Source organism: Prionailurus bengalensis, chromosome E3 (genome assembly GCF_016509475.1).
Source record: "Prionailurus bengalensis isolate Pbe53 chromosome E3, Fcat_Pben_1.1_paternal_pri, whole genome shotgun sequence".
NCBI lineage: Eukaryota > Metazoa > Chordata > Mammalia > Carnivora > Felidae > Prionailurus > Prionailurus bengalensis.
Genome location: NC_057357.1, coordinates 24,423,301 through 24,645,100, shown reverse-complemented (window position 1 = coordinate 24,645,100; position 221,800 = coordinate 24,423,301). Strand labels below are relative to the sequence as shown.

General features: G+C 43.6%; 5 protein-coding genes, 1 long non-coding RNA gene and 1 other non-coding gene across 13 annotated transcripts; 4 read left to right on the top strand and 3 right to left on the bottom strand.

Annotated features, from left to right (window-relative positions):
- Window positions 1-1,675: 1,675 nt before the first annotated feature.
- On the top strand, window positions 1,676-32,869 carry LOC122471573 (cytochrome b-c1 complex subunit 2, mitochondrial). The gene is made up of 14 exons (XM_043560322.1): window positions 1,676-1,813; window positions 4,958-5,041; window positions 5,139-5,288; window positions 5,667-5,731; window positions 7,232-7,288; window positions 7,516-7,640; window positions 9,459-9,556; window positions 12,120-12,177; window positions 14,965-15,060; window positions 15,388-15,587; window positions 24,343-24,423; window positions 26,876-26,952; window positions 31,155-31,308; window positions 32,605-32,869. Exons 1-14 carry the CDS (start codon window positions 1,781-1,783, stop codon window positions 32,686-32,688), a joined length of 1,362 nt encoding a protein of 453 aa, XP_043416257.1. The 5' UTR covers window positions 1,676-1,780; the 3' UTR covers window positions 32,689-32,869.
- Window positions 29,130-31,181, bottom strand: LOC122471577. Its single transcript, XR_006294210.1, has 2 exons — window positions 31,071-31,181; window positions 29,130-29,436 (listed from the first exon to the last, which is right to left on the bottom strand). It is a non-coding gene; the product is annotated as an uncharacterized LOC122471577 (long non-coding RNA).
- PDZD9 (PDZ domain containing 9) lies at window positions 31,683-52,852 on the bottom strand. 3 transcript variants are annotated; one of them, XR_006294209.1, is made up of 5 exons: window positions 46,296-46,584; window positions 44,236-44,415; window positions 39,570-39,759; window positions 33,864-34,575; window positions 31,683-31,901 (listed from the first exon to the last, which is right to left on the bottom strand). XR_006294209.1 is itself a non-coding variant. In XM_043560324.1 (5 exons), exons 3-5 carry the CDS (start codon window positions 40,845-40,847, stop codon window positions 34,182-34,184), a joined length of 678 nt encoding a protein of 225 aa, XP_043416259.1. In that variant the 5' UTR covers window positions 40,848-40,959; window positions 44,236-44,415; window positions 52,751-52,852; the 3' UTR covers window positions 33,772-34,181. The 3 variants fall into 3 exon arrangements, 2 of the variants coding, with proteins under 2 accessions (XP_043416259.1, XP_043416258.1); XM_043560324.1 differs by lacking the exons at window positions 31,683-31,901; window positions 46,296-46,584 and adding exons at window positions 40,754-40,959; window positions 52,751-52,852 and having other exon boundaries at window positions 33,772-34,575; XM_043560323.1 differs by lacking the exon at window positions 31,683-31,901 and having other exon boundaries at window positions 33,772-34,575.
- Window positions 52,706-114,574, top strand: MOSMO (modulator of smoothened). The gene is made up of 3 exons (XM_043560325.1): window positions 52,706-52,842; window positions 108,303-108,515; window positions 113,719-114,574. Exons 1-3 carry the CDS (start codon window positions 52,737-52,739, stop codon window positions 113,901-113,903), a joined length of 504 nt encoding a protein of 167 aa, XP_043416260.1. The 5' UTR covers window positions 52,706-52,736; the 3' UTR covers window positions 113,904-114,574.
- A 51-nt stretch (window positions 114,575-114,625) lies between these two features.
- Window positions 114,626-185,830, top strand: VWA3A (von Willebrand factor A domain containing 3A). Of its 5 annotated transcripts, none has more exons than XM_043560318.1 (35): window positions 114,626-124,201; window positions 124,737-124,844; window positions 129,731-129,818; window positions 130,138-130,261; window positions 134,926-135,050; window positions 135,146-135,223; window positions 138,073-138,127; window positions 143,966-144,064; window positions 145,473-145,579; window positions 148,658-148,783; window positions 149,105-149,213; window positions 149,446-149,511; window positions 153,136-153,261; window positions 155,992-156,127; window positions 156,236-156,339; window positions 157,892-157,972; window positions 158,389-158,483; window positions 159,922-160,041; window positions 165,521-165,595; window positions 165,741-165,885; window positions 166,621-166,816; window positions 169,830-169,900; window positions 170,968-171,120; window positions 172,672-172,762; window positions 173,685-173,795; window positions 174,320-174,417; window positions 175,269-175,406; window positions 176,890-176,998; window positions 179,814-179,958; window positions 180,981-181,125; window positions 181,569-181,720; window positions 182,735-182,858; window positions 184,422-184,519; window positions 184,711-184,776; window positions 185,094-185,830. In XM_043560318.1, exons 3-34 carry the CDS (start codon window positions 129,757-129,759, stop codon window positions 184,760-184,762), a joined length of 3,516 nt encoding a protein of 1,171 aa, XP_043416253.1. In that variant the 5' UTR covers window positions 114,626-124,201; window positions 124,737-124,844; window positions 129,731-129,756; the 3' UTR covers window positions 184,763-184,776; window positions 185,094-185,830. The 5 variants fall into 5 exon arrangements, with proteins under 5 accessions (XP_043416253.1, XP_043416255.1, XP_043416252.1 ...); XM_043560320.1 differs by having other exon boundaries at window positions 124,737-124,850; window positions 185,133-185,830; XM_043560317.1 differs by having other exon boundaries at window positions 124,737-124,850.
- A 6,219-nt stretch (window positions 185,831-192,049) lies between these two features.
- Window positions 192,050-210,048, top strand: SDR42E2 (short chain dehydrogenase/reductase family 42E, member 2). Its single transcript, XM_043560316.1, has 11 exons — window positions 192,050-192,945; window positions 193,427-193,522; window positions 195,063-195,120; window positions 195,822-195,940; window positions 196,573-196,648; window positions 200,450-200,532; window positions 202,117-202,254; window positions 202,797-202,862; window positions 204,878-204,941; window positions 206,291-206,364; window positions 208,863-210,048. The coding sequence occupies exons 1-11, from the start codon at window positions 192,160-192,162 to the stop codon at window positions 209,100-209,102; spliced, it is 1,800 nt and encodes a 599-aa protein (XP_043416251.1). The 5' UTR covers window positions 192,050-192,159; the 3' UTR covers window positions 209,103-210,048.
- Window positions 210,049-214,849: 4,801 nt separating this feature from the next.
- TRNAL-UAG lies at window positions 214,850-214,931 on the bottom strand. The gene has a single exon. It is a non-coding gene; the product is annotated as a tRNA-Leu (tRNA).
- Window positions 214,932-221,800: the final 6,869 nt, after the last annotated feature.

Here is a 221,800-nt window from a genome sequence, read left to right as displayed (position 1 = left end):
GTGTGGTATGGACTGAGTTAGGGGTGCCCCCTGAAAGCACAGAAATTGGGTTTGCATCAGATACTTTTTTTTCCATGTCCCCAAGTAAATTTTATTGCCACTGCACATAGAAGAAATTAGAATGTTTGACATAAATATTCCAAAAATAATTTTCCACTTTTTGAAAAATTTCAAATGTAAAGAAAAGCTGAGGGAATAGTACAATAGATGCCCATTTACCCTTGACTTAGATTAATTTTTTGAAAGTTGAAAATTTTTATTTATAAAGAAAATGATTGTATGCTAATTTGAACAGCTACATTGTACAAAAAATGACTTGAAAATTCCCTTTTGATATCCTTAAAGAGCTGGATGCCAGCATATATGCTTTTCGCTCTCTTCGGACCTCTTAATGTTAAACTGGAGTTGAGCAGAAATATAACCTAGGTTCTCTCAAATCATTCTTGGGCTCCAGACAAGGAACTGGACCTCTGAACAAATAAACGGGTTACTAATAACTGTAACCAGGGAAAGACAAAGCTATGAGTGATGAAAGTTCCTTCCACATGGCATCCCTCCACTCCTGCATCAGATTCTTAATGACCAGGTGTCACCTGAAATCCTGTTAGACAGTTGTAGGCGTGAAGCCAGTTAGCTACAGACCAAAGAGTTAGACATAAGTTCGTCTATGCCTTGTAAATGTCTAAAGCACCACCAGCCCTTCTGAAATTTCAATGTGCAATTCTTGTAAAATGCAGATTCTGATTCAGTATGTAGATTCTGCATTTCTAACTCTAAATGGTGTTAATGTTGTTTTCCCCCAACCGTGCTACGATAGCACAGTACGAGACTGTAAGTTCCTGAAGGACAGGGGACCACGTCTCAATCTTTAGCACAGCCATGGAAGGTGACTTCATGAGTCATGAGTTAATACTCATTGAAGAGGGGTGAACTTTCTTCCCCTGGATAGTCACAGGACTCCCTAGTATGCAGGTTTCAGCTCAGAAGTACCCCCAACACACAGCCCTGCTATTCAAAACATTTTAATTTTTCGCATACGAAAAGTGTAGTTAAATTTTTGTTTTCTACGTAGCCTCGGCCTAGAATATAAATTTCATGAAAGCAGAGACCTTAATTGTGAGGACTGCCTCGGTTTCAGGACTCAGCCCATTTGTATCCCCCGCCTGTTCTGGGAGTTAGAGCAGCAAGTTCATTGGACAAGACCTCTATTCTCAGAAAGCTAATGATCTAATGAGGACTTTGCCAAGCAAGAGACAGTCACGTCCGGACTCGAAGCCCGTCTCTGCAAAAAAGCAAATAGATAACGAAAGTCTCTCCGAAAGCCGGCCGAAAGAGAGCAGAAAAGTGCGGGAGCGCAAGAGCAAGGGTAAATCCAGAGACCGCGGGTGGGATCCCGGGAAAGGGGGCTCTCTCATTGGACAATCCGGATCGGGAGAATCCAAAGTGCGGGGGGGGGGGGGTTGTGATGGGATGTCGTAGACGTAGAGCAGGATTACAGAGTGGATATCCGGGCCAGGACTAGAACCCAAAAAGTGGTAACATAAGTAATCTTCTGATTATTTACTTACAAAATTATGCGTCTGCCTATCCTGCGTCTTAGAGTAATTGGACTGGCCCAACCTCCTCCGGGGAGCAGTAGAGTGCTGTCCGCATAGAGAGTCCTCTTACGTAGAAAGCGTGGGAAAAGAGTGTCGCGGGGGAAGCTGGGAAACTCCGTCGTCGGCCACCATCTTGCTTTCCTTTAACCGGCTGCGACCGTGGATTAGAGCACTCTTGAGCCATGAAGCTGCTAAGCAGAGCCGGGTCTTTTTCGGTGAGCACAGCCAGTGGGCTTGGGGAAAGGTTGGGGAGCAGTTTGTCAGCATGTCAGGTGATACGGGCCGGTGGTGCTTGGTTTGGAGTTTCGGGGCCTTGGGCTTCCGTCTGCCCTTCAGCCGAATTCTGCGGGCCAAGTGGGCTGCAAGCTGAGTGGGTCGCGCATTGGAGGCCCAGCTCGTGCTACTAGCAGAAGAGACCTAACGCCGGAAAACCTGAAAAGGAGAGGGAAAGAGCTTGAGAGTGGAGGTGAAGTGACTCGGTGGAGAGACCTCTGAAGGTCACTGCTGCACTTGGCGTGCGGGAGGAGACAGCGAGTCCTGGGGGGCAAGGAGGCCGGCGAGTACCTAGCCCTCCACCCTTACCCTGTCAGCCCCGGCCCCTGCTTCTTAGTGTATCACGGAGCATCAGTTTCCCCAACGGTTAAGTTGAGCTTATGAGTAAACTGTTAAGGAAAAAATAAGCAAATTTGCCGTACAGTGCTTATCACTGTGCCTGAAACTTATTACGGTGCCCCAGCAGTATAACGTGTTTTTCTTGATGTTAGAGAATTCTAGGAGGGGCTCGGGGTCAGCCCTCGGGAGCCACTTAAGACTTCTCATTCAACCCAGACAAAACAGTCGTCACTTGGGGAAGACTCCTCAAATGTCAGCGTGCTATCACTGTGGAGTGGAGGTTATCATCAGGGGAAGTGAGGAACACTTTTAAAAATCTCAGGGGCGCCTGGGTGGCTCAGTCGGTTAAGCCTCTGACTTCAGCTCAGGTCACGATCTCGCGGTCCGTGAGTTCGAGCCCCGCGTCGGGCTCTGAGCTGATGGCTCAGAGCCTGGAGCCTGCTTCCAATTCTGTGTCTCCCTCTCTCTCTGCCCCTCCCCCGTTCATGCTCTGTCTCTCTCTGTCTCAAAAATAAATAAACGTTAAAAAAAATTTAAAAAAAAAAATCTCAGGTGGGCGGGGCCCCTGGGTGGCTCAGTCGGTTAAGCACCCAGTTTGGCTCAGGTCATGATCTCTCGTCCGTGAGTTGGAGCCCCGCGTAGGGCTCTGTGCTGACGGCTCAGAGCCTGGAGCCTGCTTCAGATTCTGTGTGTCTCCATCTCTCGGCCCCTCCCCTGCTCATGCTCTGTGTCTCTCTGTCTCTCAATAATAAATAAACATTAAAAAAAAAAAAAAAAACTCAGGCGGGCAAGGTTTGCTGCCAGGGGAATACTTGGTAGTATCTGCATACATTTTTGGTTATAATACCCTTTGGGGGAACGTACCTGGCATCTAGAGGCCAGAAGTGCTGCTAAATTCCTACAGTGCGCGAAAACATTCCCCCACAACAAAAAATTAGCCCAAGATGCCGGTAGAATCTGGTTACTAGATAACTTAGTAACCTGCTAGAGAGTGGTGAAGAAAAACAGAATGGAGTTTCCCTGTGCCTAATGTTTAAATAGGTATACTGTGGATATATAAAGGGCTGCCATTTAGACTACAATATCACCTAAATTACCCTTCCTGGCACACCTAGACAAACCAGTAATTAACAACTCTGAGAGCAGCCTAGTTAAACTAGCAAAACACCCCAAAATCTCCTCCATTCCATCCATCCCCTCTCAAAGGTAACAGAACTGGAGAGGACTAATGTAAACAAATTGTAGTAAACTTGAAAACAATTAATGTTCCCAATTATATCACTTACTTTACAGAAGAATAAGTTTATACATATTTGGGTATTAACATAATCTAGTAATTGCATGACAATTACGAGGATAATTCTTTGCAACTGATTTGAATGGGACCAATTAAGGACGGTACATAATCAACAAAGCTGTTTCTTGAGGGAAAAGCACCTAAATCTCCCTTAACAGTGGAACTATAGATTATTCATACTTGAACAGCTATGAAAATCGAAAACCAAAATCACAAGTAGAATTAAACGTACCACACCCAGCAAACGAAATTGATAGTAAAACAAAGCTCATTGTAATTTATAATTAAAAAGTACTAATAACAAGTGAAAACTAGGAACCAACTTAGTACAGCCCTGATGTTGAATATATAACAGCCCTTCAGGACATCATAGAGGAGGGGCATTGCAGCCTCTGATGGGAGTCCTCAGGAAACTCCAGCAGTATGTGCATTTGGTTTTGGGATGACATCTCTGCTGATAACCTCAGGAACCTAAGGATGAATATTATAGCAGTGTATATCATTTGACAAAAAAAAACAAACAAACAAACAATAAAGTTATGCATTTTGGATCCATTATCCAGTATTTAAGAGGACCCTTTTACCTTTCCAGTGGCTGCATATAATAAACTGACAATCTGCTGTAGCTGAAGCTATTGTTAATTGCAGGATGATCAAAATTTATATTAGGCAAAGAAATAAAACCCTTGGTTGTGTGGTCCTACTGTAGCACGCAAGACAGTAAAGATACTGTGGAAAATATCGGGGGCTTGGAGGAATTTTCCTTGGTATACTCTTTTTTAAAGGTTACTAAAATGATCATGGAGATGAAGTCACTTCCCTTGGGAAGTAGGCTAAAATGAGATTCTCTGAGCAGATAAGGAAAACAGTAATGCTGACATCAATAAAATGGATGTGGTAGTCCCACACCTTTTCAAAAAATTCCAAAGCATTAGAGCCAGGAAGAACCACCTGAAGCTTTAATAGGATGGTTATAAGAAAAAAGATGGCTAAAAGGGAAAAGAAAATACAGTAGTTCTTTACATTTTAAAAAATGAGCATTGGGGTGCCTGGGTAGCTCATTCAGTTAAGCATCCAACTTCGGCTCCAGTCATGATCTCACAGCTAGTGGGTTTGAGCCCCGCATCAGGCTCTGTGCTGACAGTGCAGAGCCTGGAGCCTGCTTTGGATTCTGTGTCTCCCTCTATCTCTGCCCCTCCCCTGCTTATGCTCTGTCGCTCTCAAAAATAAATAAATGTGAAAAAATTTATTAAAAAAAAATGAGCACGTAGAATTAGGTATTCCTTCAGGCTCTACACAAATAGAGATTTAAGAGACAGTAATACTAAGTTAATCAGCCAAATCTTCCCATGAAGTTATTTTATCACTGGACACCTGTTCCTTGGGCACACCAGAATATAAGACATTGTTCTTGAAAGAAATCTGGGTAACCTGTCTTTTTTGTGTTTAGAGGTTTTATTCCCTGAAAGTTGCTCCCAAAGTGAAGACCACAGCTGCCCCTGCAGGAGTGCCTCCACTTCCTCAGGACCTTGAGGTTAGTCCCATTGAGTTGCTCATTGAAACCCATACATGCCTTACTGTCTTTGGTAATATGAAAACATTGATCACATCTTACTTTATTTTAAATACAGTTTACCAAGTTACCAAATGGCTTAGTGATTGCTTCTCTGGAAAACTATGCCCCTGCATCAAGAATTGGTTTGTTCATTAAAGCAGGCAGTAGATATGAGGACTCCAACAACTTAGGAACCTCTCATTTGCTTCGTCTTGCATCCAGTTTGGTAAGCGTCTTTACTGCCTCACTTTGTTCAGAAATGCTATAGTATCATGGTCTTAAAGAAAAGAAGTATAGTGGTAGCACTTGGGTGGCTCAGTTGATTAAGCATCCAACCCTTGATCTCAGCTCAGGTCTTCATCTCAGTTGTGAGTTCAAGCCCCACGTTGGGCTCTGTGCTAGGTGTGAAGCCTACTTAAAAAAATACATAAGTAAAACAAAAAAGAAAAGAAACACTATAGTGTACTTTTGGCAGACTTTAAAAGGATCTGCTATTTAGGTAAAGTTCTTTTTGAGTCTAATGACAATCAGACATTAGATTGTGATACAGTGTGATGTTTGGCAGTAAAAAATTACTAAATACGGTTGTTGTTTCTTTTTCCAGACTACAAAAGGAGCTTCATCTTTCAAGATAACCCGTGGAATTGAAGCAGTTGGTGGTAAATTAAGGTATGTTAAAAATAAGTAATAAGAGGGGCGCCTGGTGGCTTGGTCAGTTAAGCGTCCGACTTCGGCTCAGGTCATGACTCACGGTCCATGAGTTTGAGCCCCGCGTCAGGCTTTGTGCTGACAGCTCAGAGCCTGGAGCCTGTTTCAGATTCTGTGTCTCCCTCTCTCTCTGCCCCTCCCCTGTTCATGCTCTGTCTCTCTCTGTCTCAAAAATAAATAAACGTTAAAAAAAAAAATTTTTTTTTTAAATAAGTAGTAAGAAATGATGAGAACACCAGAAAATACTCAACTGTAAGAGAACTTTTCTATCTTATCAAGGTGATTAAGGATTTGTGAAGACACAAGAAGAAGGCTAATCAATTTGACAACATTAAAATGTAAAACATCTTTATGACTTAAAGTAAAAATTCAAGTAACTGGCAGTAAATATTTGCAACATAAACACGGAAATGATTATTTGGAAAAATAAAGAACTACAAATTAGGAGAGGACAAGCAAAATAGGAAATGGACGGACAAAGGATAGGAATAGTCTATTCCCAGAGTAGGAAGCCAGAAACACTGATCTTTACTTATAATCGACAGTGTCATGCCGTTACCTGTCAGATTTATAAAAGGTGTTGGCAGTGTTAAGAGAGAGAATCTCTTCTACAGTTAGTGGAATAAACTGATACAAGTACTTAGGAAAGAATCAACAAATATCTAGTAATACTGAAAATGAGATACCTTACAGTCTAAGTTTTTAATCCACATGCACAAAGACTGGAAACAATCTAAATGCCATCTTCAGGGAAATGGATAAAGTATATGGTGATATGGGACTAGTATACAGCAGTTAAGGAATGAACTAGATTATTCTAGTTAAATGTTTTGTGGAGAAACAACAGATATTTAAGGTATCGTTTTAAAAACAATACATAGTGCTTACCATTGTGTTTGTCTCTAGAGTGGGAAAGAGGGAGTGAAAGAGTTAGCCAGAGAAGGGTACAAAGAGATCTTCAACTTTAATTGCCATTTTTTTTTTTAGTTAGGGTAAAATATACATAAAATTTACTGCTTTAAGTGTACAGGTCTTTGGCATGAAGTGGCTTTAGGAAACCATCACTACTATACATCTCCAGGATGTTTTTTTTGTTCCCCAACTGAAACTCTCTAGCTATTAAACACTAACTCTCCTTCTGTCTTTGGCCACCCCTTACAGTGACCATTCTATGTTGTATGGTTTAGAGTTCTCTAGGTTCCTCCTGAAAGCAGAATCATGATATTCTTTCTGATTTCTAATTTCACGTAGTTTAATGTCTTCAAGGTGCATCCATGTGTAACATGTCAAGATTTCCTCCCTTTAAAGACTTTTTAAACTATTTCAAGCTTTAGTTGACGAATATGTGTGCTTTTACACTTCAGAATAAGTTTTCCAGAGGAATTTGTTGATTTAACAAAGATATAAGGAAGCCTTATTTTTCTGATTTAGATAATTCATTGTAATTTATTTCTGATTCAGTGTGACTTCAACCAGGGAAAACATGGCCTACACTGTGGAATGTCTGCGAGATGATGTGTAAGTATCTGCATGTGCTGAGGCCATCTGCTTTTAAAGAAATCCTAAGCTGCTCAGTTCTTGTCCTTTTTAATGTGGCGTTATGACCTCTGATTTTGGTCACAAACTATAGAACGCTATGCTTACCACAAGGCCTAAAACTTAATATAGAGAGCATTACATTTATGTAGAATGGACTTTGGTTTTAAATTTTTGACCTGAAACTCTTACCTTGATGTCTTCTATAGTGATATTCTAATGGAGTTCCTGCTCAATGTCACCACAGCTCCAGAATTTCGTCGTTGGGAAGTAGCTGACCTTCAGTCTCAGCTAAGGATTGACAAAGCTGTGGCTTTTCAGAATCCACAGGCTCGTAAGTATATTTTCAGATCACATTCAGTTGCTTCTAAGATACTGGGTTTTTGAGGAAAAAAATTGCTGTTGAAATTTTCTTCTGCTTGAGTTTATAAATAACTTTTCCAAAATTTGTCTAGTTTCTTAACTGTGTTCTTTTGTTTCTAAACATTTATGTTGATTATTTTTCATCTTTGATGGTATGTAAATTAATTATAGAATCCCTGTTTTAGTATTTAGAATCCAGTGTTTTTTCAGTAGTTTGCTTACACCAAACCGAGCAACAGTTCATAATTGGTGCTGCTATTATTGCTTAGGCAACTCACCTTTACTAGATGTTTCCAAAGGAAGCAACTTTTTTTTTTTTTTTAACTTTTTTGGTGTTCGTATTTTGTGTTTATATGATAACTGTCGACAAGTGTGACTAGCAAAACAAATACGTAAACAAGCAGCACCGACTCTTGGAAGTCACACAGGTTCGGCAGGAGCAGAAGCATGCAGGTGGACCACTCGGGTCTAAGCAGGTGACCAGCTGCAGGGGCTCAGCATGGGATGCGCTTCACTCAGAACGCAGGCCTGTCAGTGTCTGGAACGTATGAGAGCTTGGTTTATGTTAGCTAATACTATGTTAGTGATACTGTTTTACAAAGGAGTATGGTCTTCATTACTCTGGGCCTCCACCAAAGAAATAGATGGCCTGTAAGTCATCTTTTCTACAATTTTCTATTTCTTCCCTGCTGTTAGCAGTGAGGTTCCAGCCTTCATCCTTTCTATCTGAACAGTTATTGCTGTCTCCTGGCTGGTGTCTGCCCCCAGGTCTACATCTTCGTCCATCTCCCACATTGCCATCAAGCGATCCTTCATGAAAACCGTTTAAAGGCTTCTCAGTCTCTGTTGCATAAAGTTCAAACTCTTCAACTTAGCATGTGTGATAACTTTCACCATCTGACCCCTGCCTACCTCCATCGCTTTTTGTTCTATCTTCTTCCCCTCCCAACTGCATTTCCCCTTTGAATCTGTTATCCTACTGGATGCTTTTGTCTGTTTTCTCTGCCTGAAATGCCACTCCCTAATCATTCTCCTGGGAAACACCTACTCCTTATGTAAGACTCATCCTGGATTTTACTTCTGGTGCTCCTTCCTGATTCCCACTGCCCTTCCCTTGTGCCCCTGCTGCTTTTTTCACATCCTGCTGACATCAGCTTCATCATGCTTTCACAGTTTTTCCTCTCAACATTTTGAGGGCAGGCATTGTGTCTTACTCATGTCTCTATTTCCAGCACCTAACACAGTGCCTGGCATAGAGAAATTGCCCAAATAATGAGCAAATGAAAGGGACATACCTCAAAGACCCTGACTGAATCAGGAAAGTAAGAACAGTGCCAGTCACCAGTGAGGAGTGCAGTTTGACCTCCGAGAGCTAGTAAGATGATTTAACACTGGCACTTTCATACCTCTTTTTAACCTGACAACTCCTCATTACTTAGCCTCGGAGTAAAATTCAGGTAAATGACTTATCCAAGATCACATGGCATGTTGGTAGCAGAGCTATAACTCAATTCAGACTTGCTGAAACCCAGACCATTATAGTTTCCAGACGATACCAGGTAGATGAGAGAAGTGATCAGGTGGACCCCGTGATGTAGAAGCTGCTTTCACGTTATTTCTTGCTTTTCTCAGCACATTCAACTGGCAGAATTTTAAAATTCAAGCCTTAATCTTAACACTTCAATGCCATAAGGTGACCAAAATTGTAGTCTCATTGCTTTCCAGGTTCTGAAAATGTTGACTTTATTTGAATTGTATTTCCACAAGTGCTTCTTTACTTATTTTACAGGTGTCATTGAAAATTTGCATGCTGCAGCTTACCGAAATGCCTTGGCTAATTCCCTGTATTGCCCTGATTATAGGATTGGAAAAGTGACACCAGATGAGGTACTGATAAAACACATTACCTTTTACAGTGTGCTGCTTTTCACTGCCATTTCAGGTTTGTTAATTTTTCTTTTCATCTTCAAATTTAAAAAATTCACCTCCTGGCTTTTTTTTTTTTCCATCAGCTTGGCTTTTTAACTAAAATTCTATCTGAACAATTTTTACAGCTTTTAACTTAAAGTTTTGAATCACAAAAGGAATATATGAATTTCAGAAAAATCCATAACAAGTAAAAAAGAAAACATTTCACATACCTAAAGTCACTGAATGTTACTGCCTAGATATATTTTCCTCTAGACCTTTCTCTGTTTATATGTGTCTTTTTAAAGCAGTATTTAAATGTTAAATTTAGTAATCTTGTGACCAAAAGTCTTCTTTAACTCCTCTGAATAGGCAGATAGGAATGAACCCGTATCACTTCCCATCCCTCGTTAGCCTGCTTACTAGCTCATTCGCCTCCTCCAGCACACTGGCCTCACTTTGCTGGCAGTACAGACTTGCCACATGTCACAGCCTTATGTATAACCTAAAACTTCACTTCTAAAATGTGAAACTGAAACCTTGAGTATCAAACCTGCAAGTGTAGATATGCATATATAATCTTAATTTCCTATTCTATCCCCCCCCCAATTTTTTTTATCAAAAGATATTAAGAGAAAAATTTGCAAAAGAAAGAGAAGAATTGGGAACTATTACTCGCAAAGTATATATAACTTGGAAATTAAGGTTTTATTCTTTCATTTCTGGTTAGCCACTAGAGCAAACTGAATTGTATATTCTATCCCTTTACTCTTTTATCTCCTGGTTAGAAAACCATCCACTTATCAATCAACAGTTTAATGCCTCCCATTCATATGGCACTTTAAAAAAAAATTATAACTGATATGATCCAACTTAAATGCTAAGCATTTTTCATAAGACTGGCCGTCAGTGAGTTTTGAAATTTTTCAGAAATCAATTTCACCCATGTGAAAATATATTATTAAGATAACTAAAAGAATATATAGAGCAAAACATCTACAAGAATGTCAACTGTAAGATTGCTTATAATTGTGAAAAATGAGACACAAGTTAAATACCCAACTTTCTGGGACTGAATAACTCACTTAGTTATCTGTAGAATGGACTTCCAAAAATATTGATACGGAAAAATTCCATAGCATATTATCAAGTGAAGAAAAGACAATTTACAAATAGGATATACCGTAGGGTCCCAATTTTAGAAAATAAAGTGTGTGTGGTGTGTGTGTGTGTGTGTGTGTGTGTGTGTGTGTGTGTGTGTGTCTGTCTCCTGGGCAAGATGTTAACCATGGTTATCTCAAAATTATTAGCATTTTTAATTGTGTCCTTAAAGGAAATCCTAAAGAAATTGGTGGTAGACTACCTTGAGCAATGGCAGCATTCAGTAGAAAAAATATATATATATGACTTTCCAGGGTGATTCCAGAGATTTAAGCACCATTGGCTTTAGGGCATAAATTGTGGTAACTTGATTCAGTCTCATTACCTTAGCCTAGTGATTTTTAACATTATGACCCATTCCCAGGGAACTTTTTTTAGCCAATTTCTTATACCCAGAATTTTTAATATCCTAGATACACTCTGTGTTTATATATGTATACATATATATATTTGTATTCTATATATGAAAGGAGTAAAATGTTTTTCTTGCCCCCAGGAGCCAATTTTCAGTCCCTTGGGAGCAATAGTGGGCCTGTTGAGAGTATGTTTTAGCCCTACTTTTGTATGTTAGGTCTAAATAATATAAACCAATGATTCGCAAATCTCACTGATCTCAGATCACCTGGGGATTCATTGGATGGGCAGATGGTTGGTTGGTTTTAAATCAAGATTCTGATTCCACATTGAATCTAGTATATCAGTTTGTAGAGTGGGCCTAGGAATGGGGTGGGGGTCAGAGACAGTGACAGTGTTTGTTTTTGTTTTTTAAGCTCCAGCTAATTTTGTTATCCAGGTTGGAAACCCTGATATAGACTGTAATCTCCTGACAAGGAACCCTTCAAAGATGAGTGTGAAGGATATAGGAGGGATATGGTGATATAACTGTTAGCCCTACGGTAGAATGTTAGTGGTACCTTATTACTGTCTATAAAGAAACAAAAGAAATCTGATGCACATCTGCTAAAATCATCTTATAATAAAAATCATAAACTTAGTCTCATTTTTTTTCAAGTTCAAGCCAGTGTGTGCTCTGATTTTTTCAGGCCTTTTTTAATTCCTTTTTTTCAGTACAGATTTATTGAGATATAATTCATGTAATGTATAGTTCACCTACTTAAAGTGCACAGTTCAGTAGTTTTCATTATGTTCATAGTTCTGTAACCATCATCGTGTTAAGTTCTAGTTCTGAATTTCAGCAATAGCTTTAAAAATTAAATCCATATTAAAAAAAATTAAATCTGTATAATTCAGCACTAGGTAGTCTAGTTCACTACAGCAGCCTTTAAGCCTGAGTTTTTATTTTCTCTTGCGCTGCAGTTTTAATTGTTAGTGTTTTGTATTTCTACCTATATAACCTCATAAATGTTTTTAACTTCCTCAGTTACATAACTATGTGCAGAACCATTTTACAAGTGCGAGAATGGCTTTGATCGGACTTGGTAAGTTGGGAATTGCTTGCAGGTCAGTTTGTTTCCTTAAGAACAGTAACTAATTGGGGCGCCTGGGTGGCTCAGTCGGTTGAGCGTCTGACTTCAGCTCAGGTCATGATCTCGTGGTTCGTGAGTTCCAGCCCCGCATTGGGCTTTGTGCTCATAGCTCGGACCCTGGAGCCTGCTTCAGATTCTGTGTCTCTCTTTCTATTTCTCCCCCACTCGCACTCTGTCTCTCTTTCTCAAAAATAAATAAATATTAAAACAAAAATTTTTTTTAAAAGAACAGTAACTAATTATGTGAGCACATGATTGAATGAAATTTGATAACTCAGTCCTCTGTTTATGTTTACAGTCCTCAGGCACTATGTGATGGGATTTTAATTCTCAGGTTGTTTTGTTTTAGAAAGCAGAATTCAACATTTATGTAAAAAAAATTACAGTATTTGAAAAATCTTTGACAAAGGACAAATGTCTCTGAGCAAAGAGCTTTAAAAGTATTTTTGTTTTTGTTTTTAAAGATGTATAATATAATTGAAAATAGGCAAAGGGCACGAACAAACAAGTCATGGGGAAAATGTTTGTATATATGTGTGTATGGCCAATTATTGTAAAAAAAATAGCCTCACTAGTAGTTAAAAGCTTCTAACCCATGACATTGGCAAAAATTAAAAGATTGACACCACCCAGTATTAACCAAGGTATGGAGAAATAGGCACTCTTAAAAATTGTTGGTGGAAGCATAAACTGGTCCATTTTTGGAGGTCTCTTTAAATATATTAAAATTCTAAATGTTGACAGCTTTAGACCCAACAATTTTATTTTTAAGCATTTATCATACAAAAACAGTTGGTTAAGTTTACAAAACAGTTGCACAAGGATATTATTTGCAATATTGGGTTTTTTGTTCATTTGTTTTATAAATAACACTTTAATAGAGGTATCATTCACATACCATAAAATCCACCTTTTTAAAGCGTATGATTCCATGGGGTTTATTATATTCAGAGAGTACTATGACTATTAACATTGCATAATTTCAGAACATTGTCATTATCCCCAAGAGAGGCTATATTTATTAGCAGTCACTCCCCTGTTCTACTTCCTCGCCTTTGACAACTGCTAATCTACTTCCTGTCTCTGTAGAATTGACTTGTCTGGACATTTCATATAAATAAAATCTCATAATATGTAGCCTTTTGTAGCTGGCTTTTTTTCAGTTAACATAGTGTTCTCAAAGTCCATCCTTATTGCAATGTACCAATGTTCCATTCCCTCTTCTAGCTAAAAAATATTCTATTATCACTTTTTGTTCATCCATTCATCACTTGGACATTTGAGTTGTTTTCACCTTTTGGCTATTGTAAATATAAATATTCATGTATAAGTTTTTGTTATATGCCTGTTTTTAATTCTTTGGGGTATATTATTAGAAGTAAAATTGCCAAGACATATGGTAAGTGTTTAACCGTCTGAGGAACTGCCAGACTGTTTTCTGTGGCAGTTGAACCATTTTAGTGTTTCCACCAACAAGTGCACAAGGGTTCCAATAACTACACTTTCTCACCAACACTTATTATTATCTGTCTTTTTGATTATGACCGTCCTTGTGCGTGTGAAGTGGTGTCTCATTGTGGTTTTGTTTTGCATCTCCCTAATGACCAAGCACATTGAACATCTGATTTTGTGCTTTTGGGCCATTTGTATATCTTCTTTGGGGAAATACATATTCAGGTCCTCTGCCCATTTTTTAGTTGGGCTGTTTGGTTTTTTTTATCGTTGAGTTGTAAGAGTCTTTGTATATTCTGGATACTAAATCCTTATCAGATATGTGATTTGCAAACATTCTTCCCCATTCTGTGGGTTCTTTTCACTCTCTTGAAAGTGTTCTTTGATGCACAATGCAATATTGTTTTTATTTTTTTTTTTTTAATTTTTTTTTTCAACGTTTATTTATTTTTTGGGGGACAGAGAGAGACAGAGCATGAACGGGGGAGGGGCAGAGAGAGAAGGAGACACAGAATCGGAAACAGGCTCCAGGCTCTGAGCCATCAGCCCAGAGCCCGACGCGGGGCTCGAACTCACGGACCGCGAGATCGTGACCTGGCTGAAGTCGGACGCTTAACCGACTGCGCCACCCAGGCGCCCCAGCAATATTGTTTTTAAAAAGTTTTTTTTTTAATGTTTATTCATTTTTGAGAGAGGGAGAAAGTGAACAGGGGAGGAGCAGAGAGAGAGGGAGACAGAATCAGAAGCAGGCTCCAGGCTCTGAGCTGTCAGCACAGAGCCCAACATGGGGCTCAAACTCACAAGCCAGGAGATCATGACCTGAGCTGAAGTTGGACGCCCAACCGACTGAGCCACACAGGCGCCCCTGCAATATTGTTTTAATAGCCAACTATTGGAAACAGTCCATCAAAAAGGGATTGATTAAATAAATGGTGGTACATCCATTAAATGGAATTCTTTATAACCATTAAATGTTTGCTGTAAACCACTCACTTAGATCTAAATTACAAAAGACAAGTTAGAAATAATATAAATAGAGTAACACCATTTAAAAAAAAAAGGAAAGTGATAATATTCATATATGTGTAGTAAAAAGTTCTAGATGAGTATATAGTAAAGTATAAGTGGCATCTCAGGGAGGGTAGCATTTTGGGAGCGTACTCTTGTTTTCTTTACTGTTTTTTTCTGTAAAAACTTGAATTGTACAATCATGTATTTAAAAGAGGTATTTTACAATTGTGTTTTAGAAATGATGGTTCTATCTTGGTTTTGTTTCTGTTGAAATAGGTGTGAGTCATCCTGTTCTAAAGCAAGTTGCTGAACAGTTTCTCAACATGAGGGGTGGGCTTGGTTTACCTAGTACAAAGGCCAGATATCGTGGAGGTAAGTAAGCATTTTGTTCTGTTAGGACTAATTTATCAGAAGGATGTTCCACATCAGAATAGCATATTGGTGTGGGATAGGCCTGATTACTTACCACCAAACAGTCTCCGTGTGGAAGGAAGGGAATAGATTGGTTGGGAGTTGTGTATTAAACGTGTTGTGTATGTGTGCGTGAGCGCTGTGGGGAGAGCAGAATGACATGCTAAGAGCACCAGGCCACAGGAAAGTTTAATTTCAGTGAGTTAATACTGTGTTGTAGAGAATACAGAATAAAACCTGTGGGAAACAAGCCCCTTTCTTCGTCACTCTCTCCTTACATGGCACCAGGTGAAATCCGAGAGCAGAACGGAGACAGCCTCGTCCATGCTGCCCTTGTAGCAGAAAGTGCTACAATAGGAAGTGCAGAAGCAAATGCATTTAGTGTTCTCCAGTATGTCCTTGGTGCTGGACCACACGTCAAGAGGGGCAGCAATGCTACCAGCTCTCTGTACCAGGCCGTTGCCAAGGGAGTTCACCAGCCATTTGATGTGAGTCTGAATAGTCAGTATCTCTCCTTTTGTTTTTAAAGGGTCAGTGTGTATGATGTAGTCCTGTTAATCTGCTCTTCAAATAAAATCTTTGTAAAGTTGAAGAGATAGCCAGGCTTGAGTTTAGTTCCTTAGAGGATCTAACTAAAAACTTACTGTCTTTTCAATTATATTCTAGTGTAAAAAGAAGTAAATGCTTAAAAAGTGAGAGATTCACACTTCAGTTCCCTTTATTTTTTTTAATGTTTATTTTTTGAGAGAGAGAGAGAGAGCGCGAGCGCCCAGGGGAGGGGCAGAGACAGAGGGAGACACAGAATCCGAAGCAGGCTGCAGGCTCTGAGCAGTCAGCACAGAGCCCGATGGGGGACTCAAACTCACAGACCATGAGTTCATGACCCGAGCTGAATGAAGTCTGATGCTTAACCAACTGAGCCACCCCGGTGCCCCAGTTCTTTGAAGTTCTAGATATTAAACATTTTCCTAGATTCTAATTAGTCTTTTTTCTAGATTTTCTTCTGTCCCCTTGTGTTCTTATGGCTACTTTGTGAATTTCACTGCACTTTCCAACCAAAGGTACAACATATACACTAAGAAACAGTTTATGGACCCACCGCTCCAGATTGAGATTAAAATAGAAAAATTATGACATTTAATTTTAACGAAAAGCCATGTTCCTCTCAAACACACCTTTTATAACAGTGAGTAAAGTGCTAAAGCTTTCAAAATAATGATACTTCAAATCAAGAGAATGTAAAATGTCAGCCAACAAACTGTTATGTAATGAGCACCCCTTGTTTGCCCAGTGCAATACCCCACATGACCTTCAACAAAAGCAGTAAATGTATTGAATTTTAGGACTAAATATTGGTCGTGATTTTACAACAGTATATGGCACAAGTAGATAATCTTTGGCCATATGACACTTAAGAGTGGAATTAAAATCAGTGGTGTCAACACGAAATGAACCAACCTTTTAGAGTCCGAAAGTAAGAAAGAGTTTTATTGGAGCTCCAAGTTACGACAGCTGCCCAGGAAACATGCTCTTCACAGGGAAGAAAGTGCTCCAGAGAATGAACAGTTTTTACAGGGTTATATACTTTTTACGTCCTGTGAAAGCTCTAAAGATTATAGATTCTCATTCAGGCAGGAATCACAATTTTACTGTAAAGAAACGCAGGAATCTGAGCACTGATTGTTATCTCCTGGACAACATGGTTTTCCTTTAGGCTACTCATTCACAAAGCAGATATAAAGTGCGTGTGTGGTGGGCCATAAACCACGCTTTTGATTTGAACAAAGTTTATGATATGCAGTCCTGTTGACTCAGAAAGAAATCTAAAATGATTTCCCTGTATATCAGGCCTTCAGAGCGTTTTTCCCTCTTAAGTGATAGTTTTTAAACCTTTTTTTTTTTTAATCCCATATAGTTCCCCAACTGCAATGCCCAACACAAAAATTTTCACTTTAAAAAAAATTTTTGAATGCCCACTTGACATTGAAAGCCTTGGAATCTTCTGTACAAAACCTTTGGTGTTCCCTGGAGCACAGTTTGAAAACCATTATCTTAAATTAGTTCTAAATTAAATTATAGCTGCTACTTTTTAAATTTCTTCTACATGTCATCTCTCCTCATTCATGGTCTATTCTGGGTTTTTTTCTTCATACTTACTCTTCACCATTGAATGTTAATGATGCTTTTGGGTGGCTGGAGTTTAATTCTAATCCAGTGACATAATTTAACAGAAATTCCTACTTCAGCATTTGGCCAGAAATTTGGGGTATGAATAAGAGTCTCAAAATTGTAATTAAACTTCAGGTAATTAAAGAGCATTTCTTCTTGTGGTGCCTGGGTGACTTAGTACTTTGGTGTCCGACTCTTGATTTTGGCTCAGGTCATGATCTCACAGTTTGTGGGTTTGAACCCAGTGTTTGAGCCTGTGCCATTTGTGTGAAGCCTGCTTGGGATTTTCTCTGCCCACCTCTCTGTCTGCCTTTCCCCCACTTGCACCCATGCTCTCTCTCTCTCAAAAATAAACTTTAAATTAAAAAAAAAAATTATCTCTTCTTTATATTGGCCAAGTCAGTGGTTCTCAAATTTTAACATACATAAGAGTCATCTGGAATTATTTTTAAAATGTGGCTTTCCAGATTGCATCTACAGGGATCTGGGTGAGTGAATCTGTTGTAGAAACCTGAAAGTCTTTTTTTTTTTTTTTAATATGAAATTTATTGTCAAATTGGCTTCCATATAACACCCAGTGCTCATCCCAACAGATGCCCTCCTCAATGCCCATCACCCACTTTCCCCTCCCTCCTACCCCCCATCAACCCTCAGTTTATTCTCAGTTTTTAATAGTCTCTTATGGTTTGGCTCCCTCCATAACTTTTTTTTTCCCCTTCCCCTCCCCCATGGTCTTCTGTTAAGTTTCTCAGGATCCACATAAGAGTGAAACCATATGGTATCTGTCTTTCTCTGTATGACTTATTTCACTTAGCATAACACTGTCCAATTCCATCCACATTGCTACAAAAGGCCATATTTCATTCTTTCTCATTGCCAGGTAGTATTCCATTGTATTTATAAGCCACAACTTCTTTATCCATTCATCAGTTGATGGACATTTAGGCTCTTTCCATAATTTGGCTATTGTTGAAAGTGCTGCTATAAACATTGGGGTACAAGTGCCCCTATGCATCAGCACTCCTGTATCCCTTGGGTAAATTCCTAGCAGTGCTATTGCTGGCTCATAGGGTAGATCTATTTTTAGGAACCTCCACACTATTTTCCAGAGCGGCTGCACTAGTTTGCATTCCCACCAACAGTGCAAGAGGGTTCCTGTTTCTCCACATCCTCACCAGCAACTATAGTCCCCTGATTTGTTCATTTTAGCCACTCTGACTGCATGAGGTGATATCTCAGTGTGGTTTTGATTTGTATTTCCCTGATGAGGAGCGACATTGAGCATCTTTTCATGTGCCTGTTGGCCATCTGGATGTCTTCTTTAGAGAAGTGTCTATTCATGTTTTCTGCCCATTTCTTCACTGGATTATTTGTTTTTCGGGTGTAGAGTTTGGTGAGTTCTTTACAGATTTTACTAGCCCTTTGTCCAGTATGTCATTTGCAAATATCTTTTCCCATTGTGTTGGTTGCCTTTTAGTTTTGTTGATTGTTTCCTTTGCTGTGCAGAAGCTTTTTATCTTCATGAGGTCCCAAGAGTTCATTTTTCCTTTTAATTCCCTTGCCTTTGGGGATGTGTCAAGTAAGAAATTGCTGCAGCTGAGATCAGAAAGGTTTTTTCCTGCTTTCTCCTCTAGGGTTTTGATGGTTTCCTGTCTCATATTCAGGTCCTTCATCCATTTTGAGTTTATTTTTGTGAATGGTGTAAGAAAGTGGTCTAGTTTCACTCTTCTGCATGTTGCTGTCCAGTTCTCCCAGCACCATTTGTTAAAGAGACTGTCTTTTTTCCATTGGATATTCTTTCCTGCTTTGTCAAAGATGAGTTGGCCATACTTTTGTGGGTCCAATTCTGGAGTCTCTATTCCACTGGTCTGTGTGTCTGTTTTTGTGCCAATACCGTGCTGATTTGATGATTACAGCTTTATAGTGGAGGCTAAAGTCTGGGATTGTGATGCCTCCAGCTTTGGTCTTCTTCAATATTACTTTGGCTATTCGGGGTCTTTTGTGGTTCCATACAATTTTAGGATTGCTTGTTCTAGCTTCGAGAAGAATGCTGGTGCATTTTTTATTGGGATTGCATTGAATGTGTAGATTGCTTTGGGTAGTATTGACATTTTAACAATATTTATTCTTCCAAGCCATGAGCACGGAATGTTTTTCCATTTCTTTGTATCTTCTTCAGTTTCCTTCATAAGCTTTCTATATTTTTCAGCATACAGATCTTTTACATCTTTGGTTAGATTTATTCCTAGGTATTTTATGCTGCTTGGTGCAATTGTGAATGGGATCAGTTTCTTTATTTGTCTTTCTGTTGCTTCATTATTAGTGTACAAGAATGCAACTGATTTCTTTACATTAATTTTGTACCCTGCGACTTTGCTGAATTCATGTGTCAGTTCTAGCAGACTTTTGGTGGAGTCTATCGGGTTTTCCATGTGTAATATCATGTCATCTGCAAAAAGTGAAAGAAAGCTTGACTTCTTCATCTTTGCCAATTTTGATGCCTTTGATTTCCTTTTGTCATCTGATTGCTGATGCTAGAACTTCCAACACTATGTTAAACACCATGGTGAGAGTGGACATCCCTGTCGTGTTCCTCATCTCAGGGGGAAAGCTCTCAGTTTTTCCCCATTGAGGAAGATATTAGCTGTGGGCTTTTCATAAATGGCTTTTATGATCTTTAAGTATGTTCCTTCTATCCCAACTTTCTCAAGGGGTTTTATTAAGAACGGATGCTGAATTTTGTCATATGCTTTTTCTGCATCGATTGACAGGATCATATGGTTCTTTTCTTTTATTAATGTGATGTATCACATTGATTTGCGAATGTTGAACCAGCCCTGCATCCCAGGAATGAATCCCAGTTGATCATGGTGAATAATTCTTTTTATGTGCTGTTGAATTCGATTTGCTAGTAGCTTATTGAGAATCTTTGCATCCATATTCATTAGGGATATTGGTCTATAGTTCTCTTTTTTTGCTGGGTCTCTGTCTGGTTTGGGAATCAAAGTACTGCTGGCTTCATAGAATGAGTCTGGAAGTTTTCCTTCCCTTTCTATTTTTTGGAACAGCTTGAGAAGGATAGGTATTATCTCTGCTTTAAATGTCTGGTAGAATTCCACAGGGAAGCCATCTGGTCCAGGACTCTTATTTGTTGGGAGATTTTTGATAACTGATTCAATTTCTTCGCTGGTTGTGGATCTGTTCAAGTTTTCTATTTCTTCCTGTTTGAGTTTTGGAAGTGTGTGGGTGCTTAGGAATTTGTCCATTTCTTCCAGGTTGTCCAATTTGTTGGCATATAATTTTTCATAGTATTCCCTGATAATTGCTTGTATTTCTGAGGGATTGGTTGTAATAATTCCTTTTTCATTCATGATTTTATCTATTTGGGTCATCTCCCTTTTCTTTTTGAGAAGCCTGGTTAGAGGTTTATCAATTGTGTTTATTTTTTCAAAAAACCAACTCTTGGTTTCATTGATCTGCTCTACAGTTTGTTTTAGATTCTGTATTATCTATTTCTGCTCTGATCTTTATTATTTCTTTTCTTGTGCTGGGTTTGGGGTATCTTTGCTGTTCTGCTTCTATTTCCTTTAGGTGTGCTGTTAGATTTTGTATTTGGGATTTTTCTTGTTTCTTGAGATAGGCCTGGATTGCAATGTATTTTCCTCTCAGGACTGCCTTCGCTGCATCCCAAAGCGTTTGGATTGTTGTATTTTCATTTTCATTTGTTTGCATATATTTTTTAATGTCTTCTCTAATTGCCTGGTTGACCCATTGATTCTTTAGTAGGGTGTTCTTTAATCTCCATGCTTTTGGAAGTTTTCCAGACTTTTTCCTGTGGTTGACTTCAAGTTTCATAGCATTGTGGTCTGAAAGTGTGCATGGTATGATGTCAAGTCTTTTATACTTAAGGGCTGTTTTATGACCCAGTATGTGATCTGTCTTGGAGAGTGTTCCATGTGCACTCAAGAAGAAAGTATATTCTGTTGCTTTGGGATGCAGAGTTCTAAATATATCTGTCAAGTTCATCTGATCCAATGTATCATTTAGGGTCCTTGTTTCTTTATTGATCCTGTGTCTAGATGATCTATCCATTGTTGTAAGTGGGGTATTAAAGTCCCCTGCAATTACCACATTCTTATCAATAAGGTTGCTTATGTTTGTGATTAATTGTTTTATATATTTGGGGGCTCCCGTATTCGGTGCATATACATTTCTAGCTCTTCCTGATGGAAAGACCCAGTAATTATTATATAATGCCATTCTTCATCTCTTGTTACAGCCTTAAATTTAAAATCTAGTTTGTTTGATATAAGTATGTCTAGTCCAGCTTTCTTTTGACTTCCAGTAGCATGACAGATAGTTCTCCATCCCCTCACTTTCAATCTGAAGGTGTCCTCAAGTCTAAAATGTGTCTCTTGTAGACAGCAAATAGATGGGTCTTGTTTTTTTATCCATTCTGATACCCTGTGTCTTTTGGTTGGCACATTTAGTCCATTTACATTCAGTGTTATTATTGAAAGATATGGGTTTAGAGTCATTGTGATGTCTGTAGGTTTCATGCTTGTAGTGAGGTCTCTGGTACTTTGTGGTCCTTGCAACATTTCACTCACAGAATCCCCCTTAGGATCTCTTGTAGGGCTGGTTTAGTGGTGATGAATTCCTTCAGTTTTTGTTTGTTTGGGAAAACCTTTATCTCTCCTTCTATTCTGAATGACAGACTTGCTGGATAAAGGATTCTTGGCTGCATATTTTTTTTCTATTCATCACATTGAAGATTTCCTGCCATTCCTTTCTGACCTGCCGAGTTTCAGTAGATAGGTCTGATACTACCCTTACGTGTCTGCCTTTTTAAGTTAGGGCTTTTGTATCCCTAGCTGCTTTCAGAATTCTCTATTTATCCTTGTATTTTGCCAGTTTCACTATGATATGTCATGCGGAAGATTGATTCAAGTTACGTCTGAAGGGAGTTCTCTGTGCCTCTTGGATTTCAATGTCTGTTTCCTTCCCCAGATCAGGGAAGTTCTCAGCTATGATTTGTTCAAGTACACCTTCAGCCCCTTTCTCTTTTCTTCTTCTGGAATTCCTATGATACAGATAATTGTTCTGTTTAATTGCATCACTTAGTTCTCTAATTCTCCCCTCACAGTCCTGGATTTTTTTATCTCTTTTTCTCAGCTTCCTCTTTTTCCATAATTTTATCTTCTAATTCACCTATTCTCTCCTTTGCCTACTCAGTCCGTGCTATGGCCGCCTCTGTTTTATTTTGCACCTCATATATAGCATTTTTTAGTTCCTCATAACTCTTTTTTAGTCCCTTGGTCTCTGTAGCAATAGGTTCTCTGCTGTCCTGTATGCTTTTTTTTCAAGCACAGCGATTAATTTTATGACCATTATTCTAAATTCTTGTTCCGTTATATTGCTTAAATCGTTTTTGATCAATTCGTTAGCTGTCACTACTTCCTGGAGTTTCTTTTGAGGAGAATTCTTCTGTTTTGTCATTTTGGGTAGTCCCTGTGGTGGCTTCAAACTGCAGGGCACTTCCCCTGTGCTGTCTGAAGTAACTTGTGTTGGTGGCGGGGCCATAGTCAGACCAGATGTCTGCCCCCATTCCACCACTGGGGCCACAGTCAGATCAGCGTGTACCTTATCTTCCCCTCTTCTAGGGGCAGGCCTCTCTGTGGAGTGGTGTGGTCCCTGTCTGGGCTGCTTGCACACTGCCAGGCTTCTGGTGCTGCTTTGATGGGATCTGGCCAAGGATGTATTAGGGTGGATCCGCAAGGTGTACAGGGGCGGGAGGGGCTGGCTTAGCTCTGCCGTCTGTGGTCCCCTGCGGGAGGGGCCCTGCAGCACCAGGAGGGAGGCAGGCCCATCAGAGGGATGGATACACAGAAGCACAGCGTTGGGCATTTGCACGGTGCAAGCAAGTTTGGTGATGGGAACTGGTTCCCTTTGGAATTTGGGCTGGGGGATGGAACAGGGAAATGGTGCTTGCCAGAGCCTTTGTTCCCCCACCAAGCTCTGTCCTTCCGGGGCTCAACAACTCTCCCTCCCAGTGTCTTCTCGCCATTCCCGTTCTCTGAGAGCAGAGCTGTTGACTTTTAACGTTCCAAATGTTAAGTCTCGCTGGCTGTCAGAACTCACGGAATCCGGCCCCTCTGCTTTTGCAAGCCAGACTTCAGGGGCTCTCCCTTGCCCAATGGGCTGCCCCTCCACCGCCCCAGCTCCCTCCCACTAGTCCGTGTAGCACACACCGCCTCTCCACCCTTCCTACCCTCTTCTGTGAGCCACTTGTCTACACTTAGCTCCGGAGAGTCCCTTCTGCTAGTCTTCTGGCGGTTTTCTGGGTTATTTAGGCAGATGTGGGTGGAATCTAAGCGATCAGCAGGACGAGGTGAGCCCAGTGTCCTCCTATGCTGCCGTCTTCCTCTATCCTCAAAGTCTGTATTTTTAATAACAGCTCAGGTGATCCTTATGTAATTTGTCAGCATAAACACTGGGAAACACTATACTAAGCACTCTTGTTCACCTTAAGGAGCTTACCCCTCTGCTCAGAGTGCAGATAGCAATACCCCTGTTATCTAGAGGCTCAACTTTTGGCTACCTTGGACAGCTAAATAACATCCACCAAGCAAACATTTTCCCCCAGTCCTTTGACTTTAGTCTGTAGGAGAAGTGTAAATGAATTGATGAAAAAGAAGTCACAATAGCAGAAGGAAGAAAGCAAGTTTGTCTAATGCCAGAGCCCACAGTCTGTACCCCTCAGCCATACCGCATCTGTAATAATAATGTTCACACATGAATGTTTAACCTTTAATCATCAAAAGAAGGTTAGAAAGTACCCAGCAAAAAGTAAAGGAATAATCCATTTTAGATTTAAGTGAAAAAAGTTAAAACCATTATAGTTTTGAAAGAAGTAACCTGTATACAAAACACTTCAGTCATTAACAGAACTGGTTACATGAAATATTAATATATTTTGCTTATACTGTGAAGGTCCAAGTTTTTGTCTATTTGGGAAATTTTGCCCTGATTATCTGGTAAAAGGACATACAGTAAAATTTCACTATATTTCAGGTTTCCGCTTTTAATGCCAGTTACTCGGATTCTGGACTCTTTGGGATTTATACCATTTCACAGGCTGCTGCAGCTGGAGATGTAAGTTGCAGACTCACTAACTCTCAAGTTTTTTTCTCCTCCATTAACATGTTTTTAGTAAAAATAGTGAGTGAATGCCATGACTTATCAGAGCTCCATATAGTGTAGTACCATTGAAGTGTGTCTGCAGTGGAAGGAAGTTAAAAATGTATACTCTTGCTAGCAGGAAAGAGGGAAGAAGTGCCTCTTTCTTGGCTCTGTTTGGACAAATGACATTGAGTTGTCTCTTGGACATCTGTATTGAGAACTCAGGTGAGGTCAAGGCCAAGATGCACATTTGGGAGTCCTCAGTATAGAGATTGTATTGAAGTGAGGGTTGTGTGTAAAAGACTGTAGGAAAAGAAAGCTGAAGCTCAAGTTCAGGGAAGTGCCACCAAGTAACTAAGGAAAATGGCCAAGAAAACAGGAAGAAAAAGAAGAGAACCTGGTATTTTTGGAGGCCAGAAAAGAGAGAATGATTAATATAATTTTGATCCACTGTGGGTTAACATCCATTTAGTTACCACAGGGAACTCTAGTAGTTATAGCAAACTAGGACATCATTTGGCAATATTATCAGTTTTTACCAGAGTGTTGGAAGTGAGCTAAAATTTATAGTGTTAAAGAATAAATGAGAATAAATGAGAGGCATAGGCAAGTGGAGCTCAGACTTGCAGGGAAGTAGGTTGTAGTTTTGGAAGAGTTTACACACTGAAAGTAAAGAAAGATTGGAGCATATATAGCAGATAGGAAATTATAAATGGATCGGATCTGAAAAAGCAGGAGCAGATGGGATGTAGAGTACAAGTGGACATTTTAGCCTTGGACACAAAGACTGATGTTGGGAGAAGAGGATATCAAGAAGATGCAGAAGTTCATTCCTGATGAGGTAGGAGGTGACATCATGTCTTACAAGAACGGAGAGGGCTCCTGGGCACTCAGTCACTTAAGCATCCAACTTTGGCTCAGCTCATGATCTCATGGCTCATGAGTTCGAGCCCCACGTCTCTCAGCACACAGCCCACTTTGTTCTAAAAAAAAAAAAAAAAAAAATTTTTTTTTAATGTTTGTTTATTTTTGAGAGAGCGCGAGAGCGCACACACAGGCAGGAGAGGGGCAGAGAGAGAGGGAGACACAGAATCTGAAGCAGGCTCCAGGCTCTGAGCTGTCAGGACAGAGCCACATGCAGGGCTGAAACCCATGAACCATGAGATCATGACCTGAGCTGAAGTTGGCCGCTTAACTGACTGAGCCACCCAGACACCCCACACAGAGCCCACTTTGGATCCTCTGGCCCCTTTTCTGCTCGCTCGCTCTCAAAAATAAACATACATTAAAAAAAAATTAAAAAGAATAAGGGAGGAGAGTTTAAAGAAAAGAATGAGATTTGGGACAAATGAGTGGCTAGATGCATGGAATGGGCCTCAGTGGTCATGTAGATGGCTCCTTGAGATAGGAGACCACAAATTCATACTGTAGTCACGCATTTCCCTTATTACACATATGTTGCATATTACAGTCACTTCATAATCTTTCTTCAGTAGTATTCCTAATGGAGAAATGGAGGAGGCAGGTAGTAGGGGTGATCCAAGATTGGGAGCCTGCAAAGGAGGCAGGTTAGAAGTCTGGGCAGATGGCAAGAGAGTGGGGCACACTGGCAAGAGTAACTGTGACAGAGAAGTGAAGCAAAAGGACCTCATAGATTGAAAGTGGACAAATCAGGGAACTAAAGATCTTGATAAAGTGAAAGAAAGGGATAGTGTGATTAAAGGCTTAGGCCATGGGACTTGTAACTGGGGATTTCACAGAGCAAATTTAGGTCATGTCCAAATGCTGGGTGTGGCTGTAGAAATGGATAGCTAAAACACAGGGGAAATGAAGGTCCTAGTGTAGGTGATTAGGGATAGGTCAGTAACCCAGAATGGTGCCACGGTCAGGATGGAGAAAATCATGGGCCAGGTTTATGAACTTACCCAACAAATATTTGCCGAACATGCACTCACATCACTGGAACTTGATTCCTTCTTGACTCCAGCATCCCAGGCATGGACAGGCTTTACAGATCAGCTGTACATGGATTACTACTTTCTTCTTAGTGAATAGTAAGGAATAGCAGTATTAATTGCATGACACTTTAATAAGAGTCTAGGGAAATTTGAAAGGTGTTTATTCTCTACAGGCAATTATAAATCTCTGTGTTTGCTTTTCCTGAACCACACTGGCATCCTCTGCACTCTGCCACTTTTTTAAGAAGCTTGGCTACTTGGCTATACTATAAATTGTACAAACAGCTGCTTTATGGAACACTAGAAGAATGAGGATCACATGGTGACAAAAATTCCAAATAGACACTGTGCTAGTTCCCTGGAACTAACGTTTCATCTTGTGTTTCTGCCTCAGTAGAGGAACATTTGACTGCTCAAGACACTTTGGCACTGATCAAAAATGACCAGCTTTTTCTTGTCTGTCCTAGGTTATCAAGGCTGCCTATAACCAAGTAAAAATGATTGCTCAAGGAAACCTTTCCAATACAGATGTCCTAGCTGCCAAGTAAGTTTCAATATTAAATGCGTGTTTTGTGTTTCAGTTATTTGAAAGTTGTATTTTTTTGAGTTATAACAATATTGTGACATGCACAAAAGAAATGAAAGGTAAAGTATTTAAAAGGAAAGGGAAACAACCCACATCTACCACCCAAAGATGTAATTATTAACGTTTTGCTTATTTTCTTGCCCATTTTTATACATTTTTAAACATAATTGTTGTTATTGTATATATACTTATATAATAGCATGTTTACTGTAGAAATTTTAAAATAAGAAACAAAAACATTGAAAACAATCTCTCAATTCTTTACCAGTGATTCCTCCTTTTTTTTTTTAATTTTTTTTTAATGTTTATTTATTATTGAGAGACAGAGAGAGACAGAGCATGAGCATGGCAGAGGCAGAGAGAGGAGGAGACACAGAATCCGAAGGAGGCTCCAGGCTCTGAGCTGTCAGCACGGAGCCCGACGCAGGGCTCTAGCTCACAAACTGCGAGATCGACTGAGCCGAAGTCGGACGCTTAACCCACTGAGCCACCCAGGCCCCCCCCTCCTTTTCTTAACATTATAATGTTTCCATTCAGATTACTAAAACTGTGTTACAAACAGTATTAACTGGGGCATCAAAATATACTTGTTGGACATTTCCTACAGTTGGAAATTATAAACTATAAAGGATATCTTTGGGTTTGAAACATTTTTTTTTTAATTTTTTTTTTTCAACGTTTTTTATTTTTGGGACAGAGAGAGAGACAGAGCATGAACGGGGGAGGGGCAGAGAGAGAGGGAGACACAAAATCAGAAGCAGGCTCCAGGCTCCGAGCCATCAGCCCAGAGCCTGACACGGGGCTTGAACTCACGGACCGCGAGATCGTGACCTGGCTGAGGTCAGACACTCAACCGACTGTGCCACCCAGGCGCCCCGAAACATTTTTATTTCATATTACTTTCTTGGTATGGATTCCCAACTGGGTCGAGAGCTAAAAATACTATAACCAAAGTCTGTGTTAAAGTACATGTGTGTTCAAGTATTTTTATTTGTATATTTCAAAGTCACAATGTAAAGAGGTCATACCCGTTTATAATCACACTCTCAGTATATGAGAGTGCCTATTCTACCATAACCATTAGCAATTTCTTTTTTTTTTTTTTTTTACCTCTTTACTGATTTGATAGACCAGAAAATACAATAGTGCCCCCTTATCCGTGGTTTAGCTTTCCAGTTACCTGCAGTCAGCCACCATCTAGAACCAGATAATCCCCCTCCTGACTTATTGTCAGAAAATCACAAGTAGTTGAACATTATGTCACAACACCTATGGCACTCACCTCACTTCATCCCATCACACAGGCATTTTGTCATCTCATATCATCACAAGAAGAAAGGAGAGTACAGGACAATAAAATATTTTTAAATGAGAGGGACAGACCATATTCACATAACTTTTATTATAGCATATTGTTATAATTGTTCTCTTTTATTAGTAGTTACTGTTAATCCCTCAGTGTGCCTGATTTATAAATTAAGGGGCACCTGAGTGGCTCATTTGGTTAAGTGTATGACTCTTGGTTTTGGCTCAGGTCATGATCTCACAGTTCATGAGTTCGAGCCTCACATCAGGCTCCACACTAATAGCACAGAGTCTACTTGGGATTGTCTTCTCTCTCTGCCCCTCCTCTACTCGCATTCTCTCAACATAAACAAACTATAAAAAAAACACCTTCTAAAAAAATAAAAAATATACGTGTGTAAGTATAAGAAAAGCATAGGATATGTAGGGTTTGGTACTGTGGTTTTAGGCATCCACTGGGGGTCTTGGAAAGTAATGCCCCACGGATAAAGGAGGATCTGATTAAAAGATGGAAATACCTGTCTCCTATTTGGTGATTTTTAAATTCTCATTGAAAGTGCCAGCAACACCCCTCAATATCTTCAGGGAGAGTCTCGAACAATCAGCTTGTGTTTTCATACAGCAGTTTAAAACATTTATTTGATTCCACCCATTTAGGACAGTTCAAAATGGGACTCGTAAAACTCAAACTGTCTTCATGGTCATTTAATATGACCCACCAAGGAAGTATGACAGGGCAAATTACAACCCAGGAGGGAACAACTTCTCGGTCATTTCTGTTCCCATTAGTAGTAGTATTTCTGTTACACTGACAACACTAAAAAATTGCATCTCTTGAATAAGTACAGTTTATTAAATATTACAAACATGGAACCAGGGATTGATTGATAGGATGCAATTCTACATGATTGTACTAGAAACAAAACATGATGAGAATAAACTGAAACACTGGATTTACTGAAGAAAAATTGATTTCAAATCTAATTTATTTCAGAAAATGTATTTCCTTAAGTGCCCCACAGTTTTTATAAGGTACAGCAACATGTAGAAAATGGAATTTCAGTTTTTAATGTCAATGTGTTTGTTTTCTGCCATTTTGATACAGTTGATATTTTTCTTGTAAGGTTCTTAGTCTTTCTGTAGTGAAAGAGAGAAAGTGTTTATTGTAGCTAATTTTTTTTAAAGTTTTTATTTAAACTCCAGTTAACATGCAGTATAATGTTAGCTTTGGGAGTATAATTTAGTGATTCAACAGGTGCCCTCCTTAATCCCCATCAACTGTTTCACCCATCCCCCTGCCCACTTCCCCTTCAGTAACCATCAGTTTGTTCATTTTTTTTTTTATTTTTTTTAATGTTTGTTTATTTTTGAGAGACAGAGTGTGAGTGGGGGAGAGAGAGAGGGAGACACAGACTCTGAAGCAGGCTCCAGGCTCTGAGCTGTCAGCACAGAGCCCGACGTGGAGCTCGAACCCGTGAACCATGAGATCATGACCTGAGCTGAATGTTGGACACTTACTTAACCAACTGAGCCATCCAGGCACCCCTGTTAAAATCTTTAATTAAGCTGACATTGTGGTAAAACTGCTGAATTAAATTGTAATTATGTTTAAATGGTAGTCATGTACAGAGTGCCAAAGGAGGATAGTTTGAGAGTTAAATTAAGTGTCTTAATTGAACCACCAGTTTCTTTGAGAGAATTATGAATTGGATTTTGTTTTATTTTGTATTGACACTTTGTGCCCATATTTAAGCTGCAAGGACTGTAGGACCTATAATGACCTTTCCCACCTGCCTTCTCAATTATGCCCTACCCTCACTGAGACAAATCTCAGTGTAGAAATGGTCCTGGGGGGCGGGGGAAGATAGAGAATCAGCACACAGTATTCTGCTAAGTGAACAGTGTCTTAAGACCCCACATAGATATTCTCCCTTAATAGAAGTGCCTAAAATCATCACCAGAAAAGTATTAGGAGGCAAGAGTTACTTCACTAATCAAAACTTCACATTAAAATTAGTCTTGGGGCACCCGGGTGGCTCAGTCAGCTAAGTGTCTGACTTCAGCAAGTCATGATCTCGTGGTTGGTGAGTTTGAACCCTGCATTGAGCTCTGCACTGACCATGCAGAGTCTGCTTGGGATTCTGTCTCCCTCTCTCTCTGCTCCTCCCCTACTTGCACTCCTTTCTCTCTCAAAATAAACTTTTAAAAAATAAATAAAGTAGTCTTAATAAAGTAGTCTTAATGAGGGGTGCCTGGCTGGCTCACTCGGTGGAGCCTGCGACTCCAGATCTCAGGGTCATGAGTTTCAGCCCTACATTGGGCATGGAGTCTACTTTAAGAAATAAAATAGTCTTGGGGCGCCTGGGTGGCGCAGTCGGTTAAGCGTCCGACTTCAGCCAGGTCACGATCTCGCGGTCTGTGAGTTCGGGCCCCGCGTCAGGCTCTGGGCTGATGGCTCGGAGCCTGGAGCCTGTTTCCGATTCTGTATCTCCCTCTCTCTCTGCCCCTCCCCTGTTCATGCTCTGTCTCTCTCTGTCCCAAAAATAAATAAACGTTGAAAAAAAATTAAAAAAAAAAAAAAAAGAAATAGTCTTAATGAGATACAAGCTCTAGTCTCAAATCAAAAGGCAGTCTGTTGGGTTTTCAGTATAATCTTACATTGACAGCTTTCTAAATAGTAATGTAAATAATAACATAATTGATGAACTAAAGAAATAGAACGCAGCTGTTTAGCACTGTAAGATTTCAAAGCTGTTAATTTGTGTACTTACCAAAACATGTTTGAGTTTGAGTTTAAAATTGTCTCGCTCTTATAAGACTGGCTTCTGCTTAGTTACATATTTTTTACTGGACAGGAACAAGCTGAAAGCTGGCTACCTAATGTCAGTGGAGTCTTCTGAGGAGTTCCTGGATGAAGTCGGGTCCCAGGCTCTGGTTGCTGGTTCATACACACCACCAGCCACAGTCCTTCAGCAGATTGACTCCGTAGCAGACACAGATGTTGTAAATGTAAGCAAATGAAAACTTATGATTTAACATCAAACAATTTGACCTCGACCCAATTTCAGAAGTCACTGTCCTACTGTTTGGTGCCTGTCCACCTGGTGTGGAGGTAGGAGGGCTCATTACCATCATGTCTGTAAATGGCTCATCAACTTGGGGTGTATGTATCTTCCTCATTCAACTAAATTACCAATAGGTTAAACCATTTTAAATTCTTAGAGGTCAAGAAGAGTTGAATTACTGGTAATTTCATGTGATTCAACCTAATAGTTGAGTTCGGTGTTTGTTCTCCTTCCAAGAAATAAACTGTCGTGCCAATCCCGCACGATCCAGGATCTCAGGATTTTTGTTCATCTTCTCAGGAGACATTCTGCTATTGCTTTTTTTTTTTTTTTTCACATATATTATTGTGAGACTGAATTGTTTTAAGGGCCAGGACAGTATCTTATACCTTTTTGTACTCTCTACTATGCCTAACAAATATATGAACTACAGAACAAATCCACAATCAGTGGGTTTTCCCAATTTTTTCCACATGAAAAATGTCGACTCCTCTTGCATTGTAGAGGTCTCCACCATCTTCTCCCCAACAGCTCCACCTTAATGTAGGGACAGTGAGGATAGAAAAAAAAGAAACGGTATTTTAAGGTCGTAACTTGGACTTGATTTCACTTCGCCCCGAAGTTCATCATTCCATACCCTTCCAAATGGCTCTCCTTTACTATACTGTTGTTGTGGGAGTCCCAGCCCAGCTGCCTCTTCATGATCTCCCTATGCCTGAGACAGCATGGGGGACTGCTACTCACGGTAGTACATCTGACCTCATCGGCCAGCCTTTTTGCTTCAAATAGTGGCATAAAGGAAACAGATAAAAGTTTGACTTTTATGTTGACAGTTGGTGTATTTTTATCGACTCAGACTATTTGCCATAGCAATACAGAAACAGTAAAGTACTGCCCTGCCTGAGGCCGACTCTGCCCTATTTTGCAATGTCAGTGAGGTTTTCCCTATCCCCCTTTTTACCAGCTACCCTCATGTCTGGAGCACCACACTTGCTCAGTCACGTGTAATGAGGGAACATTCAAAGGGACAGCGGAGCTTTGCTTCCTACATTGTCACAAATTAAAATAACGTACCAGCCCTCTCCTGTAGTTAATCTCACAAGAGGCTAGTACAGAATTGCTGGCTCAGGATGTCCTGTCCATAAACTCTTAAAATAACAAAATAGATAAGTTTATCTACTGCATAATACATTTTCTTATTTCTGTTAATTTTTTCTGTCGTTTGTTTGTTTACTTCAAGGCTGCAAAGAAGTTTGTTTCTGGCCGGAAGTCAATGGCAGCAAGTGGAAATCTGGGGCACACACCTTTCGTTGATGAGTTGTAAATTCTGAAACAGAAAAGAGCTGAACATTTTCTCAGCCCAGAGCAGCAAACACGTGAAAGTCAAAAATCTCTAATAAAACATACATCTTTTTTTTCCCCAATAAGGTGAAATGTCTTAAAGCATAAATACATAAATTGTTCCCAGCTGACTTAAAGTCAATAAAACATTCTGTTGAAATGTTTTTCTCATGTCTTGGCCATCAGTTAATCAAGTATTTATTATATGCTGAGGTCTTTGTTTTAGATGCTGCAAAGGAGAACAGGAATCTAAAAGTACAGAAGCTCAGAAACTTGTAAGATTATTATCGATGGCTTTAAAAATTTTTTTTTTAGTGTTTATGTATTTTTGAGACAATGCAAGAGACGAAGTGCAAGCAGCGGAGGGGCAGACAGAGGGAGACACAGAATCTGAAGCGGGCTCCAGGCTCTGAGCTGTCAGCCCAGAGCCCGATGCGGGGTTTGAACTCATGAACCATGAGATCATGACCTGAGCTGAAGTCAGACGCCTAACTGGCTGAGCCACTCAGGCACTCCTTTTATCGATGGCTTTTAAAGATAAAACCAGTTTAGGGGCGCCTGGGTGGCGCAGTCGGTTAAGCGGCCGACTTCAGCCAGGTCACGATCTCGCAGTCCGTGAGTTCGAGCCCCGCGTCAGGCTCTGGGCTGATGGCTCAGAGCCTGGAGCCTGTTTCCGATTCTGTGTCTCCCTCTCTCTCTGCCCCTCCCCCGTTCATGCTCTGTCTCTCTCTGTCCCAAAAATAAATAAAAACGTTGAAAATAAATAAATAAATAAATAAAGATAAAACCAGTTTAAAAATCTGTCCTTTTGGGTCAAAACAATTAAATGGTCTGAGTTTTACCCCCTTTCTTTACTGCCTTTCTTGCAGTATAGTTATTTCTGAAAAATCTAAATTCCCTGTTAGTCATATCTTATATTCCCAACTGCATCATTTTATGTCTGATTTATCTTCACTGTGTGACAGAGTTTTGTTTCTCATCTTTTCCCTCTTCCTCATCTGTTCCCATTCTGTTTCTTAGGGCTGAAGGGGGGGAGGGGGGGTGGAACTTTATGTGCACAACTAGCCAGAAAATATATCTCTTACTTATTTTAAGTAGGGCATTTGAAGTTTGCAAAACAAGAGAAGCTAACTGTCTAAATAAAAATGTGGCACTTACTTTAAAAATTGAAATTCTCTCTATGTTCATACATTCTGGTCCTGGGTTCCTCTGCCGCATTTTGTAAAAGATGAGATGTTCTTCTCAGAAGGGAGTGTGTTAATGATGTTGCTATTTTGAGAATAAGGTGGTGAGACCTGTCTGACCCCAGGGAAGTCTTTGGATTATCACATTGAAGAATGTCTCTGATGGCATCAGAATGCACTTGTGAAAGAATGGGTAAGTCTGCACATATTCCTCCTGTAAGTATAGCAAACCTGTGCATAGCAATGCACAAAAATTAGATGCTCATGTGATCACCAGTTTGCAGACTCCTGCCTAAGCAACTTTTGATACAGGTTGACCCCTGCCCTTTTCAACTTGGGCAAAGTCTTCTAGCCAAAATGCATCTGAGGTAGAGGAGGCTGTGGATGAGGAAGAGCTTTGGTTGTCTCGCTTCACCATTGTCCAGTATGGAGAAGGGGGCCTCACTTCTCTCTTGGGATCTTTGTGAATCACCACATCAGCATTAATCCCTTTTCCTACACTAATAGTACGGTTCTTCTTTTTGTAGCCATGCCATTCTCTGGAGATAGACATTGGTCTCCTTGCAGAGTGATGCCCACTGGACCTTGAATATTTATAATACTTAAGTTTTTTATCTGAAACTACATCTTCACTGTCATCACTGCTTGCCAAAGGGTCTTTTGCCTGCTCAGTTTTCTTTGTTGTGCTGAAATGGAAAAAAAAAAAAAAATAGTGAAAGACATGTATTCTTCATGTCTGCATATTCACTGTCCCCTAACAAGATGTCTTGTAACCTGCTTTGGTTCATCAAAGAAAGGATATAATTTAGCTTTAGCGCTTTCTGTGTTATTGAAGATTTTCTCTCCAAAACTGTCTTTAAATTTGTTTCCACTCCTAAATGTAAATCAGATTCTGCCTTAAGTTATTTCACATCACTTTCAAAAGTTTGAAAATAACTTAAGTCAGACTACTGACCAGAATATTAGCAGGTTTTAAGGTGTGGGTTAATTTCATTCCAGAATGACAGGTCAACCTGGCCATCTCCTCCACAGAACTCTTCTCATGGGTCACATGGAGTCAGTAATAACAGTGTCTTACCGATTTCCAAGGTATTCAGGAACTAGTGGACCTCTAAGTACACTAGTCATCGGGAAATTTTTGAGCCGCCTTTTTTTCTCCTGAGAACCATCATTTGCCTCTCTTTTGGGTTTACAAATGTGTATTTATACAACACCCTCTACATCCAGATGTGTCTCATTCACTATTCCACTTCTCTGTTGCTGTCCAAAAGCTTTTAAAGATTTTTTTTGTTACCTGCCCCAACTATTGGCTTTCTTGAGAGGTTGTATGGAGGTTTTTAGCAGAGGAAAGCAGCTACTCATATACCCTTGACTGAAGAACCAGTCATCTTCAACTGAGCTTGCAGCTTCAGAAGGGATGCATGTGGAGGGGTGAGGGAGGAAGGGGACACCTGGTGATCAATGGAGTGACAGATGTTGCAGCCAGATCACCCTCACATCCCCGACTATTAGCTTTCTTGGTTGTTGAAACTTGGCCAATGCTTGCCTGCTGCCATCTGCAGTTCTCTTGAACTTTTCTAATGTCTGCATACCTGAGCCTGCCATTACTTTCCTGAACAAATGCTGTTACCTGCTCCCCCTCATCCTGGCGCTGTTGCCCAGCATATCCGTTCTTAGATTTTAACATTCATTTAACAAAGATCTTTGTGATTATAGACCTTTGGTACATCTGTCCTGCTAATAGGAAATATGAAGTTGTTTTCTTCGCCACCCCCCAATCTTTTAGACTTGGCTTGCATGATCACTAATAATATTCTTGCAGGTGTGACCGTTGTACTTGCTCCCAAAACTGCGAACAGCTTTTCCGAAAGTTTCTCTCTTACAATAAACAGTTAGTAACTGAGCCACTAGTCTTATTGTGTGATTTTCCTTCATCCTTGATTTAGTGCTGTGCAAGGAGGTTCAGAAGACCTCAGGACTAGAACAGGTTGCCTTCAGACATGCCTAGGACTTCCTGAACAGCATGTGAATGAAAACAAAATCCAGGTTACTTTTTTTTTTTTCTTCAGACTGCAAAGAATATCTTTTGTAACTCTGTATTAGGTAACTATAAAGGACAGGTAGTAGGGTCAGATTCTTATTAAACTGAAGTAGGATTATAAAGCCACAAACGAGCAGAAGTCAGAGTTAATTACAAACAGTTTTCTATCACTGGACCTGCCCAGAGCATTATGTGGAATATTCTCCAATGGGCACACAGTACCATTTACTCCTGAAAAAGATCATACCAGCTTTGTGTAAGATGCCTTTTCTTTCCCTTTGTGCTCCTTCTCTGTCCTTTCCACATAAATTACTAAAGTGCCTTAGATATAAGCACTTTGTTTCAAATTAAGAAAGGGATTTAGAAAGTGGTTGGTATTGTTCTTAAGTCCTGTGGGCTTTAGTCTCATACTTGAGTTGTGCTATTTCTGTGTTTCCTCCTTACTTTTGAATGGTCGGTCTGTCATTCTTAGATTTTAAAATTCTGTATCTCAAACTCTGAACAATTAAAATGTGAACAACATAGTCGTTCTATAAATAAGTAATTAAGAACTCAGCCTTGAGAGCTGCACTCCCCAGTACAGGGCCCACCAGCTAGGTATGGCAGCTAAATTTGAATTGATTAAACTTGAATAAAACCTAAAATTCTTCAGTTGCAAATCCTCACATTTGAGGCTCTTAATAGCCACATGTAGACCGTGGCTACCACATCAGAACAGATCAAGAACATTTACACCATTGCAGTAAGTTCTTGGATATTGTTGCTCTAGAGACAGATCTAGTCACACTTAGTCCTGTGACCACTGGCAAGTTTACACACACCTCTCTTGGCCTCAGTTTTCTTATGTAACCATGATAATAAAAAGAATTAACCTGAGGATTAAATGGCAAAATACTTGTAAAGCAGTGTCCACCACATAGTAAGCAATGAATAAGTGTTCACTGTTATCATTAGTGATTTTTAACTGTCATGATTGGTTTGGTTATTGGGGGAAAAACTTGTCCCTAATTTGTGTCTGATCTAAGGGGACAGCTGGTACCAGCTCTGGTCCACTGTCACCATGTGAGGACACAAGCCCATCTTCTAATTTTTTAGGAGAAACCAGAGATGCAGATAATTTCCATGGAATCTTAGATATGTAAATTTGGCAACTAATGCAAATATTTTTTATTTAAAAATTTTGAAATATACAGAAAAATGAAAAAAAGAAACCTAGTTAAATGAAAAAACTTACAAACACTTTGCTAGCCCTTGGAAAAGCCCCTCCGTATCCTTCCTTCTCTCTACAGTCACTGCTATTCCGGCTTTTTAAAATGCTGTGGGAGACTAGCAAAGCACATCTGTTGGCGATATCAGTCCCTTGAACCAAAAGTTGGAATATCTGAAGTAATGTCTATCCAGTGTGGACCATTTTTTAGTCCTTAGTAAAGTTCCTAGCCTGCTTTCCCTGAGCCCATCCCAATAACCAAAGATACACAGCTGTAACAACTAGTGCTCAGAAATCTGTCAAATTAATAAGGACCACTCTTGCATCAGAGCACTGAACTTGTCACTGAAGGAGAAGGATCTCATGTTCTACGTGTCTTCATGTTCTACAGAACTTCCTCACATAGCTGATCCTCAGAGGAGTCTCTGGTACTCCTGTGTTACAGATAAACAAGCTCTCAGAGATTAAGCGATTTGCCTGAGCTTCAAAGCTGGATTTTTAAAAAAAAATTTTTTTTAACGTTTATTTATTTTCGAGACAGAGAGAGACAAAGGATGAACAGGGGAGGGTCAGAGAGAGGGAAACACAGAATCTGAAACAGGCTCCAGGCTCTGAGCTGTCAGCACAGAGCCTGATACGGGGCTTGAACTCACGGACCCACGAGATCATGACCTGGGCCGAAGTCGGCCGCTTAACCGACTGAGCCACCCTGGCGCCCCCAAAGCTGGATTTTAATTTTCATTCACTCTGAATAAATGAGCCCTCAGCCATGTGAAAGTCCTGTGGTAGATTTAGCCTAACAACGCAGACTTAGTCCTTGCCTTCAGTTTACGTTCTCCCAGGGCAACATAGTAAACAATAGATTGTACAGATTACTTCATTGAAATTAGGATAAATGCTGTGAAGGAGATACACAGGTTTCTCTGAAAGCATATGACAGATGGACCAGACAGTGTTTTAACACTTCCTAACTTGAAGGCCCCTTGGAAAAATTTTGCACCATGAGCCTTCAACGGTGAGTAATGACAGAGTCCTAGGCATGTTGTACACAGAGAAGGGCAAGTGTAAAGTCTGAGGCAAAGAAACATAAGACAAAGAAGCTGAGAGGCAAAGTGGACTAGAGAGGGAAGAGGACAGCAGTATGTGGTGAGGCTGCGGGATACAGACCCCAGCCACATGCAGTAGCATAGACCAGTGTAAGGGTTTGGGCATTTATCCTGAGAACAGGGTCTAAAAAGATTTTCAGCAGGGAACACGCCACATTCAGATTTGCACTGTAAAAGGATTGTTCTGTGTAGCAAATGAATAGGGGAAGAGAGTAGACAGTGGCTCTGACTGGGGTGATGATAGTGGCCAGAGAGAGAGATGGACAAATGTGAGAGAGAGTCGGAAGATAAAATGACAAGTTTTGTGATTATATGGGGTGGAAACAAGGGAGATGGAGAAATCTAGCATGGCCTCTAAATCTCTGACTTGTTCAACTAGGCAAATGCTCCCCCAGTAAGATAGGACCACCCCAAGGAGATAAGCAGTTAGCTGGCTCTTGATCTTTAGGCATAACGAGTGTGAGGGGTTTGTGATACATCCAAATGAAGCCACCAAGTGGGAGAGAGAAAGGGTTTAAATATACAAGTTTGAAGATCGTACAATTTGAAAATCAGTCCTGTAGGGAGAGGGACGGAAACCACAGGCATCAGTGAGGGTGCCCAGGAAATTGAGAGAAGGAAGCCAAAGATTGAGCGCTGGGGAACTCCAAGGCTGAAGCCTGGGGAAGACGTTTCAACAGAAGAGGGGGTGGGAGTTGTACAGTGTCAAATGTTGCTCAGGAGAAGAGTCTACTGGAATCAACCTGAGGGCTGTGAGTGGCCCTGCAAAGAGGCCTCTTGGACAAGTGAAGACAGCAAAGCCTGGACTGAGATTGGGGGAGAGCGCCTGGGAAATCATCTCCTGGGGAAATGGCCACATCTGATACAGCTCGTCACGCACGTTTGGAGCCAAAGGGATAGGACTGTGGCTGGGGGCAGGGAGAGGGCAGCAGAGTCAAGGTAGGGTTTGTAAAGAGGCAGAGGCCCCAAAAGCCTTACATGTTATTGAGAAGGATCCACAGAAAAGCTGAATGTGCAGGAGACAAATGAGGGCGTGGGATCCACAGCACGTTTGAGGCTGACTCTGGACAAAGGGACACATTGCAGGTAGATTTGGAGGCCGAGCTCCCATTAGATGGTTCTCTCTCTCTCTCTTTTTTTTTTTTAGCTCCAGATTCAAGGCTCTTGCCTCTATCAATCTGCCTCACATTAGGTCCTGCAGATTGTACTTCTCCAGAAGGATTTAAAAACCCACTAAATTACTGTAGCGGTTTCACCAAGACCACATGCTTCACAGGCTCTGGGGAACAGTAGCACAACAAAGTTTTCCTAAAATGAACGACTTACCGTGTTACCGGGAATTTGGTCTCAGGGATTAAATCATATATTTCTTGCCATTCTTGGGGTATGTCAATAAAATCTCGGTAAATCTTGATTTGTAGCACTGTTCCTATGGTGATGTGTTGCAAAAGTTTTAAAAATTCTCGAAGAGTATATCCTAACACATTGGCATGGCCAACACTAATCAGAACATCACCTGAAGAAGGAAAGAAATTATCAGTAAAATTAAGATAATTGGTCATTGGGCTCATACCACTTCTGGCTGCACTGTGAGGTATTCCATTTTACGAGTTCAACCAGACTCCAGCCTTTATTTAATAAAAGTGACCAACTAGGTGACATGAGTGTCCTTCGCATAATGAATGCATGCAAGATGTTTCTTAATAGCGGTGTAGAAGATATTATATCATGTTTTTATGGTATTTCTTTAGTCCTTGGTGTGAAAGAGGCTAAAAATCGTTTATAATCTGAACCATCCTTTAGGATTCTAAAAATGTTTGTTTCGAGTAAAATGAATAGTCATTATTATTAAAAAAAACCACTTACACTAAGTGAGTAAATGACCTACTTGCTATTGTACCTGCCTGGCAATTTCCAGTGCCCTCCACTTTATTAACATAAAGCCCTTCTGGGGCGCCTGGGTGGCTCAGTCGGTTAAGTGTCCAACTTCGGCTCAGGTCATGATCTTGCAGTTCGTGAGTTCAAGCCCCGCGTCAGGCTCTGTGCTGATGGCTCAGAGCCTGGAGCCTGTTTCAGATTCTGTGTCTCCCTCTCCCTCTGACCCTCCCCCGTTCATGCTCTCCCTCTGTCTCAAAAATAAATAAACGTTAAAAAAAAATTTAACATAAAGCCCTTCATTTTAATTTTCTGCCTTGTGCGGTATTAGTTGAGCAAGTAATTCTGCATGAAACAATGGACATTTAGCATGCTTTAAGCTTAAGATGCGTATATAGAGAGTATGTTGGATAAAGGGATTTGAAAGCTAAACTTCCTACTTTAGGGCATTGCTGGACAGGAAGGGAAGTGTGATGGTCAACCATAGAGCTTCTGACTTCCTGGCAAGTGGGAAGAAAACCACATCTTGACAGCAAGTCCCTGGACCCCCTAAGTGCATATCTTTGCCCACCTCCCTGCCGCCAGCACCTAGGGCATGGACATGTAAACTAGATCCAGCCACGGGGCACTCCCACCTGGGTCACTGAACCTGGGCAGGAGATGCAGCTGGGTGATGGAAGCACCCGGTTTCCAGGGGTAGTTATATATGGCCCCGCGTTCTGTCATCATTTTCCAAGCCTGGTTCTCCAGCCTTTCTGGCAGTTCTGTCAGACTCAAGGTTCTAAGTTCAGTGCCTTCACAGGCACTGTTTTCGATTGCTTGCAGTGAAGAATCCTGACTACTGCAAGGATATTCAGCAAGAGAGGAAGGAATACAAAGAAATTACTTCTTAAGGGCTCACATTAGGTAAAATCTTAGTCTTCAGATCTTACTAGAAGTAACAGCCTGCCAAATGGTAATGGAGACTTTATCACTAACACTGGATAAAGGGACTCCAATCAAGTCCCAAAGGATGTGTTCATTTCTCTGTGCGTGAGAAGCTAGGGACCCCTCAGTTACCTTCATTCCCAGACAGCAGAAGCCTAACCTCCAAGGAGGAGAGAGGATGCAGTACCTTCTGTGATACTACACCCCACTGTGCTGTAGTTGGGAATTAATGCTGATCTCAAAGGAAGGCTCCAAGGACAAACTTTCATGGTGCTAGATCCTATCAGAAACTTCAGTTTAAAAAGAACTTAAGTTTAAAAGTACTGAAGAAAATGAATACTTGGAAGGGTGAAGAAAAACCTGCTTTGGTCTTACAAAGTAGCTGATGATAAAACCAGCCTAGGATCTGCAGCTAACTTCAGAATGAAACAAGCTTCTCCCAGCCACCTGCAGAGTGTGCCATCTGAAACAGCTGTTCATCCTACAGAGGTTAATTACAATGGCAAAACAAAACCAAACACCTCACTGGATGAGTTTACGTGCCTGATGTTAAAAGGAACGTTTATAGCTGAAAGCTCTGGCTTGGCATTCTGCTTAATTACGTTGTTGAAGGATGTTTTTTATCAAGAGGGCAGAAAATAAACAGCTTAATTCCCTGACCATCCTGACTGTAAACCAAAGGTGTCATTGTATGAGTGTGATTACTCTGGCAATAGATATTAACATTGCCCTTCATAAAGAAACATCAATCTGGTATTTATGAATACCAACCCCATTACACTTTTTTTTTTCTGTTTTAATGGGCTGTAGGAACCACATTATTATAAACCTTGTCTCGATTACCTATATTAAATCAACTTTGCAGCAGCCAAGCCACTACTGAAAAATAGATTATTTATTTTTATCCATCTCTCCCGACAAGGCTCTGAGTTCCACAAGCTCCAGGTGGCTAGAGACCACATCTGTTTGGCTTACCATTATGCCCTCATGCCTAGCAGGACACCTGCACACAGTAGGCATTCAGGAAACGCTTATTGAATGAATGTGAGCAGTATATGACTTGTATTTACCTTCAAAGCTACACTATTTCTTAAGACTCTAGATATCAGTCTATTTAAAGCCATATTGGCCAAAAGGAATTTTAATTCAGCCAGAATAAACAAACACTAAACTAAACTAGCAAATTCAATAGGAAATGAAACCCAATTTGAAACACCAGAAGAGAAAAATGTAAAACACGTGGATGAGAAATAATGGGACTGGGAGGTAACAGGGTCGAAAAAATAGCAGGTCTGTGGGACTATCACCTCTGAAAATCTCATTCATTGTTAAAAGGACTGAATTCTGGTCTTTGAAACCAAGAGCCTGAAGAGAACTGACTGACCCATCATGAAGAGATTTGGGACTCTGGACTCTCCGGTACTGAAATCCCACTTCCAGTCAAAAGTGTGGGCTCTCTAGACATGGGTTCAAGTCCCAGCTCTGCCCCCCGACTTAGCTCCGTGTATTGACCAAGTTACTACATCTCCAACCCTCTACATTGTGTTATCGACCTTCCAGGAGTTTGTAAAGACTAAATTAGATAATAGATGTGGAAACACCTTGCACAATGCCAGTGACAAACATTTATTATTCATTTACTAATGCACAGACATAACATGTGCCAGCATTAAAGGTAAATCCTGGATTTAAAAGATTAATTCAAGACTGCCTCTGACCTCCAGGAGCCCACTAACCATAGCCACACCATGAGGTTCTGTTTCCTGTGCATAAAAGCACACTCCTGTCCCACTCCAGCGAGTGTGTGCTCTGGTTATGAATCAGCTTCTGTTGCCTGACCCCAGAGAAACTGAGGAAAAGCTCATGGGAACCTGTGCTGGACTTCTTTTGGTCTGGAACTGTCTCCCTGGTGCTTTTTTTCCCCAGCACCAAGCACTGACATTTGGAGAGAATGTTTTGGATTATAAGGTGGGGGCAAACTTTCATAATGGCATCATTTATCTATTTTCTTCTTTAATCCCCTGCTTCTAACACAAGCTGCAGTTAGAATCACCTGAGGAGCTTTTAAATCATGAACTGCCCTGTCCCCAGCCCCCTATCAATTGAATCAGAACCTCTGGGGAGATGGGGCCTAGGCATCTCAGTTTTAAAAGCTCCCAAGGCGATTCTAGGAAGTAGCATTATAAATCAGTAATTTAATCCACTGGGGCTCCTGTACCACAATCATTTTTTATTTAAAGAAAAAAAGAAAGAAAAGCCACAAGTCAGGAAACTCTCTAAGAACAGCCTAAGAGAAATGATTGCCAGTATTTCCATAGAACTGTCGTTTTCAAAGCACTTTCATAAAATTTATCTCTCCAAATCCTAGCAACGTCTGAGGAAGGTAGCTCTTATCCCAATTTAGAGATGAGGTGACTGAGGCCTAGAAGGTTAAATGACTGCCCAAGGTCACAGAACTAGAAAGTGACAGAGCCTGGGCCTGACTGAATTCAGGCCCAGCTAAAACCGGATGATTCTTGTTTCTCACCACCTTACCATCCCATTGTGCCTCCCTGACTCCTGAGCACAGCCCTAGAACTGGAGCAGACACTGGAAAACACATCTTGAACTGGATGGAAAATTCATTCTCCCAAAGACAAGAGAGGCAGGGCAGTGTTGATCAAAGGCCTTGGGCTCTGAAGTCTAACAGAGAGGGTTCAAATCCCTGATCCCTGGTGTGACAATGGGCAATTTACTAAATATCTGACTCCTTATCTATACGGTGGTTTAATGCAGAATCTACCTCAGGGATTGTCAGGAGGATGAAATGAGATCATGCTTCTAAACATTAACAATGATTAATACTGCCTACCTAGAAGAAGAAAAGTTTGTCCACAGAGAGGCATAAACTCTGGAATGACACCATCCCACTTGCCAGAGCGGGGTGAACCTAGACAAGGAACTCAATCTCTGTGCCTCAGTTTCCTCCCCTGTGAAAGGGGGATGACAATAGTTCCTACCTAGAGACTTACTGTAAGAATTCAGTGAAAAAATAAAACAGCAAGCGTTATTAAAGTGCTAGCAACTGGCTGGCCCACAAAAAGCTCTCAAACAATGTCATCATCATTATTATGGTTACACTAAAACCTATTAACCAGGGTCTCCCCAAAGGCAGATGGGAGGGGGGGGGGGGGCGGGGAACCATAGTCACCTGGCTGGAGTTTTCCATCCGTGGCTGCAGCCCCCGTCCTGATGAGGTGGGTGATCTGGAGGTAGGGCCCATTCTGGATGATGATCAGGCCTAAGCCCAGGTTGCCCACAGTGAGTTTGGTCTGCTGAGTTTTGCTCAAGTTGTGTATGGATGACTTGACATTGAAGCCAACGTTTTTGCCTAATATAAAGAGGGGGAGATTTTTTAGTCCTTCACCTGGACAGCAGCATGACAGTATCACTGGGGTTCTAAAGCCAGATCCCTGGGGCAGTTCCTCAACCTATTTATTTCTCAGTTTCCTCATCAGTAAAGTGAGGACAGTACGTGTCTAGCTTGGAGACTTGTTATGAGAATAAATGAGACAGAGGGCTTTGCTCAGTGCCTGGCACCTGCTGAGTGCTTAATTAATGTCAGTTATTATGTATTCACTTGACAAATGTTTCTTGATGCAGGCAGTGTGCTAAGAAATAGCAGTTTCTTGCCCTTATGGATCCTGCAGCTTAGTGGAAGAGACAGATACTAATCAGTCACATAAATAGATGTTGAATAACAAACTGTAACACATACTATGAAGGAAAAATACAGAGAGCTCTGAGGAAGACTGCCAGGAGGCCAAGGTATCCTGCGGGGAAGGCAGTTCAGGCTTCATACAGGAGGCAAAATTTGAATCGAGGTCAAAAAGACCAACAGGAAATCTTGAGACAAAGGAGGGTGGGAGGGAGCAAACTGGATTGAGGCTGTAAGGAAAGAACAGAGATGCACTGGAGCACTTATGAGGAGCAAAGTCACAGCCGACTGGCGCAGCTTCACAGGCTTACCTCACTGGAAAAGCTTAGGAGCAGTTTAAGCGGGACCCTGTAACATTTGTATTTTCTTACACAAAGCAAACAAATGAACCCGGCTGGCTGCTGTGCGGGGCACAGACTGCGGGATCCAGAGTGGATGTGGGAAATCAAAGTGTTACTGGAGTCACCCAAGCATGCCATGGCGATGTCAGTGGAAATGGTAGCGAAAGATCATTTGGGAGGAAAATCCGGGAAAATGGGTGGTGGTGGAAGGGTGCCGAAGTATGTTTTCTCCAGAACTGATTCTCACAAGAAAAGTTTCAAAGACTATGGAGTGATTTAAAACAAGTTACTTTCCTAAGAGGAAGCTTCTCAGAAGACTCATTTTCAGTACACAGGAAGTTTCTGGGGACATTTGTTTTCAGCAGCTCTTCCTGAAGGACAAGTGACAGGCCTTTGCGAAATCCATGTGACTGTGGTGTTTTGGGGGGGGCCCAAGAGGCCTGCTGAGGGAGGGGTGCCCCCTGTCCCCCCCACCCCCAGGTTCATGACCCTTCCCTGTAAGCAAGTGTCCTTGCTGTCTCCAACCTCACCTTCCCCCAAGCCGCAGAGACTCTATAGAAAGTAAAGTAACCCAGTATAAAGAAGGTACCACATTCGGAGATTTTTCAAGATTCTGGGAGCCATTTGGAGCAGGTCAGACCCTCCTTCAGCCTCTAGCTCCTGAGCATACAGAGAAGTGGCATCTCAGACAAGGTCTGAGTTCCAACCTCAGCTTGCTACTTCATTGTGCTTAGGATAAAATAATCTATAGGAGACCCAGTCTCAAAAGACAGCAGGGTTAAGGGAAAGAAGGCAGACTCAAAAGACTCCATACCACACGATTCCACTTTTATGACACTCTCCGTGGAAAGGGCAAAACGATAGAAACAGATCAGGAGTGGCAGCCACTGAAGTGCAGGCTGGTGGCAAAGAGGAGCAAAGTAATTTGGGGACGGGGGAGGGAGCGTGTGTGGGAGGGAAACTTCCACATCTTGATAGTGGTGGTGGTTATATGTGGGTATTCATTCATTGGTCAAAACTCAGAGCTATACACTAAACATGGGAGGGGGGGGAGAGGGAGGCTCTTACTGTATGTAAATTATAGTTTGGTAAACAAATGATGGCGAGGGGCTAACTCCCAGTCCAAGAGGGTGACGTTCCCATTTTACAGGGGAGGCAAAGTAATGAAGGCTTTGTCTCCAGGGCGTCTCCCTCTCCCCACTCCCCAGTTACCTTTTTTGCTTTTATGGGCGGCCTTCTCCATGGCCCCAGGAGGGCAGACCGCTCAGGAGGCGCCTCCTGGAGCCGAAGCTGGAGTGGGTCCAACTCCCAACTGTTTCGAACCCGCGAGGAGGGGGTGCACAGCAGGCTGGCCGTGGGCGACCGGGGGACCCCGGGCGGCAAGGAGATTTCCGGCGCTGCCCCTCGGGATGGCCGCCAGGGGGCAGACGTGGAGCATCCGTGGGGGTCACAAGGCCTCAGCGGACTTGGAAAAAGGAGTGAGTGAAAGTTTTGGCGGAGAACAAACTCGTTCAGCAGCACAGTGTCTGGCTCACAGTGGGTTCATCATCCATTCTTGGAAAACAACCGAAGTGGGGAGGATGGAGGAAGCACAGAGGCGGGTGTGGCAAAGCTGTGAAATTGTGGGGCCCAGGCAGACCCTAACTAGAAGCCCATATAAGATCACACAATCCCCTGCTGCACTCCCAGTAATGATATTTTTAAATATTGCTGCATCAATAGTCCCAACTGTTTTGGAACTGCACTGTTTTCATCAATGTTTTGCATGAGAAGAGGGGCCAAGGGTGGCTCGGGGAAAAAAAAAAAATGAGTCACGATTAGGAGAGAAATTAATTCTTCCTTCTTTTTTCCAAAATAATTCTTTCCTCCCACACACACATTCGCTCATAGGACAAATATTTACTGGAAGCCCGCTCTGTGGTTTGTGCTGATGCTGGGGACACAACAGTCGGCAAGACAAACAAGGGCCCTATCCTTTTGGAACTTAGATTTAACGAGCAGATCAAGTGGATAATTTAAGAAAACTGTAAATTATCAAAAATATATTCTAGAAGAAACAGAAAGCAATGTGATGAGGTAGGTCCTGTCCTCATTCCCACTCCGATAAAACGGAGAAGTTATGCACCTTACATTCATGCCTTCAATAGTTATCAAGCACTTATTAGACGTCAGACACTGTGCAAAGATTTCCGTGGTAAACCCAGTTTACCGGGCTGTTTCTGTGGCTCTACCCAGACAGTAAACCAGGGCAGATTTTCATTCAATAAATCCCACCTTGCAGAGGCTGGGACAAAGGGAAAGAACAGTCATCCATTTTCTTACTCTCAACCTCAAGGAGTCTCCAGCAGGTGGCTTCTTGTGATCAATCACCAGTTTCCTCCTCCAAACAGTCTGGCAAGGTGTCTATGCAGACACCAAATTAACTCTGTCATAAAATGCATCCTTTTCCTCTGTTTTCCTATTAGTAGGGGGACAGTGAGAGTTTGTGGAACTAAAGCATGTCAGCATCGGAGGTTCAGGGAGGGGAGCCTATCAGCGCCTGGCACATAGGGTGTCCATCTGCCTTCCCTCCATCCCAGGCTGAAAACTCTCTTCAGGGCAGATGCCAAGATCACACCAATGGGTGGAACTGCAGGATACAAACGGTTGTGGATGCCATCCTGTGCTGCCCAGATCCCCCTTCGGGACTGAAGGATTTATTCCTGCTCCTCCACCCCACCCCTGCTTCCAGCTGAGCTCCCTGCCCAAGATTACACCTTCCCAGGGCAGCTAACATCCAGTGACTGGTCACTGTGGGGTAAAAATCTGGCTCCCTCAGTCCAGCTCGAGCAACCCTGGAGGGCAATCCCAGCTCCAGAGCTCCTGTGGGGTCTACTGAGGTCCTTCTGTGGCTGCACTGCCACCTGACTTCTCCCTTTGCCTAATGCTGCTTCCCCTTCCTCCCCTCATGGGCGTGGCTTCCAAGAGCACTCCCCAATAAACTCCTTGCAGCTCAAGAGTGTTTCCTGGAAAGCCCACCCAACCTGCAGCAGCTAGCACCAGGGATGGTCTGCAAGAGTAGATGCCAAGATGGAATTTCGGAGCTGGGTGACCCCGCTGTCCAGGTGATAATGAGGACCCCATACCCAGTAGAGGAGGTGTATACATCACCTTGGGCACAGGGAAGCACTAAGATTGTTCCATTTTTCACCAGAGAAAATTGAAACAGTTTGTCACCCACATGATCCACCTGAGTATCTCTTAGTGCTCCCTTGCCCTATTTTGACAGTGAACAGACAAAAAAAGCAGCCACAGCCCGAGAAATACATGGCAACAAGTGGCTCAGACTCCTCAGGGATGGAGGTCCGAACCACCCCACCACATAAGCCACCTAGACCACCAGAGGTGCTAGCAAAAGGTGAGAGGAATCTAGGATGGGCAGGAGAGGAGGGAGGTGATGAGCATGTCGCTTATGCCTGGAGATGAGCTGCAGCAACACGGGGAGCTGGGGTTTGTCCTGCTAACCTTCCTTTCATAAGATTCCCACAGGAAAAGATGCTCACCGGGGTCCTGCTCTCAAAACTGAAAAGAAGCAGGTGGATCGGCGTGCAATGGGTGCACTGTGACAAATGTTGCCCTGTGCTACCCAGTCCTCCTGAAGACTGAAGGACTTAGTCCCCAGCTCCTGGGAAGGTTGTAGGTTCATGGATCTCAGCTGTCGGCCCTCTCAAGGAATTGTCTTTGGCTGAAGAGCAGCCATACCCAAGGTCATTCCTGAGGTAGCTCAACTCCAATGACTGGTCCATGTGGGGATATAAAGGCTTGGCCCCTTTTCCCCAACTCTGAGTGGCCACCCCAACTTCAGAGTTGCTCACGGGGTCTGCCAAAGCCTCCAATACCCGAATCACAGCCAAACTGCTCCCTCTGCCTTCCCTCCCCCCAAAGGAGTTGCTCCTTAGTGCACTCCCTAATAAAGACCGCACGCTAATCCATAATCTCTGGTTGGAGTCAGCTCCAGTGGAACCCAATCCATGAGACAAAAGGAGATTTGAGCCCAAGGCACAAAGTGTTAACCTCTGGATTTAGCTCTTTGGTTTTATCTAATCCCAGAACCCCCAGGTGCATGTATATGGTGCAGCCACCAAACTCTTGGCCTTCATGGTGAACTTGACCCCCTGGGGAAGCAGTGTGTTCTTTATCCTGTCAGGCCAAAGATACTCCTTAAAGAGAAGAGTGATTATATAGTCCCCTCCACAGCTTTCACCAAGGTCCCATCTGGATTCAGCCTCTGTTGGCCCAAGGCCTACCATCCATCATGATAAAGCACACTGTGTTCACAGCCCCTTAACAGCCGCAGAATGGCTATTTATGACTTAAGGCTGCCAGCATAGATCCCTTCTGGGGGCCTTCTGGGTCCCCAAGGATTTTCTGCCTTAAGGATCCCTGTGGCTCATCTCTCTGAATGAAATAGCCCCAGCTGCTTTGCTTAAGGGAGAGTGAGGAGATGGGGAGCTTCTCCCACTGAAGCAGAATGTCTGACTTTCCCAAGTTCAAGTCAGTAGAAGGGAGGGGACTAGAATATAGTTCTGTATCCTTTTTGCTCCACCACACCACCTCTCATGAACCCTAGGGTTTGCCTCTACTAAAATCTAGACTGGGGGTGGGGGTGGGGGCTCAGTCAGTTAAGCATCTGACTTTGGCTCAGGTCATGATCTCATGGTTTGTGAATTTGAGCCCTGCAATGGGCTCTCTGCTGTCAGCACAGAGCCCACTTCGGATCCTCAGCCTCCCTCACTCTCTGCCCCTACCACACTCATGTATGCATGTGCTCGCTCTCTCTCTCTCCTAAAAACAAATAAAAACATTTAATAAAAAATAAAATAAAATGTAGACTGGGATATAGAGGAGAAGGGAACTGATCTGTCCTGTAGATCTCGGACAGATCCAGGACTCTGCAATACCAGGTATGTTGGAAGTAGAGAATGAGATATGGGACTAAAATCAGGATTAATGGAAAATATGTAATCAGAGTATTTAGTCCCTGCCCACCCCTCCCACCCCCATGCTGGGTGGTAAAGAAGCAATGGGAAGGTGACTTTCTGAAGTGACTTGTGGCCATTAATCTGGTGAAATTTTTCTCAATTTTTTTTTTAACTCCAAATTGTTTTTTTTTTTTTTCACTTAAATTTAAATATAGTTGACATATTAGTTTTGGGTGCACAATATAGCGATTCGATATTCATAGATGTCATGAAATGATCACCACAATAAGTCTAGTTCCCATTATACAGCTTGTTTTTTATCCTTTTATCTTAGATCCAGAACCTTTTGTAGAGGGGCAGAGGTAGGGGGGACTGGGAAGTGCTGCCCAGGTAGAAGGGAATTTACACTCGTATTTTTTAAACACAATGATCAAGTGATCACCATACCACTCACAGGCAAACTGTTCCAACAGTTCACCTCAGGATTCTCATCAATGCCTAGTAGTGAACATCAGCGGACATTATTTGAGAATTCAGAACTATAAAGCTGGGAGTTTCTTCTATGCCTGGGCAATAGAAACTCTGAATGAGAAGCCAAGAATATGACTCCATCAAACTTCTCCAGTACTTTAAAAAAAAAAAAAAAAAAGTGAAACCCTGCTGCAGTAATGTGATATGCATATCTGAGTCCCTGGAATATATCAATCAGCTTGTGCCTATTTCTGTGGCACAGGAAAACTAAACGGTGTCATAATAATTAAAAAAAAAATCCTTCCCCCCAGGAGACCAATGTTTGGACAGGAAAGTCTATAGACTAGCAATTAAATCCCTCCTTACCCAATCTATGTGGTGACACTGATAACTCTGCAAGTTTCTGCAAGGCTGTTGGATTTGGTGGAATTTGAAACTTGCTGAGTTTTGGGAACATGTAGGCATTCCCAAAATAGAGACAGATGTCAACCTTCTAGGTCTTTCTTGAGATGACCTATGTGGCATTTAAGGAGAAGATGACTGTCCCATCTCTTATTTGCTGCGTGGGGGACTATCCAGGAAAGAAAGAGCTGGATCCAAAGTTAAGGTTAATGGTGACTTGGTCCAAGAGTCAGTCACAAAAGAAAAAGCAACCTCCACTAGATAGTAAAATTATAGATGGAGAAATCATCTGTATTGCCAACAAACTATGCCAATGTCTTGTTTGTTTCTGTTTATCCATCCAAACTAAGCTTCTCCTCAGGCCTCAACTCAGTAAATACTATCACCAAACACCTGGTTACTCAGGCCAAAACCTTAAGAGTCATTCCTGAGGCCTTTCTTTGTTTCAACTCCTCCCCCATGGTCAGTCGTTTTCCTTGCCTATAAAACACCCAAAGCCAGCCATTTTTTCCATCTTCACTATTCGCATCCTAGCTAAAGCTACATTTCTTTCTCTCCTGGAGTACTTTGCCTGTTAACTGGTATCCCTTTCATTCCTGTCCCCCCACCCCCTTCCCCAACTACGCTATCTTTACAGATTAAATAAGACCTTGTCAGTCTCCTGCTGAAAACCTCCTGTGCCTTTCGCTTGCACTTAGAACAAAATCCAGACCCTTTACCATGGCTCCCCAAACCCTACATCTGGTCTCCGCCTACCTCTCTGTCTTTTCATACTACCGTCCAGCCAAACAGGCTATTCCACAGTTCCTTGAACAAGCCAACCTCTTCCTTGTCCCTTCCCCTAATCCTCTTTGCACTTGCTTCTCCCTCCGTCTGGAGTAGTCCTGCCCAAATCTTCACACGTTAGGCGTTTACGGTAGTGGTGGTCTCAGTGAACCTTCCCTGACCATCCTAAGCATCACCACAGCCCTCCTCCTCCCCCGCCATCAGACCGACCCCCATTTAGTTCATAAAGCAACACCTGAAATGACCCATTTTTAAAGATAAATTTTTAACATGTTTGCCTCTTCCCCACCAGGATGTAAGCTTCCGGAGATTGGGAACCTTGTCTCGCAAGTCCAGCCCAGTAACCCCACTAGGTGTCGACAGTTATTTCCTAAATGGGGCAGTCCCGGAGCTCAACGACGCGGAAGGGGCAATGCTAACACAAGGTGACAAGAGCTGTACGGGGCCCCGGGTCACTTGGCAGAGTCTCCCACCCATCAATCCAGTGTCCGTTTTGAAAGGCTAAAGACTGAGGGGCATTTTGTCACCAGTCATTAACAACGATAACATTATTATTGGCAAGAAAGCTCAAAGGCGGCGTGGCCTGCCGGTAGGCGCGGGGCAATGGGGCTGGGCCGGTGCCAGGTCCGGCTCCAGGGCAGCGAGACGTGAGGCCCAATAGAGGCCGGGGCAGCCGAGCCCGGGACGGTAGGGAGGGTCGGGGTCCGCGGGCCGGGGCTGCGAGGCGGGCGGCACAGCCGGGCAGGGACGCGACAGCCCGGGACCCGGTCTGGCCTCGACAGCGCCGAGGCTTCGCTTCCGGGTGAGGGGCGGGCGAGCCGAGCAGTTCCGGGGCGGGCGGCGGTTCCGGCTGTGCGGGCCGCGCCGCGGCTGCTGGTCCCGGGCGCGCGGAGGGCGCGAGTGGCGCGCGGGGGCCGAGGGGGCGCGAGGCGGCGGCGCGGGGACTCCGGGCCCCGGCGGCGGCCCATGGGGCGGGAGGCGTGAGGCCGCGGCCTGCCCGGGGCTCGGGGGGTGGGGGGAGCGGGGCGGGGAGATGGATAAACTGACCATCATCTCAGGATGTCTCTTTCTGGCCGCCGATATCTTCGCCATCGCCAGCATCGCCAACCCGGACTGGATCAACACCGGGGAGTCCGCGGGTGAGCGGCGGGCGCGCGGGGCCGGGCGGGGGATTGGCTGAGGGCTGAGGGAGGGGAGGGGAGACCCGGCCGGGGGGAGAAGACCGGGCCGGCGGCTGCGAGGAGGGGGGCGGCCTGAGGAGGGAGGGGGCGGAGAGGCGTCCGGGGCGGCGGGGCCGGGCGCCCCGGGGGCCGGAGGGGAGAGGGAATGGAGAGGAGGACGCGCGGGCGCGAGCGGGACCCCGGGGCTGAGGGGAGCGGCGCCCCGGGCTGAGCGAAAAGTGGCCGAAGGGCGAGGAGACCTGGGCTGGGCTGGCGGGTCCCGGACGGAGAAGGGGGGGGTGGCGGGGAGACGGTCGCCGGACCTGAGGGACCAAGGAGGAACGAGCTTCGTCCTGGATTGGGGGCGGGGGTAGGGGAGTCCAGGTGGGAGACGGGAAGAAACCGCTCTGGAGGAAACTGAGGCGCCTGGGCAGGAATTAGAAACGAGGCGGGGAGCCGGGGCTGGGAGCGAGGTAGCCCGTGGGGCAGTGCGAGGACCACCAGAGAGCTGCGACGGGAGTCAGGTCCGGCCCCGGGCCCCCGAGGGAGGGAGCTGCGGCCGGGTGCCCGGTGGCCCGACCGGGCAGGGTTAATGTGCTGGAGGAGCTGGTGTGCTGCGTGCGGGTCCCCCTCCCCGCGCCCTCGCCCATCCCCTGCCGGCTCGGCTGTGTTTAAGACGCATGTGGCTTCCGATTTTCCCTTTGAAGTCTGTGTGGTTATAATTTTGCTTTATTTTAGGCCCGGGAGCTATAATAATACTAATAATAAACTTCATTTTATGGAGCATCTTTCATTCCAGCGCATCACAAAAACGCTTTAGAGATCTTAATAGTAGTTACAAAATTAAATAACACATTAGAGTTGCAGGCAGCCCAGCAGCAGCAGCGGTGCCCGCCGGAACACCACCGAGCTGGAGGCAGCAGCGACAAGGTGGTGCCCTCCGGAGAGAAGTAGGCATCTTTCTGAAGGGGATCCCGGGTGCAGGATTTTTCTCAGCTTGGGCCGTCATCGCACATACGTACCTGTACACACTCACACTCACCCAGACCTGTGAGACCAGCCCTGTAATTAACGTAACAGCTGTCAGGAGAGCTGACTGGAATGAAGGAATGAGCCTGTTTTCTAACTGCTCCTTCAGTGCAGGTGAAGGGAATATAGGGGGGTTGGGACTGGCAGACTCCCTCCGTGAATAATTTGTTATAAAAATGTATCACTGTGCTGTCAAACTTACTTCTTAAGTATTACTTACGGGTCTGTATTTATCCTGCAGTATATTTAGCTCTTAAAAAAAAAAGAAAGCTGTAGCTGGGACATTTGTTGCTCCCTCCTCCCTGCCTCCTCTCCTCCATCTAGATCTAGTAACACAAAATCATGCTGTCAGATTTACGGGTTGTTAAAATAACACACTAAAAAATTCTCCTTTTCTTGCCTCTACAGTTCTAGCAGAGCTCGTAATGGTAAAACATGCATGATGATTATGATGTGACTGAGCTGTTAGCTAATGCTACTGTGGTAAATTCGCAATATATAAATGTATCAAAGCAGCACGTTCTGCTCCTTATGTACAAGATGTTATACATCGATTATATCTCAGTTTTTTTAAACTTGTGAGGTGTGTAAGAAAGGATAGGATGGTTTGGAATTTGATGAAACTACATATGCTGTTTCTGAAAATGTTAGTGTCAGTTTGTACAGTTATATGTGTGACATCCACTTCATGACCTGTTTTTTTTATCCTGATTATATGTGCAGCGACTCCGTTTATGAGGCGTTGGGGCTTTTTATACTTAGGGGCAAAGAGGTTTCACTGTTCTAGCAGAGAAGATGGCTTTCTGCAACGTGCTTTTAGGTGAATCGCAATGTAAAAAATAGACTAAATGTCCGTGGGAAAGAGACACAGTTGGCCATTGAACAACATGGGTTTGAGCTGCTCTGGTCCACTTATACGTGGACTTTTTTTTTTTTTTTTTTTTTTAAATAAATACAGTACTGTAAATATTTTGCCTTATGATTATCTTAACATTTTCTTTTCCCTAGCCTCCTTCATTCTAAGAATACAGTATATAATGCATATAACCTACAAAACATGTGTTGATCAGCTATTTATGCTGTTGGCAAGGCTTCCAGTCGACAGGCTATTAGTAGTTAAGTTTTGGGGGAGTAAAAAATTATGCATGGATTTTCAACTGTGCAGGATGGGAATAACTCCTTCATAACAGTAGACAAAGTCTTCAGCTGTGAGTTGCTGCAGAGATGGGAGGGACAGAAGTCCGCTGATCGAAGGAAGTAGAAAATGTTTGAAATAGGTAAATAATTGCAGAGCAAGCATGCCAACCAGTGGCATAGTAGGATTGTCTAGCATTGTGGAAGCCTCACTGAAGTCAGTGGTGAAGAACATACAGTGCGATCAGCCAGCTGCCTTGTTGACCTCTGGTAGTGCTCGGCTGCTTTGATACCAGTCAGTGGTGAAAACCAATAGAACGTTTCCTTCGTGATTGGAGTTTGCCAGTGAAATGCAACAAAATCACAAAGGAACAAAGGTGTTTAACTATTAGCCAAAATGTCCCTGTAATGCTGGTTCATGGATTCTCAGCTGGATAAAAAGTAAAAGTTAATAAAGGAAACAGTTGATGGTATATGGTCAGTGGCATCGGGAACCCAACAGAATTGAAGGACTGGCTGGGAGTGATTGATATGGCAAAGTGGAAGGGCAGGAAATTGTGGGCACGAGGTCCGGAGTGTCAGTGGGGATGTGTGGCTAAAACAGGTGGGAGAGGTGATCTTTCTCCTAACAGTTTCCCTTGCCATCTCACCCTTCAATTAAAAACTTTGTAGCTTGGAACAGGAGATAGTAGGAACGGTAGGAAATTTTTTCAAAATCGTATCTAACCCCTGTTTATCACCTTAAATATATCAGACAGTAAGCCCCCCAGAACTTAAATGTGATGTTCCTTTGTTGACTCTTGAGCTCTTGCGTTGTGGTAAGATACACTTGAAGTTTGATAGAGAGTTTGTACACTCAATGTACACTTTGATTTGAGCAGACAGATCTACTCGAAATTTTTTTTTTTAATCTGGACAGAATTCCACCTTCCAAATCAATGAAACATTTACAGGAAGTTCGAATAAGATCGCAGAGGTGACAGGACCAGCTTTATTCTAAGATCTGTACAGAAGTGACAGCCTAGCAGCAAAAGGTTATTGTGTTGATTCCCTTAGTGCATTAAATACAGCATATTTTGACTGTGATGTTTTTACCGCAGTTTTTTAAGTGAACAAAATATATTTTGAAAGTTGAATCCTAGAGCCGAAAGGTTCTGCAGATATAATTTGAAAACCACTGCCATGAACTAGTACAGAAAGTTTCAGGATTCAAATCCAAACTTCATCATTTACTAGCTGTTTGATTTGGGGCAAGTTACTTAGCCTCTCTTTACAGTTCTTCCTCTGTAAAATAGGGATATTAGTAGTACCTGCCTCATTGGATTATTATGATGATTGATTTAATCCATGTAAAACATTTAGAAAGTGCCTAACACACAATAAGTGCTCATTAAAGGTTAGATATTGTTGTATTGCTGTTCTCATTTATAATAACATGTTGATTTTTTGAAATTAAAGCTCGGAACTTGTTACTGTGAGAACTGACACATTTTCTTTATTGGGTGTTCTTGGGTATAAGGCAGTATCAAGAACAAAATGGCCAGGGGCACCTGGGTGGTTCAGTCGGTTAAGTGTCCGACTTCGGCTCATGTCATGATCTCACAGTTGGTGGGTTCAAGCCCCGCATTGCGCTCTGTGCTGACAGCTCAGCGCCTGGAGCCTGCTTTGGATTCTGTGTCTCCCTCTCTCTCTGCCTGTCTGTCTGCCTCTCTCTCTCTCTCTCTCAAAAATAAACATTAAAAAAAATTTTTTTATAATAAATGTTAAAAAAAATATGGCCAGGCTTATCACAAGTGAAATTTGTCTTCTCTCTTGGCATTTCTGGATTACTCCTGTACTGTTCTTCATTTAGTCTTTCATCACCATATTCTAGTTTCTCTACTCCTCAGTTTCTGCTTGAAGTACCACAGAAGGAAATGAAATAATCCAAAAACAATAAATAACTGAATAGGATAATTTCCTAAAATCTTGACTAATAAACTGTACTCTCATAAGTTTATGGGCCATGCTTCATACTGGCAGAATTGTTAGTTTGTTTTTATTGTATTGGTGCAAATACAGAGAAAGTACATTCCTTCTTTTCTCGTCTGTATGTGGTAACATGTCCTGAGCTTGTTCTGATATCCTGTAGATTCTGCACAAACTTTTGAAGACCTAATGAAATAGGTATGAAGGAAGTACATGGGGGCGGGAGGGGGGGGCACTTCAGTAAGGACCCTTAGTGTTTTCTGTTAATAAAAAATACTGAATGGCAGTTGAATATCATGGCAAAATTGCATAATTCTGCTGTGCCACAATCAAATTTCTTCTGGTTACTGGAACTCATAGCAGTATCTTTCATTTTGTATAGTGCTTTATAGGTTTTGAAGCAACTTAACATCCATGACTTGGTTTGATTTCTTAGGCTTTTTATATTTAGCCAATGTAGAATAGCCATTTCTACATCTTTTCCCACATGTCAATGCTTTGCACATGAGATTTGAGTTTCAGTGTTGCATATTCCCTTCAAGAAAACCCTTCATTGAAGTATTACCTATATCTTACTTATGCATACCTTTTTTCACTTAACAAGATTAAAATTCTTTTTTTTTTTTTAATGTTATTCTTGAGAGTTAGAAAACATGAGAAGGAGAGGGGCAGAGAGAGAGAGGGAGACACAAAATCTGAAGCAGGCTCCAGGCTCTGAGCTGTCAGCACAGAGCCCAACACAGGGCTCGAACTCACAAAATGCAAGATCATGACCTGAGCCGAAGTTGGATGTTCAACCGACTGAGCCACCCAGGTGCCCCAACAAGATTAAAATTCTTAAGCGGCTGAAGTTCTTGCCAGATTACAGAAGAGGGAGATTTGGGTTTTAGTCTTAAAGTGATGTCCTTTGCTTTGTACAAGTTCCTTAACTTCACTGTCACTGTTTTCTCATCTCTAAAGAGACAAATTTTTTGGGAGGGGTGGGGGGAGTTTTATTATTGAGTTAATTCTAACAAGGTCAACAATTAAGCAAAGCTGCTTCTGATGAATAAAATGATCTCGGTGCTCCTGGGTGGCTCAGCTGGTTAAGCATCTGATTCTTGATTTCGGCTCAGGTCATGATCTCACAGTTCACGGGTTGAAGCCCCACATAGGTCTCTGCACTGCCAGTGCTGAGCCTGCTTGGGATTCTCTCTCTCCTGTCTCTCTGCCCCTCCCCCTCTCATGTGTACGCGCTCGTGCGCTCTCTCTCGCTCTCACTCTCGCTCTCGCTCTCAAATAAACTAAAAAAGATGATCTAGAAAAAAATGATCTAGAGATTCCTTTTTTGAGGCATCATCCTTTACAGCAAAGATTGTAGTGACCGTTTAGGGTTATGCCATCCTAAATCATCCTGGATGAATTTTCTTAGTGTTCTTAACGAAGATTTCCAAATGTTTTCCAAAAGTCTCTTCCAGTACATAGAGGAATTCCTCCTTTATGTCTAAGCAAAATTTCCTTTTATACAGTTGGTTATCACATTCACTTTGTAGTCTGTCAGAGTGTATTTATTCCTAAGATTTTCATTCTTTTTAAAATTGTTTAGAGTGTGTAAGGAGTCACAATAACCGACACACTCTTTCCTGCTTGTTATTCTGAACTGAGGGAAAGAAAGAATAATTAGGATCCATGATATTATTTTATTGCTGCTAAAGAGAATATTGGAGAACATGGCTTTTATCTGTGGGCAAGCAACTTCCTCTTCTTACTGGATCTCACGATTGAACAAACTTAACCATCCAGTCCCAAACAGGACTGAGGCACCTGCCCTATAAGACTTCCAGCATGAAAGAACAGAGGAAATGAGGGCTCCTTATGGGCGACTTGCTCCCAAGGACAAAAAGTTGGACCACATGTACCCAATTTTTTCATAACTGCCAGTCGAAGTCATTCCTCTGACCTGGGAAGGAATAAGTGAGGGGACACAGATAAGCTAAGAACATTATTCTAATATCCTCCCCCCCCCCCCACACCCCTATCCCTCATGGGGGGAGAAAACCACTTGACACCTAGGAGACGGCTGACATTTTGTGAGGAAGAGATTTCTTTTCGCTCAAGTATAAAAACTGGCAGGTGCTTGGGGAAGTGAAAGACTTTGAAAGAGTATCATTTCCCATTCTGCTACCCACTACCCTCTCCACAGGAAATCCTGGAAACCTCAGATAAGGGACTGTGGTGCTTGACATCTCTCATGTTAGAGTTCAAGATCACAAGTAGATCCTGGCCTACAGATTGGGGTCATTGGTTTAAAACATTAAAATTATAAGCTGCCCAAGCAGATATTTATTAAACACCATTTATTAAATAATAAAAAATTATTAAACAATAAGCCCTCTCCCCTGAATGGTAACAATTTAAGTGATTACAGAGGTACTTTCGCATGAAGGAGCTTTGTAACATCAGTTTGAACAAAGCAGTCTGTCTAGAACTTCATTTTGGCAATCACTTTGGACCTGACATAGTGAAGGACAGAATTTGGTTCTACCTAAGAGGGCAAAAATCTTGAAATTATGTTCTCCTTTAATTTAAAAAGCATTAACAATTTCTTCAATGGTCTTTTGAGTCTTTTGCCAGTACACTGCTTTAAAAAAATTTTTTTTTTATTTAATTTTTTTTTTTTGAAAATTTTAGAACATTTTCAGTACCCCAGAGAGAAACTCCCATCCCTTAGCCATCACCCCCCAACATCCTGTTCTTAGGCGAGGGGACCAATCTACTTTCTGTCTCTAAGGATTTGCCTGTTCTGGACATTTCATGTAAGTGGAATCATACAACATGTGGTCTTTTATGACTGGCTTATTTCACTTAGTGTAATGTTTTCAATGTTCATCCATATTATAGTAAATATTAGTACTTTAGTAATTAGTCTTTTTATTGCCAGATATATTTATCCATTATCTATTCATCAGTTAAATATTTGGGCCAGTAAATTTCTTTTACTTCAAACAATAATACTTCAAAATGGTAAAGTGGTACAAACATTTTTTTGGCTTTTTATTTTATTTTTAAAGTTTGTTTATTTTGAGAAAGAGAGAGTGCATGCATGTGAACAAGGGAAGAGCAGAGAGAGACCGAGATTGGGAGGAAGAGAATCACAAGCAGGCTCTCCACTGTCAGCGCAGAGCCTGACACAGGGCTCGATTTCACAAACTGTGAGATCATGACCTGAGCTGAAATCAAGAGTGGAACACTTAAGCACCTGAGCCACCCAGGCATCCCTATTTGGTTTTTTAAAAAGTGACATTATTGGGGCACCTGGGTGGCTCAGTCGGCTGAGCATCTGACTTGGTCTCAGGTCATGATCTCGCAGTTCATGAGTTTAAGCCCTGCATCAGGCTCATTGCTGTCAGCACAGAGCCTGCTTCAGATCTTCTGTCCTGTCCCTGCCCCTCCCCTGCTTGTGCTCACTCTGTCTCAAAAATAAATGAACATTTTCAAGAAGCGACATTAAGGGCATCTTAGTGGCTCAGTCAGTTAAGCATCCAACTTCAGCTCAGGTCATGATCTCACAGTTCATGTGTTCAAGCCCCATATGGGGCTCTGTGCTAACAGCTCAGAGCCTGGACCCCTCTTCGGATTCTGTGTCTGTCTGTCTGTCTGTCTCTCTCTCTACCCCTCCCCCACTTGTGTTCCATCTCTCAAAAATAATAACCATTAAAATTCTTTAAGTGACATTATCAGTATAAATAATACTTAGCAAATAATAACTTTGAATAAAAATTCTGAGACCAGTCTTTTTTATAGTGTTCACAGGATGTACTTGAAGCTTGAAATCACTTATGTTGCTGTAAATTTTACAGTGTAGGCCAGTTTTCCAATAGAAGATTAAATTTCCTGAACAAAGCATTTATTTCGTTTACAACCTTGGTTCCAGAAGTCCTCTCTTTTTACCATTACCAACAGGGATATAGGCCCTTTGGGATGAAGGATATAGGCCAGTAGGCCTAAAAGTTGTGGAGAAGGGAAGTTTGGGACCAAGAACATGGACAGAAGCCATAAGTACATGGAGATCACTAAAAGGAAGGAAATTGTGATAAAGAAATTACAGAGTGATGATGCTGTTGCCTTTATTAGACTGACCAGACTTCTTAAATTCTGTCATTTGGCTGCTAGAGCCAAGGCTTTCAGAGCTGGCACAGTGTAGTTAGTATAGCAATCCTCCACTGTTCAGCAGAGTCTGACCTGGAACAGGGGTTGTTTAACCCCTTTCTTGACAAATACTAGGTTTATACTGGAGTTGCAACACAATAAACTTAAAATGGTCCTGTGGGATTTAGAGTCAGCCATATCTACATTTGATTCTTGGATTCCCTTTTTATGAGTTTTATGATCTGGGGCATGTAATTTGATTTCTCAGCTATAAAATAGGGACTGTATATTTATTTCAAATGAAGGTTGTGAGGAAATATAATATGGCATATAAGGAATCAGCACATGGTCTAGTACATAGCAAAATGCTCAAGTATTAATCATAATTATTATATAAAAAGTCATAACATTTGAATTTTTTTTTTAATTTTTTTTTCAACATTTATTTATTTTTTGGGACAGAGAGAGACAGAGCATGAACGGGGGAGGGGCAGAGAGAGAGGAAGACACAGAATCCGAAACAGGCTCCAGGCTCTGAGCCATCAGCCCAGAGCCTGACGCGGGGCTCAAACTCACGGACCGCGAGATCGTGACCTGGCTGAAGTCGGACGCTTAACCGACTGCGCCACCCAGGCACCCCAACATTTGAATTTTTTAACATTTCCCTTTTTATTACCTATCTTATTTACTTAGAGCTTGCCTTGTTCTAAACAGAAACTTAAGGCAACATGGTGTGTCTGAATTTGAATATAACTGAAACCCAGCCGAACCCAATCTAGGAAGAGAGACTGTGAAGTCCGTGGTAGTGGTAATGTAAGCCACACATATAAGTACAAAAAGCAAGGCCTGCATTGGGTTCATAAGTTTCTGGAACAGACTGAAGAAGAAAACAGATTTCTAAATGAAAGGCAGCCTAGCATAGTAGAAAGGGCGCACAGATTTTGGGGTCAAACCAAAACTGACATAGTCAAATCCCAGTCCTGCTATCTACTAGCTATGTAATTTTAGACAAGTTGTAGTTGAGAGTTTTTTATTAATAAAAATTACATCATTCAGATTTGAGTAATGCTTTTTTTCATCCCTTCTAATTGCTATGCACGTTCAGACTCCAACTTTATGTTCTCCTGTAGGTTAAAGGGTAACAACTGCAGTGTACTGTGAAAATCATTTAGTTCAGAGTTGTTTTCTTAACTTTTTTTTTAAAGTTTTATTTTATTTTTGAGAGAGAGAGAGAGACAGAGTGAGCGGCGGTTGGGCAGAGAGAGAGAGACACAGAATCTGAAGCAGGCTCCAGGCTCCAGACTGCCAGCACAGAGCCTGATGTGGGGCTCGAACCCACGAACCGTGAGATCATGACCTGAGCCAAAGTCGGACGCCACCCAGGTGCCCTCGGAAGTTATTTTTAAAGGAATATATCTAAGACCTAGTGGTCTGTAAACTTTACAGTTGAGTATAGAGTCAGTTAGCTTCACCTGAAAGGCTGGAAATATGTTTGAAATATATGAGATAGTTGTTTCCTTATAGAAACCTGGCAAGTAGTATAACTGAGGATTTAGTTTTTGTTTATAGAATAAAATTTCTTCTAGTTGTTATTAGTTTCTGTAATGCAACTGTGAGGTTTTGTGTTTTTTCCATACTGCATTTTTTTTTTTTTTTTTTTTTAATTTGAGAGCATGCACAAGCTGGGGAGAGGGGCCGAGGGAGCAAGAGAATCTTATGCAGGCTCCACACTCAGTGCAGAACCTGACGCGGGGCTCCATCCTACGACCCTGGGGTTATGACGCAAGCCGAAATCAGAGAGTGGGTCGCTCAACTGACTGAGTCACCCAGGCGCCCCCATACTTCATTTTAATGTGTATGTAAGCAGTGGACCATATTACATAATCTTATAGGGGAAATTTAGTCACATAATGAAATATTGCTGTTTATGAAATTGTTATTGTTGAATTGTAAATAAGAGCTTAATCATGCAACTTGAATGGATAATGATTTACATAGTGAGTTTATTTTATACACCTACATAACCCAGGAGATTAGGTTGTACAGTGACAGCGGTGACAATATATAGGTATAAATTTCATAGTTACAGCCTTACCTGTCTATGATGATTTATGCAAACATGACGTTCATATCTTTTTGGTTGTCAGAATGTTTTATTTTCAAGCTCTGGAGCTACACAATTTTTCCTGAGTTTTCTTTAGTTCTTTGGCCAACTAGCAGCTGGCTGCTAAAAAGTTGATTACATGCAACACCTGATCCAGTTGATAACAACTGATTGGATATCGTGGCTGCATTGTTTCATTCTTTGTTGGCTACACACTGATGAAAAAGTAATATTTAGCAAAGCTATTGCATTTCAACAAGAGAGGTTAAATAAGAGCCATGAAGGAACCTAAGGATCTTTGAATATCAGGTGCCTAAAAATAAGTATCTGGATCAAAGTCACTCTTCAAAAACACACCTAGGCGAACATTACTATGTATTCTCTCATTAGCTGTAAATTACAGGGAGGAGAATCCTTACCAGATATGGCATGAGCAAGCAAAATGTGATGTTCCTTTGAGATTTATTGCTTTAGAGTTGACAAAATAGAGAAGCATATGGATTTGGGTGTTACGATCAATGATACATGTATTTATGAGTGTATACCAAAATCGTGTAATTTACTTGTATGACGTTACAGTGTATGATTCCAGTTTTAAAGCAAAGAGACATTTGTTTGAACTGTATTTTTTTTCTTAATTGGGAGGAAAATGCTGCACTTTTTTTGTGTGTCTCTTTATACTAGCTTTGCTATAAATAAAAGGTCACATTTGGCATTTTGACACTTGGCTGTTGTATATATTGAGCAAAAAGGCAGCTGTTGACTTTTAATATAGATCTGTTCAACTAGGGACTGTATACTATCATTAGAGATTAAACAGGGGTAAAGATAAATGCAGTTGGTTGGGTCAAGTAAGAAAATGGCAGAGCAAAATTTCACTAGGTCTCCCCTTTGTGGTGTACTCACATTAAGTTATTCCCCCAGGAACATCATTGGGTCTACTTTCAGCTGTAATAAAATAGGTTTTTTTCAAAAACAGACCGTCTTCAGATTAGTTTTGCTGACCAGCCCACTAACTTAAAAGGCAAAGATTTCTAAGGCTATTTCATTTATGACTATTTCATTTTAAAAGTACCATTCATTTTAATAAAATAAATCTTTAATTTACTCTAGTCCTTAGATCTTCCCATAAATATTTCTTATACCACTGGACTTTATTCCAGACAGTCTCGCAACAAATGCTTATTGAAGTATGTATGGTCTGTAAGGAACTGTACTAAATATTCTGAGAGATTGCATTTAAGTAAATGAAAAAATATTTTATTCTCAAGAAACCTGTGCTCTCTTTGGAGAAATAAATTTATATACATAAGAAATAAGTGTCAAATATATGATGTAGCTACTTTCTGTCCAGGTGGTCGAGGAGGAGATGGCATTTGAGCTTAATAGATGATACACTTAATGAATATTTAAATAATTACAAAAACTTGGGCAGTGCTTGTCCTTGAGGGTGAAATAGCGTGAGTAAAGGCAGGCAAATTTTTGTTCTAGTCCATTTCTATACATTGCTGCTAAATTCATCTTCCTAAAGGATAAATGTAAGAAGAATCACAAATAGTTACATAGCATTTACTTTATGACAGATACTTTTCTAGGCACTTTATATGTATTTACTAATTGAGTCCTCACAACATCCTTATATAGATGCTGTTATTAGCCCCACAGAGATACAGAAAAGTCATGTAACTTGCCCAGGGTCACAAAACTGATAGGTGGAAGAGCTGAGATTTGAACCCAGGAAGTCTAGCTGCAGAACCCTGGCTATTAACCACTTCATGTACTCGTACCAGAAAACTTTCAGTGACTTTTCATCTTCCACAGCACAAAGCCATTCAAGTATCTTCACAATATGACTGTAGTTTATGTTTCCAACCTTAGATCATACTTTTTTTTTTTCCTGCACGGATCTACATTCTGGCTCCTCTGTATTACTTTCTATTTCCTAAATATAATCTGTATTCTCATCTCTAAATCTTTGCTTGTGTTATCTATTCTCAGCCTGAAAGTTCCCTACTAACAGAGTATGATTTATTGATCTCTGTACCTTAAGTAGCAATCAGTCCAAGCTTGCATGTGGCAAGAAAGAGGAGGTGTTACAGTTGACACTAAGATTTTGAACCTAGAGTAGGGACTAGAATTGGGAATTTTGGAGAATGCACTGATTTATGGGTAAAGGTGATGAGTTTGGTTTAGACATGTTATGTTTGAAGTGAGAGTAGAATATCCAAGCACAAAGGGACTAGAACACAAGAGAAAGTAATATTTGGCATTCCTAATCTTACCTCATTTTTACAAGTATGATACTTACATTGTTACATAGATCACATTATTGTATAGTAGCTGAATATCCTCAGAATGCAGGCTTGTTTTTTTCTTTTTTTTTTTTCTTTTTCTTTTTACCATTTATCAGTTGGTTTTCATTTTGGAAGTAAGGCCCAGCTACCATATAGTCATTCCCAACTTTGACAAAAAATATTATATGATGAAAGTTAATTTTTAGGTTGACTGGGTGGTTCCCTGGATCTATACAGGAGTTAGATTCCTAGGTTAGCCCATAAGACCATATTGTACCTAAAATATTTACTTCTGCAACCATAACAAAATTGTATAAAGCAGTACAGTTGCATTGTGAATAGCATTTTTAAAGAGATAAAAAGGGCTAAGAAAAGGAAGTTTATTTCTCTGATCCTTTAATTTGCCAGTTTGACTTTAAAGCTCATGACATTCCTATAGTCAGTGGTATTGTCATAGCGTTGTGTGATGACAGATGGTAGCTGCATTTGTGGTGCGCACAGCATACTATATAGGCTTGCTGAATCAGTGTTGTGCACCTGAAACTACTGTAACATTTTGTGCCAACTGTACTTCAGTTAAAAACAAAAAAAAGCTTATGACATTTCCTTCTATGTGATGTGGGTGTTTCACAGAGATTCTTTTTACATGTGTCAACAATATTTTATGTCATTTTTTGACTACCAGAGGAAGACGAGAGAATTTGCAGGAAATGTATGTTTAAGGGATTCCCTCAGGTGCAATAACCTGAGATAGAGTTAAATCAGTGGAGATAAGGAAGGTGTGTATGAGTACATGAAAGTACATGTGATATGTGGGGTGTGTTATGGTGGTGAGTGGACATGGGGGAGATGAGTTTGTAACGGGTAAGTGATCTCTGCCATGGGGAAACAAGGTGCTACAGAAGAGATTGGATCCTGTGTTCCTCATTCAAGCCCGTGGAAGGGGCTGTTAGTCTGGCCTCCTGTGATTACCGGTTGTTTAGGGGGACCTATAATAGATAAAGGAGAAAAACAATATTTTATATGCCATTTAGGGTATCAGATGGTACAAAATAAGTCTTTTTTTTTTTTTAAACTTTATTTATTTTGAGAGAGAGAGTGCAAGCACGGGAGGGGCAGAGAGAGAGAGGGAGAGAAAGAATCCCAAGCAGGCCCCACACTGTCAGTGTAGAGCTCGACTCAGGGCTCAAACTCACGAACTGTGAGATCATGACCTGAGCCGAAATCAAGAGTTAGATGCTTAACCTACTGAGCCACCCAAGTGCCCCAAAATAAGTATTTAAAAAAAATTTTTTTAATGTTTATTATTTTTGAGAGAGAGAAAGAGACAGCAAGCAGGAGAGGGGCATGGGGGGGGGCGGGGGGAGACACAGAATCGTAAACAGCCTCCAGGCTCCGAGCATCAGCACAGAGCCCAACACAGGGCTTGAACTTGGGAACAGCAAGATCATGACCTGAGCTCAAGTCGGCCACTTAACCGTCTGAGCGCCCGTCTGAGCCCCAGGCACACCTCCAAAATAAGTGCTTTTAACTTGAGTACCTCTGTTGAAACTTGGCTTCTAATTTAGGATTTGCTGTAGATGTTTTACTTGTGCTTGAAAAGTTATCTAATGTGGGGTGCCGGGGTGGCTCAGTGGGCTGAGCATCCACCTCTTGATTTTGGCTCAGGTCATGATCCCACGGTCATGGGATCAAGCCCCATGTCAGGCTCCACACTTAGTGTGGAGCCTGCTTAAGATTCTCTGTCTCTGTCTCTCTCTCTGTCTCTTTCTGTGCTCCTCTCCACTGCTCGTGCTCTGTCTCTCTCTAAAATAAAAAATGTATTGGGGTGCCTGGGTGGCTCGGTCGTTGTGTCTGACTTCGGCTCAGGTCATGAACTCACAGTTCACGAGTTCAAGCCCCAGGTCGGGATCTGTGCTGACAGCTCAGAGCCTGGAGCCTGCTTTGAATTCTGTCTCCCTCTCTCTTTGCCCCTCCCCACTCATACTTGCGCTCTTTCTCTCTCTCTCTCAAAAACATTTTAAACATTTAAAAAAAGTTTTTAAATACTCTGTGTGTGTGTGTATTTTTGTTTGTTTTGGTTTTTTTTAAAGAAAAGAAAAATTACCTAAATGCTTATTCTTTGGGGCACCTGGGTGACTCAGTCGATTAAGTGTCCCAACTTCAGCTCAGGTCATGACTCGCCCTTCATGGGTTCAAGCCCCACATCGGGCTCTGTGCTGACAGCTCAGAGCCTAAAGCCTACTTCAGATTCTGTGTCCGACTCTCTCTCTGCTCCTCCCCAACTCCTGCTCTGTGACTCTCTTTCAACATTAAATAAACATTTAAACAAATAAATAAATAAATAAAATGCTTATTCTTTATTTTCACCAATTGAAAACCAGTTTGTGTTCCCCCTTCATCCTCATGAATCCTATCTCTTGATTTAAAATAAATCTGGGTATGTATGATACATTCTTAGAAGATTATTTTACTGGGGCACCTGTAAGTGGTTCAGTCAGTTAAGTGTCCGACTTTGACTCAGGTCATGATCTCATAGTTTGTAGGTTCGGGCCCCACGTCGGGCTCTGTGCTGACAGCTCAGAGCCTGGAGCCTGCTTTGGATTCTGTGTCTCCCTCTCTCTCTCTGCCCCTCCTCCCCTTGCACTCTGTCTCTCAAAAATGAATAAACATTTTTTTAAAAGTTATTTTGTTAAGAAAATCATAGTGAAAATAGAGTGGGGATTGAGGAGCGCCTGGGTGACTCAGTCAGTTGAGCATCTGACTCTTGATTTGGGCTCTTTTGGCTGGTCATGATCTCAGTTCATGGGATCAAGCCCTGCTTGGGATTCTCTCCTCCTCTCTCTGCCCCTCTCCTGCTCACGTGGGCACTTTCACTTGTGCTCTCTCTTGCTCTCTCAAAATAAATAAACATTAAAATTGCTTTTTAAATGTTTATTTTTGAGAAAGAGAGAGACAGAGTGCTAGCAGGGGAGGGGCAGAGAGAGGGGGAGACATAGAATCTGAATGAAGCAGGCTCCAGGCTCTCAGCTGTCAGCACAGAGCCCGACGCGGGGCTCAAAACTCACCGACGATGAGATCATAACCTGAGCTGAAGTCAGTCGCCTGACTGAGCCACTCAGGTGGCCCAAAATAAATAAACATTAAAAAAAAAAAAAAAAAAGGGAATAGGGATTGAAGTCAGAACTCAGTTCAAGGTCTGGCTCTGCCATTTACCAGCTATGTGGCTTTGGACACACTGGCCTCTTTTTTTTTTTTTTTTTTTTTTCTTTCTGTTATTACTTGGCCTCTTTAAGCTTTAGTTGCCTCATCAATAAATGGGCATAATACCTCTTACTTTGCAAGGTGGCTGTAAGAATTAAAGTTAATATAGCTGAAACATCTACCACAGCAGAGGCATTTATAGTAGCTATTGTTATTGTTAAGCAACTAAATGGATTAATTTTTTATTACATTGGATACATAGAATATAATGCAATTCATTATTTACCTATCATATAGTCACCAAAAGTAGTCTCATTTTTATAAAAATTTAGGATATATGACTGTGTTAGACCTGGTTCCCGATTTGTTTTTAACATACACACTGTACTGTGCCCCTGATACTTATTTGGATTGCTACCTTCTTCCACTAAGAGAAAAGAGTACCAGGCAACCTATCCAAATGTGTATATGAAAGTGCTGTTCTACATATCAAAGGTAACATGTTTTTGGAGATTTCCCAGTAATGATGACAGATTATACTAAGCCATTAACATTCCGCCAACCTTTTACTCTAGCTAACATTTGCTGGGCGGGTTATGGATTGTAGTCTGGGTCCTAGAGTAGATTTCTCCCCACTGGCTAAGTATATAAAGCATGACCCTGACCTCATTAGTTGAAGTCAGCAACCAAGTTTAGATAAAAAGTTCTAAAAGTAAAGCATGATTGATGTCACGGGTAGCCTATAAGGTCATTTGTTAAAGTTCTATTCATTTGCTTATTATGAAATATAATATATATATATAACATAAACTATATTTTATTATCCTGAAGATAAAATAATTACTTTCAGAGTTTAATTTAAAATTTAAAAAATCATTCATGAATCACTTAAAAACCATAGCAATAAATCATATTTTAAACAGATGTATACAGTCATATATCAGCATTTTAGATAACCTGTAGGACTCCCGCTCTAAGATTTAGTGGGTTAGGATCAGAAGACAAACTCTTGTATGTTGAAGTGTCCCTGATCTAGGAATAGCTCCTGACTTTAGAGGACTGTTGCCTGTATCTACCTACGTACCACCCAATAGGTAACTATCATCCAGTAACCATTTAGAATCCCACAATAGCTAGTAAGATGTCTGCTCTAAATAGACCACCCTCAGGGCTCCTGGGTGGCTCGGGTCATGATCTCTCTGTTCCTGGAATCTAGCCCCTCAACGGGCTCTGCACTGATAGTACAGAGCCTACTTGGGATTCTCTCTCTCCCTCTCTCTCTGTCCCTTCTCCACTCACTCTCTTACCTCTCTCTCAAAATAAATAAATGAACTTAAAAAAAAAAATAAATGGGGGCACCTGGGTGGCTCAGTCAGTTAAGCATCCAACTTCAGCTCAGGTCATGATCTTGCAGTTCATGAGTTTGAGCCCTGTATGGGGCTTTGTGCTGACAGTTCAGAGCCTGGAGCCTGCTTCAGAGTCTGTGTCTCCATCTCTCTTTGCCCCTTATCCCCCTGGCACTCTCTCTCTCTCTCCCAAAAACAAACATTAAAAATTTTTAAATAAACCACCCTCTATTTAAGATGTGATTATCCTTTATTGTGAATATCTTTATGGTTATTAGGGAGGTTGGATACATTATGGGGTTTCCTATTGTGCTTTTTTTTTTTTTTTTTTTTTTTTTTTTTGCTTTTTGCCTCTATAAGGTTTTGACCAGTGCTTTTGTTCTCTGTATTAGCCTAGAGTCAACTAAAGTGTTGTATCCCTTATATATTCCCTCCTGTTGCCCTCTGCCCTCCCTCTTCAGGAGCTTGCTGTGGCAAATCCCCAACTTGACCATTCAAGCAGTCCATACCCAGATGAAAAAGTCTGGGGTGCAGATGTCATCAGCTCTTCCAGATGGTCAGGGAACTGGTGCAGTTCCCACTGACTTTTCTTAATATCCCACTTACATACCACACAGCCCAATTACTGTGCTCAGCTCCTGTTTCTCTGAGCATATGGTTTTCTTGAATTTTTTAGGAGCACTTTTTAGAGGGCTATCTTTTGACTATATTGTTATAGGCTATAGAGGCATTTACTCCTTTTCTGTGAACTTGTTTTTTTATACATCCCAGAAATTCTTTTTTTTAATGTTTATTTTTGAGAGAGAGAGTGTGTGCACCAGTGGGGAGGGGCAGACAGAGAGCAGGACAGAGGATCTGAAGTGTGCTGTGCCTGACAGCAGAGAGTCCTGCACGGGGCTCAAACCTCAAACCCACAAACGGTGAGATCACAGCTGGAGCCGAAGTCAGACGCTTAACTGAGCCACCCAGTTGCCCCAATTCCAGAAATTCTTTAGTAATTCTGCTTTGTTGTTGATATATTTGTCATTTTTCCCATGCTGTTAGATAATTTTTAAAATATATATAGTACCTTTTCAGTGGGATTTGGAGGAGAAAAGAGAGTAAATTGACTCATTTTACCTCTCAACAGTGTTTAATAAGTGTTCATTGAATGAGAGAAACCACTGGATGGCTAGTGCAGTTGAATTGGTCTAAATGTTTATAAATATTTATAAGAGCTTTAGTCCATATTGGCTTATTGTCTTTTAAATTTTTATTAGTAATGGGAAAATTATGATACAGTAATTTTTCTAAGGTCACATATTTTATGTAAGCCGCAAAAGGTTAAAATTCTGTAGTCCCTGCATGGTAGAAACATAGGTGTGATCAGTTAGAATGCAGGAGGCATCATAGTTAAGTGGCTAACAGCACAGACTCTGGAGTCCGGGTTCACGTTCTATTTATGCCACTTCCTAGCAGCATGATCTTGGTAACATGCTTCAGAAGTCTGTTTGAAGATTCAGAGGTCTGTTGAAGATTAAAGTAATCATGTACATAAAACACTTAAAGTGCTTGGCACATAGTAATGTAAGCATCAACTAAAATTAGTGGGACTTTTTTTTTAATTTATTTATATATTTTGAGAGAAAGAATGCGAGCTGGGAAGGGGCAGAGAGAGAGAAACAGAGGGAATCCCAAGTAGGCTCCATGCTGTCAGCACAGAACCTGATGCAGGGCTCGATCCCACAAACTGATATCATGACCTGAGCCAAAATCAAAAGTTGGATGCTTAATCCACTGAGCCACCCAGGCGCCCTAACAGAAGTAACTTTTGAAGAGTCTTCACTGTAATCGTTGCAGTAGCCATAGGCAGCTATCTTAAACTTGATTATAAATGCTATGTTGTTTTAGCTTGTAGATGTAAATGTTACCATACTGCAGTATACAGTCTAGCCCATGGACAAATGGCCAAAATTTCTACCTCAGATAATGAATAGTACCGCTACTGTAATGAAGTGGGAAGAGTACTCTGTTTGAACCATGCTTATGTTTTACGTATTCAAAAAATTAAGAATGATGGAAAGAAAACAAATCCTAATATCAAATACAGATTGAAACCAATGAGCCCTGCTATATCAAATTAATAATGTAACTCACCCACGAAGAAAGAAATAACCTTTGAACTTAGAATTCTGACTGTGCTCCCTTAATGGGATATAGCCTAAGGACAAAAAGAACAAAGAAATACTGAATTTAGTATTCCCATGTTACTGATGAAGAAGCATATTCAAAGAGGGAAATGATTTGCCTGGCATCGTCTAATTAGGTGGTAGAGCTGGATTCAAAAGCCTGTGCTCTATTCATTATAACACACTGCTTTTTTTATGTTTATAATTTGCTGTTCAGATGAGTTCCTGTGCTCCCATCCTGCTTTCATCAGTACCTACCTTCCTTTCTTTTATTGGCTTCATCTGTAATTATTAGTCAGAACCACATTTTGAAGAGTTCCCTAGCCTCTTGAATCTCCTTTCTTTCAAGAATTTTGTTCCATGAGAGGTGCCCAGGTGGCTCAGTTGAGTGTCCCACATCTTGGTCTCAGCTCAAGTCATGATCTCACAGTTCCTGAGTTTGAGCCCCACTGTCAGTGCAGAGCCTGCTTGGGATTCTCTCTCCCTCTATCTCTCTCTCCCTCCCTCCCTCTCTCTCTCTCTCTCCCTCTCTCCCTCCTTCCCTCCCCCTCCCCCATTCACGCTATCTCTCAAAATAAACAAATAAACTTTAAAAAAACCATTCTATGCAATCATGCCTACCTTTCTGAAATCTGCCTTCCTAAATTAAAGGGTATGTGATATTCCCACCCTTTGTTTATGAATTCTAAGATGACGTAATGGATTTCCCTTTTGATTCTCATTCCTCTTCACCAGTAACTAGTTTCTTGAATTATAGTAGTGTCAAAGTCATGATTCTTTACAAATACTGTCTGTATTGATAACCAAGCCTGGAAGTTGTACATGAGAGAGCTGTACTCCTAAAAACATTAATCTGTTTGTAATTTAAGATATCACATGGTGATTTGGTGGTGAAACATGTAATAGGAGAGTGGTAAAGAATGCCATTGTTGGACCTGCATTGTTTACATGAGAGATTGTAGAACAAGTATTATGGTTTTGTAATGATCCATTCATTAAGAAAGGCAAATACAAATAGCAATGAAACAAGGACATCATAACTGGCTGTTAAATGAACTCTCTGTCCTTTGAAAAGGGCATGATTAAGGGGGAAAATATGTAGATGTCTTGAGTACACAAGCTGCTATTTGAGATTTTGCTGAGTAGAAATGATGGGAGGAATCAAACTGTACAAAGATTTAGTTGAATCTCCCTTAAAGTACTTTGTATAGTAAATCTCCAAACTTATTTTTTAAATTGCAGCATTTGGAGAACCTCTTCTTGAATTAGCAAAATCAAAATGGAATTATCTTTTTAAATACTTATTTTTGTGAAAGAGTGAGCATAAGCAGCAAGGGGCACAGAGAGGGGGACAGAGGATCCGAAGCAGGCCCACACTGTTGGCAGAGAGCCTGATGTGGGGCTCGAACTCACAAACTATGAGATCGTGACCTGAGCTGAAGTCAGGTGCTTAACCAACTGAGCCACCCAGGTGACCCTGGAATTCTCTTTTTTAAATCGCTCCTGAACTCTCTTTAGTGTGTGACTTTAAAAATGTAATTTTATATAATACACCAGTGAAATTGTCCAGAAGATCAAGGACCAGAATTTTAATATAACTTTTTTTAAAAGTATGGTTGACAGATTAATTTGAAAACATGCTTTTTAAGCAGAATTAAGAATGTAAAATAGTGTTACAGTCTTTTATTAGATTAACCGAGTTTCTTAACACCTGGAGCAAATTATTTTAGTATTTTCTGTCCAAAATAGCTATTTGTGAGGAAATGTGCCACTTTGTGTCAACTATTTTGAGATCTCTCCATTGATGTTTCTAAGGTTTTATTTCTCTGGACAAACACTTAAGAAAAATCAAACTGTTCTACAGAAATATTCCTAAGTAGTAAACTTTGAGGACAGCTGTCGAATCAGACCTGGTTCGTGTTCCAACTGCAGCTTTTTCTAGCTGGCTCCTAGTCATTAAACCTGTTACTCAGTTTCCTCATTGGATTGTCTTGACAATTAAATGAGCATATGTAAAGCGCTTAAGACCGTGATGGATACTAAGTGAGCACAACTATTATTTATCTTATCACCTCCAGAATTATGAGTGATGGGGAAAGAAAATTTGTTATAAGCGCCTTTCATTTTAATGTCAAGGTTTTGAAGTAGAATTTAAGATAAAACTAGATTTTTCTGGACCCAAACACTTGAGATTCTGTTTGGGAAGTGAGAAAGACAGCTGCCAAATACCTACTCTGCAGTAGCGAGAAGGTTGCATTTCTAATTTGTTTCCTGCCCCTAGCCCTTAAGTTCCTCTGCCTCAGTATGAAAACTTCTGTATTTGGAGATTCTTGCCAGACTCAAACAACAGTGAACTATCTCCAGGAGTTTTATTACAGCTAGTTGACTATAGCCCTTTGGAAGAGCATCTGGATGCAGTTTCAATCTTTAAGGTCTATGATTTTTTAGGTCATTAAGTACCTATAGTTCTAAATTATTGGTTTCATTTCTTTTCCTACGTTGTGCCTGTCCATTTTAAGAGCTGTATGTCTTTCATCCAGAAAGTATAAAGTATGTAGTTGACATCAATAAAAAAAAAATCATCATCATCAGTTAAACTACTGCAGTTTTCCTTACTTTCAAGTTCACAGAATATAATTATTCTACCAAACATATCCATGCATGTACATATATACCCATACATACAAGTGAAATTTTCCTTTATGTGACTACTCAGTTGTATAAAGTAATAGGAGTTACGATATTTGTTTGATTATAATCATTTCAGCAATATCATGGATAGGCTGCTGGACCCTGGAATTAAAAGAGAGGATTGTAACATCAGAAGCACATTAATTAGTGCTCTCTGAATATTTTAAGGATGTTTTAAACTTATTTCTAAAATAGCCGTTTCTTGGGGCACCTGGGTGGCTCAGTCCATTAAGTGTCCAACTTCAGCTCAAGTCATGATCTCACAATTTGTGGGTTCGAGCCCCATGTCGGGCTCTGTGCTGACAGCTCAGAGCCTGGAGCCTGCTTGGGATTGTGTCTCCCTCTCTTGTTGCCCCTCCCCTGCTCATACTAAAATAGCCATTTCTTTTCTTAATTTACCTTTTACTATATTTAACCTCTTTCTTTTAGGAATTATGTATAATCTACTGAGTCATATTTCCTTTAGTTTTCTCTTTCTAAAAATGTATTTTCCTAAAGGTGATGTAAATTACATATTTCATGTTCTACATTTACACTCCACTTAGCATTCCCTCACTGCTCTATATGTGAATGAGTGCATATGATCAGAGCATTGTTTCCTTTACCATTTCTGCAGTGTTCATGTTTTTAAGTCCTAAAAGGCAGATTGTTTAATGTATATTCCTAGCATTTTAAATTCGAAAGTACATTTCAAGTTCAAAAGTACTCTTTCTCTAAGCTGTTAGATAGTATGATTCATAACATGAAACAGGGTTGCCTCTTGTTCTTTCTTAATTGAGTTGACATTTATAGTCTTCTGGACTTATCTTTCTAGGGAGAAAATCTAACATACTCTAATGTCATATACATTATCATAGATCTTATTATGGTTTGAGAAAATTCTCTTTTATTCATTCTCCTTTCCTTTTTAAAGCTCCTTTCATTGTGTCACTAAAATGTGGTTTGGCAATCAGTTGACTTGGAACTTCAGACGGTTACATTTTCTGAACAGAAAATGCTGTTGCGTTCTTAACGGCTTTTCAGCAGCTATTTGGATCTCTTGCAGAAATTTTTTTTTTTAAGTTTGTTTATTTATTTTGAGAGAGAGCTTACATGCAGGGTAGGGACAGATAGAGAGAAAATCCCAAGCAGGCTCTGCACTGGGTGCAGAGCCGGATGCGGGGCTCAAACTCATGAATTGTGAGATCATGACCTTGAGGCAAGACCAAGAGTCAAGAAGCTTCACTGACTCAGCCACCCAGGCACCCCTCTTGTAGAAATTGCTTAAAAAAGGAAAAATTTCTAAATTACCGGATTGTTGAACAACTTCAGACAAAAATTAATGATAGTCTAAAAACACTTTTCTTGGATTCCTCTCCCTATAAAGCTATGTTTCTTCACCCTACCCCCAGAGTCTGAAAAGTTTTTAGCAAAATTGTTTATGAAATTCACTTGTAAGTCAGAAGTAATCTAAACAAGGGGCATTACCATGTTATTTCCTACTCTTGATAGAATTTATACTATGTATTCTACCTTCATCTTGATTCAGAACTGATAAGAATACACTGAGCCTTAGTACTCTCTTGGGTCTTATTTTCCAGACTTGCCTGTAGAAATGTTTTCACTGGGATTCAGAACCTGTAATGCATTGCTGCAGGAAAGGTTTCAAATACAAAGTATTTGAAAAATCAAAACTATATTTTATGGTTAAGCACAAAGCTTAACCAGATAAGGCAGGTCACTATTTTTCTATTTGAAACCTGTTTAGAGTGCCTGAACATTAAGTGCTTCATGCTTATTTCTAGGCAAATTATGCACCAATGCTTTTCTCTTTACAATTAATATTTCCAGTAGCTTAGGGCTTTTTTTCTTAAGTATTCTTTTGAGCTACAGATGATCACAGAAGTGATTCTGACTTAAAGTTAGTTTAGCCCACCCTTTGAAAAGCATTTATCTTGGGGCACCTGGGTGGCTCGCTCAGTTAAGTGTCAGACTCTTGGTTTCAGCTCAGGTTATGATCTCACAGTTGTGAGTTCAAACCCCACATTGAGCTCTACGCTGATAGCACGGAGCCTGCCTGGAATTCTCTCTCCCTCTCTCTCTGCCTGTCTTCTGCTCTCTAGCTCAAAATAAATAAACTTAAAAAAAGAAAAGCATTTATCTTTTACCTACTCTGAGGCAAGATGCCATAAACAAAACCTCGTTTTAGTCAGAGCTACAGATAATTAAACAGTTCATTGGAATTCAGTAAGAAGAACCCTAAAATAGTAATAAGCACATGTTGCTGTGTGAGCACAGGTGGAATGCCTTTAATTCAGGCTTGGAAGGTTAGAAAGGACCACAGGGAGGAATGACATCTAAGCTGGGATCTAAAGAACAAATAGGGGTGTGCCTGTGTGGCTCAGTCGGCTAAGTCCGACTTCAGCTCAGGTCATGATCTCACAGTTTGTGAGTTTGAGCCTTGCCTCAGGCTCTGTGCGGACAGTTCAGAGCCTGGAGCCTGCTTTGGATTCTCTGTCTCTGTCTCTCTCTCTTTCTGTGTCCCTCCCCAACTTGTGTTCTTTCTCTCTCAAAAGTAAGTAAATAAACATAAAAAAAATTTTTTTTAATTAATAAAAATAAAGAACAAATAGGAATTGGCCAAAGAAGGGAAGGTTGTAAAAATGGTTCAGGTAGAAGGAAAAGCAAGTTTAAAGCCTCAGATATTAAAAGAGAGAGAGAGAGAGAGAGAGAGAGAGAGAAAAGAAAAAAGAAAGTTATGGGTTCGGAACCTGAAACCTGATAGTGCCTGATCACAGTAGTTTGAAGGTAAGAGTGGCATTAGATGCCTCTGGATGGGGAAACAAACAGACTAGATCATGAAGAGCTTATTTTTCCATCTCCTCCCCCCAAAAAAACAGCCCGCCCCCGTTTTTTAACAGATTTATTGGTATATAATTCACATGCTATACAGTTTATCCCTAAAGTGTACAATTCACTTGCTTATAGTGTATTCCTAATGTTGTTCAACAGCCATCACCATGGTCAATTTTAGAACATTTTCATCACTTCAGAAAGTAACCCTGTACCCCTTAGCTATCACCCCCGAACTGCCCAGCACTAAGGAACTAATAATCTACTTTCTCTGTATACTTATCTATTCTACAGGTTTCATATAAATGGAATCATATAATATGTAGTCTTTTGTGACTGGCCTCTTTCACTTAGCTTAATGTTTTCAAGGTTCATGCTATAGCAACATATCAATACTTCATTTATTTTTACTGATAAATAATCCATTGTGTAGATAAACTTTATTTTGTTCATCAATTAATGGACATTTGGGTTGTTTCTACCTTTTGTAACTCATGAATAATACTGTGAACATTCATGTACACATTTTTGTGTGGACATATGTTTTCATTTCTCTTGCATTTCTAGGAGTGAAACTGCTGGATCATATCTTCAACTTTTTGTGGAATTGCCAGGCTGTCTTCTAACGTGGTTGCACCATTTTACATTCCCACCAGCAGTGTATGAGGATTCCAGTTTATCTGCATCCCCACCAACACTCATTATATCTGTTTTTCATAATAGCCATCCTAATGGATATGAAGTCATTTCTCATTGTGGCTTTGGTTTACATTTCCCTGATGACTAATAATGTTGAGTATCTTTCCTATGTTTTTGGCCATTTTGATATCTTCTTTGGAGAAATGTCTGGCTGATCCTCTGCCCATTTTTAAATTGAATTATTTGTCTTTCTATTATTAAGTTGTAAGAGAAATCATTTTCAGACATGATTTGCAAATATTTTCTCCCATACAGTCTTTTCACTTTCTTTATGGTATCATTTGATGTACAAAATTTTAAAAATCTGATGTCCAATTTATTATTTCCTTTTTTGTTTGTGCTTTTGGTATTGTATCTAGGAAATGATTCCCTAATCCAATGAAATGAAGATTTTTTCAGAAATTTTCTTCTAGGAGTTTTAGCTCTTCATTTAAATCTCTTGCCTATTTTGAGGTAATTTTTGTATATGGTATGAAATAAAGGTCCAAATTCATTATTTTACATGTGAATATCCAGTTGTCCCACCACTACTTGTTGAAAAGACACGTCTTTCCCCATTAAATAGTCTTGACACCCTGGCTGAAAATCAATTGACCATAAATGTGAGGGTTTATTTTTGGATTCTCAATTCTGTTCCCTTGATCTATCTATATGTCTGTGGGAGGGAAAGCATTCTATACTTTTGTGATTAGGTCTCAGTCCTTTAGTGAACCTGTGCCCCTGTGCTGTGACCTTCACAAGTGTTTCTCAGCACCCCTCCTCCCCGCTGTTGGTTGAGACATGAAGGCTAAGAAAGGCTGGAATTGGCTATTTCTCTTTCTCCAGCTCTATTAGGCTCTGGTAAAACCCCAGTCAGGCTCTGGTGAAATAGTTTCTTTTGAGACCAAGCCTCATTGAGAACAGGATGCTCTTGGCTTATTTCAAAATAACTGTTTTCCCATTTTTCCTGCCAGAAGCATGAGGAAATTTTTCTCCTATCTTCACTGTGAGTGCCTGCTAGGGTTTCTATACGTAAAATTCACAGAAGTGTGGGAGGTCCCCTAAGACTGCTCCTCCCCTCCTTGGAATTTTTAACTCTCAAACTTGACCACGCTGAGCCTTGAAGAACTCATCTGTTTACAGTTTAGGTTTTCCCACCCTGGTACTTGTTCCTCCCATGGAGGTTTCTTGGTTTCTGCCCCAATAAGTTGTGATTCTCTCTATTTGCCCATTTGTCTCTCCAACTTTGGAGAGAGTGGTTTGCCCTGTGTCCTCAGCTCTTTGATGGATCTAGGAAGAGTTGTTGATATTCAGTTCAGCATTTTTCTTGTTTTGTGGGCAAGAATAACAACTTCTTAGCTCCTTACATTGCTGGATCAGAAACTAGAAGTTCCCACTTATTTTGTTAGATTTATGCTTGGATATTTTATTCTTTTTGCTATGATTGTAAATGTATTACCATCTTAGTTTTCAGACTGTTCATCACTAGTGTGTAGAAATATGCTTAATTATATATATTGATATCCTGCAACCTTTTAAAGGTCATTTATTCTAGTAGTGTTTTAGTGGGTTTATTTTTCCTGCCTAATTGCCTTGGTAGAACTTTTGGAACAGTGTTGAATACAAATGACAAAAGCAGACATCCTTTTCTTATTCCTGATCTTAGCAGGGGCGAAGCATTGTCCATTTTTCTCCATTAAGTATGGTGGCTGTGAAGTTTTTGCATATATTATTTACCCAGTTGAGGAAGGTCACTTCCATTCCTAGTCACAATGGTAACATTTTTGCCAAACTGTAGTATAATGTCACAACTAGAGTATTAACACTGACTGCAGATCTTAGATTTCCCTGTTTTTACTTGTACTCACTTGTATTTATGTGTTAATAACTTCTATGCATTTTTATCACCTGTGTAGTTTTGTTTGTTCACTGCCACAGTCAGGTTCACACACCCAAATTGTGCATGTCAATAGTTCATTTCTTTTTATTGCTGAGTAATATTCTGTGCTATAAATATACCAGAATATTTTTAACCATTCACCTGCTGAAGTACATCTGGGCTGATTGCAGTTTTTGGCTGTTTCAGATAAGCTGCTGTGAACATCCATGTGCAGGTTTCTGTATGAACCTAAATTTTCATTTCTCTGGGATAAATACCCAAGGTGTAATTGCTGGGTCATATAGTAGTTGCTTGTTAAGTGTTTTAAGAAACAGCCAAAATGGGGCCACCTGGGTAGCTCCATCCATTAAGCGTCCGACTCCTGATTTTGGCTCAGGTCACGATCTCATGGTTCGTGGGTTCGAGCCCCGTGTTGGGCTCCTCACTGATAGTGTGGAGCCTGCTTGGGATTCTCTCTCCCACTCTCTCTGTGCCTCCCCAACTCTTCCGTGCTGTCTCTCTCAAAATAAATAAATAAACTTAAAAAAATGCCAAAATATTTTTTAACCTTTTAAGATATAGTAAGAATTTGAACTTGATTGTCAAACCAGAGAATACATTTAATGAGCAGGTAAGTGTATGAATATGAAACTCATAAATCAGACATGGACTGAAGCTGCAGAGTAGTTAGCAGTGTATGATTGATTGTAGAAGCTGCGGGTGGGGGTGATGTTTCCTAACAGGAGCACAAGGAGTGGAGAATAGAACCTTGGACATAACCCTGAAGATCACCAACATTTTCAGGAGACTAAGGAAGAGCCTGACTTGAGGAAAGCCAAATGAAAAACTTGACATTGTAGAAGCTGTGGGGAGAAGAAGAAAGATGTAATCCGTGGTGTTACCAAAGAACAAGTAATATGAAATTGAAAAATACTTTGGTTTTAAAGAGTTTGTTAATAACCCTGGTGAGAGAAGTTTTAGTGAAGTGATATGATAGGAGCCTTATTCACAGTGGCTTGAGAAGTGACTAGTAGTTGAAATAAGATAGCAATGGAGGTGGAAGATTGCCTGTGAAAGGGAGAGGGAGGTTAATTAACTAGAGAAGAATGTGGGATCCAGGGTGGGTCATTTTTAGATAAAAAACAAAGATTTCTAGGTCATAATGAGGGCCTAGTTGGGCCTTTAGGGCATTTTTTTTTTTTTTTTTTAACAATTTCAGTCTTATGGTTCTATATTTTTTTCCAGCAGAGTTCACCAGCCTGGGTGGAGATGTGGGAAGAGGGGAACCATTGTGTTGATCTAGGGTTCAAATTTGTCCAGATGACATAGAAGGAGCCATCAAATGAACTAAGCTGAGTGGTCTAATATATAGACTTTGAAGTCGAACAGGTCTGTTTTCATCCTATCTTGAGCCCTTAGTAACTTGGGCAGATCACTTGAACCATCTCTAAGCTTCAGCTCTCTGATAATAATCATACGTAATCACATCAGTGACCTAATCATAATCATACCTGGTTCTTTCAGTGAAGAGGATTAAATGAGACAGATAAGTCCCTTAAAATATAGTTTGGTGCATAATAAATGTTAATAAATAGCAGCTTTTATTATTACTTGTGGCCCAGTCCTGTCACAGGTTAGCTGAATGACCTTCAAGCAAGTTTCTTTCCTTTTTATATGTAAAAAAAAATTATAATACTTATTGGGAGTATCAGTTGGTTATCTTTTGGAGGTAAAAAATACTAAGCATTCTGCCTGGCACATCCTTTTTACCACTTATGTTAGTTGAAGCAGAATCTGTAGGAGATTTTTAGAAAATTAAATTGGAAAGTTAGGTGGAAATTTTGACCTTTGCCTTATAATTAGTAGATAGCTTTAAAAGTTCATGAGAACAGAGGGATAACATAAAAGTGGTGTTTTGGGAATATTAATTTATCAGTAGTACAATAGGATTTATGGTCTCAGCTAGTTACCACCTCTTTAGGGAGGCCTACCCTAACCACCGTGAGAATCTAGGATAGTGCTTCCCCAACACCTTACCCTGTATCTTTTTCCTCATGACGTTTGTACTATCTTCAATTACCTTATTAATTTACTTTTTTTCCCCTTTCTCCTACTACTAAAATATATGTTCTATGTGAAAAAGGATGTTTCTTACTGCTGTATTTCAGTGCCCAGAACAGTGGCTTAGCACACAAAAAGCATTCGTTCAGTAAATTCATGTAGAGCAAATGAATAAAATATAAGGAGGGACTGGAAGGAGAGCAACTACTGAAGAAATTATAACAATAATTTCGATATTAGAATATGAAAATCTGGACAGGGGTGATAACAAATGAAGGAAGGAACAAATAAAAAAATATATGTGATTTGTCTTACACAGTAGAAGGGACAAAAGGAGGCAAGCAACTAGATTCCAAGATTTCCAAACTGGGTGATTGAAGCAGTATCATTGAAAGTTTTTCATCTCCTTTTATAAAAACCTTTTATACCCGTTACTCAGAATAGTACCTAGCATATAGTGATGAGCAGTAAATCAAATATTTACTCATTTATTTATTCCTTCAAAAATGAATGAGAGAAAATAGAGGAAATCAGAAGGTTACATCTTAGAGGCACCTGGGTGGCTCAGTAAGTTAAGTGTCCCACTCTTGATTTCGACTCAGTTCATAATCTCACGGTTTGTGGGTTCAGGCCCCGCGGTGGGTTCTGTGCTGACAGCTCGGAGCCTGGAGCCTGCTTCGAATTCTGTGTCTCCCTCCCTCTCTCTCTGCCCCTCACCCGCTCACACTCTGTCTCCCTTTCTCTCAAAAATAAATAAACATTAAAAAAAATTTTTTTAGTTTTCTTTTTTTTTAGGTGTGGCTATGTCAATTATATCTCAATAAAATTGAAAAAATATTTTAAAATAAACAGGAAAAGATGGTACAGGGAAGTTTTGGATGATGCACTGAGCTTCGAGGAAGGCAAATGAGGTAGCTTCATTTGCATGACCTTGATTTTTTCCTGTAAGTGGGATGAAAGGTTATCTACTCACGGCAGGCATTGAAGAATTTGAGGAGTGTGGTAAGGTCGGAAACAGCCGTCGTAGGGGATGCAGCGGAGTGGACAAAGCAGGAACATGAGCAGTACTGAGCACTGTCTGGCTGCTGTCAAGCTAGGTGGCATGACTGGTGGATCCAGTCAGCAGTTACCTGACATTTTTCAAATTGAGAAATCGTCCTGAAAATATGTTTCTTCTCTTGGGTATTTCTCATGCTGCCATTATCTGCAAATTTATGCCTTTTTTGATGCTTTTAGCCTCACTTCATGAAATAATGAACTTCCTATGTTTACTATACAAGGTATAAAGTATCTAAAATTTACCTGACTTAAACTTAAAAGTTGCTAGAACAATAACTAATTTATTAAGCACATCTGTGTGCCAGGCATTGTTGTAACCTTCTTGCAAGAATAAATTCATTTAATAACTTCCCCAGATCCTGTGAGGTAGGAAGAAAGTGAGTCACAGAGATCAGTAACTTGCATGAGGTTGCAGAGGTATGAGTAGCACAGCCCCAGGCCGACTTGTTCTGTATCTTACTATATTCCTAACCACTGGTCTGTGCCACTTTTCACAGCCCTTGTGTTAAGGATAGCTTTTCAAACAGCTTGGCAAGTTGTTTTGCATTATCTTGATGAGCTTATGTTTAATAGTAATACTTAGTTATAACTAAGCGAAGGGAAAGAACCCGCTCTTCTCTGTAGTCTCTTATGTACAATCGAGATTCTGACATGTTTCATAGTTAATACAGAGTGTTAAGTTTGAGTATTTTAGAAAAATGAATATGTTTTCTGTTGTCACCTTACCAGAGTGAAAAAGGCATAAGAAGGGCAGTCCTTACAAATAAAATGTGTTGAGTTCTCTAATGTTGGCTGTGGGCCTTGGTGCATAGTAAAAATATTTGGAAACTGATAAAAATGATTAGTCACTGGATCCTGAAAATGTGTCTGCTTTTTACATTTCTTAAAAAGATTTCCTGGGGCGCCTGGGTGGCGCAGTCGGTTAAGTGTCCGACTTCAGCCAGGTCACGATCTCGCGGTCCGTGAGTTCGAGCCCCGAGTCAGGCTCTGGGCTGATGGCTCAGAGCCTGGAGCCTGTTTCCGATTCTGTGTCTCCCTCTCTCTCTGCCCCTCCCCCGTTCATGCTCTGTCTCTCTCTGTCCCAAAAATAAATAAACGTTGAAAAAAAAAAATTAAAAAAAAAAAAAGATTTCCTAAGTTAAAAGGGTGGCAGTAAATATAAAGACTTTAATTAGCGCTTAAAACTTTTTTTTGCAATAGGTATATTTCAAGTACTCAATACTAGTGGCTGTCATATTAGTGCAGGTCCAAGCTGCCCAAAGGATCATTTATTCATGGAGTAAAATTTTAAGTGTTCTTGGGTGAACCTGGGTGTCAGTAGTAACTCATTCTGATTTATTTAATTCCTTTGGGGGCCCTTGTGAAGAAAAGTTGAGTTAAGTTGAAACAGCTGCATCATCACCATGAAAGGCAGCTGAGGGATGTGGGATTAGAATACACGAGGGAGCTAAAAGGACACTTTAACCCCTATTGATGACTTTATTGCTCTATTTTTAAAGAACTCTGGCTGACATAAATCTTAAGACATATTTTCTTGTGGTAGTTATGTTCTATAAAAGTCAGAGTGAATGCTGGGTAAGTAAATACTGGGTCATTGCCCCCCGAGGAAATACAGGGTTAGGTTCCTAGGAGTCTCTGGTCACATTTTGTCAACCAGTCACTACATTACCTTCTTTTATGTGTGTTTCTATTTAAAGACACCTTATTTACTATATATTGTTGATTCAATGTTAATGAATTCTTGCTCTTAGGAACACTAGACAGCATGTCAGTACCATATACCTGGGTCATTTTAAACAGCTAAGTCACCAAGAAAAAGCACAAGAATACAAAAATGTGGCATTAAGAGGGCACAGAAAGGATCCTTTTTTACTGTATGAGAGCTGAAATAAGGCAGAAAATTACCTAGTTTGACTTCAGATAGAACTATGTGTTGGGTGTCAAAATTTTTGCCATTCTGCACATGCATATTATGTCCATGAATGACCACAAAAGTGCCACAGATATTTATTTAGGGTTTACAAATAAATTTTAGTGAGTGGGCATCTTTGAAGTATGGAATCTGCAAATAATGTGAGGACTGAGTGTCTGTGAGTGCATTCTAAACTTTAAAACAAAAAGTAAAGATCTGGGACTTTCTTGCCCGTCTTTACCATTTCCACCCCCACTTCTTCTTTCCAGAAGTAACCAGTTTCCTATGCATTTACATATATGTGCACCTACAGAATTAATATGTATTTTTTAATAAATGGATCTCATGTTACATAGTGTTCTATAGTTTGATTTTGTTTTCTTCAGGATGTCTTGGAGATCTTTCCCCATCAGTAAACACAGAAATTATCTCATTCTTCTTTAACATTCTATGATGTATATGTACCATAATTTATTTAAACATTCCTCCATTCATAAATATATATATTTTTTACTATTATAAATAATGTGCAATGAACGTCTTTGCACCTGTTTCTTTGTCCATACATGCAGGGTTTTCTCTGGATTATATATGTGAAAATGAAATTGCTGAGCAGACGGGTATATACACTTTAAATTTTGTTAGAAAGGCAGTTGTGTCCGCTGGATCCTCTGGGAAGTTGACATGGAGACGGAGTTAGAACTGCAAACAGTGCTCGAGGATTAGTGCTTGTCAAGAACAAGGGGCGGAAGCTAAAGGACAGGGAAGTGGTCAGGTCCCAACACAGATCTGAGTCTCTGCCAACTCACTGGGGCCCTCAAGTAAGATTGCCTCTTAGAGGAGTAGTATCCTGATGGGAAGAATTAGCTAGGCCCTAGAACTCCCTCATGCACAGTTATTAACTAGGCATTCCTGGGAAGAAAGTGGCCTGATCTTGAAAACTGAGGTGACTAAAAGCACTAACAGCTGGAGGCTAAGTGCACCCTTTGGAGCTAAACTGCAGGGTGTCTGCAAGGGAGATCTTAGCAGTTTACCAACATGGCCTCCACTGCAGTATGGTATAGTATAGCCTAGTGGATAGTAGCAGTGGCTAGAGCCAAACTCCCTAGCTTCAGCATCTTTGTGTAAGGTGTTACTCGACATCAGCTTCTTCATTTACAATATGGAGAAATAATAGTAGCTACGTCACAGTTATTGTAAAGAGATAAAACGAACTAGCGTATCTTAAGCACTTAGAATAGTACTTGGGACCTGTTTGTACTCTATAAGCATTAACGGGTGTTGCTACTGCTATTATTATTATTATTATTATTCCAAATTGCTTTCCCTAGAGGCTATACCAGTTTTTTTCCCACCATCCCAACATTGTATGACATGGTATTCATTTCTCCATACCTTTTCCAGTACTGGATGGTATAAGTCTTTCTAATTGTTGCCAATTTGATGAGCAAAAAATGGTATTTTGTCTTCATTTGCATTTCTTTATTATAAGATTGAACATCTTTTCGAATTATTGGTCACTTATATTTCATCTTCTGTTTGTATACATGAAGTTTTTAATTTTTTCTTATTGATTTCTAGTACCTATTCAAATATTCCAGATATTAAACTGTTAAATAGTTGTAAATATTTTCTCCCAATCTCACATTATTTTTCAAGTTTATTTTCCAATATTGTTTATTGTTTCTTTTGTCATAAAGGAATAAGTTTAGAATTTTGTATATCAATTTATGGGTTTAGAGTTTGGGGTTCTTACTTTGAAAGGACTTTCCTACTCCAAATGTAGTTTTTGTTTTTGTTTTCTATATTTTGCTTTGTGAAGCATCTTGAATTTATTTTTACCCATACTCCAAAATAATTAGCTTTATTTTCTTCCCAGCTATAGCCAGTTGCTCCAGTACTATTCATTGACTAGCACATTTTTTTGTCCTGATGCTTTGAAATAGCACTTTGACCATCTAAATTCTTATATGTATTAGATGGGAAGATACAGACATTTTTAAAGGTTTTAGTATATGTTGCCAGATTACCCTGAGAAAATACATTTAGAATTTTGTCTTATTGGAGAATGCTTTACTGCACTCCCTCAACCTATTTTTTTGTTTAGTTTTTTGTATTTTTAGTTTTTGCCAAGTTAGTAGTCAAAAATAAAAATATTTTGATCTGCATTTCTTTGATTACTAGAAAGAGTGAACATTAAAATATTTAGGGGCGCCTGGGTGGCTCAGTCGGTTGAGCGTCCGACTTCAGCTCAGGTCACAATCTAGCAGTCCGTGAGTTCGAGCCCCGCGTCAGGCTCTGGGCTGATGGCTCAGAGCCTGGAGCCTGCTTCCGATTCTGTGTCTCCCTGTCTCTCTGCCCCTCCCCCATTCATGCTCTGTCTCTCTCTGTCCCAAAAATAAATAAACTTTTAAAAAAATATATTTTTTTTAATATTTATACTTTCAGTGTTCTGTATGCAATCTTCTATGAATTGTTTACTCATCTTCTTTGTCCATTTTTCAATTTTGGTGTTTGGTTTCATGTTGATTTGTAAGGCCTCATTATATAGAATATTAGTCTTTCATATGTATTGTACAAAGGCTGTTGTTTACCTTTTTTTTTTTTTCAACGTTAATTTTTTATTTTTGGGACAGAGAGAGACAGAGCATGAACGGGGGAGGGGCAGAGAGAGAGGGAGACACAGAATCGGAAACAGGCTCCAGGCTCTGAGCCATCAGCCCAGAGCCTGACGCAGGGCTCAAACTCACAGACCGCGAGATCGTGACCTGGCTGAAGTCGGACGCTTAACCGACTGCGCCACCCAGGCGCCCCATGTTGTTTACCTTTAAAATACAATCATGGTCATTTTATTAGTAGAGTCTGACTTTGCATATATAGATAGAAAGGTCTTCTCTATTTCTAAGACCAGACAGTCAACATGCATATTTTTTTTTCTTTTTTTTTTTACTTCAGTGATTTTAATTTTTATATTCATCTGCCATCTTATTTTGGTGCATTAATTCATTTCTTCTTTTTTTTTTAATTTTTTTAAATGTTTTATTTATTTGTGAGACAGACAGAGCATGAGCAGGGGAGGGGAAGAGAGAGAGGCAGACACAGAATCCAAAGCAGGCTCCAAGCTCTGAGCTGTCAGCACAGAGCCTGACATGGGGCTTGAACTCACAAACCGTGAGATCATGACCTGAGCCACCCAGGCTCCCCATTTCTTCTTTTCTAAATGGTAAATTGACTGTCCAAAACAGTTTACTAAATAATCCATTCTTTCCATTGATTTTTTTTTCTTTAAGTTTTATTTAATTGTTTTGAGAGAGAGAAGGAGGGAGAGAAAAGACACACGCAAGGAAGGGGCAGAGAGGGAGAGAGTCCCTCCGACTGAGCCAGCCAGGTGTCCCCTTTCCATTGATTTCTAGTGCCATCTTATATATAGTTGGTCTGTTGAGGTGTGTTTGATTCTGTTTCATTGATTGATATTTCTATTTTGTGGCTAGAGAGTTCACCTTGGAAAGCACTCTGGAAGTATTTTTTTCAAACACTCACTTTCATTTTGGAAGTAAAAAGGAAAACCCCTCTTAAGCTAGTGTAAGTGATATTAATTGCATTGGGTTTTGCTTTGGTGCCTTCTGTCAACATTCTGCCTTGTGGTCTGTAAACAACATACTTCATTTGTTCTCTAGGACATAAGATAATGGTTGCTCTTAAGCTGTTACAAAGCTAGGAATAGGACTGTTCAAAAGAAGTATCAGCACCAGATACTTGGTTATTTAAAATATTAAGCCCAAAAGAAAATAGTTGCAGTGTTTAAGAAACATCATTCTTGCCAAATGTAATTGGATGTTCCCCTATAAGTCTGATCATCTCTATGATTAGAAGCAAGTATTGAAAACAAACCTACCTCTAGGGGCACCTGAGTTAGCTCAGCCAGTTAAGCACCTGACTCTTGATTTCTGCTCAGGTCATGATCTCACAGTCCTGAGATTGATCACCACGTCAGGCTCCATGCTGAGAGATTCTCTCTCCCTTCTCCCTCTGCCCCTGTCTCCCTCCAGCTCTCTTTCTTTCTGTCTAAAGAGAGAGAGAGATGTCTATCTCTAGAGCAGGAGATTTCAAAATATCTAGGATCTCGTAGCTCAAATCATAGACAAATGACTAATTTCTTTAATATTTAAAGAACTCTTACACATCAGTTGGGAAAAATCAACAACTCAGTTTTAAAAAGCAAAAGATATGACCAGCTAATTTCAGTAACATTTCTACAAATGCCCCTTAAAGTTGTTCCACCTCTCACAGAGAACAGAAATTAAAACTATCGTGAGATACCATTATTCATCTCTCATATTGGCAGAGATCAAAAAGTTTGGTAAATATTGTATTGATGAGGATGTGATGAAATAGGAATTAATTGTTGGTTGAGGGTAAGTTAATATAAAACTTCCATAGAGGAAAATTTGGCAATATCTATCGTTTTATATGCACATACTGCTTAACCCAGAAATTTTATTTCTAGGAATTTATTCTACAGATATAGTTTCATGTGTGAAATGAATTTTGTGGCAAATATGTAAGGCTGTTCATTGCATTATGTTTTTTTCTGTTTGAAACTGAAAATAAACTGGGGTCGCCTGGCTGGCTCAGTCAGTGGAGCATGTGACTTTTGATCTTGGGCCCCTGTTGGGTATAAAGATTACTTAAAAATAAGGTCTTTTAAAAAAAGAAAAAAGAAATAGAAAAATATTGGAGAAAAAAAGATTGGAAATAATCTAATAAGGAGAAATACTAGAAAGTCCCATCAATAAAAAACTATATAAATGCAACATGGTATATCTGTATGCTAGCATACTATGAAGCCATTTTAAGAGTGAGGCAGCTCTATGTATTCTAATGTATAAACTTCTCCATAACACATTATGAAGTGAAACAGCAAGATACAGGCACTGTCAGATGTTGGTAAGGATATAGAGTAACTGGAACACACATCCTGCTGGTAGGTAGATTTGGCCCAACCTCTTTTGAAAACAATTTGGTGTCTCGTCTAGTAAATATAAAGATAACTGTGTTTTATACCCTAGTAGTTTTTTCTTGTTAATATATTCTAATTTTTTCCTTTTTTTTTTTTTTTTAATTTTTTAAATGTTTATTTATTTTTGAGAGACAGAGACAGAGCACGAACAGGAGAGGAGCAGAGAGAGAGGGAGACACAGAATCCGAAGCAGGCTCCAGGCTCTGAGCTGTCAGCACAGAGCCCGACTTGGGGCTCCAGCTCACAAACCATCAGATCATGACCTGAGCCGAAGCCGGACACTCAACTGACTGAGCCACCCAGGCACCCCTCTTGTTAATATATTCTAGAGTAACTCTTGCTTTTTGCCCAAGAGACATAGTACCATTTATAATCATGAATACAGGGACTTCTGGGTAGCTCGGTCGGTTGGGCATCCAACTTCAGCCTAGGTTATGACCTCACGATTTGTGAGTTCAAGCCCTACATTGGGCTCACTGCTGTTGGCACAGAGCCAGCTTCGGATCCTCTGTTCCCCTCTCTCTGCCCCTCCCCCATTCACACTCTCTCATATAATCATGAACACAGAGCAAAGCAATGGCCCACTAGAAACTGGAGTAGAATAAAGTTTAGAATACTATGCAGCCATGCAAAGGAATGAATTACAGCCACACAACAATCTGAATGAATCTTAGTTGTGTTGAGTAAGAAAAGCAAGTCATGTAAGTGTACATATAAGAAGATTCTGTTTATATGAAGCTCAGAGACACAAAACTAAATATGTTTAGGGAAAAAATTGCAAAACTACAAGCAAGGAAATTAATAAGCACAAAATCAAGGAAAGTGATTATCTCAGGGGAGAGGAAAGAAATTAGGGAGCACAACATAGGGGATTGAAAAAGTGATAATTGGTTTTTTTGTTTGTTTCCTTAAAACTGGCATGTGTATATGGGTGCATGAGTGTTTGTGGATTTTTTTAGCCTTGTGTGTATTTCATAAATGTTCTTTATGTTTACTAATTATTTAATAATAATTTTTAGAAAGCAAGTTGTAGAACGGTATGTATGTTACCATGACCACATGGGCATTTTTTTTTTATTTTAATTTTTTTTTTCAACGTTTATTTATTTGTGGGACAGAGAGAGACAGAGCATGAACGGGGGAGGGGCCGAGAGAGAGGGAGACACAGAATCGGAAACAGGCTCCAGGCTCTGAGCCATCAGCCCAGAGCCTGACTCGGGGCTTGAACTCCCGGACCGTGAGATCGTGACCTGGCTGAAGTCGGACGCTTAACCGACTGGGCCACCCAGGCGCCCCCCACATGGGCATTTTTAAGATAAAGAATGTGTGCGCGCATGCACACACACACATATTTAATTATGCGTTATTCTTATAAAGGTACACAAGAAAGTGTTAACCATGTTTGTTGCTTCAAGGGAAAGGAACTGGGTGGTTAGAGGCCAGTCACTAAAGAGAAATTTACTTACTGCTCTACATTATACCTTTTGTACATTTGTAGCAAATGTATGTAGTACATATTCAAAGTTTAGTTTAAATATAGGAAAAGGAAAAGAAAGTCATTTATCATTGGTGAGATGACTGGAGAAAGTCCAGTATCATTTCTGCCAATTGTTCCTTAAAGGTTAAATTCCATGGAATATTATATATTCATCACAGATAAATGATATTCTACTCTTAACCCAGATCTAAAGCCTCACTCTCCTTCGTTCTCTTTGTATTGGTCAGTGGTGAATCTCGGAAGATTTCCTCAAGTTTTCTTAATCTCTTACTGAAACAGTGTCCTTTGTTAATTTTCTTTGTATCTCAACTCTTAGTAAGCAATATTTGCATTTATGTTAGAGCAATGCTGTGCAATTTGAATACATATATATCTCACCAAAACATTTATTTAGGCATGTGATAAGAAGCAAAAGTCAATCTTTGTTCCTCTACCTTGAGTATTTAGAAGAATCTACCAGTTGAACACTTTTCTTTTTTCTAAAGACTATTCACAAATATTTTTCCACATTTTTAGGGGAATAATTTGGGTCTTAGTACATAATTAAAATTCTTTTTTTTTTTAATTTTTTAAGTTTATTTTATTTTGAGAGAGACAGAGACAGCATGAGTGGGAGGCATAAAGAGAGAAAGAGGCAGAGAATCCCAAGCAGGCTCCATACCATCAGCACAGAGACTGATGTGGGGCTCAAACCCACAAACTGTGAAATCATGACCAGAGCCAAAACCAAGAGTCAGGCATTTAACCAACTGAGCCACCCAAGCACCCCCATAACTAAAATTCTTTAAATATGTCAAAGGCATTTGTCTTTGGTAAATGCTAAATCCATTCTTTCTTAAAGATGTTTTTTCTTTTTTTTAATTTTTTCTACATATTTATTCATTTTTGAGAGAGAGAGAGATAGAGCATGAGCAGGGGAGGGGCACATTGAGAGGGAGACACAGAATTTGAAGCAGGCTGCAGGCTCCCAGCTCTGAGCTGTCAGCACAGAGCCCAATTGGAGGGCTCAGACCCACGAACGGTGAGATCATGACCTGAGCCAAAGTCAGAAGCCCAACCCGTTGAGCCACCCAGGCTCCCCTGTTTTCTCTCTTAGGTTCATTATCTCTAGTATAAGTAATTAAAGGTCTGTAAATGTAACGTGTATGTAGCTGAGTCTTATATTCACTTCCTACTACAAGATTCCAGGCTTCTGAAAACTCTTACCTTCTCCCAATTATTTCTCCAAGAGAACAAGTCTGGTTGGCCTCTGTGCAAAATCTTACTTTAGTGAAGTACCATTGGGTATATCCAGGCATTGATGGTATTTATACTGGGTAGCATGGCATCTATCCGTCACCTTAGCACCACTGCTTTTGCTGGATACTGCTGCATCCACCAGGCACCACTGTTTCCTGTCTGTTAAATGTTGATAGACTGGTATCCTCCAAATGACAGGGTATTGAAATTAGGTACAGTGTGTTCTCCTGAAATGGGAGATATACTTCCATTTTATGTTACATCTTGACCAGAGCCATCGCAGATAGTATTGCCACTTCCTCCAGTATCCTACAGACTTTTAATGGAACTGGCTCCCTTTTATCCCTCCCAACCCCCACGACAACCTTTGCATCCTTCTTGGGCTCAGATATAAATCCACTGGAGACAAGTACAGTTGACACCATACAGTATTCAGAATCACTCCTTGTCCAAAGATTAGTTGGCTGTATATGCATGGATTTATTTCTGGACTCTCTATTCTGCTCCATTATTATTCCCTGTGTCTGTTTTTATGTGAGTACTATACTGTTGATAACTATAGCTTTGCAGCATCGTTTGAAATCAGGAAGTGTGATGTGCTCCAGCTTTGTCCTTTCTCAAGATTGCTTTGGCCATTTAGAGTCTTCTGTGGTTTCATATGAATTTTAGGATTTTTTTTCCTATTTCTATAAAAATGTCGGGGCGCCTGGGTGGCGCAGTCGGTTAAGCGTCCGACTTCAGCCAGGTCACGATCTCGCGGTCCGTGAGTTCGAGCCCCGAGTCAGGCTCTGGGCTGATGGCTCAGAGCCTGGAGCCTGTTTCCGATTCTGTGTCTCCCTCTCTCTCTGCCCCTCCCCCGTTCATGCTCTGTCTCTCTCTGTCCGAAAAAAATAAATAAACGTTGAAAAAAAAAATTTTTTTTTTTAAAATGTCATTAGAATTTTGGTAGGGATTACATTGAATCTGTAGATCAATCTAGGTAGTAGGGACATTTTAACAATATTTTCTCCCTAATAATCAGGGAAATCAAAACCACAGTGAGATATCACCTCAACGTATTAGGATAGCTATTATCAAAGACAAGATAACAAATGTTGGTGATGATGTGGAGAAAAGGGAACCCTTGTACATACTTGGTGGGAGTGTAAATTGCCATAGCCACTGTGGAAGACAGTATGGAGGTTCTTCAGAAAAGTAAAAGAGCTACCATATATGATCAAGCAATTTCACTTCTGAGTATGTATCTGAAGGAAACAAAATCATTTGAAGAAATGATTTGATATTTGAAGAAATACCTGCATTCCCATGTTTATTGTAACATTATTTACATAGCCAGAATATGAAAACAGTCTAAGAGTCCATCAGCAGATAAATGGACACAGAAATGTGGTATGTGTATAATGGAACATTATTCACCCATTAAAAAAGAAGGAAGGGTACCTGGGTGGCTTAGCCGGTTAAGCACCTGACTCTTGATTTCGTCTCAGGCCATGATCTCACAGTTCATGGGATTGAGCCCAACTGCGGGCTCTGCACTGACTGCATGGAACCTGGTTGGGATATTCTCGCTCTCCCTCAAAAATAAATAAACGTTAAAAAAAAAAAAAAGGAAATTCTGGCATCTGTGACAAAATGGATAAAGCTGGAGGGCATTATACTAAGTGAAGTAAGTCAGACAGAGAAAGACAAATACTTTATGGTATCACTTGTATAAGAAATCTTAAAAAAAAAAAAAAAAAGTTGCCCTTCTAGAAACAGAGTAGAATGGTGGTTGCCAGGGAGTAGGGGGAATGAGAAGCTGATTAGAAGTTACAGATTTTCAGTTATCAGATGAGTAAGTTCCTAGGATCAAATGTACAGCATGGTGACTCTGTAATACTGTATTGTGTACTTGAAATTTGCTGAGAGAGTAGATCTTCAGCATTCTCACCAGAAAAAACTTGTGAGACATTGGCTTATATGTGATAATTGAATGTGTGAACCTACTTGAGATTGCCTAGAAAGAATGTGGAGACGTAAAAGGTGACTTGGGAATAAACTCGAAGAACTCCTTGATAATGTTTTGTGTATTTTTTTGTTGTTGGCAAGATTTGGTTTTATAAGAATTGTACTTTGTAATAATCTTGGTTGTATCAACTGAGGCTTACTGATGTGATATATTAACCCTTTCCAGATCTGTTTGTCATCCCTTTATTATTCTTTGTATATTACCAGCTATTTACTTAGTGAATAGATTTTGCAATGAGTTGATCTTCGAAAAGTAATGCAATTGATATTTTCTAAGCATCCGGGTTAGGCAGTGAGTTTTGTTTAAATAAGGAATGAAGAGCTACTCTTACAGTGTATATTTATCCTTGAAAGTGGTTGAGGTAGTAATGTCCTTTTTAGCTATCTATCCAGACATGATAAGGAAAATTGAGTACGCCTAAGCAGTGAGTTTATTTATCTCATCTACTAAATGAGAGTTTATTATTCTGATGTCTTACCTGATATAGTCTGATTGCCTAAATCTCAGTTTTGGATTGGAACTGTAGGGTATGCTCTCTCTTCTGCTAAGTAGTCATAGAAGGCAGGATAAGAGATTTGTAAGTTGGACTCTGTAAAATTTAAAACATATGTCCTTCGAAAACCACTGTTAAGAAACTTTAAAGGCAAAAACAGAGAAAGAAATGAGAAAGAGAAAGAAAAGAAAAACTTTAAAGGCAAGGGGCACCTGACTGGATCAGTCAGTAGAGCTTGTAACTCTTGATCTCAGGGGGGTGAGTTTGAGCCCCAAGTTGGACATAGAGTTTACTTAAAAAAAACTTCAGGGGCACCTGGGTGATTCAGTTGGTTAAGCATCCAACTCTTGATCTCAGGTCAGCTTAGGTCTTGATCTCTGGGTTGTGAAATAGTGAATTCCTCCTTCCTTTAGCCTTTTGTTTTATTCAGGCCCTGAACGGATTGGATAATGCACACCATCACACATATCTACACAAAGACTTGTATGCAAATGTTTGTAGCAGCTTTGTTCATAATAGCAAACAGTATATGATTCTATTTATATGCAATTCTACAAGAGGCAAAACTGTAGTAATAGAAAGCAGAACTATCTTGGGAGTTTAGGGGAGGGGATCGGCTGCAAAGGATTATGAGGGAGGTTGTGTGTGTGTGTGTGTGCGCGCGCGCGCGCACGTGCACAGAGGCGTAAAGGTTTATTTTTTTTTTTAATATATGAAATTTATTGTCAAATTGGTTTCCATACAACACCCAGTGCTCATCCCAAAATATGAGGGAGTTTTTTGTGGTGATCTTCTACGTCATAACTGAGATGGCTGTGCACAGTTGCTGAAACTCACTGAATTATACACATAAAAGTGGCGGATTTTATTGTATCTGAAGTTTACCTCAATAAACTTCAATTTAAACAATTGTGAGGAGTTATCAGGAACCCCTTAAGAAATAATTCATTTGTAAATTCAGGCATAGATCTAAAAAAGTGAAGTTTCTTGCTCAAAATTCCATGAATAGTGTGTCTGTGGTTAGAGTACGTATCTTCAGATTCCTAATCTCTCTAGGCTGCACAATTCTCTTGGCATTAGATCACATCCTGCTATCTATTGTTATAAAGGTAAAACTCAGGTTTTTCCTTCCTGTGTAGGCAAAAACCCAGTTTTTCCCTACCATGTTTTTCTTTCCTGTGAGTCTCCTTTACTACTCACACAGCACACTTCACCTCGGACACTTCTGGTCACCAAATGTGTGGAGGTTCCCCCACACACAAAACACGCAACTAGTTCTCTGTGACACCAGCTGGGTGTCCTACAATTGTACTCAGTTCTGACACTATCCAAAGACAGTGTTGGACCCCACAGGTTAAGGGCTCACTCCCGCAAGACTGCCCCTCCCAACCTGCCTCCCAGACACGCACTTCAAATGCCAGTTGCCAACTCGGCTATCACCTGTGCTTCTCACCTGTGCTTGGCTATAAATTGGAGGTTCCAATGACCCCCTCCTTGGGTTCAGTTAGTTTGCTAGAGCGGCTCACAGAACTTAGGGAAACACTTTCACTTACCAGTTTATGGTAAAAAGATATGATAAAGGATATAGATGAACATAAGATGGAAGAGATGCATAGAGCAAGGAATGTGGGAAGGGCTGCGGAGCTTCCATGATCTCTCTGGGAATGCTCGTCTCCCGGTACCGATCCGGAAGCTCTCCATACCCTGTACCTCTGAGATTTTATGGAGGCTTCATTTTGTAGACATGATTGATCACTAACTCCATTTTCATCTCTTTTCTCAGGAGAATGGGGGGCGGGACTGAAATTTACAAGCTTCTAGTCACTGCTTTGTGTTTCCCTTGACCAGGCCTCTTCCAGGAGTGCACCCCGCTCCCCCCCTCCCCAGTTGCCTCATTAGAAAAAAGACACTCCCATCACCCAGGAAATTACAAAGGTTTCAGGAGACCTGTGCCAGGAACAAAGGCCAATATAAAAACGGGAGATGGTCCTAGTGTTCTTATCACTTTGGAAATTACAAGGATTTTTAAGGGCTCAGAGGTAGAGACCAATATATATATGTTCAATGACCTCATAATTGTGCTTTTTCATTTTCTTTAAGTGTTCGTCTTAACTCTCTGTATATATTATAACCTCTGGAAATACAAGGTTCATATCTGTGTTTCTCTTCATACTTCCCACATTGTATTGCACAGAGCATGTGCTCACTATTTGCTGAATTAATGAAAGCTTGGCCTAGTGCACCATGCCTCCCAGACTTGGACAGAAAAGTCAGGAATATCTCATGGCGTAGTTCCAGGCCTCACAAATTCAGCTGAGACTTTCTCTAATGTATGGTTTCCGTAGACCACCATGTCTTTGCTTAGGAGTTCACAGCTACCACAAATGTAAGCTAATTAATGGGGGATGGATGTTTTATTTATGTATTTCTGTGAAAGCTTAGGTAGTGAAACTGAGGGAGATACTACTTTACATTTTCAATCTGAAGCCAAATATAACTACAGTGAGAACACAAACTCCTCTTAAAGATTAAATAGAAGAGCAGCCGTCAGAATTGGAACTTTTGTCTTTTTCTAAAGCTCTCCACTCTTAAATCCATCCTCTTTTATAATTGAGGGACCATGCTAACAGCACAGAATAAACACAGAAAAATCATCTCTGTGTTAAACTCACTTTCTTTGCATTTTCAGGACTCTAAACTTTTTCAGCTGTGATTTGTTTTTAATAATTATGTAGATCAATAGATCTACATAAATTGAACACTTATTTATGATGTCTTCATCTTACACCCAAGAAAGCAAGGAACTGAAAGGTACTGTGAGAGAACAATAAATTTAGAAGGAATGTGGAATCCCACAGATTGTTTCATTTCTTAAAGTATATACTTATAGTGAAATAGCAATATATCAATAATATTTAACATTTACCAACTTCTTACTCTGTATCAGGCATTTGTTCTGAGTGCTTTACACATATTCCCCCTTGTAAGCGATACAGCACTATGAAGTCATTTTGTTGTTTTCCTCATTAATAGTTGAGGAAACGGAGGCACACAGAGATTAAATAACTTGGCTAAAATCTCACGACCAGTAAGGGATGGGCCTGGAATCTCAATCCAGAACCTGAATTCCAATCACTGTGATGTGACGTCTCCTAGTTAGGTCAGTGGACAATATGATTAAATAGTTTAGAACTTGATTTAATATCAGAATTATTTTACTTATGTAAATTGAGGGAGTATAATTTATTAAATAAATGATGTTGAATTATTTAATATTGAGATATCAACTAGTTGGAAAAAAGTTATTTTGACAGACCTGGAAGTCATACAATGGAACCTTTGCTATACCCTCAACAAAGTTATTTATTTATTGTGACGCACCCTACAAATTCCTTTCTAAGAAGATGGTGGTGCACATTTTCTGTATTATGCAAATAAATAAGACAAATATCAGTGATATCAGTGTTTATTGTAATATTTGAGAGTAGAATTTAACCAAAAAGTTTGGGTCACCTGGGTGGCTCAATTGATTGAGCATCCGACTTCGGCTCAGTCATAATCTCACAGTTCATGGGTTCAAGCCCCATGTCCAGCTGTCACATGGAGCCTGTATCAGATTCTCTGTTTCCCTCTCTGTCTACCCCTCCCCCGCTTGCACACGCTCACACGCTCGCTCTCTCTCTCTCTCTCTCTCTCTCACACACACACACACACACACACACAAATTAAACATTAAAAAAACTTTTTTAAATAACCAAAACTTTCCTTGGCGCTAGGATAAGGGCCTAAAGCAGGGAATCTTTTTGTTGAGACAAAGAAATTGGGATATATCTTTAAGGATGAGCTGGGACTGGCATATTCCTTGAACATTTATGAGAAATGTGGGTGTGGGAGTTACTCCTATGAACCGACAAAAATATCGTCTCCCACTTTGTATTGACCTCCTGTGAAGGTTCCTCTTAGACTCACTGTCATTGTGCTTACAAAGTTGTAATTAAGTCTGCTCTGTTATAAATCTAAAGGTTTCTGATGGTATTTTTAGGAATACTATTCATTCTTTTCTTAGTGAATAGTTTTCAGGAAGTCAGCATCACATGGTAGGAATAGTTGAGGAGTGGTTAATTAAAAACCTGAGTTTCAAAAAAAAAAACCTGAGTTTCAGGGGCACCTGGGTGTCTCAGTCAGTTGAGCGTCCGACTTCGGCTCAGGTCATGATCTTGCAGTTTGTGAGTTCGAGCCCCACGTCGGGCTCTGGGCTGACAGCTTGGAGCCTGGAGCCTGGTTCTGATTCTGTCTCCCTCTCTCTCTGCCCCTCTCCCGCTCATGCTCTCTCTCTCTGTCAAAAATAAATAAACATTTAAAAACAAAAACCTGAGTTTCAGTTTTGGCACTGCTAGTCACTTTGTGTCCCTTGGACTTATCACTTCATTCCTCTGGGCCTCCGTATCCATCAAACTCTAACTTCGGGAGATTAGGATTCATGATCTCTGAGAGCCCTTCTAGTTCTAAATTCCCTAATTTTATGGCTCTTTTTGGCCAGGAATCTTGCATGATTGAGAGCCATTCTTGTCTGCTGTATTGCTTGTTTACTTCTTGATCATTGTCCACAGACTAACCTTTCTGTGATTGAAGGCTGTAGCGTTTTTAACATTCAGCCCTTTGATTAAAATACTTTTGTAAATATGGGGTGCCCGGGTGGAGTTATATATCCAACTTTGGCTTAGGTCATGATCTCATGGTTCGTAGGTTGGAACCCTGCCTCGGGCTTTCTGCTACCAGCGCAGAGCCCTCTTGGATCCTCTCTCCCTCTCTCTAAATAAATAAATAAATAAATAAATAAATAAATAAATAAAACATTAAAAAAAAACTTTTGCAAATAATTCTGCAGCAGTTTTCTGCCCACAAAAACTATTTGGCCTACCAAGTTTGTTTGATTGTATTCCCTTTACCAGTATAATCTCCCTTAAAGCAGTTCATTTCTACATGTAAAACATGGAGACTGTTCATTAAGCTGAAATGAATGTTAAACTTGTTTTGGGTTTGTTCTACCACATCAGTCAGGAAGGAAACAATATGATCTGTTGCATTCCTCCATGGTAGTTTGTCATGATAGGCTAGTTGAAATGGAAGAGAAAATGTAAATGCGGTTATTTAAATCCCATTTTAGTTCTCTACCTGATTTACTTTCATTTCTTTGGCATTCTCTAATTTCTTTTAGATCCAGAGCATGTGCTTAAAATCATAAGTGATTGAAAGGTTTCACAGTGTGCAGTATATGTGCAGTTAGTACATTTTATTTGCATTTAATATGTAACACTCTATACATTTTAGAATTTTAAAATATAAAATGAATGCATATTTTTTAAAGGACAGAATTGTATCAATGTACACTCAGATAAGACAGTGAAAAGTATGACGGTTCTCAACCCTACTCCACCCTCTAATCCTACTCAGAGTAGGCCACTCTTAGCCATGTGACAGATACCGGTCCACGTATTTTTTATACATTGTATACAATGTATATAGACATTAATTGTCTATAGACAATTAAATTGTCTATAGACAATTTAAACATTGTGGTGGGCTTTTCTTTAATGACTTCATATCATGTTAAGAGCTTCAGTGATTGAGATTGTAATAGGACAGATTCTGGCACCATATTGTACTTGTCAGTAAGGCAGATTTTAAAATAGAGTTTAACTGCTAGTTTATGTTTAATGTATTTATAGGATTAGACTCAAGGCCGAGTTTATGGAGCAAGAGCTGATAGAATAAGTTACAATGAGAGAATGGCATAGGGTATGATATAGTTGATCTAAAAAAATTTTTTAATGTTTGTTTTTGGGAGACAGACAGAGTACAAGCAGAGAGAGAGGGAGACAGAATCTGAAGCAGGCTCCAATCTCTGGGCTGTCAGCACAGAGCCCAATGCAGGGCTCGAACCCACGAAGCATGGGATCATGACCTGGGCCGAAGTTGGATGCTTAACCGAATGAGCCACTCCAGTGCCCCGATTTAGTCGATTTCAAAATGAGATATGACCTCTGAACCACAGTCCTACTTACAAACAGCTGGTAACGTATATATTTAAGTAGAGATAGAACAGCCAGTGGAGTTTAAGAGAAAAGAAAGTCAAACTAAAAAGGAAGATTAATGACTTTTTTATTTATTTGCTACCCAACACAACATATTGTAATTTCATTCTGTTAGCAACACTTTCTCAATCCCAATGTTCCCAGCTTGCTACTCCTATAAAATCTGCCCCCAGAGTTTTTATTCAGCAGGTCTGAACTTGCCTTGTGCTTAATCTTCAACCTGAATGATATACTAAAGCAGTTGGGCAGGAGAGTGTTGTCCTGAGTACTTTTTATGACTAGCAGCCATAGCAACCATCAGATGTCAGCCCTTTTATTTTGGAATATGAGTTTCATGAGTGTACTCTTGTGTTAAATTATTGTGTCTACTGCCCTGTGTGTGTATGTTTTAACTAAAACAAAAATATCTAATTTACTTCCCTGAAAAACAATCGCTATTCAGTGCTTACAGTTCCAGTTGTTTTACAAGTATTATTTCATCATCTTATTTATTTCTGACAGAAATCTAAATGTTAAGTCATATTAATTTGCTGCTGAAACAAGCTTAGGAAAGTTAAGGGATTTACCCAAGTTTGTCAAAGCAGAGATTCAGATTGTGACCTGTGGCTTTAACTTCTGTGATAGTGGAGTAGGGACTTCAGAAAATCTGCTCCTCGATAAATGCAGTGAAAACACTGGCAAAAATTCTCAGGTCAACTTTTTCAGAACTCTAGAATTTAACTATAGGCTTACAACAATCCAAGGAGCATTGATTTAAGAGAATCCCCTGAATCTTGGTAAGAAGAGCAAGCTTTGTGGCAGTTTAAATTGTGCTAATCACACCCCCCTCTCCCTGCTATGCAGTACCCTGGAAAGTCAATAGCCATGCAAATTTGGTAGCCTGTAAACCAGCTGCTCAGCAACCACTTGAAATGGCCAGAGGGTCTGGTGCTCCTTAAAGCCCCATCCTCAGAAATTGATACTATGTAATGCCAGCTCTAGGAGAATCTCCTCAGGGCTTGCCTTTATTTGACCAGATTCAGCCGCTCACTGCCCTACCCTCAGGGCACTTCTTGAAAACAATCAACAGCAGTTGTTTAAAGTTGCAGGTAGCTGAGGTTATATTATCTTGGACACTAACTAAAGGCTAATGAACAACATGAAGGAAAAACCAGGGAACAGGATGTCCAGAGAAGTCTTTGAGAAACTCCTAGGAATCTGGACTATATACATATTTAGAGCTTCTCACATACACAGGAGAGACCTATGAAGACCTTAATTAATCTCTTGCCTCTAGCTAATCTTGAGGCTCCATGCTAGCATGAAAGGAATACTAAGGCAGAGTTGTAAATTGCCTCTTGGAGCTTTGAAAATGTTCCACAACAGACACAGTAGAGGCTGAAAGATACATTGATTTGAGGCATTTAAAGAAATCTAATTCCAACCATTAGTTGACTACTAAGCTAATGGAAAAGACTTCAGAGGCCACACACAACAATGAACCCAAACTTTACAGAACTATTCTAGGAAAGTTGGTAAACAAATAGTACCAACAGCAAACCCTAGGGGAGGGAGGATTTGATTTCTATAGTTGTCATATTGTAATAATTTTCAGTTTTCAACTAAAAATTACAAGACACACAAACAGGGAGGTATGGCCTATACACAAGAAAAATAAAAGCAAAGAATGGACCCTGTCCCTGAGGAAGCTCACTAGACAAAAAGTTTAAATCAGCTGTTTTAAGTATATTCCAAAAAATAAAGGAACCCATGTATAAAGACTTAAAGTAAGAAAACAATGCCTCGGGGCGCCTGGGTGGCTCTGTCAGTTGAGCGTCTGACTTTGGCTCAGGTCATGATCTCATAGTTCATGAGTTCGAGCCCCACATCGTGCTCTGTGCTGACAGCTCAGGGCCTGGAGCCTGCTTCATACATATTATGTGTCTCCCTCTCTCTGCTCCTCCCCTGCTCACACTCTGTCTCTCTCTCAAAAATAAATAAAGATTTTTAAAAAACTAAAAAAAAAAAAAAAAGTCTCATAGAGAATATCTAACAAAAAAATGGAAATTATAAAAAGAAAATAGAAATTCTGGAGTTGAAAAGTACAATAACTGAAATGAAAAACTGGCAAATTTGCATCAGTAAATTTGAAGATGAGTCAATTGAAATGATTTAATCCGAGAAGCAAAAGGAAAAAATAATAAAAAATGAACTGAGCAATTGAGAGACTAATGGGACATTATCAGGTCTTCCAGCATACACGTAATGGGAGTCCCAGAAGGAGAAGGAAGGAGGAGGCGGAAAGAATATGTGAAGAAATAATGGCTGACATCTCTCTAAATTTGATGAAAAATTTAAATCTGCACGTTGAAGAATCTCAGCGAATTCCAAGTAGGATAGACTCTAAGTAATCCAAACCCTGACACATCATAGTCAAAACCCAAAGACATCATGAAAACAGCAGGGGAAAAGTGAATCTTCATATACAAGGGATCCTCAATACTATTAACACCTGACTTCTCTCCGAAACCATGTCATCTCACTGCTCTCTGTGGCCAGGTTGGCAAGCATTTACTGGACATGATTAGCTCTGACAGACTCTGTTGGTTTTGTGTGCCTCTCTGCTTTTCAAGGCCTGTGTGTCCGGTTTTCTGTGACACAGCTTTTCCTTGTAGGGATGACATGCCTTATAATGACCCTCTTTGTGACAACAGACATGCTCAGACTGGCTGTGCTAAATCATTTCAACAGTGTCTGGATCTATAGATATCGGAGAGTCAAAAGCCTCTTGAGTTAAGATACCCCACGCAGCAGGGTAAAACTCATTACGACTTCCTTTTGCATGTAGTGATACACAGGTGAGCTACTGAACTGCATGTGAGATGCTGTAGTTCCTATGTGGTTTCCTTTTTCCTATTGTGTGCAAGTCTTTTATTTGGCTGGGTTGGTTACCTAGGAAACAGCTGCAGGGTAAAGATGGATTGGCTGTTTGGGAAATAGAATCACAGGCCCCTTAAAGAAGCAAAGGACCTATTGGATAAAACAAAAATTAGTGAATAGCTGAGCTTGTGGTTAATTATTAATTAGTGTGCCTTAGGAAGTCACATTGAGCAAGACAAGGTCTACAGAAGAACCTATTTAATCCTGCATGATTTTAACTTTAGCTTGTTTTTAATTCTTTCAAGCTCACCAAATGCTTATTAAGTCCTGCTTTGTGCCCACTGCTACAGGCCATTCCGGGGGGTTTCCAATGAAGTAGAAGGTTCAGTTCTCTCCTGAAAGGCCCATTTTCTGTTTGAGGTAAAAAAGAAGCTACCTTAAAATCAAGTGCATGATTGTGTGACACAGACTAAATGTGCCCAGAGAATTTGGAGCATGTAAAAGGTCTTGGCTAGTCAACATGAGAGATGGATTTGAATCTACAAACAGGAGATAATTCTTTGAGGTAAAAGATGAAATTAAAGACCTGGTGTGAGTTTGGGCACAACAGTACCTGAATTTACAAGATGTAATAGCAGCAGCACAGTTAACCTTTGCAGATCCCTCTCCCCAGACAGCTTATGGAAAATATGTGACTATGATAGAAGTTATGTTGACCTAGAGTCTTACTCAAGAGAAAGAATTATAGCAGCAGTGTCGACTCTTTGTACTAGCCCTCCTATAATTTATTTAAGGAAAGTCTATTTTCACTAAAAGTGTGACAGAGTATTGGTTTTTAGAATCTCTGACCATACAGCAATGCTGGGCACATAGACATTCAATAAAATTTTTGTGAATTGATGTACTTACATACAGCATATCTCAGCTAGCTTTAGCATTCTTTTCTTCCAGAATGTAGCTGCTGAGTATTTGGTCTTGATGTGTGGTAGTAAGGACCTTTGTAAATATAGGAGTATAACTCTGCTTTTAAAACTGAACATGTGTCAGATTATTTCCACTTGGTTTGTAGCAGGGACAGCTCTCATTTTCATTGTCTTACTTGTTCTGTTTGTAGTCATTTGATGTGGTATGCCAGTCAGTAGAAGAAGCAAGAGCAGTCCCCCTCAGAAAGCTTAACAATCTACAGGCACAGGAAGTTACATTGAATTTGAGCCCTAACGCTCTTTGCCATATCTATAAACGGGAGGTAAGAGGTAGCATAAGAATACTCAGAAATATTTTGAAGGAAAGACAGTTTAGTTACTGGACCTACAATTTTAAATATTTGTCAGCAACAAGTAATTATCAAATGTAAATCTAAGTTCATTAGTTATATAGTGTTACCAATAAAACTTTCTTTGTATTTTAAATGAAGTTGTGAAGAAAGTTACTGCTGTAATCAGAATCCACAGTATTGGATTTTGTCAGAGGATTTTTCATTGCCTGTTGTCTATTCTTAGAGCAATTACAGTTTTATAAATGGGGTAGTGACTATAAAGGGTAATTTGTTAGAAGTCTTTTGCTGAATGATCAAGAGTAGCTTCCTGTTCATTCTTGAGCATTCTGTGAATCCCTTCTTTATTTCCAAAATTATAATAAAATGCTTTATCATAAGACAAGCTCTATCCCCCAAGTTTTCTTTTCAATGAAACTTTTTACGGTTTCAATTTAAAAACAATTACGCAACTTCCTGGTACCTACTCACCCTATGCTGTCCCTTTTTCTGGTTCAAGCAATTTCAAGGTTAGCAATTAAGTGTCAAAAACTTTTAACTGATTTGCTTCTCTTAGACCTACTAAGTCACTGAGCTCCAAGCAGCACCTAGAAAGGATAGTGTGTGGAATTATTATAAAGGTTTGCTCACTTTCTATTCCCCTCCCAACCCCCATATGTCTCCATTCTGCCGGAGACAATCCCAAATTATAATGCTGTTTACCTATGTGGAGATCACAAGATGGGCCTAATTATTGGATGATTTGACAGAAAAGGGTACAGCTTCTTTGAGTGCTCTTCTTCCACTCTACCAAAAGAGTTATAGTCAGAATTAGCATTGAAGGTACGGGGGACTACAACTCAGTTTTCAGAAAACTGATTTTTTGCTTCATTTTCTTTGAACACTTTGGTTTATTTCTAAAAATATATCAATGGCAAAACACAGGTTGCAGGGGCGCCCGGTGGCTCAGTCAGTTGAGCGTCTGACTCTTGATTTCATCTCCAGTTGGCTCAGGTTGTGACCCGGGGTCGTGGGATTGAGCCCCGAGTCAGACTCCACACTGAGCATGCAGCCTGCTTAATAGCCTGCCTCTCTCTCTCTCCCTCTGTCCTTCTCTCTCCCTCCCTCCCTCTGTCCTTCTCTCTCTCTCCCTCTCTCCCTCTCTCTCTCTCTCTCTCCCTCTCCTCCCCTCCCTCCCTCCCCGCCTCCCTCCCCCCCCATCTCCCCCTTGCCCCCCCTCCAGCAGCCCCATCCACCTACACGTGCATCTATATCCTCATGTCCAGCTCTGGTCTACCTTTCCCACTAAGGCAGCTTCCCATAATGTCTCTAGGAATTTTACTGACTGTCCTCAAAAAAGGCACTTGTTTGTGGCAAGTGCTGTGATTTTGAGGTTAATGTGTTTTTGGTGGTGGTGGTGTTAATGTTTTTGCTCAAATTGAGAAAGTAATTAAGACCAAAAAAAGATGCAGAAATCTATTATGTTTTCAGTAGTTACAGGAATTTCTTTTCTTGTGTTTTAGACAACAGTTTTCCCATTTGTAGATGCTCTTAAAGGGAGAAACAAGCAGTTTTCACTCAAAAGTAACATTTTAATTGTTCTTCTTAATGAGGAAGAGAATACAATAAATACTTTTCCCTTCCATATCTAGGTTTCTATAAATCAGTTCACCCTAAATTTGATAGAGGGGTTCCTTGGGTTTGACATAAGAACATGTTTATGTAAAAATAGCACCTGATGTTTTACAAAAATCGCTTTCATGTTATTTAAATGAGAGAGGGGGCCTTTGAAAAGTTTCCACTAATGCCTTTGCTCCTCTGCTGAAGCATGCTGGTAATGGTTTAGCAATCTGAACAATTGTACGTTGTACAAATTGTTGAACTTACCAAATGGGGGAGGACCTACCAGTTTTCCCAACTTTTTCTTGAACTTAATGGAAAGGTATTTATATTATAATATTCTTAGGCTTTTTAACTTTAATAAAATATGTTCTAATATTTAATCCATTATTTAATTTTATCTCTATATTATGATTAGATATTTCAAGTTTGCCTTCATTTTCCTGAAAAGTTTTTCTCCTCATCCAAAATCAGATAATGTACATTGGGTCTTGGATCTGAGAATAGAAAAGTTCCACTTCTTTCTGCTAGTATGTAAGTTCCACAAGAGCAGGAACCTCATCTGTCTTGTTTGTTATTTCTCTAGAGCCCAGAACATTGCCTGACACAAGTACTCCGAAAAGTATTTGTTCAATGAGTGACTGAAAGAACTGCCTCTTGTGGTTTTGTGATTTTTTTTTTTTTAAGTTCATTTTGTATGTTAAGTATGACTATGTTGTGAATTGCAGAATGCTGAATAATAAGACTCGGTGAAATAAATGCCTGAGCGATCCACACAGAAATAAGATGACTCAGGGGGTGTTGGTGGGGAATATTCCCTGGAATGACAAACCCACTCAAGTGTTCCCACCTTTTTGCATCTCCCCAGGAGCACTCACTGTGGGCCTTGTGCGACAGTGTCAGACAATCCATGGACGAGACCGGACGTGCATCCCACCTCGGCTTCCCCCAGAGTGGGTCACCACACTGTTTTTTATCATCATGGGAATCATTTCATTGACTGTCACATGTGGTTTGCTGGTGGCTTCCCACTGGCGAAGAGAAGCTACAAAATATGCTCGATGGATAGCCTTCACTGGAAGTAAGTAACCTGTGCTCACCAAATTTGTCTAGAAGGCGCGCACTTTGGTAGTTTAATGAAGATAATCCAGAATCAGTAATAAGGACTCCGTAATCATCAAAGAGCACCCCCACTCTGGCCATCACATAGACTCTGCGCAGCCCCGTCAGTTCTTCAGGATTCTCACCACAAGACCAAGACGTCTGAAACCTTAATTGCTTTGTATAAAATGCTATCTTAATGAATTTTATTTTTGCTCACATTGTAACATAAGTGTTCCAGGTCTGTGGCTCAGAGCTACCCCTAACCCAAGTCTTTTACTCTTCTTAAAGGTATTGGCATCCTCTACCAAATAAAGATAAATCTAGAAGAGAATATACAGAAGTATAAATTAGATTAAGGTGGTGATTTACTTTTCAGTATCATTAATTTGAGTTTCTGCTATGAGTTGTTGTGGGACCATTGAAAAATCAGCACATATGGTTGTTTGATAATTACTCATCGACATTTCTTACTCCATTAAGCTATGTCCCATGGTATGATATATATTATACATTCTCTTGTACTTTGCAAGATTGGTTTAATTTCCCAACACATCACTGGCTTTTCCCAAATTAAAAGCAGCAAAAATGCACAAAGGAAAGATATCTCTGTAATTTTGCCTTCTTGTTTCTTTCTCTGTAAAGTAATTTTGCTCCCCTTCCCCCAGAGGGAGAGGACATTTGTCAATGTCTGGAAACATTTTTGATTGTCACAGTGAAGGGGATCCTACTGATATCTTGATAAGAGGCCAGGGATAGGGTAAAACATCCTACAAATGTGAGGGACACTCCCCACAACAAAGACTTATCTGGCCCAAAATGGCAATGGAAATGTATTTATATTGTAATATTCTTAGGCTTTTTAACTTTAATAAAAGTTAAAGTTATATAAAGAACAGGATAACTAACGGTACTTATGCCAAATACCATGGGGTTTGACATCTAATTCAATGCCTTATAATTATCTCAGGTTTGCATAAGCTTTAAAAAATGAATATTATAATACAGCTTACTTTCACTTGATATTTTCATTTAGAACTTGTATGGTAGGAGTAAAACACAACCCCATGTCTCCCCATTAGTGTTAGATTAGAACTCATTTTATCCTTAAAGACCCTAAGATAGGAACATTAGTTCATGAGTCTCCATTTCTCCCCATCTCTCTGTGAAACGCTTTAATGTGTATGTTTCTGGCTCTGTTTTATTTTTGTCTACATATCTCCCTTAGTTTTAAAACTTAGATCAAGTTGCCTTTGACTAAAAAAGTCTTCATTTTTGTTAAGAAATGTGAAACAAGTTGAAGACCTGTTTGAGGTCAAACAGACCTTCTGAGACCATTCTTTTCTGTATAGTAGGGTCCACAGGCAGTTGTAGAGACAGTGCTGCTAAATTAAAGGGTATTGATGAAGAATTTAAAGAGAATTGTTACTCACAGATACAATTACTTATCAGGTAGAATTCATTCTTTAAGAAGTAAAATAAAATCAAAGAAGGAGTATTTAGTTTATGGATTTTTAACTTTTAAAAAGAATATGTGCATATGGTACATAATTCAAAGCCTAAGAAAGGGTCACTAGGTGAAAAGTAAGTCTTACTTGTGGCTCCATCACCTAGCTACTCAATACCTCTTTGCTGGAAGCAACCATTGTTACCAGTTTCTGGGATTACCTACCAGAGGTGCCCTGTGGATAGAAACGTATATGTGTGAATGTTCTATAAATAATATTCTGTTTATACTGTTCTGTACCTTGGGTTTTCAGCTCAAAAATATCTCCTAGTTAATGTCATCTAAGCCAGCACAGAGCTGCATTACTCTTGTGTGCTTCCTTCAACAGGTTGTTTTTGTTAACAGAGCTAGTCTGCTGGGGTGGCAGTCTTCAGAGAGATTGAGCTCCCCCTGGTGTTTCCACTCAGCCTTTGAAAATGTACTTTATCTCTATTTTATATATTTCTATTCCACTTAAATTACAGTTTTGGTCAGAATGTCAGGGTAACATTTTCTGATAGGTTTACACAGTGGGGAACTATCAGAGGAGAGTCGCATGTGATGCAGCTTGCCTCTGAGAGCAAGGGTAACAAAGGTGTGTTTTTTTCTTCAAGTCTGACCCCTTATCCTTTCCTCTGCCACTGTAATTTACATTCTCATCTCCCAATACACCCAATATCTAGCTCTCACCACCAAGAAATCTGTGCCATGGAAGATTTGAAGCTATTGTCTTTACAGGCTTATTTAGAACCCAAAATTTAGTTGTCAAAAGTTGATAGGTATTATCAGCATTAATAATTTTTTTTTAATTTTTTTTAACGTTTTTATTTATTTTTGAGACAGAGAGAGACAGAGCATGAATGGGGAGGGGCAGAGAGAGAGGGAGACACAGAATCGGAAGCAGGCTCCAGGCTCTGAGCCATCAGCCCAGAGCCCGATGTGGGGCTCGAACTCATGGACCATGAGATCATGACCTGAGCTGAAGTCGGGCGCTCAACCGACTGAGCCACCCAGGCGCCCCATTAATAATTTTTTTTAAGTTTATTTATTTTGGGGGAGAGATTGAGAGAGAGAGGCAAAGATGGAGGGAGAATCTCAAGCAGGCCCCATGCTGTCAACTCAAAGCCTGACGCAGGGCCTGAACTCATGAAACTGAGATCGTGACCTGAGCCAAAATCAAGAGCCAAACACTTAACCAACTGAGCCACCCAGGCACCCCTACATTAATAATATTTTAAGATCTAAAGTAACTTCACAGGTCCCAATAGCTTAAAAGAAAACTCATCCTGGAGCACCTGGGTGTCTCAGTCAGTTGAGCATCCGACTTTGGCTCAGGTCATGATCTCACAGTTCGTGGGTTCAAGCCCCACATCGGGCTCTGTGCTGACAGCTCACAGCCTGGAGCCTGCTTCGAATTCTGTGTCTGCCTCTCTCTCTGCCCCTCCCCTGCTCATGTTCTGTCTCTCTCTCAAATATAAATAAATGTTAAAAGTTAAAAGAAAAATAAAAGAAAAGAAAACTCATCCACTTACATTAAATCTTCCCAGAAGTATAGAGAACCTAATTCTTTGGATTAAAAACCAAGATTAGATCAAATAGGAGTTTATTGCTTCCTTAACATCTCATTAAGCTTTTTGTAACTAACTTGGAAAATATTTAACTATTGTAAAATATTAAACTCTACTTTAAATATAGTCATATTAAACTCTACTTTAAATATAGTCATTAAATGATTACTCCATTGTAAAAGATAGATTTTATTTTATAGTAGAAAATAGAAAAGGATAAGAATGAAGTTGGCACATTAACAGAATGAACAATTGTAATATCTGTGTATCTCTAAAGCACTTCTAAATTATTTGTTTCTTGAGATTAGATTAGTCAACATTAAGAAACAAGTTGTTTTTAAAACAATAACTTTATCCCATTGTTATCTATTAGTTTGTGTATACACATGTAGATTGTGATTTCATTTTACTTACCAAACCATATTAAGGCAGAAGAACCATTAGAAATTGGTGACAGATGACACTGATAACTGGGCATTGACAGTACTAATAGTCTTTCCTGCTGACTATACAACAGAAAGGCCAGAAAACCTAATACTTGACTCTTTCACTTGTCCTGTAGTAGGCATCTGAAAGAATACAAATTCACTTATGTAACATTATTTGGTGTGGTTCGTTGGCCAAAAAGAAATAGTCTCTATGTCTGTCTATATAATATAAAATAATCCACCTAAGTGGTGCAAAGCAAACAGAATGCTGAGGTGTTCCTTAAACTAGTGTATTAATTAAGAAAATGTTACTTCTTAATACCTTGGATATTGCCCTAGAGGTATTTCTTCCAGGAAAAGATTCCTAATTGGTTTTTTAAGGACTCACCTATTAAATTTGTTGATTGCTTAACACAGAAATAATTTAGGACAAGTGTTGGCTGGTATGTTTATCCAGGACTGTGTATTCCTGATACAGAAAAAAGTTATGTTTAACTTGGAAAAAGTTTCTCATTTGGTTAATGATGGAGAGCTTCAAACCCTTCACATGCAGTGAGTATAGTAACCTATGTTCACATTACACTGAAAAAAATGTTTCTGCCTCCAAAGAAATTTGAATGACTGTGAATATTTGACTAATGTGCTTTCAAAAAGCATAAAATATTTCCTTGAAAAAGCTAGCCTATCAATAGGTAATTTGTGTTCGCTAAGAAGAGTGTTTCTTTGGTAGCCCAGGGGAGCAAGCTGTTTGCTAAAATAGAGGGCTGTGGAACTCTACCCAGATACTGGGTTTTCTGATACCTTTCTAGAAACATTTTAGCAACTAATACACAGTATTTCATTGTGTTTGTATACAAAACTCAAAAGAGTGTCCTCCTGTCCCACTTTAACCCGTGTGTACTCAGAAACCTGAGAGAGACTTTATTTTTTTCTAGTATTGTCCATAATGAGAGATAATGAGAGAGTTTGCTAATCATCTCAGAAGGCTGAGATTCTTTCCACTAGATGATTTTAAATCATTAAGATAAATGGTACTATATTTGTGTGTAGCTTTTCTCCATTTCTAATACCAAGAGGAGCTGAGAATTAACAGGATAATAACTATGATGATCATCATATGCAACATTTATTCATCACATACTGTCAACCTGGCACCATGCCAGGGACTTGACATTGTTTTGTTTATCCTTCTGGTATTTACCCCATTTTTAAAAGGAAACCAGAAGTCTAAGATTGCTAAGCTATAAATAGTGGAGCCAGAACATAGCCCCTATCTGATTCTAGTCAGAGCCCTTAATCACTACATTAAATGGTCAAGTATAGTTTATGCAAACACCTGAAACTAATGTAACACTGTATGTTAAATATACTGAAATTAAGATTTTTTTAAATTAAAGTTAAAAAAAGAATAGTCTACGTAAGCACTTAGTAGGTTTGGAAGCCTTTCTTAATGCTGATATTCAAAATCATCCTAACACTTAACATAAAAGGCTTTTACTGTATTTAATTGTTAGGCTTTGTGGATATTATGTGATATATAGCATATGTAAATCTTTTGACAAGTGCGCCGTGTTTTAACAGGTTTGACCACGTTATCAACCCATAACCCTTCTTCTTTTAAACTTCCTTTGTGCCAAATTTTCATTGTTTTCTTCATCACCAAACCATGTTACTAATGTTGTGTTTTGGTTTGTTTTACAGTGATCCTTTTCTGTATGGCTGCCCTAATATTTCCAATAGGATTTTACATCAATGAAGTCGGAGGTCAACCTTATAAATTACCCAACAACACAGTAGTTGGGTCATCATACGTACTTTTTGTCTTATCAATTTTCTTTACTATAGTAGGACTTCTATTTGCTGGCAAAGTTTGTTTACCAGGCTGATGAATGTCTAATTTGCTCAACTCTTTTATTATTTTTAATTTTATTTTATTTTTTTATTTTTGGAGGGGAGAAGACAAAGGCAAGGCATCTGAGCAGTCCTCTCATAGGAAGATGCTTAGATGAAACTGATGCCGAAAAGGAAAAAAAAAATGCTTTGATTTGTTCTCACTATGCACTTTGGATTTAAAAACAAAACAAACAAACAAACAAACAAATAAGGAGAGCCTTTTCCATAACCAAATACAGACAATATTGACTAAATCTCCTGAGCATATTCAGGCAGTCAGGTCTGCACTGTGATAGCAACCTAGTGAAGGAGAATGCTTTATAATGAAAAGCATGTGGCCCTTTGTGACTCTGTTGTTCCGTTTTTAATGTCTAACGATTAATTGAGGAAAAAAAACAAACTCTAAGTATTTATGAATCATGGTGGACCAGAGGCTTACAAGAGAAGTTCACGTGGGGCTGGCCTCACCTCCTAAGAAATTAGTATTCACAGCTTCCTTGTAATGGTATGAGCCTTTGGTGCCAGAATGATTTGCTGTTGCATTACTACACCAAGAAGCCAATAGATCAAAACTTGTTTGCTAAAATGTATGTAAAATTCCTGAAATTCCCTATTCTCTGTGTACAAAACAAAACAAAAAAAAAATCAAACACTAAGAAACATGTTGGGGGTGGGTGGGTGGGGGAAATATTCCTTATATTTATATAAATATATATATAATATATATATTTTGCTGATGCAGTATACAATGTGTATATATGTGTGTGTGTGTGTATGTGTGTGTAAATTTATATACACACACATGCAAACCGTTCCTGGAAGAGAACTCTGAATGCTTTGCTAGCAAAACACTGTGGTGTGCAAACCTAGAACTCAATAGAAAAAAAAGCCATTTATCTGAAGGCTGCGTAGTGGAGAGAGTCTTCAGTTTACCTCATTCTTTGTAGCAGCCCTTGATTTTAACAGGTTTTTGTAATAGGTACAAATAATCCCATACCTTTCTAGGTCCAATTTTAAGTTAAGCTAAAATTCTTTGTAGGGTTAATTTATTTGTATATGATTGTAGAAGGTAAGATCATGTAAAATGTTATAATTTGGGGAATCTTGACACTATTTAAATTATTGGCAACTGTTGTCTGTTGTACAAAGGCTCTCTTTTTCTACTGGCTTAGTCTGTTACACAAATAATGCATTTTCTGTGTTCAAGCACACAACTTTACATAAATACAAAGTTCACTGCTAATGTCAGTTCATAATATTTTGGCTATCTACAACACTAACTTCACTCTGCTATAAAAGTGAAATTTGTGTTCATCTGTATGCATTATTAACACATCTCCTTTACCAAAAACCGGAGCAATACAATGTTTTCTTTATATGCTATATGCCTTTGTTTGCTAGAAGCTAACATTTTTGTATTTACTTTAAAGGGCTGTACTAAACCCACAGCTTTACGTTTTCTCCTAGAAGCATTGCCACTAACCCTTGAATCCATAATAGTTTTAAAATACAGTATTTCTCTTCTCCACGTTTCCATGCTTTCATATCAGTGCTTAGTTGTTATTCCAGGTGAACACTATGACGATCTCCTGTTTGAGATGTGGGGCAGGAGGTTCTTTCTTGGCAATGGAGCTGAGTTTTTCTTCTTTTTAGTGAAATGGCAACCCAGATGTCCCTATCCAGTAGAGTTAGAGTCCCGTGTAGTCCATGCTTCACACAAACAAATGAATGCACTGTTTTTTCAAAAGAGCTCAATTATAAATTATAAGATGATTACTTCCGAGATGTGGCTGCCTCTTCAGATATTCAAAGAAGAAAATGGAGGAGCCTGACGTGTTTCACACTGGCTTGTTTGACATTCATATATCTTACTGTTAACTCAGCAGTATTTTATTGTGAAAGAAAACCCCAGTGTCCCAGCTCACTCAGGAGTCAGAAGAGGTGAACCACCACTCTGGTGCATTTCTTGAGTATTCTGGGGGAATGTCACACCTTTCCTTCCCAGGGTTAAAGAAACGTCTTGGGAAATGACTGAAGGAGACCGTTCTTCCCCAAGTATTATCATGTCTAGTTAATTCTGAGAAAACCACTGGATGTGTTCTATGGACATTTGGGATTGCACTTCCCATTGTGATTTGATTGGTCCTCAGTCAAATGGATCACTTTGAAGGGAAGTTTTGGTTGTCACCATTAATACCACTGAGATAAAGTGTTAGCAAAGTATGGTTCAAATTAATTTATGATATGATCAAGAGCTTTTCTCTTCCAAAAGATGAATTTTATTGTAAATAGTTTCTCAAAACATTTTTAACTGGATCACAAGCATGGGGAGAGAAAGTTTCTCAGCTGCTAAGAATTTCCCCACTGTTTACTTCTTTCACTTACAGTGGTATTGCATATAAGATTACATAATGTAAGGTTTTATTTGTATCTATTACCCAAACCATTAAATGTCTTTAATTTCCTCATTGTCTTGGAGGTCCAGTGCACAAAGGGCTGATAGGGGAACCCTCCCTCTAACCAGTCAGCACTCTAACCCAGGATTGAGATTGTCCCATCAAGTAGTATGTGAAGTCAAATCTTTGTACTCTTCCAGACCAAACAATGAAATGGATTCATTCATTTAAAATTCTATAAATTCTGTAAGTGAAAAGATAGACAACTGTCAGCAGTTGCTTTTTAAAAAGATCACTATAATAAGTACTACATAGTACGATATTAATTTATAGCAGGAAATCATATCTTGTAAACTGTATATAAAACACTGTTTTATGGTGCAATCATTTGTCAAACTTTTGTCTGTTACATTGTTTTTAGAGTGTGCGCATTCTTCTCAGACCTAAGAACATCACTGTAAAATCTGCTGAAAACTGTTTATAGGTTTTATTTGCACAAGACTTAATTAGTTTGAAATTTTTGGAAGCTCCTATTGAACATGCCTAAACATCTGTAAACATGAAAAATCTTGGATTCATTAAAAGCAAACATTTCAGTATGATTTTTCCCAAAGGTAATCCATGTTCTATGTTGTTAATGTGTGTACGTAACTTTTCTGACTCTTATACTTCTTATCCTATTTTCTCTTCCATTTGTTTTGTTTTTGAAGAATGGCTCCTCTTTTTTTTTTTTTTTTTTTTTAATGTTCTAAATGACCAAAACACTTCATTGGTTTTTACCCTTCTGCCTAAAGCTTTGATATCCCTGCTTGATGTTCTGTGAATTCACTGTTTAATCTCTTAAGTAAAATAATAAACAGTCCTGGTGACATACAATCTATTGATTTAGAGGAAAGGCCCTGAAAAAGTATTGGAAACTAACTTTAGATATACTCTTAGCTATCATTTCGCATCGTGGGCTTCATGGGAAGAACATGTTGCATTTATTTTGTCTTTATTAAAAGACTACTAGCCACAAGTTACTCTGATTGTAGTAACTGTTTTATCAACCTGCTTTGATCTTCTTTTAAAAATTAAATTTACATTCACAATTCAAAATAGTAAGCTGTCTTTCAGAACTAATTTTTGAAGGATAAAAATATGTGAAGGAAAAACATGGCCTCTGTAGGTTGCATTCCCTACACAGGACTTAACTAGTTGTATCACCTCAAGAGATTTTAGAGTTTGTGATCAAGGTCTGTATATTACCCCAAATTTTATTAAGAATTGTTTTCTAATTGGTTATAACATTTTTCAATTAATAATTTCAAAACAAATTGTTAATACAAACTGTATAAAATGAACATAATTTTCTTCACTTGTATTTTTGTTATTGAGCAAGTTTATCAAAATAAATTGTCTACTAAAGAAACTAAAAAGGCTTCTATTGCTTTGAAATAAGCTTTGATTTTAAGATTTTACTTCAGAAGTTGAATTCTTACAGAGGTTTTACCTATTCACACAGTGACAGTGCCGTGCCTCTTTGTTTTGTTTTAGCATCGGGCAGGGGGAAGGTCTCCGTCTCTTTTTACACTCCTGCTCCCAGCTCCTTCCTTGGCAAGAGATGCCATTATTCTAGAGTGTAGATGAGGCCATATTTACCAATAAGAAGAGTCACTCAGCAGTAAAAAAAAAAAAACAAAAAACACATATACACATGTATGTGGCTTTCTCTTCTGCATCATATTTTTATGGACTGGGAGAGATCTACTGAGCCAAGGCCCTCAAAGCCAGCCGTCTTGTGTTTCTTCCTCACACATAGACCTAAGCCATTCATCTTTGCTTCTGTTTCTACTTCACTGCAGGCCAAAGGATCTTAACTTCTAAGATTTTTAGATTGGGGTTGAAGGAGAGTACAGAGTCTCTAGACTCAACCATGTGCGCCATCACAGCTTTACTGCACCTTTCTCGAGGGGTCTTGGGATTAGCCCAGCTGAGTAATAGCTAATAATCAAATAAAGCACTGCATTTACTCTTTGCTGCTGTTTCTCCTTTATATGGCCTTTACAGGAGACTCATGGGGAGTATGAAGATAAAGACAAGATAGGATTTGGACATCCTTGAGTTCTGGATCATGAAGGCATCTTATCTTCTTAGGGTGGCCAGTCATCCCCATTTGCCTGAGACTGAGGGGTTCCCTGGGACATGAGACTTTCAGGCCTATAACTGGGAAAGTTCCATGCAAAAGGGATGAGCTGATCACCCTATCTTTATACCATCCAAATCTATCCTGATGTATAACACATGAGAGGTATTTGAAGAGTTCCGTAAATATTAATCGATAGATCAATTGGAAATTGTAATAGTAGACTTCCACTGAACTTATAAGACAGCAGGAGAAAACACTTTTCCTTCTTTTTGGTAATAATTTAGGAAAAAACAGACTGGCTTTAAAAACAGTAACATGAAGGCACCTGACTGGCTAAGTCGGTAAAGCATACAATTCTTGATCTCAAGGTTGTGAGTTCAAGCCCCATGTTGGGCATAGAGCCTCCTTAAAAAACACAGCAACAAAAACCATAATAACATGAGTCCAAAAACACATTTTGACTTAGTCTTGCACTAACTTTGTTCTAACCACCGTATGAGAAGATTTTAGGAAAAATACCAAGACTAAAGGACTGGGTTCCTCTTATGCAAAGTCAACTCTTCTGGGTCACAGTTACCCAGCAACAAAGTAAAAGTAGGTATTTATAAATGGAATCAAAGATAGAAAGCATAATGCTGTATTACTTTTTTTTTAGAGTTTTGGTTCTTTTCCCAGGAGGAGAAAACAATGGGATGGCATTTTCAAGCACATTCAAGTTTTCTACAATTCAGTCCCAGTTCCACTCACAGACTTATGACCACCCAAGAGTAAATTTCAAGAAGAGATTTCTCATGAGACTCATAAGATTGTAGAGCTGGATGAAATCTAAGAGAGCATATCCAGTGTTAACTTGTTCGAGATGAAAATGAAGGTCAAGGCCTCAGAAAAGTATACCGACTTTCCCAAAGTCACACAACCAGCAGAGCCCTCAACCCAGGAGAAAATGCCTTTGATAAATAGTCATTGGGCAGTTGACCTAGGACAGCTGTTCTGGTCTACAGCCGTCTGAACCAGTCTTCTTTCAACTTCGATCTACTTCGATCCACCCGAATAACTTCTGCCAAAATAAGCTTAACACGAAAGCATATCGTTTCTTTTGAGTTCCTGTCATTCCTAATCTGCAGAATGCAGTCCCATCTTCGTTAACATAGCTTCATGATCTGGCTTTCGGTTTTGTTTTTTCCCCACCACTGTATCTTTTTTTTTTTTTTTTTTTTGTAGTTTTATGGTTTTATTAACACAAATACAATGTGCACATAAGCTGCTTGTCCATTCATTTTCTTCGCTGGCGCAGCCTGGCATTAGGATTGGTGACTCTAATGGACAGTTGGGCTGTTCTTTCCACAGTGGCTTTGTGGTTCTAGGAGGAGACAGTCTTACCACTGTATCTTTTCATCCTACGCGGACAAGCCAGCTATTCTCCATTCTTTCACTACACCTGCTCTTTGTCTTAGTTGTGGCTGCACTACCTCCTTCTCACAGTTTTCCCTAATACCTCTCATATTTGCAACATATTTAAGTTTTTTGTGCTTTCTCTCTTTGTTTATACCTCTGTAAAAGAACTTATTTGGGGCAAGTAGAGTGCCTGGATTCAAATCCTGCTTCCAAAATTCTAGCTGTGTGACCCTTGATAAATCACTTAGCCTCTGTGAGCCTTGGTTTTTTTCACCTATAGAATGGGGCTAATGTCGTAGGGTTACCATCGGTTCAAATGAGAAAACAAGGAGAGCACCGGGCACATAGTAAGCGTTCAAATGTTAATTGCTGCTGTTCTTATTTATAAATACTTGATCACTGGATTACAAACTCTTGAATGCAAGGAATGTGGCTTTCTCATTTTCCTTAGAGACCTAGCACAGTGATTTACATGTGAACTGAATTATCATAATTAAATTTGGGGCTAGGTTACAAAGAAAAATTATGAAACTGTATTTGAAAGACCTAATCTCCTGTCTGCCAGGATCATTTCAGTGAAATCCTTCATAAAAGCAGAGGCTTTCCTAGATCAGCCTTTCATAAGTAAGTGTGGTTATTTTATTGGTAAGTATTTGACCGTGTAATACGCCAGTTTCTTTAGGATGTAAGACCTAAGACCATTACTACTCAAGACCCTTTGGACTCAAGACCCTTTACTACTGAATTCACAGTGCTCTCATGTGGACACTAATGCAAAAAGGACCAGGATGATGCAAGCACCCTGTTGATACTGAGATAACTCTCTGGAGGCTTCTTTCAAGCTTTTGGGTCTCAGCTATCTAGAAGCCACAGATTTGGTATGTTTCACAAAGACTTGGTTCTGCCAAGATGGTTTTAATTATTTCTGCTAAAAGGAATAGACTCAAGGATTTGATCTCACTTTAAATGTAGTTGTCCCCAACTGGCCATTTTATGGCCTTTTGGTAAATACTGCCATTGTATTTGGTCATCATTAAATCAATCTCTATTATCTGTCAAGGCAAGTCACTAAAATAAATGCAGTCTGGCACTATTTTCATGTTGTTTAAATATTTAATTTACTTGCCTTAGACAATTCAAGTATTAAATAAAAAATTTTAAGTTTATTTATTTTGAGAGAAAGAGAGACTGGGGGAGGGGCAGAGAGAAGGGAAGAGAGAGAGAATCCCAAACAGGCTCCACACTGTCAGCGTGGACCCCAACATGGGGCTCAAACTCAAGAACCCTAAGATCATGACCTGAGTCAAAACCAAGAGTCAGATGCTTAACCAACTGGGTCATGCAGGCACCCTTCCTAAATAATTTTTTTTTTTTTAAACCTCATTCTTTTACATCGCTTCAATCTCTGTGGCAAAATGCAAATGCAGTTGAAGAACCAATCAGAGAAAACCGTTTCTATTATGATAAATTGATGATAAATTGTTCTTGAGGAGAAAACAATCCATCCACTTATCTAAGAAAGCTTTTGACTACCTCATATTTTACTAATGTCATTAGTAGCAAAGTGAACTCGTATTGTGGTGTCACTCCCACTCATGCCACTCTAGCATTTCACCTCATTTTTACATCATCAGAAACATTTTCTTGTCTGAAGTGCTGTTGTGGAGACGAAAGTTACCATAACCCTAAACTGGGGCAAAGGATTTTTTTTTTTTTTTTGGTACAGTAATACATTTGTAGAATTAAAAAAAAAAAAAACTGTAAGAGATTAAAAGTCCCTCCTCAACCCACCTTCCAGAGATTATCACTGTTAACAGTTTATTAGGTATTCCTGCAGATATTTTGCTATAGTTACAATATATGTGTGTGTTACAATATCATGTGTGTCTATACGCATGTTGTATACATGTGTGTCATGGATATGTCCTGTTCAGTTGTTTTAACAAAAACAAGATCATATTATACATACCTGTCACTACTTTTTTTAACTTATGGTGGACATCTTTGTTCAGTAAATATAAATCTTATGCATTTTTAGTGGCTGTATTGTGTGTGTGTGTGTGTGTGTGTGTGTGTGTGTTGATTTACTTCCTCCCTTTTTGATGTTCATTGTTGTTTCCAAGTTTTTTGCTATTACAAATAATGCTGCTATGAACTCAGGTCTTAGGTAACAGAAACTTCCCAAATATCATGATAACTAACATTCTAACTGAAGCATATCAACTACTGTATTAAGGCAGTTCATAAATTTTTAAATATTGTGTTTAAGAGATAATGGCATTCAATTAAGAGTTTGGAGAAAGAAACTAACATTAAATTCATGCTATTTTTTTTAAGTTTATTTATTTAGTTTTGAGAAAGCACAAGTGGGGTAGGGGCAGAGAGAAAGGAAAAGAGACTCCCAAGCAGGCTGCACACTGTTGGTATGGAGCCTGATGTGGGACTTGAACCCACAACCTGTACGATCATGGCCTGAGCCAAATTCATATGCTTAACCAACTAAGCCACCCAGGTGCTCCCATGCTATGTGTTTTTCCATATGTCCTCTTAATCATCCTCCTAAGGTAAAGTAGAAGTGGTATTTTATAGACCAGAAAACCATGGATCAATTTACCCAAGGTGAACAATTTATCCAAGGTTCAGTAACTAGTTACTATTGAATCTGGGTTTCAAACCTAGGTTCTCTGACTTCAAATCGAGGACTACCTCTGCTGTCCTGGCTAGTGTAAGGGAAATAAAAATAGCTTGTCCCAGTTGCATGATTTCTTGGCTCAGACATGAACAGCTGAATCTATGGTTTGCTTCTTCTGGATGAGGAATGCAAACAACCATAAAAGGTAGTCCTGCTTAGAAACAACCTATAAATGTTATATGTTTTGTTGAGGGGAAAAGTATGTAAGTTATTATAAAGTTGTGTTTAATCTTCCATCATTCCCCTCTCATTGTCAGACTTTCTGCAATCTTGCTACGTGGTAACTTCACTGATTGGTGAACTAGATGACGTCACCCCTTGATTTTACTGTTTCCCTTTTGGGAATTGTGTACCCAGGAAAATTTTCCCACACAGGCTATATCTTGTCCCCTCTGTAGCACTTAAAAGAACACCAATTAACTAGATCCCTGCTACCTTGTTGATAGGAAATCTACTGGCTATTGGTTTACCCTCGGGTCATTCACGGGTTCATGACCCAAATATTAAGAAGTCCCCTCTAACGTGTTGGGATGAGCACTAGGTGTTGTATGTAAGTGATGAACCATGGGAATGTACCCCCAAAATCAAGAGCACACAGTACACACTGTATGCTAACCAATTTGACAATAAATTATATTTTAAAAATTTTTTTTAATTTAAATTTTTAAGAAAAGAAGCCCCCTCTAGTCATTTGTCATCTTTCTACACTTATTACTAGTGAGACATCAACTATTCCAGCCTGAATGGTGCAGTAGTTCGTGTCCATCCCACACTCGGGCCATGGCGAAGTTTGGTGAGCTGGGAAGACTTTCTCCCTGGACTGAGGACGCATTTCCTCTTAGACCTTGGCATCTCAAAGTGTTGCTAGCAAACAGTAGGTCTCTAACTCCCTCTGATTTTCAGATACCTGATTTCTTGACCTCTGTCTCTGTCAGTAACAATGACCTTTCAGTATTGGGTTTTGCTTCTTGTAAAATGTTGAAAAATCTATGTATCCTGGAGCAATGGGAATGGTGAGGGTATTAAACTACATGTCTTGGGCCTTCATGTCTTCCCAAATGGTGTCTCAAAGCTAGCCAGCCCCTTCTACCCAGGATTTCCAGTAGGGTGGGCACAAGGACCCTCACCTCTTGTTCACAGACTAGCTATTGGTTGGTTGCTTTCGGCCTTTTCTGACCTCCTTACCTCTCTCTGATCTCCCTCCTCTCCTGCTTTGTTGGGTGTCACCGAAATGCCCTTCCAATGCCACACTACTCTCAACCCATGACTACTCTGCCCACAGTAATGGGTAGGTAAACAATGTCGATTTTGGAGGGATTTGTTGTTTCCCATCTGGCCTAAAGGAGCCACTAGTAGTGTCAACATTGGAAGAGGTACTCTGCTGTATGATGGTTACCACAAGTAGCACATGCTCTAAATTATAAAATCAAAGGTTCATAAAGTGAAGATAGTGATTTGAGAAATTACTTAGATGAACTAAGTAGAGATCTCCTAGCCTTTTACAAGCTGGTAGACATTGGGTACATCACTTCTCTCTTGACTTCCATAAAAGGAGTTGAGTTGAAGAGGTCCCCAACTATGGGTCAAGGGCTGGTTACATCACAATCACCTGGGACCATTATTAAAGATTCCTGTTCCCACACTCTACCACAGTTCTGTACCAGTCTCCCAAATGCGAATGTATGTATGTTTTCTTAGCAAACAACCCATGGGCACCTGGGTTTGGGAACCACTGCAGTGGATGGTATCTTATGACACTGAGAGGTCACTGAGCCCGCAGCTGTATTAGCCAGGTTTGGATGAGGACACACCTGGTGGGGGTGAAGGAATGCCAGGCCTCTCTCAGGGTGTGTGCTGGGGAGACCCCAGAGAATCTGAGGAGTAGAGACAGTTACCACCTTTCACGCCTGACCTAGCGCCTTGCAGGCTCTCTATCTGTCTTCAGTTCCTACCACAGGATGTAACCTGGCTCTGTACTGGTCTAAACTAGAAATAGAAAAGAAGTCCAAACCCTGCTTCCAGGCTTTTGTAAAGGTGGAGAAAAGCAGAGTGCCTGGGGAGAGGTTGTTATCAACGACAAAGTGGTAATGTCCTCCCTGGGGTGAGGGCAGGTTTTTTGGTTTTTGGTTGTTGGGTTTTTTTTCCCCCCTGTCCCTGCCTCAGGCTAAAGTGGTGCAGTCTGTTACCTTGGAGACCAGCTAACACTTCCTGGCAGGGCGAGCTTCACTGTGGAGTCGCTTGGAGGAGCTTAGAGGAAGTGGGAGCCAGGAAAAGCAGAGACCTCTCCTCTCCCAGAGATGGAGAAATAAATGAAGAAATGCAGGTGAGGGTGAGTGTCACAGGGTTGGCAGGGTGGCAAGAGAGGGTGAGGCACATTCAGACGCTAAGCTCAGAACCGAGTGAGAAAGCTTTAGGGAGCCTGGGCCCTTAGGCCTCCGCTCCCTGCAAACCAGGCACTGTTCCAGGTGCTGGAGGTGCAACAGTGGACAAGGAAGGAGTCAGGCTGCTTGGGAGAAGGACGGTGACAACTTGGTGTGAGGCAGCCCCAGGCGGGTGGCAATGGGAGGAAATGATTTCCTTCCTGGGGCCTGGAAGGCAGCAAATGGGGTTCAGGAAAGACTTGCTGGGTTTTCTTGTCAAACAAAAAGGGCAAAGGGCGTTTCTAGAAGTAGATCCAACTGGAGCTAAGAAGGGTATGCAACAGCAAGGTGTATGTAAGTAGGGGTTGCCAGGGGCCATAGAAGGGTAAGAGATGATGTGGAGAGGTAAGAACAGGTCCTGAGGGAAAGTAAACCTTGCAAAGAAGGTTCAGCTTGATTACCCACAGGCGCCGTGGCAGTTTCTAAACAGGTGAACAACTGCACGTCGGAAAAATCATTGTCAGTAGAATGTAAAATGCATTGGATGGGGGCAAGACTTCAGTTATTTGGCCATTCAAAATACAAACCCTGGGGATGGTTTCTTCTGGATGTTTAGGAGAATCCAGCTATTAGCAAACCGGGAAGTTAGGGGGAGCTTTTCTTTTATCCGCTCACCAGAGCTATCTCCTTTTGCCCACAACGCCATCTTTTTTTTTTTTTTAACGTTTATTTATTTTTGGGACAGAGAGAGACAGAGCGTGAATGGGGGAGGGGCAGAGAGAGAGGGAGACACAGAATCGGAAGCAGGCTCCAGGCTCTGAGCCATCAGCCCAGAGCCTGACGCGGGGCTCGAACTCACAGACCGCGAGATGGTGATCCGAGCCGAAGTCGGACGCTTAACCGACTGAGCCACCCAGGCGCCCCACAACGCCATCTTCTAAGGGCCAGCTTCCATATTCTCTTCCCCACCTGAGCTCGGTCCCCCAGGGTAATGTGACCCACCTTTGTCTGAACTCTGGACCTGCCCTGAGTACATTTAGTCAAATGTTTTTTTTGAGCAGCTACTATGTTCTAAGCACTGATTAGGTGAAAGTCTAATAGAAATGAACGTAACTAAGTCCCTGCCCTCGTGGATCTTTTAGTGGGTTGATGGGCGGGGGCAAACAGTAATAAGCAAATTTGGAGCTTGTCAGATTATAAAACAAAACGGGCTCTGGAGAAAACAAGGCAGGGTGGAGGGGGTGCTCTTTGAGATGGGCTAATCAAAAGAGCCGTCTCTAATTGGGTTTCATTTGAGCAAAGACCTGAGGGTAAGGGCTGTGTCCAGTTCTCTCTGCCTCCCCAGTACCAGCTCTTTCTGGCATCCCCGCAAACACCCTAAAAACATTCGTGGAATGAATGATCACTTTATGCTGAAGTGCTTGAAGAAGGAGCATGTTATTCTGATGCTGTTCTACATTTCTATAGTACTCTGTATTTACAAAGCTCTCTGATATTCTCAATTTCCTTTGACCCCTTGACAATTGAGTTGAAGCAGACCAAGCAGTTAACAGTAACCCCATTCCATTCAGCAGATTGAAGAAACCCAAGTTCTGGTGCTTTCTGAAACACCACACCCTCCTCCATCAGTGACCACATCGATCACCCTAGAATCCCATCCTCAAGTAGGCCTCTGAGTTCATGATTGTTAATCATTCACTGAAAAGAAGGAACCGGAGCACTGTGGGGCATCCAGTGTTCGCAAGGCATTTCTATTTCAACAGTCCCTGCCACTGGTCTCTCAGCCAGGCGTACTGAAGGAAAGCCAGTTGTTTTTTAAACATTTTTTAGCATTAACACTGCCACATTATCTTGGTGCTTCCCAGATGACAAAGCATCCTCTCAATAAAAGATTAAAAACCCCAGAGAGAAAAGCAAGTTGCCGAACCATCATTAAGCTATTTTATTTAATGATTTCATAAGAACACACGCTTTTATTTTTCAAGCTGCAACTCCATTTGGAGTTTCTCACTTGCTGTGTCTTGGCCAATGTTTTTTTGGTTGCAAGTAACAGACCCCTAAATGAGCTAGCTTCAGCAGAAATATCGGGAATTATAAGGAACGGGGTTTTTCATGGAAGCCAAGAGCAGAAGGTGAAGGCAGCTGTCACAGGTGCCTGGGATTACCATTTAGAAGTTCCAGAACCAAGGCAGTTTCTTGACCTCCTCCTCTCCCTTCACCTCCCCTCCCCCAAATATTTATTGCTAGCCAGTCCCTACTCTCATGTAACTTACAGTCTAATGGGAGAGAGACACCACAATTTAAAAAAAATCACACCAATGGATGTATCGTTCTAAATTAAAAATAAAGTATTCCAAAAGAAAGCACAGATCTATGAAAGTTTAGATAACACAAAGAAACTGGAAATAAAGTGGGAAGGTGAAGACTTCCCAGAGGAATTGACACTTATGCTGCAATACCAAGAATGAGTGGGGGAAGTGAGGAGGAGGTAGAATGCTCCAGAGCAAAGACAGCACATGAAAAGGCCCTGGGGTTAAAGGAAATGTATACCATTCTAGGAACTGAAGGGAGGAGTTGTGGGGCACAGAAGGGGGGCAGGGAGCAGGAATAAAGTGGGAAAGCTGGAGAGGTACAGCTGGGCAGCAGCCAGATCATGCCAGACTTCAAATGCCATCTTGAGGACCTTCATCCTAGAAATGAAGGGAAGCCTTAGGGAGAAGAGGGCGTATGACATTCGATTTGTGTTTTTAAAAGCTCACTCTGACTGCTGTGAGAACAGACAGGATGGGGGTCTGGAGGGGGCGTCTGAGGGGATGTAGGGAGGCCAGTGAGGGTCTACTGCAGTTGTTTGTGGCAGAGATGACAGTGACCTGGATACCGAATGTCACTGGAGACAGATAAGTGGAGAGATTTGAGAGAAGGAAAGTTAACAAGATTAGGTGATGGATTGGATATGGGGAATGAGGTGTCAGGAGTAATTCCTAGGTTTCTGACCCATGTGAATAGATGGAGAGTGGCTGTGTTCTCTCAGCTGGAGAACAATGAAAAGACAATTGGTCTGTAGGGAATAAATGAATTCAGTCTTGGACACGTGAATTTGAGGTACTTCAGGAGGAAATATCCAGTGTCGATGAATACACGGGTCTGCAGTCAGAGTGGGAGGTCTGAATTTTTGACATACATTTTGGGAGTCATTGATGTATGTAGGTGGTAGTTGAAGCCACGGGCAAGGAAGGGTAAGACCACCTAGGAAAAGCAGATAGAGAAGGGAAGAGTGTACAATTTAGCCTCAAGGAACACCGACCTAAACCACTTTAACTGCTCAGGTAGAGAAGAGCGAGCCTGGAAGGGAGACCAGGAAGGAGCCGGCAGAGAAGGAAGAAGGCAGGAGAAAATAGCCCTGGGGAAACCAAGGTGGGGATGACCACTCACTACTCTTGATCTGAAGACAGGCTTTTCCTGCTTCTAAATGTACATGGTGGCCCCATAGCTCGTAATTCCGAATTCCCAGGGAGGATCTGATGGATCCATCTTGTTCCTGTCCACTGCTGACTTGCTGATCAGCTGTGAGGAGAAGGCTGCAGGGTCACCTCTTTGAGTGTAGATGGAGTTCGCAAAGAAAAGAACTCAGTCTCATCTCAGTATTTGCCCCTCATCTCTCTCTTCTTAAAGTCCTTATGGTCACTCATTGCCCTCTCCACCCAGTTCAGCCCTCACCGTGCTCTTTACATGGCCACTGAGGACCTTAGCTATCCAAAAATAGATCCCTTGCCTGATTAGTCTCCATCATATCATCCTGTTCACATCCTTCCTAGCACTTGCCACAATTCCTGTATACTCTAATTTAAAAAAAAAAATCATAATGTTTATTTTTGAGAGACAGAGACAGAGCGTGAGCAGGGAAGGGGCAGAGAGAGAGGGAGACATAGAATCTGAAACAGGTTCCAGGTTCCGAGATGTCAGCACAGAGCCTGACGTGGGGCTTGAATTCACGAATTGCGAGATCATGACCTAAGCCAAGTCGGAAGCTTAACTGACTGAGCCACCCAGGTGCCCCGTCTATATTTAATTTTTTAACATCTGTCTCCCCCTCTAGAATGTAAGCTCTCTGAGGCAAAGACAGATATCTAGCTCAGTGGTTCTCAACTGGGGACAACTGTGCTCCTCCATGAGACGTTAGGCCATGCCTAGAGACTTTTTTTTTTTTAAGTTTATTTACTTTTTGAGAGACAGCATGAGCAGGGTAGGAACAGAGGTGGGGGTGGGGGGTGGGAAAAGAGGATCCAAAGCAGGCTCCGCACTGAGAGCGGACAGCCCAGATGCAGGGCTCAAACTCATGAACTGTGAAATCATGACCTGAGCCAAAGTTGGATGCTCAACCACTGAGCCACTCAGGCACCCCTTGGGACATTTTTTTTTAAGTTTTATTTATTGAAGTAATCTCTACGCCCAACATGGGGCTCGAACTCATGACCTTGAGATCAAGAGTCACATGCTCCTCCCACGGAGTCAGCCAGGCACTCCATAGAGACATTTTGGTTGTCACAATTCGGGAGGCAAGAATGCTATTGGCATCTAGTGGGTCGAGGCTTAGCAGCATCCCACAGCCTCACAAGCAAGAATGACCCTGTCCAAAATGTCAACAGTGCTAAAGTTGAAAAGCCGCTGTTACCTTGTTCACCATATCCTCAGCACCTAGCACACAAAGCCTGATACCTAGGAGGTGTTCAATAAGCACTTATTAAATGGATCAATGACAGGAGAATTGAGTTGACTATAGACACCCCAAGGCTGTTATCTCTATGCTCCATTTATCTTTCTCTTTTCTGGTATTCTGTTTTCTCTCTAGGAAAATAAGTGTTGGGTGTTTTTATAATGGCTACAGATACTAGTCATGTCTTCCATGGTCAAGATGATAAGTTTCTGGAGAACCACTGGTAAGGATCTTTGATTTTTTCAAATGAAAACAATAGTAACAACATTTTGTTCAAGACAGTCGATGGGGGAATACTTGTCTTGAAGCGAGACTGGATAAATGGTCATGGCATCATCTTATGCCCAAGGGCTTCAGTTTTCTCACTACCAGAACCATAGAATAAAATGTCTTATGAACCTGGAGCCCACCTCTTATCAGGACTCTGCAGGAACCCTTCCCATTTACCATAGGGAAATAAAAATGTCTCTGGAGAACCTGACAATGTGGAGTCAATGTCTAGTGCTGGGACCTTGATCAATCGCTCACTGTGTGTTTTGTAGTGTAAGGAGAAACAATGACAGAGATTCAAAGAAGCACTTGGACCAGAAGGATATCCATGGACTCGGCCAAAATCCAGACAATGGACTACTGGTTACACATGTTAACCAGACACAGGATTTACTGGTAAAAACCATAGTGCTTTAAGTGAGTCACAGTGCTTACAAGTCATAGTCAGGGAATGCAGAATGTGTTATTTCTTTCTTCACATATGATCTTGGAGTTAAAAAGATTAGTTAAGCATTCATCTCTAATCCTCTGCCTTTATTTATTTGTTTGTTTATTTATTTATTTATGAGAGTGCAAGTGGGGGGAGGGAGGGGTAAAGGAAAGGGGGAGAGAGAGAGGGAGAGAGAGAGAGAGAGAAAGAGAGAGAGAGAGAGAGAGAGAGAGAGAGAGAGATTCTCAAGCAGGCTCCACACCCAGCATGGAGCCCAATGCAGGGCTCGATCCTGCAACCCTGAGATCATGATCTGAACCAAAAGCAAGAGACAGATGTTTAACCATATAACCCATCCTCTGCCTTTAGAAATGACAGGCATATCTATGCTTTTATGCAAATTCTATAGCTTTTTTGGCCATATCATTAAATATTCAGGAGTATATGAAGATTGTCTATATTATCAAAGCCTGAAGACTAAGGAATGTAATTCTAAAATTCCCCTTTCTAAGATTTGTCTTTCTGTGAGGATCCCCTAAAACCTAGATCCAAAAATCCATTTCAGAAGTACTATCAGAGCAAGAGCATTATGGCAGGAGAATTAACTTCTAGAATAACCAGAACTGTTGTTTTAGACTGACTTTTAGGTTTTAGTTCATGTCAATGAACTATTTTCCCACAATGGTGGCTAGAGTGTCTAGAACTCAGAATTCACTCTACTACAGAAACTATTGTGATCAGGAGTTGTTAGGTACAAGTCTGGCCTATAATCATCGACCTCATCTACACAAGAGTTTAAAGATGATACCTTTGAAACGATAATCAGTCCAAAAACAATACAGTTTTAAGGCTGGCAATTAAACAATCAGGAAAATGGTCCTATTTTACTTTTCTCAAGTATTGTCACTAATAGGAAAGCAATTTTAATGAAAAGAATATGAGGAAATGTCAGTAGAGTCTTGAGATTCTGGGGGATTCTTTCAATGACTTCAGATGTTGATAATATGGGTCTTTGCTTCATCTAATTTCATGTCAAATACATGACTTACCAGGTGTACAAGGGCCACTCATACAATTATCAGCCACAGCTGGGACCTCCTATACCTCACAAATGAATAGCAGTGGGAAAGATGGAAAGGATCACCCCAACGTAAAGAGCTTACGACTCTCTATGTAAAGCACATACCTTATTATATGATCAGTATGCCCTACCATCAAAATCTATAATGTCTATGTGTTAATGGTGGACCTTCAAATATTAATGATACAAAATCCATGCCCCAAAACATGATATTTTATTTCAAATTCAAGTGAAATGGAAGAAAGGTGAATTCTCAATCCACCATGCACGGAGTCCTCAGCCAGGGAGTCAAGTTGAGTCCTGAAAGATGGAGAGAGTGACATCTAGTGTTCATACTATGTAAAGCAGGGTTTCCCTAAATGTGAGATGGGGGGGGGGGGGGGGGGGGACCATGATTTTAGTTGATGCTGTTCAAAGGCAGGACATTAATTAGCATAAAATCACACGAGAAATTTACCTTTTGATCAGTTCTCCCTCAATCCTTTATCAGAATAGTCACAGTTTGGAGCTAACTTGAGCTTGGGTTTGAATCTCAGCTGTGCCACATACCAGCTTGTGTGACTTTGGGAAAACTATTTAAATTCTCTGTGCCTCAGTTTTCTTTCTTTTTAATTTTTTAAAAAAATGTTTAATGTTTACTTATTTTTGAGAGAGACAGAGCATGAGCAGGGGAGGGGCAGAGAGAGAGGGAGACACAGAATCTGAAGCAGGCTCCAGGCCCTGAGCTGTCAGCAACGAGCTATACGTGGGGCTTGAACCCAGGAACCATGAGATCATGACCTGAGTTGAAGTTGGACACTCAACCGACTGAGCCATCCAGGTGCCCCATGTGCCTCAGTTTTCTTGTCAGTAAAATGGGGTAATGACAGTAACACCTTTGTAGAATTAAATGAGTTAATGTGTGAACAGTGCTTGACACATAATAAGTGCTATTCAAGTGTTTGCTCTTAGTGTTGTTCACACTTTTTTAACACTTGCTAATTTTTCTTTCTTTCTTTCTTTCTTTCTTTCTTTCTTTCTTTCTTTCTTTCTCTCTCTCTTTCTTTCTTTCTTTCTTTCTTTCTTTCTTTCTTTCTTTCTTTCTTTCTTTCTTTCTTTCTTTCTCTTTCTTTTGCTAATTTCCTTTAGAAACAGGGCAGTGAGCAGGCTTCAGGCACAGAACTGAGGGCATACAATGCTATCTAGCTGGAATATAATAACATTTCATTTTCATTGAGGGGGGAAATAAGGATCATTGTTCAGATCTGGTTTGGGTTTTTTTTTTAAGGTTGTTGTTTTTAAGTTTTATTTATTTATTTTGAAAGAGAGCATGGGAGGAGCACAAGTGGGTGAGGGGCAGGGAGAAGGAGAGAGAATCCCAAGCAGGCTCCACACTGAGCCTGATGCATGACTGTGAAATCATGACTTGAGCCGAAATCAGGAGTCAGACTTTTAACAGACTGAGCCACCCAGGTGCCCCATTGTCTAGATCTGTTAATGCAGCAACATGCACAGCTGGGTGCTGCCGTAGCTTCACATTCCTGTGTCCCAGGTGAGAAAAGAGCCGCACCCACTGGGCCAGCATCACAAAGCAAGTGGATGGAGAACCCCACATACTGCACTCTCTCCTCTCCTGCTCTTCTTTAGACTTTCCTCTTCCTGTGTCTTCCACCCTGCCTAGTGGAGCTCAATCAGCTATCCACAGAATTTTCAACCTCCTGTCCTCCACCTCACCCAGTACAATGAAAGCCCTGACAAATACGACCCAATAACTTAAGGTCCAAGCAAGTGCCCGGGAGATGGGCGCAGCCATTTTTGAATGTAGATGGGGGTCTTGGTGGGATAAACAGTGTGTAGACCTACTCCCCAGTCATCAGATGCTACATGGCAGTTTCTGTCATAGTGGGACTGAGCCGGCCTCCCTTATGATGCTGTTCCACACCCTGAGTGAGTCATGACCAATTCTAGCAACATTTACATCCTAGGTGTATCACACAAACAACAGTGATTGCACTGGAAGCCGGGCCTGAACCAGGCCTTGCACACCTACCCAGCCCCTACTCGTGTCATGTTACACCGACCACAGTGGCCACCTTTCTGCTCTTCAAACACTCTGACTCCTTCCCCGCTCCATGCCTCTGCCCAGAATGTGTGTTCCCTAGCCATGCACAGGGCAGGTTCCTTCTTGATCTCCAGGTGATGGCTCACAGAGGCCTCCTCTGATCCCCACCCCAGCTGAAGTGACCTCCCCATCTCTACCCTACTCACTGTATATCACATTCCCCTGCTCCATTTTCTCACTAGAACTATTCCTTTTTGAAATTATATACATAGATTTCATTTCTTCTCTTCTGTCCCCCTGCCCATTCTAGAATGTAAGCTCCAAGAAGGCAAGAACATTTCTGTCTTGTTCACACTGTAGCCCTACCACCACTGACCACGCCTAGTGCATAGAAGGGCTCAGGAACACCCACCGGGAAGAGGAAGAAATGCCAACCTCCAGGAGAGGCTGATCAAGGCCAAATGGGCTCAGAGCCTCTGGTCAGTTTTCTCTGCCTTCTGGTTCCTGGAAAGCATCACCAGTGTTGAATGCTTGCCATGAATAACTTTGGTTCCACCACCAAGGCCACCACCCAAATCCTGAGCTTAGGACTATGTAACTATGTCACTAGGTATAAGCAAGGGGTAGAGTCCTTTTCATGGCCAGACTCCTACAATAGTGGGGAAATTCTATATTTAAAACTTACCTGCTGCTCCTGTCTTCTCTGGACTAGACAGGATAAATCCATTCCCTCCCATCAGCCAACAAATGTTTGTTGAGGACCCTTCAGACTGATAGAAGGCAAAATTCATATACCTGGGAAGATACAGAAAATCCAAATGTAGAAATAAGCAAAACCACCCATATGAGAACAGAGGCAATTTATTTAGAGCTTGCTCTAGCAAGGGAGTCAGCCACCTTCACTTGTGTTTGGCAGAGACTCAAACGCAGGGAGCCGGAAAGCTTTATGGTGAAAAAGGGGAAAGCTTCATGTGTGCCCTGAAGGAAGGTGTTCGCTTAAGGAATTTGGAGGCGGGCATCTCATAGGATTGGTTTTGAGGGCATATTCGGCCTTCTCTGGTGGGTGCTGAGCTGGATGTGAGATAAAAAATAGGAAATCTGGCAGTCATTGACCAAGTCCTGACCCTTCTGGACCAGTGGCTACAATTGTGGTTTGGCTTCATGGACTGGTGGCTACAGAGGTCGTGGGTCGGAGTTGTATTGTCATATATGGTCTAGCCACCGTCTGTCTGTATATTCAGTCTCTCTTGAGGCAGCATGTGGTGAGTGACCCTTGAATTGTCCCCACATAGTGGGGATGAGGTGACGGATGAGAATGGGGATTCCCAGAGCAACTGGCTTAGGACACAGGCCTCCTTATTCCTCAGTTCCCTTGGCAAGGTGGGTTCTCAAACAGACTGCGTTCAGAGTTGGCAACCCTTGGGCATCCTTGTGGAGGGAACCTAGGGCATCCTCAGCCTTGCCCTCTCTCTCCCAGTTTTCTGTTTGACTCTGGCTCTGTCTCACAGAGGCTACAGGGAGACGAGACCCAACCTTCAGCTTGGGAGGACCCGGAAGACTGGCTTTCCACACACAGTTTACAGTTTGAGAGGCTCACCTTGGCTGACCTGATTAGCCAGGGCACCACAGTACTGTAAGTCTAGCTCCACTCCCTTCACCCCCAAGCCTGTAATGACACACCCCGCCCCCGGGCCCAAGAGACCCCTTCATGAGACTTTGCTTCTTCAGGGAGGAGGGCAGCGATGTCATGAGGAAAGTGCACTTCTCCACCCAGATGATCCACCAATTTGAATCAAAGCTTTCTGGGTAAGTATGTTTTTCAGTATCTTCTCAAAAACCCCAGAGCTCAAGAATTTCCTCATTTCAGCAACCTGAAAGTAACTTTGTTCAGACAACAATCTCTGGGTTCTTGACCGGGCCTCTCCCACTTCCGGCCCTGATTGCCTCTTTCCTCAAATGAAGAGATTGGACCATACCAATTTTTCTCAGCCTTTTAAAACCCATGAGCCCTTTGGACACATGGATGGTTCAGTTGGTTGGGCGCCCAACTCTTGATATCAGCACAGGTTATGATCTCACAGTTCATGAAATGGAGCCCCACATCAGGCTCTGTGCTGAGTGTGGAGCTTGCCTGGAATTCTCTCTCCCTCTTCCTGCCCCTCCCCTGCTTACACTCTCTCCCTCAAAATAAATAGATGAAAAAAAAAGGGGGGGGGGTGGAAATCAGTGGAAAGAATGGATTATTTAGTAAACTGTTTTGGAGAGTCAACTTATCATTTAGAAAAGAAGAAGTGAATTGATGCACCAAAATAAGATGGCAAATGAACATAAAAATTAAAATCACTGAAGTCAAAAAAAAAAAAAAAGGAAAATATTCAAGTTGACTGTGTGGTCTTAGAAATAGAAGACTTTTCTGTCTATATATGCAAAGTCAGACTCTATTAATAAAAAGACCAGGATTGTATTTTAAAGGTATACAATAGCCTTTGTAAAATACACAAGAAAGGGTAATATTCTATATAATGAGGCCTAACTAATCAATATGAAACGAAACACCAAAATTGAAAAATGGACAAAGAAGATGAATAAACAATTCATAGAAGATGGCATACAAAACACTGAAAGTATATTCTTTTATTTTTATAATAAAAAAAATTTTTTTTAATGCTTGTTTATTTTTGAGAGAGAGAGAGAGAGAGAGCACACAAGTGGGGGAGGGCCAGAGAGAGAGAGGGAGACACAGAATCTGAAGCAGGCTCCAGGCTCCCAGCTGTTGACACAGAGCCAGACAAGGGGCTCGAACTCACGAGCTATGAGATCATGACCTGAGCCAAAGTCAGACGCTTAACCGACTGAGCCACCCAGGTGCCCCTAAAAGTGTATATATTTTAGTGTTAATCTTTCTAGTAATCAAAGAAATGCAGTATGCATGCTTTTTCTCTCCCTCTCTCAAAATAAATAAATAAACATTTAAAAATAAAATAGGGGCGCCTGGGTGGCGCAGTCGGTTAAGCGTCCGACTTCAGCTCAGGTCACGATCTCGCGGTCCGTGAGTTCGAGCCCCGCGTCAGGCTCTGGGCTGATGGCTCGGAGCCTGGAGCCTGCTTCCGATTCTGTGTCTCCCTCTCTCTCTGCCCCTCCCCCATTCATGCTCTGTCTCTCTCTGTCTCAAAAATAAGTAAACGTTAAAAAAAAAAAAATTTTTTTTAATAAATAAATAAATAAAATAAAAATAAAATAAAATCCATGGGCCCTTGAGGCGAGCACATAAAACCTTACACCTTCATTTGATGTGAAATAGTTAAGAGTGACCACTTTTTCAATGACAGACTGAGTTTATACTTTTGCAAATTGCATGTCAAAACCAGCTTTTCATAGTACATGTATACATTCCATCCCTGCTATAGAAATCTATGATCCATGATTACTGTTTGCATAAGGTTTCCTAAAAGGCTATAATAATAACAAATACCCATCATTTATTAACGTGTCAGGAATTCTGCTGAGGGCTACATGTATTATCTTATTTAAACCTCACAACAACTGGAAATATAGTGTCACTCTCAAGTCAATTATCCAAAATTCAGTTGCTAACTGACCAATTTTCCAGATTTATCAAAACATTTTAACTTTTATAACAATGTATATTGGATATGAAGGTTTAAACAGGTTTTTAAAGAATTCTGCAATATTTTGGCTGATTTTCTTTATGTTTATTTATTTATTTGCGAGAGAGGGAGTATGAGCAGGGGAGGGGTGGAGAGAGGGAGCCAGAGAATCCGAAGCAGGCTCTGAGCATCCACACAGAGCCCAATGCGGGGCCCAAAACACACAAACCGTGAGAATCTTGAGATCATGACCTGAGCTGAAGTCGGAGGCTTCACCGACTGAGCCACACAGGCACCCCTTGGCTGATTGGTTTTAATTGTGAATCGAGCATGTTAAGGAATGTTCAAGCCTCTTCGGTTAATTCAAATAGATTTTCAGGGAATCAATTGGATTTTCAGCAAGTTGACTTCTGGCAAGTTGACTTGGGTAGAGTCCTGGTATTATCTTCTTGTTGGAGATGATGAAGCTTAGGTTCAGAGAGGTTACCACACCTGTTGAAGGTCACACAGCTAGTAAACGGCAGAGCTGAATCTCAAGGACCAGCCTGTCCCATTATGAAGTTCATGCTCCAAGCTCTATTTGTACCTTAAAACTCTCCCCGCCACCCACTGCCCCATGATTTCACATCAAAGGTCTTGCTTGCCCTTCAGTAGGCTCCCAAATCCCACCTGTTCTCAATGAGGGCAACAGTTACATTCAAGTGATGAGTCCTTAACTGGAGCACCTGTTACATGCTGTCTCCATCCAGCCATTGGAATGGTTTGCAATAAGGCACGTTCAAGAAGTTCCCCCAGCTACCTTTTGGAAACTAAGTCTTTTTCTGTTAATCAGTCCACTGAGAACATGCTGCTGAAATGCCCCCGTTGGGCATTTATGATCCTCTCCAGGTGACTGGGAAGTCCCACCTGAGGAGACACAGATTTGAGAAGAGCAAGCAAGACATTACCCCAAAATCCCATCCACACCTTCTTCCCATGCATGTTAAGTGGCTGTTGCTCACTGATGAAGGTGACCTTGGATGATGAGTCTTTCTGGTGTTTTGGCAGAGCTATTGAACTCTATCGACAGAGAATCCAGTGGCTCACAGAAAGCAGCAGGAAGGTAAGAGACAAGGATCTCATTCTCCTCCCCCTTTGTCCTCGGTCCATCTGTATTTGTCACAGTCCTTTCAGCTGCAAATGATAGACCTCCAACTTAAACTGGCTTAAACTAAAAAAAGGAATTTCTCGACCTACATAAATGAAAAACCCAAACACAGCTGTATCCATGGGCTCAGATGATGTCATCTCTTTGTCACTGAGCTCTGCTTTCCTCTGGGTTTTATTCTTAGGAAGGCTCTCCCCAGCTTGGAAAAGTGGTCACCAGCAGCTCTAGGCTTACATGACACCAGCTGAAGTGACCCTCTGAAAGGGTCCTCACCTTCCTTTCCCACTGTGCCCTCCCAAGTCCTGGAATTGACTCTCTTTGGGCCAATTTAGACCATAGCCAGTTTAGATCACCATAGCCAAGGAGTGAGATATACTAACAGGTAGATCTGGAACTAGGGGGTAGGGGACGTGCAGGGAGACTGGGTACATACCCCCAAATCTCATAGACTGAGAAAGGGGGATAGATGGTTGCACGTGGAAACCCAGGGTGCTGTTACCAGAACAGAAAATGGATCCTGGGCAGGTGAAAACAACAGATGTTCCCCTAAGCCATTTAATCTCAGACCCACAGTGAAAGTCATGACTAAGGCTGATCATCTGGACATAACTTCTCTGAGAAGTTTGAATAAATGCTTTCCTCAGATCCAAAGGGTTGAAAAGTGATCCTGGGCAAATTAACCTTTGTTTTGCTTTCTTATTTGTGTCCGCCTATTTTCCTCCAGCTGATACATTACTGGCTCACCATTTGCTTCACCTTAGGTAATCCTCAGTTCTTGCTTTAACCCTGGGACAGGCAGATGCTGAAATTCATGCTCCCTGCTCCCAACCCCCACCCCTACACAAGACCAGTAGGTGACAACATTGTGCTGAGGCTGCCTGTCACAGCTGATTCCCCGGTGTCATCTGTGTCTCAGATCCAGAACCTTCTTCACTCCCTTAGACTGGTCAGTGGATGTACGACTCCAGCTGTGGCATGCCCCCTCTGGTTGCACATGATAACACAGGCAGGAAAAACCCAGAGGGATGAAATCTTCACACACTCCAAAAACATCCGTTCAGGGAATGTTCTGCGTACTTACCCACCTCTATTACACCTGTCCTGGCACTTTTGACAAAGGAGGCAGGGATTGCTGGGCCTTTCTTTGCTCAACCCTTTTCTTTCTTTATTTATTTTTATGTTTATTCATTAAAAAAAATTTTTTTTTACATTTTATTTTGGAGAGAGCGAACGTAGGGGAGGGGCAGAAAGAGAGGGAGACAGAGGATCTGAAGCAGGCTCTATGTTGACACCCTGGAGCCAGATGTGGGGCTCGAACTCACAAACCACGAGATCATGACCTGAGCCAAAGTCGGACACTTAACCAACTGAGCCACCCAGGTGCCCCTGTTCATTTTTGAGATAAAAAGAGACAGCAGGGGAGGGGCAGAGAGAGAGAGAGAGAGACAGAGGATCCAAAGTGGCATCTGTGCTGACAGCAGCGAGCATTGTGCTCAAACTCACGAACCGTGAGATCACGACCTGAGCCCAAGTTGGACGCTCAACTGACCAAGCCACCCAGGTGGCCCTGCTGTACCCTTTTCTGTTGGAGCTACAGAGGAACCATGAAACAAGCCCGGATTGGATCCCAGGGAAGCGATCACCCATAAACCAACTCGTGGGCCCTCTGGGTGCTGAGGCAGCCTGGGGTGCCGGACAGGCCATCACTGGGCCCACTTCCCAACTACTGTCAGCAAGGCCATAGGCAAGTGGCCTCACTCCTCTGGGTGTCTGTTTCCATATTTATGGAGGATATTATGGCTTATAAACTAGTGGCATGCTGGCAAATCTGGCCCACAGCCATGCTTTTCTTGGCCCACACAGTTTAAATATTTCCCGAGTTAGTTGCCAAGATTGAAAATCCTGATGTTTCATGTTTATGTCTGTTTTTTAGCCCTCGCTTGAAAAATGGGAATATCTAGCATCACCAGGCTCCAGTCCCCTCTTATGTACTTTTCCAGTTATTTCTATCGGAAAAACGTCTAGAATTCCAATGGCTAAGTGTAAGGGGATGAATGTTTTCAATAACAAATGCTCTAAGGGCAGTTCCTCAAATTTTAAAAGGAATAAAACTGGCCCTTGATTTGAGCTCCTTTCGGCCCCTGAGGATCGGTAATGTCCTGGAAGGCCTCAGACCTCATTTGGGTCCTGAATTCAGCAAATATTGGTTGGAAGACTACTACATATCAGGCACTGGTCCAGGATTAAGGATTAGAAACATGACCAATATGAAGGTCCCACCTTCGTGGAGATTATAGTCCAGTGCGAGAGGACAATGAGTAATTTAGCAAATCATATGCAAGGTCAAGTTAGTGATAGTGCTTAAAGAAAAGTAAGCAGGGTAAGAGAATCGAGAGTAGGATAGAAGGAAGGCTGTTTTTCTTTTAAATGTTTATTTATTTATTTTTTGAGAGGAGGGGAGGAGGAGAGGGACAGAGAGAGGGAGACAGAAAAATCCAAAGCAGCCTCCTCCTTGCCAGCATACAGCCCAACACGGGGCTTGAACTCATAAGCTGTGAGATCATGACCTGAGCTGAACTCAGACATTTAACCGACTGAGCAACCCAGGGGCCCCAAAGGGGGACTATTGAAATAGAAGGGTCAAAGAGGAGGCCTTTGAACAGGCAACTGACCTAAAGGAAACAAGGGCATTCCCATGTAGACGTCTAGGCGAGAATGTTCCAGGCAGAGGAAACAGCAAATGCCCAGGCTCTAAGACAAGAACAAGCTTAGCATATTCTAGAAGCAGCAAGCAGGTCAGGGCAGCAAGCACAGAGTGAACAACATGGAGGAGAAGGGGAGGAGAGGAGGCTCAAATCAGGAATGTCCTTGCAGAGTTCAGATTTTATTCTACAGGTGAGGGTTTTAAGCAGGGGAGTGACATGATCTGACTTAAGTTTCAAAAAAGCCATTGTGCCTGCTTCATAAACTGACCATAGAGAACAAAGGTCAGGTCAGAGTGGTGGTGTCTTAGGCTCAAGCGCTCAGGTGGATGGAACGAGAAATGGTTGGACTCAGGGCGTGGCCTGAAGGTAGAGCCGGCAGGGCTGGTGGATCGCATGGGCTTGGGGCCAGCGGGGTGCGTGTCGAAGGCCGTTCACGAGAGGACCATGTGTGAGGAGGAAAATCAAGAGGTCTTGGTTTCACCACATGGAGTCTGAGAGGCTTGCTGGACACCCAGGCAGAGACGCGAGCAGGCAGTCGGATGCAGAAGTTTGGAACTACAAGAGCTCTGCCTGCAGATGGGCACTGGATTATCATCAGTGTACCAATGGTATTCGAATCCCTGAGACACGGGAGATCACTTAGCGGCTGAGTGCAGAACTGTGGTTCTTAATGGGAGGGGGGGTGATTTTGTCCCTCCACCCTCACCCCAGGAGACATTTGGCGTTGTCTGGAGAAATGTTTCATTGTCAAGACTGGGAGGGCAGCTTGCCAGGGAAGCTGCTAAACCCCCTACAATGGTCTGGTCAGCTCCCCACAACAGAGGACTGTCCAGCTCAAAATGTTAACAGTTCAGGAGGTGCCTCGGTAGCTCATCTGGTTAAAGCATCCAACTCTTGATTTCTGCTCAGGTCATGATCTCACAGTTGGTGGGTTCAAGCCCCACATTGGGCTCTGTGCTGACAGCCCGGGGCCTGCTTGGGATTCTCTGACTCCCTCCCTCTCTCTCTCTCTCTCTCTCTCTCTCTGCCCCTTCCCCCTTGATCTTTGTCTCTCTCTCTTTCAAAATAAATAAACATTTTTTAAAAAATGTCACTAGTTTGGGGTTTGACAAACCCTGGTGTAGGTAAGGAGGCTAAAGGATGATGGACCCCTAACCCTATGCTTCTCAAACTTATGGCAGCCAAATCCCTTTTGGTGGTGGTGGGGGCGGTGGGGGGATGTGGATTTTGTTAAAATGCAGACTCTAATTAGGCAAATCTAGGGTGGGACTTGAGATTTTACATCTAACAAGTTCCTAGGACAGTCCCCTAATTTAGACTTTGGGAGGAGAGGGTGGAGGGTAAGAAGGACTGGCCAGCAAGTGGAAGAAGAAACAGGAAAATGTGATGTCCTGAAAAACAAGTGTATTCATTAAGTGCTTCAACTTGTCATGTTCTTGACACAGCCAAATGGTGTCCTGTGCCCCTCAGAACTGGAGAAAGTTGAGAACTTACATTTGCCCATTGGGTCTGGTAAGAGTGAGCTCACTGATCACCTTGGCATGGGTGGCTTCAGGGGAGTGAGGAGGTGAGAGCCTAAACTCAGGGGGTGGCAGAGAAATGGGGGGTAAGGAAGCAACTCTAAAATAGGAAGCAGAGAAATGAGGTGGGGTAGCAGGAGGGAGAGGTGGGGTCCTGGAAGGTTTATTTCCTTTTTCAGATGGGCAACAGGACAGCCTATTTGTATGGTGATGGAAATGGTGTGGTGATGGAACAGGAAGTCCAGGAGAAGGGATGGTTATGGTAGCAAAGTCCCTATTTGACCAAAGAAGAGCCAGTAATGGAAGCCACAGGGTTGGCCTTGGAGCTTTGGTAGTTGCCATAGATACATTGTAACAGGGGAAAAGCCTAAGTGTGTAGGCAAAGGTGGGCAGGCAGGCAAGGAAAGATTAAAAAATAAAACAGGGGCGCCTGGCTGGCTCAGTCAGTGAAGCATGTGACACTTGATCTCAGGGTCAGGAGTTCAAGCCCCACACTGGGTGTGGAGATTACTTAAAACAATAAATAATATAAAAAATAACTTAAAACACAAACAAAATAAAACTCTGGTTCATTTTTCTTTTCTCAGTGAAATCGGAGGCAAAAATCACTTGCTGAGGGAGTGTAGAAAGGAAATGTTGGGATGTGAGAGATATAAAACACACCTCTCTGAGAGGAGAAGTTAATCAAGCAGGAAAATTGGGCGTGCAGGAAAGTGAGATTTCAGGCCAAAAGCATCAAATGGAACCCGCTGCCCCTAGAGAACTAGCCGTTTTGCATGAATGAAAATCCCGGTTCATGATGGAGCCGTAACAGGATGAAGTCCCGGGCAGAGTCAAACCTCGTTGGCATATAGAATGTGAGAACCGCTAGAAACAGAATTAGAAACTCCCGGAAATACCATGGCAGCCGTGAACTTGACACATCTACCTTTGATTGGTAGAGTGGGTGAAAAATAAATAAGGATCTAGAGAAATGGAACAAAATCAGCGGATGGAATTAGATATCCGACTTTGTATCTTACAAAGGATGCTTTCCTCTGGTCTCCAAATTGTCTTTAACGGACATGTGTTACTTTATAAGAGTGGATGTAAGGGAAAAAACCCTTGTGAAGAGGAGGCTGCCACAAAATAGGAGCAGATACGGGGTGCCTGGGGGGCTCGGCGGTTGAGCAGCCGACTTCAGCTCAGGTCATGATCTCACAGCTCGTGAGTTCGAGCCCCGCATCGGGCTATGTGCTCACAGCTCGAAGCCTGGATCCTGCTTCAGATTCTGTGTCTCCCTCTCTCTCTGCCCCTAACTCACTCACATTCTGTCTCTGTCTGTCTCAAAAGTAAATAAACATTAAAAAAAATTTTTTTTTAAGAAAGAAATAAGAAGAGATACTGCCCAGATCTAAAGTCAGGACATCGAGTCTTGCTTTTTCCTCTGTAAAATGGGCCTGCCTTCTGCTGCTTTTTGAGGTCGGGGGGTATGTTCCGATGTCTGCATCATGCAGAGATCCTGGGAAGAGGCTTCAGAGAAGCACAGAGTTGTGCTGGTTATTTCCACATGCCCTCTTTGGTTTTAGGCATTTGGCCTCATCAAGGGAGCCAAAGTTGGCATCATCGTTGATGTGTCCGCCATTGGCAGTGGCTCTCAAAAAGAGGAGTTCCAAAATGACCTCCTGGTAAGTCTCTCTGGCACAGAGAAGTACCTGGAACCACCCCCATCACCCCCTTCCCTTTGTGAGCTTGCTCCTTGGATTCCCTTATGGCAACTGCAAAGGTTTCTGTGAACCCAACCACGGAGTCCTTTTCAGTTCTAGTGTGAGCTTCTAATATTCTTACCACAGCAGTCCCTGCTAGCTAGACTTGTCCACAAGAGCCCTCGAGTTCCCCGGAAAGAGGACGGGAAGACTAATCACTTGGACTGACCCCAGCATAGCATAGCCCCAGTCTCCTGGTCTTTTCTGGACCCAAGAGCTATCCCATTTTCTTTGGCATTGTCCATAACAAAGAAGCTAAGAACTCCAGAGTTAGATGACTTGGGCTCAAGTCCCAGCCACATCTGCCACTTGGAGGTTGTGGACCTGCTACCTAATCTCCCTATGCCTAGGTTACCTCATCAGTAAAATACGATGATAACAGTGGCCACCTGACAGGGTTGCCCTGGGATGAAAGGGGCTCACCCAAGTTAAGTGCTCAGTACAAAGTCTGGCATGGAAAATAAAACCTCTGTAGCCTCTGTGAACTAATGTGGAGAGGCTATTTTCTTATGGGAACCCCTAGAATTTTGGAGGCAATAGTCAGTTTGAGGACTCTTAGGGTTCAACATGGACTTGTTGTCCACGCTTGTCCCCCGTTCCTGGTCTCAACGGATGTCAGGAAATAGCGCAGACCCCTCCATGACATGTCCTCGAGGCTGAGTTTCTAAAGATTCCCCAGGTGGGCTGGTCAAATATTAGCCATGGCAGGGGTCATGTTGGTGGCATACAGATGAAACTCTAACTAGCCAGGAAGAAGAGGAGAAGCTATCTTACTGTTGGGGATTCATCAGCGGCAGCTTGAGAGCATCAAACAGGCTGGCCTTGTGCCCATCGCATAGCCACCGTGTTTTGGCGAGAAGCCACTGCCCCCTGACCCCTGTTCCACCCCTCCCTGGGTGCCACAGTTAAGGGTCCAACCATAGCGCATGCTGAGATGGGTAGCCGAGACGCTCACATCCCCTCCCCCCATAGTCCATGACCCAAGTGTGTGGCCACCCTGAGGAGCTGCTCCGGAAGACCACGTCAGTCTGCAGTCACTGGGAGTGAGTCAGGACACAGCCTCCCAGGGTGGTGTGCCAATCTGTAGGCTGAAGCCGGTGCCCTGGCTCCACCACGCACACAGGCTGGGATGGGTCACCAGGGGCACTCATCCCACACTTCCTTGCGACTCAGTGGGCAGGAAGCAAATGTCAGCTTGGGGCCACTAAGCAACCCTGTCTCAGCACGGCTCACACCCCAACTGAGAGGGCCCAGCCCCGGCATGAGGAGTGAAGCCAGGCTCCATGTGGGCCACGGCTCCAGGAGCCAATGATGTCCCTTTGTCTGCCAGAGCCTCATTGATGAGCAGCTGAGCCACAAGGAGAAGCTGTATGTCCTGTCCTTTGGCACCAGCACCAGCGCCCTCTGGCCAGACCCTGTGGAAGTCAGCCCCTCCACGTGAGTATCTACCTGACCTTGGCCAGAATGTTTGCTGCTTCATTTTCCTCTCTATGTGGTAGTGTCTTTCGGGAATGAGCACAGTGCAAACCCAAGACACCAACAGGTCAGTGAGTACAAAGAGTCAACTCACAGAGCGGAAGCGCAGGGACCAGTAACCTTTGGAAAAGTGGCCAGCGTCGTGAGCAATCCACAAAATGAAAAGACAAGACAACCACAAGGTGCCATTTTTCTCTAGGCAACTAGCAAAGATAGTTTTGTTATTTTTAAGATAATACGTGTTCATTTTTAAAAATTCAAACAGCATGGAGGCGCCTGGGTGGCTCAGTCAGTTGAATGTCCAACTTCGGCTCAGGTCATGATTTCAGTTTGTGGGTTCATGCCCCGCTTCGGGCTCTGCACTGACAGCTCAGAGCCTAGAGCCTGCTTCAGGTTTTGTTGTCTCCCTCTCTCTCTGCCCCTCCCCTGCTTGTGCGGTCTGTCTCTCTCTCTCTCAAAAATAAACATTTAAAGAAATTCAAACAGCATGAAAGGATAAATAATAGAGTCTCTCTCACCTCCCAGTAACTGTTTCCTCTACCTACTTCCACGTATACACGCATCAGTGTGCTTATTCAAACAGGAGTGCGTTGCACTGTCTTGCACTTTGACTTTGCACTTAATCTTGCATAGCATTCTCTCTCAATACACACAGATCTACCTTATTATTTTTAATATTATTTATTTAATGTTATTATTTTTTTATTTATTTTTGAGAGAGATAATGAGAGTGTGTGAACACGTGCGAGCAGGGAAGGGGCAAAGAGAGAGGAAGAGAGAGAATCCCAAGCAGACTCTGCACTCACAGCGTGGAGCCAGACGTGGGGCTTGATCTCACAGACCACGAGATCATGACCTGAGCTGAAATCAGGAGTCGCACGCTTAACCAACTGAGCCATCCAGGATCTCCCAACCTTACTCTTTTTTAATGGCTACATTAGTATACCACTGTAAATGTACTATGATTTAACTAGTCCTTTATTTGGAAGCTTCTGGTTTGAGGTTTTGGAGGGGAGCGTAGAGGGGGAAAAAGGAAGATGTGTAAGAATTTCTACTTACTTATGGCAGTAAATAAAAATGTCTTTTCCATGAAGAGAAAATCCTTGATCACCTACCACATGTTAGGTGCGATGCTAAGCGCTTAGCATGAGCTCTCTTACTTAATACTTAGGGCCAGCACTTGGAATAGGATTCTTATCTCCATTTTGCCAATGAAAAAACTGGGACTCGTGTTAGGGCATGTGCCCAAAGTGGCAGAGCCAGGATTGGCTGCCAAAGCCCAGAGCAGGTGACCTTGACCAGTCCTTCAACTGTCTTCAGCAGAGAGAGGTCAGAGATACCTATCCCTCACTGAACTCTCGTGAACATGAAATGAGGGCACTCAGTGAATGAGAGTGTTTTTTTTGCTGTGGTTCCCACTCCAGTTAGACCCCACCTATGGGATATTAGATCTGAAAGTCACCATGAGGTCATAGGCAAGAGCTTCTCAACTGCAGTCATTGCTGGATGACCCTGGTGATTTTTGTCACATCTCTGCCACGTGTACTATTTTAAAACATCAATTCTACATGGATTATTGAAGGAAACTATCAGTACCATAATCACGAAGCCCATATCACTTGCCGAAATTAGGATGCAGCCATAACAATAAATACAATGAAAGCAAACAAAACAATGATATTAAATTCTAACTTGAAACCTATCGGCCAGAGAAGGCAGTAGGCCTAGGATTTGCTTTCCCTTTGTTTATTTTTTTTTTAAGTTTACTTATTTATTTTGAGGGAGAGAGAGAAAGAGAGGGAATCCCAAGCAGGCTCCACACTGTCAGTGCTTAACCCGATGCAGGGACTTGAACTCACGAACTGTGAGATCCGAAATCAAGAGTTGGACGCTCAACTGACTGAGCCACCCAGGCGCCTCTTTCCCTTTGCTTGAAAGGGAGACTCAACACTTAGCATAACGAAAGACAGGCTTACTAGCTCTGAGCTGAAGTTTTTTATTTTATTTTTGTTTTTCTTATTTTTCTTTCTTTACTTTTTTGGTCAAAGAGAAACGGAAAGAGCAGAACTCTCTCACTGGTACCGTGTGAGGTACTTAATGGAGAAAGCACTGCTTCACATCTTCTTCCCTCTTAGGGCTGGAGTATATCCCAGTCCACGTGAGATGCGGCCACACAGCCACGGTGCCTCCTTTTGGAGTGCTCCTGGGGTCAGGGCATTCACTCTGAACTTGGAGTGGGGTTTGTGTGGCAGGATCGAGGAGAAGGAACTTAGCCCAGACCCCCTGATGGGCAGATTCACTTGAACCTCAGGTCCTAGAGTCAGGCCTGGCTTGATATCCCAGTGTTGCCAGTTGCTTACAGTATCACCTTGGGCAAGTCCTAACTGGGTCTTCTCATCTATAAAATTGGAAGGAAGGTATCCACCTCAAGAATTATTATTAGTCTGGGCACTTGGAGGCCGCAGTTGGTTAAGCATCCGACTCCTGATCTTGGCTCAGATCATGATCTCACAGTTCATGAGTTCAAGCCGCACATCAGACTCTGCGCTGATGGTGCAGAGCCCGCTTGGGATTCTGTCTCTCTCTCCCCCTCTCTCTGCCCCTCCCCTGCTTGTGTGCTCACTCTGTCTCTCTCTCTCTCTTTCAAAAAATAAACAAATGAATGAATGAATAAATAAATAAATGTTAAAAATTTATTTTTATTTATTTTTAATTTTTTTTTGTTGTTTATTTTTGAGAGAGAGAAAGACAGAGAGTTAGCAGGGGAGGGGCAGAGAGAGAAGGAGACATGGAATCTGAAGCAGGCTCCAAGCCCTGAGCTGTCAATACAGAGCCCGATGTGGGGCTTGAACCCACGAGCCGTGAGATCATGACCTGAGCTGAAGTCAGATGCTTAACCGACTGAGCCACCCAGGCACCCCTAAACTTAAAAAATTTAAAAAAAGAAAAGAATTATTGTTAGTCTGAAATGAGCTTGTGTTTGTGCTGAGCCTGGCACCCTGAAAGAGTACTGTGTTTAGGTGTCTGTTGTCTACACAGCCTCCAGGAACTCAAGCTCTGGGTGAAGAAGCTCCAGCCTGATGGGGGCAGCAATCTGCTACAAGCCCTGAGGAAAATCTTCACCCTGAAGGGACTGAATTCTCTGGTGACCATAATGGGCAGCTGGTAGGTCTCCTTTCCTACGTGGGTAACAGACCACATCAAGGGGGCTGGAGAACCAATCCATTGTTAGAGGAAAGACCGTCAAGCATGACTCTTCACACACGCTTGAGAGAAGGATTTCGTTCACAGGCCATCTGTCCACAGGTGTCAGGGCAGGGGGCAGCCAGGGCAGGCCAGGCCTGCAGTCCACTCCTCCCCACACGTTCCCCAGGTGACCTGGAACACACGTGGTCAGTTCAGTTTGGTAGATGTTCCCGTTTTCTCTGGATGGTCCTCAAAGTGATTTGACCTGGGGCACCCCATTTTCTTCTGTCTTCTCCCCAGCCCAGATCAGCCTTCTGACATTCTGTCCAACTACATCCAACAGTCCACTGTGGGACGGGACCTCATCACCCACGTCATCACCTACAAATGCAACGATCAGGTGCCTCCTGTAAGTACTGGGATTCTCCAATGTTTCCCTTGGATTGGCCATAGGGAGCTAGCTGGGCCAGCGTTGAGGGCTCCGTGCATGGACAGGGACCCCTCCCAAACTAAGGACCAGAACACAACTCTCCTTGTACCTAATTCTCCCTTTGGGCAGTTGGGAGGCTCAGTCAAGGAGAAGGCTTGTCAGACTACTGGCATTGCCCTATGGAGAGCTGACCCTGTCTCCCTCCTTACAGGCTGTCCTAAAGAACTTTGCAGAAGCTCTTGGGGGCTACTACCACTGCTATAGCACAGAGACGGAGGTAAGCCCTTCTGTCAACATGCGGTATCCCTCTCCTCCCTCCCTGCCTGGCTCCAAGGCTGTTTCTGGGGGATCTGTACTTGCTTCCCTCCCCCACCACCATGCTCAGTATAATCAGGTTAAGATGAATATGTGGGAATAGCAGGGACAGCATGAAGTCACAGGAGATCCTGTGCTCAGCATGCGCGATGAGTTGATTGTATACCAGTGTGCCTAGAGGCATTTTAAAGCCTTGCTGGTAGAATCCCGAATCTCTATCCAGTCGCCAACAGCGTGGGCCCCACCCCACCTCTGCTCCCATCAAAGCTGTGAGTCTGAAACAATTGTCTCAGGTCTTTCTCCAAGTACATCCCTGCTACTACAGGGTCAACTGTGAGTGAGCCATCAGTTCTGTACCAATCCATCCGTTGGTGCCACCTGTGTCCACAATGGAGGTAACAATTAGCAAATGTGTATGGAGCCATTTGGCGGATTGAAAATCCAACTATCTGTTCAGCTAACAGGCTGTGTCTTGCCTGTAACCATGAATAGCCATAAGCAAACGAATATTTGCATCTCACAGTGTTCGAGTGTCGCCATGTCTAGCATTTAACACCAAGGAGCCAAGGTCAGGCAACATTTTCCTTGGGTAACACCCCTTCTGTTTATGTCATTTCTGTCATTTCCCAGACTCTGTTTGTTGAGGCCATGGACTACAGGGGCTAGGATGGTACAGTAAATGAATGAAACTGGCTGATTTAAGAAATCTTTTATCTTGGGGCTCCTGGCTAGCTCAGTTGGTGGAGCATGTGACTCTTGATCGGAGGGTTGTGAGTTCAAGTCCCATGTTGGGTGTAGAGATTACTTAAAAATAAAATCTTAAAAAAAAAAAAAAATAGAGGGGCGCCTGGGTGGCACAGTCGGTTAAGCGTCCGACTTCAGCCAGGTCACGATCTCGCGGTCCGTGAGTCCGAGCCCCGCGTCAGGCTCGGGCTGATGGCTCAGAGCCTGGAGCCTGTTTCCGATTCTGTGTCTCCCTCTCTCTCTGCCCCTCCCCCATTCATGCTCTGTCTCTCTCTGTCCCAAAAATAAATAAACGTTGAAAAAAAAATTAAAAAAAAAAATAGAGGGGTGCCTAGGTAGCTCAATTGGTTAAGTGTCCAACTCTTGATTTTGACTCAGGTCATGATCTCACAGTTTGTCAGATGGAGCCCTGTGTCAGGAGCTTGCACTCTCTAAACAAACAAATAAACAAACAAACTTAAAAATAAATTCCTTTATCTTAAAACCTGTAGCCCTCTTGGCTTCTCTGTTGTTTTTCTGCCCTTGAGAGAGATATGGCTGCAACAAATTTCATTGTCTTCTTCTTTTTTTTTTTTTAAGTTTATTTATTTTTGAGAGAGGGAGAGAGAGGGAGAGAGAATCCCAAGCTGGCTCCACGCTGTCAGCGCAGAGCTCGATGTGGGGCTTGATCTCAGGCACCGTGAGATCATGACCTGAGCTGAAATCAAGAATAGGAGGCTTAACCAACTAAGCCACTGAGGCACCCCTGTCTTCTTTTAATATGAGCAAAACAACAATAGAAGGATAACAAAACCCTACAGCTGACTCCGATGGAGTGTGGGGGGCGGGGAGCAGAGAGTGTGTGGGGCTTGGAGGACTAGGCAGCACATGCCCCATCTAGAGAGGTGCCTCTGCTCAGCCCCAGCTCGCTGTTGCTCTGGAGGAATGTGACCCCAGTGCCGCCAGGTCTTGGGATTTTTCAAGAGCTGGAAATCGGGATTTGTGTGTATGTGTGACTCCTTTACATTTTTTTAAAACTGGAGGTAAAATTCACATAACATCGAGTGAACCACTTTAAAGTGAACCATTAAGGGTAGTTAGGGGGCTCAGTCAGTTGAGTGTCCAACTCTTGATTTTGGCTCAGGTCATGATCTCACAGTTCATGAGTTCGAGCTTCACATCAGGCTCCATGCTGACAGTGCAGAGCTTGCTTGGGATTCTCGCTCCCTGTCTCTCTGCCCTTCTCCTGCTCTCGTTCTCTCTCAAAATAAATAAATAAACTTAAAAAAAAATAAAGTGAACAATTAGTATTTTCACTATGTTGTGCAACCACCAACTTTATCCAGTTCCAAAACATTTCATCCCCCCCCAGAAGAAAATTCTGTACCCATTAAGCAGTTCCTCCCTCTTTCCCCTCCCCCACAGCCCTCTGGAAGCCACCAATCTGCTTCCCATCTCTATGGATTCACCTATTCTGGATATTTCATATCCAGAATCATATACCTTTTGTATTTGTCTTCTTTCAGTTAGCATAATATTTTCTTTTTTTTTTTTTATTTTTGAGAGTGAGAAAGACAGAGTGTGAGCGGGGGAGGGGCAGAGAGAGAGGCAGACACAGAATCAGAAGCAGGCTCCAGGTTATGGGCTTTCGGCACAAAGCCCGATGCAGGGCTCAAACCCATGAACCATGAGATCATGCTCAGAGCCAAAGTCAGAAGCTTAACCAACTGAGCCACCCAGGCACCCCTGCTTAGTGTAATGCTTTCAGAGTTCATCTATGTTGTAGCTTGTCTCAGAGCTTCATTCTTTTTCGTGGTTGAAGAATATTCCATTTTCTAGATGTACCACCTTTTGTTTATGCATCAGTTGATGGACATGTGGGTTGTCTCCACCCTTGGGCTGTTGTGAACTGCTGTGAACATTGGTGTACAAGTCTCTTGAGTTCCTGTTCTCAATTATTTGGGGTTATAGACCTACAAGTGGAAATGCTGGGTTATGTGGTATTTCTGTGTCCGATTCTTTGAGGAAGTGCCAAACTGGTTTCCACAGAAGCTGCACCATTTTACATCCCTACCAGCAGTGCACAGGGCTCCAACTCTCCACATCCTCACCAATGCTTGCTCAAGTCCTCTTTAAATTATGTTTATGGCCAACCCAGTGGGTGTAAAGTGTTTCTTCGTATCTTTAAGGTTAGAAAACCCTTCAGTTACTTAAAAATACTTCAGGGGTGCCTGGGTGGCTCAGTTGGTGAAGCTTCCAACTTGGGCTCAGGTCATGATCTCAAGGTATGTGAGTTTGAGCCCCGCATCGGGCTCTGTGCTGATAGCCTGGAGCCTGCTTCAGAGTCTGTGTCTCCCTCTCTCTGTCCCTCCCCTGCTCACACTCTGTCTCTCTCTCTCTCTCTCTCAAAAATAAACATTAAAAAAATTAAAAAATAAAATTAAAATGCTGCAGAACAATACCATAGAAATGGAATACAACACATTTGCAGGCTGTATCTAACACATGGACCCTATTTTATCTTATTTTTTAAAGTTTATATACTTATTTTTAGAGAGAGAGAGCACACAAGTGGGGAAGGGGCAGAGAGAGAGAGGAAGAGAGAGAGAATCCCAAGCACTGCACTGGTGGTACAGAGCCCATTAGAGGGCTTGAATTCATGAACCACAAGATTATGACCTAAGCTGAAGTCAGACCCTTAACTGACTGAGCCATCCAGGCACCCCAATGGACCCTACTTGATAACGTCTGGTTTAAACAATCTGACACTTAGCTTTGGGAAATTACATGGCTGCTTGACCTGCCTTGGCCATTGCTAGTAGCCAAATGACCTCTAATGGCTGATTACTCCTGCTACCCCCAGGTCTATACCAGTTGGGACATGGACCAGCTCCTGGCAGAAATCCAGAAGGCCCAGAGCCTCCTGAGCCACATCCAAGCCTTGCACAACAGGACCCCCAATGAGGAGCTAACAGGCATGATGAAGGAGGTAGGTGGTGTAGGTGAAGATTTTGGAACTGGCCTCACTCCATTCTCCTTTCTCACCCGTCTCCTTGAGGGCATGGCTGCCAAGGCCCCCATGTGCTAAAGAAAAACAAGGCAAAGCCGTGCCCTCTGCTGTACATGACACCCCTGAGCCGGGTGGGCCTTCCACTGTGCTGGAAGGATCCTGATGGATTTTCTAGCTGAAAAATTGATTTCAGAGAAAGGCCAGCAGGCCCCTGCCACCCTTCCCATCTATCACTGTCCTCTCCCTTCACCCCAATTTGGAGAAGGACAGAAACCTCAGCCACACTGAGTGGGCCATCTTGAAGACAGTCTTTGGCACCCAGCACTTCATTCAGGGCAAACGTCCCTGCCTGGTGACTTCACTAATGTAACATCAGTAAAGTAACGCAGCCAGCTCATGGACGCAGCACCATAAAAGGTATGAGCTGCTGAGGGGCGCCTGGCTGCCTCAGTCAGAGGAGCGTGCGACTCTTGATCTCAGGGTTATGAGATCGGGCCCCATGTTGGGTGTAGAGATTACTTAAATAAATAAAACTTAAAAAAAAAAAAGCAATGAGCTGTTTAGACTGTGCAGAAACTTAACTGTGAACAGAAGGCACGGAGAATGCATTTATCGCTTCACCAAATGAACATGTGGCTGTGTCATAGAAGACATCTTGGCCTGGTTGGACACAATGGAAGAAACACAGCACCTAGAAACTGGAACCTTACATTTTAGCTCCAGCTTTTCTATTTAGTCTCTATAAATCATAACAGCTGTTTGTATTATAATTAGAATAACTCTCTACAGAGTGCCCATTCTAAGATAGGCAGCATGCTTAACTCTTTAAATGTCTTATCTTATTTTAAAAACAACAGTCTGCTGCAGATGTATTATTGTCCCCATTTTACTGATGAGGAAACTGAACTTACAAGGCTAAATAATTTGCCTCAGACCCGAGAGATTAGAGACAGATCAAGTTTGAATTAAACCCAGGTCTGTCTGACACCACAACCTTTCCAGGAGTTTCCCAAAATGCAATACATGCATTACTTATGGTTTGCAAGGTACATGGTTTAATTTTTCTAATATGTATTTAAAACAAGCTCATTATTGTTGTAATACATCTTCTTTCTAAAATTATTTAGGTACAAAAAGGGAATTAATTTTTTAAAGGAAATCCAATTAATAATTTAAAGGCTTTAATATTACATATTTGATTTATTTCCTTCTTTAAAAAGATTTTTTAATGTTTATTTTATTTTTGAGAGAGAGAGAGAGAGAGAGAGCATGGACATGTGTGAGCTGGGGAGGGGCAGAGAGAGAGAGAGAGAGAGACAGAGGATCCAAAGTGGGCTCTGCACTGACAGCAGATGCAGGGTTTGAACCCACAGAACCATCACAGAACTGTGAGATCATAACCTGAGCCGAAGTCAGACACTTAACCAACTGAGCCACTCAGGCACCCAAAAGAGTTAGTTTTTAAAAATAATCTCTAGGGGCTCCTGGGTGGCTCAGTCGGTTAAGCATCCGACTTGGGCTCAGGTCATGATCTCACAGTTTGTGGGTTCGAGCCCTGCGTCGGGCTCTGTGCTAACAGCTCGGAGCCTGGAGCCTGCTTCTGATTCTGTGTCTTCATCTCTCTGCCCCTCCCCTGTTCACGCTCATTAAAACAAACAAACAAACAAACAAACAAGCAAATAAATAAATAAATTTAAAATAATCTCTCCACCCAGTGTAGGGCTCCAACTCACAACTCCAACATCAAGAGTCACATGCTCTACTGACTAAGCCACCCAGGTGCCCCCATGGTTGATTTATTTTTTAAAAAATTCTACGGGCGCCTGGTGGCGCAGTCGGTTAAGCGTCCGACTTCAGCCAGGTCACGATCTCACGGTCCGTGAGTTCGAGCCCCGCGTCAGGCTCTGGGCTGATGGCTCAGAGCCTGGAGCCTGTTTCCGAGTCTGTGTCACCCTCTCTCTCTGCCCCTCCCCCGTTCATGCTCTGTCTCTCTCTGTCCCAAAAATAAATAAAAACGTTGAGAAAGAAAAAAAAAATTTTAAAAATTCTAGAGGCACCTGGCTACCTCAGTCAATGGAGCTTGCCACTCTTGATCTCGGGGTTGTGAGTTTGAGCCCCACATTAGGTGTAGAGATTACTTTAAAATAAATTTTTTTAAAAAATTCTAAACAGGACAGTGGTACTCAGATACAGCAAAATTCATGAAGGCAGTGCTCAAGTGTCCAAAGTTTGGGAATTGCTGTTCTGTGTCTTATTTATACATGAGTTATGACTTAATATCTCAGAACCTCAGGTTTTCAGTTTGTAAATGTGGGTAAGGGGAAGCTAGGCTAGATCAGGGCTCCTGAAATTATCTGGTGTAGGAGTTACTTTTTACTTCTTCAAAGCCTTGTGTTAGGAGCCCACAGAAGGGCCATCTGTCATCTTGAAGTCCAAGGTGCCGATCTTGATGGTAAGGGTGGGGAAGGGGCCAAGAGGATGGACAAATCAAAGAGAAAGCAAATTGCTGGGGACATCTTCTTACTCTGGAAATTCTAGCAATCTCCAGAGAAGGGGGTGGGGATGGTGGGAGGGGAAGGCAGAATTGCCTTAATTTTCCAGGTAATATTTTCAGATGCTCCACTTAGGGGAATGGGGTGGGTCGGGGAGACTAGGGATTCCAAGCTCTAAAATGTGATTTTGTAATGAGGGCTTTTAAATTTAATTTAGATTTCCACAGAGATTGCAAAAGGGCCACTCACAGGTCTCTTGCCTAAACCCCCAAAGCATGAGGGTCCCCTCACAATTGAGTTCCCAAACTTGGAGAAGACTTCTGCAGAATGGCTAAAGATCAATGGCCTAAAAGGTAAGTCCCCAATGAGGGCAGAACCCAGGACTCATGTGACTAGCTAAAGTCATGAATCCTCTGGGGCTCCAAGGGTTGTATCTCACACCCCACTATTTATTTTTACAGCCAGAAAACTAAGCCTTTATCAGGTTCTGGCACCCAATGCATTCTCTCCCGTGGAGGAATTTGTGCCTATTCTCCAGAAAACAGTATCTTCATCTATCTATGAGGTAACTCAGAGTCAGAGTTCTCTCCAGTCTTCTGCAGGGGGGCGCTTTTGTGACATTTCCCTTCTTAAATGTTCAAGAAATAAGAGTAATAAGTCAGATCACAGGGAGTAGGGGTCTAAAGGTCTGGAGTAGGTTGTAAGCTTTCCACCCAGGACTGTAGAACTCTCATCAGATCTATCCCAACTGCTATTTTGCAAAGATTTGAAAAATGGACTTGGGAGATGGGATAAGAGGGAGCAAGTCAGGTACTATAGTTACCTCCTCCTTGAAGGTTTTCCTCTGTGCACTCAGAACACACTCACTTTCCTTGTATCCTCACTGTACCTGGTACAGCTTCTGCTCCAGCTCTTATGATGTGTTAATACGTGTACTTGTTATGTGTCTAAACCCCCAATGGCATATGAGCCTTTAAAAGAACAAACTCTTGAGGTGCCTGGGTGGCTCATTCAGCTGAGAGTCTGACTTCAGCTCAGGTCATGATCTCATGAGTTCGAGCCCCACATTGGGCTCTGTGCTGACAGCTCAGAGCCTGGAGCCTGCTTCAGATTCTGTGTCTCCCTCTCTCTCTGCCCCTCCCCCACTTGTGCTCTCTTTCTCTCTCTCAAAAATAAATAATAAAAAAAAACATTAACCAAGAGAACAAACTCTGTTCTCCAACCCTGTATCCCCATTATCTAGTACAACTAAGCAGTCAATGAATATTTCCCAGATGGCTAACTGGGTGGAAGGAAGGATAGAAAAAAGAAATAAAAGAAGAATGAATGGATGGATAGAAAGAAATGGTGATGATGAATGAATAGATAAAATGATGGATGGATGTTTGGTTGGTTGGTTGGTTGGTTGGTTGGTTGGATGAATGGATGGATGGGTGATGGGTGGATGGATGGATGGATGGAAATGTAAACTTCCATATGGAAGTATGGAAGGGGAAAAGTAGAAGGATGAATGACAGAATTAAAAAAGGTGAAAGGATTAAAGTACAATGAAAGGATGGAGAAATGGAAGGACGGAATAATAGGTAAAGGGAAACATCACTGAAAAGATGGAAGAATGAGAGGGAAGTGGGATAGATAATTGTAGCAATGGATTAATGAATGACCGGGTGGATGGATATCTTGGCAGAGGATGAAAAATTAGACAACTTGGCAGAGGACAAAAAATTAGATTTTCGAAGGGTCCATGAAGGTCTATCTGGGTTTCTAAGCCTATGAGCCCATGGCCAGTATGTTTCAAGGTCTCCAACTATCCTATTACAAAACTTCCAGCCATATCTTGTAATCAAGACCCTGCTGTTTGTAAGAGCCTCCCCAGAAGGGAGCCTGGCTAGCTGTCAGGCATGGTGCATTCAGGGACCACTGTCCTGAAGGACTTCTGTCACCAGCTCCAGGCATGGCAATGACTAGGGAGGCATAACCCACCCCCAGATGTGCTCAAAGCCCACTTCCCTCTTATGCATCTGATTTGGAGAGCCCAGCACCCAAATTAAACTTACAGTCATTCCCCACATGTGCTCTGTTCACCTGCTGCCCATCCTGGCAACACCTGAATGCAGAAGGCAATGGTACAATTTGAATGGCATGACGGGACAGTGAAGAATGTTCATGTGGACCCGCCCTTCCTCTATGAGTACCAGGTTAGTAATGGGTCCAATAGGTCAGAATATGTGGTATGAGAAGAGAGAATGTGAGGAAGGCACCATGGAATGTGGAGACCCAAAACCATTGGCTGAACTCCCTCTTATAAACAGAAACTGTTCTCTGCCTCCAGGCACTGCTGGAGCTTTCTACACTTGTTTCCCAGGGAGGAACCTGTCAAACAAAAGTCTCTAATCTTTTGGGGCAAGATCTACTTCCTCTCCCATCTGAGGCAATGAAATATTTGAACTTCCTGGTCTTGTGGCAGACTCATCAATGATTTAGTGGAATGTTTATACTGCCTGGATACCCATGACCTTGACACCTCATTCCCAGAAGCCAACCTTCCCCACACAGACCCTTTAACCAGCCATCCTTTGATCTGTCACTCACTCTGTGGCCTGTGGGTTTACAGAAACAGCTCAGCAGAGCTATGCGGATGTATGAGAGGCGGATCGAGTGGCTCTCCTTGGCCAGCAGAAGAATCTGGGGCACCGTCTGTGAAAAAAGGTACCTTCCCTCAAAGTAGTGTTCTTGTCCTTTGTGAGTCTGGTGTGTGACATACACACTCATCCAGCTCATGAATTCCCTGTTGGTAGCATCAGAAACCACCACTTAGATAAGGATCAACAATCACTCAGCAGAATCCTTGGAGGAAAAAGTTATCACTACCATCATCAATATCAATAATTGTGTATCATCGTTGTGTTTACTTAGGATTCTTTCAGTTAAAAAGCCACAGAAACTAAATGCAAATTGGCTTAAGCAAAACAGGGAAGTCTGGTTAAGGTAACTGAAAATTCTAAAATAGATTTGATTGCTGTCTTCAGGTATGGCTCCATCCAGGGGTTCACGTGTGTCAGGAATCTTTCTCTGTCTCTCGGCTCTACTTCCTTCCCTTTTGGCTTTGTTTTCAGACAGGCTTTACCCATCCAGGTAGCAGGATAGCCACCTGAAACTCCTGACTTGCTTTCTACCAGTTTAGCACTCCCAGGCTTGGAGTAGGGGTCCATCGATGGGCTATTCAACTCTGGCCTGGGAGGTATGATGTTCTAATTGCCAAAAGTCAAATGCCCACCCTTCAAGCTTAGGGTGGTTCTGTTTCACCCAATTCAAATGGCCTGAAAGAGGCAGAGGAGTTTTCCAAAGGAAAATCAAGATGCTGTTGTGACAGGAGGTAATAGATTCTGCATAGGGAGAAACAGTTGGCAACCATGATAGCCATCCTTACCGTTTCATACCTTATTGGATGCATTCCCACTTACAAAGTACTATATTATTCAATCATTTAATTCTCAAAACTAACCTATGAGAAGTCTTATAAATAGTTCCTAGTTAAATATATGAAGGATCAGAGAGGTTTTGTGACTTGCCTAAGTCACACAGGAAGTGGAACTCTGACTCTCAATCCAGAGGATTTGCTTCTGCTATCCATAATTGCTGTCTCAAAATGAGAGTAGAGGGTGGAGTTGGGAATTGATTTGAGGTCGTGAAAGAAGACCAGATGGGGCTAAGGATCTTAAAACAGAGAAAGGTCACAAAAAGATGCATTTATTTCCCCAGAGGCTCAGATACACCTAATTCCCCATCTAATTTGCTTACCTTGTTTCTGTTTCCCCTACAGAGACCCCAATCTAGAATAATGAATGCTAGGGCTTTAAAACAGGGAAATGCCTGCTTTCCAGGCATCCCCCGCCCCTTAAACCATCTCCACCCTGATGTGACTTTACTCCATGATGGGAGCCCCTGGGAGAGAAGCTTCCACGATCCCCTTAGTCTACTGTTGTAAACCCACTCCTATTGACCTCACACCATGGAAAAGATTTTGGCCAGCTGTAAGTTTGGCATGTAGAATTCCCCTGGAAAAAACTTTAAATAGTAAAATGGAACAAAATAAACATTATCTGAGAGATTCGGTTCTCTTCTTAAAGCTTGTGTTTCTCTTTAGGGTGGTTATACTGCTGGATATCTCTGTGACCAATTCCATGTACATTATTCATATCCAGCACTCCCTGCGGCTTCTGCTGGAGGAGCAGTTGTCCAACAAGGACTGCTTCAACCTCATCGCGTAGGCTCCTGGGTCCCGGTGGGGGGCTGGGGGCAGGGGGCGCGGGTGCTCTGTGCCACTGCTGGGCTGAGGTTCCCGGCAGGTGGCTGGATGACAGATGTTACCAGCACCCAGCATCCTAGGATGGCCATCAGCTTATCTGATTTGAATCATCTTGTTTACGGTACTGAATAATTAAATGGTTGCAGGACAGTCCCACTGGGGCGAAGGTGTAAGTGGCCCCAAAACACACAGCTTGATCAGCCAAGATAAAGTAACTCAGCCCATTGCCCCATTTGGATCCTGAGCTGATAAACATGAAAGAGAAAAAGAAGGGCCCCGGGCATGCCCCAGTCTTGGACATGTCTAACAAGACCTAATATGCCAAACGTTTAGGATTCCAATCCCAAATGTTAATTATATACACTTATATATATAACTATATATGTTTAAATTATGTGTAACTATATAATATATAATTCTATATATTTAAATGATATATATAAATAATTTGATATATACTTTAAAATATCAATATTATATATAAAATAGACATATTTTTAAACATTTATTTATTTTAAGAGAGAGAAAGAGTAAGCAGGGGAGGGGCAGAGAGACAGAGAGAAGGAGAGAGGGAGAATTCCAAACAGACTCCATGCTGTCAGCACAGAGCTCAATGCAGGATTCGATCTCACGAACCATGACCTCAGGGCCACGACCTGAGCCAAGATCAAGAGTCAGATGCTTTAACCTACTAAGCCACGCAGGTGCCCTTAAAATATACATTTAAAAAAATTTTTTTTAAGTTTTTTTAATGTTTATTTATTTTTGAGAGAGACAGAGACTGAATGCAAGTGGGTTAGGGGCAGAGAGAGGGAGAAACAGAATCCGAAGCAGGCTCCAGGCTCTGAGCCATCAGCACAGAGCCCGATGTGGGGCTCGAACCCACAGAGCTGTGAGATCATGACCTGAGCCAAAGCCAGGCGCTCAACCTACTGAGCCACCCAGGCGCCCCGAAAAACATTTTTTTTTTTTAACATTTGTTCAATTTTGAGAGACAGAGCATGAGCAAAGGAGGGGCAGAGAGAGAGGAAGACACAGAAACCGAAGCAGGCTCCAGGCTCTGAGCTGTTGGCCCAGAGCCCAGCTCAGGGTTCAAACTCATAAACTGTGAAATCATGACCTGAGCCAAAGTCAGATGCTCAACCGACTGAGCAACCCAGGTGCCCCCATATATATTTTAAAAATTATATACAACTGGGGTGCCTGGCTGATTCAGTCAGTGGAGCATACAACTCTTGATCTTGGGGTTGTGGGTTTGAACCTCACATTGAATGTAGAGATTACTTAAAAATAAAATCTTAAAGAAAATTATATGTAACTATATATAACTTAAATTATATGCAGTTAAATATATAGTTATATAAATTAACTATATGTATGTATAGTTATATATATAATTTAAATTATAACTACATATACATATATTTAAATTATGTATTATATATAGTCATATCTAATTTATATATATAGCTATATATAATTCAAATAGGGGCGCCTGGGTGGCGCAGTCGGTTAAGCGTCCGACTTCAGCCAGGTCACGATCTCGCAGTCCGTGGGTTCGAGCCCCGCGTCGGGCTCTGGGCTGATGGCTCAGAGCCTGGAGCCTGTTTCCGATTCTGTGTCTCCCTCTCTCTCTGCCCCTTGCCTGTTCATGCTCTGTCTCTCTCTGTCCCAAAAATAAATAAACGTTGAAAAAAAAATTTATAATTCAAATATATATATAGTTTTATATATTTATTTTAATGGCATACCTTTTTCACTAATTAGGGGACAAAGAAAAGGAACCCACTTGAACTATACATTTTTGTATCACTTCATATCAAATAGGGAGTATTTTTTTTAATGTTTATTAAATTTGAGAGAGAGAGAGCGTGAACAGGGAAGGGGAGAGAGAGAAAGAGAGAGAGAGAGAGAGAGAGAGAGAGAGAGAGAATCCAAAGCAGGCTCCGGGCACCAAGCTGTCAGTGAAGAGCCTGATGCGGGGCTCAAACTCAGGAACTGTAAGATCATGACCTGAGCCAAGATCGGATGCTTAACTGACTGAGCCATCCAGGTGCCTCTCAAATAGAGAGTATTCTAAATCAATTAAGACAGCGGTTAATATTATATATTATTCTGTACCAGAGCCTAATCTTTTTCTAATAAATGTTACAGAAAAAATTCTTAGAGATACATATTAGGCAATGTTTTCATTAATTTATCCATCCATTCATTCAACAAACTTTTATTGAAAGCCTGCTCTGTGCCAATCACTACACTCAGCATTGGGGATACAGAAGTGCATACACATAATACCTGTTCTCAAGGAACTTGGGGTCTAGTAGAGGGAGACAGGCATGTTAAGAAATAAGTGTTATTAACTGTTTTCTACAGAAATAGGTAGAAGGCAGGACCAGACCATCCTGCCTGAGCAGAGTTAGGTCAGAAAATATTCACAGAGGAAGTGACCCTTTTGCCAAGTCTTACCAAGTGAGCAGGTGTTTACCTAGCACATGTGAATGATGGGGGCAGTGGGGAGGAAAGGCATTTTTGGCAAAGGGAACAACATGAGGCATACAGGTGTTGGAACTGTGGAACGTTGTATATTGTGTTGGAACAGAGACTATGGAAACTTGGGAGGCCATCAGGGAGTTCAGTAGGTTACAGGGTGAGAAAGAGAGACTGTGCATGACAGAATAAAACAGGTGATGGAGAATTTATACATAAAGGATGTGCTCAGGAGCTTTTATACTACAGGACATATAGGCATTAAAGGATTTTAAGCAAGGTCATAAGATGAGCGGATCTTGAATGCTCAAGTCACAGTGCGAAGGACGCATTAAAGGGATGGAGGCCATTTGGACCGCTCCAGCGGTCTGCACTAGTGTGGAGTAGGCTTGAACTGTTGGCCATGGTGATGGAGGAAGGGATGCATGTGAGAGCCATTGCAGAGTTAGAATCCGCAAAGCGTCGTTACCATGTGGCTATAGGGGGTGAGAGAACAGTGAAGAGAGGATAGCCCAGATGGAGCAGATCTTGGAAGTAGAAGATAGTTTTAACCATGTAGAGTTGGAGGTTTCCAAGAGGAGATGTCCTTGGAGGGGTTCCATTGAGGAGTTCTAGCCAGGAAGCACAGGTCTGCAAGCCATCAGTATTCTGGTTATGTGGTTCCACACACGGAAGTGCATGAATTGCACCTGTGGAGATGTGAAGGTGAGAGAGGACAACCAAAGACAGAACTGATGAGGCACTGACATTTGGAGGGAAGCACCAGAGAAACACAGGAGAGGAGCAGCAGAGAGGTAGGAGGAAAACGAGGAGAGAGCAGTATTGAGAAGCGAGGTCTCAGAAAGAAACAGAGTGTGATCTGCAGAAGAAAAGCAAGAAGGGGAAGAATGAAGGAATCTACTGAATTTGACAGTAAAGCTCACTGGTAACAAAAAATGAGATAGAGGATTTTGGAATTCAGTTTGGCAACTGAATATTTAAAAGGTTTAAAATAATAACAGTGCCCAGTGCTGGTGATGATGCGGTAAGAAGGGAACTCTTGGAAACTGTCAGTAGAAGTGTAATTTGGTATAGCCCTTGTATTAAATTTTTAAGTATATATTCTTCATTCCTTCAGTTAAACCTTTATATATTATCTGAAGGGAATACAAAGCCAAGTGTACAGAGATAACCATGCTGGGTTGTTCAGTACAGAGTCTAACACGGATAAACCTGGAAACAAACTGCATGACCCTTGGAAAAATTGGTAAAACAATCCTGACAGTGCAACTATTCAAAAGAATGAGGGAGAGTTACATGTGTGCATTTAGAAAAATGTCCTCCGTAAGTCCCAACGAAAGGGAACAGGTAGATTACAAATAGTATGTACTGTATAATTCCATTTCTGTAAATATATATTTACCTCTTCTGTGGTTTTTTTTTTTAAAGTATAGTTGCCACACAATGTTAGTTAGTTTCAGGGGTACAACTCAGTGATTTGACAAGTTTTACATTTATTTTTTAAATTTAGTTTAAAGATTTTATTTATTTATAAGTAATCTCTACACCCATCATGGGGCTCGAACTTACAACTGAGATCAAGAGTCGCATGCTCTACAGACTGAACCAGCCAGGCACACCTGTGCTTTTTTTTTTTTAATCTGAAAGAATATAGAGTAAAAAGTTAACAATTTTTTTCTGAGGAATAAAATTGGGCAAATTTTCACTCTCTGGATGTTGTTAAAATTTTTATCCAGTTGTAATAGAGGATTTATTACCAACTACCATACATATTTTTATGAGGGGGAAGAAGGTCATTGGTTTTATTTTAAGTTTTATTTGTTTATTTTGAGAGAGAGAGAGAGAGAGAGAAAGAGAAAGTGTGCAAGGGGCGGTGTGTGTGAGACAGAATTTGAGAGAGAGAATCTGAAGCAGGCTCTGCACTGTCGGCGTGCTGAAGAGGAAGTGCTCCATCTCAGGATGGTGAGATCATGACCAAGGTCATTGTTAATATTTGCCAGAGAACCTACCAGAAGCTTGACTGCAGTGGGTTGAGGAGTAAGGAGATGCTGGGACATTGTTTTTCCAGGGAGCTCGTCCATACATACAAAAGAGAAGTAGCTAATAGAGAGTCCCTGGTAGAAAGAAGAAGTTATTTTTGAGAATGGACAGGCTTGGGGTGGCTGGGTGGCTCAGTTGGTTAAGTGTGTCTGATTCGTGGTTTCAGCTCAGGTCATGATCTCATGGTTCGTGGGTTCCAGCCCTGCATCAGGTTCTGTGCTGACAGTGCAGAGCCTGCCTGGGATTCTCTCTCTCTCTCAAAATAAAGAAATAAACTTAAAAAAAAAAAAAGAATAGGCTTGAACATTCACAGAGACAAGGGGGAAGAGTGGAATAGAGAGGAGGAAGGAGTTTGAGGGGGAGGGAGACATCTGTGGGCAGGTCTCAGAAGATCAGGTAGAAGACTTAATCTTGAGCTAGAAAAGGGATTGCCTTTGAGAAAGGCAACCAGTCCTCTTCTCAAGGATTTAAATTCTGCCTCATGGGAAAATGAGATGATGCATTTTTTTTTTCTTAATTAAAAACTATCATGCAGACAGAGTGAAAAAAATGAGTTATGGGGCTGAATCAGTGCTAGGGGGATTTAAAAAAGGGGAAATGACTCTCTCCTTTGGGGGTGGGGAGTTCACCCAGAGAAGGGAGCTGGTGTCAGAAAGGAACCCTGGCCATAGCTGGTCCTGGCTCTGTGTCTCCACTGAGAGCCCCTCAGCTCTGCTCATACCGGGAACGTACTGTGACACGTCAGGACCAGCAAGGAAATCTTGCGGCTGGCCCAGGCCAGGGACATCCTAGCATTTTTCGGTGTAGTCAGAATTTTGCTCCCCAAAAAGACCTGGGAGCCCAAAGACCTGGGGTGTAGAGTGGCCAGATCTCCTGCTTAAGAACACACCCTCTTTCCTTCCCTGCCAAGGTTTGGAAGCACAATAGAAAGCTGGAGGCCAGAGATGGTTGCCGTGAACCACGAAAACTTGCAGAGTGCCTGGCGGTAGGTGACTGTCAGAGGCACCTGCTGTGTCTCAGGGCGGCCTCTGCGGTTCTGTTTTCTCTGTCCCCCTCTCCACCAGAATCCCTGACCTCCCTCTGGGGCCTCACAGCCAGCCTCCCTCAGCAAGGCCCTCCTTGCCTCCTAGTTGGGCCCTGACTCTGCAGTGTCACGGCAGCAGGAACGTCCTCAGCGCCCTGCGGAAGGCTGTGGAAGTGGATTTCAAGGACAAAGACGGTCACCAATCTCAGGGCATCTACCTCTTCACGGGTGGCATCCCTGACCAGGACGTGGTGGGTAGGCCTCGTCCTGGGCATCCTTTCTGACCCCACATCTTCCCCTAGGTGGACGCCTAGCAATGGGTTTCCCCAGCATGATTTTCCAAACGAGATTTTATTTATGTATTTATTTATTTATTATTTTTAATTTTTTTTAAGTTTATTTATTTTTTATTTATTTATTTTACTTTTTAGAGTTTATTATTTTAAACATTTTAAGTTTATTTATATTTTGAGAGAGAGAGAGAGAGCAGGGAAGGGGCAGAGAGAGAGAGGGAGAGAGAGAATCCCAAGCAGACTCCACAAACCGTGAGATCATGACCTGGGCTGAAACCAAGAGTCAGACGCATAACCGACTGAGCCTCCCAGGCCCCCCCCCCCACACACAAAGTACATTTTAATGTGCAGAAAAGTCACCCGGGGATGTTGTGAAAATGCAGACCTTGTTCCCGAAGGCCTAGCCTGGGACCTGAGAGTCTGCCTTCCTGTCGAGCTCCCGGGAGACATCCATGCTTCTGGTCCCTAGACCACACTCGGCATGGCCAGGCTCTCAGGTCCACCCCCCTGGCCTTACCTATTAAGACAGAGAAATTGTGGCCCAAGCTCAGTTATCCTTCTGTCCTCAGTGTCTAGTACTAGACCAGGCACACAACAGGCCCTGAAGAAGGAGGATTGGGCTCAACTGACCTGAAACCAGTCGCGACAGGAGCCCTCAGCTGTGGGGCCTTCCTGCCCTCTCTCCCTTCACAGCCCATGCTCAGCGCCTACATGGCTGAGGCCTGTGGGGGCTGCGATCTCCAGCTGAACATATGTCTCTTCTACGTGGGCGAGCCCCAGATGGACATCATGCCCCCTGCCCGCTATGCCAGCCGCACCGACACAGCCGCTGCCTACCGGGAGATCACCCAGGCCACGGCCGGACGTTTCCACTGGTTTGGAGACACAGGTGCATGAACGAGTGTTGGCAGGCCCCTGTACCTCTTTCCTTCCAGAAAGTTGTCTCAGTACCAACATAGCTCCCTGTGCCATAGATATGTTCCAGAAAAAGGGCGTGTGAAAATCACGTTTGAAAAAGCAGAATTCCTATTCTAGGGATGGATGGTGGTGAGGATTGCAAGATAATATGAACATACTTAATGCCACTGAACTGTACCCTTAAAACATGGTTAAAATGGTAAATTTTATGGTAAGCATATTTTATCACAATTTTTTAGAGGAAAAGGAAAAAAAAGCAAGCCTACTTAAAAATATTTTATTTACTTACTTATTCAGTGATTTATTTTTAAGTAAGCTCCACGCCCAGTGTGGGGATTGAACTCATGACCCTGAAATCAAGAGTCGCACAATCTTCCTACTGACACAGCCAGGTGCCCTGACTTAAAAATATGTTAAGGCCAATATAGGGTCTTAACCAAGGACAAGGCATTTGTAAAGAAATGACAAGACAGGGGCGCCTGGGTGGCTGAATCGGTTGAGCGTCTGACTTCAGCTCAGGTCATGATCTCGCAGTTCGTGGGTTTAAGCCCCGCATCGGGCTTGGTGCTGACAGCTCAGAGCCTGGAGCCTGCTTTGGATTCAGTGTCTCCTTCTCTCTCTGTTCCTCCCCTGCTCACGCTCTGTCTCTCTTTCTCTCTGTCTCTCTCTGTCTCTCTCTCTCAAAGATAAATAAAGATTAAAAAAAATTAAAAAAAAAAAAAAAGAAATGACAAGACAAAGGAAAGGGGGTTAGGGGCGGTAGACTGTGGGAAGGCAAACAGAAGGAGGCGACTAACATAAGGTCAGGGTTGTTTTAGTAACAACCAGGGTTGTTTGTTGTTTCCGGTGCTTTTCCTCCTCTTCCTGGCAAGGCAGAGGGAGACACCCTAAAATGGAAATTTACATCCTGCTCTTAGGCAAATGGAGGTGGGAGGAGGGTAGAGAACGTTTTGACTGTTTCTCAACTGTCTTCAGCTCAAAATAATCCTATGCCAAACTGGCATATTTTGGGATGGCATGCATATTCTGATCCCCTGCAACTATCACAAAAAAAGAAATTCTTGGGGTGCCTGGGTGGCTCAGTCAGTTGAGAGTCCAACTCTTGATTGCAGCTCAGGCCATTATCTCAGTATTTGTGGGATCAAGCCAGCTCTGTGCTGACAGCATGAAGCCTGCTTGGGATTCTCCCTCTCCCTCTCCCTCTCTCTCTGCCCCTTCCCCACTCGTGCCTACCTCTCTCTCTCTCAAAATAATTAAATAAACTTAAAAAAAAAAAGTACTCACTGTCTAGGATGCCTGCCTGGGTCAGTCAGCAACTCTTGATATCCATAGCATGAGCTGAAACCCCACATTGGGCCTAGAGCCTAGTGAAAAATGAATAAATAAATTAGGTTAAAAAAAAAAAGTGCAGGGGCACCTGGGTGGCTCAGTCGGTTGAGAGTCCGACTTCGGCTCAGGTCATGATCTCACAGTGCGTGGGTTCAAGCCCTGCATCACGCTCTGTGCTGACAGCTCGGAGCCTGGAGCCTGCTTCGGGTTCTGTGTCTCCCTCTTTCTCTGCCCCTCCCCCACTCACGCTCTGTCCCTCTCTCTCTCTCTCCCTCTCTCTCTCTCTCTCAAAAATAAACACTTTAAAAAAAAAGTGCTAACTTTCACTTTTCTAAAGTGACATAAATTTTCTTTTTTCTTTTTTTTTAAAGTCTTATTTATTCATTTTTGAGAAAGAGAGAGCGAGCCAGCGAGCTCAAGCGGGGGAGGGGCAGAAAGAGAGAGAGAGAATCCCAAACAGGCTTTGTGCTGTCAATGCAGAGCCTGACATGGGGCTTGATCTCATGAAATGTGAGACCATGACCTGAGCCAAAATCAAGAGTTGGACACTTAACCGACTGAACCACCCAGATGCCCATAGTTTTCTTTTTTAAAATATACTTTTAAGTATGTTAGATAGACATTATGATGATCATTTCACAATATATATAAATATTCATGTATATAACAAAATGATTTGTTGTACACATGAACCTAATATCATGTCATATTGTGATACATTATGTCAATAATATATGTCTCAATTACATATATACATATATATGCTTTTAAGTAACAAAAGCGATAATACAGATAATGGATTAGGTGGTATGGAGATAAGGCAAAATCATGACTGGGACACAGGAGTGATTGAGGCTCAGGACCCACTAGTACATTCCACCTTCTCTGATTTAGAAACAAAGAAATGACTCCCAAGGACAGGAGTTACCTGTGGTACAAAATCAGTGGCATAGCTGGGGCTGGAACCCTGGGGCCCTGTTTCCCAGCTCTTTCCATGAAAAGCATTGGGCATATACATAGAAGTTATTGTCGGTGATGATTGCTAATAACAGGACACACTTCTAGAATAGTTATCATATGCCAGACACAGTTCCAAGCATTTTGCACGTATTAGTATTGATTCCTCACAATGATCCTCTGAAGTAGGTTATCCCCACTTTACAGATGGGAAAGCTGAGACAGAATCCAAAAGCACGTGGTTAGTAAGTGGTGGAACCAGGACTTGAACCCAGGCAGGCCAACTTCAAAGTCTGTCTTCTTAGTCATTACATTCCAGTGCCTCTCAAATAAGTCACCAATATTCACTACAGACACTGGATAGTTTAATCCTAAAGTGGGTCTTCTTATTCACTGGAATAGCGGGACCATCACTCCTAACCCATCCTTCCTCTGGGTGAAGGCAGTCAGCTGGGTGCAAGCCACTGGGTCCCGGGGCCGGCCCCACTACTGGTAACTTCAATGTACCTGCCCATCCCCTTCACCACTGGGTGGGGCTGTGGGGGTGGGGGGTGGGGGACCTGGTCAGCACAGCCCATCAGGACCCCTTCCTGCCCTTCGGGCTCAGGTCACCTCCACACAGCCCTCATGTAAAGAGATATGGACGCTCTCCATGATCTACACCCCTCCTCCATGCTCACGATGTACCTTGCTTCCAGGTATTTACGAAAGCGATGACATCAATGCCATCGTGTCTGAGATGGAAAAGGCTCTCAACTACTCCCAAAAGGTATGCCTTACGTGTGGGCAAACGACTGCCCTTCTCTATTTGTGCCCTGGGGCTGCCATATAAAGTACCACAAATTAGGCGGCTTAAAGCAATAGACATTTATTCTCTCACCGTTTCAGAGGCTAGAAGTCTGCAATTAAGGTGGTAGAAGGGCCATACTCCTTCTGAGGTCTCTGAGTAGAATCCCTCTGTAGCCCTTCCTAGCTGCCAGTGCTGGTTGGTGTTTAAAAAATTGCACAGGGTGCACCTGGCTGGCTCAGTAGGTTAAGCGTCCGACTTGGGCTCAGGCCAGGATCTCACAGTTCGTGGGTTTAAGCCCCGCGTCGGGCTCTGTGCTGATAGCTCAGAGCCTGGAGCTTGCTTTAGATCCTGTGTCTCTTTCCCTCTCTGCCCCTCCTCTGCTTGCGCTCTGTCTTTCTCTGTCTCTCAAAAGTGAATAAACGTTAAAAAAATTTTTAATAAAAAAATTTTTAATAAAAATAAAAATTAAATTAAAAATTGCACTGGATACTTGTTTAAAATGGCAAGGAAGGGGGGCACCTGGGTGGCTCAGTCAGTTAAGTGTCCAACTCTTGATATCAGCTCAGGTCATGATCTTGTGGTTCGTGAGTTCAAGCCCCTCATTAGGCTCTATGCTGACATCTCAGAGCCTGGAGCCTGCTTCAGATTCTGTGTCTGCCTCTCCCTCTCTTCCTGTCCCCACCTCTCTCTCTCTGAAAAATAAGTAAACATTAATTTTTTTTTAAATAGCACTTGCCCTAAAAGCATAGTTGGCATGCTTTCTTGGCACGAGGGTTTGGGACCCCCAGGGAATTAACTAGCCCAGTGCCTGAGGGATCCCACACCCTACATACATGGGACTTACAATTAATAGTTTTGATCCACAGTGCTTATGGCCCTAGAAACAGGAGCCCAGAGGTGCCAATGGACCCAGTCTCTCCTGCTGTGTGTGTGTGTGTGTGTGTGTGTGTGTGTGTGTTTTGTGCATGTGCACTCTGTCTGTCTGCCCCCTGCTTGGAGGCACACCGTGGCTGGGGTGCTGCTAACCTGCCCAGTCCCCATTGCAGTGTGCCTTACTGGTGTCCTCACTGAAGAACCAGTCTGGGAAAGAAGTGGAAAGCTCAGCCCTCCTGAAAGAAAAACCAAAGATGTTCAAGCAAAGAAGTCAGCCCAGGAAACTCTATTCTTCCAAGCCCACAGCTCCCTCGGTGGCCAGAATGGTTTGACTCCCCTCCCTAATAACACAGCGTGGATTTTGTTGCCACCTTGTCTCCTAGTCTTTCCTAGATCTTAAAATGACCCAGGCCACTCTCCCAGACCCCAGGGCCAGCAAGGTGGGGGCAGGGTGGTCAATGTCCCGGGGGTACCTCCAGCTCCCCCTCTTCTGGGGGATCTGCTTCTCAGCTCTGGGGGCATCTCTGGCCTCCTCTCCACCCACCTTTGGCTCTGCCTGGCTATCTCAGCTTGATTCCTGTGCCGGGTACTAAGGACTCCATGGAATTGGCACCCACTGTTACATCTGATGGCTGTAAGGCAAGAGGGCTTATCCTGGAGGGTCTGTTTGGGCAAAGGGTATCTAATGGGCTCCTGCTGCCATGGGAGCCACTGCTGCCATGGGAGCCACTGCTGCCCAAGGCTTAGCAGGGGCCTGATAGGACCCTGAGGGTAGACCTGTGCCTGATAGGGCCTTATCCCCGTCACAGCCGATCCAACCTGTCCTACCTAAAATATCCACCCCACTGCAGAAATCAGAGAGACCTCAGAATGACTCCGGACTCCACAGTGCTTGTGAGCAGAAGCAGCAAATACCTGGAGCTCTTCAGTGTTTCACTGATGGACAGATCCTTGCAAACATAATGCATTTGCAGAATGAGGGGACCAGTCCGGATCTTGTGTCGCCTACTCTCAGCCCGGGGGCTGCACTTCCAGGAGGTTCTGCCCACACAGGTTCTGCCCTCATTCAAAGAATTCAAGCAGGTTCCAGGAACCAGCCCAGATGCAAATTCTGGGACAAAATCCCAGAGTCTCAGGGGCTGTGTCTTGGGCCTTCGGTGCTTTCCGAACCGATTCAGAGTGAAGAGGCTTGGGCTGTGCCAAGGCCTCCAAAGAGGCTCCTGGAATGAGGGCCAGGTAGCAGCAGCCAGGCCTTTTTCACAGCAGCTCACCCAGTGGTGTGAGCTGGTTGGTCCAAGGCCCTGGGTAACTCTGTTCAGCCATTGCCACATTGCACTTGTGCCCAGTAATGAAGGACTCCTCCCTTAAAACCGAGATGCCCAAGAAGGCACAGAAGTTACCCAAATGGTTGCTTGTCATGCTAGAGGCGCAAAAATCCCAGTCCTAGGAAGAAGGGCGGTAACTGAAGCAAGTTCTAGCAAATCCCACGGGTATGCTAGCATGCCCTCCCTCCCTGTTATTAAACACACACACACACGCACGCACACAATTTTTCACCTCAAAACCCAGTCGCCTCTGAATCTGCTGCAGGAGATGGGGCAAACGTGTCAGAGGAGTCGACTCCCATAGGCCCCTCCCTGCACGGCTTCCTAACGGACAGGCTGAGACTGGGGTTTCATCCCAGAATTTGGAAAGGCAGGGGAAGGCGATGCCTCTAGGCTGGCTCCTGGAACCTGGTGGAGTTCTTTGAATGAGGGCAGTGCCCATGTGGGCAGAACCTTCCAGAAACACAGCCCCTGGGATGGGAGTAAGCTACACATGGTCTGGGCCTGCTACAGAGAACAGGCCACTGATAGGAAAGACGGCCTGTTTTCTAGAGCCTTAAAGATGACCGTGACAGAAAGAAGAGCTCCCCCTTGGAAGCTCTGACATGGCGGCCACTTAGTGGCAAAGCAGGCGTCCCACCAGGTAAGCGTGACCGTGCTCAGGCTGGTGGGTAGCGGGGTGGAGGGCATGGCCAAGACATGTATTAATTATAATGGTAACCAAAAAAACTGATGATCATGAGTCTTTATCATGTGCTCACCCTTCTGCTAAGATTGTCCCAAGTAAAGCTTACCATAATCAGTCCTGTGTGACAGGTAATCTATTAGTTCCCCATTTCACTGATAAAGAAATTTAGGCCCAAGACTGGCTAAGGATAATGACCAGTGCCAGCTGGTCATGACAGGGCTTCAGTATTTTTATTTAAGTATTCAGCTCATAGAAGCAAGACCATGTATCTTACTAATTTTTTAAAGTTTATAGGGAGGGAGGGAGGGAGGGAGGGGCAGGGGCAGAAAGAGAGGGAGAGAGAATCCCAAGCAGGCTCTGTGCCGCCAGCACAGAGCCCGATGTGGGGCTCGAACTCACAATCGGTGAGATCAAGATGCAAGCCGAGATCAAGAGTTGGATGCTTGACTGACTGAGCCACCTAGGCGCCCCCGTGTATCTTATTTCTAATGTCAAAGACATAGCAGAATGGTTCAGAGCAGAGTTGTGGAGTCAGCAAGACCTGGGTAGAATCTTTGCTGTGCCCTTACGGATCCTGGGCCCCACTCACCTTGACTATAAACTGGGGCACGTCGAGGATAAGCTGATACGGGTTACGGAAAGCACTTAGCGCCACGCCTGGCACACATCGGTACTTGGTAAATGGCAGCTTTAGCTGTTGCCGATGCAGGTGAGGCCAGAAGACTTGGGGGTAGTCCCTGAGGACCTCAAGGCCATCTTGGAGGCCTATTTCAAGGGCAGAGCATAGCTGAAATTGACAAGTCTTCCAGACAAGCTGGACAGCGTCACCGCATGACCCCACGAGGCTGCTCCAGCCAACAGGCCAATTTTCCTCCAGCTTCAGCCCAGCCAGTGAAAGAAGGGACCGCAGAATGGAGGAGGAAGACCAAGTGGAGGGAAGCAGAGACGTCTCTCTCACTGTTTTATACGGAGACGGGGAATAACGTGGGTAAGCAGGAGGTTACACAGATATCTGGATGGCCCTGTAAGAACTGTAAGGTCAGCAGGCCCGTGGGTAGGGAGACGCTGTCCCAGGACGCGGGCAGCAGTGTCTCCCGAGCAGGCGTATCCTCAAACCACTCAGGTCTCCCAGTCCAGGGAAATGGGCGTGCAAGTTCTTGACACCGCTCATCCTCCATCAGAGGCAGTGTCCTCAGCTCTGAGGCTGATTGGGAAATTGGGAAGGGAGTGGAGATGAGTGTCCTCGGGTCCCTACCCGCTCACCCCTACAATTGATTGCTGCAAAATGGTACAAGTCCCCCAGTAACGATTCACTGAGGTGTAGAGAGGCGAGGTCCCAACGCTTCCCCTGATCCACCTAACAGCCTCCCTCTACCCTTCAGCAGATTGGCCTAAGGAATTTTCCAGCTGATTTGATTGACAGAGAAATTAAATGCAAAAGGAAGCCAAAGAGGGGAGTGGAGGGGAGAGGGAAGAGAGGTGCACGAGGTAACCTCACTCTGTTTCTCCTAGGCTCGGTCTACAAGAAATACCCTCAAGGAAGGGGAATACGAAGTGTTAGCTCTTCTATCCAGTTGCCCAGGAAGGATGCAGTTTGCTCAAGCCAAGAGGTATTAAGTTCTTGGAACCTGCACACACCCCTCAAGCAATAATCCCTTCCACCAACCTTCCACTCGTAGGTAGGTGGACATACTTGGACGTGGAGATGCATGTGCTCACAATGGCTGCTTAGTATGGCAGATGGGAAAAGAGTTTAAATAGACCTGTGTTGGAAACCTGGGTCTGCTGCTTCCTAGCTGGGTGACCTTGGGCAAGTCATTTAGCTACATCCAATCTCAGTGTCCCCGTTTGTAAAATGAATCCAGTTGTATATCTGCTAGGATTGATGACTAATTGAAGTATATTTGGGGTAAAGCACTTAGTGGTGTCAGAACCTTCTGGCTGCAGGCAGGACAAATCCCCCTTCTTGTTCATATCCTGAAGATACAAACATTCAATGAGAGTCTCTTTCCACAACCATTCAGTAAGAGTCTGAGCTTGGTTCTGACTGGAGCCTGACTCGATCCTGGAGCCATGCTTGATTGCCGCGAGCCTGCCCGTTCTTGTATCTCTCACCGTGACAAGGAGAAAGAGATCACCCTAATTGGTTTAGAGTCTGAACTTCAGACTAGTCATGGCTTTCCACTCAAATTTTGTGGGAGAGAGTTGAAATGGCTATTGGAAAAGCAACAGCGTCCACCAGACTAGAAAGTAGCAGGTTCCCTGTTGCCAGTATTTCTTATGCATCTCTCCCCAGTGCAGGGGAAGGAAGCTACATGCCCTGGGTGCTCATGAAGACCTAGAAACCCCACACTGCAAACACGAGACAGATTTCAAATACAACGTTTTAGTAGATGAGTCAGACCATCATTCAATTAAGCCTACATTACCCAAGATAATAGTTCTTTCTTTTATTCTAAAGTGGGTAGCAAATTATGGGCTCAAAAAACTGAGGATGGAAATCTCCAGATACATCGGTCCCAGCTGCACTCATCAGAAGTCAGCCCAGGGGCTGACGTCAGCCAAATACTGCAACATCCTGCCCAGTATAGAGATCAATGTAAGTCATGGTTTTTGTTGCTATTGTTTCCTTTCTCCCACCTCCTGCCTGTGATCAGCTTCAAATGGCACAATGTGTTGGTGAGAACTCCATGTGAATGTACATGGCTTCTCTTCCTGCTTCTATCCAAAATTGGTACTGTTCTTGGCACATAGGGATGCAGATACTGTTGGAAGAAAAGTCAACTCCTTAGGGTGCCTGACACCATCTTCCAGAGCTAGAAGGGCTCCATGGAGTGAGAATTAGAAATAGTTGCTGAGGGGGGCGCCTGGATGGCTCGATCGGTTGACTCTTGATTTTGACTCTGGTCATGATCCCAGAGTCGTGGGATCGAGCCCCTCATGGAGCCTGCTTAAGATTTTCTCTCTCTCCTTCTCCCTCTACTCCTTCCCCCTGCTCTTTCTCTCTCTGTCTGTCTCTAAAATAAAAATTTTTAAAAACCACACACACACAAAATAGTTGCTGAGAATAGGGTACTGGCTGAAGAACTCAGCAGAACTCTGTACCCCAATGTTGCTGATGATTCTGTTAAGATGGGGAGCATCAGACCTCTCTCTCTGCCCCTCCCCCGTTCATGCTCTGTCTCTCTCTGTCCCAAAAATAAATAAACGTTGAAAAAAAAAGTTAAAAAAAAAAATGGGCGCCTGGGTGGCGCAGTCGGTTAAGCGTCCGACTTCATCCAGGTCACGATCTCGCGGTCTGTGAGTTCGAGCCCCGCGTCGGGCTCTGTGCTGACAGCTCAGAGCCTGGAGCCTGTTTCCGATTCTGTGCCTCCCTCTCTCTCTGCCCCTCCCCCGTTCATGCTCTGTCTCTCTCTGTCCCAAAAATAAATAAACGTTGAAAAAAAAAAATTTTTTTTAAAAGATGGGGAGCATCAGGGGGTTCCCTCCTCCCCTGGGGGAGGTGAGAGTGTTTTCTAGTTTCTAGTTTGGGGATAATTTTTTCATTGCTAAAACACTGGAACAAGTAAATTTAGTACAAATGAAAAATGAATCATGCTGTTTTTGTTTTTGTTTTTGGAAGACCCCATTTTCTATCCTTGCCGTTTTATGTGACGCTATTGATGTTAGGGGAAACTAGAAAGCCAAAAGTAGCCACCAAATGCAAAATTATTCACCAGAAGGATTTTATGGGGGTTTTATCATGCCGTCCCCTTCTCCATCTAAGGTCATCTTTTAGTTTGACATTTATGGACTTCCCATCCTACCATGAAGTGTTTTCTAATTTAAAATTTAGAGATGCTATGTTTTTTATTATTTCAGTGACCACATGTGCCACAAAACCATCATCCCAATTCCCCTACTCCTTCTAGAACCATAAATCTAGTAGTTTGGTCAAAGAAAAAGCCTTTAAGCAAATATATATATGCCTAATAGAGGTTTTTGGAAATTATTAACCACAACCAACTAAACTGTTTAAGGAGATGATGGGGATATGAAGAAAGCTGATGGGGCAAAGTTTGCCTTGGCTTGTCTTAATCCAGGGGGTAGTGAGACATATCCAGTGGACGCCCAGGGAAATGGAAGCATACATCACATGTCTGGAGAAGGTGATGAGGCGCTATGTCCAGAGGCTGCAGTGGCTGCTGTCTGGTGAGCCTGCCTGCTGTCCTGGAGGGTGGAGGGGCATGAGGGGAAGTGCAAGGTCAACCCAGGGATGAGGGTCAGTCCTTCCCAGACCAGGTGCACAGGTCAGGGATGAGGCCAGGAAGGTCATCCAGCTACAACATGATTTCTGGATTCCAAGGTCAGGCAAGGTGCCGGATGACAGGGAGGTGGAGCATGGGCCGGTGGGCACCAGAAGGGACCCAGGCCTGTCCAGGCCCACCCTGCAAGGCCATGTCCCGCCCCTTGCCTTCCTGGATGTGACTGAGGGGCTTTCTCTCAAGAGGCCCAATTCAACATTGATTTGACCCCCATAGAACTTGTCTACAAAGGCAGAAATGAGAGGGAGTCCTGACAGAGAAGAATCCCCCGTTCTTCTTTACAGAGGGCACCAAGGCACCTCCAGGGCAGGTGGACAGCAGGGCTGGCCCAGGAGAGCCAGGCTCACACCCTAGAGGAGGGTGGGCTGGAGATCAAGAGACGGCCGGAAGCATCAAGTTCAAGAGGCCAGGCAAATAGCCGGAGCTGGACAGGGAGTGTTTAGGCTTTGGGGCCTGGAGGGTTCCTGGGACAACAGGAGGAAGGAGGGAGGGAGGCTTTTATAGAGGTCCCTATGTGGGCTCCTCAGGGTCCCACACAGATTCATTAGATCCAATCCTCTGCAGTAGAACCTGGTAAAACAGACCATGTGCAGTGGGGTATAGTGATGACTGCTGCTTTCCAAAGCCTCCGGAGGGCGCTGCCAGAGCCACGTGTAGTTGTCGTGTCAGAGGCTGACACGGGGGCAAAGAGGTTGTGTGCCTCTCTCCAATCGCAATGCACTTTTGCTGCTGGGAAGGGTGTGAAGATCAGCAATGCTGCCACCCCAGTGCCACCCAGTACTTCAAAACACCACCAACACTTCCAAACCCAGGGCTGCTTCACTTATTCACTCGTTCATTATTCAACAAATGTGTGTTGCTCTCCCGCCAGGTGCTGGGGAGATGGTGGAAGGCAACACCCTGAGCTCGTGGAGCATATGGTCTAGGAGACAGACGTTAACCAAAGAGTCCCACAGACAAGTCTAATGTCACAACGGTGACGTGTGTAGGGAGGAGATAGGCATGGGCAGTGAGAGCCTCTAAGAGGGGCAGCGGGCCTGGATAGGAAAATCACAGGAGGCTTCCCTGAGGAGCCAAGATCTGAAGAGTGAATAGATGTTACCTGGGCAAAGAGAGAAAAGACAGGCATGTCTGAGGTGCTGGGGGCTGGGGGGGGGGGGTGGGGGTCGGTGCTGAGTATAAGGACTAAAAGGAAGCCTGTGTGGCTGAGGATGAGGGAGAGTAAGAATGAGACCATCCCAGAGAGATGAGGCCATGCCCAGTCTTTGTCCTTTATCCTAAGAGCAATCGAAGCCACTAAATGTTTTAAATAAGGGGGAAATGATCAAGTTAGCACTGGCAATAATCGCCCTGGTTCTGCATGGAATACAAATTGTTGAGGGGATAGAGCTCGTAGTAGCCCGGGTGAAAGACTGGGCTAGCTGGAAGAGGTGGGGATGGTAGAGATGGACGGCGTGGGCAGAGTCAGAGAGATGCAGGAGGTCAAAACGACGGGGCTTGGTGGCTCGCACTGTTTCCACCATCTGGTTCCTAAGACGGATCGGCCAGCCGTTTGCAGCTGGAGTTTCCTCGACTCAACTGGCTGGCTGGCCATCTTCATGGAACGTCGCCCACGCCTCAGGATGGCCCCTCTCTTGGCATGTGGACATGAGCACTGCCAGGGAACACCCCAGATGAGTCCTGGAAGGTTCCTGGCCAGTGGGTCCAGCCAGCTCAGTCCATCTTTTCCTGGAAAGCAGCCGATCTTTTCTGTGGCAGTTTTTCCATTTTTTTCTACGACTGCCTCCAGGAAGGTCGCTGAGGCGTGATTCAAGAACGCTGGATGCGTTGTCTTCTGTTCTTCGGCTTCCCCCTGGGTCACTTCTGTATTTAGCCTCGTGAAACTAAAGGCGAGGGTTAGTGGTTGTCTGACTAAAGTGTGGGTTGGAGGACATGGTTTTCTCAGTGGTCACTGCCAGTCTGTGTGACCCTGGCAAGGGTCTCCATCCAGTCCTCCTGATTCCTTCCACAGTCTTTCTCTCTGTCCTTGAGCATGCCATGCTCCTCTCCTCTGGCCCAGGCTTGCCCAGGCTGTTCCTTCCACACCTTCACCTCTTTCCTCCGCTAGCTGCCCATCCTGCAGTGGTAGCTCACCCGCCGAACTCAGATTCTTCCCACTACTGCTCTGTCATGACCCTCGGAGAGCCATAGCTATGGATTTAACATCTGTCTTGCCTGCCCAACTCTCAGCTCCAGGAGGCCAGGCAGCCTCTCTCCATCACACTTTGCACAGTGCCGGGCTCCGCTGATGTCTGTTGACCAGCTGACAGACTCCGTGCTCCATAACATCTTTTCCAGCCCCAAACAATACCGTAACACCACTTAGTCCAGGCGCTTAACTGTAGGGATGAGGAAACTCAGGCCAGAGTGGTTACAACCACTTGTGCAGGTGATCACAGATCACAGGCAAAGACACAGCTGAAACTGTGACGTCCCAAAGCCCAGGCCACTGACCGGCTCTGCCCTTGGACAACTGACGCCCCTCACCCCTCGACAACATCACAAAGGCCATCTCCCAGTGGGCTAACGTCTGATTGTCGACCAGTGAGGCAACAGGTGTATTTGGTAGACCTTGTATTTGATAGCTGCCGCGAGAAAAGCCAGCAGTGGCAGGAGCGACCCCTCACTCCTTCCCTGCCTCTGCCCCCACGCCCTCGGAGCAGGGAGCCGCCGATTATTTGGCACCATTTTGGAGAGCAAAGTGTGCATCCTGGTGGACACGTCGGGATCCATGGGCCCCTACCTGCAGCAGGTGAAGACGGAGCTGATTCTGCTGATTTGGGAACAGCTGCGCAAGCACTGTGACAGGTGAGAGGCAGGGGGCGAGTGGGTGCGGGGCAGGAAGCGCTGTAACAGGTGAGAGGGAAGGGGGTGAGTGGCTGTGAGGCAGGAAGATCAAAGGGGAAGTTCATTGGGCTTCCCTCCTCCTGCTCACAAGCCTGGAGCTGTAGCTTATTTGAGCAGTAACACTGCATCCTGTTGCAGAAATAAAGCAGCCTTCAGAAATCCATCTCTGGCCCAGGGGCCATTGCAAACAGAGCAAAGGAACCAGCAGGTGGCCTTCAATTGTAGATTTCAGCTGAACTTGATTTTTTTTTATTTTTTCTTTTCTTTTTTTTTTAACATTTATTTATTTTTGAGACAGAGAGAGACAGAGCATGAACGGGGGAGGGGCAGAGAGAGAGGGAGACACAGAATCGGAAACAGGCTCCAAGTTCTGGGCTGTCAGCACAGAGCCCGACTCGGGGCTTGAACTCACGGACCGCGAGATCATGACCTGAGCTGAAGTGGGACGCTCAACCGACTGAGCCACCCAGGCGCCCCTGAACTTGATTTTTTAAGAGATTGGGGTTTGGGGTTGTTTTCTCTACCCAGAAAAATTGACCCTGGGAGACGGTAGGAGACTGGTCCTAGACTGGGACTCATCCTTGCCTTAATAACAGTAAACATTTATTGAGCACTTGCTGTGTGCCAAGCACTTTATGTGCATGATTTCATTCAATCCTCACAGTGCCCCAATGAGGTATTTCCATTATTATCCCCAATTTTCAGAAAAGGAAATTAGGGCTTAGAGAGGTTAAGTAATTTGCCAGAGATCACATGACCTGTAAGTGGCACAGAGGTGGGGTGCCGATCTATTTCATCTGCGTCTAGAATCGTCAGCGTGTACCTCCTCCTTCTCATTCTCCCCGAGGGGCCCCGGGGCTCGATGTAGGGTCTTGACACTGATAGGCTTGCATGGTCCTCACAGAGGTTACTTCACCCAGGCATCTTCTAACCCATCTCTTTCACCTTCTCTCTGCCCCTGCCTTTTCCACTCCCCTCCCCAGGTTTAACCTGCTCAGCTTTGCGGAGGACCTACAGCTGTGGAGGGACACTCTGGTGGAAACCACAGATGCAGCCTGTCACGAGGCTATGCAGTGGGTGACCCACCTGCGTGCTCAGGGGAGCACCTCAGTCTTGCAAGCATTACTGGCAAGTTCTGCCCCCGAGCCCGACTCGGTAGCAAAACAGAAATACCATCACCCCTTCTACCGATCCCGATCCTGCATTATGCTTTCAAATTACAAAGAGCCCTTTTAGATCTACGAAGTGTTACTTTATTTCATTGTCCCGACAACCTGGTGAGAAAATGATCCTCGTTCTCACTTTAGAGTTGAAGGCACAGAGGCTCAGAGAGGTTAAGTGACTTGCTGGGGTTAACCAGCCCAGAAGTGCGCCATGCTTTCTCCTAGACCTTGGCAGCTTCCTTGGTCTGTGATAGCTGAAAGGGGGGAGGGGAGGATCTCTCACTCTAAATGGACAAGTCAGTGGGATCCAATCAGAACTATTTCCCTTGGGGACAGCAGGCAATTCGTTTTTGCCCTTCCTGGTTAGTGCCTAGCCCTGAGCCAGACCACCCTCCCGCTCTCTTTCAGAAAGCCTTCAGTTTTCACGATGTGGAAGGATTGTACCTCCTGACCGACGGGAAGCCAGATACAAGCCGCAGCCTTATTCTGAATGAAGTCCAAAGACTCAAGGAGGAAAGAGATCTGAAACTGCACACCATTTCCCTGAACTGCTCAGGCAGGTGGGCAAGAAGGAGCAGGCGCTGAGCTGTACGCCTTTCCCACGGCTGCGTGTGTGAGGTACACATGTGAGCAGCTGGCCCAGTCCAGGGACTCACTTTAGACCCCAATCTCTCCGGGGCCCAACTCTGTGAGTGAGAAATGAGGAGGGTGCAGGCAGGCGTTACATCAGAGTGAAAGCCCTCCCTCCACCTCCAGCTTGCCCCTCTCAGGCACCGCCGTCCTGACTTTCTCCGGTATGAGAATGGATTTGCGTCCCTTCCCACGGTCACGTGTGGTCTTCGCCCTCCCGATCTTTCTCGGAGCACACTTGTGAAAATTGATGGGAAAAACGTTTAACGTAGCATTGCCACGGTTATTTTTTTAATAAACGATCACCGCAGAGGAACATGTGTTGGAAAAGAGAGATTCTGCTCCTTCAGAAAAAGACTTGAATGTTTTTGGCGAAACTGTGATTACTTTGGTGAATTTTTTTTTAATGTTTATTTTTGAGAGAGACAGAGAGAGAGTGAACAGGGGAGGGGCAGAGAGAGAGGGAGACACAGAATCTGAAGCAGGCTCCAGGCTCTGAGCGGGGCTCAAACTTAGAATGGTGAGATCGTGACCTGAGCCAAAGTCAGACACTTAACCGACTGAGCCCCCCAGGTGCCCCGCTTTGGTGCATATTTGATCTGTCTAAACCACGAGCTTCATAAAGGCCACGCTTGTGTCCCTGCCAGCCCCAACACGTAGTAGCAGGCACTGGCTCCCTGTCCAATTAAGGAACGTGTGCTGGCTGTGTGCTTTCCCACTAGCTGGCGACCCTGAAGCAGGGAATCTGCTTCGTGCAGCAGCTGCCTCGCCCATAAACTGACGGGGGTGGGCTGGGTGATGCCAACGTGGTCTCAGCGGCACAGGGCCTCAGGGTCCAGGGCCCACTGCCGCACAGACTTAAGCTCCCCACAGGCTAGGGGTGCAGAGGGAACTTGCCTGGCCAGTCAGCGGGCCGGCCTCAGAACATCTGTTCTCCCAACTAGGGCGGCGGTTGACTTCCTGAGAAATCTAGCCTCCCTCACGGGGGCCCGCTATCACTGCCCTGTTGATGAGGACACACTCTTCAAAATCCACGGCCTGCTGACCAAGGGCTTCGTGGACGAAAGGGTAGGTTGTGGAGCGACTGAGTGAGGTCTGTTCAGATGTCTCGATATAACGTCATTCCCCCCTACCTGAAAAGATCTCTGCTTCTCTTGTGAGAATACGAAGTATTGGCTAGAAAGGGCTGTGTTTCCCTGCTGCTCTTCCTCGAGGCTGGCTCTCCTCGGAGTGGGAAAGCAACAGAGCTTGGAGGTGTTATTTATTTAGTCAATCAATCAATCAATCAATCAATCTCTACACCCAACCACCCAATACGGGGCTTGAACTCACAACCCTGAGATTAAGAGTCACATTCTTTTCCTACAGAGCCAGCCAGGTGCCCATGGAGGTGTTATTTACTAACAGAACAGTTCACATTCATTGCACTTACTTGTGCAGGTCCATTGCTTTATACAGACTACCCCTTTCAATCCCCTTAACCACTATTATACCCATTAAACAGATGAATAAATAGGCTCAGTAAGGGACAGGAATACACCTAAAGACATAGCAAATGGTAAAGTCAGCCCAGACACTCATGCTCTTAACCTCTTTGCTATAAGTCCTGCTTATTTCTGTGTCCCTGTGTTCAATTCATTGAAACACAGATATTCAAATGATCTAAGTAATAAATCTGGTAAAGTCACAGTTTCTATCACACATGCCAGATACGAGAATGCCAAAGATCCTCTCCCGGTCTGACTGAAAATCTAGGCACGTGTTTATACCTTTTGGGAGCATGGTGCTCTCAGAACATTTTCAAGGCAACAAATCATCACGTAAGACAACCAACCAGATTTCCAGAACCTCTTTTTGGAGGTTAAAGATGACTGCCACAGGACATGGCCTAATTTGTGAGGTCAAGTGCTTTGCAGGACTCCTTCGTTCAAATACGTCTTCTAGGGATAAATACTACAAATAGTTCAGAGAACAGAACAAGTGACAGTAAGAAAAATTCACCCGTCCTTATAACCCAGGAAAACAAACTTGACAATGTTGCAAAAGTCCTCAGTTTGATGCCACAAAAAATCAGGTTCTATGAATAGCCTCCAGATGCAGAATGGGATCATTCCTCTCCTGCTGCGAAGGGCAGAGGGAGCCTCTTTCTTTCGTACATTCTCTTGCTGGTCGTGAGCACTTGTGTCTCTAACTCTAGCCTCTGGAATTCCACTGGCTGACACAAGAGAAAAGCTGCCTGTGCAGCTGTTTTACTAGAAGCAATAGGGAAAGGGCAGAATAGATCTCACTGGGTAACAGTGAGATAAGGGGCATGTTCCACTTCTGTTCTACTGAGAAGAGAGGCGCCGACTGCCGTGAAGTCCAATGAACACCTTGGTTCGCCACTACCCACTCCGCTGACTCTCAGACACCTTACCTCAAAGTGTTCCACTTGCAAAGTAGCTACCTTGGCAGGTGGTGAGCTCCTTGTCTCTGGAGGTATGCAAACCGAGGCCCACAGATTGCCTGCACTGGGTGGGAGGCTGCATTTGATTAGGTCTAATTTTTTTTTTTTTCCCTGAGATTTTGGATTTTCAGGTTGCACCCAGTCATTGAATGGATCTAATTTCACACTCATTTCCCCTTTCCAAGGACCCCGTATTGCCACTATTTGAAGGAGATGATTTGAGAAGATTGGCCCAGGAGATCACCAAGGCCAGAAGCTTCCTCTGGAAGGCCCAATCCTTCAGGTATGCCCTTCGAGCAGCCCCTCATACCTGCCTCGTGGCTCTAGCCCACCCAGACCCTGGGCCTCATCGAGACTTGGGCCCACCCTGCTGATGGCACAGCCTTCCTGCAAGAGCTCCTGCCTGCTTCTCCCCACCAGGCCCAGAAATCTGGGCGTCAGGGGGACCTCCTCGCTTCATCTCCTGTCCACTAGGTCTCAACTCCAGAAGAAAAACAACACAGAACCAAATGTCACTCTTTTCTAGAGAAGGGTTCTCAGGTAAGAGGAGGTGATGAGCTCTCTGTCTCGTAAGTATCCACCAAGGACGAGGCAGCATGCTCAGTGTCATGGGTAGTAGTAACTATGGGGAGGGAGGGAGGGATTGGAAATAATGACTCCTCTAAATTGAAAGGCCATCTTACAAATAATCACTCGCTCAGCACACACTGGCCCTGAGGGTGAGGTATCCTAGAAAGCTGTAACCCAGAGTTCATCCCCAGGAAACATGATCCCAGGCATCGGGGCTCTCTGGAAGCTGAGGGAGGGAATGCTCTGACATCTCAGGTCCACTCTAATGTTCCTGCCCTGTCCCCCAGCACACCCTACGCTCCAGCCACAAAATTATCACTCGCTAGGATGCCTTGCACCAAGCCCTGCCTGGAAACGCCCTTCTTACCACCCTCTGCCTGGTGACTCCTGCTCATCCATCAAGGCACAACTCATATGGCATCAGCTCCACTGTGAAGATGTCCCTGGGACCCATCAAGAGCTAGGAGCCTCCAGCCTTCCTCCCACTGCATCCGGACCAAACATCTGTTTCCATGGCAGTGACACTTAGCATTTATGATGCCTAGCACTCCATACCATGCTTCCTTACTCCCTTTGCCAACTCTTTTTCTTGGCTGTGAGCTCCCCCAGGATGAGGCTGGTGTCCTAGGTCCCCAGAACCTGCCACAGGGGCAGACGTAGTAAACTGTGAGCATCCAGCTTAGCTGTGGGAGTCCGGCTCTGGAAACCAGCCACAGCATGTTATTTCTGCCCTGGTCCCCTCACCCTCTGCTTCCCACCACCCTGGTCCAGGGGGGGTGATGCAGATTCACCGTCAGCCCATCTTGGGAGCAAAAACCAGTGAGCCTTACCACCTGCCCCCTACCTGTTCAACCAAACTGAATTAAGGTCTGCCCTGCTCAAGCAGGTGAAAATTGGGTTGGGTCCACTGGGCCCGGCCCTGCTGTGTACATATGAAATGACTGTCTCATGTATTATGTGGTCTGGAGTGATTTCCTGAGATGAGAAAAAATTGCTTTTATTTAATTAAATAGAATCAAAATGACTTTTAAGCTGAAGTGATGATTTGTTTGTGTGTGTGTGTGTGAATTTTTGGTGATATAAAATGCTAGTAAAAGACTCATATGCACGAGCACCTGGTAGCTCAGTCAGTTGAGCGGCCGACTTCGGCTTAGGTCATGATTTCATGGTTCATGAGTTGGAGCCCCAGGTTGAGGTTGCTGCTGTCAGTGCATAGAGCCGGCTTCTGGTCCCCCTCTCTATCGGGGGGGTCCCCCTCCCCCATATGGGTGCATGCACTCTCTCGCTCTCTCAAAAATACATAAAACTGGGGCGCCTGGGTGGCGCAGTTGGTTAAGCGTCCAACTTCAGCCAGGTCACGATCTCGCGGTCCGTGAGTTCGAGCCCCGCGTCAGGCTCTGGGCTGATGGCTCGGAGCCTGGAGCCTGTTTCCGATTCTGTGTCTCCCTCTCTCTCTGCCCCTCCCCCGTTCATGCTCTGTCTCTCTCTGTCCCAAAATAAATAAAAAACGTTGAAAAAAAATTTAAAAAAAATACATAAAACTTTTTTTAAAAAGACTCATGCAGAATATATGAAGAATTCCAAATCAATAAGAAACAGAGAAATATCCTAATGTTTTGAAATGGACAAAACACTCAAACAGGTGCAAATAGACAATAGGTATATGAAAAGGTGCTCAACAGGCTTACCCATCAATGCAGATTAAAACCACACGATAGGGGCGCCTGGGTGGCTCAGTTGGTTGAACATCCAGCTCTTGATTTTGGCTCAGGTGATGATCTCACAGTTTGTGGGTTCGAGCACTGTGTCAGACTCTGTGCTGACAGTGTGGAGCCTGCTTGAGATTTTCTGTCTCTCTCCTTCTCTATCTGCCCGTCCCCTGCTCATGCTATCTCATAATAAACAAGCTTAAAAAACAAAAACCCTTAATGATATACCACTGCATGCCCACCAGAATGGCAAAAAGTAAAAAGACTGACAGTATCAAGATACAGAGCAGCTAGAACTCTCCGGCGTTGCTGGGATGGGGACCCCACCCAGTGGATTGCCGACCTAGCAATTCTGCTCCAAGAGAAACAGTTGCATACATTCCATAAAAGACATACACAAGAATGTCTTCACAACAACTTTACTCATAAGAGCCCCAAATTGGAAACTACCTAAATGTCCTACCAATGCTATAATGGACAAATAAATTGTGACACATTTGTACATTTGTACAGTTTGATACATTTATGATACATTTGTACATATGTACCATGTACATTTCTACACATCCATTTCAAAAATAGTTCAGTAGGGGCCCCTGGGTGGCTCAGTCGCGTAAGCGTGTGACTTCCACTTCAGCTCAGGGGTCTCCTCCACATCCCGCCCTGTGCTGACAGCTCAGAGCATGGAGCCTGCTTTGGATTCTTTGTCTCCCTTTCCCTCTGCCCCTTCCCCATTTGTGCTCTGTCTTTCTCTCTTTCTGTCTCAAAAATAAACATTTAAAAAAGGGTTTTTTTTAAATATTTATTCATTTTTGAAAGACAGAGAGCAAACGGGGGAGATACAGAATCCAAAGCAGGCTCCAGGCTCTGAGCTGTCAGACGCGGGGCTTGAACTCACAGACCGTGAAATCATGACCTGAGCCGAAGTCGACTGCTTAACCAACTGAGCCACCCAGGCACTCCCCAAAAAGTTTTTTAAATAGCTCAGTAGGTTAAGTGCCTGACTTCATTGCTGCTCAGGTCATGACTTCATGGTCATGTGATCAAGCCCCACGTTGGGCTCTTGCTGGGTGTGGAGCCTGCTTAAGATTCTGTATCTCCCTCTCCCTCTGCCCTTTCCCCCCTACCTTTCTCTAAAAATATAAATAAATAAACAAATAAATAAATAAATAATATAAATAATTAGATAATGAGCTATAACTGCTTTCAACAATATACATCCATCTCATGATCAGTGTCAGGCAAAAGAAAAATACATAGTAATTCTATTTATATGAAGTCCAGGAACAAGCAAAACTCTTGTTGGCAACAAAAGTCAGAATAGTGACTGTGAGAGTCATACTGGGGACGTTTGAAGTGCTGGAAATATTCTATATCTTCATCTAGGCAAAGTTGTAAAATTCAAGGGGTCTCCAAAAAAACCCCACAGTTCACTAAGGCTTGACAAGCCCAGGCTTTGGCCAGGCTCGGTGCTGGGCTCAGGGAGGCAGCAGTGACCATATGGATCTCAGTCTGGTCACTCTCTCGGATAGCTGCTGTTTCACTCACCTCTACAAACAGAGAAAATGGCCTGTGGTGTTTCTATCACTTTGCTAGTGTTACTGTAACAAAGTACCACAAACTGAGTGGCTGAAACAACAGGAATGTATTGTTTCCAGTTCAGGAGGCTGCAAGTCCGAGTTTAAAGGACCGGCAGAACTCCAAACTTCACATGATGCTCTGCCTGTGTGCATGTGTGTGTCCAAATTTCCGGCTTTCATGAGGACAACGGTCATAATGGACCAGGCCCTACTCTATATTACTTATCTTTAATTACATATGAGATGACTCTATTTCCAAGGCCACACTCTGAGGTACTGGGTGGTTAGGACTTCAACATGTGGATTTGAGGGGCCAAGGAGGTATACAATTCAACTCATAACTATTGTATCGTAAACTATGCTGTTATCAGGACAACAGCCGCCAGCCGGACCTGGGGATAGGAGTCCTGTGGCCCTTCGGATGGGAGAGGACAGGCTGGTTTTGGTAAACGGAATGATGCACACAGTTTGGATGTGGTTGGGGAAGCGGTGAAGCACAGGACCCGGGTGTGAACCCCAACCTCTCATATAATGATAACCCCTACCGTTGGTTGAGCCCTGACTGGGCAGGCACCATACTGTTGGCATATACCTTGTGTGCCCCAAGTCCAACAACGTCACAGCCGTACAGCACACACAATTTCCAGTTTGTGGATGAGGAAACTGAGCCTTGTAGCTGCCCAAAGACACGTAGCAAGAAAGTGGCAAAGCCAAGATTTAACGCCAGGGCTGACTCCATGGCCTTCTCCCCCCACCAGGCTTTGAAGCCTCTTTTCATCTCTCTGAACCTGTTCCCCTGACTCTAAAATTGGGCCAAAACAGAGTTGTGAGGATTAAGCAAGTAAGATACCTTACCACCTGGCACCTGGCATGTTCTGCCTAAGATTTTCTTTTCTCTTTCCCACACCCACCTATGCCCACGGAGGAGGGTCCAACGGGCGAAGACTTTCCAGTAGCCTCTTCAGACCAAAGTAACCAGGTGTCGGTGGCATTTGGGGCTCAGAGTCGGCCCTCAGAAGCACCAGCTGCTGGGCACATGCCTTCCCCTCTGTCACTGCGCCTTGCAAATGGGTTTTCCAGGGATGGTGTGATCCAGCTGGTCCTCAGCGTAAGGGAAGGACCAGCACTGAAGAAGCACCCCTAAACGCGGAATGACCCCCCCAAGAACAGATGAACCCAGAAATGGGTGGAAGAATGCAAGGAAGGAAGGGGAAAGAGATGGGTGGACAGGAGGCAAGAAAGATACATGGAACCAATTAGATGGATGGAAGGCTGGATGGATAAGGTGGAAGGATGGAATGACGGACGGACGGATGGATGGATGGATAAGATGAATAGATGAGTGGACAAAAATAGCAAAAACAAAATTGTGTGAGAAGATGGATGAAGAGACAACGAGGTGGATGAAGAACAGGTGAGATGATGAACAGGTGGACGAGGAAGAAGGCAGGGAAGGCAGGAGGCATCCTGCACAGACAGGAACGTGTTGGGGAGCGGATGGATGGGTAAGGGGGTGAAGGAAGAAACACTGTTTCTTGGGGTTCCAGGACCACTTTGCGGCAGGACAGGCCAGCACGCAGGGCCTTTGCGTCCTTTCCCGACCAGCAGCTAAGCCCATTTCACCCCATCCCTGTTCGGCGGGCCTCAGTTTCCCCTCTGTGAGAGCCTGCACCGGGCTCCAGAGAAACGGGGGTGTTCCCACGCCGCGTGTGGGCGGGGCGGGAGGCGGGGCGCGGGGCGGGTCCCGGAGCCCAGCCCCGCCCCGCCCCAGGCGGCGCCCGCCCAGCAGCGCCCGGGCCTCACGCGGAGAAGGTGGGCTCACCGCCGGGAGCACGTAGCGCCGCGGGAGCCCAGCCGGGTGAGCGCAGCCGGGCGCTGGCGGGAGCTGGGGGGTAGGGGTGCGGGTGGGGACGGCTGGGGACCCTGGGACGGGGGACGGGGCGGGGGGCCGAGGACACGCCCGAGCTGCCGGGGCCGGGGCTGGGGCTGCTCTCGGAGGAGGGGGGGGGCACCTGCTCCTGCCCGCCCCCGGGACGCGCTGAGGCCGGGGTGGGTCCCTGGCGCCCCTTCCCCAGTTGCTTTCACCAAACTCCACTTTGGGCCCCCAGGGACCTGGACCCAGGCCGACCCATTTACTGAGACTCCATCAAAGTTAGCGAATGTTCTCTGAGCCTCAGTTTTCATCGCTGGGTGATGGGAGCGGCATCCTCTACTGCACGGGACTGCCAGGAGAATTAAATGCCGCCCTGGCTGCGCTCAGCAGGTGCTTGGCCGCAACACTCCCAGATGCAGAACAGCTCCCGGTGGTTTCATGCAGTCAGCAGCTACTTACCACCTGCTTGGCGCCAGCCCTGTTCTAGGTGCTGGGGACGCTGCTGTGAACAAAGCCCTACTGGAGCATGCTTTCCAGTGGTTTGCCAAGGGCTCCGGCATCTGCGTTTTCACAATCACCTGGTGAGGTAGAGCAGCCAGGGTTATTTGGGTCCATTTTACAGCTGTAGATACTGAGGTACAGGGAGGTTGTAAGGAATTCACCCAGTCTGTCTGTCTGTCTGTCTGTCTGTCTGTCTGTCTGTCTCTCTCTCTCTCTCTCTTTCTCTCTCACACACACACACATCCCCATAGGATAGAAAGCTCCAGTCCCGGAGACCAGTCCCTAGAACAGAGTCCTAGGCAGAGAAGGGCTCCACTCTGGGGCTGCATCCCCATTGGGGAATTAAACTCATCCCCAGTGATGACTCAGATTTGGGATGTCTCCTCACTCTTAAACCCATGAGTGCCAGTGTTTATACAGCATGTGACTGTGTCCCTGACCTAGAACTTTGGAGAGCAGGGCAGTGATAAGGGGGAGACCAAAAGGTACAGCCCCTATATCTGTCAGGGCCCCTGCCCCTTGACACTCCCAGCAACAACCATGGGGCTCATCACTCAGTCACTCGGCTGTGCTCATTCTTTTTTTTTTTTTTTTTATGTTTATTTTACTTATTTTGAGAGAGAGAGAATGAGAGAGAGAGCATGAGCAGGGGAGGGGCAGAGATAGAAGGAGAGAGCGAAGCCCAACGCTGGACTCGAACTCACGAACCATGAGATCATGACCTGAGTCGAAATCAAAAGTCAGGCTCTTAACCAACTGAGCCACCCAGGTGCCCTGTGCCCATCCTTTTTTTTTTTTTTTTTTTTACAGCCAGTAGGCATCATGCAGAGCAGAGACACCTGCCTCTGTATCCACAGGGCCTGGCAAACAGTTGACCCACGGTATATGGTCACTGCTGTTATTATGGTGACGATGATCATCCGGCCCCTGGTGCTGCCTTAGCCTCAGGTGGAGCAGGAGATGGGGGGGTGGGGGATAAAGATGGTGATAGTGACTGAAGCTGGGTCACTTTAAGTCTGGAGTCAGGACGACAGGATCCTCAGTGCTGGACCCCGCGGTTCACCGACCTGACCCTGAAGCCAGCAGAGGGCTTGGGCAGACCTGTACTGCCAGCCACCTGCACTGCTGGGGCACCTGGGAGAACCAGGGGCTGCAGATTCAGGGTGGGGGTGGTGCAGCTCTTCCGTGCAGGTTCCCAAGCACAGAGCCCTTATAGACCCCATGGGGATTCCTCCTCCTCATCTCTTCCCTTTATTTCCCCTTCTCTCCTCTTCCTCCTCTTCCTTCTATCTCTTTCTCCAGGAAACCCTCCCCATCTTCCCAGTCAGAAGCAGTCACCTCCAGTCTGCTGGGGTTCCTCTGGGCATGATTTACTCTGCCTTCCTCTGGTACTGCATGGGAATGGGGATTTTAAGGAACTGGTAGAGAAGTGAGGAATGCTTGGTGTAAACCTCAGCCATGCAATGTGACTTTGGGCCTCAATTTCCCCAGCTGTAAAACACAAGGGAGGCAGCAACCACCTTGAAAGTTCTCAAAATTCTGAAAGGGACAGGTTCAAAGGGTCTCTAAGCACCCCCAGGAGTTCCCCTTAATCTGATAATCCACATGACTTAAGACAACTCTAGAATGTTCTTTCTTCTATTTTTCTCTGCAGGTGGACAGATGCTGGGTCTGCATGGCTCAGTAGAGAATGAAGCCCAACCCAGCAGGCTCCTCCCCAGAGGCCTGCAGAGCTGCAGGCCAGGGCGAGAAGAGCTGCCCTGTCTGCCGGGCCTGGGGAGGAGTCTCAGGCCTGGGGTCTGAGTCAGGGCCTGGCCCGGGGCCTGGTGCAGTTTCAGGGCCTACTACTGTTCTGGGGCGTGGGCCAGGGCCTGGAGCTGTGTCAGGACCTGGGCCGGGGCCTGGTGTGGTTCTAGAACCTGGACCAGGGCTTGGTGCTGTGACCAGACCTGGACCAGGGCCTGGTGTGGTTCTAGAACCTGGACCAGGGCCTGGTGCTATTTCAGGACCCAGACCAGTGCATGGTGCTGTGTCCCTACCTGCACCAGAGTCTGGTGCTGTTCCGGGACCTGGACCAGGGTCTGGTGCTGTATCCAGACCTAGGCTGGAGCCTGGTGCTGCTTCAGGACCTAAGCCAGGTCTGGGGCCTGGGTCAGGAGCTAGGTCAGTACCCGGGCCAGTACCTAGGCCAGGAGCTGCACCGTTACCTGGGCCAGGGGTAGAGCCTGGGCCCAGACGGGATTCTGGAATTGGGCCCAAACCCAGTGAGCCAGAGACAGCCCCAACACTAGCACCACAGCAGAAGAGTCAGGCCACACCCATGCAGGCCCCTAGGCAGAAGGTTCTGGTGACTGGAGGAGGAGGCTACCTGGGCTTTAGCCTGGGTTCTAGCCTGGCCAAGAGTGGCACTTCTGTCATCCTGCTCGACCTCCGCCGACCACAGTGGGAGCTTTCCCCGGGGACCGAGTTCATCCAGGTGCGGTGATGAGCATCTTGGGGACTGGTGGGGGGGCCCAGGGTGCTGGTGGAGGTCTGGGGACAGTGTCTGATGTGAAACCCGTGATGTGATATTGAAGAGAACAGGCTCTTGGAATCAGACTATTTAAACTCTGGCATTTCCCAGCTGGGCAACCATGGCCACAAGTCTCCACATGTCTGAGCCTCCGTGTCCCCATCCATAGAAAGCAGGATTCACGAGGGTCTTCTGGGGAGGCCATGAGACTGTGCATGTAAAACACCGAGCACAGCCCCTGTGAATTGGCTTGATAAATGGAGCCACCGATGATGATGAAGATGATGATGCCCCGTAGAATCATACGCTAAATCCTGCCCCACAGCCTCTCCCACGGTGCTCGGCCTGGGTCAGGGGACCAGCTCTGGGAGCTGGTAAGGAGCAGGGTTGGTATCTCTGCCTTGGCCCAAACCTCCTGGCCCCATCTCTTCCTTCTGTGTTTCAGGCCGATGTCCGAGATGAAGAAGCCCTGTATCGTGCCTTCGAAGGGGTGGACTGCGTCTTCCACGTGGCATCCTATGGGATGTCCGGTGTTGAGAAGGTGAGCACCCCAACATACAATACCTGGAGTTAGAGCGGCGTTCAGATCCGGGCTCTGTGCACCCCCAACTTTACGTGCCCTTCACCTAATCCAGGAAGGACTCAGACTCTACCCAGCCTGCATTTTGCATCCATGGGACCACATGCCAGTTCTGCCACTTTCTCGCTGTGTGACCCAGGGCGAGTTAACTTAACCTCTCTGAGCCTCTGTTTCCTCCTCCGTACTAGTACTTACAGTGGGCTGGTAGCCATCAAAACAGACACCCTTTGACTCAGAAATCACACTGTGTGTATATTTGCAGCATTGTTTTAAATAAGAAAAACAGGAAGTAAAGTAAATGCCCATCAGTTAAGGACTATTTAAATAAATTGTAAAGTCTCCCCACATTGAAATTCTATGCAGCCATTCAACAGAATGAAGTAACTCAATATGTGTTGATAACGGAACAATTTCCAAGGTGCACAAACAGTGTTTGATATCCTCCTGTTTGTATAAAAAAGAAGCTAGGATATTCACACGTGTGTATGTGCTGATATGAATAAGTATAGATTATGTCTAGAAATACACCGGCCTGTAATAGGAACAGTGGTTGCCTCTGCGGGGGGTGGGAGGAAGGCTGGGAGTCAGGAATGGGAAGGACATTTCCTTTTCACTATATACCCTTGTTACTGTCTGAGTGATTTTTTTTAAATGTTTATTTATTTTTTTTGAGAGAGAGAACACGCACACATGTGCATGTGGAAGTAGGAGAAGGGCAGAGACAGCGAGAGAGAGAGACAGAGACAGAGAGACAGAGAGAGAGAGACAGTCCCAAGCAGGCCCTGCACTGTCAGCACAGAGCCCAACATGGGCCTTGAACTCACAACCCTGAGATCAAGACCTGAACTGACATCAAGAACCAGACACTCAAGCAACTAACTGAGCCACCCAGGCACCCCTGTTTGAGATATTCTTAACCATGTGATTGTATTATCTATTTAAAAGCAACTGCAATGAGGATAAATATAGTTTAAAAATCAAGACAGAACCCATCTCCTAGTCTGGTCGGAAGGATTAAGTCAGATGCACAGGCTTCGCCCTTTCCCGGGCACACGAGCAGCTCTCTCTCTGCAGACGAGGTGTTTTTATTTTTCACACCCCAACCTCGCGAGGGCATGGACAGTATTACTCTTGTCTGTCTTATAGATAAGGAAACTGAGACTCCCATCGTGAGGAAATGACCCAAACATTTTGAGCCCCTTTTCTGGGTCAAACACTGTACCAAGTCCTCCCATAGGGTGCATTTCATCCTGCTGACCACCCAGAGGGGAGGTGATGAGATAGCTGAGGGCCAGGCAGAGGTGGGGGGCGCTCAGGGGGATGCTGACAGAGCTGGGCACTGGTACCCAGGGCTCCTGCACCTCCTGTGGGCCTCCCAGATCCCTGCTTCTGAGCTGGACATTCTGTAGGCCCTGTCCTGCCCGACCCTAAGCCCAGCCTTATGGCCTCAGCGACGAGGCATGACAGCACCATGACTTCCCACCTCCGTCTTGTCTTTTAGCTGCAAAAAGAGCAGATTGAGTCTATAAATGTTGGAGGCACCAAACTAGTAATCAATGGTAGGCACTCCGAGCTCAGTGTGACCTGCTGTGTGTTTCCTGCTTCTCTCCCCTCTCCTGCCACAGGCCCGGCCCTGGGGACAGGGTAGGGGGACACAGGTGGGACCCTCCTCCCCTGCCCCCACCCACCCCAGTGTAGGGCCTGTGGGCAGCACATCCTTCCTAAACTGCAGACCTGCCCAGGCCCCTGTATGGGACAGGTCAGTGTGGCCACAGCATGTCTGGGGACACGGGCAGTGGAGTTTACATTTCAGGGATCAAGAGTTAGAAAAGTTGCTGAAGCACCAAAATAGAAGACCCACTTATGGGGGCTCTGGGCATGTCTGCCTTGTCCTGCATCCGGTCTTTTCTCTGATTCCAGAGTGTCTCTTTCCTATGTCCCCATCAATTGAAACTTTCTTCTGACTTGCCCCCAGCAAGGTAGCTCAGGGGCCACAGCCATACTGAGAAGGAGGAGTGAGCCAGCCTGGTTCCCAGGGCCCCACGGAGCCCGGACTTGACCCACACCCCTTCCCTCCTGAGCAGCTCTGTATTCTGGGAGGGCCCCAGGGGCCAGGATGTGTGGCAAAGACTGGGTGGAGGTCAGTGGATTCTCCCAGGGAGGTCCCAGTGGGCACCTCCTCCTCCAGCTTCTACTCATCTTGGCCGTGTGTGTGTGTGTGTGTGTGTGTGTGTGTGTGTGTGTGCCGTTGTCACTGCAGTTTGCGTCCGTCGGCGAGTTCCAAGGCTCATCTACACCAGCACCGTCAATGTCGTGTTCGGCGGGAAGCCCATAGAACAGGGTGATGAGGACTCTGTGCCATATTTCCCACTGGAGAAGGTACCTGGCTTCCAGGAGAGGTGGGCAGGACCACTGGGCCTGGGATCCACAGCCCGAAGGGTAGGGATGCATGGAAACCAGGGTCAGCTCACAACTCAGGCTGAGTCCCATGAAGAAGGGGTCCCCAAAACCGGGTAGCACAAGCCTCCTATTTTAGGGGTTCTGAAATCAGACAGACTTGGCCTTGAGCCAGCCAGGCCACTCTCTACCTGTGGGGCCTTGTGCAAGTCACTTTGAGCCACTGTTTCTTCATCTGGGCGTGAAAACACCACCCCGGTGGGGTGTGGAGAGCAGGCAGCGAGTTGATGCGTGTGAAATGCCATGAACACCTGGAGGACTGCATGGAAATAGTTCATCCAGTGCAGACGCAGCATCTGCATCCCGGGGCTCACGCTGGGGGCCAGCAAGACCCGCCCCGAGTGAAGGAGCTCTGGTCGTTGTTACTGCTCTGAACTCTGCTCCCATGGCTCCTACCCCAAGGGAAAAGAAGGGCGCTGGCCATTTCCCAGGGGGAGCCCCCAGAATCCAGCCTCTATGTAGTCTGAAGCAGGGAGGGCAGCCCTGGGCCCAGGGGGGCTGGGCAGTGCCGCTGACCCCTACCTGGTGGTGCTCTTCTCCTTGTCCTCTGGCAGCATATGGACCACTACTCACGAACCAAAGCCATCGCTGACCAGTTGACCCTCATGGCCAATGGCACACCTCTCCCAGGTAAGTGTCGTGGGGCCCTACTCAGGGCAAATACACATGCCTCCCGCTGCCTCCCCCCAGAATATATGTGCGAGTCTAGCTTTCAGCTTCTATGTTTCTGAGGTTCACCTTCCTTCCAAAGGACAGTTCCCCAGGGCCTCTGTCATTCATCATTCCACAAATTCTGAGCACCTGCTATGTGCCCAAACCCCATCAGGGACATAGTCTGGAGAAAGTCACGTCCGGTCTCTGCCCTCAAGTTGCTCACATCTTGGGTGGGGGAAGAGACAGATAAGAGTGGATCTTTCTTCTGCCACATAGGAGTAGATCTAGTTTAAGGATGTTTTTTACTTTTTAAAAAAATTTTTTAATGTTTATTTATTTTTTGAGAGAGAGAGACAGTGCACAAGTGGTGGGAGGGGGGGCAGAGAGAGGGAGACACAGGATCCGAAGCAGGCTCCAGGCTCTGAGCTGTCAGCACAAAGCCTGACGAGGGCTTGAACCCACAAACCGTGAGATCATAACCTGAGCCAAAGTCGGATGCTTAACCGACTGAGCCACCCAGGTGTCCCTTACATGCTAATTTTATATGCAAAGGTCTCAGTAATTCTTTACAGCATCCATATGAACTAAGAATCCTAAGGATCCCCTGCTTTCCAAACTCAGGAGCCAGATAGATTTAGATATATCCCTTGCTCTTCAAGTGATCACTTTCTGCTTTCTGAAATTCAGAAACTAAAAAAGAATCAGAAAACTTGGTTTCTCTTACTACCTTAAGCATCTAAACTCAGGAGCCAAGGAGATTTGGAGAGTGAGGGCTGGTTGCAATTATAATCCCCAGATTTACAGGGGAGGAGGCTAAGGCTGAGAGCTGAACTGACTTAGCTAAGGTCACCTGGCTATTAGGTGCAGAGGTGGGATTTGAACACCCCACCCCTACTCCAGGGGGCGTCTAACACCAGAGCCTGGAGCTGAACCATCATGCTTCACTGCAGCCACAGCTGGGCAGGCCACTGAGCACAGGCTCTTTTCCCTAAAATCCTCCCACTCCATCCTGGCACCCTGGGCCTGTCAGGCCTTGACCCCTGATCCCAGTGGGAACATACATCCGGCTGTGTTTTCCCAGGGGGTTGACCCTGTGCGGTTGAACTCTCTTTTCTGCCTGGAGCCTTCCATGGCTGGACCAGCAGCCTGCAAACCAGACACTTAATCCTTTGGACAAGAATTATTTATACGAGCATCCCCAGCTCTTCGTGGTCGGGAGTCATGGATACCCTGGGCCCTGCCCCTCCGTGACGTGGCTGCCCGGTGCCCCACCAGTCAATGTCAGCTGCAACCTGACCTCTCCGCCGCTCCCCTGACCATGCCCAGGTGACCCAGAGTTTAAAATTAGCTGCAGTCTGCTTACAGAAAAGCTCACCTGATACCTGCCTTCCAGGAGTCCAACCATGGTCACGCTGGGTGATTTCCAGTCCCTGCTAACACAAGCTGGTCCCTGAGACTCTGCCTGTAACCTGGCAAGGAGAGCCCTGGTCCCTGAAGCAGAGCCCTGAGAGTGCAGATCTCAGCTCAGTGTGATGGGACAAATGACCACAAACTTGGTGGCTTAAAACTGAAAGGTCTTCTCTTGTGGTTTACAGCCAGATGTTGGAGATCAGTGTGGCTTGGGCTGCACTTCCTGTAGGAGGCTCTATGGGAGAATCATTTCCCAGCTTATGGCCCCACTCATTCCTTGCGGTTCATGTGTCTCTTCTCTGTGAGTCCCTTATAAGGGATACTTGGCATTGGATTTGGGGCTCACCAGCATAATCCAGGATGATCTCATTTTGAGAGCCTTAATTGTATCTGCAAAGGCCCTCGTTCAAATAAGGTCATATCCACATGTTCCGGGATGTGGGCATATCTTTTCTGGGGCTACCACTCAGTCCGTGGCACTGGCCTCATTGTAAAGTGAGGATATCGGTGGAGAGGCAGTCAGGGTGTTTGGCTATGACCCAGGACACTGGCCCTGGCAAAGTTTGAGAAGAAAAGGAACTTACTACGGAAGGATGTGGGATAGCTTCTGGAAAATATATTTGCATAAAAATGATCACCAGAGCTTGCAAATAGGACAGGGTTGGGGCAGCTCCGGGGACCTGGGTGGCAGGAGCTGGTGACCAGTCTCTTCAGGGTGAACCCACTCTGAGGATTTTAGAGCCCGGTGTCAGTGATACCGAGAGTCACATTCCTGGGTGAGAACATGTCACTGGCCCAGCTTGGGTCCCGTGGCCACCACCTCAGAGGAGAGTGGCACATCTGGTGCATCTAGACTGATGGTCCCCTAAGACCTTGTGCAGAGGGGGAGGGACCCCCAAAGGAAGGTGGGCTTCTGGTCCCAGAGGACAAGGTACACTGGGGCTTCCCAAACTGGGGTGCGGTCCCTTGGGGAACCTGAGCCTCAGGAGAGTAGGAACATCTTCCAGAAGGTTCCATCTCCAGGGGTTGGGATTGAAAGTCAAATAATTTACAAATAAGTAATTAAAAAAAATTTTTTTTAATCTTAAATAGATTATGAAATAAACTGAAATTTTTGTAGGGTTTCTTAAGACTTGACAGACATATGTCTGTGGCAGCCTCCAGTCTGTACCCCCAGACTTCTCCAGAGGAGACTTGCTTACTGCTTCCATCAATGTGGGGAGACCCGTGCCAGAGAAGTTGGGGGACTCTGGACCAAGCTCCCTGTTGGTCTGGGGGACTCTGCTGGCACAGAGCAGTGAGAGTGAGGGGGACAGCCTCCAGGCTCTTGTGCTGATGGCTCCAGTCTCTTTCCTTCTCCACTGATTGCCTGAAAAGTACAATCGCTACCACTACTTACAAAGCACCCATTTTCCAAGGAGACCAAGGCTGCGCGAGCAGAAACACAGAGTCCGTTTGTAGCATCAGAACCTGGGCTTTGGTCCCCCATCTCATCTCTACTGGGCTGAGCTGTGTGCCCTTAGGCAAATCGCGTCCCTTCTCTGAGGCTTGGTTCTTTGATCCGGAAGCAGGGATAGTAACAGTTCTCACCTCATAGGGTTGCCTTGAAGGAAAAAACCCTGGGGGCACCTGGGTGGCTCAGTTGGTTAATCCTCAGACTTCATCACAGTTTATGGGTTCGGGCCCCGCATCAGGCCCTGAGCTGATAACTCAGAGCCTGGAGCCTGCTTCAGACTCTGTGTCTCCTTTTCTCTCTGCCCCTCTCCCACTCACACTGTCTCTCTCTGTCTCTCAAAAATAAATAAATAGACATTAAAAAAAAAAAAACCTGGCTTACCAGAGCACCAGGCACATAGTAGGCTCTCCCTGAGAGCCACCAGAGTCCTTATCTAGCTGATGATCAGAAAAAGGAAAGAGCTACAGCTTTTGGCACAAAGGAGTGAGGGTCTCTCTGTGCATCTGTAAAATGGGCACAGTAGGACTCTCAGGGGAGCCAAAGGAGATTATGTCTGCCAAGTGCTGACTGAACTGTCATGGGCCACGTACATATCTGCATCTCAGTCTTACCTCTGTTACTGGCCCGTGAGCATCATGAGGGCAGGGACCATTGCTTGGTCATCCTTGGGTTCTCCACAGCATCCATCCCAGGGCCCAGTGCAAGGGGGAGAGGTTGGGGAACCCCTCAACGCTGTTTGTTAAATGACTGACTGATGGACTGAGAATAAGTAATTCAATGAGGAAAGCCCAAGGGGCTGTCTTCCTTGCCGACCTATCCAGGTAAGGACCGGGAGATGTGGACAGCATGTCTGTGTCTCTCCCTGCTGGTCCACCCCTCCTCAGGCCCTGACCTCCCTCCCTGTGTCCTAGGAGGAGGCACTCTGCGGACGTGTGTGCTCCGGCCCCCGGGGATCTATGGCCCTGAAGAGCAGAGGCACCTGCCCCGTGTGGCGGTATGTCAACCCAGGCCTGTGCGCAAGGCACAGGAGGAGTCTGGCTGATGTATGCATGGATGGGGCTCTTCCAGTCTACAGTCACTGTGTCAGTCTTGGGGCAATGTCCTGAGCCTGGGACTCTTAGTTCTGGGAGATGTCCCTACCCCTATCAGACCCACGAGGAACAAAGGTCTCAGTGTGTGCCAGCCAAGGTTAGGCACAGGTTGGAGAGACACGGAGCTATGACCCCAAAGAGGCAGAGGGAGCCTACTGTCCCTACTCAGATGTGGGCTCAAAGATGGCCAGATGGCTCATCTCGTGCTGCCATATAGAAAGCCTCTCTCCAGAGAAAGCCAGGTGCCAGCAGTATAGCTATGAGGGACTGGAGGCCCTGTCCTCACATTTCTCACAGCCACGTCAGGGAGATGGATGCCACAGTCACAGTCAGTGTGGTAAGGGCTATGTGGAGGAAAGAAGGAGAATGTGGGAGCACAGCAGAGACGACCTGGTAGGGGCAGTCCAGGAGGACTTCCTGGAGGTAGTGATGCCTATGCTGTTTGGAAAGAGAAGAAAGAATTAACCAAAGAAATGGGGTGGTAGAGAGAAGGTGGTCCAAATAGAGCAGCCAGCTTGGGTACAAACCTGGAAATTAGAAAGATCACTATTCCAGGCTTCGGGACAGATCAGTGAACAAAGCAGACAATGATTCCTATCCTTGTGGGGCTTATATTTTCACAGGAGGAGATGGATAATACGCATGATAAATGATAAAGAGTGTTCGAAGGTGCCGGGTACGATGGAGAAAGAGGACGGGGGAGCAAGGTGTGGGAGCTGGGCGCACAGGCAGCCAGGGAGTCTCATCAAGCAGGGGACAGGGGGACCTTGAGGCTTCTTCACCTTGAAGGAGCTGGCAGGGTGCACCACACGAGTGTTTAGGGGAGGACCTTCCAGGCAGGAGCAGGCCCCAAGATGGGAGCCTGCTGCACATTCCAGGAGGAGGCCGTGTGGCAGGAGCTGGTGCACAAGGGAGTTAGTAGGAGATGAAGTCCGAGAATAGCTGGGACCAGGTCAGAAGGGCCTCCTGAGCCGTTGTCAGGACTTTGGCCTTCAACTTGGCAGTGGGCATCTGAAAGACTCTGAGCAGGGAGACATAGGATCTGACTTCAAATTCAGAAGGATCCCCCTGGCTGTGTGGAGAACAGCAGCAAGGACCATGGGTGGAAGCCGAAGCGGCTAGGAAGCTATTTCGGTGTCCAGGTATAGAAGCCGGGCAGCGGTCACAGCCACGAGAAGTGGTTGGATTCTGGCAGATTCTAATAGTTGAGTCCAGTTGGTTTGCAGGTGGCTTGGATGTGGATTGGAGAGAAGGGAAGGCCAGCGGAGGCTCCAGGGCTTCAGCCTGAGCCACAGAGTGCTCTCTAGTAAGATATGGGGGGCCTGGGGGGGATGGTGAACAGGAGCTAGAAGGTCAAGCGCACGCTCCAGGACATGGAGGCGTCAGGACCTAGGTCTGGCCTGGAGCTAGAAATTTGGGAGCCATCATCATATAAATGGTATTCAAAGCCACTCCAGACTTGGGTTTGTGTTTATCACCCTCTCCAGAGCCACATCAAGAAGAGACTATTCATGTTCCGATTTGGGGACCGCAGGACACAGATGAACTGGGTCCACGTGCGCAATCTGGTGCAGGCACACGTGTTGGCAGCCGAGGCCCTCACCATGGCCAAGGGCTATGTAGCTGTGAGTCTCCTGCCATGCTGTCCCCACCTCCCCCCAGCAGACGGCAGGTGGGGTGACCCATCCCTAGGGGGTTCCTGGCTCACACACATTTCTCCCCAACTCAAGATGGCCGGTGGAACTGTGGGCCCAGGGAAGCTGGGGGGGGGGGGGTGTCTTTATAGGGCATCGCTAACTCCTTGCAGTAACCCTGTGATGTAGGTGTTGTGGATCCTGAACTAATGGTAACCAAATGCTAAGCATTTTACCTATGCTGTCACATTTACTCTTCACAATAGCCCAAGAGGGAGATCCCATTATTTTCGTCCCATTTAGGTACAGAGAGGTTAAGTGACTCTGCTGAGGTCACACAGCTTTTCAGTGTGGCAGTCTCAGAATTCAAAGGGAATTACCCAGGTCTGTCCCCAGGGTTAGACAATGGCCATGACTCCTCAATGGCTGCTCGGGAGAACTGGGGAGTCAGGGCAGCTGCTAGCCATCTGAAAGGGTGGGGTCAGGCGGTGGGCAGATGCCTGACTGTCCCCCTCCCTGTGTGTCCCTCTCAGAGTGGCCAGGCGTACTATATCAATGACGGGGAGAGTGTCAACCTCTTCGAGTGGATGGCCCCACTGGTAGGTGCCCAGATGTCCACCTGCCTCCACCCCAAGTGAGAATTAAAGGATTCTGCACATCTCCTCTCCTTGTCATCCTTTCCTACTTCCGGAAAATCGGAAGATTTCACATTGAAAAACAGCTCTAGCAATAGTGTCCACTGGGCAACATTGGAACTGGCTGGAGCTGGGTTGTGGCTGCCCCTTTGGGGGACCATGTACTCCCCTGGTTTGCCTTAGCCTCTCCCAGTCTGATTCTTGATTTTTTTGTTTTTAAATGTTTAAAAATTATTTTATGAGAGAGAGCACGGGAGAGGGGCAGAGAGAGAGAGAGAGAGAGAGAGAGAGAATCCCAGGCAGTCTCCATACTCAGCATGGAGCCTGAGGTGGAATTCAATCCCATGACCCTGGGATCATGACCTGAGCCCAAACCAAGAGTTGGATGCTTAACCGACTGAGACACCCAGGTGCCCCCTAATTTTTTTCAAGTTTATTTATTTATTTATTTTGATAGAGAGGGAGAAAAACCCCAAGCAGGCTTAGGGGCAGAGAGAGAGAGGGAGAGAGAGAACCCCAAGCTGGTTCCATGTTGTCAGCGTGGAGCCCAATGTGGGGCTCAATCTCATGAACCAAACCATAAGATCATGACCTGAGCTGAAATCAAGACTCAGACGCTCAACTGACTGAACCACTCAGCTGCTCCCTGATTCCTGATTTATGTCGACTTGCCCTGTGGAAGTTTGCTCATGATGCCCCCACACTATGTGATGAAGCTGTGTAAGGGGTAAGTGGAAGGTAGACTGAAGTCGAAGGAAGCTGTTAGCCCTGGGGCTTCCTGTGCTGCAGCCCCTCCGAGAACCCTGGCCTCCACACCCAGCACCCTGCAGACTCCTTCTTGGGGCCAGGCCTGGCTGGAAGAGGTCGACCAGAACCCCTCTGCTGGAGGATCCATCTGTGGGGCATGCAGACATGTCCATGTCAACAGCTTTATTGAGCATATACTGTTCGATTCACCTATTTAAAGCACATAATTCACTGGTTTTTAGTATATTTAGAGTTGTGCAACCATCACCCCAAAGCCCTACACAGCCACGAGTCTACTCTCTGTTTCTATAGATTTGCCTATTCTGGACATTTCGTATAGATGGAATCGTACAGTACAAGAACTTTTGTGTTAGGCTTCTTTCATTTAGCATCATGAGTTCAAAGTTCATGTGTAGCCTGCATCATATCAGTATTCATTCTTTTTTTACTGCCAAAAAATATTCTATTCCAGGGATAGACCACATTTTGTTTATCCATCCATCAGTTGATAGAAGTTGGGCTTTCTTGACTTTGGGGCTATTATGAATAAGATTGTATACGTTTTTTGTGGACGTACGTTTTCATTTCCCTTGGGTGTTTACCTAGGAGTGGAATTGTTGGATCATATGGTATCTCTGTTTAACCTTTTGAGGAACTGCCAGGCTGTTTTCCAAAGTGGCTGCACCATTTTACATTTCCAAAACCAGTGTAACCGGGTTCCATTCCTCCATATCTTTGCTAACACTTGTTATTGCCATTTTTTTGTTTTTTTTTTTTTTTGTTTTTTCTTGTGACCCAGACAGTTTTTATACAAGTGAAGACTTCATCTTGTGCCAGCCTATCTCTTCATGCATCTCCTACCACCCTCCACACACATGCCGGATTTTTTTATTATTCCTTAATAGCAGAAAAGTCAATTCTAGAAAAATTAGGTTTTACGTTAAGTGCCTTGGAATGTCTTTGGGTGTAGGCAGATGGAAATAATAACTAAATGATGTGAATGATCCCAGGTTAAAAACCTACCCATGCATCCATGCCCTGCTTGATTTTTCTAGATCAAAGCTTTCCATTTCAAGACTGGCACAGGGTTGGGGCTGGCTGCTGGGTTTGCCCTCTTGGGTGGGCAGGCAGAGGGCCGGGTGGTACCTCTACAGAGGGCAAAGGGAATATGTAGCCTTTCCACACCAGCCCCTGAAAGACCATTTCTCATCTCAGGCCATGTTTCCTTGCAGTTTGAGAAGCTAGGGTACAGCCAGCCCTGGATCCAGGTGCCCACTTCCTGGGTTTACCTAACAGGTAAGGGAAGGGGTGTGTGTATTACAAGCCCTCCATGTACCAGGTGCACATGCATCACCTTATTTCAAGCCCAGGGCCAGGACTAGGTGGAGACGAGTGAGGCACTGAGGGCACAAAATCTAAGGAGACCGTCACTCTCAGCGGTCAGGTGCTCCAAGCCCAATCTGCATTTGCCTGGCAACCTCCTTGCCATAGTCCTGACCCTGAATAAACCCTATCCTACTTTCTAGGTGGATATGATTGGACCCAAGTAAAGATGAGGCCCCTGGGCCCTGAGAGGTTAATGACCTGCTCATGGAGCCACGGTGAGAAAGCGGGAGAGGCAGGTTCACACCCGGGCTTGGCTGACTTCAAAACCCACACCCAGTCCTGTGGCCCGTCTTGGAAGGCATCACGCCAGTCAGGGGGACAGGGGGCCCTGGGGCTGAAGAGAAGTCTGCCTCGGAGCAGGTGGAGCTTCCTCCGCACCCTGAAGCTCAGTCTCTACTCTCATCCGCACCCCCCATCATCACCTCTGCGGGCCTCCTTCCAGCCGGAATGCAGACATCAGGCATGGAGTGGTCAGCCCGAGGGGGACAAGTGATCCTCATGACACGAAGAGCTGCATTCCTGGAAAATCTTAGCTAGATCTGTTGTATTTTAAATGCATTGGGGTGCTTGACATTTAAAGCAGGGATTTACAAACTTATGCCCACTAGGCCACACGTGGGGTGACTTCTCACGCACAGCGTTGCCACAATGATTGACACTCTTTGACCCCCCAGCTGGGGAAAGAGCAGCTACAGGTTCTGGCAGTTATATAGGATTGTATAGTGTTCCTAGCGAGCTAACTATAACCCCCTAGTTCTTAACTCTGGCTGCGCATTAGAATCACCTGGGAGCTTATAAAACATAAAAATGCCTCAGCCGCATCCCAGACCAATTACATCAGCATCAGCAAGAGCAAGGGGGTGGGGGAAGCATGAGCATTTTTAAAAGTGGTCCGGTTGAGAACCACCGTTGCAACTTCTTTCTCTCCTACTCAAGAGACCACATTGGAATAGAAGTGAGGGGGGGAAGGAGACATGATTTGAGATAACTCTGAATCTGCTCTGATTTGTTTCCAAATGTCAGTCCTTTAATATTAATAACAACGTACTTGTGACACATTTCACAGCCAAACAAGCCCCCACCCCCGGCACGAGCTGACAACTGCTGATCTAAAGGAACCCAGGGACAGGAGAATTTTGCAAAATGAATAATGCCCCCTAGCAAAGCAAATAATGCCCCCAACTCATTTGTCCCCGAGGGTCTCCCCAGAGCTTGCAGAGCAAGGCCCCCTGGTCACTGGCCCTTCTCTCCCCCCACAGCTGCGGTGATGGAGTACGTGCACCTGGCCTTGAGGCCCATCTGCAGCGTCCAACCACTGCTCACCCGGAGCGAGGTAGGTGGGCTGCTGGGGCGGGGGGGGGGGGGGGGAAGTGCCCTGCACCACAGCCCCACCGCCAGCACCCCTCACCCGTTGGACACCATAACTGGATCCTTGTCTGAGGTCTCAGAACCTTCCTTGTGGGCCCAAATCTAGTGCTAGCTTTTTACAATCATCCCAGCCTCTGGGCTTTTGCTTAGGCTGTGCTTTCTTGGTCTGAAATGTGATTAGCTCTGAGCCTGTCCCTCATCCCTGTCATTCATTCATAAGCAGCTTATCTTCGCTGCCAGACCGGAAGCTCCCAAAGACAGGTTCTGTGACATTCACATTTCTGAATATGCCAACACTCCCCACCAGTGCCACCGACACTCGAGACACATGCACACAGAACCTGGTGGTTCTAGGTTCACGGTTCACGCTTACTGAATAATAAGTATACAAGTGCCTACTGTGTACAGAATACTATTCCCAAATGATGATGCAGATTTCTCTTTGTACATACAGTTTAAAAGAGAGGATGTTTTAATGCAGGTTGTAAATAGTAGTGTTTGGCATTACTTGCAAAATCCTTCCAGTTCACTCTGCATTTGATTCTCTCTGATGTCCTGCTAAGTTAGGAAGGGCAAGAGATTATGATGGTGTTTTATAAGAAACTGAACTTTATAAGAAACTGAACACTGGAGAAGTTAGTGCTTGTCCAAGGTCACACACTTTGGGAATTGACTTCATACTCCAAGCTCAGTGCTGTTTAACTCAGACGATAGGGAATGGGCCACAGCAAGAAGCACTTCCCTGTGGTTTCTCCTTTGAACTATCCAGACTAGCAGAGGAAAGAGAATAATGACAATAGTGGCCATCTACTGAGTGGTGATGACATGCCAGGTGTTGTGCTTTATATCATTTAGTTTTGAATGCTACTTGAAATTGTAGATTGTTACCTTCATTTACAGAGGAAATGAGACACACAGGGGTGAAAAAACCTGCCCATGAACATGCACTTAAGAAGCAGAGCTGGCATTTGAACCCAGACCAGACCTAAATGATTACAAGCTCAAAGCGAATCAGGAATCACATTAATGTAAATTAGTTACCAAGTCGCTGCTGAATTGCGGAAGGGACTTAGCTCCCCTGCTTCTTGTTTCACTTGTAAGTTTCCTTGTTCAGCTAAGGGGCAAAGGATCCCTACTTAGCTAAGGAAGTTTCTGGGCACTATGGCTCTGGCGCCCTCTGCTGGTCAAACTGTGACATACCCAACCAGCTAGTTACAGTCCGATTCATTCAACATTTTTTGAGCCCCTAATGTGTGCCAGGAACTGTGCGGAGTAACTAAGGCAAGACACAGCCCTTACCTCGAATACCTCACAGTCCAAAGGGGAAGACAACCGGGAAACCTAACACAGTATAAGGCCTATACTGAAGGAAATTATTAGGAACTTCAGAGCACACAGAAGGGGCACCTGAGCTAGGTCTGAGGCAGTTAGGGAGACTTCCCAAAGTAAGGTAACATCTAAGCCTGAGATCTGAGAGCACTGTGTCCAGGACCTTGCTGATCTAGTTCCCAGCTGTATCCCCCAAAGCCTTGAACTTACTACCTGGGGCAAAAAGGAACAAGACTGGCCTCTCCCCTCTCCCACAAGTATCCAAGACCAGCAGCTTGGCCAGAGGGGCTGTTTCAGTGCCATGGGAGAATCAAGCCATTCTCTCAGACCCCCTCCAAGTGTCCGGCTGAGGAACAACAGAGGAAGACATGAGGTGGGAGGGCATCCTCTCTCCGGTCCCAGCACAGCCAGGAAGTGCGGGGCCTGGAATGCGGCTCCCCTGTGAGTCTAGGCAAGTCATCTAACCTCTGTAAAGAGGAGACAGTGTTAGTGCCACCTCAGGGAATTAAATAAGATAAGGCCTAGAAAGGATTTAGCCCAGACCAGGCACAGGGCCTGTTCAGTTATTCATAACTGTCAGTACTGCCCTTGAAGCCTATGGGGCCCCAGGCAGCCCAGAAGCTGGAGAGAATCATGTCTTCATAATTGAATTCCTCTCTTAGGGAAGTTTAACCAGGGAGGGTGTGAAGGCTGTGTCCTGGGGCTGTAGCCAGAGAAGCCTAGCGTGTTTCCTGGGGACATTTCCGGAGAGCAGCGCCCGGGGCCCAGGCAGGGCGGTCAGCTTCTTTTAGAACATAGCCAAGAATCTGCTGACTCCCAGCCCTGTGCTAGGCCGCTAGCCCGGGAAGGGACGTGCAGAGGTGGGACCGTCATTTTGGGGGGACTGAGAAGTTCAGTAGGGTGGGGGAGATGCAGAAAACGCCTCCTGGAAGTCTCGCTCTCGAGGAAAATGGGAGAAGGGAGAAAGGAAATCTTCCCTGAGGAGGTGCGAGACGCAGCACATGGGATCTGATGTGCGAAGGAAGGGAAACCCCTGCCCTCTCTTCCCTGTGGGTAACACAAGTTGGAATGTGTTTCCCACCCTCATGGGCCCGCCACTCTGCTACCCCCCCCCCCCCCCCCCCCCCCGCTTAGGTGCGCAGCGTGGCCGTGACGCACACCTTCCAGATCGCCAAGGCCCGCGCCCAGCTTGGCTACGCGCCAGACAAGTTCCGCTTCGCCGACGTCGTCGAGGAATACGTGAGGTCTACGAGCCGGCGGTCCCGCGGCTCCACCGCGCGAACACTCCTACGGTTGCTGCTCGGGCTGCTGCTGCTGCTCGGGCTGCTCGCCCTGGCCCTACATCTCGTAGGCCTGCAGCCGTCCAATGTCTGACCTGCGCCACTGGCCACTGCCTCCTCTTATCCAGCTTCACCTTCTGGGCTTGGACCCGCCCCCGAACCACTGCCCCGGCCACACCCCGCCCCCTGGGCTTGGGCCCACCCCCTGGGTCTTGACTCCGTCCCTGCCCTGCCCCCCGCAGGCTTGGGCACGCCTCTGCTCCTTCTCTTGAGCCACGGCCCCGCCCTGGCCCCGCCCTCTGGGTCGCCCAGGCTTCATGCCTGGCCTGGCGGGGTTACCGAGGAGGTAGCCGTAAGGCCTCCTCCGCCTTCTAGGCTTTCTCCCTCTGCTCTGCCCAGACCTAGCCCGACCCCGGATTCTCCCCTGCTTTGGTTCCGCCCTGTTTCTGGCCCTACCGGTAGGATTGAGCCTTCCCCTTGGTTTCTCCTTCCGGGACTGGCCTTGCTCCTCCTTCTGGATCCGGTCCCTCCCCTCTCCTGCTTGTAATTCTGCGTAGCCCCGCCCTCTCCTTCTCTGGCTCCACCCCCTCCCCAGCCACGCCTCCTAGGTGAGCGCTTAGGGCCTGGCCGGAGTCATCTCTAGCGGCTAAGTGCTGGCGGGGGTGGCATTTGCAGCTGTTGCCTCTCTAGAGACGTTGGACCGTCCTCACTGCCCAAGCTCCTTTCTGTTTGTCCTGAGACGGTCTTGGGATCTTGGAATAGACCGATTCTAGGAGAATTGCTTTTGATCTGCTACCTTGATGTTTTGGTTTCACTCAGTCATGCACTTCTCCCTATGTGATGATAGCCAGGGTTGGAGGGACACCGGAGACCCAGGCTTCTGCCTAGCCAGACCTGGCCTTTTGGGTTTCCAGTTTATGAGTCTGGGGCTGATAATAAGCACAGGCTTCTGTGTCAGAAAAGATCTAAAACAAAACAAAACTTTTTAGGGTGGTCAAAAGATACAAACTTCCAGTTATAAAATAAATAAGTTATGGTGATATAATGGTTACTATGGTTAATAATACTATATTATATATGTGAAGGTTGTTAAGAGAGTAGATCTTCAAAGTTTTCACCACAAGGAACACAGGGTGGCTTGGTTAAGTGTCTCACTCTTGATTTCAGTTCAGGTCAAGATCTCACGGTTTGTGAGTTTGAGCACCATGTTGGGCTCTATGCTGATAATACGGAGCTTGCTTGGGATTCTCTCTCTCTCTCTGCCCCTACCCTGCTCACTCTATCGCTTTCTCTTTCAAAACAAACAAACAAACAAACAAAAAACTTAAAGTTTTTATCACAAGAAAAAATTATAACTATATGTGGTGACAGATGTTAACTGGATATTGTGCTCACTTCACAGTATATACATATATCAAATCATGTTGTACACCTGAAGCTAATATTCTATGTAAATTATATCCCCAAAAATAATTTTTTAAAGAATTGGACCTTTTGAAAAAGTACCAATATAATTGTAATGGGAAGAATTAGAACTTGTTTTGGTCATACTTTATAATTTGGTATTTCTTCCATATATGTGTTTTTAATTCTTATTTATTTTTGAGAGAGGGAGAGAGAGACAGAGCATGAGAAGGGGAGGGGGAGAGAGAGAGGGAGACACAGAATCCAAAGCAGGCTCCAGGCTCTGAGCTGTCAGCACAGAGCCCGACGTGGGCTAGAACTCAGGAACTGTGACATCATGACCTGAGCTGAAGTTGGATGCTTAACCAACTGAGCCACCCAGGTGCCCCTATTTCTTCCATATATTAATAAGGGAGCAGTGGTGATCACCAGAATCTTTAATGTTTAAACTCACAAAACTTCGTAATCCAGCCTTGCTCTCCACAGAAACAGTGCCCCCTTCCACATTGTCTTGGTATTGATTGTATCAAGATATCAGTGTTTAAATATATCCATGTATATATCATAATGTGTACAAGTGGAACTGGCCCATCAAACAATGGATCCTGGCAGAGAAGAAAACGATCACAAGCCTAACAAAAGTTGTGGTGGAGGGGAACGAATGTATTAGAGCCAACATGACCATCCCCAGTGTATCCCTCTCTGCTGAACAATTAAGAAAGTTTGTGAAGCAGTTAAAAATTGTATGCTCCTCTTTGATAGGTTGAACTACTTGTGTGCATATAATTTTTCAAAGCTCAGTAATAATCCTTTATGTCTGTTTTGATGCTTGACAGTTTGAAAGGGCTTTCATCTGTATGCCCTTATTTAATTCTTTTCTTTTCATTTTTTTTTTTGATGTTATTTTTGAGGGAGACAGAGACAGAATGCGAGTGGGTTGGGGCAGAGAGAGAGGGAGGCACAGAATCCAAAGTAGGATCCAGGCTCTGAGCTGTCAGCACAGACCCCAACGCGGGGCTCCAACTCACAAGCTGTGAGCTCATGACCTGAGCCAAAGTCAGGCTCAACCGACTGAGCCACCCAGACATCCCTGTATGCTCTTATTTAATTCTTAGGGCTACCCTTACAGTAGGTTTTATCATTCCCATTTTACAGATGAGGAATCTGGGGGTGTGTCTAACTAAAAAGGGTGGGGGTTACTCCTCTGCAGCTGAAGTAATTTGGAGGCGCTGTCCAAGGCCCACTGGCCCAACGCTCCTCATGGTTATTTCTGCTCTTCTGTACCTCAGCCATCTCACGGCTTAGTTTGAGCTCTGGTATCTACCTCAGGCCATTTGGGGCTGGCAGCCCTTGGGCTCCCTTTCTTCTCAGTAACACATTTGCATCTAAACTCACCTCCTTCTTCTTTGACTTTCCTCTATCAATCCTGAGAAATCTGTTCCCAGGGCCAGGAAAACAGACTTTCACTGTTCGCGTAATCTTCTACACCTTTTGTCTACTGCCAAAACTCAGCTTTCAGAAAACAAAAGGAAAATCAATTCCTTTGTTCTCTCCATTTCTCTAAGTCATCTGTTTCCTGAGGCTCTGAACATCTACACCCTGGGCCTGGGGGCTGTGTGGGTCACTATGCCAAGAAAGCTTCCCTCCTTTCGTGTTTTTACCCAAAGGAAAAGGAGGTAGCACCTGCACCCAACAGACAGAGTTCCTGTGAGGATTTTAGAGGCAGCTCAGATAACCAGCCCTCCATGCATGAGGTTCTGAGAGAGGTAGGAGGGCCTAGCTTACTTGGAAACACTGAGCAAAAGCAACATGAATGCAGAAAATAGAGCTGGCAGTGTGAGCAGCCAATCAGAATGGATCATCAAAGGTAAATCCATGAGCTTTCCACTGTCAGTGCTGAAACTATACCCTGAAGGGGTGCCTGGGTGGCTCAGTTGGTTAGGCATTTATCTGACTCTTGATTTGGGCTCAGGTCACGGTCTCACATTTTGTGAGTTCGAACCCCACATCAGGCTCTGCACTGTGCAGAGCCTGCTTGGGATTCTCTCTCCTCTCTCTCTCTGCCCCTCCCAAGCACGCTGTCTCTCTCTCCCTCAAAATAAATAAACTTAAAAAAAAAATCATCGGTGAAACTATTCCCTGTTGTAGATGCAAGGCCAGGTGTCTAAAATATCCCCCAGTTTCAGGGTGTCTGGCTGACTCAGTGGAAAGAGCATGATCTCAGGGACCTGAGTTCCAGCCCCATGTTGGCTGTAGGGTTTACTAAAAAACAAAAATTATCCTCCAGTCTCTCTCATCTGAAAAATATCCTCACTTAACTCCCCATTTCCTCTCTCACTAGTGCTCCTACGGCTTTCCTCCTCAAAATCAAATTTTGTGTTCAGTTGTCCACACATATGTTTCTGTTTCTTCTCTTCAACTCATTCAATATGTCTTTAATCAGGGTCAATGACCTTGTCCATAAATCATAAGTCCAATGGATATTTTTTAGTCTTTATCTTGCCAAGCCTCTTAGCAGTGTTCAACATGGTTGGCTACTTCCTGTTTGCAATACTCTTTTTGGCTTATGTGACACCACACCTGTTTTCCACCTATGTCTCTGACCAGTCCTTCTTTGTCTCCTCTCTTCTGTCCCCCATTTAAAAAAAATGTTTTATTATTTATTTTTGAGAGAGAGACAGAGTGTGAGCGGGAGAGGGGCAGAGAGAGAAGGAGACACAGAATCTGAAGCAGGCTCCAGGCTCCAAGCTGTCAGCACAGAGCCCGACGCGGGACTCAAACTCACGGACCGCAAGATCATGACCTGAGCCAAACTCGGTGCTTAACTGACTGAGGCGCCCAGGCACCCCTCCTACTGCTCTCTATTTAAGATGACGTTCCTCAGGACTCTGTCTTGGCCCCTCTACTGCCCCTGTGCACTCTTCCTGAGCAAATACGTCTATTCCACTGCCTCCCAAGTCTGCATCATTTGTTTAGAGTGTTCTCTTGACCTCCAGACTTCTATGTCCAACCTCCTCCTCAAGCCCATGTCCCACATCTCACGCTCATTGTGAATCAAGCTGAAAGGATCTTCACACAAATTCCTCTTCATCCTATATTCCCTCCGAGGGAAAGAAGAGGCACCACCAGAGCCACCATCCAGTGGCTCAAGTCCAAAACCTGGTCATCACTTTGACACGTCCTTCTTCTTCATCCCTTCTTCAGTGAGTCTGGTCAGACTCACTTCCAAAACATCTCTCTGTCCTACACACTGTCACAACCATGCTGCAAGCCACTCTCCTTTCTCCTAGACAACTGAAGTAGGCTTTGAATGGAACCTCCCGTTCCTGCTGCCAGAAGGAACTTTCTAAACCGAAAATTGGAACATGCCACCCTCCATCTTAAAACCTTTTGATGATTTCTCACTGCCCTCAGGACCAAGTTCAGGGCCTTAGCCTAGCTTTCATGACCCTGCTTGCCTAACACTCAGCCTCATCTCTTGCCATTAGTCCCTGCCGCTCTCTGCTCAGCTGCCCTGAATTGCCTTCAAAGCATCTCAAACTCACCAGGCTCTTGATTGCCACCAGGATTTTCCACAGTCTGATTCCTCTTCCGGAGCTCCTCTCTCCCAGCTTCACATACCTAATCTCTCAATTTCAAGTCCCAGGGAAATGACACATCCTAGGTTGACCCTGAGCCAGGTGAGCATGTTGTGCCCTGCGTAACACTCTGCACAGGTGTAATTAATGAAATTACCACAGCTGGAAAGCTGATGAGAAGCTTACCTGCCTGTGTGCTCTGTAGCCTCAAGACGAACTTGGTTTCTTGCACATAGTAGGCCCTTCATAGTTATTGAATAAACAAGCAAACAAACAAACAAACAAGGGGCCCCTGAACCAAGCGTGAAGGCCAAATAGGGGGTGGATCAATGAAGCTGGAACTTCAAGGTTGATACCACACGTGGGGCAGGCCCGGTGAAATCTCAACCTTTCCACAGGGTCACCTGACACCTTTTCTACCAACAGAGGTTTGTGGAGTCAGCCAGAGCTCTCCATAGGATACAGAGCGTGCAGGGAAAGGAACCTCCCAACTCAGGTCATAATTAAAACCACCCCCACCTAACCTTTGTCCTTAAGGGGTAAAGCGGCCTGCTCACTCTGGCCGCCCCTGGAAGCATTAGAGATGTAGGCAGTCTGTTGGGAACTATTAAAGTTATTTCAGATGCTTTCCCCTTGGACATAAGGAGACGCTTCTGTTTTTGTTTTTCAGATAGCAGGATTGGTGGGTTTGTGTACTGTGCTAGGGAAAGGCAGTGCCTGGGCTGCAGTTTCTTGCTTTTCCCGCTTGCTCTCCATTTCATTTGTAAAAACAGAGTCATAAAGGAGAAGAGATGAAGAGGGATTAGGAGATGGTAAACAAATTGAAAGGTTCAAGAAAAAGTGAGACCATGAAGGGGTGTGGCAGCGGTGGGATTCGAACCCACGCCATCGAAATGACTGGAGCCTAAATCCAGCGCCTTAGACCACTCGGCCACGCTACCGCCCGTCGCAGAGCTTTCCGCTGAGACTATATTAGTCTAATGACGTATGTCCCACACTCTGTGACCCCGCCCTCTTAGATTTGCGCATGCCCAATAGCAACCTGGAGTCTCCTGCGTCTGTGAAGGTATCTTGATCTGTGGCTTCTTTCGGGGCTTTGGAATCACAGTATTTATATGATTGACAGCAATAACTATGGTCAGAATGCCACATTTAAAGAGAAAGAAGAGTTCCTGAGTGTTAAACATGAATATTCAGTCCTCACGTGTGTGCATTCGATTTGCCGTGTGCGTCGTATACTGTCTACGGCCACCAGGGGACGGTGCCGCGCTGCCGCTTCCTCCCTTGCTGGGCTGGGGGGTCCCGCGCGGAACCCTGCTATGCACAGAAGCCGGCCCGGTCCCCATCCTGCGGACTTCCCAGCCCTATTCCACGTCATCTCTGCAATCCCAGGTGTCCCCATGGCCTGGTCCCTGCCATTGCGAGGTAAGAATCACCGGTCTAGGTGAATGTCGTTACAATGTCAATGAATATTGTTACAGATTATTTGTATGTTGGTCTCCCTCAATCATAATTCTTGGCTACATCTTAGAGAGGGAGAAACTGACTCGCAGAGAGACGAAGTAACTTGTTTCAGCTGCCCCAGGTAGAGCCAGTATTCTCCAGCCTCCCAAGACCCCAGTGTTCTTCTATGCAGGCTCTTTCAGTGTTTTTTTGTTTTTAATGCAATAAGTACAGATCAAATACATAATACATAAGTACATAGCAAACTTCCATTTCCTGTCCTCCGTAATTAGTTAACGTTTTGTGTATTTGCTTCAAATATTCTTAAATAAAAAATAAACTGAACTAAGCTGTAAGTAAGATTCAAGTCTCCTTTGATATCTGCAAGTTCGATCCCCCTTCCTCCTTGCTCAGGAGTCTCAGATGCTTTTAGTTAGTCCACTTTTTTCGAATTTTACCTACACATAGGCTTCTCCATTTCCTTGCATATTTAAGGAAAATAACAAAACTACAGTAAAGCTTGACAGGTGGGTGTGGTAAGCTGAATAATTCCTCCACCCACCAAAGACGTCCACATCCAAATCCCCAGAACCTGTGAGTATGTTACTTTATGGGACAAAAGGGACTTTGTTGGTGTGATTAAATTAAGGATCTTCAGGTAGGGAGACTGTTCTGGATTATCCACATGGGCCCAAGGTAATCACAAGGGTCTTTAGAAGAGAGACGTAGGAATTAGAGCAGGAGACGTGCAGACAGAAACAGAGGTCCCAGTGATACAGCCGCAAGCCGAGGAATGAACTAGAAGCTGTTAAATGTAAGCACACGGATTCTCTCCTGCAGCTTATGAAAAGGAACACAAGTGCCTGACACCTTGGTTTTTGGACTTCTAAATTCTGGACTAAATTCTGGAACCCATTGTGTTGTTTCAATCCACTAAATTTGTGGTAATTTGTTACAGCAGTAATAGAAAACCGAAACAGTGTATAAACTGACCTGTAGGCTTGGGAACACAGCCTGAGCCTTGAGCCTAGGAAATCTACTCTCTGGACCTCAGTTATTTGTCTGTAGTGATAATGGGGCGATGATGATACCCAGCTCACAGGATTGCTATGGGAATCCCATTCGTTCATTCTGCAGGTATTTCTTGAGCTCCTTCAACATGTCGGGCACTGTTCCGTGTACTTGGCTACACTGGAGTGAAGCGGAGGAAGGTTAAACGTGGTGATGTGCGTCGTGCACTCAAACCTCCCTGGCACATAGTGTGGGTGGTGTGGTGGTGGTGACTCCAGCAGCCTGAGCTCCCCACTCCCTCCCAGTACCTCAGTTTGCTCACCACCAGAGTTCTTACATGGGTGCTGACCACTTGGTGGTATTATTCCACATACATCTCCCCACCACTGCCTCGAGCTGGTATTTGGCTTTTTCTGAGGACTGTAATGGGCCCGGCTGGAATGTCGACTCCGGGAGGGCAGGTGATGGTGTCTTGTTCACCCAAAGCTATTTCCCCAGGACCTAGAACAGTATTGGCAGTAAGACTCTTCCTTATACTGGTGGTTTTGCATCCTTGGTCGAGGCCACTCCCTCTTGCTATGTGGGCTTTGACGAAGTCAGAGGCAAATGCTTCTGGGCTGGACCTGCCCAGCATGAGAGCTAGCTCGTAGATCTTTTGTCTGAACGTAGCCAGACTGTGGTCTATTCTTCTGGAAGATCACCTGTGGCCACAAGCAGGAAACAGAGACCTCTTCAGGTTATCTACCGCCACCCCCAAACACACACCCATCCCTGTCGTGACTCCCATTTGCTGGGAGCAACCTTTCCCCACCCCAGCTCGCTCTCTCTCTCTCTCTGATAACTTAATTCAAGTGAACATTAACCTTGCACCTACTAGACCTGATCAGGCAAAGAGCAGGTCTTCTGGGAGGACTTTCCAGATACCCTCGGGCCAAGAGGTGCTTCTTCAAAAGAACAAAAATCCAGGGGAAGCAAGGCCATGAGCCCATCTGAGCATTTCTCCCCCGCTGGCCCGCCCGTGTGGCCTCCCACAGACTTGCTGACCCGGCTTCTCCGGTGATTTGTGTCTTCAAGGGTGCCGCTTGAGAGAGGTCAGCTTCTGTGCAAAGCCAGCCCCAGCACAGCGAGGGTGGGGAGGCCACAGAACCCAAAGCAGCTAGACTGCTTCATTTTGAGGTTTTGTTTCATTTTGGTTTTTGTTTTGGTTTCGAGTGACGTTTCAAAATAGCGTTTGTAAAAGTAATATGTGTTCCTTGTTGAGACTCGAGCAAAAAAAGAAAAGCAAAAATGAAATAAAATCACCTTGAATTTCTCTACCCAGTTAAACTCTGTCAGCGGTTTGCTAATGGAAAATGCTGAGTCTTGATCTCAGGGTTGAGTTTGAGCCCCAGCCCCACCTAGGGTGTAGAGATTATTTTTTAAATCTTGAAAAAAAAATAGGGGGTACCTGGGTGGCTCAGTCAGTTAAGCGTCCAACTTCGACTCAGGGAATGATCTCCTGTCTCTTTTCTGGCTTCTGTGCCAACAGCTTGGAGCCTGGAGCCTGCTTGGGATTCTGTGACTCCCTCTCTCTCTGCCCCTCCCCCACTCGCACTCTGTCTCTCCCTCTCTCTCTCAAAAATAAATATTAAAAACATTTTTTAAATAAAAACATCCTAAAAAAATAAATTTGAAATGTAACGTAATGCATGCCGGTTGTAATTTTTTTTTCAAATGTTATATCATATGTATCAAGTTGGAGGGAAGTTCTCTTCCTCACCATTGCTGTCCTTTACAACTGAATCCCCACAGCTCAGGCAGAAGCTCTTTACCCTGTAAAGAGTGACCTTCCAGATCTTTTCCTATGCAGATGTGTGTAAATGCCCCACTCTGTTCCTGGGGTTTGCTTTGCACAAGGCAAGGGGAGAAATGCACCACCCAAAAGACCCAAGTGTAGTCATTTTGTGTGAGTCTTCCTATAGCTACACTTGGGCTATGCCATGGTTCTGTGATGCCCTTCATGTTTTATGCCCAGGAGGCCGGGGACCTTCTGAGCCACGGAAGTGCGCCAAGAAGGACTTTGAAGCTACTGCTTTAAAGCATCTCACTGTGGTTCCCGAAAGTTGGGAGACAGGATTTTATAGGGCAGAGAAACTACTGTGTATGATACTACAACGGTGGGTACATGTCATTATACATTTGTGCAGATTCATGGAATGTACAACACCCAGAGCGAACCCTAATGTTGACAATGGACTTGGGTGGTAATGATGTGTCAGTGTAAGTTCACCACTTGTAACAAATGTACCGCTCTGGTGGGGGACATTGATGACAGGGAGGCCGTGCCTGTGTGGGGACAGGGGAGATATGGGAAATCTCGGACCTTCTGCTCAGTTCTGCTGTGAACCTAAAATCGCTCTATAACTGCTGCGGACGCAGGCTCCTAGGGACAGGAGATCTGAGCCTTTAACACTGGAGAACATTTCCCTTCTGTGGCATATGGGGCTAGGGTGGTTCTCCATCCTCTCTGAGCCTCTGTGAGGGTTATACCCATCTCTTGGAAGGTGAGAACAGCCATGTATCCGGGACGGGGCTAGTGCGCGTAAGAGCTGGGCTACTGCTCCTAGTGACCTTTCTTCTGCTGCCACACCCCGAAGCACCGTGGTGAGATGGAGACTCCATGAGCACTTTGTGTGTGTGTGGGGGGGGGGGGGGGGGGGGGGGGGGGGGAGGGGGTTAACACCTCTAATGTGATGTGATTCACATGCCGTACAATATCCCCATTTATTTATTTGCTTATTTTAAAGAGAGCACACCTGAGCAGAGGGAAGGAGAGAGAGAGAGAGAAAGAGAAAGGGAGAATCTTAAGCAGGCTCCACACTCCACGCACAGCCCGACACGGGGCTCAATCCCACCACCCTGGGATCATGACCTGAGCTGAAATCAAGAGTCAAATGCTCAATCCAGTGAGCCACCCAGGCACCACTATACCCATTTAAAGTGTATAATTCAGGTTTTGTTTTTGTTTCAATATATTCAAAGTTTGCAACCATCACCATGATTATTAATTTTAGAACATTTTCATAGCCCCCAAAAAGAAACCCCACGCCCTTTTGTAGTCACTGCCCATTCTCCCCAAACTCCCCTCCCAGCCCCAGGCAACCAATAATCTACCTTCTGTCACTTTGAATTTCCCCAATCTGGACATTTTATATCAATACATTTATATAGTAAGTTGCCTTTTGTGACTAGCTCCTTTCGCTTAGCATAATGGTTTTTCCTTAAAGATTTAATTTTTAAGTAATCGCTACCCCCAATGTTGGGCTCGAACCCACAACCGCAAGAATAATAGTCGTTCGTTCCACCGACTGAGCCAGCCGGGCGCCTCTTAGCATAATTTTTTTAAGGTTCATCCATGTTGTAGCATGTGTCAGTGCTTCATTCATATTTACTGCCAAATAATATTTCGTTGTATGGATATACCACATTTTAATTACCTGTTCACCAGCTGATGGATAGTCGGGTTTCACATTTTGGCTATTATGACTAAAACTGTTCTGAACATTCATGTATCAGTTTTTGTGTAGGCATATGTTTTTATTTCTCTTGGGAATGGAATTGCTGGGTTGTATGGTAACCCAATGTTTAATTTTTTGAAGCAAATGTTTTCAAAGTGGTTAAACCCAAAGGGTTTTCTTTGAGTGGTAAGAGCTCTCTATATATTCTAGCTACGAATCCCTTATGAGATACAGGATTTGTCAATATTTTCTCCCATTATCTGAAATGTCTTCTCACTGTCTTTTTTTTTTTTTTTTTTTTTAAAGTATTGTTGAGTCACAACCACACAGTATTACATTAGCTTCAGGTGTGTCTTTTCACTTTCTTGATCGTATCTTTTGCATCTTGTGGGTTATTGAGTCCCTTACTCTGGACCCCTTTGGTGGTAAAGGGGGAAAAAACCCAACTCCCTGTGGGTGAGAAGAGGGATTTTTCCAATAGAGGCGGGGATTTTGTCCCTCAGAGCTTGAAGAGGAGATGGCTGCCTGTGTGACAGAAGGAGGGGCAGGCTTTAGGACAGGGGAGCAAGGCTTGGAACTGGAGTGGGCCAATGAAGAGTGCCCTGGGAAGGGTTTATTCTTCCTCTTGGATACTGTAACATTGCTAGTATGGTTTAATGTTTTCCGTCCTATATTTAATTCTTGTTACCCCAAACTTTTCAGTAAAGTCTGAACAACTTTGTGCGATGGTTATAGGAGGTGATCAAGGACGGAGTAAAAACCAAGAATGCTTCTGACCCACATCTCCTTGCTGAGGCCACCCAGGCACTGTCTTCCTAAAGCTACTGGAAGTGATGCCTACTTTTCCTTGAGAGCCCGGCTCAAATGCCATTTCTTCAGAGAAGCCTTTCTGAGCAGGTTTGCCTTATAATCTCTCCTTGTTGCCCATACCTCTCGCTCCTGGCACACCTGGAGGTTTATAATGGTATGACGGAATAATGACTATGAGAGAAATTGCCGTTGTCCCATTTCTTACCCCATTAGTTCTCCGAAGGCAGGCCTTTCCCCCAACTCCTAGCACAATACTTGGCCCACAATAGGGGCTTAATAAATTTTTGCCATGAGAATGAATGTCCAGAAACCCTAGGCTTAAATCCTATTAGCTTAACGACTCTCTGGAAAAGAGATTCTCGTTTTTATGCTTGCTAGAAAAGATGCAGATAAGTATCTCATTGGCCTGGCTTGGGTCACATGCTCATCCCAGAACCAATCAGTGTGGCTAAAAGGATGGAATGTGCTGATTGGCCAGGTCTTCTCGTGTGTTCACACTTGGCCCCACGTCAGTGGGAAGGGCCATCCTCACAAACTGAGAATAGGGTGAGCTGGTTTCCTGAGGACAAATCAAGATCCTCCTGCAAAGAAGGGGACTTCTGGGCAGACAAAACTTACAGAGGCTCAGAGGAGTTAAATAGCTTGCCCAGCACCACTCAGAGCTTTACGTACTTAAGTAATGCAGTCTTGGTGGGGTTTTTTTTGTTTGTTTTTTGTCTGGTTTTGGACTTGGACAGAGTAGCTCAGACTCTGTTCCTGCCCAACGTTCCCACCGTCAGAATTTCAGGTGCAATTTTGTCTTGCCAAAAGCCAGTTTTCCCAAAACATCAAACCAAAATATCTACTGGCTCTGGTATTTTCCAAAACTTGTAGTACAGAGGCCAGAGGCTACAACCCTCAGTGATAGGTTTCAAGACCATTTCATTTTATTCATTCCCCCCCCCCCCCCACTACCTTATGAGATGCTGCCATATGTCATCCCCCTTCCTCAAGCCACATAAACTTGAACCTGCTCCCTACAGAGGCCATGGTACCTGGTAAGCTGAAGG

Excerpts from the sequence above, each read along its gene's own strand:
- LOC122471573 (XM_043560322.1), top strand. The coding sequence starts at position 1,781 with ATGAAGCTGCTAAGCAGAGCCGGGTCTTTTTCG. Across the intron at positions 1,814-4,957 it reads GCAGAGCCGGGTCTTTTTCG|AGGTTTTATTCCCTGAAAGT; the intron begins GTGAGCACAGCC and ends TTTTGTGTTTAG. Across the intron at positions 31,309-32,604 it reads CAGACACAGATGTTGTAAAT|GCTGCAAAGAAGTTTGTTTC; the intron begins GTAAGCAAATGA and ends GTTTACTTCAAG.
- PDZD9 (XM_043560323.1), bottom strand. The coding sequence starts at position 46,326 with ATGGAGAAGGCCGCCCATAAAAGCAAAAAAG. Across the intron at positions 39,760-44,235 it reads GGATGGAAAACTCCAGCCAG|GTGATGTTCTGATTAGTGTT; the intron begins GTGACTATGGTT and ends TTCCTTCTTCAG. Across the intron at positions 34,576-39,569 it reads ACCAAATTCCCGGTAACACG|CACAACAAAGAAAACTGAGC; the intron begins GTAAGTCGTTCA and ends TTTCCATTTCAG.
- SDR42E2 (XM_043560316.1), top strand. The coding sequence starts at position 192,160 with ATGAAGCCCAACCCAGCAGGCTCCTCCCCAGAGGCCTGCAGAGCTGCA. Across the intron at positions 196,649-200,449 it reads CAATGGCACACCTCTCCCAG|GAGGAGGCACTCTGCGGACG; the intron begins GTAAGTGTCGTG and ends CCTGTGTCCTAG. Across the intron at positions 202,255-202,796 it reads TGGCCAAGGGCTATGTAGCT|AGTGGCCAGGCGTACTATAT; the intron begins GTGAGTCTCCTG and ends TGTCCCTCTCAG.
- VWA3A (XM_043560318.1), top strand. The coding sequence starts at position 129,757 with ATGGCTACAGATACTAGTCATGTCTTCCATGGTCAAGATGATAAGTTT. Across the intron at positions 145,580-148,657 it reads GTGGAAGTCAGCCCCTCCAC|CCTCCAGGAACTCAAGCTCT; the intron begins GTGAGTATCTAC and ends TTGTCTACACAG. Across the intron at positions 148,784-149,104 it reads GTGACCATAATGGGCAGCTG|CCCAGATCAGCCTTCTGACA; the intron begins GTAGGTCTCCTT and ends TCTTCTCCCCAG.
- MOSMO (XM_043560325.1), top strand. The coding sequence starts at position 52,737 with ATGGATAAACTGACCATCATCTCAGGATGTCTCTTTCTGGCCGCCGAT. Across the intron at positions 52,843-108,302 it reads CAACACCGGGGAGTCCGCGG|GAGCACTCACTGTGGGCCTT; the intron begins GTGAGCGGCGGG and ends GCATCTCCCCAG. Across the intron at positions 108,516-113,718 it reads ATGGATAGCCTTCACTGGAA|TGATCCTTTTCTGTATGGCT; the intron begins GTAAGTAACCTG and ends TTTGTTTTACAG.